Raw genomic sequence first — 285,315 nt, forward strand, 5'->3', positions numbered from 1 at the left:
GGCACAGTGGGCCTGGCCTTGTTTGCAGCTGATCTGCACAAACACAATGCTTTCTAGTATTTTCTTTGTATTTGTAGTAAAATCTAAAGCTCCCATTTGCTGTTGGAAAGGAAAATGCCACCCAACCAGCAGTCTGGTCCTTATCGCACCTGTTCAGTCTCAGTGTCCAAAAGTCAAGTTTCAGTCAACTTAATCCTGCATGCCTTTTCAATTTCAGACATACCAGAGCTTTCAGTACTTTTGAGAAAATATATGCCATTAAATATGATACATTAGATTCATTTCAACATATCTGACTTGCAGCAGTACAGTTCCAAAGATAATTTCATTTCGGTTTTTCTTTCCATAACAGTACCTTGAAAAAAATTCTGCAATTTTCTTCTCTTGCGTAGCTCCTGCTAAAATCAATGCAGTGACCTCAGTGGCACAGTCTACTGAAGGTATCTCTTCTTTCCACAGACCTGATTAGCTTGCTTTGCAGGCCAGGTCTAGCCATAGCATCACTGGCTCATCATCTTGCTATGAGATTTTAAAAGGATTATGAAAAGGATTATGTATGATAACCTTTTATCCTCCTGTCACTGTCTTGAACTTGGTCTGTGTGAGCAACGGCTTGATGTCATTTACGGGATCACTCTGCAGTTGTAAATTCTAGTAAAACTTTTCCTCAAGTAAATTGGCTGTCCTAGGTAAAATTTGGCACAAAATCCCCAGCACAAAGAGGACATGTACCTGTTGGCAAGAGTCCAGAGGAGGGCCACAAAGATGCTCAGAGGGCTGGAGCACCTCTCCTATGAAGACTGGCTGAGGGAGTTGGGGTTGTTCAGACTGGAGAAGAGAAGGCTCCAGGGGGACCTTATAGTGGCCTTCCAGTGCCTAAAGGGGGCCTACAGGAAAGCTGGGGAGGGACTTTGTACAAGGGCATGTAGTGATAAGATGAGGAGTAATGGCTTTAAACTGAAAGAAGGTAGCTTTAGATTAGATATAAGGAAGAAATTCTTCCCTCAGAGGTTGGTGAGGCACTAGAACAGGTTACCCAGAGAAGCTCTAGATGCCCTATCCCTGGAGATATCCTGAAGACAGGGATGATGAAAGCATTCATGTAAGGAGCAATATCATAGTAATTTAAAACTAGCAATGGTGATACTTACTGTTTTTAAAGGGTAGTTCAGGCAGATGTTCCACCACTCCTGGTAGCATAAACAAGTTGAAATAGGTTTTTCATCCCAACAGGGATGTAAACGTTGCAGGAAAGAAGCCATGTGAACATCAGGTAGATTTTTTAATGCCAGTTTTAAAATACAAATGCATGGGAAACACTCATTCTCTTAGTTGACTTATGATGGAAGTTTCCATTTGGTTTTGGATTTACACATCCAAAAAAATAGGGTCAACTTTTTCAGAATACCCCCTCTTTTTTTTTTCCATCTCCCAGCCTGCACAGTCTCTAGTGTAGCAGCATGGTAAAGACAGGCTAATTGTGACTAATTAACACCCATTTGTGAAACTGTTGGGACCACCAGGCCAAGTGGAAACCTATATCCCACCTTATATTTGGAGGAAAGTGTTCAGGGTAAAGCACTGCTGAACAGTAGTAAAATACTTAGCTATCTATCTGTCCACACATAGCCTCCAGTGTGACATTAACCTCCCTCAGAGTATTTTGTCTGGTGGATATAACGCTATGTAGAAATAATTGGAAGTTAAGTATTTCATGTGCAATCACCTGATGAAAAAAGAAAAATCATAATTTTCCAATATAAAAAGCTTCAAATTTTCCAAAAACTTTAATTTGTGTTGAGGAAGAAGAAAAAGAAAGAAAGAAAGAAAGAAAGAAAGAAAGAAAGAAAGAAAGAAAGAAAGAAAGAAAGAAAGAAAGAAAGGAAAAGAAAGAAAGAAAGAAAGAAAGAAAGAAAGAAAGAAAGAAAGAAAGAAAGAAAGAAAGAAAGAGAAAGAAAAAGAAAGCGAAAGAAAGATATCGGAAAGTCTCCAGCTGCTCTGTTCTTATCAGAAATTAGACTTAGTAGAAACAGTATCAGGAAAAAAGTTTGAAAATCATTTGACGTGTTAATTGAACAATAGCAACAGGATCCAAGAAGGCAATCCAGACTGATTCCATTATCACAGCTGGTGTTTTGGTCTTGCTTGAGAAAATGGGTATTTTTGCTTTCCTCTCCATTTGGATCTCTCCTTTACGCATGGGTCGGGCTGGCAGTCTCTGTGAAATTGTTGCCTTTTCAAGCTTAGAAGAATTATTTGAGAGTTAATGTTTGATTTTTTTTTTCAACTCGCAGCCTTATCTCCCTCCCAGACACAGTCAACCTCAAATCAACAATTTGCTGTTGAAGATGTTACATTAGTTCCTGTCATAACACGCTGCATCTGTCCTCCTTACTATAACTTTAAAATGTAACTGTAATGCAGCAGCTCTTCCAAGTGACTTTCCTCCTACTCTTTCTACATCTGCACTTACTCCACCCCTGATACTCACTGAACACTGAAAGCATGGTATTAAGACAGCTTAAGGAAGGCATATTTCTCACATTTCTTCTGTGTATACACTGTTTAATCGTCAATAAACGATGCTTTTCTAATCTATTTTTTTACATTTATTGAGAGCCATTGCTCATCTCTCAGACATACTTCTGACTGTGTTTTGAATTGGATTATTTAAGAAGTACTGAGAAAATGCCTGAAAACCTTTATTGGTATGATATCACTTCTAACAGACAAAGAAGTCATACTTGTTTTTCCCGGACACTTTAGCTAATCGTTTTTCGTGGGAACTTTGGCTAATCCCAACGGCATAAAGGCTTGCTGGAAGAAGGAAACGAGGGCCCACACATCCCACAGGGTGCAGGAACTGAGGTGATGGAGTAAGGGTTAGGTCCAACAACACCTTTTATCAGCAGTTTCTCTCAGAGAAAGTCATAGGAGATCCTAGTTTTAATTTAAAGCTAATCTCCTAGCAGTTTCCAGAAAAGAATGGAAGCAGCACCATGTTTTCCTGTCCACCTGCGGCCTGACTTCTAAAGCAGCCTGGGGTTTTGGATGGCTCCTACCTCCTCACCAGGGCAAATCGAATCTTTAATCTCTGTGTGGGGACAATGCAGATTTTATGGCACAACAGTTTCTCTGAAGACTTGAGCGCTGACTTTCTTTTCAGTATTGGCCTGAATCCACTAAACTGTGCATGAATGTACAATACCAGAAATTTTCCACTGCAGCCAATTCATTATAATTACAGTCTGTTTTCTGGCTTGTTCAGTGCAGAGAGATTGAAGTCAACAATTTCTTCTGTTGCATTTTGGTCAATAAATATCCTGGTCCGGATTCATTCCTGGTATAACTCCAATGCTGCAATGTTTTTTTCTCACTCCCTGAGTAAAACTGTACAACCAAAAAGATGACAAACCTTCAAAAGTATTCTGCTGGAAATGTCACTGAACAAAGACAAATGGAAAGATTTTAAATTAAAATTTGCTGAAGATTTGCTGACAACTGGTTGTTAAGCAGATCTCTTCAGAGTGAAGTTTAGAAAATAATCATAAATCAAAGTGAAATACAAGATCCGTTAAATAAAGACGTTTAGAAACATTTATTTTTAAGCTATACCTTCCAGGATTCTCAGGCAATATATGGACTGTTGACAGCTGTATTATGACTTGGGCAAATGAAGAAAGCTGGAGAAGTGGCAATGAGGGAGGACAGCATCAGTCTGTATTTTGCTTTTTTATTACCACATCGCCTCTGGCTTTGAGACCCAGGCAGAGGCCAGCTGTAGTGGGCAGGCAAATTTACAGATGTTAACGCTTGCCTCCGGCATTTTCTTTCAAAGAGGTTATTATCTGCAGTTGTCTGCGGGCTAACGTGCAGTTTGAAAGCAAAAGCCAAAACTTAACTTGGGCATACAGGGTACGGACTAGTAACCTCGGACATTGTGCTTTAGCAACTGAAAGCGTATTCAGAGCGTGATTATTTTTCAATAGATTTGAAATCCCGGCTCTGCGCCACGGCCGGGACGCGGCAAAATGGCGCCGCCGCCGCTAGGTGGCACGAAGCCGATGCGGCGGGAAGGCCGCGGGGCGCCATGCAGCGGGCGTCCAGCCGGGGGGAGCCCGTCGCCGGCACGCCGGCCGTGCCGGGCTCCTGTGGAAAACCCGCTTTATTCCGATTTGCTAAGCGGTTTTCTACATAAAAGGGGAAGGAGGAGCATTTTCGCGACAGGACTACATGAGAAGTCATTGCTGTGACTTAAATTTTCTCTGTATTGCCGCAGCCAGGCCTTTAAAGTGCACACTTTTTTCTTTTTCGGGCTTGGAGTTAGAGCGATGTGGAGCGATAAAACCTCGTTCAGCTGACTGACACTGCTGTCCCATTCCCCCCATCCACCTCTCGTTGGGTCCAAGCTTGCTTTCAGGCCTCGAGGTTGTACATGCCAGCCTCACAGCACCGCTTTTAGGCCGGACAGATCTCTCAGTGCTTCCAGTTAACGCAAGCAATCCCCAACATTTCTTCAGGGATATGCACTCTTCATATCTTACACAACTCATCTTTTATTCAGATTCGCTAATACCTAATCCATTACTTCACACAGCATTTGTAAGTGATTATGATGATCAATCTCCCCTAAAACACAGGAAGGCTGGCCGCGCTGCTTACGATGCGGGAGACTGAGAGCTACAGAAATAAGTTCTCGTTAGGCTTACAACTGTTGGTTAAGCTTTTGTAACAAAATTTTATTTCTTCAGCATCACAGATGTGGAGAGCACTTTCAAGAGAAAATATGGCAGGCCCTTTTTCTAAAATAACTGTGCTTTAAATGTGGTATCATATATGCAGAAGGCACTTGAAAGAAAGCAAATGGAAGGTCCTTGTACCAAAGCACCTATACTTTAAATGAGATTAAGCGCAGGATAAAATACAATAAACAAAGGGCTAGATGAAAGGCTGGCAATGGGAAACAGTCAGACTTAATAATATGACCATATCTTATTTCCTCTTTATTTTTTTTTTTTTTAATACAGTAAATTTATTGTAATAGGATTTCTGGACAGCATCCACTTTGAAAGCCTGTGTAGAGGTCAGCAATAGAAGAGTGGCTGAAAAAAACTGAGTCACAGCAAAGGATTTTAAGGGAGTCTGAGGTTGCAGGAAGCAAGAGATCAGAGACTAGTCCTCTGGAAACACTTTTGACAATACCTATTTCTTATAGAGACAGCGTATTTTAATACATTGCTCTTATGTAAGTTCCTGAGTCATTTGTGTCAAATGTGAATTTGGTTTGGTTTCCTGGAAGTGTGATGGTACATTCAGACACTACGGTGACGAAGGTTATATACATGAACACAGTCAGAAGTTGCGTGCAGGGGTAAGAGTTTCCTTACAGGAAACTTGATTTTTGCCAGAAAACTCACCATGTTCTCAATTTTGGTCAAAGAGTTTTTCCCCCCCCCCCAAAAAAGGGGGGGGGGGGGGGGGGGAGCAGGGCAGGGCAGGGTAAAATATTCTTGTTTTGTGAATCACAGAGGAAACCAAACTATTTTTGAGAAAATTTTCATTTTGCCCAAAACTGATTTTTTTTGTCAGCGTAAGTTTCATTCAGCAACATTCAAACATTTCTAAAACAAGTATATGAATTGTCACACTGCAAGTGCCTTGCCTGAGAAGGACCACTGTGGTTTAAAAGGCTGGGCTGTAGGGTATGGTCCTGAATCCGAGCTCAGGCTCACAGTCCAGCTCATCTGCAGGAAGCAGAACTGTACACCTGCACAGCTCATGCCTGGAGCAAAGGCACAGAGTGACTGCTGGGAGTCAGTAGTTGCCAAAAAAAAAAAAGCGTAAGTGCTCACATCAGGGATGCCTAATCAATACCCAACAAATTCAAAATATCCCCTATTCATGCTCTTCCTTTACAAAGAGAGGCTGGAATCTGGGCTATTCCACACGCAATCCGCGTGTGCTATTTCAGAGCACCAAAAGAAATCCAGGGAGAGGCACTCGCTGTTGCAGCCAGAGCCCAAAAAGCACAGCCCTGGACTTCCTCGTAAAGTGTGCTTTGCCCCTTTCCAGCCCAACCCTTTGCCTCCACCCAAAGTTCAAAACGACACAGCATTTCTTTGCTGCACAACTTTCCTGAGCAAAACAGCCTGTTTGTTATTGATGGGCTGATCAGATTCAGGTGTGTGCTATAATCAAAGGAACTAATTTTGACCAAATCTTCCTGGGAGAGTCTCCCTGCTTATTAGATCTTCTTTTTCTCTGATTTCTGTTCCTTCTAAAAATAAATGCAGATCAGTAACTGGAAGTCTGCTGTCCTAGTAGCAGCCCTTCTATTATTAATATATTATTTTCCTGAAGGAAAGTGTTTTCTTATGTCAAAACATTGCATGGGAGTGCTGTCTGAGGTGCTACACAAAACATCTGTACATGTTCCCATTAACTGCTCGCATGCCAGATCAATATTCAAACAGGGTCACTTGTTCTCCACGATAGCGACAAGCATCTAAAAACTCTCTAAAAACTGGGTGGTTAATGTGAACCAGGCATTTTTAAAATAGATCATCCAGCCCACCCATGATTATAAGGCTGAGCATAAGGGAGCATGTTTTACAAGGTCAGTTCCAATTAAAGCTCCTTTCCCAACCCAAATATCTTTAATCTCCAAAGACTACTTGTGTGCATCATTTCACTTATGTAAGTCTGTTTTGTGATTGCTTCCAATTATTTCCCTGCCCACGTAGCTCTCTCACCCTCATCCACCATGGTTACAAATACACACGGAAAGAAGAAGCCAGCCCTAGCTTACTACAGCTGCTTTCCTGGGGAGCTTTTTGTAGGGCAGTGCTCTCGGAGTGATTTAATACTTTGCAACAAGCAGACAAGTGGGGGAAGGGAGAAGAACTGCTCAGATGATGACGATGCTTAGTAAATCATGTCCCTGCTAATTTAGTTACTAGATTTACTTTTTACTATATAGTTTATACACAGGCATGACACTGCAAAGACGATAAAAAAGAGCTTAGGGGAGGGGTTTTTGACAGCAGAAATAGAATGAAATGCTGGTCTCGAATCTGGCAGACTCAAAACTTCTGGTCTAAACTGGAGGCAGGCTCAGATGTCAAGGGCAGATTTTAAGCTTACTTCTCTGAAGTGATGCCACGCTTTGTCAAATGTACTGTTTTGTTGGAAATCTCACTGAGGTTCCAGTCCAAGTGTGTGGCTTTGGTCTTCAGTATATTGATTCAGGTTGCAACAGAGACCCGCTCGTGAACTCTGGCGCAATCTGGGACCGAGAATGGAAATTGGTTCCAGCCCATTTTAATTAAAACATGCGTGTTAAAGATGTTAATACCACAAAGGTCAATCAGGACACCGACCATTATATTACGTGAACAGAGCAAAAGAGTATCTTTCAACTAACTCTACCATAACATACTGATTTCTTTCTTACTTTTCAGCAGGCATAAGAAAGGACGGGCTTCTGCAGCTCCAGGAAGGGGAGTGATTCTGCCTGATTCAACAGTGCCCGTTTGCCTCCCTGACTTGCATCACCCCGCTGGCACACAGGGAGGTGGAAGGTGGCCTCCTGGGCTTGCTGCCCTCCCCTGAGGAACTTCCATGTCCCCCCACAGAGAGGGGAGAAGCAGGAGGAAGGTGACTGCTCATGGTCCTCCCAGCCTTGGGAGGATGGAGGAGCCTCCAGGCTACAAGTGGCTGTTCTGATACAGCTCGTCCCAGCTCGGGCGTGCCAGAAAATCAGGCCCCATGGAGTTACACCAGCAGGCATGAAAGCAAATTAAGGAGCCCTGGCTCCTTAGTTTCATTGTTATGCATTTTGGTGGTACGATATGACTAATTTGTTAGGAATAATAGTGCTGCACTCAAATATGCCCCTCTCAGAAAGTGTTTCCCCACAACCTCATTAAAAAAAAAATACATTTGCCTCAGCTCCTGAGAGCAGAGTGGCTCTTTCAAGTGGCATATTCTCATTTTTTCTATTACCCCTTTGAAACTGCACCATCTTGCCAATGTATTAAGTAAGTGGGCTAGGTAGCACTGTGCTTTGTTTGGGTGGTGCATCTGGACAGGCTCTCTCTCCATCCCCACCAAATCAAAATCACTTAAAAAATCTTTTTGAATGGAAATGGCTTTCTTTCTATCACTCATCCACTCCAGTACCAAGGTTTGACATTTGCTGGCTAGGGCTGCCACTAGGCAGTGTGCTTGTAGTGCCAAGACCTTTCATCTGAGCTAAAGAAAGCAGGTATTTATCTGAAAGAAGACCCCCCAACATGCACAGAACATTTCTAACCAGTGCCCATAAATGCATCTGATGATAAGGGAATTCTGCCTATGAACTCATTGTTCCTATCAGATTTGTTTTTAATTGAGTTCGGAGAGTTGCATTGCAAATATTTTTTAGGAAGGAAGCAGTAGTATATAGAAAAGATTGGGTTTTGTGCTCTGCCATTGGGGAGCAATGGTGAATTTCTGAATTGTTATTCTACTCCTCTCTGATGATTGTGTTAAGGATGGGAAATCTAGCATATTTTATTTTCTATGAAGTAGGAAGATGAGAATATTTATCTTAGTGGACCTCACCCAATACGCAAGGGGCCAGAAAAGCCTTACACACTAGAGTCCTCCTACACATTCAGTCTCCATGGTTTCTGCAGTTCTGGCAAATCTAGCCCCATGTTTTACGTGTGGGTTTCCTAGGAAAGCTGGTGACTGGATGAACTCGAATAAAAATGGCATAAAATGGAAAATGTTCTGGTACAATATCAGCCTCAAGATAAAAGGAATTCTTTTGAACGTGGAAATATTTTGGGAATGCCTGAGGGATTTTCCATTGCCCACTGAGCTCATCATCTGTAATCTCTGCCTCATTGCTTCCCGCCATATTTCAATTTGAAAGACTTCTAAGGTCATAGTAGAAGACAAGAAGTACAGGAAAGATGCCACATTAAACTGGTATATTTATTACATATACCTGTACAATGAGCCTAGGTTTGGAGGAGAAAAGGAACAAACATATAGCTTTGAATGAAGCAATACGTTTATCAGCCAGGTTTGCTGCACTGAGTATTTTCTACATTTTACAAAATATCTCCCATACAAATCTGGTCTTTGCAGAACTTACTGCGATAAGTGGGTTATCTGGCGAATTGTACCTGAAACGTTGTTCCCGATAATCACATTTGATTAGAGAGTGCATCTGTGCTTACTTTCTGCAGGAGTTGCCCACGTTCTGAGGGTCAGGAGTTACACCTGTTTTCACCAAGGCAGACCTTTGGAGCAGATGTTGTATTGATCAGACTTCTAGGACACACATCATGGTAGAGCCCAAGTCACCTTAGGCAGCATATTTCAGAGCTATGTATAAAGAATATTGATTTTTGGCCATGTATTTCTAAACACAGCAAATGCAACATCAGCATCTTCTTCCTGAACTTGCACCTGGCATTTTCAGTTTTTCCTGTGCAGACTGGCTGTAAAACGTTTCTAATACCTAATCCCGCTGAAGTCAACAGCAGCCATCTTCATGTGGACAAGATCAAACTTTGAAGAAGTAGATTAAGATCAAGGTGAAGGAGAGAGACATAAACAACTTCAGCTTCACAGCTTCACGTTGAAAGCCCCTCTCCACTAGCAAATTTACAACAAAGTGCTTTGTCCAGGGGAAAACGCTTTGGAAGAAGCCATGCTGTTGCAAAACATTGGACAGCAAACTTCTGTGCTTCACCCTTTACCCCTACCAGCTCATTCTCAGCTGATTCCCAGATTAAAAAGTGAGGCATCATCATAGAAACAGAAAACACAGCGAAACAAAATAATGGCCCTGTGGAAAGAAAGCAAACACATCTCACAGCCCAATCACTTAGATCCAAAGGTAGAAGCAAAGGGTTACACTATCACTGATACTCTCAGGAGCCTAACCACCAATATTCAAGAAGGCCTGCCTGAAAGTTATTTTCTTCACACATTCTTACAAGCACAACTTGCAAGTGCAAGCAAGAACATGACCACAGAGTAAGTGTAGGTTTAAATTGGCGATAACTCTAGTGGAGTGGAGACTGTTGTTACCTGGCAGTGCCCAGTAACTCTTGTGAATTAGGATGGTCCCTGCAGGGAACAACCATTGCACATGGCCATGAATAACACACCGTGCTCTGGTTCTTTGAGCAAAGTAGGTGTGACCCTCTCTAATAAGCAGACACAGGTCCAAAGAATGGGCCCAGCTCACCCCTTGGAGGTAATTTAACGTACATCTCAAGTTTTTATCCAACGTTGAGAACTTTAGACAAGCTGTACGTGTAACTTATCCTGATAGATACAGGGGTCTTGCTTGCAAATGTTGATCTCGTTGACAAATGCAGGCTATTAAAAGAAGTCTTGCATTAGCAGCACTGTAGTTAGATGACATATGAGCAAGTCAGAGGTGATTAGGTAGAGAGAGTCCTTATACTAATTGATTGGTTATGTTCTCTATTAATGTAGGGAGCTCATCCACTATGTTTTAGCTAGACGTAGGTTTTAAAAGACAAGGTTTTAAAAGTGCCTTTGGCATTGGGAGCTAATATGAAATATACTGCAACATAAAGTTCCTTCAGAAAATGTAGACCTGTTTAACATACTGGCGTTAGGAAGACAGCGAGGATTTTCATGAGTAAAACGCGCAGAATTTGGCCCGACTTTTTATGTACTGCCTGAGTGGTTCTGTGTGATTGCTTCTGCATTTGTTTTTGTTTGCGACTAAAAGCAAGTTGTTTTCTGTGGGAATCTGAATTGTGCTCTGTGTACTATTTACACGTGCTGAAAGAAGCAGTGATGTACGATAGGAGCCAGTATGAGACTGCAGCAGAGGAAAGCCATTGAAACATATACATGCTGAACTCATTAACTAAATTTATCCGGTATTATTTTTAGTAAAAGTCCAGATGACTGTGTATCCCCATTACATCTCCCTGGGCTTGTAAATGATCTATTTGTAAAACAAGAGAGAAAAGGAAGGCTTAATAGAAATTTATCAAATTATCTTTCTAAAATGTGTTTCATCCATGTTGTAGCCAAACACTGAGGGGCCACAGCAGCTGCCCCTGTAGCTCAGTGGTTGCAGCAGTAGGCAGGCCTACACCACATCCCACCTTCACGTCCTGCCTCCCCAGCTGAGTGCTCTTAATTAAGGCATCATTATTCTGTGTATAAGGGAGCCTCTGCAATAGGAAAGGCTAAAAAAAAAAAAAACTTACGCTGTGAAATAAGTTGAAACCTGGTGCCTTGCTCGTCTCCAGCAGAGGAGGTGTGGAGTCAAGCACCCTCAGGCCAGGGAAGACTTTCACCCTGCCGTCACCACGTCTCAGGCAGGTTTCTCTCCAGGCAGCAGAGACAATGCAGCAGAAAGCCTGAGCAGGGACACTGTCACCACAGAGTCCCTTAGGAGGACAGACTCCCCGGTCGCAGTGGCTTTTATCACTCCCCTGGCCCGGTGCCTTATTCTCCCCTAGGTCTGCACAATGCCACGGCTCTAATAGGTGACAGCTGATCGTTTACAGAGAATTTCATCCTGGGCTATAGCGGGGATTTTTCCATACTGCAGTGACAGTCAAAACTCAGTTCTAATGGAGAACACCGTTTTTCTCTACCCAGACCTCTCAGCTGAACAAAGCCCTCTGCACCAGTGCTTGCACCACCCCTGCCTCACACCTCCGCGCTCATCTTCCCCACCGCTGGAGTGTGAAGCATCCTCAGGACGCCAGCAAGCCATCTCCTTCTTCCAGCACCCTTTCCTCTTCACAGATGCTGTTCGCTACGTGTCATTCAAAAGCACAGAAGCAGGCAGTGAGATCACCCTGGCTAATTGCAGTCTGTCCCTCTGGCTCTTGACATCTTCACTCTTGGCAAACAGCGAGACACTGACTGTGGTGGGGGGACAGGGACCTGCTGGGGGAGTTATATGGCAATTAAATCTATGTCAGAATAATTCAGGCACACTTCATTAATTCTGGTGCACCATTGATTTTACTGCAATTAAGTTCTGAAGCTTTCAGACTTGGTTGAAATGTCAAATATCAATTAAAAAGAAAAAACTCAAGCATTCACAAAATGGATACTTTCTGGAGATGATTTAGCAATACTTCACCACTCCTTTCCATTTTGGTTACCAGCTCTGATAAACTTCAAGTATGAATCTTCATCTGATAGCGTTAAAATATTGGCCAATGCATCTGGGAATCATTAGCACTTCAAGCTTAGAGTTAAATTCATGAACATTAGCCAAAGAGAGGTAGTTGCCAATGCAGGCTCGAGGACAAAATGGAAATGAGAAAAAACTCTGCTATCATATGTGAGCCAGTGCAAGGTAAAATTAAAATACATAATGGGAGGAGTCAGGCAAGTTTTAACGCAGAGGAAAACGTAACACAGCGGAGCTGATGTATCAATGTCCCTCCTAACTAGAGCTTGTCTCTCATGAGCGGCCCCAAGCAAGCTCTGCTCCTGGTGCCAGGACCAGCTGTGCTGGAGGAGGTTTGTCTGTGGACTCCGTGCACAAGGGTCCACCCTCCTGACTTCCACGTGTTTCCAGTGCACACGTGCTATAAATCCATGTTGCACCTTGCCCACATCCTAGGAACAGCTTCCCTGCCTTCCTCTGCTCCTGCAGTGGAGAAGGGGAGAGAGCAACAGCATCTTCACAAAGGACATGATAAACGTCTCTGATTACGCTCGAGAGATCTGGAGAGTGAACTTCTAAAATATGATGCTCATTTTGTTAGACACTGTTTGAGGATATTCTAGATGAGGATTAATGAAAACCAATAGCTTTCTAGCTGTGTTTATCATTTTCTCATTTAATTAGGGACTTAGCTCCATGTTCCAGTGTCAACAGAGCCAGCAAATATTTAAATGAGGTTGGGATACTCATTTCTTCATTGCTTTGCTTCAGGGGAGGGGATACTACTTTCTCTGTTTCTCCAATATTTCATTATGAAGCAGCAAAACAGTTATTGTCCACATTGTGCACTGACAATAGAGGGGGAGAACGCAAGGCACCGGTGCATGGCAGGCTAACACACCTTGTGTCTGCATTATGCAGGAACGCAGCTGGACTATGGCAAAGTGCTCTCCTAGGCAAAACGCAGCACGGAGCCCCCTGAAGCTCCCTCTGCTCCCCAAAGGGCACTTCATCACTGGGGACTTTGCTTCCCTGACAGGCAGAGGCAGGGACTTCCCTTGTAGCCACTCCTGGCACCGTGCTGGAGGCCAGGGGACGTCCGGCAGCATTTCCCTGTGCTTGGGTGGGGTGTCCTGGTGTGTCACACTCCTCCTGCGACACCTCCCTGCTAGGATGCAGTCACTCCTGAATTTTAGGGTTTGCGATCTAATTTTATGCTTTGGGCCAGCCTGCCCGGTGCCAGGAGGGTCGGGCATCACCGCACCCACCAGACACTCCTCACCCCTAGGGCATTTCCTCCTGAGCACGAGATCTAGAAAGACACACGAGCTTATGTAGCTTATGTTCAGATGCAGTCACACATCTCCCAGACACAGAGACCAAGGCTCAGGTGTGAAGTTCGGCTGCCAGCAGCACATCTAGCGCAGGGGTTGCTGCTGGGAGCTTTCTTGTTTCATGCCAGAGTTCCCCTAGCACGCTGAAAGGTCGGGAATGGAAGGCGGCTTCAACCGTAGAGGTAGCATCCATTTGTATCTAATAGCTAGCATTGATTTCCAATTTCATATCTGCTGAACAGTAGCCACCGGCCACATTAAAATTCATCATCGTCTTCGCTGCACCTCCCAGTTCAGGCTCTGCCGTCACCCTTAATGAATCAATCCGTGTCAACACAGCATGCGTGTGTTCTTAAACAGTTCGTGGTGACATTATGGAGTGAGGTCGGCTGGACCCTGAACAGCCTGGTTGTAGTAGGGGGCTACAAGGAAGATTTAGTCATAAAACACTCAAGCAGTTAGAAAGACATGCTCAGTCTTTATTGAAGAACTAACTGTTGTGCTACTCTTTGTCCTTAACGCACACGTTTATTGCAGGATAATTGTATTTATCCGTCATAGTGAAGCTTTACTGTTCTTTAAAGCAGCACGGAAGACACAGGATCAGCTGTGTTATCCTCTGCCAGTACTGAAATACAGCTCCCTGCCTGGCCTGCGCTGTGTGCACACCAGCCAAATCTTCCTGGGGGTCAGGTGTTTTGCCATGCAGGCTTTGTTGCGCATGACCCGGAGCCACCCCACTCTTCTCACCTTATTACGGGGCATAAATGAAGCGCATGTCAATGCAGGTCTCCTCAAGGCCTGTGCAGCCCTGTGCTGGGAAGAGGCATGGATATTTAGTGAATTTAGTGCACTGATGGCTGACAGCAGCAAGCTCACGTCAATGCTCGGTGCCACGTTCAGGCGGGGCTTTTGTTTGGGGAAGGGCAGCTCTGCTCGGATCACGTTCTCCTTCAAGAGATTAGTTCTCCCTAAACCTAATGTTAGCACAGCGAGCCCAAAGATATTACTCATCAATTAAAAATTCAATAAAAATAAGCTGTCATTACCATACGCCTTCTTACTGGGAAATGTGGAGTTGAGAGCTTTACCATCCCGGCCTCTGACAAAAGCCCTGAAGACGGGCGGCCGTGGTGTTAATTGATTGGTGTCATTTATAAGTAATCTAACAATGCTGAATAATTTATTTGGCAGTGACATGCACTGAAAATATACAGCTGCAGGGATATGTGCCCAGCCTCGGAAGAAACGGTGCTGAGCGGGGCGTAAGGCAACGATTAAGATGCGGCGATCTCCTTGGGAACACCTTCCCGTATGCTTTGCTTGCCAGTGCTTTTATTACGGTAGAGGTGTATAGATATGACAACGGGAGAGTATAGATCCGGGTGGCCAAAATGCACGGCCTCGATACTCTCTTTTGCAGCAGATCACCTATAATAAATTTTAAAAGCGTGCAACGTGGATGCCTAGCAGGAAGTGTGCGGTGCTGAGTCCAGCCTTGCCAAAAGGACGTAAAAATTGACCGTAGCGTTTCCACGCTGAGGATGCTGCTGATGGGAAAAAGCCTTATGATTTAATCTCTGTCTGACCAAAATGAAATCAAAATTCTTGCCGTCCAGTGCCTGCAGAGTAGGCTTTGCAAGGGTCACCTAATAGGGAGTGCCTCTCATTAATCTGCATTGTTTTTGCAACTGCGTGAGGAGTCCCTGTTCGTACGCTTTGAAATCAAGAGAAATCACCCCAGGGAGCAAGAAAGGCTGGAGAGGCCGGCCAGTGGAGCACAATCTCTGCCCTTGCAGATGTAGGAGTGAAAAGTTGCTGTTAGCTCTGTGTTCGCTCGGGCAAATCTCCCCCTGCAGCCGATGGCTGAAAACCGGGACCAGTTTCAAGCCCACGTCACAGCAGCTGGTGGGCAAGTCCTGCGTGGGGGCATCCTACCCCCACAGGCCAAACCACAGTTTTTCAGTTCTCTGGAACACAGGATGATTTTGTGTAAGGTCTATTTTACTGGGAAAATTAACTGCATTTCTGGGAGTTGCTTTAGAAAAGGTTCCTGTGCTTTGTAACTCTGACGTTAGTCCTGCTCTGGTTTGTAGAAGAACTCAGAGATTAACGCCAAAACAAAAAGGACGGTCCCTTTACTGCATGATTTCTACACTGTTGAATCAAATATAAAAAAGAGAGAATTATATTGCTTAGACCTTATTCATGTGGCTAGCTTCAAGTTGTGTGTTTACGAAATATAGGTACTTTAACAAGCAAAGGAGGGTGGGGTATTTCTTTCCAAGTGCCAGTTTTTGAAGTCAGGCGATTATGTGGAAATCTGAACTCTCACAAAGCCTTTAGTTCTTCAGTCTGCTCCTGGAAGTGAGCCTAAAAATATAACCAAATATAGCCAAATGCCTCGGAAAGTAGAATGTTAGAAAAAAAGCATGCAAAACGCTATTTTAAATCTCTTTTTTTTTTTTTTCCCCTCTCCCCCAGTTAGACGTTCCTTTAAGGGCTTCTCAACACGAGCTTGATGATCGCTGCATTCTCCCTGTGACTCTTCAGCATTTCCAGAGCCGTGCTTGCTGGAGGGGAATGCTGACTGCGGACAGCGGCTCCAGCCTTGCTCCGAACGAGTCAGCAGCAGAGCTCTCACCGACTTCAGTCAATGCTGGATGGGGTCCAAAGAGAACAAGGGCAGGAGGGAATATACTTGTTTTCATTACTCATGTTGGTTGTGTAAACAGCACTCACTTCTCACTGAGAAATATGCGACTTTATTTCCATCGTTTTTAGAAAAAAAAAAAGAAAAGCATTTACCAAGAAAATAATCATTACTGCACGCTGATTGCTCATTTTTTTTCCATTGCTGCGCACATCAGAGCACGCATTGGTACAAATACAACTGATCTGGTTAAGTGTTTTAATACACAGGGGAGTAAATTGTTTGGGATGAAAGAAATTCATTATCCACAGTTTGCAGGGCTGAAAGTCTGGCTGTTTTAATGTTACTGCAGAGTAAAAAAATTTTAAAGTGCATGCTGCGACAAGCTGAAGGCGTCTTTAGGCTCCATTATACTAGAGTAAGCATATTAATTAGATTATTGTTCATTCCTTCAGGAAAGCTGAACCCCGACACGGCCAGTAGGAAAACCAAAGGCGATCAGCCAAAAGAATAGCCAATTTCCCCAGATTCTTTTTTTTCATTAATTTCCTTCACAACGGGAAAACTCCTGGTTCCCTCCTGAGATAAGGACAGGGAAAGCCTAAGTGGCACAGGCATGTTGTGGGGAGGCCACACGTGAGTGAAAGAGGCGATGTGAGCGCTCAGCAGGGCAGGAGCGCGCGTTAGGCTGCGGACCGCAGCGGGGTACACGCTCCTGCCCAGGGCGATACGGATCAGAGCCTCTCCTCCCCCTGCAAACAGAGGTCTCCTACACACAGCAAACACGTCCAGGCCTTACACAGAGCTCAGCTGTTTGGACAAGAGGTTCTGTGATTAAACATTAAAGGACCTCCTCGTCCAGGCTTTTGCATCAGCTTTTTCCTGCAGGGCCATTGTTTGTGTCCATACTACCTGCCAGCTTCTGTCTGATAAAGGAAAAAGAAGACATATTTATTTACTCCCTTATTTGTTTACATTTTACCCCTACTTTGGCAGAGTTTTGTGATCCATAAAACTCACCTTGTGCTGTCTGAAGCGATTCCTCTTTGTGTACAGCATTGGAGCAACATCTTGGGAAATGATGTGTTTCCCACCCGGGTTCTTGTACAGGGCTGCTGCCAGATCCCCCTTGGAGCCCTGAGGTCAAGACATTAAAGTGAAATCATTTCCAATTCATTAAAAAGTTTTGTGGGGTGGGATGGCCCAAGGTTCAGCACAGAGCTGTTCTTATATGATTGGGTTTGCAAGTGCCGGGCTAGCTGGCTTCAAAAGAAATTACCTCGAATGATTAGGTTAATTACCTAGAACCGAGCCTGTCCCATCCAGAGGAGCAGCGTGAAGGCTGAGCAGGCTGCAGGTGTTCCCAAGGCAGCCCCCAGCTGCAGGTTTCTGTCCAGGCTGCATTTAATATGTCGCCCAGCGATGCGATGCTGCTCAGCTCCCCTGAGCCCAGCAGCTCCCTGCAGCTGAAGGCACCTCGGCATGAATTGCTGTCCTGCCTGCCTTGATGATCCTGGTATTGGGGTCCTTGGTCATATCTGCCAGGGTCGAAGGGTCCCTGTCCTGCCCTCCAACTGGAGAGAAGGAGGCAGGATTTGTTCCTTCATGAAGAAGAAGACATCACCCCAGGCATCGCCCCTAAATTGTGTCACACTGTGGGGTTCTGGCTCAGCCAGGAGCCACAGCGGTGGCCCTTATCAGGTACTGACTGTCTGGGAGGACAACAGCACGAGGAATTTTGTTTGCTCAAGTAATGACAGACTGTATTATAGAGCAACCGTGCCATACTAAGCACGTTTAATAATTAAGTGGTGAGATATGACAAGTGGCAAGCTCCAGCACAATTTTTACATGCCTGGGATTGTAGTACAAGGCCCAAAGGCCAAAGAATTTCCATCAGAGGATCAAACTATTTTGCATTTGAATCACCTATTTTGTCTATTTTTCTGCAGTCTGTAGCACAGCTGTGATATTCTGCCATAAATATTGTAAGCATAAAATTTCTCATGGTCTGAGACCTTGGAATCTCTTCTCCCCAGCAATGCATGCGTATCACCAGGACACCGGAATACACCCCTCTGTCCCTGATTAAGTCTGGAATTGATTTTCAGACCTCAGCTAACAGGTCTGAAAAACAGGTTTGCTGATGGAATTGCTGACAGATTAACTACATCGATGCAAGGGCCGTCACCTCAGTGCCACGGCTGCTAACACTCGAATATTTCTCCTTATGCCATAACAAAGGGGAGAAGAACTTGAGATTTCAAAACAATACTTGTTCTTATCTGCCCCAAGTTTGATATGAGTTTTGTTTGCTGCATACTTGTCTCTCTCCAGTGGAACTTGAGCACATTAGTGTGAAATGCAGTATTTTCCGCAGAAATGTCAAACTAATGCAGCATCAACCCTGAGATTTTAATCCTAAAAAATAAAAATAAAAATAAAAATCAGAACGAAAGTCCTCACAATAAATTTATAACAAGCTCTTTGTGGTATTCTTTGCAAGGCCTTACTTTACGCAGAGAACATAACACCGAGCAATGTGACATGCTGTACAGCAAATATTTATTTTTCAGATAAGCGCAGAGGCTTGAAAGGCCTAATGAGCTAATTGAAATAAATAAGGCTCTGCTGGAACTCTGGGCCGGATGCTTGTGGCTGTGATGGGGAAAATGCCCAGCTGCTCTCCTGCTCCTTCTCTGCAAGCTTGCCGTGGGAGTGCCAAGCTACTGGTGGGCCAGGCACCACGGCTTTAGGCTGCTCACCGCTCCCCACCTCTGCTCTGGCCGACCCATACCTGCAGGAATAATATGAGCCATGCCTGGCATAACCAGACCTGACTGGTGATTAAGAGAGGGTGTGCTTGATCAGGGCAATTAAAATTAGAATCCTGCTCTTAGTAATGGCCGGACCGTGCTGTTCAGCGGAAAAAGAGCAAAACCAAACATTAAATGTTGAATATTTTGTAAGGTATCCAACGTTCATTAGAGATACCAAAAGGGTGTTTGTGATTCCCAGCCTAAAAAGCTTCTGCTCCTGCAGCAACCTGCAGTTCAGGGCAGGCTAGAGACCAAACCCACAGCAGTGACAGCCAGCCTCACCTCGAGGACGAGGGCCATCATGCCTGGACTCACGGTGGCCATGTGGGAGGGAGCTGGAGGCAGGCAGGCCAAGCAGGAAAATACGCGATGGTCAGTAAGCGTCGCCTCAGCTGCTCTTAAAATGCATCCTATATGGAGGCAGTTTGATTACAATACAGAGAGGCAAGGGTGAGGAAGGGAAGCATCAATTGAGATGTGATCATCTGGCCGCATGGTGAGGTATTTGCACATCTTCCTGTGTGCTCAGCCAGCTGTGTGTGTAACATCTGGAATTAGGAGGGGAAGTACAGCTGGGACACATCCCTTTCCTGATTCCTGCAGATAATCAGCTTGTGCCCTGAGGCACTACACTTTGCTAACCATCTTCTTCAAATCCAATTTTAAATGGACTGCAAGATCATATTGTGATGCTGGCTGACTGGTACAGCACATAAATACATAAACTCAAGGTATGACCTGCATGTTACAGTGCATTTCAGGAACTGGGAAAATGCAGAAGGAAATCTCTTATATTAAAAAAGACAACAGCATTCTTTCTATGTGACTATTCTTTTTATTAGATTACATATATCAAGATTTCTACCATTTTTCCTGAAGAAGTAAAGGCTGTTTCACAGAAGCTTCAGGGAAATGGCTGCATTTTAATACAGTCTAATTGACTTTTATGGTTATCTCTGAGGAGTCCTGGTCATAAAAGCTAATTAAATTATACTGATCTACATATTCAAGAACCATTCTATTTCTCACCCTTGAAAAAAAAAAAAAAGAGAGAGAAAGCTGGAGGATCATCCTCATGATTAGGACATGTTACAATCTCCTGACACCCCTCTTTGTGCTGTTTGATTTGCTCAGTGTTGCAGGATATATTTAACCTTCCTGAACAAGTGACTGTCCTTACCAGCTTTAAGAATGTCGGTGATGTTATTTCAGATCTCTCCTTCTGCAAATGTGTAGAAAGATCTATGTGCTCGATTTACAATTCTACACTCATCTAATAATTCTCTAGAGAAAAGGTTAAAAAAAAAAAAAGAAAAAGTGAATGCAAAAGTAAATCATCTAAATCTGCATGACAAGGGGGTTAAAAAGTAGACTTTCTGCATTTCTTCATTTTCTTTCTTTTTTTTTTTAGATGATGATTTTTTGTTTCTGCTCTCACCTTGTGAGAGATTCTGACTTTGTTGTAATAACAGCTTAATAGCGTGCCAGACCTCATACTGTAGAAAACAGCATCTTTTTTTTTTGTCTGACCTCCATTATTTTCACATCCTTATTACCCACACAGTGCCAGATTTCCAAGATATTTAAGAGCCAAACAAATCAGACTTGTGCCAAGAAGGATTTTATGAAGCAGGGGAAAAAAAAATCTGAATACCGTGGTAGCAGTCTATCTCTATCTTTCAGCACCCAAATACCTTTGCAAATCTGGCCTAAGGCTGTAAGCAAAATTCTCACCTAGAGTTATGGCCATTTGCCTCAAACAAAAATTGCAGAAATGAGTTCCTGTAGAGTTAATATCAACATAATTAGACCAATTAAAAAAAAAAAAACTCTTCTGACACAATGCCCCATACAATCTCTGTCCAATGCCTTAATCCAGCTAATACACTGTGCAGTAAATAACTACTAAGAATTGCTCAGCAGCAGCTCAGAGTTCAGCAGGCTCCCTTGTACTTTCAGCCACCCTGTCGGGGATATGAAATGCTGTAGGCAGCAGCAATGAAGTGGTAACATCCTCCTTTTCTCTTTTATTACTGCCTGACTGAGCAGCTCGGACCCTCTCTTCATCCTCTACCTGCCTGTCCCTCCTCCTCTCAACTTCTTTGGCTCCAAGTATCTTGGGGACAGCTGTCAACTAAGCATCTGCTGCTTCTGGTTTGCATCTCAGAATTATCTGCCAATACAACAGACAAGCATCGTCATCTCCGCTGCTGCTCCTTGTTGCTGACCTACTCTTTTTCCCAGCTCCCAGAAGTTTTTGAAAACACCCATAGCATGATTTGAAAGAAGTCCGTTCACCAAACGTAAATTGTGGGGGAAGGCCTTGAGGAACTAATGCAATTGCTTCTACAGTGAGCAGCATCAGAAAATCTCTGAGAAGACCCTCAGTACTATAGGAGTTTGTAAGGTGAATACATGAAAATACAAAAGTCACTTCCAACTGGGAAAAAAAGAAAAATACAAGCTGATTTGTCAAAAATTACTTTTTTTTTCTACAGAGGAACACATAAAATTGCCAAATTTGGGCAAAACATCATGAACTTCCATAGGAAAACATGCAAAGAAAAGGAAGCATAACTTATTGGTAATCAAACCAAATTAGGGAAGGGGATGTTGAGGGACCAAACTCAAGATTGGTCCCTGCCTGCGTTTCATATTCTGTAAGGCCCAGGATCCACCTCATTATGGCATGAGCTCTTAACCAACTCTTAGCCATGCCAGGCAGAGAGCGGGGGGGGGTGGGTCTCAGTTTCTTCGGTGAGGACAGACTGGTGACAAAGCTCCATTGTTCTGGTGCCTAGTCGTCCTGTGCTGTGCGATGGGGAGGTTTCCATGCCAAGCATCTAGCTAAGGATCAGATTGCAAAAGAGAAAATCCCTTTGGCCCGAGAGCCTGTACGAAACAAGGGCTTTGTGAGACAAAGAATAAGGGCTCCCATCGAGACAGGCACCTCTTGCATTCTTGTTGACACACATGTTCGGCACCCGCGGTGAAATCAGTCACGTGCTTTGCATAGCTTTCTTGACCCTAAATGGGACAATATTCAGGGTCCCATTCATTGTCTTTTTGGAGAAATTCCTGACAAAACCAGACATTTGTAGTTACAAGAGTTCTCTATTTACAAAGATCCAACCAGCTCTGCTTCCTTGAGCGCATAGCTGCCATCAGACAAGGCAGTCATAGTCCTGTGCTTCTGCCTGGGACCAAGGTGGGGCCAGGAAGTCAGGCCAGGATCGAGGGGACATGGCCTGGCAGCGCTGGAGACAGCACTCCTGCAGCACGTCTGGTGGCTTTTTTATATTCATCCTGAATGGGAAGCAGCTGATAGGCTCACAAAGCTTAAACCAAACCACAAAAATATTAGCTAGAACCAGGCAGTCTTAGATACTGTCTTATTTCTATTTGCTTTACACCCAGCCCTTCGGATAGTAGAAACAGCAACATTTCAAGGGTCAGGTTTCAATGGTGAATTTGTGCATACAAAAAGCACAAGTATTATCTTTGCAAGTGGTCTGGTAATCTGGAACGTCTTTGTTTTTACCTGGGAAATCTGACCCCCTGGTTTCGTAGCTGTCAGGGCTTGGCTGCAGGTGCTGCTGCTAGCCTAAAGCAGTGTGTGCAGTACCTCTAAACTGTCTCTCAGTGACCTGATCAGGCAGGTCGATAAATATGGCTGATATATTTTAATTGAGTAGTTTCACGGATCGGTTATGTCCTTGTTTGCAGATGGATTGCTAGTGTGGAGATTCACAACTTTTGTTACTAGACCTGTCTGAAACGCTTTCCCACCACAGCCATAATTCAGAAGGAAATTGCTCCAGCTGGACCTTTTCCCTTTTAGCAAAGCCACTCGGCTGTGTGTGTTTGATCTGAGGATGGTTATGTTATATTAGTGGTGCAGCGTCTGATAAACAGGGTGGACAATAACATTAGAGTCTGTGGTGTTGATAGAAACTCTGGCCCATCCACCAACAACCTGCTCTAACCTGTGCAGTGCTTGGTGAGGACTTAACGAGTCCTTTCCCTGGTGACCATATCCTGCTTCTACTTCCCCACCCTCACTCACCCACAGTTTTGTTTTCTGTTGTCTTCTGCCCACAAGGCACCACAGTTTCTGCAGCTGCTGACTTCTATGACTCAAATGCTTATCTAAATCTAAAGCTGTGGTTACGGAAGGACTGATGAAGCAGCCAGTGTTTGGCTTCTTCTGTAGGCATCTTCTCATGCACCCCTCAGAAGAAGGGCAGGTAAACCCTTTTAGCACAAGGCTGAAATGTAGCTACGAAGCTTCATGGTCTTTTAGGAAAGCCGTATATTATCCATTCATGAAAGTGATACAAATCCTCAAGTTACTGTCTGACTGTACTCTGCCTGAGTGACCAGGGAGTCACAATTTTTAGGTAACTCGTATCTGAGAGCCTTCCTTCCTATTGGACTTGGGGTGTGTTTGGACATTTAAATAGGAGTTAGGAGCCTAAATGCCATTTACAGTGTAGTCCTTAGTTTCTTCCCAAATAGTGGCCGGCCCACAGGGATGTGTGGATTTGCCACCTCAGAACCAAACTGCTAATTAATTAATCCTGAAGCTGGGTATGAAGGTGCTGAGCAGGATTCTGTGCAAGACAGATCTGCCTCCTGCATCATCTGGGCACATGAATGCACCACACATATATATCTGGGCTACGAGTACATCGAGCCGTTCTATCATCTCTTCTCACCTGGACCTCAGTAGGCCTTGTTAGGACATGGTCCTGATCTTAAGGATGTTTCTAGGGGTAAACCTAAATCCTTAGACCTAAACTTAACTTAATATGTGAACAACTGCCACTGATGATTGTATTGTTCTGGAAAGCCAAGAGATGGCCAGGCCAGGAATAGTACTCTCTGTACTAGGCCTTGCTTAGACACCAAATGCAAATACAGTCCAGGGCCCTAAAAACTTATAGCTTAAGTCAGGAAAATATGTGGCAGATAGGCAGAAAAACAGAGAGGAGAGCAAGTCCAAGGAAGTAATGAAACAAATATTTGTTAGTCTAATAGGTCTCACATGAACTCATGGAGGCACTGTGGCAAAAGGAGAGTCTTAAGGAAGGACTGAAGAAAAATTGTGAGGCAGCTTTGCTGATATTTACAGAGAGGCTTCTCCCGAGTGTTGGGGATAGCATAAAACAGAATGTGGAGGTAAAAGCTAGCAAGAGGCAATGAGCATTGATGTAGTGATCTGGTGAAAGGCAGGATTCAGCTTCTCAGTCCTGGAGGACATGGTAGATGGTATGAGGATAGGCTATGCTTTTCCCCACCATCCCCAAGCCGGCATGGAGGGATGGTACCCACAGAGGAAACTCCCCTAGAGCATTACACGCACTGCCTGACAACAGAAAGCCCTCCTTCTTTTGACCTGCCATGAGTTAAATATAACTAAAAAGCTGAAATGGAAAACAAATGGATGGAAAATGCTGAGAAACAGACAACATAGAAACATTATAAACATGCACACTGTTTTTCAAACAGCTTTTCCTTTGCTTATGATTCAATATGAAAATATTAGATGTACCTTCTGAAGTTAGTGAAGAATTTTCTACACTTTGAGAGTAAAGTCTTATTCCTCCACTTATACTTGCTTGTTTGCAACTTATTTTATAGTTCTTCCTTACCACACTCTTTGTGTTGCTAACATCTAACATCCACTTCTGGCTTCCGCTGCAATTTGTTATATCAGTGTAACCACTTTTTTCATGGTCTCTTGGTGCTTGTTCTCTGCGTTGTTTAGATTAAAAGGAAGGGCAGGCACTTGCAATCCCACCCAATTGCTACTTGAATATTTCCCAGTACCTACTGTAAATTCCTGGAAGTTTTAGTTGAGTTTTGCATATTCTTCTGATGATTATCTCTATTGTCCTTATAAGCAAAACTTGTGTCGGTGTCATCAGTATTCGCATTCTCTCTGCTCCAGAAACAACCATTAAGTCAGACGTGACAGTTGCCTGGATTTGACTTGCCAGCCTGGGTATCACATTCTTTGCAAGGTGTCCAGGTTTTTGCTTTGCACAGCCCAGACCATTAGATGTGCAAGTAGGAGGGAACTAGAGCTGCAAAGAAGAGACAACCTTACCTTTTTACACGAGGGACACCGGTGTTCAGTGAGCATTTCCACCTCTCTCTCAGAAACAAATTTTCTACCTGACATTGCCAAGGGCTGTCACTTGCTCTGAGCCAGTCTTCAGAATGAGGAGGGTGAGACTCAGGCAAGATCCTATCCTGAAGAAATATGTGTTGAAGTTCAGACACAGATAGATCTCAAAAAAAAAAAATCTACCACTGTGGTGTTGCTACCTTACACTCAATATGTTGAACCCTTTTCTCTCTTCATCCTTCTGTTTATTATATTCACCTTAAAAGACTATTGGAATGTGCAATCAAAATTTCCCAAATTATCATTAAAATTTGTTCCTTCATGATTCTTTTGGACTGATCTCTACCATCTGTGCAGTGCACGAATACTTTTAACTATTGTAAACTATACTGATGGGCCAGAAACATGCAGTTTACTGTATTTCATCTGAAATCTGAAATTGTACCATTTGGGTCAACCACATGCAATGTGAATATTCATGATAAATCACCTACATCAACAGTGTATTTGTCCTCTATTAAAAACCATACTATGCAGATTAAAGTTCCATAGCTCCCTTTTTTAATGTCCTGTTCCACAGTTATTGGTGACATGACTGCAACCTCTATCCCATTAGTCCACCACATAGGGGGTTTTATGAACTGTCGGTGAAGTGTACATCCAATGGCTCATAAAGAAGTCCACTTCCACAGTTCTGCAGCTAAGTGCTCATATATAGCTAACATGCTTTAACTACAGGAGAAAGAACATTTCAAAGAGTAGTGTTTTAAATGGTTTAGCCATTTCATGGTTTTTAATCGTGCTTTATGTTTTATGTAGGACCTACAAATATCTGAAAGGAGAAAACTCAAGATTCAAATGTAGGTGACACCAAGATCCTTCACCATATTTCAGTCCCTTTATGCCGATTACAGGATTGACATCAAAGTGAAAGAGGTCTACAAAATTGACAGCAGCAAATATTCCTTTCATTCAAGCACTGCTGAAGACAGTAGAAAAACCTGGACACTTATGCCAACAACTGCCAGCAGGAAATGCTAGGAAGGGCACTGATGAGGAGATGAAAAGCACCAGGGACAAGAGTGTCTCTGGGTTATGTTGTCTATAAAAGAATTGGGTTTAAGCTTCAATATGCTTGAAAAGTCCTAGGCGCTATCATGAAATCAGGAGAGAGTCCCCAGGCTTGTGGTATATATTGTATATCCTGGAAATGCAGCACAGAATTTTACCTGTACAATTTGGAAAACACTGCTATGTAAGATTGACAAACAGCTGAATTATTCATTGTGGAGAATGAGAATGAGAACACGAATGAGAACAGGAATGAGAACAGAAATGAGAATGAGAATGGTCCAGCTGGTCCAACATGGGACGGGAGGGAAGAACTGCTGGTCATGTTCTGGCTCTGTCTTTGAAATGGCTCTATAAGAGGTTGTACCACTCACCTAACATACGTGAACATTGCCGTGCTCATCTTTTAAATAATAATGCCAATCTGCTGAGAGGCTTATATAATTTCTAAGAAAGTCATTTAGATACTTGAATGACAGAAGCTATGAGCATGCATTGCATTATTACTGTCCCATGTGGTCTGCGGCTATCTTCACTGAAATATTAAGCAATGACCTGATTGATTATTCTTATGACTTTTTGAACAGAGCCATTACACAGGGTTAGATGTCTTATTTGCTGACTTGACAAGATGACTTGTAGTGGGCCCCAGGTTTCCTGTCCATAGAAACAGGACCTTAAAAAGACCTATTTTCATGCCCAAACAACCAGCCTCCATTTCACTGCTCATGAGTCCAAAAACAGATCTTCATGCTAGGCTCTCCTCACAGCTTTTTCAAGCTTTGCCTTTATTTTTTTCCCCCTTCTTATTCCTTTTTTTTGCTGGGCTAGGAGAGGGTTATTGGTACTTCTGTCTGTCACATGTATTTCTTCCAAAGTTGTTAGCCAGAAGGCCTCACATCAATTTTATATAGGCCTTTCCTGTAAGAGATGATCTGGTGACTTTTTTCTTTGTAGAAACTACTACTTTCTAGATTCTTTGTTATACCCTCCACCTTTGGAGAAGTGCAGCTTTGCACACAACATTTGTTTAACAGAGTGAAAGACCTGTTTTTTTTCCCTGCAGGATTCCCAGTGACTTCTGCAATAATGTCACTGCAAACTGAAATCAAAATTTTCCCTGCATTTGGGAGTGCCTTGACTTAGCTGTTAGGAAAGCCACTGTTTTTCAAATAAATATTTACATTTGTGTTTTATTTGTAGCTGATACTTTGGGAAACAATTAAATGTTTCTTTTCCTTACTAAATCTGAATGATTCATATTTGGAGCTAAAGAGTTTGTTGTGTAATTTTTACTTGCTTTGCTGTATTTTTATTGCTGAATTTGTTATGTTGAAGAATCATGTGTGTCAGATGTAGTCAGCAGGCAATTTCATTACTCATGAGTACACATTTCTGAATGTCACATGGATTGTCCAGAAGAAAGTGCAGACTATCAAGCCGGCAACACCAGAAAATGTTCCTCTGAACAACTTGGAACTTTAGGGACAAATAAAGGTTTTTCAAACTTAAAAATAACCTGCTTGATAATCATTCTGTCCATATGTTCCAGGGCTGTTGTACAGTCATTTCCTTATGCTTGTTTAGTTTATATGTTAGTATATGTTTTTTGTAGATAGATTGTGGACTGTTTCCTGACTTCAAAACCCTGAAGATTCAACTAGAATTGAAAAGGAATATTAAGGATGCTTTAAATGGGAAAAAAAAAATCTACTGATATTGAACCACTACTGAGTTTCATGTTTCTGACTCCAAGTAAATGCAAAAATCATTAGACAAGCCACTCCTAATGTGGTGGGTTTCTTGATGCTGATGATGGTGATCGCATGACTCCATAAACCATTTATACGGTTTTATACAAAGTTATCTGTAAGAAAGTGAAGTTCAGGGAACACACACACAATCTAGACTCCTCACCCACAGTCCTCATACCAACATCCTACTGAGGCAGTGGGAAACATGCAGAAAAACCTAGCAGGTGTGTGCCTTATCTTTGCACCTTCAGCACATGCTTCAGCACATGCTTTCCCAGGTGGAGATGCTTTCACCTCCCTGAACTTTCTTGATCAAAATATTAAAATTTGTTGATATATAGTTTATTTGAAAGTGTAACATTTTGTATTTGCATTTATTTTATAAAAGTCCTTACTCCTGGTACAAGAAGTATAGTTCTAAATGGATATTCCATCGCCCAAAGCAATCAGGGATTTAATTCTGCTTTCAGTGAAGTTTTAGTTTTCAGCAGACACAAGAACAGATCTACATTCATGACTGCTTTTTGTAATTAAACCCAAAAGAAAGGAGCTGCGATTAATGTAATGCAGTTTTCCAAATCAATATTATGGCTTCTTCCTCCCTGGTCTGCTGAAATACGATTTCAAAACACAGAACACATTGAAGGCTCGGGGGGAAGGACACAGCACCTAGCATTTCCTCATTGTCTGAGAAACTGAAAACTAGATGGACCTTAAAGAAGAGAAGCCAAGGGGAATTGAGAGAGCTAAGCAGTTCTATATACCAAATGACATCAGCTTAAGCCACTGTTGTGCCTGTGATGGTTCCCTGCAGGGGGAAAGTATTATCAACCTCCTCCTTGCTTCCTCATTAGTTATTTTTGGCTATAGACAAGTCCTTCATTCCTCTTTACCAAGAATGCTAGACTTCCGTCACCATCAGAAGAAGAACAACAGCAGCAAAACAATGTGCATGTCTGCATGCGCTCAAAAGAATGATGATCAAGTATAGAAACTGTTGTGACATTTGAACAGAATAAAGAGTGTTTCTAATTTAGCAACTGCATTTATGTCATAAAATGTTATACTGGCAAAGATATAACATACTTTGTAAATACATTTTCCAGGCTTTTCCAAAGTCGGCTCATGCTACGAATATTTCATCTTGTTGTTATGGTATCTTGAAAAGTTCAAGAAGTAATGTGAATGTTTCTGAAACAGGGAGGCCTGCAATTGCAAGGTACAGATTATTAGATAAACCTACAGAGGACTCTACTCTGTCTGAGGACCAGGTGTCTAGCTGAAATGTAGATGTTTGAATTGCCGATGACTCAAGCTAGGTGAGATGAATCCTGCCCCAATCTTCTTGATTTTACAGGCTCTCTTGGAAGCAGAACCTGGAGTAGGCAGTGAAAATACTGAGACATTTTTGTTCTGAAAACCAGAAAGTTTGGTGTTCCCCAGGCAGGTCTACTCACCATATGTCTTTACATTTATTCTGTATCATAAAATTGACTTCTTGTTGCTTGGTTAAATACAACATTTTAAGAAGCTAACATATGGCGGTATCATGCCACTTTTCAGAACTGGGATGCTATGGAGAGCAATGGGGAATTCTGTTTAAAAATTGCTGTTAGGATCTATCCTCAAAAAATCTCTGCTAAATGGGGGAAAGGATAAGATATGTTTTTTTATGAGAAGCACCTCTTCTTAAAATATTGATAAATTACTTAACATAGTATGAGCTAGCTGTATCAGAAAATGTTTGTGGCAGTTGTTGAGTATTATATTGAGGATTTGATTCTGTGCAACTAAATGCATGAAAATTCTTTACACATAGACAGATGTTTAAGATGCAAATACATTAGAGATGAACCTGTCAAGTCTAAAAAAATAATCTTTGCTTGCAGTTTTCTCCATCTTTCAAGTAACATTCATTTCATTATTATTGTGTTTCAGGGTAAGGAGTAAATAATGTAATAGCAACCAGCTGTCTCACTGGCACCAGTCTCCCTGCCCCCTGAGGCTTTGATACAGTCAGTAGGTGTCCCATGCTGTGAAAGCCAGCAGAAGAGAGATCAGAGGGAGGAGGGAAAATTGAGAGTTAAAAAAAAAAATTAAAAAATGTCTCTCTAGTTCAGATTCAGCACACTCTGGACCAAATTCTTGCCCTCAAGGGTAGGGTAGAAGGCTCTGCAGAAATGTGGTGCTGCCCAAGGGCAATCCATGTGTTGGGTGATGGCAACGACAGGAGCCACATCTACATTGCTCCAGAAGAATATGTCGATTTTACAGGAGCTTTCTGAGTCTTGCCATTTCCCTCTGGACTAGGTCGCACAGGTTGTACTGAACATCATCTGGAGGTAATGTGGTCGGAAATATCCTACCCACTTGCTCCCACATCATACTATTCCTACATCCTAATACTTCAGATGACTAGTGTCATCCTCAGAGCCATCCACCCACTTTCGTAACCTCCCTACATCTGAGTGGAGGAAGTCTCAGCGGCAGGGTTCTCTGTCTGCACAGCTCACGCCAGACCTTAGGTTCAGAGTAACCCATCTTGTTTCACACGAGTTCCCAAAGCTCTGCTGGCGTGCCAGCATCACCGCTGAATCACCGAAGTGTCTTAGTCAGCCTGCTTAAAATGGCACAGCTCTGAATTGTCTGGTTGCCACCTCCAAATTGCATCTGACCTTCTGCCAATCCCGCTCACGTTTCTAGCTGCAGGCCTCTTCTCTGAATGTGCACCCCCACGCTCCCTGAGGCATCTATGCTCCACAGGCCATGCTGCTGTCTGCATCCCTTTCCTCTGATGAGGTTCTGAGGCTTTCCTCCATTTTCTCTATCAGACCATCAAACCTTCAGGGCGAGGGCTTATTGTGTGTTAGGCGCTGACCTCTTCCTGTACCGCACCATGTACATTTACAGCACTATCAATTATTTAAAACAGCTCTGCCTTCAGTTCAGCCACATGCTGAGTTAAGATCCATAGCCTTTGGGAAGTTTGCAGCAATTTTATTTTTCTTCCTCAGTGTTTCACAAATTGCTTGCTACTTTGTAGCACGTGTTACTATTTGCTAGAGGAGATGATATGGTGTATTATCACTCAATAGAAGTGTTTTTGTGGAGATAGTGTTAGTTTTCTTCCCAAAAATTCAGATATGCCTCCATAGGAATGCAATCCCAGACCCTACCCCCAGAGGGTCCTTGACTTCATTAGCACTTTCATTTAGTTCAGACAAGTAATTATTAATATCAACATCTAATTCTAGCAAATATAGCTGTATGTGCCACAAGGTGACAAGATGTAATAAACATAAAACCATATAGACTTAGAGGAAGGAAAAAAATGTTCCCTTCAGTTAGCAAGGGACAGACAAGATAGTAATAGCAACAAACACTGATGCACATAAGTAGATTCATATTTTTTAACTTAATCTTGTTTCCATGCACTAAGGTAATTGTTTAATGCTTTTTCCTTTGAAGTGCTGGGGACAATTTTAATTATTTACTCAGGTTAATGAAGATGTTAAGCTCTGCCTCGTGCAATATAAATACCGGGACGTTAGACATCACACATGCTATTTTTATTTAGCTCAGGAATAGCTGCAGACAAATGCACAGGGCACACAGGGCAGTGCTCTGGCAGGCTGCTGTTGTCATCTCCTGCCCCACATCCACCCTGTAGGCCCTACACCCCCAGGTGGGCTGGCACCATACGGAGCAGCCTCAGGACCTTCACCTCTCCCAGCAGCCCTTCAGCTCGGTGGCTGAAGACTGGAGGGGTAGGCCATCTGCACAGCTGTGTCCTCGTCCTCTTCCACTCCCTCCTCCAGTGCAGGGCTGTCCTTGCCATACCTGGGAGGCAATGCTGCTCCTCACCAAGGTCTAGGGCCAAGGGTCCTCTTCAAGGTCTAGGTCTAGGGTCTAGCCTAGTGAGGCCTGTGGGCTCCCCTCCTGTCTTCCCACCCCATGTGTGCTCAGGGATAAACCAAGAATTATGGGGTCAGGGCACACAAGGGCATGGCAAAAGTCAGACAGGATGAGGGACCTGTCGTGCTCTTGCCTGTGTGTGTAGACATGTGGTAATTCCCAGAGGAATCTGGCAATAAGCCAGGGGACCATGTCATCAAATAACTCACATGCTATAGCCATGAAGAGTCCAAAAACATTACTGTTCCTATTTTTCTCTCCTCAGGCTTGGACCTCTAAATAATATTTTTTCATCCACCAAGCCAAGAACATTAGACCCTAGAAATATTGAGCCTCATCACAGAAGACACAATACTCCCTCTATTCAGGCAAGCCCCCAAATCAAAACATTACTTAGATTACTCAGCAGACATAGTATAACACACAACAATCAAACTTTCAATGGGAAAGCTGGAGGGAAAAGAAACTGTTACCTGAACCACTTTCCATGACCCATAATCTGTGCCCAGCCTCCAGAAGTCCCATGGTAGCTGGTAGACTGGAAATGTCTCAGCTGAACGTGACCAGCAATAGCTCAGTCACTGCCAAAGCTTCTAAACTAAAGGACAGGAAAAGAAGGGGCAAAATCCTAAGGCATTGTTCTTAAATTTTGCTCCCCGTTTCAATGAAGTACATCTGAGCCAGGTTGGGACAAGGCTTTCTGGGAAGACTAACACTGGCTGTGACACTGCCTGGCTGCATCCTCAAAAGGAGTATGGAGGAAAGAGGAAGACTGAGAAATGAAAGGTCTAAGCCAGATACTTGAATATTATTCCTGATATATTCTCTGTCATTTTAAGCCTTTGGCCAGCAGAGCCCTTTTGCACCATGTGTGAAAGGATGTCATCATTAGAAGTGTTTTCAAATATCCAATTGAGAAAAAATTCCTTCGTGCTTCAGTTGAAACCCATTTCTTCTTGTCTGACTGGAGTACTTGACATTTATCTTCTTTTTTCTTTTTTCTCCTGTATCTCCAAAATCTCAATATTATTTTAAAGTCTCATCCTCTCTTCCAGTGAACTCGCAGTCACTCCTCAAATGGTGCTGTCTGCAAATTTATTAACCCATTTTGTCATTCGAGATGTTAACGGGAACATTAAATAGTACCAGACCCAGAGAAGACTCTGTCCAACCCGACTGCATACCTCTGTACAGTTTCGTTGAACTATCAGTTACCACTTTCCAGAAATGGTTATGCAATGAACTTGGCTAATCATGCCTTGTATCATACTCAGGGGCCCCAGTAACTTCACCACTAGTCAGGGGAGGTGATCCAAGAAATCATAAGGACCCATCTTCAACCTTCAGGATCTTTCACCCTTATCCTCATGTTTTTGCTGCTTTCTACACTTCCTCCCATTTATCACATCCCTGCTGGAGGCACCACAACAGCAGGAGGATACTGCCAGTGCCACTCTGAGGAGCAGCCACCAGTGGAGCTACACACAGGAGACCCTATGGCACTGGGCAGGGGACTCCAGGCAAGTTCTTACTCCTGCATTTTGTATAGGGAAGAACCTAGAAGTCCCAGAGAAGGGATTAACAATGCTACAAGCTTTTATGATTTCAACTGAGGGATCTTACTCCGAGACACTGTGGTGAAGTGCAGAAAAGAAGAACTTAAGCAAAAACAGACTAGAGACTGAAAATGCCGAATGAGGAGGAAATAATTTTGAAATTTTTGCTTGTCCACAAAGCTTATTAAAAAGCCACAGAAGCACAGCTGAAATAAGGCCTCTAGAAGCAACACTATAAAACTGTACCCTATGTTTGACCTGTGGCTCACAGTTTAGGCAGCCTGGGGCTAGAAGTGGATGGTGTTCTTGTCCAAGTTTTAAGTAATCATCATGGTGCATTTGCCATTTTTCCTATGGCTGACTAAAAAGATCCAATTGAAAGAACCCGTATCTTTTTAAAATTGTTTTAATTTTTTTTCAGTGAAGCTGATGTTTTACTCATCATCCCTCAGCTCAAAAAGGCAGGCAATAGAAGAAAAGCAAAGAAGTATAAATTTATGATGGCTGGTCCTCAATGTATTCCTCAAATCTCCTTTACTTGCCTATTAGGCATAGTCTTGCTTCTTTCAGGCCTTCTAAAAGATGTACATTTCAGTGAGGAATTTGAGTGAAAGGAGCAGGCCTTAGTGACTTAAGGCAATAGCTGCAATAATCCTCTCAGAAGAGAAAATATACGTACACTTAACTTGATTAATATTCTGCAGGATAAAGTATTACTTTTAGAATGACTTCTTATGTGAATAGATGACCATCTTCTAACGTTCAAAGTGTCTTTTAGTGTTAAAAGCAGCGTGCAATGCAAATAGCATGACCTTGTAGAGCACACTCCAGTTACAGGACATACTGCTGTGAAATGCATGCAGTATGAACTGTCATTTGAGCAAAACCTGTCCATATAGGTAAAGTTGTATGTCTAAGACATTTTCTGGGTGTAGCCCCACAGCAGGAGCCACTGTCGAAGTCGTTTTATAGCTTGTATTTCCGATTAGCTTTTACAAGAATAAAATAGTAAAACAATGTATATTTGCTGTCAAACTTGGGGTAAAAAACTAATGCTTCTCTGGACCATATTGTGAGGATAATGGTGTACTGGGAATGCTTTCCTCAAGCAAGAAGTCATTCTCTCTCCTGATCGGGGGACCATTCAGAAATAACTGTTTTTTATTGACTCAGAAAAAGAAACAGACAATTGCAGCCCTCATACTTGAACATTCTCGTCATGTGTGCTTCTGTGTGCCATGCTACTCTTCAGGAAAAATAATTTTGGAATGGGTAAACACATCCAGACTAACATTAAGCTAGTTAGCAAGTGTAACGAGAAGTAGTGGCATTTGCAAACGACTACTATGTGTACTCAGGCTGCTTGTACTCTAGTTGCTAGCCTCTGCTGTCGTATCTTATTAAAATTAACACAGGTAGCTCATACTCAAATCTGTCTTGAGCAAATGTTTATATTCTGTGTAGACATATCCAGTTCAAAAGCCAGAAAAAGTGGAACAAGTGTCTCTAAAGAAGCACTTCTAATTTTTTTATTTTTTTTTCATATTAGGAAAACAGGCTTTCTTTGTGGAAGTTTTTATTATAGTCTTAGAATAGATTGGCATGCTAGGGGCTGGGTCATATTGGGTTCGATCTCCCTTATAAGGCAGCAAACCAGGAGTAACTCCGCTGAAATTCATGAAATAAAAATAGGCTAAGTGGGATCAGAATCAGCCCACAAACTTGTGCAGGGTTTCTTGCTGATGATACATGTATTTTGAAGTTAGCCCTCACCTTATACATCACTACAGTGGCAATCACAGTTGTTGGAATTGGACAAGAGTCCAAATCCACACAGGAGAACACACTGCAGTATGACCTGAGAAACAGCTTTTGTTTTAATGTATTATGTATGAGAGTCATTCAAATACACTATTGATACTTGCACTCCATAATGTTAATGGGGCTAAAAGCATAATAAGTAAGGGTGACAAGATAATCCCTGCCATCATTCTACTAATGCCTTACACTCATTTTTTTCTGACTCACCAGGCTGTCATATAACTAGACTCGTGAACTTGTGCAATTGGTGTGCAATTTGTATGTAACCTGTGTAACTGGACTACCTGGAGTTGTGCAAAGCCTTTGACACAGTTCTGCATGAAATCCTTGTCTCTAAATTGCAGAGACAGGATTTGACAGATGGACCACTCAGTGGGTAAGGAGTTGGCTGAATGTTCACACTCAAAGAGTTGCAGTCAATGGCTCGAAGTCCAGGTGGAGATCAGTAATGAGAGGTGTTTCTCAGGGGCCAGTACTGGGACCAGTGCTGTTTAACGTCTGTCGGTGACATGGACAATGGGATCAAGTGCGCCCTCAGCAGCAAGTTTGCTGATGCTACCAAGCTGTGTGGCGTGGTCAACACGCTGGGGAGAAGGGATGCCATCCAGAGGGACCTGGGCAGGCCTGAGAAGTAGGCCTGTGTGAACCTCCTGAGGTTCAACAAGGCCAAGTGCAAGGTCCTCCATCAGGGCCAGGGCAATCCCAAACACATGTACAGGTTGGGTGGAGAATGGATTGAGAGCAGCCCTACAGAGAAGGATCTGGGGATGCTGGTTAATGACAAGCAATGTGTGCTTGAAACCCAGAAAGCCAACCGTGTCCTGGGCTGCACCAAAAGCAGCGTGGCCAGCAGGGCGAGGGAGGGGATTCTCCCCCTCTGCTCTGCTGTCATGAGACCCCACCTGGAGCCCTGCGTTCAGCTCTGGGACCTCCAGCACAAGAAGGCCATGGACCTGTTAGAATGAGTCCAGAGGAGGGCCATGAAAATTCTCAGAGGGGCTGGAGCACCTCTCCTATGAAGACAGGCTGAGAGGGTTGGGGCTGTTCTGCCTAGAGAGGAGAAGGCTCTGGGGAGACCTCATTGTGGCCTTCCTGTACCTAAAGGGGGCCTGCAGGAAAGCTGGGTGGGGGATCTTTGTCAGGGAGTGTAGTGATAGCACAAGGAGTTATGGTTTTAAAGTAAGAAAAGGGTAGAATTAGATTAGATATAAGGAGGAAATTCTTCACTCAGAAGGTGGTGAGGCACTGGCCCAGGCTGCCCAGAGAAGCTGCGGATGCCCCATCCCTGGAGGTGCTCAAGGCCAGGCTGGATGGGGCTTTGGGCAGCCTGGTCTGGTGGGAGGTGTCCAAAACCCATGGCAGGGGGTTGGAATGGGTGGGCTTTAAGACCCCTTCCAACCCAAACCATTCTGTGATTCTATGATTCTATACGCTATGTATTAAAAACTACTGGAGAAATCTTTGTGATTTAGCTCTAAAAACTGGTTCATGAATCTTATGATCTGACTAGCTTAAAAGTCCAGTTGTTCCCTTATATGTAAGCAACACTATAACAACATGAAATAGCAAATCATCTCATCTTCAGACAATTCCTGAGAATGTATTATTGCTTAATTGCTATCAGTTTTGTTGGCAAAGAATGTACCTACTTCTTTTCATGGTATATTCATTTCAAACCATTTCTATTGCAGTCCCTGCTGTCTTCTTCATTATTTTTATCCTCTGTGGGCCATGAATCACATTGCTGAATCCAATGTCTTTTCTTAAAAGCCAGTTTTCCTTGCTAAGTTGTTAATTTTTTTTTCTGTTGGCTTTGATGTCTTTCTTCAGTTTCCCAGTGCATCTTCAGAACTCCAATTCATTTCAGGCTTTTATTTCTGTTGATGTCTTCTCTTTAATTTATTACTACATATGCCAGCAATTTACCACTGTCTGATTTCTTTAATTTGAATTTTTCATGCAATAATAAGCAAGACACTAAGTTCATGTAGTGCTATCAACCTAGGGTGAAAAAAAAAAAAAAAAGGAAAAGAAAGAAAAAAAAGTGAGTGGTGTACCAAATATCATCTTCAGTTTCTTTGTGATTCTAAATGTTCATGACATTTTTGGTCTTCAAATCTAGAAGGTGAGGACAAAGATATGTAAATTACAAACAACAATGAAAATAACTCTGAAGGAAAGTCCAGTGTATTTGAGAGCATAATTGAGTTTAGCAATGAAGCTAAAATACTCACTTTTTCAAAATGCACTCTAAATTTCAAGCCCAAATGCCCAAGGCCATTTGAAACTCACTTTCAAGAACTGTTTGAAGGTGAACTGCTCTAGGGGGGTAAAAAAAAAAAAAAAAATGCAGATATTGCACACAGAAAAACCCAGCCTGAGCCAAAACTGTTCCCTTCGCTCATCTCCTGTCACTGTTTTCATTGTCTCAAATGTTCAGATGTTCATGTTCCACCCTTCATGAGGGCTACAGAGCAGGGAGAAAGCATAGGGGAAAAGGAGGAGAAAAAGATAAAGGAAAGAGGAAGAAACAAAGACTTACAGAATTTCCCTGTGGTTTTTTTCATTCCCTCCAGAATATCTTGTGCAACCCACCATTCCCCATTTAGTTCACTACAGGACACAAAAGCATAATTTCTGTGTTTTCAATTCACCTTTGAGATCTCACTCTCCTGAAGTTAAACTCCCATAAAGCTCTAACATACAGAAACATTCTGCTTGTATTACAAGGAATAGGCTTATATTTTATGTAGATGTAATATATAAAGGTGGTGTTTTCTGTATGTGGTTTAAAAAAAAAAAAAAAGAGAAATGGAGAATATAGCATACTTAAATTCAAAAAGGGAAAACGTGAACATACTTCTAAAGGAAAAAAAAATCAGACAATTCTCTTTGCTATGTTCATAAAATCATCATTTCTGTGTGATTCCTTTTAAGTTCAAAGCACTGAGTTTTTTCAGTAAATGAGGCAAGGGGGAAATGGTGAGGAAATGGTGAAAACAGTTTCCCTGGGGAAAACTATTCCCCAGTTCTGAAAAAAGTTTGAACATATTTAAACCTTAGGGAGATGAAAGCATTTTCCATTACATTTGTGCTTCTCCTTTTTTTTTTTTTTTTTTCTTTTTTTTTTTTATTTTTACATAATATAGCACAGAAAGAAAGTAGTAGACCATTCAGATTCATAAAACAGCTCTTGCTTTGGCTGACACAAATCTCTTCTTTCTCACAGCATTTTGAAAGGTCTCCCACCATTTTCAATGGGGTGGCAAGGTACTTCTTGGTCCCTCATTCAGCTTTCAGGGTTTTGTAAGTGTTTTGGGTCTGATGGGACTAGAAAGAAAATTCAGTGCAAAAAAGAGTTAAGAGTAGTTTCAGTTATGTCCCAGATTTTTAAAATATATTTCCATATGAAATACCCTGGAAATCTTTATATATAGCATTGGACTCACAAACAGCAGCCAGGAAGGGACCTCAAGGAGGTCCTCTAGTCCATCCCGCTTCCCGCAGTAGGATGGGCCATACCTATGCCATTTCTCACAGGCATTTCTCCAGTTTCCTCTTAAAGATCTCAAGAACTTAGAGATCTTCTTCCTAGGACTACTCTAGTGCTTCACTACCCTTACTACTAAACATCTTCGCTGATACCCAAAACGTGTGTTGTATTTGCATTATCCCCCTTAACACATTTTTACTGGTCTTATCCAACATGAACATGGAGGTCAGACTGTTTCCTCTCCTGTCTCTGCCAGGCCTTGATGTCTCTGAAAAAAACATGTTTGAAGACTGGCATCTTGTCACTCCTCTCTCTCTATTTCTGCACACAAAATAAGCTCAGTTCCTCCTGCCTTTCCTCAGAGTCTGTGTTCTCGTGATTATTTTTTCAGCTTTGATCATTCTCATTGCTTTCCTCATGAAATTTTGCCATTACTCTCCCCTTCTTCTGAAGTGGGCTATCCAAAAATGGATTCTGTGTGGATGAGAAAAAGAGCCCACCTTTCTCAGACCCTGCTTCTGCTGATATATGTAATATCTGTATGGAAAAGCTTCATCAGATATCACAGAAACAAATAGTATTTAAAGATCTATTACACTCAGCTTTCAGGAAATTGCAGTTTGGCCTCATTGTATCAATTGCAAGCATTAACAGGCATTAAGGCTACAGCCACATGCAGCAGAATAAGTGGATACACCCAGAGGGAAGGAAAGTTAGAGGTGCTGTTGGATGCAGACCTGGAGTTTCCCTAGCTGCCATGTAGAGACCTCCACCACAGCATCCCATCACGCTTCTGAAGGTCATTTTGCCTTCCACACACATGAAGAAAAGAGAGGTAGAAAAACTGAGATGAGAGGGAGAAAGTGCTGACCTGTTGTAACTCGATCAGTGCTAGTACAAGATGATGCTTGCATAGCAGGATCATATCTTCATTCTCTCCTTCTCTTTCAAAACTCAATCCAGTTGTACTCAATAAGTATAAAGTTTGCTGGAGAGTAACTTTGGGAGTTAATCTCCTGTAAGACTGATCTGTAGTTTTAATAACAGAAAACCCATGCTGCGTAGCTGCCCAGGGCTCCTCCTGTGTAGTATTTAGGATTCCGTTCAGAAGCAGTTCTGTCTTTGTCTGCTGCCTTCATAAATAATGGATACAACTTGCAGTAGAGATTAGCAAAGATTGTTAAATTTGCTTTTTTTCCACATGTGTAAGATTTGGTAGCTTTTAAAATATTGATATAGTTGTGCAAGTTGGTGGACCTATTATATTTTTAAGCAATTTATTTTTTTAGAAAAAAAATGCAAAGAGAAGAGGAAAATGATAGATCTAAAAGGCAGATCTCTGACAGTCAGAAACACCAGAAAATGTGGTTCTTGTTTTCATGTCTGTGGGAAAATAGTTGCATTACTAACTTTTGTGATATTCTTTTAAGAATATTCTACAGATATCGCTGTAGATTTCAAAGCAATTATGGTAGGTCATGAAAAGCCTTCAGGAAAAGCTGCCAAGGTACTGCACCATCTAAAAGGAAGAACACAGTGCTGGAAACTTTTCAAATCTGATTGAGAATAGACAGAGGAAGACAAATTTCAGTCTTCTTTGCTATTTCACTGATTTTACTTTTAATGTAATACTTTACAATTATATCTGTTATCTGAAAACACTTTCATGCTTTGCCTTGGTATTCACTTTTGGGGAAAAAAAAAAACACATAATTGACTGCATGTTTTGGTAGAAACCAGTTCTATCAAGACTGGTGACTTCTGTTTTTTCTTTTGTGTGCATGCTACTGATTTTAACTGTCTAAGCAGTGACATTGTACTCGTTATTGTGGTTCTTTGGATGCAATGATGTCCTATTTCCAGCTCTCTGGCCCATCCCTTCCGCATATCCCACAGACACGACTCTTAAGTGCAGCTAATTACAGGACAAGTTAACCGGTAATTTCATTGTGCTCCGTGGCTAGGATCCTGAAGTGCAGGCTGCCTAGCCAAAAAGGGTGGACAAAAAAAATAAAATAATAAAATAAAAAAATGAGACACTGCATTAAATAACCATAAAAGTTACAGGGTCTGATAATACACGCAGCTATGGCAAAAATCATTGCTTTCATAATGCAGCAACTTGCCGTTATCCAGAGCTATGGGAGAGGAGGAGAGGAATAAAGGCCTGAAATAACCCAGCTAATGGAAAATTGCAGGCAATATGGCACTGAGCAACTCAGTGCCAAGGCATCTGAATGATTTGCTGTGAAGTCAGCCAGAATGGCTGGTGCCACATTAGTGCTAATAAGCCCTTCTGGAGCACACTGATTCCTTCAGGACCACACAAGTGCGGCCTTTCGTCCACGTTGCACGTTGCAGGGATACTCAGAGCTGGCTGAGGAGCACAGTGCAGATGTAGAAAGGGCTCTGCAGAAGTTAGCTGAAGTCCAGCTGGACTGAATACCTCAAGCTTAGTGCCAGACCTGCTAAACTGAGGCTGGCTTCGTTCAAAGCCACCTTAAACCACAGGGTATCTGGACACCCAAGGTCCCTCTGAGCGGAGCCAGCTTCAGTCTTGCGTGATTAGATAGTTCAGTCTTTGGCATACAGAAGTGGCCTAAGTGTCTTGAAGACAAACTTACTCTAGATATGGCATAGCTGTCTATGCAACACCGTTGAAATTACCAAGCCTGGCCAGATCCAAACTGAGTCTGTTTCCATAATACAGTTAAGCCTGAAAACACACAACACTGAAAATGGATGGCTTTAAGGGCAGACCATTTGAGACACACAATAAAACATTCACTCAAGTCTCATGTCAGCAAGAAGTCTGCAGCTGCTTACTGTCCAAACCACTTCCCAAACTTTAGGTCTTAGCCAGATTACTTTGCACGAACAGGGCTGGGTCCATGTCCTTACCTTCCCTAACCACAGGGAATGGCAGGGTGAGGAATTCCTAACTTTGTAAAATGGTAGCTACAAAACCCATCGATCAGCAGATGGAGAATGGAAATAACAGGACTGAGCTAAGGGAGACTGAAAGGTCCAGCTTTCATGACCACAGAGGGATACCACAAAAACAGTCACGAAAAAAACTACTTGGAAGTTGGAAAGCAGGAGACAGGTACTCTATACCCAAGTGGATTAGCTAACGTATGGTTGACTGGAATTGCATGTGACTTTTTAAATTACACATTTGGCAGCACTAGGGATGTGAAGAGAGCAGGGGGGACTGACCGCATTGTTTTCTTTTGACTCTGAAGCAAACTTGTTTGGACTGGAAGTGGATCAGAACTTGCAACAAGCTCTTCAGTCTTTGAAGATTCATCAGGTTACACACAATGCACCCAAAAAGTGACTTAGCCTCTCCTCAGATCATAATATATTATGGAAGGACAGTCAGCAAATACATAGAGAATTACAATATTAGAACTTTCCTCTGATTTTCCTCTCAGTGACCTCTATTCGTCTTCTTCTATAAGTTGTCATTTGATTCCTCCTTTCCTCCAACTATTCCCATGACGAAATGTGAAATATCCTGCAGAAAACTTTAAAAACAATAGAAACAGAGACACCAAGTCGACAGCCCTGTACCCTGTCTCTAACAGTGGGCAGCAGTAATGCCTGGAGAAGAATTTAAGAGGAGAGCAAGTGCATGATGTTATTCCCAGAATATCTATCTAGTACACAACAATTTGTGGTTCGGAGAATTCCTGAACCAGACATGGTGATTTTGCATTTAATAGCCCCCAATGGATTCATCTTTCATTAAGTTGTCTAGTCACTTCGGAATCCATGCTAATTTTAATCATCTACAGCATTTTGTGGTGAGGGGTTCATACCTTCAGTATTCTGTCTTCTGTGTTATTGATTAAGATTCTTGTTATTGGTATTTCAAGGAGATGTTTCAAGAGACTTTTCAAGAGCTGATGAACTAGGGTTGATCTTTGACCTTGAGATGAACAGAGATGTGATTCTCCTTCAGAACATCAGATAAATGTACCTCAAGCTTTAAATGGAAAAAAAAAAAGGTGAAAAAAAAATAAAGAAAACCAGAGCACAACAGTAATATATGTCTGTACACAGTGAAAGTATTTGAGTCTGGTTTCAGCTGCAAGCCTTTCATCATGCACAGCTAAATTTATTAGAAAAGTTCTCAAGAAGTAATCTAAGTTGGCTGCATAGTGGAACAGTGCATATGTTAGGAGGGTTTCTTTGTTTGTTTGCTTGTTTGTTTTTATAAGCATTGAGCTGAATTTATGCTGCAGTGTGGCTAGACAGACTCAATGCTGTGTAGTTTCATAATCAGCGTCTTCTGTTTCCCACCATTCCTTTTTACTTAACATGTGCAGGAGAGAGTTCCCTGTAGCAACTCCTAGTAGCATCCAAAGGAATTTACAACAGAAGTGTGAAGTCTATTGTATACTGAGAAAAAAAAACAGATCCTTTGTGCCATAAGGTAATGGAGCGTATCTAAAATAATACTTTTGAGCATTAAACTCAGCAAGACATGCTCTGTTCTGTTACCACCAGCTTATTGACAGAAACTGAAACTGAAAAAAATTGACCAAGTACACTTCTGTATTTTCTTCATGCCTGGTTGTTGTGTTCAAACAAAGGCCTTCTATTTCCCAGGCAGTATAAATGCTCCTTGTTTTAATCTAGAGTTCATAACCTAAGAATTTGTTCCTATGGAAATTGTTTTATTGTTGTTACTAGTGCTACTGAGAGAAGAGAAAGAAAAACAAAAAAAGCATTAGCGAAGCATTAGGATTCCTAATTGTATTAATACAGACAGAAAGAGGGAAATACTAAAGCAGGGAGATTATTCTGGTCAGCCTGGCCAGCAGTAGCTGCTGCACACTGCTGCTTTGACCTGACATCAGGTGGGAATTGCCATGGAGGGAGGTGCTGAGATTTGGACAGAAAGCTCTGGTGTAGAGGGGGAAGACGAGGTAGGCCACATGGGAACATCACCTGATTCTGTGGATGTGGATGAGATGAGGTTGGGACCAGGGTGAGCAGGGAGAAGAGGACAACAGGGAGAACTGCCTATAGGACCTGTACAAAAACCTGGAAGAGGGAAAGGAGCTTCAACAGACCTGCTGGAAGAGGAGTTGTGGGGGGCAGAAAGAGAAATTAGTACAGTAGGAGACATTCAGTATGACATGACTCAGCGCAGGACTAACCAGGACTGACTGCATTTCAGCATCACGAGGCAGGACCTGCAAGCAGCCACGGGGCCACAGCCGCCTGGAGGGACAACCAGAACCTCCCGAGCCCCTGTTGCCGTGAATGCCACGCTGCGAGGGGGGGGGAGAAAATGCCTTTAACTGCTGCACCCTCAAGCATTCCACCTGGGCTCCTGCACCTTCAGATTGCCTGGCTAAATATTTGGCCCTGAAGAACAGCGGTAGGTTGTTGTTCAGCCACTGCAGTGTTGCGTGGTGCTGTTTGCTGTAAACTTGCATTCAAAACAGAGCTAGACTTTGAACCAGAGGCCCCTGGGGAGGCAGAGCTATGTACCATTACTAAATTTAGAAGCTTCTAAAGTGGAAAATGGTAAAATGTTTTGCAAATAGCAAACCTTTCAGGATGTGGTGTGCAAGAGGATCTCCACACAGCCTGGCTGCTGCAAGCTGATGATTGGAAAGTGGGCAATCATTAATCTTTTTCTGGAAAGACATATAGATTCCTGAACCATTCACAGATGACTTCAGCTACATCCAGAGAGAAAGGCCTGATTTTTCTTCCCAGCTCCAGTCATACAGAACATTTCACACTAGCACTCCTGCCTAGGAACCACTGCTCCCCAAGGAGGCATTTAAATCCTCTACAGAAACAGATGAGTCAGTGTAAAAGCTGACGCGTTTCCTGATAATATTTGGGAAGGGTGTTTTCGCCCAATTTTGGCTTATTTTTAAAGAGACATTTTACAGTCATCATCAAACAGATAATCTATTATGTCAGATAATCACGGTATTTATAGTCTTCATCACCTTCAGCTCAGTTCATTGTATTAAATTACACTTCAGGCATAACTCACTTTCCTGTGCAGTCTTCTAAGTCATCACCCCAACAGCAACAGACGGTCACCCCCTTGAAGAAGTTATTATTTCTTAACATTGGGATACATAGCGTTAATTAGGATGTGTTACTACTTTGTGTCTTACTGTGGCATATTTACAAAGTTCTGTGAGAAAGTTGGCTTCGGATTTCTTTACTCTTCTGAGAAAGCTCTGCCAGTGCGTTGCACTAGAACATCTGCTTCATGTCATCTCCTCAAAGTTCACCGGGACACAGTATAACGAGTAGCTACTAGGGGCTAGCTGGCTGGTGGAGGTAAATGAAGGTTCATCTGCAGGATCCTTCTGACAAACATCACGGTCACTACAAGTGATCTATGTATTTCCATGGATATTCAACACCCCAAGTCCCAAATAGCTCTGTAGTACAGGATTTACAAACTGGAATAGATAAAAAGAAACAAAAAAAAAGCCCAGAGATATGCTTCCTCCTTTATTTTTTGTTGATTCACAATAAAGAAGCCAGATGCAGTGAAATAAAATGTGTGTACTTAGGCAAGAATGCTTTACAGTTTAGTTAACAGAATTATTTAATAAAAGCAGGCAAAATCCCATAAAAATTAACATTTTGCCTCTCTGATGTGGAAGATATGTTGCAGACTGGTGATTCAGAATAAAACTAGGATAATGTGGTTGCATGAACTATAAAAAACTCCTCTTTGTACTACAAAATGAGACAACAGAATTTAAGAGAGAATATTAATCTCTTGCAACACCATCTCTTGGTTTAAGTTGCACAGCAGGACAAGGGTTTCCTAAGACAAATCTGATAACCGCCATGGAGGTTTTTTTCTTTTTTTAGTTGCCTAGTTACACAGTTTGTAAGCACACACTACAAGGTTAGCCCATTTGTGAGTTATCCTAGATGTGTTAGGCCTGAAAGTATAGCCTTGGCAATGTACCAGAGACCCAAGGTTTCTTGCAGAAGACTGATATGTATCAGTTTCTGGCAAAACCTACAGATTAAAATCATCTTTGGCATACAAAAAGGTCCAAGCAAGACCCAGACTGACAATGACCCAGTGTTTCTGCATGGATTAGTCATTAGGCTTCTTCATGATTCAATCTACATGGTATCTGTAATATGGAAAGCAAAGGGATATTTCCTTCATTTCCATACAGAATTTTAAGATCTACAAATTAAAGAATCATATAATAGTGCCACTGTAATATTAAATTGATAAGCCTGTGTTCTGTGAGTCATTGATTTGCTATCTTTTCCATAGTAATTTATAAATATACCTTTCAATAAATCTTTTTTTTTTTTTTTTTTTTTTAATATTTTCTGATTTCATGCTCCGAAACTTGCAAGGATGTAAAACATTTGACCTTGCTACAATCTCTTCTCCCCAACACTTTTGTTTCCTCTTTTTTTGACACTACCATGACCTCTCTGAATCTGCCTTTACTCAGCCCTCTAGGAGTAAATTAATTGGATTAGATTAAGCGTCTCCCCCTTCGCCCATTACAAAGCGTAGCAGGGTGTTACAGACCCAGCCTGCAGCTCGTCAGGCAGAAAGCTGTGAAGGCAGGAGGCAGTACCTAGCAGCCCAAAGCTGGGAAGCGGGGACCCGAGGAGTCCCAGAGCAGAGCTGCCAGAGCCGGCTGAGAGCTTTCCTCTGAACAAATGGAGGAGAAAGAAGGTGCTGAACAAACATCAGCAGAGCGAAGACCTGCATAGCAGAGCCTGGCCAAATGAGAGGTGTAACGTTTTAAACTCCCCCACTGATATAAGCTTTGTTGAGAAAAAAAAAACAGTTTCATTGTCAAGTTCAGCAGGCCAGCTGGTCACTAGCCACTTCTGATTGCCCACCCTGCTCTGGTAGCTCCCAAGACAGATCTGCACAAGGCCAGGTCAGGTCTAGTAGCACTATGGGCCCTTCTGCAGAACTGTGCTTGCCTGGGTAGGTGTAATGCTAGCTCACTGTTTTTTCCTCTTTGTATGCCTTTATAGTCTAATTTAGATATGTTTTGTATTGCTCTTTTTTTTTTTCTTTAAGCCAAGCATTCACCCCTGTCTCCCCTGCCTGCGTTTTCCTCGATAATTAGAAGCTGTGTGAACTATGCTTATGGGATGAAGGTGGGCATGGAGAGCAGGGAGCAAATACTAAGGTCCCATTCTTTCACCTTAGAAACAGCATTTTGTTTCAAAAGAGCCCAAGAATGTTGCCATGGCACTTGGGGATTGTTTTTGTGTGTTGGGTTCCACTGTGTGGTGACTTATATAGAGCTTCTTTTAATTTCCTGACATTTTAAGTGATGGATCTAAACTATAAATTCTCAGATCCCCGAACTTTGCTCCCATTTTGTGATTTGAGCTCATTTCATTGGCTGATAATGATTTTATAATAAGAGAATTGTTCACTCATTAGCGGTGCAGTTACTGTTGGAGGTCTGTGCCCAGGGTAGATTACTTCTTAATCTAAGCTGGCCAGACATTTAAATCAACCATGCATTTTAGCTATTTCAAATGAAGACTTTTCATTAAACTGGCTTCTATTAATTTTCACTGCACTCTGACAGCTGCTGTATCAGACTTTCCTTTCTGTAATTACTCGTTGCAATTTTTTTAATATATGAACAGTTTTTAAATGCAGGAGGTAACTGACACTGGTGCTGTTTACACTGCCAAAGCGATTAGCCCAGCGGGAAAATGAGTATAGCAGGGACAATATGGGAAACGTTACAGAAGTGAGTTCCTGCCATATGGGATGTCATTTCACGCAGCGAAACGTCTCGGAGCCGTTCGGTGATCGTGCGGCATGCAACACCCCACGCGGCCGCACGAGCCGCAGCCCACCGCAAGCAGCGCTCCTCCTGAGCAGAGGCCTCGTGCTCTGCTGGGCTGCTGTGTCACAAAATTAACTCTGCTGCCTCGCGTTTAGCAACCTGGACAATCCATAGGTTGTGATGAGTAGGTCACATGAAATGCTAGATAGAAAGAGGGAGGCTCATCTCACCTAATCTTTGCCGTGAAGACAAGAGGCTAGCCATGGAAGCTCTCTGCTGTGGTGAGAACCTCCCATGGGCAAACCACTCTCCTGTCCTACAGCACAGCAGTTTTTCCCCTCTCAGACACAGCTTAACCAGGTCTTGCTATTCTTTTAGCCATTCATTTTTGGTCCCACGAGACTTCTTCAAGCAGGTCAGCAAAACCCCGCATGGCTACTCTGTGATCCCAGTCAAGTGATCAATGTGGCCTAACAGGAGCTCTCCTGGATTTCCTGGTACCACACACTCCACCACCTCAGCAACTTCACCCGCACCATTCTGAGGACAGTGCAGAGGAACAACAAGGAAAGGAGGCAAAAAGAGGTGGAATTTAATTAAATAAGCCACTGGCAGCAAAGGAAACATCTGTGGAGCCACCACCTTCCCCGCTGACTGCAGAACAACAGAGTCTCTGGTGGTACATGTTTCTCTCTGCTAACCACAGAGCCTTGAAGACCTCCTTAGACTGAACACTAATTTTTCAGATAGTTAAAGTCAGAATAAAAGACCCCACCCAAGACATCTCTGGGTATGTTGTGTGAAAGCACCACATCCTGATATCTTGTTTGCTAACCATTTTTCAGGCTGTCAAATGCTGTTTCTGATCACGAAGCTGTCTTGATGCCCCCTCACTATCTACTCCTTTTTTCTTCCCATCCTTTCAAATTGTATTTGACCTTTTCCTTTGCTCTTGTTTCTGTTGTGCTTCTTTTCCTCTTTCTTTCATGTTTTTTATCTTCTCTTTTCTCCTCCTCTGGTTTCAGCTTTACATTTCCGTATTTTGTTTTCAGCGTGCCACTGCCTCTCGAGTTGTCACAGTAACACCTCGTACATAATTAGCTCGTGTCTTCCTCAGCTTACTGTCAGGTAGAGATCTAATTGGCCTCTGGTTTTCCCCAGGGCAGGACAATTGCAGCCTTTTTTGTCCTTTCTGCTTTGTGACAGCCATCATCACTGTCCTCCTGAACCCTTCCTCGCCCTGGTCAACCATTTGCCTTTTGCGAGGAAGGATGGGAAGCAGCTGATATAGCCCCAGAGCCAGCCAGCTCCCCACTTGGGTGGCTCATCAGAAACCTGTATTCCTCAGACCCAATTTGGAGCCAGCAGGTCCGAAGCCAAGCTTCAGCAGTTCTGTGAACACAGGATTTCAGGCTGGTGTTAGTGACTTTGGGGAGCCGCACGACCCTCGGCCCCGCAGCACCAAAACCTCTGAAGGATGGAAATAGAAATAACTCTGAGAATTAAAGCAAGAGGTGGCTGGGAAAGGTGGGGGGAGGAGGAACAGACATGCTCCTTGGTGTTTGCCAAGAGACAGCTTGCTGTTCAATCTGGTTTATAACCATTAGCTTATAAAGAGGTACTTCTCAGCTCTGCTGTGCAATGACACTGAGGAGTCACTGCCCTGCATGTCGTGGAGGGCCTGAACGCAGCCTGTTATAATCAGACCACACGGCTGGTATTTTTCCTCCAGGTATTGCCATGCATAAAAAACATCCCAGACTCTTTAGCTCCATTAAAGAAAGCAATTACGCCGTCTCCATTCAGCTGGACTGGCAGGCCAGTGTCACTGTACAGGAAATCCATCTCCAGGATCTGCAAATGGCAGAGCTGGCCTCTCAGTACACGAAAGCTCACTGCAGCAGCATTAGCCGCAGTACCTTCGTTGCATTCTGCTTACTCTGTACAATATTGTGTAACTTGATATTTCTCTGAGTGACATTCAAATTTAAGCCAAGAAGAAAGCTGATCGTCTATATTTTTTTTTTTTTTGCAAAAACATTATGTGAGAATTTTAGACCTGTGTCTCTTGATATAAATCAGCTCTGTGCATAAAAATCTACTAAACTACCCTCGACCCCTGTAAGGGCTATAATCGTCACGTAATTTTGGTGTGATTATTGTTCAGCCATTTATGTGTGACTATGATAAACATACTCCCTTGGAATTAGTCCATTTAAAATCACAGTTCCGTGATCAGCCTGCCCTTCTTAACCCTTCTTGACCCCCAACTGGTAATTTCTTCTAAGTCATTTTAATCATGTTTTATCATTGCGAGGCTTCTTAATAGGACAGTCTAGCCTTCCCTCCTGACTGCATGAAACACTGCTGTTGGAGTTTGATTTGCATGACCTAAATGATTTCTGCAATCACTGCTCTCCAGTTGTTTGTCCTGGAGGGACAGTGAAGGATTATACTGTTTTAAAAGCATTTCTATTTAGCAAATACCTCATTTGCAATAAGACATCAGCATTTACCACATTCATAATGCAACTGGTCCTGCTAATAAATTTCATTTCTGCTTCAATTTTCTTGCTTCGTAGAAGACCAGAGACAAAGATTGCATAATTGAGATCCAAGAGCAGGTAATAATAATTCTTTGCCCACTAGCCCTCCAACTGCAGAACTGTAAGCTTGTTCAAAACAGTTCATCAGGAGCTTGCACCATCCATCCTATCACAAGGACCCCACATGAGGACCTGCATATCCCTTTGCATAAAAGGGAAGGAAGAACACTCTGCTGAAGCCCTGAAGTTCTGCCTCTCATCCTACTGCTCCTTTCTGCCTCCTATTTGCTTCATGAAAGGAAGAAAAGAAAGGAAGGAAGAGAAGGGACGAAGAGTAGGAAAGCTTTTTTAAAGAGGCTTTTAGTATCACAGATACCTTGAAACTAAAGATGTTACCTCGTCTATTTGAGGGACTGATCCAAAGAATAGGAATCTCATTATGGAGTTAAATCACTCCTAGTTCAAGCCCTTTTTTGGGGACTGGGGAACAGAAATACAGCGAGGTGTGGTGACAGGCTGTTGTTCAAGCCTCCTCCAGCTGCTCTCCTAAACGGGCAATCCTCAGTACCAACAGCTAATGTAGGCAGTGCTAGCAAGGCCAAAAGCAATTAAGCACATTTCCTATGCTGCCTGCCACTACGGAGTTGCACTGAGGAAGAGTTAGGTAAGAAGAGGCAGGGTCTGAAGTTTTCCCATCATACAGCAGCCGTGCAATACAAAAGACATGATTTTCTTTGTAACAGTAAGCTAAAGGAAAGTATGAGTTGATTAATGACCACGGCAGAGGAAGAATAAATAGTGAAAGCACTTATAAGCCTCTGTATACCTTCAGACTGGGAAAGGATTCTGAAGCAAACTACTACATGTAGCAGTTGCAGTTACAGAGAGGCATTCCTGTCGTGTTATTGATTTTGGGTATTCATACACCGTAACCACCAATGTCATGTCAAAAGCAGCAGTAATTGTCTTCCACATCTTGAAATATCCTATGTCTTAACACGGGGTATGTCTCTGCCACGTTTCTGTACTGCCTCAGACGTTGATATTGGACCTATTAGACCTTGTCATAGTAGGAGGAATAATTACTGTGTAATCCTTCTAAGAACAATATTGTTTAATAAAAGTTTTCCTTTTCTCAGCTTCTATATTTAGACAACGCAACAGCTCCACAGCTCTTTTCATAAAACAGGCCAGTTTCTGGCAACTTCTTATGGGAAAAAATTTTCTTCTGTCCGTCCTTGAATCCAGAACCATGTCTCCCTCCGGACCCCCAAAAACCCAGGGCATGGCTGCTGGGAGGAGAGAGCACTTTCCTCCGCACTGCAGCCTGCCTTTGTGAGGGAGAAAAAGGAGCTGAGCCAGCGGACACTTGTTGAATTCTGAACATTCTCCATCACCCACCACGCGCGGCGCAGACAGCTCAGCTGCTGTCTGCAGAAGCAGCAACACAGAAGGCTTATTAACAGAATAGACCGTAAGGCATCTTATCAGGTTACACAGACCCTCTCACGCAAGTACACACACAGGCACCCACTGAAATAGTAGTGGCCAGAGAGAGAGAAAAGCAATTTATAAGGTTTCCACCTCTTCGTGCCACAGCAAGTTGAGAGACAGGCAACTCCCTAAAACATGGCAAATGACCATAACTGGAAGTCTTGGTATTAGAAGTCTGTTTCTCTGCTAAATTTGGATTAAGGGGGGAAATCATAAAACCTGTTGTTAAACCGAGCAGAATCCCCTATAAAGCCAGTAATGCTGAGGTTTGTGGTGAATTGGTACAGCTCACACAACATCAGACAACATGAGGTGCCATTGACAAACAACAAATATCTGGCAGATAATTTTAAGTCTGTAGTCTGAAGCAGAGAAAGCAATCGATATATGTTGGCAATATTTACCCACTTACAGTACTGCCAAATGTGAATTTGCAAGGATGTGTTGGCTGTTTTGAACTGATCTTTGACTTTGTCTCTTTACAAGCAAAAGTGGACTGAAACTAGAATAATCTATATTGCAGAGAAAGAGATATGGCAGGAATGCACAGGGTCACCCCTATTATTTGCTCGTGCCGTAAGAGTCACTGCTGAAAAAAAATTAGGTCAGATACAATTTCCAGAGGGATTAAGTGAGGTAAATCAGATTGATAACAGAATATGAGTCTGACAAAATTTGCCATATCAGACTTGATCGTCCTTCTACTTGGAATAAAAACTAGAGTTTTGGGGGTTTTGTTTTTTTTGTTTGTTTGTTTGTTTTTTTGTTTTTCTAATTAGAACATAAATCTTGGATTTAAAAAGAATGAGCCTATATCTGGTCTGTTATCCATTTCCAGCTCTCTCACTCTCCCTTCCTCACTCCCTTCAGGCTTTTAGACATACCCTCTTAGAAATACAGACTGAGACAGCAATAGTTGCATGACCTGCTTCATGTAGACAGTAAGGAAGAATATGCATGAGATAGAAAAGTGTCCTGTGGCAACAAAAACTAGGCCAAACATGACTTTGGCTTATTTAATTTGATTCATGATTGCTGTTACAATCCATGAGCTATGAAAATTCTGCTGAAAAACAATAGTAATTTCAAATATCAGGTCCTAATTAAGAGCAGCAGAAGTGTCCTACTAAATCAGACTAATAATCCACCTCATCTCATACTCTGTCTTCCAGGAAAGTTCCAGGTCCTTTCCTGAAACTTTATCTTCCTCCTCATTCTGCCGAGGCCAAGAAATAGTTTGAAACTGAAGAGCTGGTTTCTGTGTGAGAGCAAAGGCAGGAGAAGTATTTGGCCATTTGTAAGTTACCAAGAGAAATGGAGCTTCCTACGGTCATACGGAGCTTTAAAAAATTTAAGCAGCAAGCCCGAGACATGGAATAAATCAAAGGAGAAACTAACTATTGTTCTGGGGCTTTTGCTAGCATTTTTAATTGTGGAAAAAAATGAGAAAACTCTGAAGTAGAATCTCTTTGATACAACGGTATTAAAGGATAATTTCCATTCCCCAGATGCATCATCTAGCTCCTAATGAAAGGTGTGTCCTGAAGGACAGAATTTGGCCTTATGTGAATCTAATGAACCCAACATCTTTAGCAGGCTTCTCAAATACTCCTTTGTTCTGTAAAGTGCTTTACTGTTCTGTTTATATGAAAGAAGCTGTACAAAAAATGAGTCAGATAAAATGCTCTCAGGCCAGATTTCATCTGACCTTCCAGCGATACACGGGTAAAAAATTAAAGGGAGGTCTTGTGCGTGGAGTAGAGACACATTTCTTTTTACTGCATGAAGCACCAGGTCTGCTCCCTCACTGTGAAGGAAATAAGGACTCAGGTCTAACTAGCCTCTGCATTGGAGGAGATCCTGAAATTCTGAGACAGTCGGCATATCTCCCCAACGTAGCAAGCTAGGGTAGAATAGCAACCAAAATATAACCTTACCTTTCAATAATATCTACAAAGGAATTGTGGCTTTTTCTAAAACTGTGTCTGCAGGGCAGAGCTGCTTAGGGACCGTGCTTGAAAGGCATGATCAGGAAGGTTGATACAACTGTACAAAGTTGGGGGGAAAAAATAAAATGACTCTCTTTATCAACCGCTAAGTTACATTGTCCCAAGCAGGTGATGAATTCTGAAAAATTCAGAGCTTCATTTCTCTTACTGTGCAGATGTATTCAGTTTTCAGTTTTCCTGCAGCTGTACTGATACCACCTTATAGACCATCTACTTCTCAATGACAAATCTGTTTAGGTCCCTGGGGAATTAAATTCAATACAGAGTGATAGGCACCAGGCCTAGAAGGATTTCTAGTAGCATTCTGGAAGCACTGCAGCTACGTGGGAGCTCTGTTCAACAGCAGAGCAAAACAGGTTGGGAGAATGATACTAAGACAGACTTTGGAGGTACTCTGTGATCCTGGGAGAATGAAAAGTATTTTGGAAATCATTTTTAATTTACTGGCAGAACTCTTCAAATGTTCATGGTAGAAAAGGAGTTGTGTTGTCTGCAACTCAGTTAATAAACTAAGGTTCTGATTATGTAGTCATTCACTAGAAAGGACTGATAACCTCTAGATATGGCCACGCTCTATTTAATGGAAAACCTGAAGGGGACCAAAGCGTCTCCCTCCTCAGGATCGCTGAGGAAATGCTGTTGAATAGCACACAGCATTGCTGGTGGCTCTGCTCCAGCTCAGCTGCCCCCACTGGCTCATGCCCTCACACCTCTGTCCTGGGGGGCCCTCTGGAGAGCCTTCCACTTTCCTGGGCACTGAGGAAGGCAACCAGGACAGATGGACCTGTGTGGCCTCGTGGCTCCCACAACAGTGTCTGCACCTAGCACAGTGCATTGCCTTGGTCCTCCCTGGAGAGGTCCTGATAGGACTTTTGGCAGGACAGCAGGAGCAAGGCTCTGACCAGCCTGTTCTCACAGTGAGCACTATTTGCCCAAAAGTGAAGGATGGACATGTGGCACTAAGCCTTGGGACTGCTTCAAGCACCAGGTCAGTCTTGGTCCTGGTCTGGTGTCTCTTGACTTGGCTACTGAGTCCTAATAATGTTTAAAGCTAAGAAAGAGATTACGGTGCCAGATGGGAAACAATAGATTGCCTCTGACTTTTGGCCAAATTATTCCCCACATCTCTATATTTTATGTGATGTTTCTACTGGCAACTGTAACAGAAATGTAGGCAGGTACACACCTATCTCAACTCTCCCACGTGTTAGAAGCCAGCGCTCATAAACTCTTTCCTGCCCCTTTCAGTTGAGAAAACCACATGAGAAGCCACATACGACATCCAGCTTAAACATCAGGGGTCACAGAGTTTTCTTCTGAGAACTGCTTTGAATAACCTTTGTAAAAAACGCAGTATAATGTAATGAGGCAGATGACATTAAGCTGTCAGCTCTACATGATGGATGTGTGTTGTGAAAGGAAACACAAATACAAGAATTAGAAAAGAACATAAAGGAAGTACTGAAAATGCAATATGCAAAAAACATTCAGGAACTGGAAAGCAGGAAATGTATACAAAGAGGTAGACTGGAAGTCTTGCAGGAACTAAACAGCAAAAGTGAGATGACAAAATGCTACAAATAAGAGGTAGAACCAAGGAATGTAAACAGGAAAGCTATAGTCCAAGAAGCAGGGGAGAGAAATTGATTTGCCTTCATGGTGATAAAACTGCAACTATTTAGTACATAGCATCAGTGGCTGTTCTTACACTGAGCTCTCAGGTATTCTCAGACACATAGGGAGCAGAACAACAGCTGAGCAACTTCCAGTATACCCACAGTCAACAGGTCCGTAAATGAACATCAAAGAACCGGGTACCCTCCAACAACCCCAGTACAACAGCTCTGGATGCTGGGAGTGTGTGCAAGGAATGGGCCACATGAAGGGCTGTCGGTCTGACTCTGTATGGCAGCATTTCTTAAATGCTCATGCTCCCAAATCCTTTCAGAAATGCTGTATTAGAAGATAGTTCACCACCCACCTCTCTCTGTTGTAGTGTCCTATGCTCTAAATGTTCTGAGGGCATTTGTGATAGCTTCTTTCACACTAAGGACAAAGACTTTCAGGATGGCCCCAATGGGCCACATTGTCAAATTGTCTTCTACCTTTTCAACAGGTCAAAGTCTCAGACAGATTGTAGGGAAATCCTGTGGGCACAAGAGAAGAGATGTGGACTGGAGGAACCCAGAAGAATATCAGATTACTGTGACAGGACAAAATAAAACAATAAATAGTTTTCATTACTTGAAATACAACAGCCAGTTTTTGCATCCCTTGTGGCAATATAAATCTGAAAATTCCTGATCTGCTCAAAAGAGTTGCTGGTTAATATATATGCAGTTTTCATATAGGGCTGTTTCCCTAGAATTGCTGAGTATCTTTGATTCTCATGTTAATACTTTATCTGCTAGTATGAAAGCAGCAGCACCATTTTACGCTTGGCCCACAGGATTCAGTGTAAGGAGTACTCATCAGCTCCTATCATTGCACCCAGTAATTATCTTTGTGATAATTAACATATGTCTCTTGGAGATCTCCATCAAGATTCCTCTTTCTATTGTGGACTATAACTATCAGGTTGGATCTCTGGCTGGAATGAACTGGTGTAGCACCCTTAATTAATATCTTTTCCTCTCCCTCAGAGCTGAAAGGAAGCCTTAGGAAAAGATGTTGTTAAGGGTTATTCAAGGCAGCCATGAACTGAAGATCTGAATCTCTTAAAACCTGATTATGCATTCCTTGTGCACTCAGAACTCTGAAAGTTTTAGCTTGGTCATAAATCCGAGATCAGACCTTCCATTTGTCTGTATGTAGGACAATGTGCTGCACTGAATGCAGGTGTCGTTAAACTGATAAACTTGGTACTGATTTAAGCATTTTCCTTTAAAGACTGAACTGATTTTCAGACTTCAAAACCTCACAGCCAGTGTCTATGATGCAAAAGTGCTTGGTCTGCCATCCTTCTCATTTTAATTAGTATAATTATAATGGATTGCTTCATATCATTTAAACAAGTTCACATACTATCATCTCACAACCAAAATGCCAATGGCACTTCATGAATCTCAGCCTGAGAGCAGCGGAGGTCATTATTTTTCCTCTTTCTCTGCTTGTTGTAAGGATGGCCTGTTTCTTGTTTGCTTCCGAAACACGACTCAGCCAGTTGTGGCTGCAGGACCTGTTTACAACCTGGGGAGCTGGCAGTGGGAGCAGGACCGTCATGTCCCCACTTCCTTTCAGTGATAAAAGCCTCAGGATAAAATGTCAGCCAAGCTTCTCAATGGGCTGCTCAGGCAAATGGGAGCAGGCTGGGACTGAAGTCCAGCTGCTTACCTCCTCCTGCAGCAGATTGATGGTATTTGCTCTGGAAAAGGGAAAGACTTCAGAAGCTGTCGATGCTCACGAACCACAATGTTAAAGCAGAATTGTTGACGCCTTTCTGTGGTCACACATTGCCCTTGTAAAAGTACAGTAACTTCTGACTACAAATAAATGTTCATAACATGCCCCTCTGAACTTGTGGAGAATCTATGCCTAGTTTCTGTACCTAGTAAAGTTTCTCTGGATCAAAATATTTATTTATTTATTTATTTATTTATTTATTTATTTTTTAGAACACGAGTTCTAGAACAACTCCTTTTACAGGTGCACATAATCCACAACAGTTATTTTGGTTAATTTTTCTCTCTGCAAATAAGTACTACTAGTTACAGCTAGCCTTTGCTAGGATACTGTTAAAATCTTTCTCATCATGCATGTTGCATTTATGTATATAATAGCAATTATTATTCTTACATACCCCTATATAATGACTATACGTACTATTGGCATGTATATGTGTTATGCTATTAAAATGATGTATATTTTATAAATAAATGTTATATATTATACATACATGCATGTGTTTTTATACATATATGCGCAAAGGAAAAATGGGTAATTGGACATAGGATACTATATTTCGAGTCACATATGAATACAAAATAGAGAAATTAAAAAAATAAATAAAGGCCTGGAAGCTCCTTGCTCCCTGGCTGTGGTCTCCGTCAGGGCTGTAAGCAGGAGGGTGGTGGCGTGTTTTGAAAGGTTGCTTGATCAGGGAGCAAAGATACCTGCCAGGATGCCTCTGCCGAGCACTACATCTTCCAAGTGCCACCCCCAGCTGCTGGCAACCGTTGCTGGCACTGGCCAATGCCTAGGTGTCAGAAAATGTCCTTTGTTGTCCCCAGATGAGGCTTTCAAGCACAAAAAGGTAGGTAACCCCCCAGCCTATTAAAACTCAAAGAATATATCGGCATTTAACTATTGTGACTTAATCAAGATTTGTAAATACGTTAGGATGAGTAAGCGCTACACTCAGTGTCAATTGAAACAAGAGAATGACACAGCACTGAGTTTATGCTAGCCAAAGATATTTCTGGATGATCTGAAAACCGCACCTATCCGCTGCTGATGCTTGAGGCAAATTATTTCTGTAGGCTCAAACAATTAGAGATATCCTCCTGAATGATGTTTATCTAATGCTGCTTTCTTCGCAGTAAAGACTGTTAATGCAGCAGTTGAGCAACTCCAGGAAGGCACAGTTATCCTGAGATAATCAGGAGCCTGAGGGCTGAGAGGCAGTCATCTGTGTTCTGTGCCCCAATTTCATCGGTATTTTAAATTAAAAAAAAAATGTATGTTAATACATCATGAAGGTCAAACATTTCATCACAAAGAAGTATGGAAATTCAAAAATAGGATTCAAAAAAAATCAAAGAAATTCAAAAATAGGATTCCCAGAGCAATTCTAGCTGTATACATATATATATTACATGTATACAGGTACAGTGGATTTTCCCAAATATTATGACTGTTGTCACTCAAACCTACTAGAAACATGGGGAAATCCAAATCAACGTGGAGAAATATTAGACATCATCATTTCGATGTCTCAAAAATTGCTTATTTGTTTATTTGCCTTCATGTATGTGTTCATGAAGTGTGTGGGTAAGCAGATAGCCAATTAGTTCAATTTCATTTTTGACATGTATTTATAGATATTATTTGATGAATTTTGTAATTCATTTCTGTATTATGTGATTGCATATACTGGGGGGAGGAATTGTTGTTGATCTGTCCACCTTAAAAAGGAATGATAAATATTTCCATGTACCTACATTGAATCTCTTTTATGTGATAATGGTACCAAATCACAGGACACAGGGTGCAGAACACGTTTTCAACTTTGCTTTGGAGGAATGACAGATTTTTGCCACCAACATTCACTGAAATAAAATGGGATTGGGATTTATTAGAGGTGTTCAGGGTTCCTAATTATGGGCCAAGCCCCCTTGTACTAGGAAATCCAGCTACAAATCCAAAATGAGCTGTAACAAGCTGATGGGCATCGATAGGACAGAACGGTTCGTGACTGTTGTGAATAGGCTATGTCCCATATTACAGAACATTACAGAGGCAGCTCTGCTCACTTTCTAGAGCACATGTGCCCGTATTACTGCCGTCCCCACACACACAGCCTCCGTGAGCAGCCGAAGCCACGGACAGCATGTTCCCGGGAGCTGGAAGATGGGTTTGTGCCTGGAATAGGGCAGACACAGTGTGACCAGGATGTGGGCCAACCTGGGAGAGCCTGAAGCGCCTCAGAACTTATTCTATAAAAGGCAGGATTCCATCCTGAGGGCTTTTCCTCCATTATTGGATGCCCATAGACAGACAAAAAATTCAGCTAAACATTAAAAAGCTGTTCCCAAGAACTGGCTATAAAACAACTCTTATCTCCAAGGCACTACTCTTTCTCTGAATCCACTGTTATGTACCAAAATTATTAAATAACATGGTGCTAATCGAAGAGTGTTTTTAGGAAAAAAAAAAAAAAAAAAAAACTATAGTCCTCTCCTTTTATGTCATTGGAGGAGCGTAGAGAAATAGAGTAAATGCTGATCTCTGAGCATAAGTTTCAGCATTGTAGTGGCAGAAAGGAAATGTAAAGGCTATTATGTGATTATATCACACAACCCCACCCAAAAACTAACGTGAAATCTTTAAACTGCTGCATTAAAGTAAAAGGGGATGCAAGATAAAAGATAGAGAAGAAAGGGGGGAGGGGGAATGTTGCTGTTTTATAAAGTAATGGAATGATATATAATAAAGCTTAAACTAAATTATATGAGTTGGAGAAAGACTGCATGAAATCCATCACTGCCATTCATTGTGTCCTCACTGGAGTCTGAAGCTCCCATAATTTGCTCATATTTTAAGGAAAAGGAAGAACGCAGAAGAAAACGAGTTAGGAAAAATGGGGAGCAACACTAACAACTCAGGTGGCAATACCATTTTAAAAATAAAAATTTGAATTTATTTTATGTCATTAAAATCATGGCCCTGTGTCTTCTTTCACTTGAATTGAATCTGAAATGCCACACTGTGCATACAAACCAGCTGCAGAGCTAGCACGGCCCGTGGAGTTTTGCCTTCACATATGAAACCCAGCACCAGAGCAACTGCAGCATCACCTTCACAGGAGGCAGCAGCCTCGACTCCGTCCCCATCTCCAGATGCGATTCACAGGGCTCCTTGCCACCCAGCCATCCCTGAATGCTAAGACACTGTCTACAGCTCAAATCAGAATGAATTTTATGCTGCTCGAGGTTGTAATAGAAGATTCTGTGTAGCGCAGAGGCAGTTAAAAGGCTTGGGACCTTGAAGCAATTCTGAATCTGTTAGAGAGGTTTGGAGAAGACAGCATTTACATTTCAAATGAGTATTTCTATTGATAAAAGTTGAAGGAATAAAACAAAATAGACATCTCATGGGAATGGGATATTAACAAACCAAAGTTCAACGGAACTGCATAGTATAGCAGTAGTAAAATGAAAGGACCCATAAAATAAACCTATTACACAAACTGCCTATTCAGAACCTCAGGCAGGGTAAGGAGCAAAAAGGAATTTGACCTTGTGTCCTTCTGAGCATCAGAAAGCGTCAAATAGGTTGTAGGCCTATAAGCTGATAAACCGCACTGAAAAACAGGTGGAAATGAACCAAGAAAGTGGCAAAGAGCAAGGAGAGAGGGAGCAGGAGGAGACAGAGACGGGCACCAGCATGCCCTGAGCAGCTCCCACACGACATGAAAAAATGTCAAAACTTTTGCTGGCCAGGCTGTAAGCTGTGGCCTGTGGCAAACGTAGCAACTGTTTTGGAGATGGTTTCATTTTAGGATAGGATAGGATAGGATAGGATAGGATAGGATAGGATAGGATAGGATAGGATAGGATAGGATAGGATAGGATAGGATAGGATAGGATAGGATAGGATAGTTGATTTGGAAGGGACCACCAGAGATCATCCAGCCCAACTACCTCTTCAGGGCTAGCCATAAGTTAAGGCACGTTACTGAGGGCACTGTCCAAATGCCCCTTGAACACCGGCAGGCACAGGGCATCAACCACCTTGCTAGGAAGCCTGGTCTAGGGTTTGGCCACCCTCACAAAGAGATTTTTCCTCGTGCCCAGCCTGAAGCCCCCCTGGCGCAGCTCTGGGCCGTCCCCAGGTGTCCCGGGGAGCAGAGGCCGGCACCTCCCTCCCCGCTCGCCCTCCTCAGGAAGCTGCCGAGAGCCAGGAGGTCGCCTCTCAGCCTCCTTGTCTCCAGCCCAGGCAGCCCAAGGGCCTCAGCCTGCCCTCATGGGACATGCCTGCCAGCCCCGCTACCAGCCCTGTCATCCTCATCACCTCAACACCCTTTTTGTATTGTGCAGCTCAGACAGCACACAGCATTCAAGGTGAGGCCACACCAACACTAAACACGGCCAGAGAGTCACCTCTTCTGACCTGCTGGCTATGCTGTGTGTAACACACCCAAAATCATTCATCCATAACGCACTCGTCCAAAAACAGCAAGCTTGTCAACATTTTCTTGGTTTTTCATTGGTTATTTGGGGGATATTGGCTCACTACAATTTACCTTCCAACCAAAATAAGCACTAGGATTACTGGCAAACACATTAATGAAACAGCTGCTTGAGGGATTAGCCACTTATGGACTTGCTAAGAAAGAGGTTAAAAAAAATGAAATTTTTATCAGCTAAAGAAACAATAATGCATTCTTTCTGCAAAAAGATTCATAAAAAAAATAAAATAAAATTACCCTGCTTTTTGGCTAGCGCTAAGACATATGGAATATGTGTATTCCTTGGTGCCAGCTCTAACAATCCTTATTCAGCCCTCCCTCCTGGTTTGTAGTTTCAGCAACAGCTTCCATGGCCAGAGGAAAGATATGGCAGAACGAGGCCGCATCTACAGAGCAAGCTGAGGAGAAAATGATGTAATGGAGTTATGAAATACATTCTGCTTTCTGCGCCGTATATTTTGTTCTTCTAACCAACCTGAGTACCAAAACTAATGAATTGCTAACGTAACTAATGATCGCAAGAGATTCCTGTGAATGCTTCTGGCCCACTGTGTTAATTAAGGCTTGATTCTGAAGTGGACAGAAATGAAAGGAAGCAAAGAAAAATCCTATCTATATTTCAGTGTAAATTGTTGTGTTAATTGGGACATAATTCTGCTGCTGGGGGAAGCAGGACAAAAAATACCGAGTATTTTTAGACCTGTCATCATTAAATATACTTGCTCCTGCCTTAATATTGAGGTAAACCAGAAGTGAGTATATGTTTTAAATGCAAGTATTGCTAAATGTTGCACATCCCTCAAGGGCTGAATTTGAGTCCTGGTATAAAGCTCGTTAAAATCAACAGTAACTTTTCCTTTGTTTTCAGTAGAATCTGAATCTGGACATAAAGGAGTATTCTGGGGAAAAAAAAAAAAAAAAGCGTAATGGTGAGAAAGAAAATTCAAAGAAAGGTAACTATAGTTAAAATGTTGGTATTGACATTCCTTTATACTTATAAACACTGCTTTCCAAAGTTAAAATTCTGTACTTTAATGTTCTGGTAAAACAGGATCAAAAGGGCCCACTTCCTGCATATCCGACTGGGACTACCACTATGGTCCCAGTGCTGTCCTTGCTCAGACTAGTCAGAGTTTCTGCTCGGTGCATTATTTAAAAAACTCTGGTAACAGGGTGAAGAAGGTCATTCTCAGCAAGAATGCAGACTTATAAATGGAGGAAACTAGGTGAGCTGAGGTGAGCTCAGAACTTCATGCTGCCATGTTATCTAAGGTGTGATTCAATCAATCATCATCAGATAATTGTCATTGCACCCAGCCCTTTTATGGAAGACTTTGAAGAACTCTCCTGGTATCACAGGAGGTGGTGATTCAGAAGGCGGTAACCTTCTGTCTGCATCATGTGCTGCTCAAAGTGTCCTCTCAGAAAAGGAGGGAAGTAAGGCATCTGAAGCTTTGAAATTGTTAAAACATGTGTAACTTTTTTTTTTTTTTTTTTAAGAGAAGTGCTAATCCATACCCTGGACACTTTCTGCTCCAGGTAATTACATTCCCTCTCTATTTCCATGTTATTCTTCATTTCCTCTTTTAAAACACTTCTGTTGCTGTGACAGTCTTGTTCCTCATCCAATCAGCTGGTTGTGTGATGCAGTTTGAAAGATCTTTTCAACACAGGATAAAACAAAGTAGGCTTTTCCTTTTACCAAATTAATCCTTACTTCTAAGAGTTTAAATTCCAGAGCTCAGGGCATTTTCTACAATCTCCCTGCAATTCAGAGTACTGTGCTTTCACAACAGCCATGTTGTGAAACAGCTATTCCGTGCTTTATCTGAAGTAACTACAGTGATATAAAAAGTGGTCTTACAAAGGCAGGAGAAAACAGATTTTAAAAAATGACACCCCGGTAAGCAAATGTTGACACTTACAATTTAGATTGCAGTAGTGTCCATTGCTTTAGACTGCAGTAGTTTCTGCAGCTTAGAAAAACAAAGGCAGAGTTTGGCCCTCAAAAGAGTTATCACAGGGAAAAAAAAAAAAAAGAAAAAAAAAAAGGACAAAGATAAAGGGAGGGCTACATTTTATAAACAAATAGAAGGAACAGAAGGACTTGGGCCAACAGCATGGAAGAAAGTCAGATGAGTAAGAGATACTGGCAGACAAATGTGAAGAGAGTCAAACATCCCTACAAGATAGGAAACATCCATTCAACGCAAGTTGGAGGAAGAAGAGGTTTAGAGTGATTTAGAGTTTTCTTCAACAATGAAGAAAATGTGGAAAGTGAAAATGACTCAGGAATAAAAAAACTGGAGTTAAGTTTCAGTCAAGTTTGTGATGAAGCCCCAATTTAAACAACTTTGATTAATAATTGGCAATACATCAAGAAGATGCAACTGAGAGAGGTTAGGATGGAAAGCTGCATAAATGGAAGCTATGTCAGAAGTTAAGATGATGAACTGGTAGAAATGATAATCATCAGTGAAAATTCTCAGTCTGAGTTGTCTGAACAGATGAGAAGACAGAGAAATTGCTCAGAGTTTACAGGGGAAGACATGTCTCTGAAATGTCTTCAGGCAGACAGGGATTCCCCACGTACGTTACTACATCTTCTGAGTGTGGAGAAACACTAAACGAAAATCATGTCGAAGGATAAAGAATGATAAAGATATCTCACACAGCTATGTCTCAAAGATAACAGTTTTCTTTGGTGTAGGAGATGTTGTCTCCTTATTACTCTCGCAATCCAAAGCGCATTCTGACCTGCTAAACACCCTCTTGCTGGAGCAACACAGCCTTCGAGCTAAGAATCAAACCCTTTCGGTCCATTCACCACAAAAGACAAGAACTTTGCTTCCTCTCAGAAAGCAAAGCATCCTCCTCAATTAACCAGATGACATTTCTGTCCCTCTAGGACAAATTTCTAGAAAAGTTCACGACTAATTGGCACAGGGCCCGGATAACATTCTCTGGCACCGCATGCCCATTAAACTCCAGAGTTTGCTGGCAGCGCACGCTCTGCGTTCTGTCCCTGGGATGGCTGCATTTCAGCTGTAATGAAACTGCAGTGCACAGAACGCCACATTCCTCCCTCCAACACCCATGCAGCCCCAGTGAAAACAATGCAAGCAAAGTTAGAAAAATGACGTGCAAGTGACCAAAGGCCATCCTGGCAAACTTGGATTAAAGCATCATTTTTATAAGTCCTTCGTTTTCCCCAAATAATCTATCAACTGTCCCCCGTCCATTCGTCCATCCCCCAGTAATTCCTCAGCATTTCTAACAAGATCTGTCAATATTTTCATCCTCTTCTTCCAGCAGAAAGGATCTTCTGTGTTCTCTTTTAGCTGTTCCTCCCAACAGCCACGACATTACCAGGCAGTTCACTGTGTTAGTGATGAGCAGGCTGAACGTCCCATGAGCTTCAGCTACGTGCAGGTCATGGACACGAGAGGCTTTTGAAGTACAGGCAGGCATCTGGAAATTCAGGGAACATAAGTTAGAGCGCTGAGAAGGAAAGCCAATGTGGCTGTGCTGTCGCTATTCAATACAACAGCGCTTCAGCCCCATCTCCCTCATTTCTTCTACGTTTCTGGCTCTTTGGGGAGTTGCTATGCCATGCAGGCACCTCCGCACTGGCACAGCTGCTGGAGTAACCAGCAGTGAGCGGCTCAGGCACATCTTAGGCACACAACGAGCTGAGCAGAACGAGCTGTGCAGAGTACCAGCCTGTTAAGCGTACCCAATTTCCACTCACCAGTGACACTGATATGAGTAAAGCTGGTTTAAGAATTGTGCTGAGGATTAACCAAATGATTCATAGGCAAATCCAAACTTAGGAGCCTGATTTACATTCAAAATATGTAGTCCAGAGAGTTGGGAAAAGGGAATGTTCAGTCTCTTGCTCAGAATGGATCCTAATCGCCTATTTCTTCTAGTTATTGTGATCAATTTTCAAGCCTGTCTATATTAAGAAAACCATATGTGTATATATGTGTGTGTACACTTCTTTTAAAATATCGGGTTTCAGATTCCCCCATGTGAAACTCAAACACCAAGATCTGCTCGCCAGAGACTCATTCAAACTCCCAAAGGCCCCTTCCTGTTTTCTTGTTGTGTAGCAAAGAGCAACACTTGCCCCACCGTCTACAAAACACAGGGTAATTAAAGGCACACTGTAAAACATTATTATGGCAACGACACACATCTGTTCTCTGAACACTGCTTGTTATTTGGGTTTAATCTAGGTCACCGATGAAAGTTGTGATGGCAGAGGATGCATCTTTCTGTTTGTTCTTTTAATCTGTATAATGATTGTCTCTGGGAGCTGATAATAATATCTACTTACCAAAAAAAAAAGTCTAAATAAACCTTTTTTTCTGTTTGGTGAGTAAATGTACTATTAAGCTAATTGTTGCAAGAGATGCTCTTATGCTTTTTACTCTGGAGACGCTATCAGTTTTGACATCTGATTTATGACTTCTGCCCCACATAGGATGCCCCGATGAGAAAGGACTGGTTTCTGCGTACTTAGTTTCTCACCGCCCGAGCTCTCTGGCATTATCCGTCATTTACAGGGATTCACTATCGGAGTACTACACGAGGGTTTAAGCTGTAAAACACCGAGAGATTTGCCTGGACTTTGGAGATTTTACGACGTCTGGGATTTGCAAGCAACACTCAAAAATGTTTTCTAAATGTGTCACTTTCTCGATGCCGTGAGCCTCGATGAAGCTCCTCCAACCAAGGGCAGATAATTCACTGGTTGCTCTTTGACCGCGTTTGCTCTGACCTCCAGCATCTCCCACGCACCCACTCCAAGCTGTACAGCCCCCAAACATTCATAGCGAGGAACTCTCTCCATCGTGCAACAGGGAGAAACATAATCTTTTTTATTTTTTTTTCCTTTTTCTATCTCTGTGCTACAAACAGAGAGCCTGCGCTTCCTCCACACCCACTCTCCTTGCCAGAAGCCTCCTTGCAACTTCCTGTCAGTTTCACACACCATGCCGTGGACTTCCTCTGAGCAAAAGTTTTATCTCAGCACACCATGTTAACTATTTGCTTGCTTTTTTTTTTTTTTTCCTCCCAGAAACATAAATGATTATTTTTAACGTTTATCAGCGGAACTATTTCTAACTGGAAAATATTAGTGATGGGTGGGGGTTGGGGGGGGGGGGGAGGTAATGATGCTAATATGGAAATGAGAGAGAAGCGTGGGGGGGGAGGCAATGATGTTTAATGGGGAAATGAGAGAGAAGTGCTGAGGAATTTATTTGCAGGTCACGGGCATCCTGCTTTGTATCGCAGGGCCAACGGCAGCCAGTTCGCATCCAGAGGCGTAGCGAGCTGTGTACACGTAGTGGCACGTCACGGTTTTGATGCACTCTTCATCCATGGATCCCCAAAAGCCTTTCGGAGGTGGAAGAGCCACATCCCTGCCATTTCTCCTCAGAACTGACCCAGGGCGACCATTACATGCCCAGCGCATCCCTCGGCCCCACGTTTGGGCCGCCCCTAACCCACAGCTCTGTCACACCGGGGGGTGTGGGGACCCTGGGGGCCGCCCGGAGAGCTGGGAGCGAGCCCACGACCCCCTGCAGCCGGGACAAACCCCGGGGGGACAAGCCCGGGGGGCTGCGTCCCCTCAGAGGGGGCAGCGCTGAGGGGAAGGGGGCGAAGGGAAGGGGGCCGGGCGCCTGCGCGGTGGCAGCGCGGCGGCGGGGTCAGCCCTTCCCCTCCCTCCTTCCCCTCCCTCCCTCTTTCCCTTCCCGTCCCTTCCCTTCCCTTCCCTTCCCGTCCCCGCCCCGCCGCCAGAGCGAGGCTGGCCGTGCGGCGTCACGGCGACGGCCCCAAGCCGCGCCCCGGCACAGGCAGCCAGAGGCGGCGGGCGGAGCGGAGCGCAGCGCAGGGCAGCGCAGCGCAGCGCGGCGCAGGGCAGCGGGCTCGGCCGGCGGGCGGGGAGCGGAGGCGCTGTCCGGTAAGGTGGCGGCTGGGAGGGGAGAGAAGGGGCAGCAGGCTGAACATGGCGGAGCCGCCGCCGCCTCGAGGCGCGGGGGCCGCCCGGGAGCGGGGCGCTGAGGGACGGGGGGGGGGGGGGGGGGGGGGTGATCGGGGGAGGGGGGGGGGCCGTGCCCGGCCCTCGCCCCGCCGCCGGTGCCCGCGGCCGAAGTTGGAGCGGGGGCGGAAAGTTGCGGCCCCGGCGGCGGAGCGAGGGGAGGCGCCCGGGGAGGGCCGGGCCCCAGCCCCAGCCCCGGTGGTGGCGGCGGCGGTGCCGGCAGCGGGAAGTCCGAGCCGGGCCCCACCTCGTCCGGCCGCACGCCGCCGCTTCCGCCCGCCCGGGGCTCCTGGGGGGGGGGGGGGGACCGGGACCGGGGCCGGGGCCGGGCCCGGGCCCCGCTGCTCAGCCCCCGGGGGTGGCGGCGAGGACGAGGCCGGAAGGGACGCGGCCCGGCCCGGCCCGGCTCCGCTGTGGCAGCAAATGGAAGAGCTGGTCCTGCGCCCCGCCGGCGCAACCCCTTCGTTTCCCCCCCCCCCCCCCCCCCCCCCCCGAATAAACCCCCAAAAACCCACACAATGCCGGCCCCTCCCGTCTGAGCGCGGAGGTGGGAGGCAGAGCGAAGTTTGCGAAGGGGCAGAGCGAAACGCGAGCCTTTGGGCTGGCCTCGGACGACAAAAAGAGGACGGTGGGGCGCCAGGGCTCCGGCCCGAGGCTCACCGCCTCCCCGCCTCGAGGGGGGGAGGAAAATTCCCCCCCGTGCCGTGGGCACGGCACCGAGGTGGTAAAGGGCCAATAAAGGGGATGTTTCAGAGGTGCCCCGCTTGAAAATCGCGTGGTTTGTGTGCGTCTTCCTGCATTTAGGTGTTTTGAGTAGTGTAACTTGCTATTTCCACCATCTAACAGCTGGGTTGTGTCCCAAATTGGAGTACGTAGACAGTGAATGACAAAGACTTTTTTAGGTACTCTTTCATGGTAAACTGCGTTGAAATCACCGTTACAAGAAAAAAGAAGCCAGAAAACAGTCTTCTTTTTCCCACAGATTATAATTAAGAGATAAAGAAGCAATCACGTTGTCTTATATAGTAACCACTCAAAAATAAACGCATTTCCCTTTGGAAAGAGGTTCTTCTCTCCCCCACAGAAAACTTGAAAAATGAACCCAACGATCTGCTTTTAGATGACTTACATCAATGCTAAAATCTCAAGCTTTGGGAAAACAAACCTTAATTTCTAGTACAGTCAAGCGTTTTCACTTTCTTTATCCGTTCCTTTTTTTAAAACTCTTGTTCCAAGTCTACCCTGTAGACTTCATTCTAGCTAAAAACGAGCCGAGGGAATAGTGAAGGTTGCCTTGGTCGTTTGCACCAAAGGCTTTGCAGATAAACTTTCTAAATAACGATGTGCAGTGTTCCAATCCTTGGTGCCTGCGTGTTTTCAGGGTCGTGTCATGCACTTGTATGAACTTCTTCAAGTTTAGCTTGCAACTGGAGGGTAAGGCTTTATGTAGCTAAATAGCTGAGGTTTGAGTTGCTCCATATGCTATAAATGTCATGCATCCTTTTTTTTATTTTTTTAGCAAAGCTGATCATACGTGGCACCTGTCTGCCTGGGGGTGAATTAAAGTGCAAAACAGAGCTGAGAGACTATAAGCATAAAAACAGAAGTCATATGAAAAAAAAAAATAGTCTTTTGTACTTTTTGTAAGTGGAGGTCCTGCTTCGATTGCTGTATGCATGCACCAGATAAGTTTTCTGAGTGCAATTAAAATTTTGCTATTCTGTTCTCGAGCTCTGCTGCAGGACAGGTCATCAAAAATAAATCTGAAGTGAGCCATGACAGTTTTCTTTGTGCTGTGCCAGTTTTACAGAGCGAAGCTGACTGTCTTTAATTTGAGAGCCTTTCTGGAGCAGAAGCAAACAGATGGGAATCTAGGTGAGAGCCTACAAAAGCAGAAAGAAATTACTTGTATGGCTGAGAAAGGAAGCGTGCTGAAGATGACTTAGCTTGTGATCTAGCACTTAGTAAGCACGGGAACTGAAATAAATAGGTGTCCACCTATCGTCTGGAATATGAGAAGTGCAGGAGTCACAGAAGTACTTGAGTACTCGGTGTGCGCGTTGCTGTAGTGCCAGTCCTGGCATCCGTAGCGCTCTGCTGCCTGCTCTGAGCTAGAGAGGTGCTCCAAAGGGCAGGGATAGCATACGGATTAAAAACAGGCACGCGGTTATCCTTGGGTGGATGGTGAGACAATAGCTGGGTCCTTGGCCGGTAATGCTGAGATGACTTTCAGATACCTAACTGACTTCTGAGAGTGCCCTGTAATTCTCCAGGGCACGCTCTGCAATTTCTCTCAAGCTATTGTGAGTTTTAATCAGAATTACTCTTAGTAAATAGATGGCTAAGTATATGCTATGCAACAGAAGCTTGTATTTAGCTTGTGGTTGCAAGCAGTGCCACTCTTCTGTCTCAGAACAAATACAGGAGCAGACTGAAGTACTCTGTGTAATGTCAGTGTATTGAGTCCCCGCTGAGCTGGGGCAGGCTTCTGCTGAGTTCTGTCGCATCTAGGTCAGGTAGAGGGATATTTTAGACAGCCTCCTTCTTTGGAGAGATGGAGGGAGTGACTGCAGCAGCTACACCTTCCTATCTGAAGGCAGGCTTTGTTTTCCTGCTCACATACGGTTGAGATAGTCTGGTTGTATTCTTCTCGGATAAAGCAGGGAAAAGGAAGGTGCTTTTTTGTTATCTGAAGGCATTTAATAGGGGACCTGCTTATTACTTGACACTTCTCAAAGTTGTTCAGCAGTCGACTGCAGGAGTGTCTGAGCATCTCACTCAGAGCATCTCATGTGTCGCTTCCTTCTCGGGGCCTGTCAAACACGAGAAAACTGAGTGGGATAGGCAGAGTAAAAGTGAGTTTCTTACGAGGCTGTGACACTTTGCTTGTAGTAGGCAAGCGGTGTTTGGAGACGGTCGGAGACCTCGTCTGGTGGTGCAGATTGTTTCTTGATAGCACAACTGAGCAAGGCTACCTTCGGAAGTGGTGGTGAGTTCTGGCTTGCAGCCCTTGTCTCCCATGCTTTAGGATGCCTAAAGAAACACTGGACAACTAAAAAGGCCTCCTTTTTTCCTTTTCTTTTTTTTTTTTTAAACTGTCTGCACATCTCTGTGCTGTGAACTCCCAACAATCTCCATGGTCTTTTAGCGACAAGGAAAGGGAGGAAGGCTGTACGCACCATGTTGGCAATCTGCCTCTTGAGCGACTTTCGAAATACACAATGAGTTGCGGGCCCTCTAGCTCTTCAGGATGCTCAAAGGCAGGGTTTTTCCCAGCACCGTCCCTCAGTGGAGCAGTGGGGTGAAGGCTCTGTACGACCCCGCAGGGAAGCAAAGCTAAAGGAGCTGCTCGGAGCTGAAGCAGGCAGGAGAGGAGGCGTTTGGCAGCATCGAGCGCATTGTCCCGCTCAGCTTTCTAGTTATTAATCTAAGGAGCTGATGTTGTTTGAAGTAAATCCCTGCTCTGCGACTCTGAAAAGAGACTGCCAATTACAGTAAATGTGGTTAGCTCAGCCTCGGCCAAGGGAGGAAGGCCAGACCAGAGTGCAGAAGTGGGAGAGCCTGCCTGGCCCTTCTCATGGACGAGTGCTTGCGTCCTGCGGCACAGAAACAGCATCTCGTGTTTCCCTCCAGCCTGAGATCCTCTTCAGGGAACCCCTGGCTGCTCAGATCAACCTGTCGTTCCTGCAGCTGTTACAACACAGGAAGGTGTTCAAAATCCTAATCATTTGACCAGTTCTTCTGCAGAAAGGATACCGGGTGGCGGTGTTCCTAATTCATGAAATAATTTTCAAGGTAACCCTAATCTTAGGGCCATGAGATGTTTTGTATCATTAAATTTCTGGACAGTGTTGAAGAACTGGAACAGGAGACCAGTTTATTTTCGATAACTGAAGACAAACCTTAAAGCAAGCATCTGCAACTAATTCCTGGCTTTCCTCATAGAAACTCTGAAGAAAATGTGCTCTTTGCATCAAAATGTATTGATGTTGATGTGAATGTTAACTGTTAACCTTACTTGCTTTAACTATAAGGTTTTATTAATCTTGGTTTTGTTAAGTAAAAGGAAAAGATGCAATTCTGCAAGGTTATTTTCTTTAGCATGGCCTGCTTCATAACTTCATGAAATGAGTTGGTCAAAGCTGAAATGAATTTGCTATCTGTTGCCCAAATCATGCATGTTGGCCAGCCTCCTCTTCAGTTAATCTAAAATAACTCCCAAATACAAATAGTCCCTGCAAGTGTTCCTTTTTGTTGCTCTGTGTTAATTATCTTAGCTTTTGGAGTCTTCTCTTTTTTTTTTTTTCCCACACAGTCTGCTTCTGCAACCTAGTCAGTTGTGTCTTGATTTTTTTTTTTCATGCCTTCAATGAAGGGAAACTCTTTAAGGTATTCTTCATGTATCGAGAAGAAGCAAAAAGGGAACCACCATGTGTCTTAAAGATGAGCTGCAGACACCTGTGAGTTACCTGTGTGGAGCTTGAGAGGGGAGGAAGAGGAGGCAGGAGGAGGACCTGAACGATGCTAGGTGTGGGACTTCATTCAGCATTACTGAAATCAAAGTGTGTTCAAGAGATGTAGGGCCAGAGCAGCTACTTCCTTTTTAAAGGCTGAGCTTCACATGCAGTCAAATTTTTATTTAAGATGAAGTTAATAAGCTGAAAACCATTTGGACTGCCTCAGACCCTGGACAAAACTGATAGCCAAGTTGCACAATTCTTGTGCGCAGTTAAACTTCTGTAACACCTGGTCTGATACTTCCCCAAAAGTGATTCACTGGAAGAGGAGTGGAAAGCTGAAGCACATCTTGTTTTTTTCTAAACGTGGAGGAGAGCAAACTACCTCTATACTACAGTCCAATCTGTTAAATGGAAGTTATTTAAGAACCCTTCTCCACGACATAGTATTTAGGGCTGGATTTATTTGTTTATAAGGTGATATTTACACTTGAGACTGAGCTGTGTGCTTGTGTGTCCAGCTTGTGTGGTCAAGTGCAAGGGCAGTCCAGGGGCATACTGGGCAGGAACCTTTTGCTTATTAACCTTGCAAGCCTTAAGTAGGTAAGGTGAATTGTTAAGACATTGTAAGACACAGTCGGTAACCCTCCTCTCATCTTTCATTATGAAACTGCTTACAAGATAATGTTCCAAAAGCTTGATGTCCTTAAAAAAGATGACCCATAAAACATACCCTGCCTAGTTTCTCGTTGGTTATTGCAGACAACGTTGTTAAAGGATTTTCTCAGGGTTGGAAAAGTATGTAAATTAATACAGCAAAATCTCAATTCTTGTGCTCCTGCAGTTATATAGTTAGTGTGTATGTATAAGGGTGGATCAGACTGGCTTTCTGTCACCCTTCTGACTTGTTTTAAATGGAGAATTGATGGTGAACATGGCGTTCTTAACCACGTTGCGCTGTTATTTATGCATATGGTTCAGTTGTGTATGTGTTCGGGAAGTGCTCTGTGTCTTCATGGATGCCACCATGAGCAGCATCAGAAACGTGAGTTCTTTGCGAGTACGAATTCATCCTCAGAGTTCTTGCCCGTGTTATTACCAGTCCACAGATGAATTTCTGAAGTCATTTAACATCATCAGTCCTCACTGAATAGAAGCACCCAAGTCGAGTTGCCTTGGACTTGTGTTCTTAACATGCTGTGAAATGCTTTGCTACAAACCCAACTTCTTGCTGACACTAGTTATTTGGGAATATGCCGTGCTTCTAGAAATCGGTGCCAAATTGTCATCTTAGCACTTGGTGGAGCATAAGAGACTGTGTAGTAGTCCTGTGGCATCGAGCAGGAACACTGGAAGAGGCAAAAATAGCTGACTGTCATGCTAGAGAATTGCTCTTCCGTCTTTCTCATAAATCTCATCTGATTTATGCAGCAGATTAGGAGATATCTCGCCGAAGAGGCAAGAGGCATCCTGTTACTTGATTATACATCATTCTGGGCTTTGAATAAGTTTGGAGACCAGCAGGGGAAAGCTTGTGATCCCACAATAAATCTAGGCACTCATAACTTTCGTTCTAACTAGATGCTTGATTTTTCACATGCTCTTACTTTTGGTGCAGAATTTTCTGCTTGCTTTTTATACTGGAGAGAAACAAGCATTTCTGAATCACACTCATTTGTTCATTGCATGCTCTTTCAGTTTGTTACCTTTTCACCTTGCTTTATGTTTGAGTATGCCCCTTGCTTTTTTTTTTTTTTTTTGTATGATGCTCTTTCCTTTTCTGATCTCCCTAAACCTTTTATTTCAGGAAACGCCCTGAGCTATATTGAGGTTCAGCCAGAGATCTTGCATAGAAAACCAAAGTGTGGTGGCTGAAGTTCTGCAAAAACGGAGTAGCTGAAAGTGCAGTTCTACAATAAAGTGCTTTAGGCCACTGTATGTGCGAGTGTTTGGCATCTTTTTGATCTGTGTTGCTTTTCATCAAATTCCTAAAAGAATCTCAGAAGAGAAATGCTGTGGCTATGTGAGCAGGAATTAGAGTGAGGAAATGGAGTACTACGTGTGAAGCCGTCAATGAAAAGAGCGAGTATGTTGTACAGTTTGTTTCTTGACAAACAAAGATACAAGAAGTCCTGAAGCTGCCTTTTCCTTTTCTGCTAGGAATCTGGGTCCTGCCTAGCCAGCATGTTAACGAAGAAGCAACATTACATGCACGTTAGTTTGGACTTACTTAACTACAGCAGGCAATAAGTATAGCCTTGCTCACTGGAAGTAAATCCTGCTCCTAACTAGAGGCAAGATCTTAAGATACAGTTTGCAAATATGTATTTTTTTCAAATTTCTCGAGTTGAAAATATTTGTAGTCTCAAATCATGTAATTCTTCCTTAGTTAACTGCGTGCAGAGTGCTTTTTAGAAATGAAATTCTGTGCTGTACGTTTCATAAAGGAAAGCCAAAACCTCTTTTGGAAGTTGAATGCTGAACCTGCTGTGACAGTAGACGTGAAGGTAAGGAACCATTCGCAGCCTTATCTACAGAAGGCTGAAGTCACGTGTTGAAAACCCAAAAAGAGGATGCACTGGCTGTACTGGGAACTCCCTGAGCGATGTGGAAATACAAGAGTGGTTTTGTGAAGGATAAACTTGCTTCACTGGAACACGGGGTGGACTGAAAAGTTGTTCTTCCACTCAGGCTTTGCCCAAAATACAGGTTGTTTTGAGATGCATATATTTGATTTCCTGGAGGTAAAACTTGTTCAGGAAAACGTTTAGGATGTGGTGGTAATACCTGCTCAAATAGTGTGGTGATTGTCGTAGTCTGAATAATAGATGACTCTTAGATGAGCAGGCATGCTGCTCTGTATATAGAAAGGTCTTTCTGCCCAAACCTCTGGAGCTGACTTTAAATTTCGGTATGCTTTGGACATCATCTGCTGCCCTGTGAAAGTATGTGTTTGATTTAACTTAACAGCAAAGCAAATCTTAAGGAAGTACAGGTTTCTCCAGTAAATGACAAGCTTTGAAGATGTAGAGGAACCAAAAACTTGTGGTCTGAACAAGAACTAGGCTGATCTTAAGAAGATTGAAATAGACTCTTGTGGAGACTTGTTTAATCAAGTTTAACCCATACTAATTTGGTAACTCACTAAAGATCTAGTCCATGTAATAGCGGTGTGGGGCTGAGTGTGATTCAAATTCATTTGGTTAAAATTCTTTAGCTTTGCGTGTAGGTGTCATTGTGTGTGTGAGCTTAGGCTTACAAACGTGAATTGCTTCTCTTTGGGCTCCTGCTCGTAACTGTCAGATTTTTCCTTCTTGGAAATTTCTGACCCATTTAATAAGATTTTTTGGGGGGCTGTCTGAGATGCATCAGCTGCTCACAAAGCAGAGGCAGAATTACTGCTGATCACAGCTTGGCATGTGAAGATAAGCTGGCATTTATTTTAGTGTTTTTTAAACACTCTGGTGTGAAGCTGCAGCAACTTAGCAGTTGCCTCAACAACAAACAAGTTGTCTGCGGATCTGTATCTGTGCAGGGCTTTGGAGTTAAGTTAAGGCACATTACTGAGGGCACTGTCCAAATGCCCCTTGAACACCGGCAGGCACAGGACATCAACCACCTTGCTAGGAAGCCTGGTCTAGGGTTTGGCCACCCTCACAAAGAGATTTTTCCTCGTGCCCAGCCTGAAGCCCCCCTGGCGCAGCTCTGGGCTGTCCCCAGGTGTCCCGGGGAGCAGAGGCCGGCACCTCCCTCCCCGCTCGCCCTCCTCGGGAAGCTGCCGAGAGCCAGGAGGTCGCCTCTCAGCCTCCTTGTCTCCAGCCCAGGCAGCCCAAGGGCCTCAGCCTGCCCTCATAGCATGTGCCTTCTGCCCGAGTTTCAGCCACTTCCATGAAGTGTTTCATACCTCGCACAAACTCACCTTCATCGGTGGATTCAGCTAATAAACTGTGAAAAGAAGCAATTAAGTCATGCCTCCATTATTGCAGAAGTAGAATAATCGTGTGGCAGAAGATGGTAGCTATTGCTGGTGGTTTGTGTGTGCTTTTTTTTTTTTGCCTAACTTAACCTCATGATGGAAATCTTAAGCTTTAAAAAAGGAACTGTTTATGAAGTTATGTATAACTCGAGTAATGTTTGCTCACATTCAAATAACCATGCTTCTATTGAGGAAGCATTGATTGAGAGCTCAAAACAGCCACGAGTTATAATTACTTGACTTTTCTGCTATGGTTCATTTATCATAGAAGAGCTAATTTTGTTGCTGTAATGATTGCTAGTACCTACTATTCTCAATTTGCATAGGATCAGTGTCCTTTCAGCAGATAAAACTTCTAATCTTAATTAGAATGGCACATGAGAATTGGTAAGACTGATCTCAGGCTACTATCCTGAGTTGTAATGGAGGGACTGTAAATCATACTACGGAAGGATACTTCAGCATAAGTTGCACTTTGGAAGATGACTTTTTTTCAGTATATCATGATGTTGTTAGCTTCTAACTGGAAATAGGAACTTTTCAGATGGTGGTTGAAGAACTGTATGCATAGGAGCTACACAAGCCAGTCTTCAGTGGCCAGTAACAAAAGCTGATCTAATGATGAGGGAAATGTCTGTGCCTTGATGATGTGTAAGTAATGTCAACAAATCAGGACTGAAATCCAACTTTTAATATTGAAGACGGTGCAAGTAGGCATGGAAGAATGCAAGCTCTGGTATTGCCAGGCCTGTACACGATGCGTGGATTATAGAGACAAACTGGCAGGAGGGACAAAGATTCAGGACGTCCTGGAATTGCATCTGTACTCAGCGTTGCCGTACGTTTGAAGGTGGAAACCTGACACGAGGCTGGATGGCTTCAGCAGCCAGCGGCACAAGCAGAGGAGAGCTAAGGTTGGCAGATGTTACGCAGATAGCGCATGGAATTTGAGGGTAGGTCTTGTTTCTATGACAGGAGTAAAACTGCCTTTTTTCCTAAGAGGAGTATCTTAAGCCAACCTACAAGCTTATTTTTTGACTTAACTTTCAAACTGCAGAAGTGCATTTTTACAAGGGAAGTATCTTGACTCTGAAAACTTGCACGCCTGACTTGTAGTCCTGCTATTTTTGTCTCTATTTGTAACTTGAAAGATAAAATTTACTCGAATGGTTACCACGATAAGCAAATGATCTGATCTGCTGTTAATCAGGAGGAGACACTGGGAGGTGTATCGGGTCAAACCTGGCAGGTTCACCATGTCCCTTAATTAATAAGTTCAGGCAGTCTATTAATTAATAAGTTTTAGAGCTAAATACCGGTCCTTCTCTAATGACAGTAGAGACGAGCTTACAGCTGTAAATTGCTGTCTCAGTTCTCAAAATTTGCTGCATAGTTGAATACTTAGTTTATGGCTGGCAGGATATTATAATGTGATAATTATGCTTTCTCTGAATTTAATGTATTTGTAGTATTTTTAAAAATCTTTGTGCTTTTTCTACTTAACTGTCTGCCTAGAGTTTTCTTTGCAAGCATCAAAAACATTTGCAATTCAGTTTCTTTAGAAATTCTGAGATCATCGTTTTAGCTGGAAGTCAGACCGGTAGAGCACGCACAAACAACCTCTCTGGGGGATGGTGGTGTTTTACTGAGATTGGAAGAAAAGGTGTCACTGCAAACAGTTACCAAAAGTAAATCTGATAAAAGTTACAAAGTCCAACTGAGGCTTAAATAGGCTTAATATAACTTAATTTTGAGTCCCTTATAAAACCTGAATTGGCATAGTTGAGTTTTTGCATAAAACTGAAACTTCAGCTCAGTATTGGAGCATTGCATTATTTTTTAGTAGCTTAAGAGTGTTCATTGCATCACTTGTTTTGAAACAAACTGGCTTTTTATGCTTGGTATGAAACTGCTTTTAAGTTGGTCTCATGCTTGGAACCTCTCATCCTGAGATACCTGTGGCTTCAAGTACGCCGGTTTTCAGCCTTAGAACATGCATCAGGTGTGCATTTAGATTTAAGATCTAGCTGGGAGATAACTTTGACTTTGGGAGGGGGGGAAATTACTCAGTTACACTAATTATAGACCCCGGAACTACCCAGAGGTAAGCTTGAATGTGACATTTAGTGTGCCAGATCCTTTGCAGAACTTCTCCGTGTATGTCATACTAATCAAGGTAGTTCCCTTCAATGATGGGAAGAAAACTTGGTTATCTCTGTAGGATGAGCATCCCCATGGGATATTCAAGTAGTAACTTAAACCTCCGTGCCCTGCTTGTGCTGCAGTAACTTGTTTTAGTGTCTTTGCCACTTTCTCAGGTGGTGAGTATGACTTCCTGTCACTGGGTAAGTTTAATCGTCCAGGCAAGTTTTCAAGGATAGTTTGGCATCAGTTAAAATACTTGAAGATAATTGAAGAAATATTTTTGTCCAAGAAAAACTGCTGCATTAGGGCCCAGAAGAACTAGCTAGCTAACTGACAAATCCTTTTCTTTCTGAAATAGCTTCTTGTCTTGACAAAAAGGTATCAAAATCAGGTAAAAACTAGAAACAAAAAGTTTTAGCTTTGTTTACTGAACAACTGATTTGCTTCCAGAAAGTCTGCATTAGTAATGGATTAGCTATTTTTCCCAGAGACTTGAGTATAAACGTCTTCAATTAGACTCTATCATCTTTTCATTGTATCTTGTCTCGAATTGATTTCGGAATAATGTTTTCTGTAGATAAGTGTGATAAAGTCAACTCTGGAGTATTTTAACTCAACTCTTGTAAGAGAGATCACCCTATTGAGCAAGGATTATATGAGTTGCTTTAACTCCTAAAACATCTAAAAACTTGTGGAAGTGAATGGACTGAGAAAACCCTCCTTGGCTTGGAGTTCATAGCTAAGAATTTAGGACTTCTCCTCGTGTATATATTTGAGGAATGGTAAGAACAGCCCATGTTCTCCCTAACCACCTGTTCCAATGATGAAGGGGCTCTAAACCAAGAGACTCAAAACTTGGTGGAATCTGGATAGCCCAGGCAATTACAAAGATTTAGGTTTAGCCAGTACCAGAGGTGGGAAGCATCTTTCCTTGTAAGGTACAATCCCATGGCCATGGTCAGACTGACCGAGTCCTGTGAATGAGCTAGAGGTGTTTTTCAAAATGTCTGACCGCTGTCTTGTCATTCCACCTCAGGGCTAATATCCCCTCTCTGAGAAGTAGGATTTCTTTTCCATGGTGAGTTTCTCAACTGGTAAGCAGGTAAACCAGTCAGTTGATTTGCTTGATCTGTCATTCAGATGTTCGAAACTTATTACTTATGGAAAGAGTTGAGAGGAGATTAAGAGCACTGTTCCCAAGGTGGTTCTAACCAAACGCCTCTTCTGAAGAGGTAAATATGCAGAGGCAGAAAAGTTATGAAAATTTCAGTGAATGCACTGAACAATACAACCAGTACATCAAGACTTGAACATGAGAGCGATGTCTGTAAAGTTCTGAGAATGATAATGCTTCTGGGGAGGACTATTTGCTTAATTCCATACCTGAACAACTCGTTCGCATAAGCAAGTCTCAGGGATATCTTCAAGGACTGAATGTGTTTAGTTCCTGTTTTGGCCTGGAGGTGAGTTCCAGTTCCAGCTTCATTTGGTTTAATATCACTTGGAAAGATTGATTGATTGGCTTTCCCATTCCTCAGACAGGTAACAAAGTTGAATCAGAAACCAAAATTTGAGGCTGAAGGAGTTGAACAAAAATTAGCAAACGAAATTCTAACCCCCCAAAAACTTGTCTTCATAACTGTCATATTGAGTCCAAATCCTTTCAGGTGCCTCAAATGGTATTTGAACTTGCCTGAATTCTGAGTTCTTCATTGTGTGCTTGCTTTTTAGGAAGGCTTTACAGGCAGTAAGTGTGCAGCATCTTCAGTCATCACTAAAAGAGCATTTTTTATTTCTTGACTTCCTTAAGTGAACCATCACTTTGGTTCACCTTTGTCTGGAGACATGCTTCAAGAAAGCTCTCCAGAAAATGTCCAAGAGGCACTTTTTCCCAATTTATCTGGTCAGGGCAGAAGCTGAAAGCAAGTTCTGTGTAGAGGGGCCTTGAAAGATGTGAACCTTTTAAAGCGTTTCCTTTCCAGTGGATTGTCTTGCTTAAGCTTTCCTTTTTCTGTTCAAATGGTGTTCATTCAAAGATGCCCTTTGAAGAATGCGCAGTGATTTATTGGATGAAGCGTCCAGTCATTTGCATAAACTGGAGGAGCAAGGGCTTTATCAAGTACTTTGATTTTGAAGAAGTGTGCCAGTCAGAAGTAGAATTAAGTAAGCAGTCATCCTGCTTCAGGAAGAATTCTTCTCTAAGTTCCTTGTTTACTCTCAACTGTATACTTCCTTAGTTATCTTTGAGTTAGTTATCACCTTCTAGTACTCTATTCAAAACTGGGATGACCAAAAAACAAGAATGTCTGTCATCTCTGGTCTGTATTCAAGAGGTGATAAAAGCAGGATGAGACTAGGAGTAATCCCCTTCCTGACAGTGTAAGAGATGGCAGGGTAAGAAAAATTAACATTGTTCTTTTTAATGTATTAATATATGTATTAATGTAGTACATTAGTTACGTTAACGCACTGTATATTAATGCAGTGTAGTAACACTAATGCATTAATATATGCGTTAATTAGTAAAAGTAATATAGACGAATAAGAGCTGCACAGTTTTGGTGGCTTCATGGACTGTTACACCTCAGGAAGCACACGAGGCAGTTACTGAAGTCACGTCAACTCCATCAACTGTGAGTGCCAAAGTGAGCTCACTACTTCTGAGAGATCGCGTATTTCAGACAGCGCTGGAGTCCAGTTTGTGTGAAATGGTGTTTCTTGGAGAAGAGTAAGTTCTCTTATTTTCTAGCTAAATCTTGCATTGGATGTCTCCAGAATTCGGTTATGCTGATATCCTTGTATATAAACACTTGTCTCAGTTGTGAAAGACATTCCCTGATCCAGCGAAGGAGGGGAAGGCCACTGTTTTTGCATGCTTCCTGTATTCCTCTTTTTTAGTGCCTGCATAGAGACCACAGTGGACAAACTTTTTCTGCCTAACATTAGAGGAGCAGAAAAATGAAAAAGCCAAGGAATTATTGCTCTCATTCCTCAGAGGCCTGTAAGCTTAAAGATAGCCACCCTTCAAAGCAGTGTAAATCTCTGTTAAAATACTCTACTAAAAGAAGAGGGAAGGTAGGGATTCAAACAAATTGCTCGGTTTATTTGGTCAGAATAAGTTTGAAATTATTTGTCTAATTGCTGGGCAATTCTGTGGATACTTCTTATAAACTACTGTCCAATAAATCTTTTTGCTTACCTGTTAGTCAGGTACTGTGCTATTTTCCTTTTGATTACACCCTTCTGAGTATATCCATTTCTCGTTCCCCCTGAGACTGGGTGATCTGGGGAGTACAGACAAACGTTGTTGGACTTGACCCTGTCTTGTTCTGGGTGCTCTGACCATGCTGTGATATGGCTGTGGCATTAGCATGCTAACTTTTAGGTAGGAAACACGCAAGCCTAACTGTCTCCTGATTTGAATGAGTGAGATCTTGTCATTAGATCAGAGGATCTAATGATTCTTTCTCTATTTTTTCTGGTTAAGTAATACAATTGCTTTCTGATAGCTTTGGAATGAAAGGGTATCATTGAAACGTCTGGTTTGTGCCAACTGGTGAAAGCTATTCTGAACGTACCACTTCTGAAGGTGCCACTTTGAGCTCTTGTCTGGATAGTACAAGTGGCTTCATAACCATGTACTCTTCCAAGGTTCTTCCAGTCACTTTTTTTCTCCTGTTGTGGTTGTGGGAGAGAGAAGGGCAGGAGAACATGTGAAATGCAAGGGGTAGATTTTATAAGGAGAGATTGCACGCAGTCAGTATCTGTTCTAGAATAGCTAGAGAAGTGTTTTTTTTTTTTTCTTTCCCAGGCAGAGAAGGCCATCCACCAGAAGCTTGTGCATCCATCTTAGGTTTTACAGCACGCGTAGCTTTCAACAGCTGAATTTTTTACATCAGTCCTGCTTTGAAGCTTAATGGCTTCTGTTGTTTAAAACGCCATTAGGTAACTGAAATATTGTGTGCTTTATGGCTTAAACCTCCCCTTCTATCCTTTGTCTTCCATCTTTCTCCTCTGCTTCCACCATTTGTCATAAATGAGTCAACAAGAAAGCGTCAGCACTGGATGGAGCTGAATACAATATTAATTCCAGAATCAAGCATTATGTCAACCCGAAAAGCAAAGTTCGAGTAAGATCAAGGCTTAGGATGCAAGCAGTCCGTACACCACACGATGCAGGATGCGTTTGAGCTAGAGCAGGGCCAGGTCGGGCTAGTCAGGAATCGCTGGAAAGTCAAGTTCAGGCAGGATCAGAATCCTAACCCAGGCTGGGCACGCTTACAGCCAACGGGCATACTGGTCAGTGGAAAAAGTGCTAACTTTTTATTTTTACTCCACATATCTGCTAGTCTGCCATGCTCCTAGCTTTGTAGACTGGTGGTTTCTTAGCTGAGAAAGAGACAGAGACCTCTAACCAGGAAATTTTTCTTTCCTTCGGAAAGTTCTCTCAGCCACGAAGTGAGTTTCTTTCCTATTAGAAAGCAGTAAAAGGAAGGTGAAGTGACTTCAGGGCTGCTATCCAGAGCCTGTGGGTTGGGAGCAGATGACAGCTGGTACTTCTGCAGGTGTTATTCCAGAGTTAGCTTGAAGAAAGTGTTTTGGAAAACAGGTTTTGTGTTTCATTCCAAAGCTTTTTGCTTAGGCATTTCACAGATTAAGAAGACTGGCTGACCAAGCTGTAATAGTGTATATGTGCTTCAATTACGTACCGTGACCAAAAGCAGTGAAACCAGCTCCAGAGCATTGGCTATTTAGGGCTTTTCTTCCAAACCTGGATGCCAAAAGCAGCTTTGGCTTGTGTTAAACTCTCCTGAAAGTCACAAATGACTCAAACCCACTAGGTGAGCAGCAACTATTGAATATCTATTCTAAGTCCTATTACTTCTAAATTACTGTCAGCCTTCGTTACTGACATCTGCGTATTTAGTTGCTAACTTCAGACCGAATACTGAAAAATTCTGCTGAAACCATCCTTTACAAGACAGTGAAATTGCTGCAGTTCACCCAGATTACTGCACTGGGATTTCCCCTCTTCTAAGTTTGTCATTCTAGTGACACCTTTCCAAAAATAAAGACATAACTGAATGTTTGTTTTAAAGAAATGACAGGTGAAGTAATTACAGGCTTAACTTGTCATGAGTTTGAAAGGTGTATTTCAGTACAGTTAGACGATCCTTTTTCTTCTTTGTAGAAAGGTTGGACGACTTAGGGTTTTGTGGATCTAACTAAACATTTATGATGGTGCAAAACAGATAAAACAGTGTGCTTGGCTCTGGTGGAAGAAAACTACTTAAAGGGAGGAATGAAAAGTTGTTCTATTAGGTATGAAATTGGATAGTCCTGATGTTTGTTGGTAAACAGAAGCCTGTGGAGAGACCTACATTGCTGGGCACCAGGTCGGTATTAGTTCCTCGCTGCTTTCTCCTTGCACACCCATTGCTTGCTTAAAGCACAAGAAATAGTTTAGGTAAATAAAATTGCTCATGACGTGTTTGCAAGAGCCTGGCTTCTTGATTTCTCAGTCTTCAGATAATGTGGGGTTAATCATTGATGGTGTAGATGGGCACTAACATGGAGGTGCTCTACTTTCTATGTAAATCGTCTTTGTGGTGTGTTCTAAACAGATGGCATGACTCCCAGAGATGCTGTGAGGTTACTGCTGATGAGAGGGCTATGTCCTACCTTGCTTCTGCTTCCCTTCTTTACAGGAAAGTTCTGGGGGAGGAGGATTTTGTCTTTCTAAAGGCAGGGAAAGTATACAAAAACAGGTAACTCAATTTGGTACGTGCTGGAGTCAGTGCAGGGAAGGAACTGAGACCTTCCTCCTGTAGCTTGACAGCTGCAGCAGTTCTTGGTTGCCTGCAGGACAGTAAGAGGTACATTTTCTTGTGCACATAACCCAAAGACCTGCCCCAACATCTGTGGCCCTGTTTCTGTTTTTGCCAGGCTCCTCCCAGTGAAGATGAGCAGGCAGATCCAGCAGGCAGCTGTAGGTGGGCACACCAGCTAGTACACAACTCCCAGCTTCTTGGAGAAGAAGGGTCTCAAAATAGTATTTTGGTTGCTTCAAGTTAGTCGTAAAACCACAGTCGTTATAACTGCATTTAGGTATCTAGCAGAACATTAATCATTCCTCAGATTTAAGCAGGTTTTTTATTATTTTTTTAATGCTAACTTCTGGGATCCTGCTGTTCTTTTTGAAAAACGTTTGCTTGGTGGGAAGAGGTTGGTTTAATTTTCTTACATGAGTCTCTCTGTGAATGATTCTTCGTTTGGCATTTAAGTGTTTCAGGATGAGAAAATATGCCATCTCCACTTCGATAATTGTTTCTTATTAACAGTAACTGTTAGCTTTACTACAGTAGGGTTTATTCAATATTTCTTTTATGGCAGAACAGTAATGTGAGAGAGAAAATACTATTTATCTGATGGTTTGCAGCTTTCTGTTGTAGCTTCATTAAGAGTTGGTGGTTTGAAAAATGGCCGCTATGTATTTAAAAAAAGATAAAATCCTTAAGCCTTTTTATCAAACTCTGCTTAGTGAATTGGGTTGTGGTGTCAAGGTTGTGCTTTCTGGATGTTGATCAAACTTGGAGCCAGTAGATACAAGCTCTGGCTGATACTCCATGTAGATGACGCCACAAATGAAGAGATGCTGTTCACTAAAGAAGCTTCCTATCTGTTTTTTTTAGTCAGTACTGATGTTCTTAGTGGTGTGGTGCGGTTTTTCAGAGGAAACTGGAGACGTTTCGTTCAAGTCAGCTTGTATGAGCAAAACCACTTGCACATGTGTATGTATATGAAATTATGAAAACTTGTGCAATATGAAACAAGTTTGGGGGATGGCTGAGAAGAGGATGTAGTAGCTGTGAAACTTTTTAGAATTGCTACATCAGTACTATAGGTAATGAGCATTAGCAGCTGTTTACCTGATAAACATACTCAGTACTGGGAATGCAGCTGTAAAACTGCAAGCTCTTCAGGCATCTGAGTGACTCTTGAGGATAATGACTTTGGTCTCCTGTTGCAAGATACATAGTGCAAGGAACTTCTTGTGAGTGGAAAAAGTTCTTGAGAAACCTGTGAATCACCTTAATGCTCCCTGCAATAGTCACAGCGAGGTGCTAAAGACTTGCTTTCCTGTCTAGAAAAGCTTGTGTAAGTTCTTGTGATGAACACAGATCAATGAATGGTGTGCTGTGATACAAGTAATTTCCCTATGAATAGGAGTAAATTTAATTTCTGTGCCTAATTCCTCCATGCTATAAATGAAGGACACCTGTCCATCCAGAGGCCTCTGAGGGAGTGCTGTGTGCATGTAGGTATGAGCAGCTCTGCCAGGTACTTGGGCACTTCCTTCAAAACACCTGGGATATTTTGGCAAGATCACAATACTGAGCTCTTCATTACAAAGAGTCTTAATCTGTTCTTGCCTTTTCTCCAAAGTACTGTTTCTTAGGATATAAAAATCTCCATTTGAAAAACATTTCCAAGTCTGTAATGTTTTGAGTCTGAAACTACACACAATAACACGTGAATAACAGAACTTCTTGAAGTCTCAAAATCCTGTTCAAAAGAAGCACTTGGCGGTAGTTCACTTGTACTAGGTGAAAAAGTATTATTGATCATCATTATTGTCTTGAATAAGTGGCCATAGTGTCCATACTGTGTAATAATTGAAGTGACATCCTGCTTAGGTTACGCCTCCTTATAATGGTGTCTCTCCTGCCTTTATAATTTTATATCAGTATTTAACTGTTCATATCTTGTTATACATGCAAGCGAACAGTGTCTGTAGTAATGCTAAAATAGCAATCCTGTTGAAAAAAAACGGTGAATAATTTATTGTGTGTTTTAGGTATTGAGGGCGATTTATCTCTTGCATCATGCGTGAATACAAGCTAGTGGTTCTTGGTTCTGGAGGTGTTGGAAAGTCTGCTCTGGTAAGTACTATGAAGCAGTTGAAGTTTTTCTTAGATTTCTGGTGTCTTGCTTTTTCTCCAATACTCTCTACTAACCCATTATTTTTGCAAACTCATGTTAAAAAAATAAGTAATGACTGCTGAGGGTTCCTGGCTAGAATGGCTACACCCTTTGCTGTATATCTGTCAGCACTTTCTGGGTGTATCCGCAACCAGTGGTGCACTCTCGTATGCTGGTATTTTTGGATGTGGTTGGTTGCTGGTGCTTGGTCAGATCTTTGCCCATCCCACACAGTGAAATGCATAACCAAAGCATTATGAAGGTCTCTGGCTTCACTGGATAACGCAGGCATGCATAGGTTTGTGGGGAATCAAGCTGCTTTGGGAAACCAACATGATGAACTGTGCCAGGCACGTGCCTGGCCTTGGTAACTTCTGTCTCTAGAAAGTTCTCTGGTGTACTGGTTGCCTAATGTTTGCTAGTGTCCAAAACACTCATTTTTTTAAATGCAAATAACTTCTATCCATCTGCATATTTATGGGAAGTTTGTCATGTTTTCTACATCTGTGCTTGCAAGTAGGTGAATAACTGCAGCAGGTAGATGACTGTACACCAAAGAGCTTGTGAGTTTCAGCTAAATGGGTACAGAAAAGTTGCAGTCAGACTGACATAGACTAGCACTAAAAACGTTCACAGAATATGAAGTTTTCAGCTCAACTGAGAACTTTATATCTTTCAGTTTAATTGCGCACCTTATCATAAAGTAAGATCTAGAGGCCCATTTTATCAGGTAGAAGCTATTCTTTTACAAAGCAATTCCTAAAGGAAGACACGTGACAAATCATCTTAGGTTATAAAAGAACTCTTTCCTTCACCTCTCCGTTCTTACCTTACTGCAGCATGTCTGGATTTGAACCTGTCCATGCTCTGACTTGGCCATTGAGTCTTAAAGTTCCACTTGGGCTAAAAACCTCCTATGTGCTAGGTATACAGGAATATCTCATTGACTTTAGTTAGGAGTATTAAATGCTGGCAGTTATTTTTTGACTAATTCCTTTGCTGGCAGATAAGTAGTAAAAGATGCAGTAGTTCTAAATACAAATGTAAAAGCCATGCAGCTATACAGTATCCTATTCAACTAAAAAATAATAATGATTCCAAAAGTTAGACAAACCTTAAATCAATGCATGCTTTAGTTCTTATGCTCCAAGTGAGTGCCTAAAAGAAAGTGTAGTATTACTTTATCTAACAATACGTAGTCAAATAGGCATATGCCTCTAACTTATTGTAATTTCACTTAATTTATAGTCATCAGTCACTTAGTTTGCCTTCAAAACTGTGATGGATAAGTGAATATACACCTAGAACAGTAATTTGTGACATTTTGTACAGTATACAAGAAGGATCTTACAAGAACTTTTGTGTTGCAGACTGTACAGTTTGTTCAAGGAATATTTGTTGAAAAATACGATCCTACGATAGAAGATTCCTACAGAAAGGTAAGCGCAAAGATGTTCTTGTGTTACAGGAACTTAAATACTTGCTTCAAGCTGCAGTAGATGTTGTCAAATATTTGAGGTTTTTGCTTCAAAAAGGGTATGCCTGGTAATGTCATGGAATACCTAGTAACTTAAGTTTGAAATGTGAAGTTGTTCTTGAGAAGTCTGTCTAAAAGGAGTAATGCAAGATTAGCACTTTAGTAGTTAGGCATAGTACTTTACTGGCTTGTCAGTTTAAAAAAATAACTTGTCAGAAATGAACACAAATATTTTTATTATATAAATATATATATACATATTTATTATTTTATACTTACATATAAATATAGTAATGCATTTATGGTTTTGTATACAAATGCACATAGGTGCATACAGCTGTATATTGAGTTAGTGTCTGCAGGCAGATTTGGACCTCTATTCCAGAGGCTCTAAACATCTTTGCTACTATGAAAATGTACTAAAACCAAATTCAGGCTCACCTTTGGAATACAAGAGGAAACATACTGTACTCCTAACAATTTCACTGATAGCTTGATACGCTTCCATTAGATGGACTGCTGTTTTATTAATATGTTGACACAAACCTATCATAAATGAACAAACACTCTGGCCTGTTAGTTCCTCTCTTCTCATCTTCAGCATGACAGGCTGCAAGGCCTGACTCTGCTTGCATTATCTTGAAATCTCCATATTGCTCACTTTTCAGTTTCAGCTGAGACCATGATTAATATTCCAGGCTAAGACGGCTTGCATCTGGACTACTACCAAAAGAGTTAACCGTTTGGTGAAGCAGATCGGTGTCCGTTTCTTAAACTCTTTCATTTTGTTACCTGAATTACTTCCCAGTTGTACTGATCTTCTGATGGAACTCACCACAGGACCACAGAAATACTACTTCCTATATAGAGGAGGAAAGGTGCACAAACCCTAGCTAGGGATGGGGCTGAGACTGCAGGACGTCCTCTTTCAGCAGTGGGGCTGTATTTCTGTCGGAATAAAGAGGCGCATTAACAGCCATTGCAGCTATAGTTATCAGGAGCTCTTCTGAACAGAAGAGGAATTAAAGCAAAACAATTTCACATTTGTTTTCTTTGACTTCATAGAAATCTGTATGCTGGAAAAAAACTAGTCTCACTTGAGCGTGTGGGCTTTCAAACAGGACCAGAACTCTTATTGAAGACATAATGGCAGGAAAAAAAATTATGTAGCAACTTATTTTTTTGTTGTTGTCATATTAGAGGAGTAGGGATTTTGAAACTGTGATATTCAGTGGGTCTGACATAGCAAAGGCCCTGCAATAAATGACTCCAAAAATACTCACAACCTGTTCTGAAGTAAAATGTTTCCCTTGTTATATATTTGCATTCTTCAGGTCACATTAGATTTCTGATGTTTGTTGAATGATTTTTTCCAATGAATGGTTCTATGGAGTCTGAAAAAGTGAAGCCATCTCAAGAAATTTGCCTTTTGTTAGTGATTTTTTTACCAGAGATCTTACAGTGTTTCTTTCGGTTTTGGTCGTGAAACAACTAGGAATATCTCTTTGTACACTTATTTTCAAATCAGCCAGTTTAAGTTTTTTGCTTAAGTCTGGATGACACTTTATGCTGTTGTTTTCTTCACTCTAGGTAATATTCTAACTTGCTTCTTGACTCAAGTGCCTTTATTTGTTTGGCAGTTGCAGTTCTGTATTCTTAATGTTAAATCTAATTTTAAAGTATGTGAAGTTGAGAGAATGTGGCTTGAAAAACTTTGTTTGTCTGCAACTAAATTTTAAAACAGTAAAATAATTGAGCATCTTGAAACTTAGCCTTGATTTACTCATCAAACCCAAGGGAATGGGTGCTGCTTAATTGGCTTGAATACTTTTGTCAGCAATACATGCTAAAATCGTGACTATTAAAGGAATTTCCATTCCTGGGGGGCATGAGGGAGGTATGAGAGGAGTGGAAGTAACTTTTTCCCCCAAAGCTCTAATCTAGTTACAGAAGAAAAACTTGAAGTTAAACTACTGATAAGGGATGTATCAGGAATGAGGGACACACAGTTCTTTTTGAGTGTTCATCTGCCAACTAGGAATTTTACATGAATACAATTAAGGGAAGTGTCCTGATAGGTTGAAAGAAAAAAAAAAATCTGGTCAGCTTGCTTGAAACAGCTTGAGGGCACTTCCATGTCCTTTGTTACCCTGGAAGACGTTTTCTTATTTAGGGGATGCAGGGAGGTGTAGAAACTAGACGGGAACTCTGAAATAGATGCAGAAATTGATCTGGTTTTCTAAACTTTCTATTTTTAAGCTGAATCAGTATCCTAATTAGTGTCACTAAAGGCTTAATTTTGGGAAATCAGTCTCAGTGGCTTGCTTGGTCTATTGTATGTTGTGTACCACTTATTGATTTAAATGACTATTAAATGAGCATTAGTGTGCCAATTCAATTTTGTAGGTTTCACCTGGACTTTTCTGTGAATGATCCCTAGAACAAGTAGAAATGACTTGTGTTAGTTGCTGGTAACTGTTACTACAAATTTAGCAACCTTCATTTTTCATAATCAAAAATTCCTAATCACTTTGCAAAGTGGTACTTGGCTGCTGAGGCTGCTTTTGAAAATGTCACAGGGGCTCTTTGAAAACCTTTCTCCTGCTGTTTTCAAAGTGTATCTCTGTATAAACTTCTTAAGCCATTATGTTGCTTTATGCATTATGAATTTGCTTATAAAAATCACACAACTCATGGTGTTTTTGGAGGGCAGTTACAAGAGGAAACAGTCTAACTCCGTCTCTTTCTCTTAACAGCAAGTTGAAGTAGATGCACAACAGTGTATGCTTGAAATCTTAGATACTGCAGGAACGGTATGTAAAACCAATTTTCCCAAATACTGATGTACTGTGTTAAACCCATCAAAAACTGTAGGGATGTGAACAATGGCAAGTTTTCTTCCTCACTTGCTAAAGAGTAACTGTGGTCAGTGCATTGAATAAAAGTTGTTTTTCAACAAAAGTTGAGTATTGCAACAGAAAATGAATTGCAAGTTTCCTGTGATCCAATGTTCTGTAATAGAGGAAACATCAGACTGAGCATTTTAAAAGTGATTCTGCTGCTGTTTTAAGTTTACATTGCCCAGAGGCAAATTTAGACCCAATGGTTACTCGGTTTTGATTTCTGTTGCTGAAGAAAAAGTGCTTTCTTGTTCTCTCTTTTTTCTGTTGTCTGTGAGATGGACTCTTACACGGGGATAAAAATAGTATCACTTTAGTCAGCTTATGTGGACTCATGCAAAGGGTCAGCATAAACCATATGCTTTACTGGTCAGTTTTTTTTTCCTGTTTAGTTCCAAAATATACTGAAACCAGTCATTTCACTCATTGATTCCAGTGAATCAAGACTCTTGGAGTGTAGCATGTGTTTTCTGAACTATAATAGCAGTCTGGTCCCATAATCATTTATTTAAACTCCATATTAGAGTAAGGTTGTATTAAACTACAGAAAGATCGAGTGGCTGTTCTCTTGGAGTATATTCTTCTTTTCATCTGACATACAGCATTTGGTACAGCTGTAGAAGAAAACATATATGAAAATAGAGACCTTTTGGGTACGAACGTGCAAAATCTGTGTGCGGATATTTAGTATATAGTATAAATCTTGAACCAGAATTTCCACTGCAGCTGCAGAACTGAAATGTCTCGTGTCCTTCTGAAAATGTTTGCACTGCATTGTACTAGTTTGCCTCTAATCACAGAAGCTGAGGTATAATGAGGTCAAATTAACATGCTCAATGCATGCAACCACAGAGGAGATGGCCTCACAAAAGAAACCGTAAGTTTTAGGGGAATTGTGTTTAAAATTAACATATAAAACAAAGAAAAAGAAGAAAGTAACTGGATTTTACATCTGAGGCCATATATACAAGCAGATAGAACTTTTAAACAATTCTGTTACTTAGTCTCATAAATCCTGTATTATACTTGAGTTTCACTCCACTAGAAAGGGCTACATGACCTGGGACAGTTAAAGAGGAATGAAATTTTAGTTTGAGATCGTGCACTTTTAGTTGATGAACTAGTTCCTGGAATATGATAAAGTAAGACAAGAGACCAGGTGAGTAATTGATCAGTTACAAGATCGCAAAGCCACCAATGCCAGAAAGGCAAAATGCTAGCACAGTCATACTAGTGAGAGCCTGCAAACAGCAACAAGTCCTAATGCTGCTGCTGTGTGGTGCACCAGTGAATCTTCATACGCAATATTGTAGTTGTCACCAAAGTCTAGGGAATGTGACAGGTCTGTTGAGGATCTCCATCCTCTATTCAATCTCCTTGAAAATGAAAGTAGAATTTGACATAGGAAGTGCCTAGACTACAAAATGGAGACTGAAACGGATGCGATTACTTTGCAGTGTGTTTTAAAGAATAAACAGGAGACAGGAAGGAGTTGGTATATAAGGAGGGATTCAGGAGGAATGTAACATCTGTAATCTACAGACTATCCTGTACCTTCTGCGCTCTGTTCTTGATCTTTCTTTTGAAATTACTTCAGTTTCTGTGATGACTTTCCAGGGTTGTAGGCCTTGGCAATATCTAGATGTTTATTTAGCTACCCTAGAAAATGTTCCAAGCTTGAGACTGATTTTAATGTATCTTAATTTACATTAACGCTTACCATAAAACATTAAAATATTGGTCAGTTTAAAAAAGGGGGGGGAGAGTACAAATGCATCATACTTGTAATCCACTTGTGACCTGAAGTATACATCAGTTTGTGTAAGGAAAGTGCAAATTGAATGCAAGATCTGTGTCTTTTTTAATTACAGGAACAGTTTACAGCAATGAGAGACCTATACATGAAAAATGGACAAGGTTTTGCATTAGTATATTCCATCACAGCACAGTCCACGTTTAATGATTTGCAGGATCTAAGAGAACAGATTCTTCGAGTCAAAGACACTGATGATGTAAGCATTGCTATAAATGCAAAAGACTTGTATTTAGAGTTCTCCTTGTGGATGTTGTAATGTATATGCTTTGATCAGATAGGTTCCAAGCCTTAAATTAAGAGGCAAATCAACTAGCAGATAAATAGTACAGAAATGCAACTCTTAAGGCAAAGGAGGAAAATTGTAACTTGACATATGGTATATAAAGAGAACTGTGTATTTAATTTCTTCCTTTAAAATGTTCTGCTTGAAACTGTATATAACCTTATTCTGTAGTACTGCAGAAAATATTTCTAAAGCAACTCTATTTCTACCTTCATCACTATACAATTAAGTCTCAAACTTACAGTCAATTTTTCGTTATAATATGCTTACTGTTTGTGGTATTTTGAAAGCACAAAGTCCTTACGGAAGATTGTACTGTAATCTTTAAACTTGCATGTTCTGCAGTCTTTATATTTTGTGTGTTCTTGCAAGTAAGTTTGATCATACTGTTTCCACACAATTTCAATATTTAACCCTTAACATTATTAAGGTTATAAAGTGAGGCTAAAACATTCTTGTTTATAACTGATTTTTTTTTTTAAATGGTTGTAGGAAGTGAATACCTTTCTTACTTTTATTAATTATAAAAAGTATTTCAGATGTGAAACATCAGTAAAACTGTTTTTAACTGACACTTTGCAAGTTGTAGCCACCAGACAGAAAAACTTCCTTGGGGTGGGGGAGTAAGCAATGAACACTTTAAGTATGCTCATCATATTGTGATCCATAACTGTGCTCATAACATATCTCATTCATAACTGTGCTCATGGAAACTTTGATCCCTTCCTCACTTCAAGTATCTTTATGTGCTTTAGCTCTTAGCAGACACAAAATGTATTAAATCTTTCAATTTCAGTGAAGTTCACTATGACTCTTGTAAAGCACCTTGCACTGTATTAAGCATGTGTGTCTGCAGGTCTTGTCTATATTCAGTGTATTTCTTCTAGAAGTGATTTATGACCCGTTATCACAAATGTATCTTGAAAGGGTAGTATTTAAGTTGCATGTACCTTTCCCATCGAGAAGCTACCAAGTTAGTCTTTTTTAGTATGGAATTAATGTTGTACAGACTTGAACTAAAATCAAGATAATTGTGAGCGTATTTGAAGACGTAATTTATGTGCTTCTTTTATTCTGATTAGCATAATCTTTCTTTAGTTGTGTCTGTTGGAATTGTATTTTTTTTGTAACAAGCACCCCTCAGTCTTGAAAGCCTGAGTGGTATCAAGAGAAAAATTGAGAGCTTCAAGGTGCCGCTTCAGTTCTCTTCACCAAAATTTACATAAATTTTGCTGTCATAGTGGGGGAAAAATAAAGATCAAAATACTGTAATCCTTGTTGCAACGCTTGAATTTGGGAGAAACTTGCATGTGTCCTTATAATTTAAAAAAAAAAAAAAACAAAAAACTTTGCCTTTTCTTGCTGTAAAGTCAATTTAACGTTTTCTGTAGTTGGTGATTTTGGTAAACTACCATGTTTCTTTCCTCTGTGTGCATCAGCTTAGTAATAAATACTGCGTGAGCAAACTGCTCTTGGAAGGAGTACAGATATGCTAGAAGTAGAGGAATAGTAGAAGGAGCTTTAGCATCACCTCCTTCATCATGCTGTTCAGTACAGTGCACTTTTTCTAGGATTTCTGAACATGTAGGAATCCTGTAGTAGATTTGTGAGTAGACTACTTGATGTCTTAAACTCACAGGTGGTGGCCATGCATGTGAAAATGAAATCTCATTAGGTCATTCAGAACATGGGAAACCTAATCAATTGGCAGTATACTGAATCTTCCAACCATTCCCTCCCCCCCCCCCCCGCATCCTGCAAAATGGCAGTCAAAAAAAATGCAGACACTTCATCTGAAGCCTCTCAGAGGTCTAAACTTAAGTTTCAGTTACACGAGAACTTGATTATTCTGGGAGTCAGGATCCTCTAAGGAGTCAGATTGGGTTGCAGGTGTTTTATGTTGCACCTTTCCAAAATTTTAATGTTTTTTTTTTTTTTTTTCTGGTATTAAATTGCTTTTAGGTGCCTATGATTCTGGTTGGCAATAAGTGTGACTTGGAAGATGAAAGAGTTGTGGGAAAGGAACAAGGTCAGAACTTAGCAAGGCAATGGAATAATTGTGCATTCTTAGAGTCTTCTGCAAAATCAAAGATAAATGTTAATGAGGTAAGGCACAACACCTATGGGACAGGAGGGTGGCAACGAAATGAGAACAGGACACAGTGTTTTGATAAACATTACCATTTGTCAAGAAAAAAATGTTATTCATAATTCTGTTTTTATAATGGACGACTGTACACTATTAATATGAGAATCTGTGAAATATTTATATTAGGGATTTATATTAGGGAAATATTTATATTAGGGATATATTAGGAAATATTTATATTAGGGATCTAGCTTTGTCTTGAGACTTTTTCAAATTATGTTTAATTTTAGTATAACTAGTCTTTAAATTATATGAATTTGGTATAAATATTTCTGTTTGGTTCAGGCTTTTCATGCTACCTTCCCTACTTGATACAAGCCCTATCCATTGACTTGACTATCCATTTCTCAGAAAGATCTGTAAGATCCTAAAACTATTGGATTTAAGCTATTTGTTATTGAACTACTTGAGATGGTAGGGACAAAAGCTCATGGGCTTTGTCAAAATTAGTAGCTGGTTGGAGAAGAGACCTAAATAGGTGCTCTGCAAGAAAAAAGGAAGGCAAAGCCCCTCTAGTATCTAGCTACTTACTTATTCAGCAGGATCTAGGTGTCGTAGTAAAACACATGCACTTTTAGGACTTGCCATAGTTCATGTCGTCTTATCCAGTGGGAGTGCAAGCATAAAGAAACAGATGCAAAAAATGCTTAGAAAAAGAGGCTGTGTTAATATTTACATACCTGAAACAGCTTGAATTTTATGATAAACCCTGCAGTTCATTGCATCTTCTGGAAAACATTATTGGCAGTATCATTCAAGTTGAAAGGACCTTCGTGCAAGACTTGCTTGTAATCAAATGAGTGTGGTGTGTTTAAGCACAGCTCATTTTAAAAATGGGTAATGTTTGTTTAATTAGTTGGGATTTTTCTGGAAACTACTCAGTTTTTCTTAAAAATCAATTTGCTTAACTGTGTAGAAGTCATGTGGTTAATAAACGGGAGCTTATTTCCATCAAACACTAAAAGCCTCTGTTGGAAGGTGTGCTGCTTTGCAACCAGTGCTCTAGGAATCTGCTCGGATGGCTTTAGTATGAGGACTTAATTTAAGAGACGCAGAAATAATTGGAACAATGTCAATTATGAACAAAACAGACGCTGTTTAATTGTACTGCTTATAAGTGTCTTAAATTAGCCTTTCCGCAAGACTATAGTCTAATTAAAATTCTAGGAGACTCAAAGTGTGAGTCTTATGCTTTATTTTTCTAGGAAACATTTTGCTTGTGTCGTGCTGTAGTCCTATAGAGGCTACTGACTGACTTTAGTACTTTTTAAAGTATCCGGAAAAGCACGATCTTACTCAAAGACTAGAGACTATTACTGTATATACTCTTTACTTCAGTTACAATGCAAATGTGTAGTAGTTAAAACTTACCAGAACCTTCTTCAAAAGAGTGTCCTTACAGCGAGTGATTTGAGTTAAAGGAAAGCTATGTCATGTTCCTTGACCTCAGTGTGAAAATCCAAATAGCATATACTAGTTGATCATGGTGGCATATATCATGCGTTTTCAGATAAATTTGGCCCAGAGTTTAAATGTGTTCAGATTATAGCTGTCATTCCAGTTTGCTTTATTGAAACTGGAAAACCCTTGGCAGACAATTATCTTAAGAAATAGAAAATAAACAGGTGTTAAGTATACAGTTTCACTTTCCATCTTGTGTTAACTAAATATTTGCAGAGGTTCATAGAGTCATAGAATGGCTCGGGTTGGAAGGGCCCTTAAAGCCCACCCAGCTCCACCCCCCTGCCATGGGCAGGGACACCTCCCACCAGACCAGGTTGCCCAAAGCCCCATCCAGCCTGGCCTTGAGCACTCCCAGGGATGGGGCATCCACAGCTGCTCTGGGCAGCCTGTGCCAGGGCCTCACCACCCGCTGAGTGAAAAAAGGTTCTTGAGTATCTGAAAACAGCGTGAAGACTGAAGGGTTAAGGTTATGAGAGAAGCTTCTGAATTCCAATAAGTAATCGACTTTTATATTCACAGATCTTTTATGACCTTGTGCGACAAATTAACAGAAAAACTCCAGTGCCTGGAAAAGCACGCAAAAAGTCGTCATGTCAGCTACTTTAATGCATAGCTGTACTGTAGCTCTGAGCCAGGTAAACCTTTTAAATATGTGTTTTGGTTTTATTAAAAAAAAAAAAATCGGTAGCTTCTCTAGTGCAGAAGCTTTAAGGTGTCAGTAAAGCTCATTAATCATGTTTGTCCTGATGCTTCTGAAACTTAGCTTTTGGAAGCATGGGGTTTTAATTTTTTGAAGGCTGATAGAAATACTGCAAGATCTTAATTGCAGGAGTACACACTAAAATACTGTGGTTCACATACTAAAACGTCACTTCCTGCTTCAAACTCATCCTCATATTTGCATGATGTCATAGGAATTTATCTTGCTTTCTTTGAACCGTACGGATATTTTATAGACTGTATTATGATTAGTACATTTGGAAGAGAATGATGAAGTGATCATTGTAACACTCCAAATATTTGACTTGGAGCTCTTGGTTATTAGATTAATTTCTTGTCCTGTAGCAGTTGGCTTATGATCTGCCTGACTAAAAGCATGCTTTAAGAATTCAGTTGAAGGCTCAAGCAAGCTCCGGCCTGCCTCTTTAGCAAGTTTTTTCAGAAGTTAAGCCACCAGGCATGAATCTATTTTCTGCAACTTGTTCCTGGACAGGTTGTTTCCCCCTTTCCCCCTCCAAGCCTCAGTACAGGCAGATGTCTTTCTTGACTGACATTATGTAAGTTACCTGTTCATCTCAATTCCCTTCAGTTTTAGAATGTTTCAGTTGCTTCAATGCAACAATCCATTATTTTATCATCCAACAGATGTATTTCCTGCACTGGAGAATCCTGGTAGGAAATTTCACTGCTTGTGTTCTTGCAGGCTTGTATTAAAAATCAGGTAGTACTATGTTTAACTCTTTGGTATTGATTAAAAAAAAAAAAAATTTGAACAGCTGGGATCAATTCAAAGTAGAGCTGAGAGGGTTCCAAAAGCATTAGCTGAGGGTGGCAGAAATGATTGCTGCCTTTCCTTAACAGGGCTTTCAAAATAAGAGCTTTGATCCTCCAAATGTGTTTCTTAAAGCCACTGGAACTGTCTTACTGTAAACAAAACTAGTACCGCTCATCAAATATTGCTTCCACAGTTCAGCTTGGATTTCCATATGCATCCCAGCTCAGTTTTACTTACTGAGATAATCTGTTACTGTATTTGTTCACTAGAGATAACAGTACTAGAGGAGAAGTGATTATGTTATTTTCTAAGTCTGTTTACTAAGAACTTTGTTAGTGTCTGCTTTACGTGTATTAACTAAAGAACAATGACAAATAGTTGTTGTTATTACTAACTTGTTGTTGCGTTGTTACAGGTCTGAAGAACTGTTGCCCAATTCAACAGTGCCAGCATTCCAACTTTATTAAACCTACCAACATCTTAAATGGACTTTCCTGTGGTGGTACCCTTTGAGAAATGGATGAAAGCTACTACATCAGTTTGCACATTCTAATCACTTTCCGGTGTCACGAGAGATTTTTACTTATAAATATTCTAAGTGTATGCAACTGGTAAAACCAGAGCCTACATCCAGTATTACTGATAAGAGACATTGTTCATCCACCAATGTTGTACATGTATGAAAACTGTGTACTGTATACTTCAACAATCCCCACTTTCTATTGGAGAGTACAATAATGTAAATCCTAAAAGCACCACTATTTTAGCATAATAAAAGAAAGTCCAAAGAGCTCCTATATAGACTACTCCAGATAACTTTGCTTCATCGGTATTTGTAGCTTATTGTAACTTTTTTAAAGAAATACAGGATCATCATCATTGTATTGTACAAAAGCGCTTTGATTAACACAACAGCTATATAGTTTTTTAATTTTAGGAAAAACCTGTGGAGACAGTGACCTAGTCTTTAAGAGTCCTTTCAGTATAACGTCTGACTAAAGACATGGCCTTTAATATCTGTTGGGAAGGAAATGTCCAGACTTTTCAACCTTTTATTGTATGTTTCCTTTTCCTTGTTTACATAGGGAACAATGTTTATAGTTGTGTGTACAGTGGGGGTCTACAACAAGAAGTGTATATTTTAAAACGATTTTTTAATGATTTAACAATTTTTTGTAAATCATTTTCGGGCTTCTGCAGCTGTAGATTCTCACTGTGAATTCCCTTGCTTGCTCATGCATAAGTGTATTTGCAATACCAAATATACAGGTTTAGTACTTTTGCCTGTTAGTGATTGTTTTACATGTGTAACGTTTTGGTTGAGATGTTAAATGGTGGAAGAGTACTGTGGATGTGAATGTGGGAAGTAATTTTAATCATGTGTAATTGGTCACAGGGCCTAAGTTGCAGTAATTAACTTTTGCTGATTTATTTAACAATGCCTTGTTGCTTTGTATGCATTAACGTTTGGGTGTAAAGATTGTGTGTATATCCAACAGGGAGCCACAGTATTTAAATTGACCAACCTGATGTTACAACTGCTTTGAGGTGGCCAAATGTAAACTAAAAGCCTTAATTAAAGTGGTGCAATTTTGTATGACTTAGCATCAGTAGTTCAATAAATTTGGATTGCCATGCAAGGGCTTGCATTACAGTTATATACTACTTGAATGTTTTGTGTTTTAGTAGTGCCAGTAAATATTGATTTAAATCTCTTGCACAGTGCAGACTCATACATCATAGGACCAAAAGGAACTGTTACGACTTTGTCTTCTGACAAATACATCGCATAGATACTTTTAATAGCATCATGTGCTAGGGTGGATGAATTTCTGACCAAATTAAACTCCATTTACTGTTTTAGACACGGAATATTTGTAGTTCTAATGTAGGGGAGAAAGTCTTAGGTATGTCTTTAAAAGTTAGTCCATCAGTGGCTGTTTTGGGAACCTGAGGATATGGTGCCCGCTATTTTCCTTCTTTCCAGGAAGAATTAGTTGTTAAAAATGACTTAGTGTAGATTTAAACAGAAAAGTGTGTCTTGGGAGAAAACATGATCTTCCTGGATGATTAAACTAAATTTCTTTGGTTTCAAGGAAATCTGCAGAAGAGCCTTCTTGGAGTATTAAGTGTAGTTGTGCAGACTTTACATCTCTTAACACTGTTGGACTGCAAAGTGGACTGTGGATGATCTCCTGATCTTGGCGGCTGTGCTTTTGAAAATTGTAATGTCCAAATACTTGGTACCTCTTCTTTCTCTGGCACAGAATTACCAAAGCTTGTTCTAATCCATTCCTGCAAAATCAACCAGTAAGTTTTGAGATACTTTGTTACCCAGAGTGAATTAAGGAGCCCAGGTGATCCTACTCATAATTTTCAGTCACCACCATTGTTTAATAGAGATAATAGTCTTTCACTGTGCAGAGTCACACTTAAGACTGATTTTTTTGTCCATTTATCATTGGAAAACAGAATGTTGTTGACGATCCCACATAAAATTAATTTGATACACTTTGCATCCTGATTGGTCCCCAGAGTAGACTAAGCTGGTGCATTCAATGTTATAGTTTTTTTTTTTTTTTTCTTTTTAATGAAAGCTAATCAGGTTTTCCTCCCTTCACTTTCAACCTTTGCTTATTCAGGTCTTTTTACACTTTTATGTCCCAGTTGTCAGTTTATCTGTGTTTTAGAACAGTTTTCTGTTCCAGGCAGCTGTACTAGATGGCAGTGGGTGGGAGGCAGAGAAAAATCTTTAATAACATCAGAGGGGGCCCTGGTTTGGTCTCAATGTCCAGCCAAAGAGTACTGATCATAGGGAACATCAGGCTTTGTACTGAAAGCTCTGTACGGAAGCAGTCTTGGTTGCTCTGTGGAGTAGTAAATATACAATTCCTCAGCATTAGAGGTAGTTAGTTTGGGGAAATACCTCAAGTTCCAGGAAGTAACATTTTTCATAAACTCAAGGCTTAATCATCTAAAGATTCTGCTTTAAAAAAAAAAAAAGACCATATCCACTTATTCTCCAATATTTAGAGCTCAGGCCAGACTTGCAAAATCATTAAATCATAACTCAGGTAACGAATAAAGAACAGTATTTTTCTCCTTGAAAACTTAATCAGGCTTCAAGGGAAGGGACTCCCAGTTGTTAAAGGGAAGATGCCTAATAAAATGATGCTGAGAAGTGATGGACATGAAGTATACGGAAAAAAGCATGAAATAATCCTATCTAAGTGATTGTGGCATAAGAAACTTCCCACTGAGGAAGGAACATTCCTCACAGGAATTGAAACTATGTAAGCAGTTAATTCTAGAAAAGAATCCTGACTGCTGAAATTTTTTTTGAAAACTTCTACACGTCTTCGGGATAACTGTTTTGTCTACCAACGCTTAAGAAGTTCACGCTTGAACTACTTGTATAGAAACAGACCATTTCTCATAAAGCTTTGGATGAAAACCTGCATAATTCATATTTTCAGAAAACTAATGCAGTAATTTTCCAAATTCAGTGTTAATACGTATGCATTATGGCCTATAAAGTTAGCTAACGCTTACAGTGCACAGAGAGGTTGACTGCTTTTTTTTCCAACCTAATCTGAAATTGGTTTATGTCAGTATTTAAATGTCTGAGCTTTCTGTGGAAAAAGTAATGTTTATCTCCTGAAATATAAAAGTATTTAATGGAATTGCACTCTTCCTATTAGAACTTTCCAGTATAAATTTATTTCTTATAACTTGTTACTAATGCCCTTCTTCATTCTCAAAGTATTCTGTGAAATGAAAGTCTACTTGCCTAATTTAAGGGAATATTTTGAGACTGCAAGATGTTTTCAGATGCCCAAATGAATGCACTGTAAACTCAAACTACTGCTGTTCTTCTGCATAAGGAAACTTAACTTCTGGAAAAGTGTTGTAGAGTTAGATGTTAAGTTCATTTCATAGCATGTACCGATCCTGCAATGCTAGAACGGGAAGGTGGGAGGAGAATATTGATGGAATTTTGATTAAAGCTGTGTGTTTTTCTCCTGTACTGTTGTAATTAGAATTGCTGTTTCCTCATGGTTAAACACTGAAGATGAGGATTTTCTTCTCTTTAAGAAAAAAGAAAAAGTATTGATGAATCGAGCTTTTCTTCTGAAATTTTCTAGTCTCTACCAATTTGGGGGATAGCTTGAGGGGGGGAAACTCTCCCACAATAGTGAACTAGTTCTAGATAGGCTTCAACGTAGACTTAATAACAATAGAAATTTAGTTTTAGACTTGAATTGTCAAAGACAGTAGTCTGTATACAGCTCTCTGAAGCTCTTTTTGAATTGTAATATCAAGATGTAGTCAAACATCAGTGTAAAAAGAGCGCTTTTAATCCAAAGTTAAACTGCTATCCCAGCAGTGTTAAGCTATACTTCAATTTATAGCTATTGTTTCTTGTCTGCTCATGGAGAGTATAATGAAAGCAAATAAGTTGCTCAAACATGTAACAAAATGCAGTTGAATGTAGTTCTCAAAGGTAGTATTAGAAAAGCAGAGCTCTTAGGTTCTCATTTCTGAGTCTCAGGCACCTTCCACTTTGAAAGGTTTATGAACAACTTGAAGATTCTTAAAACCTAATTTAATTTCTCTGTTCTATAAAGTAAAATTCTGGAATGATGCTTGTTGCAAACCTTAGATTCTGTTTTGAAGTATAAGCAAAGCTGTTGTCTTCTGTTCTCAGTGTTATAGTATCTGAGCTTCAAACATCAGATAAGTGCGGAGTTTTTGTCTCTTTCAATACCCTCTAGAACCATTTATTTTCAGAATTTTGAATCATCAGGCAGAGGGTGGCTTCCTGTTTTCAATGAGATATTCTTTAGGGAGAGAAAAGAATGTCTTCATCATTTCAGTGCACTCACTTCAGCCTCAAGAAATACTTAGTTCTGTGTAACAAACCCAAGTTTCATTGTTTTAAGAAAGTTCATGGCCACCAGGATTTATTTTCTTTGAGACTGTGTTTGATATGAACACTTTCAGTTGAAAAAGTGTAATTTTGAATTAATTCATACAATTTTTTTGGCTACTGTATCTTGGAGGGGGGTGGGGAAAAATGCTTCAGCAATCTTGGATACAGATTGAAATTATAGTAGTTATAGTTATTTCTTTGGTCAGTATACGTTACCTTTTCATGACACCAATGTGGCATCTTTACCTTCTAAATTTACCAGGGAGGATTCAGTAACTTCACTGTCACGCAGGACACAAATCTAAACGTGAAATCCCAGCTTTCATAAACTGGACTTGCTGCTTGCAACACGGCCAATACAGCACAGGCCTTTGGCACTGATGTCATGTTTTTCAGACACAAAATGACACTTATGAAATTATTAATACTTTCTTTTTAATAAAAATATTTAGTTCAGCTTCCTCGTAAGAGTAGGCCCAGGAATCAACATCGGTTTGGGGTGAGACCCCACACCCCAAAAAAAACTTAATTTGAGTCGTCATATGTATTTTAATACTAAGCAAGCGCATGAATACTTCATGTCATTCTTGAGATTAATTTAAAGAAAAACTGCTTACATTCAAATTTTAAAAAGATGAAAAATTATACACTTCCAAGGATGCATTCTGACTAAGAAGAAAAATGACCTAACGCATGACACTCTTTTGGCTTTAAACTAGATGAAGGGAGATTTAGATTAGATATAAGGAAGAAATTCTTTACTCAGAAGGTGGTGAGGCCCTGGCACGGGCTGCCCAGAGCAGCTGTGGATGCCCCATCCCTGGAGGTGCTCAAGGCCAGGCTGGATGGGGCTTTGGGCAACCTGGTCTGGTGGGAGGTGTCCCTGCCCATGGCAGGGGGGTGGAACTGGTCTTTAAGGTCCCTTCCAGCCCAAACCATTCAACAATTCTATGACTACCTTCCCTCTCATAAAAAGAGGCAAAGTATGGTGTAGGTTCCATGGTTTTCTTTGCACTGAAATCTTAGCTAATGCAGTTATGCTGCTGTCACGCTTCATACAAGAACTTTCTCATGCTATTGCTTTTGATGGTTCTAAATTAAGACTACAGTTTTGTATATGCAGATGTCATGTTTGCAGCTTAGCAATGCATTAGGGTAATTTTTATCAACTATGTTAAAACATTTTGTAAAACATAATTAGCGTTTTGAGTTAGTTATACTAAATGTAAATTACACAAGTAATCCTGAACTTTAATCTAGTACATCCTGTAAACCCCTGTGAACTTCATAGAAAGTTAGAAGGGAATTGAGGAATGTTAGGCATTAGTGGCAAACCTGCAGTGTTTGTGTTAGTGCTAGCTGATGAGGTTTTGTTGCTCATTCTGCCTGTTAAGTATGGAGCACTACTGTCCTCTGATAAATTCAAGATTCTGACAACATGGTTGCAATTAGGATCAGTGCTGGTGCAAATGTGAAACTTGAGATGTATTTATAGATTGTAATCATAATTTAAATTCAAAGTTCTTTATATCATGCTGAAGATTTTCATTCACTTCTGCTATTTGAAAGTGTAAGGTGCTTGCATTAGACTTCTTTAGCTTTTATCCTTTTCTCTTTTTCTCCTTGTCGGATAAATGAAATGGGACGGTAGTCAAAAAAAATGCTGCCTGAAAACACACCTCAAGATGTTTGTCCCATTCTCCCCTGTGCACACCCCTTACTTGGAGCCAGCTTGATGACTGTAAGGTGCTTCCCCAGCCTACATTTAAAGAGGTTGTATAGACTCAGAAAACTTCTCTCAAGGTTCCTGAATCTTCTGTTTTCTTTTAAAATGATGGTGTTTTGTTTTTACTTATTTATTTTTGAAAAAACGTATCATGCATGCTGCCCTCTTACTTTCTCTTCAGCCTTGTTTCTTTTGCCTTGTTTTCATGTTGCTGCTTTGAATAAACTTGAGGAGTATATAAAGGAAGCATTTTCTCTCCTACTGCACCTCTTACTTGCCTCCAGTTTTCTGCCCTAAGGTAGGACTAGCCCAAGAGGTTGAGCTGGCAGCAAAGAACTGAACCAGATATTAATTTGTGCATTATGCTGAACTTCTCACTGCAGTACAGACAATAATAATATGTGTTGTGAGGATGTGTTAGGAAGTAAAATGCATTAAGTATGTAGTATTGCATCAGGTTATAATAGTTCCTTGGTAGTAGTATCTGCTTTCCTGCAGTAATGAAGGTTGTTGCCTGACACACTTTCATGATAGAAAGGCAACTTCAGGCTTACGTTTTTTCATCAGAACTTCAATTCCTGGGTGAAGCATGACCTCTCTAAGGGTCTTGATTGCTTGTGTGCCTGCACACCTGAGCTCCATCAGCATTCTCAGTTTCCCTTTTCATGTGAGGCCCTCCTAGGTTAGGCTCTCCAACAGCTCCAGTGAGGCACTGTGAGTTGGTGCCACCACTTTTCATTAGCGTCTTAAGCAAGCTGTGGCGCTTCTGATGATGTCTTGCAATTCTACTTCTTGCAGCTGTTTTTTAGATGCATTGCTTTCATGTCTATACTAAAAATGCTACATGGACAGTTTTCCTTGTACTAAAGTGTAAGTAAATGGACTATTGGTAGCATCTGTCCCAATTATTTTCCTGTAGTTAATGTATGTGCAAAACCTTTTCTTGAGGAGGACGGGAAGAGGCAGCTTCATACCTTTGTTAGCTTGCCCTGAGTGCTGAGGACTGAGTGACCCTGCACGACTGCTGCTTCTCTCTCAACGTGGATGGCAGAAGCCTGAGGTGCTCTGAGGGAAGGCAGCAAGGCAGACACTCATCTACAAGCTGCTGATCAGAGTCTTGTCCCGGTTTGGCAAGGAGCAGACGCTGGCTGGCTCTAGCTGAGGAAGAAAACATTTCGAGTGACGGATTAATCACGTTCACAGGATCCAGGAATCACAGAATGGCTCAGGTTGGAAGGGACCTTAAAGATCACCTGGTTCCAACCCCCCTGTCATGGGCAAGGATGTCACTCGCTAGACCCAGTTGCCCAAAGCCCCATCCAGCCTGGCCTTGAACACCCCCGAGGATGGGGCATCCACAGCTTCTCCGGGCAGCCTGTGCCAGGGCCTCACCACCCTCTGAGTAAAGAATTTCCTCCTAACCTCTAATCTAAACCTCCCCTCTTTCAGCCCAAAACCGCTCCCCCTTGTCCTGAAAAGCCGCAGCGAGGTCTCCCCACAGCCTCCTCTTCTGCAGGCCGACCACCCCCAGCTCTCAGAATCAGAAACGCGTGTGTGCGTGTGCTTTATTTTTAACCCCTGACACAGGGCTCCGCCAGCGGGGGACGACCAAAGGGACGCCCCCACCCCGCCATGCCCGCAGCACGCAGGCGCGGGGCGGCCCCGACCCTGGCGGAAGGGCGGCCTCGGCTTCCGTGCCCAACGCCTGGGCGGGAAGGAGCCGGGCCATGGAGAGGTGCGGGACGGGGACGGGGGTGTCGGGGGCTCGTCGCCGGGCGGCTGCGGGTCTCCCCATCAGCCCTGCTCCCATGAGACCCCTCCTGGAGCCCTGCAGCCGGCTCTAGGGCCCCCACCAGAGGAAGGGGTAACGTCGTAATCCCGTTGCATGCTTTGCTTGCCTTCATTTGCTTACCCTGCTTCTATGTCGCTGTTTTCTAGAAGTGGTTTTGGAGATATGCTGTCGCCCCGCGACACGGAGATGGCCAGGCCTGGCCGAAAACAGAGCTCTCAGAAAAGAGTTTCTGGTATCCTTTTTATGTAAAGGCTTTCTCATCCGTTTAACTGTTGCTTGCTGTGTTCGTAAAGTACCGGCATTCCTACCGCTTCCTTCATTTCGAGCTTGTTGGGAAGGGTTTTCAAATACAGAGCAAGCCTTCTTCCATTTAAGATTATTACAAGAATTACTCCTTGTTTTATACTTATTCAAAGTGAGTAATACTTAAAAATACTTTGAAATTACCTGATTCGTGAGGTATCCTGCAGTGAATTTTGCTATTGAGCAGTTGCGTTTTTTCTTCTTCCGTAGTCTGTTCTTTTTTCTACGTGGTATTTTTATGCATTAAGGAGGAGAAAAGTTCAAAAACAAAACTACAATTGCAATATCTGAAAGCTAGAAGGGAGGGATATTAACGGCTGACAGAAATTGTGACTAGGAAATCTGGGTGAGTTTCGTTTAGAAAAACATTGTGTTTTCAGCAACACAACACATTACTTGACCCTTACAGGAAAACATAGGAATAAGCCAAAAGATGCGATTGCTTGCCTTTTCACTGAGTGGTGCTTCTTCTGAGTGGAAATTCTCTCTCCCTTCCTTTATCCTCCCTATTGTTTTCATAAATCTCAAACTTTGTCAAAGCTTGTGTAGTGATGTCTCGGAATGGATTATTTGCTAGACTTCAGGGAAGTACAAGGCTGTCAAAATGCTCGTATAGTCAATTCTTGACTATATTTAGACTGATTATTTTGATTCTGGGCCAATATGATTGCCAAGATATTTTATTACCCCCCTCCTTTCTGTAGCATGGTGTTTTTACCGTTTTTCGTGGGCTTACAAACTCAGGTTATTGTCAGCCTGGAGAACTATGTGAGCCGTAGCTGACTCCATACCTGAGTTTTCTTCAATCTGTTATATCTTAATTTTGTGAGTTTATGTTCTTTTGCATGTATTTTTTGTTACAATGGTATTGTGTTTATTCGGTGTATTGTAGCTTACCATCCACAGTAATAGCAAGAGATGTGCACATACATAGATTTGAATTTTCACAGAACTTTTTTTCCCCCTCACTTATTTACAATAAGAAGAAATACTTAATTTGGCAGCTAATATAAAGGTGGGTTTTTGTGATTGTGTCAGCAAAGGAATACAGTACATGTGCCCATCCTTCTGCTGTTAGCTTTTTTTTTTTTTTTTTTTGTAAGCTTTATAAAACTAGTGAGATATTGGACTCGTTTATGTTGTTGTTGAGAATTAATGTTCCTGGAGACTGACATGAGAGAGGCCGCTGAAACTTTCACACCTCTGCTTCTTAATAAACCGTACCTAGAGCATTGAAGGTGGTTGCTGACAGGAGGAGGCAAAGTAGAGCAACAGAGGCCTTTTTGTTAAAGCCATCAGCATCATGGAATGGAAGGATAGAAAACTTTCTTAAAGCATTCAGGCTTGGATTTTCTTGTTGTGGTTTATGCAGGATGTAGCAGCTCCTCACGGGGCAGAAGTACTCTCTTTAATCCAAGCAGTTACAAGGACTAAGACATCCCAGACCTGTTATGCTTAGGTTTCTGAATTTTAATTTACAGTGTCCCTTCTAGCTCTCCAGCTTTTAAGCTTTTGGTGAAACATTTTATGACCTAATTCAGGATTATGAGTAGGGCTTTCTGCTTTCGTGTGAAAGACAGGTTTTGTAATTTTTATTAGATTTCAGTCCCACCAAAACGTTCTTCCTTTCCAAGCGCTCACGATAGAACTGTTGTTGTTGTTGCATAGACCTGAAAGTTTGTGTAGAAGAGTGTTTCTTAACTTATTTGTTAATCAGTTTTTACATCCCTGGATGACAGTATTGGAAACATGACGCCCAGAAGCCATCTGATTTCCAGAACTCCCGGTTTGTTGCTTCGCCAGCCACGTAAGACTTTTTTTCTTTAATATATAGTTAAAAGGAATAATATGCTTGGACTTGATAACTAGTAAGAATTCCTAGTGGTAAAGACACGGATGTACCGTAGGGGGTCCAGTGAAGGGCCACGAAGTTGATTAGGAGATTGAAGCATCTGATAGATGAGGGGAGGCTGAAAAGAGCCGAGGTGGTTTAGCCTGGAGACAAGAAGGCGCAGAGGGATCTCGGCAATGCCATATAACCTCCTGATGGGAGTAAGAAAAGAGGAGTAGAAAGACAGCTGTACTCTTCTTGGTGGTGCCCAGTAAAAAGGCAAGAGGCAGTAGGTACAAAATGAAATACAGGAAATTCTGTCTGTACGTAAGAAAAAACTTCTTTACTGTAAGGGTGGCTGGAAGCTATAACTGGTTGCCCAGACTGTGGAGAGTTACTTGGTGATTCTGAAGTTAGAAACCTTTATAAACAGGGGAAAAAACACGTAGTATCAGTCAACATATACCTTCGTATGTTATATGTATGCTATTGGTGACTGCCAGTGGTTTTGCCTGTCAGATTTTAGAGTGCATTTGAGCTTCATTTTCTTTGTCACAAGAGCGTGTCCAGTACTGTTTCATCTTCTCTCAAGTATCACATAGAAACTGAATGATTCTTGCCTTGCTACTCAGCAATCTAGTTTGTTCTGTTTCCCTCCTCCTCACGACCTTCTTTTTTTTGCAGCAGCAGCTTCAATTCTTCAAGGTATTTTGTCTTGTAGTGTCTCTCCAGGCATTTTGTCATCCCTAAGTGGCAGGCTAGTTCTGTTGCTGACCTTTCTAACAGGTGTATTTATTGGTTGCATCTGTGAGTGATCTCCTTATCTAGTGGAGAAGAGATGAGACAGCACACTTCACAGGCCGTGACTGCTCGTCGTGGCTGGGGTCAGGTTGCTCTGAAATCTCCCAATCTCAGCCCCATATTCTGCATCAGTTTGCGCATATTGGGAGTGTGTTGGAAGTTGTTCCCAAACTGGCACTGGTACAAGATAGCAGGTTCCAGAGAGAGACTGATTCTCTGTGATTTCTCAGGTTCCCTGTCAAGTTCCGTGTGGCCCCTGTTTGTTCTTATGTAGTGTAATATCTAGTGGCTAAGATACAAAATCTTAGCCAGCACCAAAGATACGTGCTCTGAGCATCAGCCTTCTTCTCAAGCTACTTGTGTGTCAGCATTGACAGCTCTCACAATGAAACTGCAGGTTGTTCTTAGCGTTGCCTTGACACTAAACATGCTGTGAGAAGATCTATAATCCTCTTAGAGCCTCCCTCGCTAGTTATCACTGAAATGAAGAAACATGCCCATTCCTCCCATTCCCATGTCATCACCAGGGCTTACCTCACTTTTTGTTGTCAGCCTCTTCCTGTAGGCTTTATTTTGTCATATTTCAAGTGCTCATATAAGGGGTTCCTGGTTTTCATTGTCATGTAGCCAGTGTTTTCCAGCAATCTCTGAGGGGAGGCTTGCTTTCCTTCTCCACATCCTTCTTCCAGGACTGTTTGGAGACAAGTCGTATATTCTTTTAGAGGTAAGCGTTGTGTGTCATGCTGTGAACATTTCACTCAGGTGGCTCTTTTTCAACTTTTCTCTTCAAAACAGATTAGAACTTACGTATACCATCTTGAGTATTGTTTGATTTCAGTGAAGATCTTGATTTTGCCTGACGTGTTGGTCTAACAACTTGCCTGCATTCTGTCACTGTGAAATTTCTGTTCTGTCTGTTTTCAGAAAGTTCTGCAATAAAAAATTTCAGTAAAAGGCAGCGTACGGTTTGCGTGTGCAGCAGCTGCCCCCCAGAATACAAGCACTTGATGGCAAGTAAAAGCAGAGATTGCAGATGCAAAATACCCTGAGCAGAAAGGTTTAGTGTGAGCAGTTGTGGTTGTTCATACAATCAGTCATCATGGAGATGACTGGTAACATCTCATGGTGATGTTACTAAACAACGCATACCGTGTAACCTACCTCCTATTTCTTTAATAGACTTCAGAAAGAAAATGTTCTGGTCTCTGCAGACTTCCCTAAACACAGCTGACGGTTATCCCCACAGGTGGTTATGATTTGTGATAAACTGTCTTCAAACAGCTTTGAGCGGACAGGCAGTCCTTACTGAAAGGTTTGTTGTTTCCACACTGTTTAATCCGAAGACACGCAGTCCCAAAGCATGAATACGGGCTGGGCAACAGAGAAGGGCCTTGGGGGTGTTGTTTGATGAGAAGCTCGACATGAGCCAGCAATGTGTGCTTGCAGCCCAGAAAGCCAACTGTGTCCTGGGCTGCATCAAAAGCAGCGTGGGCAGCAGGGTGAGGGAGGGGATTGTCCCCCTCTGCTCTGCTCTCCTGAGACCCCACCTGGAGCCCTGAGTTCAGCTCTGGGGCCCCCAGCACAGAAAGGACATGGACCTATTAGGAAGAGTCCAGAGGAGGCCACAAAAATGATCGAAGGGCTGGAGCACCTCTCCTTTGAAGACAGGCTGAGGGAGTTGGGGTTGTTCAGCCTGGAGAGGAGAAAGCTAGAGCTGCTTCTTTTTCAAGCAGTCTGAAGATTCTGCAACAAAGCAAACATTGGCATTTTTACTCCTGTTTCTGTTGTACAGTCTCATTCCTACAATGGAACATTTGAAGTGTTCTTGTGAACTGCATGCATTACCTCCTCTCCTGGGAACAAGCTTTTTTCGTTTCCTTTGATGTCAGCTGCTCACAGTTGTGCATTTGGGGGTATTGGAAACTGTATTTGAGAATTATTCAGTGTAGTTCTTTTCTGCCACCCTGTAAATTCCTGAGCCTTGAATGTATTGTGTCATATGGGCAGGGGAGATTTTAGCAGATATTTTCTGGTACCATGAAGGAGAGGAGAACGGTGACCCGCTGACAGCTTGAGTGCTTTGACCTACAACTTCAGAGTCAGACTGGTAATGTTAGTAGCTGTAATTCTAGTTCCAAAAATTGAGAATTGATTTCTCTCTTTGATCTTCAGTATGCCTGACTTTCACATCTCGAGAGTTTAGGGAAGATTTATTTGTGGTGATTCAAGGTATGTGCTAATACAAAGACAGAAACCTTTGGTTCTTCAGCTGACGAGGTCTGTACAAAACTGATGCGTGGAGAACCAAACATACCTATTGGTGTGAAGCCTTCTAGTCTCTGTCTACCTGTTTCCAATGGCTTTGTCCCCTTATAATTTGAGGGTGTCAGAAGAAGTGACCAGGTACGTTCTTGGCCATCTTCAGCACTGGGGACATTCTATGAAAGTTCTGTTTATCTGAGACACTTTATAAAAAAAAAAAAAAAAAAAAAAAAAAAAGAAAAACACAACCCTACAGGCATTAGATCTTCTGCTTCCAAACTGGATGACGTGCTTCCAAACTGGAGATTAGTGCTTGAGAATGCTTCAGACTTGGCTAATGCTGCTTGTATAAGCCTGGCATAACTAGAGAGTTAGACTATTAAGTTCCATTATTGATAATTAACATCCTTACTTCCAAGCGTACTCAGGCCTAAGACTTTTCTAATTGGTATTTGTGGGTTTCGTACGAGCCTTCTGATGGAATGAAGATAGCAGTGGGCAGGAGCAAGTCACTTCTCCATCAGGTTGGCTTGTTTGTTTCTTCTGTGACCGAGCAGGATTTCATAAATACTTCAGTCTGCATTGCAAGATTACTTTCCTTGATAGAGCACAGTGGTCTTAACCAGCTTTTGTCTTCAGAAAAGGCTCTCTGTCTTTCAGTTACTTCACTGTCTCGAAGCTCCATGAAGCAGACGGATATGTCTGCCATCCTGGGAACAGGAGGGAGATCTCCTCTGATTCTTCAGACTTCTGGACTGCTTGGCAATATGTCAATGGTAAGATGGTTAGAGTGCGTTTTTCTGTTTAGCTCCCGCAAAACTTACAGGAAGCTACCATTTTTCAGTGTTTCCTTGTTTGCACGAAGGACAAACTGCAGGTGGGACAAGCTTGCTCTTACTACTGCTTCTGTTGCTGCTTGCTACTAGTACCATTTAGTAATGTGGTGTTTGAGATGGTGCAGCAAGGAATGAAGACGGTTTTATGGACTTCTGAACTACACCATATATGTTAAGCTAGTCCGTGTAACATCTGCTTGTGACTACAGAAAACTTGACTCTGCTTGTTTACAGATTCTTCAAAGATGATTGTTCTGTCAGCAAATTAAACCTTCAGAGTTTTTCTTATTTTAGCACTCTGCAGTATTAGGCGTCGTTTGGACTTCAAAGAGCAAGTTCTTCTGATTACTTTTCAGATGACGTTAATTATCTTCTACTGTAGCATCTTTGGAAAAACAATGATTAGAAAAGTCATAAGTAGGGACATCTAAAATAATTTTTCTCTGTTTATTTTTAAATTGACTCAAAAAAAAAATGTGTTTCTGTATGTGCATTTGAATTCATTCTTCCTTTTGGTTGTTTCCATAGTTTGTAATGGCCTGCTTGTTTCTTTAAATCGTAAGGTTCTGGGGCCTACGGGCTCTTGATCAACATTGATAAAGCTCTTAGCAGGAGAACAGCGCTACTGCTTCAGAGCCTCTTGATATTCTGTAAATAGCTAAAATGAACTTCACTCACAAAATACTTAGCATTTAGTGCTCTGACTTGAATCCGGTTTAGATTAGCAAGGGTAAATTTGGGACTAAACCAAAGCTTTCACAGGAGGGTGATGGAAAAAGGACTTAAAACTATGTCTCGTGGAAATTTACGTGCTGGTAGATTAGAACACTCATCAGACCTTCTTGTATTTCCCACAGAGACCTGATAAAATTTTAGTGGAAGTGAGCTTCTTGTTATTTTTACTCAGTTGTCTGAACGTTGCTGAGTGCAATAGCATTCTGTTCTGGCTGGCTAGAGGGTAATAACGGCAGCGAGAAATCAGGCAAGAGAAATACAGTGGGTAGAAACTGGGGCATAAAAGGAAAAACAACAGTTACGTCCACAGTTTTTGGATACATTTAAGAGACTTACGACAGTGTCGTCCGGTTTGGGTGTGACCATTTTAACAGTTAGGGAAAAGAATCAACCATTGTCATATCACTGGATCTTCATATGGCATTAATTGCTGCTGAGAAAGCAATTGCTGTCATGGAAACAGCTACGGGAAGCTGTCCTGTCGGTGCAGTGTATGTACGGTCTGTCTTCTGGTTTGGCCATTTTGCTGCCTTATCTCAGATGTTATCAAATACCTCCCCTGAAATACTCCCAAGAAAGTACAGCTATGTCTCTATTTCCCACTTCAGTACTCTTGTATTTTCTCCTTAAAGATGTATTGCTTCATTCAATCGGGGGTTTTGAGCAATTCTCCGAGAAGGTTGGAAGATGGAAGTAAATGGTTCTGATCAAATTTTAACTGTTTTGTTTAATTTTTCACAGCTGCTTTGCAACCTAGTCAACAAAATACTTGGTAAACATTTAACAGAATACAAAAGGATGGACTGATGCATTTGTTTTAAGGGGAAAAGTGATACGCAGTGATGTAAAATGCAAGGCCTGATTACATTATACATTTTTTTTATTTCCTGACGGGGGAAAAAAGAAAAGAAACATGAAGAATTTCCTTTTTCCAGACTAAAATTTATCTTTTCAGAGCTATTTGTTACAGTCGTAGTTGCGCTTTATCTAAAGGCAGTTATTTCATTGTTAATTTTTAGAATTGCTCTGTACCATTCGGATAGAATGAAAAAAAAACTTTGAAGCTAGGCTTGCAGTCGTCTGAGATTGCTGTTTATTTTCCGTTATGCTTTTAGTTGGATGAAAGTAACTGGACAACAGTGCTCTCACCTCAGCAGACAGGACTGTTTACAAATCTGGACATGATGGAAGATGTCACTATGAGTGCTGTGCTGTTGCGTGAGGATGATCCTGGGGAAGCTGGTGAGACAATCTGAAGTTTTCATCATAACTGACCACACATATATGTTCTTGGCTTTCTGTATCATTTTGTTTAGATATTTCTATGCCAAGAACAGTCTAGCTTTAAAAGTTCAGAAAGTTAACTTTTTCAGTTATTGCAGTTTTGCCAATTTATGTTTTCTGTGGAAATTGATGACACAAATGGGACACTGTGGTGATGTAAAACACAAACTGGATTAGCTTTATGGAGACAGACAAACAAGTTTGTCTTTAAAACTCTCTCAGATGACAGATTTACAGCAAAAGTTTTATAATTATTTGACTTACCTCGTAGCTTCTGCATATCTTACTGTCTTAACTGGTAAATTCTTCTGACTTTATGGGATATAAATAGTTCGTATCATTGCTGCCTTTGCTTAGCTTTATTAATGACGAGATACCTTGTCATCAGGATTTTTTGGTAGTGTTGGATTTTTTTACCACATTGTGTCTAATATGATTTTTTCTTCTTATACGTATTCTAGCTACTATGAGCATGTACTCAGATTTTCTACATTCCTTCCTGAAGCATACATCAACTACCATTTTTGATCTGGTGGATGAATATGAAAGTATATGTAACAGTCAGGTAAATAGTTTGCTGGTTTTTTTTTTCTATTTATTTTAACTTGCAGTCCCTTCATTAAGTTCTGTTGTTCTTTTTCTTTAAGCTGAGAAGTCTCAGTGCTTAACATAGATACTTTTAAATCTTCCAGCTGGTTGCAGACTTGAGTCACTGAACACTAGCATTGGTTAGCATACCTCTTTACTTTGCCACAGGAATGCCCATTGTGTAGCTTGCTAAATACTAAAAAAGTCATCCAGCTGCCATTCCCCTGCAAGCGTCAAGTGACAATAATAAACGTGAGCAGATAAATAGATTTTTTTGTTACTGATAGTGAGCTTGATTAACAAATACTTATTTGTCTCAGGTATAAATAAGTAAGATCATTTTACTATGATGGTATTAAGATCTTTCTAGTGCATTCCTAATAAACTGGCAGTAGAGTTCTCAACATAAAATATAAGAGATCTGCTTTTAGACACAATTTTTGAATCGATCGGTGATTGACAGTTTATAATCAGCAGGGACTGGCAAATTGAAAGGAAGAAGTTATGAGCCTTCCAGCAATAACAGTGTTGATCACAAAAGCGAGAAGAGGGCAGAGTTTGTATAGCACCTTGCGAAAGAGAGCTACATTCTTGTTTTATGGTCTCAAGGCCATGTAACATTTTTTAAACATTCTTATGGGAACTTACAGTATGGAGAACCATCTACCTATTTAGAAGAGATGGTAATTAAATTTGGTTTTTGAGGGAGTCTTCGGAATTATGAAAAGATTATCGTAATGGCTTAGGAAAAAATACAGTGGTGGGCATTATTAACTACGTATATATTTATTTACCTCAGGTGAATATACTAGGCAAAATAGTTTACAGAGCAACTCCTGGACAGCAAAAGTTCTCAAAAACCGCCAGTGTCTTGTGGCTTCTCAAGCAGGAGATGGTAACGTGGAGACTGTTGTCTGCACTTTATAGGTAATTTACTTGAAAAGCACGTTACTTCTTTGCGCTGAGCTGACTTTCTTAGATATATTACGAATAAGATTATTTATATGGAATAAGTAGCTACTTATTATCTGTAGCTACTTATTATCTAGTAGCTACTTACTATCTGTTTCTGGAACTAGCTGCTGATAATTATGCCTATTTCCTATCTGTTTATGGAAATAGAAAGTTGTAAACAGTCCTATTATTACTTTTTAAACTTAGAGTATTTCTATAAAAGAACACTTTTTTGTAAAGGTATTTTTAAACACTTTCAGTTATATTACACATTCTGCTGAATTTTCTCATCTTTATTTTAATCGTTAAGGTTTTGCACTTTTATTTCTAGAGACAGAATACAGTCGGCACTGGAAGATGAAACTGCATTTGAACTCATGGTAAGCTTGAGGGGGAAAATTATTATTACTATTTTTAAGGGGTATGTGTTAAAGCTAAATGCTTACATTTTATTTTTTACGATCCCAGTGTTGCAGCCACCTCAAAATTCAGAGATAAAAGAATATAAACAAAGATGAAACCAATTTGAATTCTAGCAAGTTAATATTAAATTATTCCACATTTTGGAAATTGTGAATTTAAATACTCAGTTCTAAATAGAAAATGCTAGTGTAAGAATTTGTATTAACTATACTTGGTTTTGTTTCATTAAGTATTCCCCACATACTTGGAAAATCCACTGGAAGCAACTATATTTTTAAAAGTTGCATCAGTAGTGATAATGTTTCCCCTGGGGCAGAGATAATTTTGCTTTGCCTAGAAGTGCATGTGGTCTCAAGCTGTGTAGTACTTTGCAGTCCTGATTCTAATTTATCTCAAAAGAAATCCAAATTTTTGTATCATTCTTATTTCAGCTGTAGTCGTCTTGTCTATGTCAATACAGCATTTCTAGCCTTTGCTGCCAGAATATGCTTAGGAAGACAAAACACTAAGCAAAGTGACTCCGTCTTTGTAAAATTTATGATTGTTGCTGTTTTTTCTCAGTCATGAAATAGCTTCATCTATGATTCCCACTGCAAAGTTGTCAGTACTTTTAAGTTAAACACTGCTGTGCCAAAATAAAGTCTCTTCTTATCTGTGTTTTTTAGGAAAATGTATATTCTGTTCTCCTTTTGTTGCAAGAAAGCTAAATTAATGCAGGAGAGTAGAAAGAAGTATCAGGAGGTTGGGGTGTATTTTTGTGTGTTTTGGTTGGGTTTGGTTTTGTTTTCTTTTTTTCTACTTGTTCATGTTTACAGTTTATATGATCTGGGAAAAAGTCCACTTTTTTGACATATACAGTTATAAGCAAAATTTGTGATAATATGAATGCACTCAGTGGAACTGGTGGATTTACTATGCAGAATCTTTCTGTGGCCATACATTTGAACTATATTGAGTCTTAGTTTTACAGATTTTAGTATAACGGGATGTAGATGATGATCCAAATAAAACAAATGTGTACTGTTTGCAAAGGGACAGGGGAGAGGTAGCATGCTGAACTTGTTGAAAATCTGTAAGTTAATATGTGTTCAGTTTGGTATTCATGTTTTTGTGTCAAGTTTTCTTTTCCAGAAAGTACTAATCAACTTTTTCTTAAATAGCCTTTAAATGCTAGTGAGAAGACGAATATAGAAAACTTGTTTCAGAAAGATTCATTTGTTCGACAAAGCCAGGTATGACAAAATTTTTACAGTGAGAATGGAAATAGACCAATAGACATTTAAATGTTTGTAACACTAGTATTGCATAAGCTTCAGAAAATGAGTTATGTGCACTTAATTAAGCTGTTTCTAACACTTACTTCTTTTTATTCATTTAGGCATGTTATTATTCGTATGTGTAGAAATATTGTTCTTTAGTTTCTAAAGATCAGAAACGTTTTTCAGGCTAGGCTGGAGAGGATGGAAGGCTGAGATCTATTCTTACTCGGAGCCTCTGTTACTGTTGATAATGATTAATAAACTAGTAGCACTGTAGTAACTGCAGCATCTAGTGAGAAATAGATTGTGCCAAAACAACCTTCAAACTGGATACTTAATGGTATAGTCTCAGGATGTACACACCTTTTGATTACTCTGTAGATAACTAGTAGATTTAGAGATGGGAGGGAGACAGTTAAAATACTACTCGTTAAATGTTTGTCTTAAAAATGCAAATTCCTATCATTCCAGATGGTGGTAGATTGGCTAGAGAGCATTGCCAAGGATGAAATCGGGGACTTCTCTGATAATATTGAGTTTTATGCAAAATCTGTATATTGGTGAGTTCAGACTTTCTGTTTTGTGTACAGGCTTCCTTCAAGTGTAAGATTCACATACCTAGACACAGAACTGGTCCAAAATCACTCTGAAGAACTGTGTTTTTTTTAAAAGTTGGTCAGTTCGTTCACTTCTTTTCCTTCAATTCTTAGATGTAAAATTGAGCTTCCTCCCCAACTTAAAGGATGTCTTCTCAAAAGTCAAGTACTGCTTTTGGGATGAGAAAATGAAAGGAAAGCCATCAAAGCAATTTAATTTACTCTTTACCCAGATGAAGGTTTCATTTTTTCGTAATAAGGAACAATAAGAGATGGTCACCTGCTGATCAACCTGTTATTTACACTACACAAAACCTTTCTAATTTGTTTCTCAGGTGGTCAGTTCTTTGTCTGGCTTTACTTTTTGCCTGTTAAAGTTCTTGTCGTCACTTTGTGTCATTGATCCTTCACCGGAAGTCATTTTTGTCATCTTTTTTTATCAGTGGTGGATTTTATGGCAGAAAAGACCGAAGCCTGCTTTTGATTCTAGTTGCCTAGAGTAAACTTGGTTTCAGTGGATGGGTGAATACAGGCTTTTGGAATCGTGTTCAACGTAATTTGAATTTCTGTCCTAGACTAACTACAGTGAATGCTAATGAGAAATTTTGCTCATGGAGAAATTAATTCATAGTTTAAATATATGAACGATTGGAATAATGGATGTTTTTGAAAGAAATCAAGGCTATGTGAATTGATTCTATTATTGTACTTACAGTGAAATTTTAACATTTTGACGAACACAGTCCATTGATACACAACCCAAACCAGGCATGTCTTTTCTGTAATCCTATTCCACTTATCCACAAGTATTAAGTGTATTTTTAATATCTGTGTCTTATTAAAATACAGTTGCTCTCTTTTTCTGAAGAGCATTTCATTGCTTTCAGGGAGAATACACTACATGCCCTGAAGCAGCGACAGTTATGTACGTACGTCGGAAGTTCTCGAGCTCTCGTAACAGAGTTGGTAAGTTTTATTTAAATATAAGACTCCGGTTTCAAAATGGGTATAAATTAGATTAGAGAGAGCATATATGCTATTTTCACAGCATTCCACCAATTTTTAGAAAGTTGTGCTATCTAAAAACTGTTGTGCTGTCTAAAAAATTGCAGAATGCTAGGTTGGAAAAGGTGAAAATTAGTACAGAAATTGTGAAGCAGGAAGGAACTAGCTGAGGAGAAGATGTTAGTATTGAAGTTGGATGTTGTAGAATAATTAAGAAAACAAATTATTAAATCTGTCAGATGGGTGAGATTCTGGAAAAGCTTTCTGTGATGATGAAATAAACTTATTTTAATTGGAAGTTTGAACACACTGTAGAGTAATTAGCAGTGGACAAGACTCAATGAGCCAGGATACCTCTGGAGTTCTTTTGAGATGTGTAGACATCTGTTTTCTTTCAGCCATTGCTTTTTCTTTTTCTAGCGCAAGAACCTGTGGTCTGTATAGTGAAATAAATAGCTTTGTTAGTAAACTTTGTCTGAAACAAACTCATGTTCATACCTAGCAAAGTTTACAGAACTGGTTGGAAGCTCTTACAAGTAAGGGCATGCTGTCGTTATACAGTAACTAGTGCAATGAAACTAAATCCCATAAATGATGGGATTTCTTGAGAGCTACTGTAGTAAAAGCTGACAGGAGGGAAGTCAAGGGAAGAAAAGACTCTTCAGTCGAAGGAGAGAATGAAGTGTCTCTGACAGCAAGGCAGTCGTGGAAGATGAATGCAATTGGGGAGTGATCAATGCATTGATTGAAAAGTGGCTTGAGAAAATCTGTTTGGATTAAATAGAAGCAAATATAGCTATAGAAAAGGCTTCTGAGAAGGTGGAGAAGGACAGACTGTCTGGTAGGTGGAGAGGCAGAAGGGGAAAGGATGCTTAAGGATGAAAAGAGCTGGAAGATGAGAAATCCGAGGCAAAGACAAGGTGGTGGAGTAAATAAAGAGACTGCAGTGGCTCCCTCTGATAGGAACAGTAACAGAAAAGGAATAAAAGAAACAAGAGGGGAAAGACAGGAAAGTATCACGCTAGATACGTTGGCTGTATAGCATATTGTGCCAACGTGAAAATATGACTCAAAATTATAAAACAGGACAGGAAATCATTGGAAGAGGCAGACATGCATTGTGTGAATGGATGGTGCCTTTTTTCCTTGCAGGATCCAGATGCTCCTATAAGACAGAAACTGCCACTTGATGATTTAGATCGAGAAGATGATGCAAGGTTATTGAAGTATCTCTTTACTCTCATCAGAGCAGGAATGACAGATGAGGTAAGCCATGAAAAGTGGAAGAATCTTCTTGGTTAACTAGTTTAACTTATTTAAAATCTTACTATTAAAGCTAATGACAAGCTGTGTACTAAAATGTCTGTGTAATTCTGGCTTGTAGGGATTTAAGTTTCAATTAAATATCAATAAGACGGTGATAGATTGCTAACATTGTAGTTAAAAAGTCTTGCATTTAGTTAAGTAATTTCACGTGTATAATAGATGCTATGGAAAAAAGTTGCACCTTTATATTTTGGTTTTTTGACAGTGTAATTTTTTTTACTGTAGTGGCTTGATACTAAATACTGTCAGAGAAACATTGGATTTTTCAAAGAACTTCCTAATTGCATGTCTAATAATCAGTGGATTATCATACAGGCTTCCTTTTAAATATGTTGGAATGGAACATGCTTGTAATTTTAACTAGAGAGAGAGAAAGATTTGATGTATGCTTTCCTTAGAAAAAGTATTAAATTAAGCAACTTTTACTTGCTCTGCTCCTCTGACGTCCCCTTGATTATATGGTCTGAATGGAGTTGAGGGAGAGTCATGGCTAGCATTCTACTTTTTGTTTTGTTACCTTTATTGTTTGGCAGGGTCTTCGGCAGCAAAAGCTATGAGAGACTTTATCTGAATATTCTAAAAAGTACATTATTCTCCTCCATAAACTCTTTTACTACAGTTCTGCTTGTTGCCCTATCTTACTGAATATATGATGCATATACTTTGCATTTTTTCTTATCTGAGTAACATCCAGGCAGTTCTGGTCCTAAAGCTGTTCTCAATAAAGATTCCCAGTTGTCACCAAGCAGCTTTTGTGATTTTATCATGTAAATAGTTGTGTTGTCAAAGGCCTCAGTTGGAAACACAGTCCCTTATACTTGGCTCTACATACATGTAATGATATTTGGTTAAGGGGAAGAAAAAGGAACTTGAGATTCTTGTGTGCGAGACCTTAGACTTAAAATGGTTACTTGCAAGTGTTTTGTTCCCCTATAGTACATATCCATTCATTTTCCCATATTATGGACACGAGACCATGTTGGTGCAGAGTATGAATATAAATCTGCAATTTCGATTGTTCATCAGTAGCTGCTAGGCGTTGCTACTGTCTGATAAGCATGGAGTAGCTTATTCACTACTGAAATAATAAGTTTATTTAGAGTTTACTCTGAATTAACAGTGAATCTTGGTTCATTTACATTACCACATGTAATGTACAGCTCCTAAGCTAGACCAGCGTGTTGGCTTGTTGTCTGTTCTTTGGTTTGTTACCGTTCCCAAAATGGTTGAATGTCTGCAGCCCTTTCAGCATGAAGTGAACGGAGGTTGGCTAAACAAACTAAGGCCACATATTGCAGTTTCTCTTGCTCTTCACAGTGTTTTGTTAGTGTTGGAATGATACCAGTCAGACTAATCAGATAATCTTTAGCTGATTTTTTTTTTTTTCAGAGGTGTAGGATTAGAAGAATTCTAAACAAGCTTTGGTGCTTTTTTTTCCCCTCACAGAGTTTCTGTTTTACATTCCATGCTATTCAAAATAGCTTTGAATTAAACCTTTTTGTGCTAGTGAGTAGACTATTGAATATCATAGGAAAATTAGGATTGCTGGTTTTAGAAGTGCTTGAGGGGTTTGGAAAGCTCAGTCGATGAGAGAAGTAGGTGAAGAGATGGATTAGACCATCTAAGCAACAAGATGATACCTCAACGTGAGCTTATCAGAAGGATGTGTAACAGCTGTCTAAGCTAATAGGGTGGGACTGTAGCATATTTCTCATATTGCTCTAAGTACCGACAGAAAAACTGAAACATTTAGTGAAAAACAAGCTGAGTTTTTATTGACTTTGAGCTCTTAGTTCTTTTGAGTTTAAGGTTCTTTGTGTAGTTATTTTTTATTACAATCTCTATGCAAGCTAATTATTTTAATAACGTTTACATTTTTAATGGAGAGACTGTTGGGTTTCCGACCTTGAAGTCCAGTGCTGAGAAAATGCATTATTTTTCAGGCACAACGCTTATGCAAACGATGTGGTCAGGCCTGGAGAGCGGCAACTTTGGAAGGATGGAAATTGTATCATGATCCTAACAGAAATGGAGGTATCTGCTTCCAAATGCACTTGAGATGTATAAAAATAGGGCAGAGGGGTTTCTCTTAATGTCTGTCTCTAGCAAAAAGAAATTGTGGGGTGTTTTTTTTTTTTATATCTTCAGGGCCTTTCTTATATCTAAAATGTTTTTACCACGTCTGTTGAACCTACGTAAAAACTAATATGAAAACTAATATGCAATCATTTTAGTTGAAGGTTTGAGTATACTGAATCCACTTAACATGCTGAAGTCATTTTCTTTTTTGAAAAGCAAGCATAATGTCTAGGAAACGGATGTCTAGGAATTCCATACAGCTCTTTTCCACTACCATATAATGTTCCATTATGTATTTTCTCAACATCTGACTTCTGCCATCTAGCAAAGGTCTCATTGCTTACAGACTGAAAAAAAAAAATAGCTTCAGAAAGATACAGTAGGACTTGAGTTCAGCAAATGTAAATGAAGGAAAAAGATACGCTTTTATGATATTTGGACATCAAAGGATTTAAGAACGTGTCTTATATACTAGGCACAGCTGGGACTGGAAGGCATACTGTTTTCCTACTTCTTGAATCCTGATAATCCACTATTTTTATCTGCACAATTCACTGGTGTCCTAGCCTTGTTTTGAGTGTTATCCACCTAGTCTGCAGTTATGTATTTTTTTCTGTGATGCACACACTCATGCAGAGGCCTGCAGAATAGCAGCATTTATTAGATGCTTATACTCCTTAAAATATACAAATTAATTTACTTCCTAACTCTGTGTTTTCTAAATGTAATTAGATATGTTGCAGTCAAAACCACTATTTTTTGCAAGGCTAAATAGCAGGTAAATGCTTAAAATACTGTAATTTTTAGTTGTGCATTTACCAGACTTCCCAGAAAAGCTGACCAGCAGGCCAGTCAAAAGCATTGAGAAGCTTTGAGAAGAGTTTCAAAGGGATTGGGATAAGGTTAATAACAGAAAATAGGTTTTACCTTGTCACAGTTTCCTCTTTATTTTTTTAATAGTATGTTTGTTTAATTATCCTTTGCGTATAGGAAGAGAGCTGGAGCCCGTTGAAGGGAATCCATACAGGTGCATTTGGAAAATAAGTTGCTGGCGTATGGCTGAAGAGGTAAGATGATGTTGATTTGCTTGATATTAACATATAAAGATGAATTTCTTGGAGCTCGATAACATGATTTTAAGTAAACCTACCCTTTGTGTTTGCTGTTTATAGGATTTGCAGGTAATCTTTCTAAGAGGACTCCTGAAATAATATAGTTATGTCTTACAGTGAGAAATCTACATAATTGTCACCAATTTTTAAGACTTAGGAAATGTCTTTTTTTATTTGGTTGAAAGTGAAAATACTCACACTGACTTTGATTTTCATCTTGACTCGGTTGAATGGGAAAGGAAAAAACATTGCTGTCTTTCCAGATCTGTGCAAATTTTTCAGATAAGTTACAATGTTTTGCTACGGAAGGGGAAGTCACTTGCTATTTTTATTTTGGCTCCTGATATGTCCTGGGGTTTTCCAATTTCTTATTTTGGTGTTTGTTTTTTTTTCAGAAACAAGTGGAACATTTTGTAATGGATTAATCTCTAATAAAATTTAAAGTGATCAGGAAACATACATGCTTTTTAATTGAGTTATATTTTCACCTGCTTATTTTAGGAGCAGTTTAACAGATATGAGAGAGCAATCTATGCAGCACTCAGTGGAAACCTCAAACAGGTATGTCAAGCCTCCTAGTGAATGGTGTTTGATAGTTGTGCATTTTGTTTCTTATATATGACAATAACATCATCAGACATGCTGCAATTACTGCTTAATGTGGTTTCAAAAATCTAGTAAACACGACAATGGCAAACAGTTCTGCTTTAGTCAATGTGATCTCTAAGATTTTCATGCCTTAGCTAAATATACTTGATAGACTTCTGTTAGTATTATTCATGCTAGCTAGCAGTACAATCCGTTCTAATTCCACAGTATTATTTCTTTTTCATTTTAGTATTACTTAAGAGCTTATATATAGTCGTTTTTCTGCTTGTGCACAGTATTGTGATTTGTCAGTGCTTTAAGTTGCAAGTGTTAGACAAGCTAGCATATCCAAGTGTTATTTTGAACCAAATTTCACTATCAGTAGTTTTTATTTTTCTCTACGATGCTTTTTATGTAATTCTCCCTTTTATTAGTTTTAATTCTCCAGATACTATTGTGCTCTCCTAAGTAGGGATTTTTCTTTTAAAGAACAATGAGGAAAGTAGCAGTCAATATCATAAAGGCTTACTTGCTGTTATATTAATCGGTGATAATCTCCTACTTGAGGAGGTTGACGCCACCACCCCCATCTTAGAGTGACATATTAGGGAAAAAAAATAGGAAAATAAAGAGAGGGGTGATAGTGAATGTTTTCTGGTTTTAGTCATTGAAGTTTAAAAATCAGTTCTTTGGCCGAAGAAGGCATCGTAAAACTGTACAGAATATGGAGCAAAAAGTGTTCACCTTCTTGTGGCAGAGGAAAGAGACGGTTAATGAAATTAACTGTTTTCAGTAATTTCAGTAATTTTGAAATTTGTGTAAGAGACAAGTGCTTCATGAAGTGTGTTGTTGTCTCTGGAACTTGTCCCAGGGTTTCTCTGCTGAAAGAGCCTAATGAGATTCAGAGAAGAACTGGATATAAAGCTTTAGATTCTCCAAAGGGAGTTGTTAGTCTATATATAATACTGTTATCTGGGTTGTCTTGCTCAGTTATCTCTCAAATTGAGATTTTTCAAACTTCCTGTTACCAATTTTAGAGGTGCCGTGAGAATTAATATATATATATATATATATATACGTATTACTTTATATATATCTTATATATTACTTTACTTTATACAGTGTTATGTGTATATATATTTTTTTGTGTCTATATCCTCTTAGTTTCTGAATGAAGTAACACAGTTCAAAGACTTCCAAGGTGTCACTGATGCAAAGGCCTTCCTTCTGCCCTACACCTTTCATTATTCCACAGTGACTTGTGCAACCATAGCATAAACCAGTACGGCAAAGTGATCCTGCTGACAAATGACCTGGTAGAGAAGTGGAGTACAGTTTTCATCTGTACTGGTTATCTGAGCTACTACACAAGAGAGGGAATGGTATCAGAGCGGTGTCACCTGTGAAAGGAGGAAATAGGAGTATTTATTTTGACAACCTTTGATTTAAAATAGTCGAGGAAGTAGAGCATTATTTAGTGAAAGGATTTTTCGTATCCTACGCTAATGAAGGAAGAGTTGCTGTTCGAGATGGTCTTCAGTCTGAGCGCAGAAAGTCCGATCCTAAATTATAGTCACTGTGTTTTGGATTCTCATGGTTCTCAATCTCTCATAACTTTTGTTCTTTTGTTTTGTTTAATTACATAGCTTCTTCCAGTTTGTGATACCTGGGAAGATACTGTTTGGGCATATTTCAGGGTCATGGTAGATACTCTTGTGGAGCAAGAAATTCGAACGTCAGTAGTAACTACAGAGGAGACGGAAGAGCTCCCTAGAGAGTATTTAGAAACCAAGTAAGTTTTAAGTAACAAATATGTTCTTACACTCAACAAAAGATCCTGTGTGATCCTTTTGCAATACTCAAGCTAATGTTTTTTTGCTTTTTTTCTCCTACTTTGAAGTTGGACTTCAGAAAAAGTTTTTGAAGAACTTCAGGCAACAGACAAAAAGGTATGTATTGATTACAGTTCCTCCTCGCTGTTTACTATTTTTAATTATTCACTAGGTTGTACTTATACTCCACTATTTAATGAAATGTTCAGATGTGTACAGTGGCTGGTTTATAACTTTGCAATGTGTACTTTTTCAATCCAAATAGTGTTGGGTTTTTTTTGCCACCTTTTAATGATGAAAAAGATGCAGGTTTTGTCTTGTCCTGTATCTGCCAAACTAACTAGATTCGCTAAAGAAACAGTGGACTATCAAGTGCTGTAAGGCATGAAAAGCAGACAAAGTAAATCACCTATTTAACACTTCGGTAGAATGTGCAAGGATTGATTTCATGCAGTTTTCCTTGTAGGAGGTTTGTGTGCATATTTCAGAACAGGTCTTTGAAAATGAAGAAGCGTATTTGCTTAAGCAGACTGTTTCTTCTTTACACCCAGGGTATTTATTTAATTTAAGATGGAATATATAACTTATCTGTTAATTTTGTAAATATTAAATTGAAACTAGATTTGATGGAATCAGTTCAAGGGAATCAAATCTGTTCCATTGGTGGAACAGGCATAGTGTTCATCATATTGATAAGACACATTGAAGGACAGCTTACAGATTGATGGGGTTAGCCAGATACACCCAGCTGCCATAGCCTTTTAGTGGTATTCTCACCACACAGTAATTTCACAGGTGCAGTTGAATTGTATGTCATGCATCCATTCCTCTAAAGAAAAAAATATTTTCCTTAAATAAGTTTCACAGGCCTTTTCTTTACAGCTTTATACAAAATATTGCTTTTTCTATGGCTTTGGAGAATCTACTCTCTGTAACGTTGTTATTTATTCTCCTCTTCAAAGCAAAAAGCCCTTGGTCTTAAATTTCTTCCATTACATGAAAGTATTAAATTCACAGATCTATATTCTGGTTCTGTGTCTTTCAGTTTGTCAATATTCTTGTAATTTGACACAGATATACAGATATATTTTCTTTTGCTTTTTATGCAGAAGACCCTTTGAAATAGGATAGCTTTTTTCCCTAAGGAACCTTTGCTTTATTTATAACTTTGCTTTCTTTATATATTGTGCTATAAGATTTTATTCACAGTTTGAACTTTCCTTTTTCCTCCCTAGAGGGTTATAGAGGAGAACCAAGAACACTACCATGTGATTCAGAAATTCATTATACTGGGAGATGTGGATGGTGAGCTTTTCTCTAAGTGATTTTTAAATGTCAACTGACTACATTATTTCTAGTGACCTTTCCAGAATCTTTATATGTGAATGGATTTTAGAAACACACAGTAGGCAAACTCCACCTAAAAGCTAAGCTGCTGCTTTAATCAAGAACTATAGGGACTTTCTGCAGTTTGGCACACAAAATAGTTTTCAAAGTCATGAAATCATGTAAATGTGTCAGAACGTATGTGCAAATGGTGCTGCAACTTTTTCTGAGAAATGGCAAAATGCATACAGCAGATATTTAAGCCAAACAGCTGAATATTTACCAAACTGTTGCTGTTCTGTTTTATTGCGCTTTCAAGGCTAAATTGTTTGTTGAGTAGATGCAGAGTTTTGAAGTATTTCTTAGGTGTTTTTCCCAGGATATGACTAATATAGACATTTCCTCGGTGGCTACAGGTTTAATGGAAGAATTCAACAAATGGCTTTCTAAAGAGAGAAGTGTGCTGCCAGGGCACCTCCTTCGTTTCATGACCCATCTTATTCTGTTTTTCCGCACTTTGGGCCTGCAGACTAAGGTGAGTGATTTGTTCTCGTAGCAATATCTACTCTTTGAATTAAAAATGTGTGTGTTAATACATAAACTTAGTGCAACAATGGTAAACTACAACCAGGCTAAGGAGGAGCTGCATGCTTGTAGTGTATTATTTGATCTTAGAACCAAAGCACAACAATCAAAATTTAAAAAGAGCGTTGTCTTCCCCTGCAATTCAGCTTGAAAATATTTTTGAGGATGATGGATTCTATTTATAAGCCTTTTGTTGAGAAGGACCTGACTCAAAATTCAAGATTAGGCTTATTAAGAACAGCCAAGATACTCTGAATATAACCCTATCTTAAGCACTGGTCTTGGAATTGTACGTATTGCTGGGAGCTTGTAAATGCTCTTGCTTGAGGTAATTGGCCCCTTTTGCTTCTAGCCAAAACAGTTCTGTATTTTCTATAAATACATAGTAAGTATAGCTTACTAGCTACCTAATCGCTGCTAAAAAGGCAGGTGCAGCTATGTGATCCAATTACTCTTTTCTGAGGCAATCACAAATAATTAGAAGGTCTCCTTTTCTACTACTTAGAAATTTAGAAGCGCTTATATATTCTATAAGTTTCTGAGTATAACCTATTTTGGCAAAATACAAATGTGTGTTTCCGTTAGCTGATTTAAACCTAGCTTTGGGTGTTTTTTTTCACGTCTGTAATCATTGCTTCATTCTCCTGTTAAAGTTGATTTTGAAGTTAGTTATCATTTAGCTAATTTAGGAGAGTGCGTGTGTGTAAAAAAAAAAAAAAAAAAAATATATATATATATATATATATGTATATATTCTTACATATATATATTATATATATTAGCCAGAATCAAAATTTGATAGACTAGGTCTTTAAGCTGCAATGCAGTAGAACTAATTCTTAGCGTGTTTAATAGAGGGAACAAATAAATGCAATTTCCTACACAAATTCCATTGTGGGATGATGACCAATTGTCGATCACTGCCAGTAAATTCACCTCCTCCAAAATCTTAGAGGAAGGGTACTCGATCAACTCAGTAGACCTCAGAAGTAAGAGAAGATTGTGCAGGCTTTTATGATGTTCCTTATTTGGTGTTTTGAGTACAATTTATATAGGTATGTGCTTATGTACTTTTAGTTTTCTTGCTGGTAGAGAAAAGCTTAGCGAAATCTCCTCGAGTACTGTTTGTATCAAAGTGCAGAGGCAAAAAATAAAGCAAGCTTGTTTTTATTGAGTGTTGCAGTGCTTCCTGTTACTTAGGGATGATAATGTGAATTTGACAAAAATCAGTTTGCATGCTTTTAGCATTTTCCAGCTTATAGACCGAATATGGCTGATTACAGAAGATGTTACTGCCAGTAATGTCTTTAAGGAACATGAAAGTGGTTTATGAACTAACAGCACTGGAGTCAGCAGTAGTAAGATACATACAAATTAAATATCTTAAGATGGGCTGGCACCTTGCTTTATTTGGACAATTATGACTGCTGTATTGTGGCATTTGACAATCCAATGACTTTAGATTTTTCAGTTGACTGGTTTCTGCAAAAGAGATACCCATCTTGTGGGCTGAACAGGAACTCTAAATACACTTCAGCAGACGTTTCTTTTAATTTTTAAAACCTTTGACGAGGGTTATCACTAACTGCTTTTTCGTGTGTACACATAAGTCTGCATAGACACAAGATAACCATATCAAACTAAAATGATAGCTCTTCAGTAACAAACATTTGGTTCTTAGCTAAAGCAGTCTCAGTTGTTCAGGCTGTATTTGGAATTGTTGTTTAGTGTAGGCTATAACAAATGAGCCAGGTGATATGTAGTCTCCCTCCATCACCCCCATGTATAGGAACATCAGAATTTTCTGTCATATAGCAGAACATATAGCACATTCCAATAGTCACCTGTTTTCGTGACACTGGATTTAAGTAATAAAAACAATATGGTAAACTGGGAAGATTAGAAAAACAAAACAAAACAAAAAGTAACTTTCCAGTTAAACCCAAAACTGTATTAACTAGTTGCTGAGAAATAAATTCTTTGAAAATAAATCTTTGAATCAGGAGATATATTAGGTATTTTTAATCACACTGTAAGAGAAACGGTTCCTCCAGCTGAGCTTGTTGGAATGCGTAAGTTACTGAAGCATGGATAAGCAAGTAACCCTGTGTCTGTGTTACAGTAGTTGTCTGTAAAATATCTTCTCTTTTTTTTTTTGGCTACATTATCTCATTTGATTTAATACAAATTGAATTTATATTTGTTTGCAATAAGGAGGAAGTGTCTGTTGAAGTCCTGAAGACCTACATTCAGGTAAGCTTTCAAAAATATATTTTGTTTTTTTTCTGACAGTTTAGACAAAAAGGAAGAAAAAAGACTAAAGGTTACAGGATGGGAACAGCTACGAGGCAGCTCATACTCTTAATAGATACAAGAAGCTTGCCGAGTATGCAGCATTTCTGAAAGCAATGCTTGAATAAGATGTGGTTTGTTGACCTTTGAATAAAAGCTGAGAAATAAATGGAATTTTCCTATGAAAATAAGCAATCAGCCATCTGTGTTACACATTATTTAATGTTCATAACTAAGGTGTTTACACAGAGGAATATACCTTTTTTTTTTAATACATACTTTTTATTCTGCAGCGGTTGGTATCTGAGAAGCACACAGATTTAATAGCATTTTATGTTAGCTACTTGCCCCCAGAGCTAGCTGTTGCTCAGTATGCTCTGTTTCTAGAAGATGTTACTGAAAGTGATCAACGCCACCACTGTCTTGAATTAGCAAGAGAAGCAGGTGAGATATGCTGATATTCTATTTATAGTTTTATATAATGAGTTATGCTGTCTTTCAGCAGTTCTTAATGCAAGACCTAGCTATGAAGATGTTTTCTTCCTGTCTCCCTTTGTTTTTCAACTAAATAAAATTAGCTCACCCATCACTTCTTTGAGTATCTACATTATGTCTTCTAACTGTAACCTGGAATTGCAATTCTTTTTGTAAAGTAAACTAAATATCACTTCTGCTTGTGGATCATGTCCAAACACAACAAGGAAGTGAGTGCCCACTTCCTGTCTCAAATACACGCTCTGAAGTTTGACAAATAGCTAGATCTAGATGCTGGTCCCCAGGACGGACTGATGTTTGGCATTTTCTGTTACCTCAGGTATCACTCATCTAAAATACCTGTAATAAACTATCTATATCAAAAGTCTGTAATTTAGCATGGCAATGTGAGTGTGACTAGACTGATTACTAGTAGTAAGAAGTCTACAGACAGAGTCTGAGATTCATTCAGTGGCAAGTTTGAATTTCTGATCACTGTTGCACAATTCTCTTTTAACCTAGGTCTGGATGTTGCAGCGATAACAAAAACTGTTGTTGAAAACATACGCAAGAAGGATGCCGGTGAATTCAGTCACCACGATCATATGTTAGACACAGGCACGACAGAGGTCGGTAACTCTTTTGGGCAGATACTCCAGTTTGCAGAAAAGTACAGAGTCCTTTACCATATATAATCTATATTTCTCTTTAAACAATGGTGGAAATTGTCTTGAAAAAGGCTCTGAGGAAAACAAGCTTTCCACACGGCCAAGTGAGGAGGTGAATTGGATGAATTCTTCACTTCTGTTTCTACATCTCCTTGATCTTCTGGGCCGTGACGTGTGTCACTCAGCAGCATGCTTGTATGAGAGCAGTAATTGAAGATAAAGCCAGTGAAACAACTGTGACAAAGTATGTTGTAGCTGAGAGCAGGGTATTATCCTAGCTTCTAAGAATTATGAAGATTGACACTTTGGAGCTCAGGTGCACCTCATTACATGTTCAAGTAATACATTCTAGCTACTACACACACAGCCTTACTGACAAGTTTTTTGTCATTACTATTGAACGTCAGCTGGATCCAATCCAGTGCTTTAGTGCCAATGGGGCAGTTAATAGCCAGCACTCTTTCTGCAGAGTATCCTTTAGAAAGCAACTGATAGGTTGCAACTCTGGTTGCAGGCTGACTGAACCCCTCAAGTTTATAGCAAGGGTTCCATACACCATGTTTATGCAGCGTGTTCATATTAAAGTTTGAGGAAGGTGCAAGGTAATCCATAAAAACTCTTGAGAGTTGATGCTCATCTGTTGGTCTGAAAGTCTTGGCTATACTTGGAAATGGATTTTGGCTGAATCTCAACTGCAGAGTTTGTTTTGTAAGCTTTTGATACAAAAGGTATGAATAAAGTGATTCTTACTAGTATGTTAAAATGCTGTCCAAAGATCTCTAGAAACTTATGGTTTGTTGACCTGATTTGTTGTATTTAACACCAGTATGCTTGAAATGTTAGTGAATCTAATTAATATGTTGGCTTTTACAGGCGGATCGGCTGAAAATAGATGTAATTGACTGGCTCGTATTCGATCCTGCGCAGAGGGCAGAAGCACTTAAGCAAAGCAATGCAATCATGAGGAAGTTCTTGGGTACTATACCTCGGAAATACTCTAGACTTTTTAAATGTTGTTTTTGTTCTCTTTGACTATTGGCATTACATTTTATGTAACTTTGAATCTAGTCTGCTAAAAAGCATGGGCAATGTAGTAGAGCGAGCACAGTCTGATCCATCTTTTTTACTTTTAATGAATAACTGTGGTACAGTTTGTCTTTTTATACAAATAAAGTATGGAAAGTACAAAGCTGTTGACACTCAGTTTGCATTCTTGTAGCATCCAAGAAACATGAAGCTGCAAAAGATGTGTTTGTGAAGATTCCCCAAGACTCTATAGCAGAAATATATAACCAATGGGAAGAGCAGGGAATGGAAACTTCACTTCCAGCTGAAGATGACAATGCTATAAGAGAACATTTATGTATTCGGGCATATTTGGTGAGTTTCAAATATAGTTCCAACCGTATTCAAGTTATTACTTAAAAATAAGGGTGGCTTTGCCTCGGTGGTGAGATTTTAAACTTTGTCCATTTGATTTGATTTCTGATTCCTGAATGCACTGTAGCTGAAAGTTTACCAAATATTGAGGACCTTTCTGTACCCGTTACAAAGTAACTTTTGGCTTTTGTGCATTTAATTAATGACATTCTTAGAAATGAGTGAAAAATGTCCAAACGTTGTTCCCAATGCAATGCAGGAAGCCCATGAAACCTTCAATGAATGGTTTAAACACATGAACTCAGTTCCGCAGAAGCCTTCTTTGGTGCCGCAAGCAAGTTTTACTGAAAAAGTGGCCCATGAACATAAAGAAAAAAAGTATGAGGTAGGTAAAATTTCAAGTTATTTACTGTAAATATTTATATTCTTGCATAGGAGGCAGTCTTAGTTTAACGAAACAGAAGTCTGCTAACTCATTTTGCATAAGAACTCTATTATAAAATATCTTGTTTCTGTGCTGAAAAGGGGAAGTATAAAACAGTAGAATAGTAAGGTAGCTGCACAGTAAATTCTCAGGCTTCTTTCTTATGTGACAGCTGTACTTATAACACCGTATGGTAAACATTCATTATACGTGTCAGCGTTATAAATAAATCTGACTACTTGATTTTGCTATTAACCGTTCCCTAGAAGTGGAGGATGAAGGCTGTTTTGTGTTTTGTCACATTTTCATTTCTGAAAGATGCTGCTGTGGGTTTTTTTTTTGCCAGAAGTTCTTTTTGGATATCTGTCCAGTATGAATATGCTATAGTCAGTCTGTACAAGTATTATTTTTATAAGCATGACAGAATAAATTATTTAAAGTTAGCTTCTCGTAGTGACTTTGACTGTTTCTGAACAACCTTTGTGATATTCTGTACAGGGAGTAAAATGATGATGGCAGTAGCTGTTAGCACCAGGCTAAATTTTAGCCATTGGCTGAAGATTGTAATTTGAATTAAGAGCAGTGCTAGCTGCTATATGCAAGGTGAAGGTTCTGTGTTAAAATAGCCTTGGAAATTAGCAGATAATATTTTTTTTCTTTGCCAGGTGGACTATGGTATTTGGAAAGGTCTCTTGGATGCTCTTACAGCTGATGTGAAAGAGAAAATGTACAACGTGTTGCTGTTTGTTGATGGAGGATGGATGGTTGATGTTAGAGAGGTAAAATGAATTTTTATATCATGGCATAGACCACAAACGCTGGATCATACCCAGCTGTGCCTTTGTCATCTTTAGCTTGACGTCCTTCTGTTTGCTCAGCAGTAATTCTCTCTGGCCTTGCTGTGACCGGTTACAGATTGCTTCCCCTTCAGTTACTTTATAGATCATCTCTGGCAGTCCAGTCTAGGCTGGTTAGCCCAGTTTTTTGCCTCTGACACTACTAATTGCATGATTGCATTGAGTTGTCTTTTAAAGGTAAACACTCATAATACTCATACATGTTTTCCTATACTAAGGATGCTGAGGACGACCCTGAGCGAACACATCAGATGATTTTGCTGCGCAAGCTGTGTCTGCCAATGATGTGCTTTTTACTGCACACGGTGTTACACAGTACTGGACAGTATCAGGAGTGCCTGAGATTGGCTGACATGGTCGCTTCTGAGCGACACAAGCTTTATACGGTGAGTTACTGAGAGATCTAGACAGCTTGGCTTCCAATTAAAACTTCTGTGGGTTGACTGTGGGCAAAGCTTCTATTCAGAAAGGAAGATACCATATGTTACTTAACATCCGAAGTTTCTTCATCTCTTCCCATTCGCTGCAGTAGTAAAGGGTTTCTTTGTGTGCTGACTGAAAGCAATCTAGGAATTAAATTTGAAATTCATCATCACTGAAGATGACAACTCAGTTTTTCTGAGTAGTGCAGTTACTAATTTTTGGATGAGGGCTATTGATATAAGTTGAGCTGTAAAATTGTAACTGATTTTTTTTTCCATTACATTTCAGAACATTTTATAAGCACGTTTCATTTTGGAGTACGTGGTTTACCTAACCTCTCCCTCCAAGACCCTGAAAAACAATCCCCCCAGAATATATCACCAAAAAAGGCACAATGTCCTCTGCTCCCTCCCCACCCCCCCCCCCCCAAAAAAAAAAAAAAAAGAAACCTGACGAGAACCATCAACGCTAAGAAAAATACTGTGATGCATTTGCATGGATTGGCTTAATATGTGCAGCAATAACAGGAAAATTAAACTGGGCTGCTTCCCAATAATTTTTGTACCAGTTATAAGACAGACTTGTCTTGACATTACTTGCAGGTTTTGAATACTGCCACTAGCTTCCAGTCCTTTAATAAATGCCATTCTGAAATGTCTGTTGTGGACACTGTCCTAAATGAAAAAGACATGAAAACACTGTGTAACTCAGTTAACCACCATTTATTTTGGTATCAGTGCAGTTGATTGTACAAAAATGTAACTCAATTGTGTATTTTTTATTTTTAGGTGTTTTCAAAAGAAGAACTCAGAAAACTTCTACAGAAGCTGAGGGAATCTTCTCTGATGCTTCTGGACCAGGACCTTGACCCACTGGGATATGAAATTCAGTCATAGATTTTTGTGTAGATACTTGCAAAGACTTTTGAACACAAAGTCTAGACACAGTGATTTCAAGAACAAAAACATGCCTCACTTAAGCTGTTCTGATCTTTGGTTAAAGAAAAACAACAACTCAGCTTTAAATTATGAACTTGAAAGATTCTGACCAACGTGAGAGGATATTTGTTACAGGCCCTCTTTTGTATTTTTTTCTAATAAAAGTGGTTTTCAAACAAACAGTGTGTTCATTCTGACCTACCCTGTCTGTGTGTATGGGGAGAGTGTGAACCTCCTTAATGTGCTTGCTGTGTACTGAAGCGCTGCCTCCAGAGCATTATTCAGCAGTAGGAGAATGTGCAAAGGTTCAGTGGAAAAGGGGTGAGGATGCATAGAATCATTAAGGTTGGAAAAGACCTCAAAGATCATCTGGTCCAACCACCCCCCTACCACCAATGTCACCCACCAAACCATGTCCCTAAGCACCATGTCCGTCCTCTCCTTGAGCACCCCCAGGGACGGTGACTCCTCCACCTCCCTGGGCAACCCATCCCGATGCCTGACTGCTCCTTCTGAGAAGAAATGTCTCCTACTTTCCAACCTGAGCCTCCCCTGGCGCAACCTGAGGCCATCCCCTCTAGTCCTATCACTAGTTACCTGTGAGAAGAGGCCGAGCCCCAGCTCCCCACAGCCTCCTTTCAGGCAGTTGCAGGGAGCGATGAGGTCTCCCCTGAGCCTCCCCTTCTCCAGACCACACACCGCCAGCTCCCTCAGCCGCCCCTCGCAGGGCTTTTACGGCCGACGAGCTCAGGCCGCCGGCTGACGGGGCCCGTCCCCGTCTCCCCGGCGCGGGCGGCGCCGCCGGAAGGCGCGGGGCCACGTGGCGCGGGGGCGGGGAAGGCGGCGGCGGCCGGGGCTGGGCCGGGCTCGGCGGGGCTCTGCTGCTGCTGCCGCCGCTGCCGCCGGTCCCCGCCGCCGGTCCCTGCCGCCGCTGCCGGTGCCGGCCCCGCCGTGCGCCATGGGCTGGGTGCCGGCGCAGGGCCGGCTGGTGGCGGGGCTGCTGGTGAACCTGGCCGCCTCCATCTGCATCGTGTTCCTGAACAAGTGGCTGTACGTGCGGCTGGGCTTCCCCAACCTCAGCCTCACCCTGGTGCACTTCGCCATCACCTGGCTCGGCCTCTACCTCTGCCAGGCGCTCGGCGCCTTCGCCCCCAAGAGCCTGCGGCCCGCCCAGGTGCTGCCCCTGGCCCTCAGCTTCTGCGGCTTCGTCGTCTTCACCAACCTCTCCCTGCAGAGCAACACCATCGGCACCTACCAGCTGGCCAAGGCCATGACCACGCCGGTCATCGTGGCCATCCAGAGCCTGGCCTACGGCAAGACCTTCCCCCTGCGCATCAAGCTCACGCTGGTGAGGGGGCTGCGGGGGGTTTTGGGGGGCTCGGGGAGGTTTTGGGGGGGCTGCGGGGGCGGTTCTGTCACGGGGTGCCTTCGCTGAGGCGCCCGGCGCCGCCTCTCGCCCGCAGGTGCCCATCACGCTGGGCGTCTTCCTCAACTCCTACTACGACGTCAAGTTCAGCGCCCTCGGCATGGTGTTCGCCACGCTGGGCGTCCTGGTCACCTCGCTCTACCAAGTGGTCGGTAACGGCGGCCGGGGGGCTTGGGGTGGGGATGGGGGGACGGGGGTGCCGCCTGCCGCTGGTCGGGGCAGGCAGGGGTCTGAGGGTGAAGGTCGTCACCGAAATGCCTGTGGTGTTGGGAGTACCTCGCGTCTGGGCCTTTCCCAGATGGGGAAGACTTATTACGGGGAGAAAAATGGATGTATCCAAGGATTGCCTTAGCCCTTTCTGCCATAGCACTGGACTAAAAGCCTGTAATCAGCACCTTGTCTGCTGTGACCCTAAAAGCTTCCCACATTGGAGTCACCTGTCATGTTGACATGAAAGCCATCATCACTTTAAACTCTAATTTGTTCATGGCAGATAAACTGTGCTTCCAAAAGAAGCAAGGCTCTGCAACCTGTAGCACGCAAGATGAGAAATAGTGGTCTTTTGTTCTGTTTGGGGGCAGAAGGAGAGAGATGGTGCATACTAACTTCAGGTGGTTGTATACTGGAGAAATGATAGCACCTGAGTGAAATTATTCTGTAATTTTTTCAAAAAACTTAGCCAAGTCATATTGTGTGCACTGGAATCCATGTTACTAGTGAACATGACATGAAAGGAGCAAAAGTCACTATGTTTGGTAGTCAATTTTTTTTTAATAAAGCTCTGGAAATATTCCTGACAATAAGCTACAGAATTTTTGTCTGTGGAAGTAAATTGATGACTTTGAAAAACAGCATAAGCAATACTGCAATCAGTGAGGATTAGCAAGTGGTGTACACAAATGTATTATAAGCACGCTCTCCACTTTAGAGTGCAGCATATAAAGAAGGGCGGGTGAAAGGCGGTCCCTGCAGCTGCTTGCTCTGCTTTGGCAGAGGTGCTCAGCTCCATCACAGAGAGGGTCTTGAATTTGTGTTGGCTAGAAGGGAGCTGGCATTTTCTTCCCAGCTCTGCTACTGTTTTTGTTCTTCCTCAAGTATAATACCTTGCTGCCGGGCAGGAAGGAAGAAAGGAAAAGGAAGGTTTAGGTGCTAGGCATTTAGCTGAGAGGAGTTTCACTCTCTTCTCTTTCCTCCTCCCGTGGCTGCGTTCCGCTGCTTGTGTGCTTACAAAAGGCCAACACCTGGCCCTCTGGTTAGGGAACAGTAGACAATAATGCTCACCAACTCAGATACCTAGTATTGTCTGCGTGGCACGGCCTCTGTATTAGTAAATGGTTTGGGGTTGCTTTCCTCGTGTTTAACAGCTTTCTCTTTTGGTTTTAGTGGGTAGGAGCGAAGCAGCATGAGTTGCAGGTAAACTCTATGCAGCTGCTGTACTATCAGGCACCAATGTCCTCAGCTATGTTGTTGTTCATCATACCCTTCTTCGAGCCAGTCTTTGGAGAAGGGGGGATATTTGGGCCCTGGACACTTTCTGCTGTGGTAAGACTTTCATTGACTCTCTTTTTTCCTTAAATAAGCCATCATTGCTGATGTATTTAAATTTGATATTTAATGCTAAGATCTGTTTTTTTGTGAAACAGATTTTTGTACAGTCATTAACTATGATGAGATGAGAGGGGCATGTGGAAAGAGGAAAAAAAAACTTGTCTGCTCCGCTTCCTCTTAGAGGAGTTTGTCTGTCAATTGATTCACCTCCTTATTCTCGTTTCTGTTTAGAAGGCACCTGAACAACAGGAAAATCTGACAAAATCCAGAAGCTTCCCCTAGTGTATTAAATTAGAAATATGTAAGTGCCCTGGTTCCAGCTCTTACTGTCCACTCAGAAAAGAGATAAGCATGCTCACTTCTGCCACTCTCAACTCCTCTTCTGTGGAAGGTTGCCAGCGTTGGTTACTCTCTAGAATGGCCAGTGTGTTTTCACCAAGAAGGCTGTAATTTCTCTTTAGCCTTCTGCTGTCCTTGGTGTCACCGAAAGAAAGCCAGTGGCGTTTTCTAACCGCTGCTGATCACGCCACTCCATGGTGGGTGGAAGATAAATACTAGTAGTGATGGAGTTTATAAATGGAATAGCAAGTATTCAGAATAGTAAAATTGGATAATTTTTCCTTTTTTTTTTTTTTTTTTGTGACCATCTCTTGAAGGTGAAGAATGTAACTTCTGTGTATATGAGTAGCCAGGTTTTCCAAATCACTCATAACTGTTCATTGAGAGTAAAGAAGAAAAAGCGTGCGGTTATATCAGTATGTATTTATGGACATCATACCCTGAGCTACTCATACACATCACTGGTGTCTCTACTGACTTGAAATTATTTCTATTTTTGTTCTCAATGTTTCTTTCCTGCCTGATATTTTGCATTTGAAAGTAAAGGAACCTAACTAAATAACCTGGAATGTCTGCGGATGGTCAGAAGTGTGTTGGGTTGCTGACTGTGTCCGTTAATCCACAGATAATGGTACTGCTGTCTGGTATAATAGCCTTTATGGTAAACTTGTCCATTTACTGGATCATTGGAAATACGTCACCTGTCACGTATCCTTTGTAACGTCTAGTTGTTTCTCCTGTTTCCAGATAAATTATGTTAGCATTTATTTGGATGGATCTGCGGTGGGAAAACTGGTTTGTAACCTGCCTGTTTTCTCGTACATGATGAAGCTGGAAAAGCACGTTCATGTTTTAGTGTCTTTTATTTCTGTGGTCATGGTTCGTATAGATAACCGCGGTTAACTCACTGACATGACCTTCATGCCTACAAAGAATATTTAACCTCACTTTGGCTGCCTCGAGGAAGAATTGGTGTGGCAATTCGTTGAGTAGGACAGGTGGAAAGCTGTACACGGAGGTTAACTCGTCTCATGGGTGCAGAGATGCTAGAGAGTCGTGCAAGATGAAGTCAGTGTGATGCACCTTTACGTGTCTTGAATGCGATTAATGACGTTCCCGAGTGTTTATGTTAACAGTAAATCAATACTATTTTTGTTAATCCTTAACAGCCGTCTAGATATAACATGTTCGGACATTTCAAGTTCTGCATCACCCTCCTGGGAGGGTGCCTCTTGTTTAAGGATCCGCTGTCTGTTAACCAAGGCCTTGGGATTCTGTGCACGCTGCTGGGCATTTTAGCCTACACGCACTTCAAGCTGAGCGAGCAGGAAAGCAATAAGAGTAAATTGGCTCAGCGTCCATGAAGCAGGGTTTTCTGGAGATTGGGAATATTGGGAAGGAGAACAAATATTTAAATATGCATTGGTTCTAGAAGGCACAAAATTGCCTCATTTGTTTTGAACTATGGTTTTAGTTTAACTGCCAGGATGGTTGTTCTGTAACTGAGACAAACAAATTGAATTATGTAAAATGCCAGGGTTTGCCCAGCTCGGTCTGGCCTATCATTTTCAGTAAATTTAAATGGTCACTTAAAAAAAGAACGCGGCACACTTCAAATTGCTGTGGAAATTTTACTAAAGTAATTATATTTTTTACATACCAAACGAAATCGTGATGGCTACTGTATTGAGAGAAAGAGAAATAATCTTGCCTTTGTGACCATGCCAGTATTTATGGTTGTGAAGAAACTCGGAGGCACTTTAATACAGACGTTCTGGTATGTAATGATGCTTCCTCCTTTTTGTCTGGTGGATGAGGAAGAGGATGAGCACCTTGTTTTGTTGTTTTAAACAGGGCTGCCAAACTCATTCCTGTTTCTCATATCCTTTCTTATGTATGCTTCACTTGAATACACCGATGAGTTTTGGCTAAAGAAATGAGATAAAATTACTGGAAGAGGGAGACACTGGAAAACGTGAAGCCTTGGGCCAGGCTGTAGAAAAGCAAGAAAACGGTTCTGAACTGTTGATCTTAAATTTTGCTTCTGATCTGTCAGGACGTTAACAAATTCATTGGTGATTTCAGAAAACGTGTTGCTGCTTCATGATTTTCTCTGTGCCAAAACCGAGGCTGGACACGAGATCTTGTACGTACTTGTGAGCCTAATCAAATCTCCTATTTGTGGTAATAATCGCCAAATATTTTGCAGCCCGTGCACACAGGCACCCATACTAAAAGCATTCCCGGAGAAATCTTTGGGAAGGTCACCGCAGCCTGCAGTGGGCGCGAAGGCTGCGCGGTTCCCTGCTGCCCGCGGCCCACCTCCTGCCCCAGGTGCGTTGGGCAGGATCCGTGCGTCTCTCTCGTTTCGGGGATCACTGCCGGGTGCCTGGGCAGTGCCAACAAGGCAGCGGTCACTCACCAAAAAGGCCCCAAAAACGTGTCCAAGGAACTGAGGAGCGCGAGGTGGGACCTACTTCTGCTCTAATTCGGGAGCGCTTTGAAAATTGCTTCATGCCGGTAGCGAGCACTGATTTTGACAGCATGGGAGGAGGGAGAAGTTGAGCACTGTTCTATTTTAAAAAGGAAAGGAGAAATAAATGCTCTCGGTAAATCTGGTGAAAGCATATGTTCGCTAGATTTGCGAGGTTCGAATCGATTTGCGGCGTCTTACTCCTTACGCTTTGGAGTTTATTTTGTCTTCATCTACCTCTAGCAGATTTAAAGAGGGGAATTACGTGAACATAAAGAGGTGTTAAAGTTTTGCAGCCATCAAGAGAAATAATATTTAGTTCCTCTGAGCTAAGTCTCCGTGTAAGAAACAATGTAGATCTTCTGACGCTCATAAATTATTTATTCTGTTATAGCATTTATGGCCTAAGAAACAGTTACTTCCCTGTGTAACCTCAGCTTACACTGTAATACTCCATAACATTTCAGAGTCAGAAATACCCTAGTAATTTCACATCTTTACTGACTGTATCCTAGCTGTTGTACTGGCCCAAGGATAGTTTTTAATACATTTTTGTAATTCTATAATTAGTTTGAAAATCCAGCCTGGACTGCTGAAGGATATGTTCAGACAGGACAGTCTCTGGATGCACATCCTTCAGTAGATACACTACGAAAGCCATTTGCATTAATTTGTGCTGTGCACAAGTTCTTCTAAAATATAGTTAGACCACAAAGACTCTTCTGGTCAGCGAACAGTGAATTAGAAGCCCCTATAACGACAATATTTGAGATGGGACTGGAGTGTGGCAAAATGAAAACAAATGTCTGAAAATACAAAAGACGCTGTAGGGAGAGGAGCAGATCTGCAGGAGAAAGGTAATAGCATGGTGTAAAACAAAACACTGTAAATACAGTCTGTTTCTGGAACGTCCAAGTCTCAAAGGTCACTTACGAGATGTGATTTTTTTTTTCATATGTTCAAGAGCTCTCCTTTGAGATTCACCTATTGTACCTAACAAATAAAGTATCTTGAACTTTTTCTTTGTTGTGTGGTTCCAAGGATTAAATTCGGGAAGCTCTTTATGTGTGTTGGTTCTTTGGATATCGTATGTGGGGTGGGAATAAAGTTTTAACCACTGGACTGGCAGCTGCTTGTTGAGGGGGGGGAACAGCTCTCGTCTCTTTCATCTCCTGCTCGAATCGCCTGCACCTGAAGGGTATAGGTGTGTGTAAGGCAAAATGGTGCCGCTCGGGTTTCTGTCTGTAATTTACAGAGCTGGCATGTTTTAGGGCTGAACTCGTGACGAATGCGGGAGGCTGCGTGCCTGCCCTCCCTGATACACAGACCCACCTGGAGGTGCGCACGTGCCTGCATGCTTACAAGCTGCCTGGCTGCTTTTCTTCACCCCCTTCTCAGCCTCCCCCCAAAACTCCTTTCTGAGTGCTTCAGGCTCCGTGCACTCCCTCCCCCTGTCCTGCACAGAGGTCCCCGGTGCGAGGGTCTCACCGCTCCGGCTCCTGCCCCAGCCCTGAGCAGGGAAGTCCCAGCGCTCTCCGAGTGGTGCCGGGGAGCAGGGCAGGAGCGAAATGGAGCGAGCAGGTACGATGCCGCAGCAGGGGAACTTTGGCACCAGCCAGCTCCTTCCCTTACAGGCAACCTTACGGAGAGTTTGGGGGAATTAATCCCGTGGTAGGTTGTAAAGCGGTGAAAAGGAAGGAAAGGATGAAAGGGACTTTCAGGTTGAACCATTTTACTGCAAGTGCTGTGACAATATACTTAGCCAAACTTTCAAATCCTGAGGTAAGTGCAGAGTTTTAGAAAAATCACTGATATTTACCCAGGGGCAGAGTCGCTTGCTCTGCTTTTTGCTGCATCGCTTTAATGTGGTTTCATGGCATTTATGTGTATTCAGTTCAGTTTGGGCTTTCATGGAAGAGAAATCAGTCTCGACATCTTTAACAATGTGTACAAACCATGGTATTTACTGTCTGCTTCTGTTTTGACTTCGTATTTTATATATGACTGAGCTGTAGTAACAAGTTGGACTTTGGTCCTTTTCTGCTATCAAGTGCTTTGCTGCTTTTCTTAGCATTTATTTTTTTTACTTTAAAAAGTTACCATTACTGTAGTTCCAAGGTAAAAGCTAGCATAGATACGAGGGTGGCATTTAAAAATCAGAGCAGATCCAGATGGTTCTGAGAAAAATATGAGTCACCGATGGCAGAGTTATCTTTGCTAACCCTGTCCCTGCAAGTACTTCGTAATGCATCCACCAGTTTTTCTCATTTTCCCCAGCGGATAGGAAGCTGCCTTCGCTCACACACACATTCTCGGTTCAAAGCTCTGTGATACCCCCAACTTTGGTAACTCAGCATTTTTTGACGGATTTTGCGTCTGGTTTTGTGTAAGTTCTTGCAGGCTCTGGGAGGCACTGCACCAGAGGAGTTTTCCTGTTGATGGGCGAGCGGCTGCGCTCTCGGGCATGAGGTCGGAGGAGAAAGCTTTGCTTCTGCTCAGTGTATGAAAAGGGGGCTTGTCCTCCAGGAAGCCTACCTTCAAGACAGAGCGTCAATTCAGCAGCAGTATATCCTCTCTCTGTCTCGTTGCAGGAAATGAATGCCCAGCGACGGCTGAAGCAACTTTTAAGCCTAGTGTGGGCTGCCCCTGGATTTCATTAAACTTTTTTGGAAGTATTAGCAGTAGTCAGTGCAGGTTGATTGTTAAGGTAAACGTTCATTTTGATAGTGTCCAACATAATGGGAACTTCAGGAGAGTGTTTCACAACATTTGGGAGTACAGCTAATGTCTGACTCGTGTCTACCTTGTCACATCCGCAAAATCTATCAAATGCAATGATGGATTTCTGAACTGGCTGTGTGTATTTGTCCAGTTGGGCTGTTGAGAAGAGACAGTACCGTGCTACTAAACACTGGCGTGCTGTTAGTGTACGTAGCAGTGACTTAGAAACATCCAGTGGCATATTCCTGCAATTCACCGTTGTGCTCACGAAGGGAGAAAGGCTCACTCTGATGGGTGAGAGAGCTTTTCATCTTTGGTTTTGACAGCAACCAAGAGGCTTGAAGTTTAGGGGAATCCAGAGAGCAAGCCTGACTGTCCCTCAGCTTACCTTTCATATTAAGATTTTTCCCCCAAGATGTCTGTTCTGCTCCCAGTTACACAGTTGGTATCTTACCTAGCTTTTAAAGAAGCATATTTGGGGTTACAGACCTGCAGTGTTTATTTAGGTTGTGGGTTGGGGTTTTTTGTTTTTTTTTGCGTTGTTTTTTTTCCCTCCTAAAATTTTATGGTAGCCATTCATAACCCAACTTCCCTGTTCGATGAGAAACAAACGAGAGGAACGCTGAATACACGAAAGGTAGACTGGATAGGTGGTGAAGATGTGCTTTGTTTCACAGAACTTCGCTCTCCTAACTGTGGAGATGCATCCCTTTCTTTTTGTTCCCCTAGCATTGTCATGTAGATGCCCAGAAGCACCACGATCTGTTGCATACAAATTCTCTTCCTCCTGGTACTCTCTCTCCGATAGCTGCTCAGCCTGCCATTTGACAGCTCAGTTGCTGCAGAGATGATTCGGATGTCAGCTGCCGAAGGTTAAGAACGTGAAGTAGAAAACCATCATCCTGAGCTGATACAATCTTGGGTAATGAGAAATCCTACTCTAAGACACAGAGACATCTGACCAAAAAGACCCCTGGGGAGAGGTGTGGGTTTATGTCCGGACAAATGTTGTAACAACGTGCAGGAGTTGAATTGTATGAATTCTTGCTGTGCTGTGGTAGTTGACAAATTCAGTTTAAAGCATTCTTTAGTAATACTCGAACATATAAATGCCATGCAAAAAAATGAATAGCTGGATTCAGTCCATATAAAACCTTTTCCAGACTCATCCCACAGCGATGGTTAACCTCCCCGAGAGAAGGGAGCTGTTGTTCCTCCTCCCGTTCGCTCGGTGATGCCCGAAAGCTGCCCTGTGTGTTTTCAGCCGTATCAGCTGGTGGAGTGGAAACACCTCACCTCTCCCTAAGCAGCTTGTCTCGCCGAAGTTTCTGTCTCTGCTTTCATTTGGCTGACTTGGGTCGTGCTGGGATCTTCCTCCAGCAGCTGAAAGTCGCACTGGGAAGTAAAACAAACGCCGTCAGCTCGTGCTGCAGTGTCCGGGCAGCCCTGCTGCAGGGGATCCAGCCCAGGCCGAAGCAGCCTGTGCTACAACAGGAACTGATGAAAGGGGAAAGGCCATCCCTTCTCATTGTTTTGGCTGAAAAACAATAACTCATCTCTTCAAAATTTAGTCTTCGTTACTTCCCTTTAGGAGGTCCGTAAGAAAGCTCCCTTTCCTGTTTCAGTCTGCCCTTTCTGTATCAAGTGTGAAGATGCCAAGTTTTAGGGAATTTGGCAGTCGAGACAGAAATTGTATTCATCGCTCGCTTAAATGTATTGACCTCACATGCAGTGTGTCAGAAAAGTCCAGGTTTATTTTTAGACCTGTATATGGCTGTGTCACATCCAGGAAGTACAGGGAGGAGGAGATCTCTGCTTGAAGCACAGCATGAGAATGTGATTTTTAATGACCTTTATTTTGTGTCTTTACATCCTCATGAAGTGCAGGCTGAGCAGCAAACTTGTTTAAAGGAGCTCTCTTCTGACCGAGAGAAGCACATGGAGTAGTCCTGACTACTGGGACTCCCAGAACAGGGGGGGCTGTGTATTTTTTCTAAAAAAAAAGAGACTGGATTAAGAGAAAACTGGGAGGAGTTTTCAGCACATACACATCTAGGCAGGTTTTTAAATATAGGGTCTAAGTTTAGATACCTAACTCCACAATTAGGCATCCGGATAGCAGGGCTGGATTTGTCAGTGTGAACTCGTTCCCTTTCGGTTGTACTTCACGGAGAATGGTATGTGTTCAACATTTCCAGAAATGGAGCTGCATAGTTGACAAGTTTGACATTTTTTTGGTCTCCAAATAAATTAAGTATGCTGTTTAACAGTGAACCAGAGCCCTTGTTCTGCTGCCTTACCCTGTCTGTAATGTTTTTATCTTCCTTACAGAACATTTGCGTTCCTTTCTTTTTTTTCCTCTTTTTTTTTTTTTCCTGTTGTTGTGCAACTAAATGCAGTGACTGAAAAGGTTTTGTTTTGCAATACACTGGAGTTGCATAGTAAAAACTTTTATTAAGATCCTGTAATTTATTTACAAGTTTGCATGTTGAATCCATTCAGGTTTCTATCTCTGAGCTGAGTGGAAAAAAACCCTCATACTATAGAACATCAGCTGTTGTAAAATAAAATGCTCCTTTCCAGGGAGTGGACAGGCAATATTAAGGTGTTCCGGCATCCAGGCTGGTTTGCTTGTTAAACACGTTTCTCGTGGTGGTGAGTCAAAGGCTGGTTTCCTATTTCTTGGTCCAGCTGAAAGGAGAAACCGACAGCAGGGGTCACACGTTCTTTAGGAAATCGTGATAGGTGTCTGAAAACATGATCTCACTTTTCTAAGTGCAAGATGGCTCTGCTGATCAGGATAAAAAATATGCCAATGCTTTGCTGACCCTGACACCCCCACAGCCCCGAGGTGGTGCAGATGGCAGCGCAGGGGATGGACACACGGGAGGCTGAAGGTGAGCACGGGTTGCTCAGTGCCCACCCAACGTTGTTTTTTAGCTCTAGGTGCGAGGTTACAGAACTGGCTGCCTTTGGTTGTCATTCAAACCTCATCTTGGGTGCTGGAGGGAGAAATTCACATGTAAATGAGACAGCAAATGGACTGGCAAATCTCTGTTCTTCCTGTCCACAATATGGAGGGAAGGTCTTTGCGAAGTCTGTGTGTTGGTCCCGTTTTTCATCCTGCTCCATTGAGCTGAACGAGTCTGTGCTACATCAGCTGTTTTTGCTTCCCTGAAGACAGCTTTACTCATTTGAGAGCCTGTAATAATTCACAGTGTGTCACACAAGCTGGAAATCATTGAGATATTACTTTTAAAGGCTGGTTAACTTTCTAATCGCTGTCACGTGTCCCTCAGCAAGCCAGGATTTAAATATCTTGTAGTTAAATATTCTCAGTGGTTTTGGAACTGTGTAAAGGTAAGATAAGCAGTCCCCTGCTCTCAGGAGTTTCCTACACATAGGTCAATATGAACAAAGATGTGTAAAGAAATTGTTTAAGGATGTGACATCCTTATTTACTAGGAGAATTTAACATATTGAGGCTGTGAATGAATGAAATTAAACTTCTGGAAACACCCATCTGCAAAAGCGGTTTGCCAGAATTGGGCTGTAGCAGAGGAAGAAGCACTGTTTGCATTGAAAACTGGAAAGAAAAACTAGTAAAAATGGAGAGCTGATACACATACATAGTGTGGATAAAACCGTGCTGTGTTCTTAGTTTTACTGCAGTTACCTTTTTGGTCTTGCATAAAGTAACTGTATGGCTGCATGGACCAAGAGGACAGTGATGAGAGACAGCACTGCCCCCCAGCTACCTGTGGCTTCTCCTCTTCCAGAGGCTATTGTCCTTCCCGTCTGTGTCAGCACAGAGGAATGTGTGCCTGTGCTACGGTCTCTCATGGGTGCAACCCCTTGAGCAACAGCTTCATACAAATTGTGAAGCGAACCCACTGAGATGTGGGCAGTGATCCCCCCTACTTGGTGTGTTGCAGGGGCAGTGACTTTGGCTAAGAAAGTGCAGTCATCAGCAAAGGGAAGCGATGTCTTGGACTGGAGCGACTTTATTTGCTAGTTCTGCTTGCTCAAAGCTGCAATAACAACAGCAAATCATGCCTGCTAGTAGGCAAAGAAATATCAAGGTCAGGGTTTTGGAATTGTATGGGGAGAAGGCTCCAGGAGCGTTGCGCAGATTAGCTGCATGAGGAGAGAAAACTCCCTTAAGCAGCCGCGCAAGTGGAATGCAAAATCCACAACTGAGACATGCTCTCTGGGTGTCAAGATGTGCATTTCCAAAGACGTGCATTTCCTTCAGAAGGGGTTATTTCTGGGCCCCATTTCCATCTCCAGTTCTCTGCTTCCAGCTACACGTTCCTGCTGCTTTCGTTGCGACGTCTTATGTGCCCATCTGACTGCGTGATAAAGCAAGCCGACGTACTAGCAGCAAATAAAAGTCAATACCCTGCTGTTGAATCAGCTTGCTCTGTGGTGAGGTGAGTCAAAGGCAGCTCTGAGAAACACTTGGCTGGGAATGCCCAGCTCCTGGCAAGACCGTTGTTTCAGCGGTGCTTTAGCTGAGCTCGGGATGTGCTTGCGGTGAGCCAGCTGATGGGCTCGCCTGCGCCGCCTCACTATGCAAGAGGGCTGAGTCAATCTGACACCACACCGCTGCCCAAAAAGGTCTTACCGTCAGAGCTCGCAGCCAGCAGTGAGGAGAGGAAGAGAGGAGTGGGACCTCTCTCTTTGGCGGAATCAGGAACAGAGTAAGACATGCCCAAGTCGATGGTTCTCTGCAGCTATACCTATGCTCCATCTTGTACGAAAGAGGAGATGAGATACTGTGGCATCTCCTGCACTGAGAGTTAAAAAGTTAAAGAGTTCCAGATCAGGATAGGCAAAGTATCTGCCGAAAGGGGTGGTCTGTGTTCTACCAATCCTCCTTCAGTAGAAGTTAGAGAAAAATGTTCTCATGAATCTTCTTGAAACTATGTTGTGGTGCTGAGAGCCAGAAGACCTGTGCTCTCAAGTATCACCGCACTGCGTTTCTGGGTATGCCTGCAGAAGGCTTGCTTTGCTCGAGCAAGGAAACTGCAGCCTGTCTTCTGACAGCCAGGTAAGTCATGATGCAGCACTGTCTTACAGACAGTAAAGGTGCATTTGGGATCCTCTCAAAATGGATTTGCATTCCTCTCAAAATGTTCTACCATGCTGTTTCCTCTCTGGCCTTGGCTCATATCTGAACCACATGGTTTTAAGATAAGTAAGGTGGGTCAAAAGTCAAAATGCGGTGCCTGCATATCTCACCAGGTACACAGGAAAGGCAGAAGAAACTGCCAAGAAAAGCTCACAGAATCAAAGCTACCACAGCTAAAAGAATGGTGTGGGTGATCTACTTGGGGGTTAACGTGGATGTTGTGAAACCAGCTGAATGAAAGAATGCCCCAAAGTCCATGGACTTGCTTTCTGTGGTGGCAAGAGATAATGGAGATATTAAATCTTTAACGGAACTAAGCAGAGCACAAAGCAAACACTTGGCATGACTTTTTCATCTGCAATCAGAGTTTGTGTCCTGCTTTTCCAGTGGCATCGATGGGTTTGTGAAATTTTTCTTCGTTTATTTCATAGAGCCTTTCTTTGCATATTTAAGATGGAAAAAAAAAAAAAAATCTCCACCAGCTGGCAGAATCACTGACAAAACCGTCACTGACAAACCTTACAAAGCCAGCATAGTCTGAGGCTGAGTGAGGCAAGGTTTGTAAACCGAGTAATGTCTGTCAGACCAACTAATGTAGCCAGGGGAGGTGGCAGAAAACCAAGATTAATGACCTACGTATCCTTCAAAAGTTTATATACCAGCTGGATTGGCACAACCTCTCCTCTGCAAACCTCGCCTTGCTGATTAAGATGGTTGATGTTATCCTCCTCTGTATTGCCCACCTGTTACTTAGAAAGAGGTTTCAATTTGTAGGGCAGCAGGGGTAAGGGATTCCCCTTCATTTCCTGTTCCATATTTAGTCTGAAAAAAAAAAAAAAAAAGCACTTATTCCAGTTTCTGTAGCGCAGCTGGACCCATCAGAGTCCTCCTTGGGATAAAACATGCTGGAAACCAGTACCAGGGGACTTTCAGATGGGAGCTGTGAAAAACTAAAACTCTACAGTAAAGCAAGAAAGGCAGGGTGTCAAATATACAGATATTAAAATGCTATTAAAGAAGTAAACCTTCCAGCTATATGCTTCTGTATTGATCCACTTCTAGAAAACTTTTTTACACATAACTATAGAAAAATTAAGACACGTAAGAGTATTTGCAGAACACTTTCCAAGAACTTTATATGAAACTTTTTTTCATATGTTTAGAGACTGCATATTTTGAATAGACTATGGAAATACTAACAAAATCTGAAAGGAGGGGAGAAGGAGACAAAGAATATGCAGGTATGAGAAGAAAAGACACCAAAGGAAGCAAGTGGAGAAATTAAGAGGTATATGTAAAAGAGCACATGAACTCCAGAATGCCAAAATTCCACTTTGTTAGTTTCTCACTGCAGCTTTGAGAGTGGCAAATGTATACAAGAGCCTTCCCTGTGATTCAGGAGAAGTCTGTGACTGTCATGTTCCAGGGCTTCATCACCCAAGTTGGCACAAGCAGATTAATCATCAAGGCTGTTGTAACTGATGCAGAACTGCCTGCAGCATCCCTTTGGGTCTCAAAATCCCTCCCAGGAACACCCAGCTACCTTCTCAGCCAGCTCAAGTACCTGTGCTTAGCTCCTTGCACCTGGCCTTATAAGTCTTCCCCAGAAAAAGGTTTTTTGTTTTTTTTTTTTCTCTGTGGTTACTTGTAATTGAAAGAGAAATAATTTTTGCAGAGAACCCCAAGATCTTTAGAGACATTTGCATGTTCTGTTAAAGCAGAGAAGTGTTTCCTGCTTTGTTCTCCCTTTACAGTCCTGGTCTGTTAATTCTGGGGGGTGAGGTTTAGTCTCCACTTCGCAGGCCCTTTCTTACCAGGTGTTTGAATAGGAAAAAGGATCTGTGAGATGTATTGTGAGTAGCTGTAGAATGGGAAATTGATAGGGTTGATACACGGGTGGAGCCTAAATGCTGGAGGCTAAGTAGGTGCCTTCTGTGTTTGTGGTTTGTTTGTTGTGGTTTTTTTTGGTTGGTTGGTTGGTTGTTTTTTTTTTAGGCAAGTAGCCTTTGTGAGAACAAGGGACAAACTGTCAGGACCAATGGAAGGAAGAGGTCCCAAACAGGGACATTAAGAACATCAGTGAATAAACATTTTTCATCACATCCTTAACATTCATTAATATAAATACATCACATTGATAAGGTACTTAGACAATCCTGGCCAGTGGAGAGCAAGATGACTAGCTATGTCCTTTGTGGACGCCTAAGTACAGAAAAGTCATGCATGTGGCTGCAGGAAATAAACCACATGATCACCCGTAAATAAAAGCAAAGGACTCAAGTTCAAAGAGATTTCAGAAATCATAAATCTTCTTTGCTAGAACAAGAAATCTGGGAAAGGGTCACTCAGGATGGAATTATAACGTGTGGCCCACTTCAACTGTATGGTAATTAGGCTGTTTGAATGTTAGGCCGGTTGAAGAAGAATATCTGTATAAATCTTACGTAACTCCCCTTCAGATCTCTTTTAATTAGAACAGTAATACACTACTGGGAACATAATAATAAATAAAACTTTACTGCATATTCATTAAGCTATGCAAACTTAAAGATTAGAAAACTTCAGGAAGACTGCCTCTCCAGTATTCCCTGTTTTCTGTGTAAAGCTCAATGTGCTTGAGGTACAAAGCACCGTCTCACGGACTACTTTGCCAGCTAGGTAAAGGAAAACCTTGGTACAAGATTTTCAGTAGCTGTCTGGGATTCATTGCTGAATTCATTTTGTACTCTTCCAGCTTGTCATTCCTATATTTACACACACTGGCCCTTGATCTAAAAAGCCTGCCTTTTTCTTCTATGTCTTTCCTATAAGATAGCTTCTCAAACAGACCAAATACAGCCACCACTTTGAAGTGAAAAGGGAAAGAGCATGGAATAATCACTGTCTGGAAAAAGAGTTGCACAGTGATTTATGTTTGCATGTTGACAAAGAGCAGTGCTGTATGTGCAAACTCACTATTAGAAGTCCATAGATCGTCATCTTCTTGGTTTGGGTCTCAGCTGGAGTTCAGGTTGATTTTCTGACTGTGATTCAGGATGCTTCAGGACGTCTGTGAAAGTCAGAGTTTCCTAATTTCACCAGATGGACAAAACATCACTCAGTGAAGTCCGTAGCACTATAGTCACTGAAAGATGATAGATCTAGCACAGATGTAGCTCCCCTCCTACTAAAACTGCACCACTTCTCTCTCATATATTATGCTGATGTTACTACTCCAGTCCAGAGAGAACCTCTAGGTTCCTGTGGTGTGAATGTGTTCCTTACTTAGATGTGGTTGTTTCATGTCTGTGGTAAAGCAAGTGTTAATTCCATGGCAGACAACTGGACACTATAAAAAAACTTCTTGTCTTGCTTGGCAGCAAGTTGTTAGTTGCATGCCAGCAACTAGATGGTGAGGTGACATTTTATCAAGATCCACCTGAATCAAGGGAGGGCATACAGATAAAGAAAAATGCAGAGCTGATAGCCAGGAAAGCAATGCAGCTCTTCAGAAGGATGACTTAGCCAGGTACAGCTGTTTATTTCAGGAGCTATATGCATCCATGCCTGGTTTGGAGGTGACCTAATCTCAAGGCAACTCTGAGGAAACTCATCTTCTCAACAAATCCATTTCCAAAGTGGGCTTTGGAATACACGTTCAAGGTTCTGAATGTAGCCTGTTTGTGATGGCAGGGGACTCTTGGTGTGAAATTACTCAAATAACCTTCAAGATTTCAAGTTGAGGCTACCCCAGATACTGGTAAAGCCTCTAGTAACCGCTCCAAACTACTTGCCTAACTACTAGGATTGTTGTTTTACTCTATGTTAAAAGCTGTGTTGGCAAAGCTGTGCTTTCAAAAGCAGAAATCGATTTGATACCAGTAAAAAGGTGACTTTGTAATTTATAAGCCACATCAATCATGTCAGCAAAAGGAAAATGCTGAGGCTTTTTCAGGAACAGGCAGTTCTTTCTGTGTAAAGTAAAAGCATATACCAGTCAATAAAACTGCATCAACCAAACATTAAACTGTGGAGCTGACCACAATAAAGTCATAAAGTCTGCAAGGGAGGGCATTTATAGTAACTTTATGGTGGGGAAAAAAACAAAAGAAACAAAAAAAAGACTATTATTTCTTATATAACAGGCAGTTAGAAAGCAAGAATGGGAGCATGCAGGAGAGATGTGGAGAAACGGGTTGGCAAGGCTGGGACAATTCTAGGAGCTACATGACCAGACACAGAACGGGTCTGAGTTAGGAAGCTGCTTGTGCGATGTAACACCCTGCTGGGTGCTGGTGTTAGTAACAAACAGTTCAAATCACAGCCAGGCAGTTAGAATTCGTTTTTATCTTCCCCTCCCCTAACCCAAACTGCAGCCTGACTCCAGCAGGCCTGACCTCATCACCAGCTGCAGTTCTGTCCCTCTCTGTCCTTCTGTCCGTATAAGGCATCCTGAGCAGGCAGTGCTTGGACTGCACGCTGTGCTTGCTCGCAGCCTCTAATAGAGCTAGGTTCTCCCTGAACACATTTCAGACTGTGAATCCATTTCAGGCCCTCCTCGGGAGCTTCTGGAAGACATCTGTCTGTCACTTGAATCCCATGTGCATGCCACACACCCTTCTGGGCGACTCCCTTGAACAGAAAGGTGTTTTGTGCTAAGCCGAGCGGTACATTTGAATGACAATTTAACACTGAATTAAAGAAACAGTTCTAAACTGAACTGGTGTCATCCTAATTTGCTTAAAGGAGGCAGATGACCATTGTTAAAAAAGGCTTTCTTTGATCTAATTACATGCCATCAAGTACTCCTCCAGGAGGAGAGATCACAGGATTATTCAATCTTCACAGCTACAGATTAGTAGAGCAGGAAATGGTCTCAACCTAGCCACATACTTCACCCCTGCTTAACAGCAGTAGGAGAAAACCAGAGTTTCTTCACTCAGTGATATTTGTCACCAAAGCTTTCGGGAATCAGAAGAACCTTTTTCTGAGTTTTTTTCCTTCTCTATTCTTTAGAATCACTCCACAAGCTTCTTTCAAAAGCGAGGACTGAACAGAAATATAGAGGGAAAAAAAAAAAACACACACAAAACCAACTTTCATTCTATGTTAGATTTTGAGCACTGCTAAGCAGAAAGTCAAGATAATAGTCTTGTATTTTTGCCACTATTGTTTCATTTAATTTTGCTTCTGGCTGACTGAGCTGCTACCAAATAGGAATCAGATTTGGGCAGACAGACAGACACTAGTGTCTCCCAGATGCATGAAGGAATGTGTATGTCAAGTAAACAAAAGAAGAAAAAAAAATCTGTCTTCTGATGTGGGATTGGTCCAGCTCCAGGTGTTTCTGAAGCTGCTTGCCCTTAACACTTCAGAAGAGCAGTGCTTACCTGAACAAGCTTGTGAACAGCTGTTAGAGAAACATTTTGTTTGAGACCATCTTTGGCAGCCCACCTACATTTTTCAAAATAAAGAAGGTTGAATGTGGCACAGCAGCAAACAAAAGTTTAACAGCAAAGCAGAAGCCAGCGTTCCCTGTTAAACAGCTGCAAGAGCGCAGAATGCGGTCTTTGGGTTCTCACCAATGCCAAGCCCTGCTCTTTATTTCCACTTGGCATTAGTTTGATCGAAATTGCCCCAAGGAAGGCTTCATCCCCTTTTTGTTTAATAGAATTTGGTTTACAGTATGAGGTTTCTGGTGATACTGACAGACCTCTCCGTTGGGATAGGTCTTAGCTTATGAAGAATTCAGGTAAGTTCTCTGAAGCAGACTTTCTATCAAGTGTGTTCTTTCTTACAGAAGAGAACAGGAAGGTCATGGAAGAAAAAACTCTCTCCCTGATCCTTACACAGAAGTGTGCCAACCCATTGCAGGGAACGTGAGGTCGTGGCTGGAGCAGACGGGCCTGGCCGCAGGCCTCATTAAGCCACACAGGCCCCAGCTGCACGCAGCCCACTTTTCCCTCCATCCTGTTATCTCGCTGTGCCTGACAGTCTGTAACCGGGCTGATCACAGCTTTGTCACACTGATAGAGATACAGCCTGAGGCTTAAGGAAGGGTCCGCCAGCACAGCCTGTGGCCCCAGAGGCTGTTTTGGTTTTGCCCTGGGAGCAGTGGATAGACTGCACGTGAGGTTAACCCGCCTGATAGCCAAGCACCACAAGAGAGACTGGAAATCAGAACTGAAAACCCTGGCCACCTATGCCTTTGATCATCTTATGGGAACTTTGGACAATTTCATGCAAACTAAGAAAGAGTAAGAGGGACGTATTGGGGGAAAAAAAAAAAAGGGTGGTGACCAAAATCTGAAACTGAAGCTTTTTTATGACCCATCTGTTCATTTGAGTTGGGCATCCCTGCAGCACAGCAACCCATCTTTCTTCTGGGATACGTGCCTATAGGTAGAACAGATCCAGCTTGGAGAAATAATTTAAATCAAAAGCATTAAACAATGAAATGTCTGCAGTTAGAACCTGATTTTATATTAATATGGATCTCATATACTACATAAGTTAACAATGGTGTAAGGTGGGTATCTCCAGAGAAGGTAGATGGACTACATGTGCTCCAGATATTTTCTGTAACAATAGAAATAAATGCACAGAGGTTGAAAACCTACTAAGGTATAGTGATGTCTCCTTTTCTTTTTAGGACCTTGAAGCAGTGAGGAAGTCAGCTCTTGTAACTATACAGGCTTATTACCCTTCAAGTAAAACCTTTAATTATGCTTGTCCAGAATTATCAAGCATAAGGAAATAATTGTGCATGTTGATGAAATACCACGCGCTGTCTTAGTGAGAAATGGGACAAAAGTGGTGTAGTACTTCACGTCAGAAAACATCCCCCTATCTTTAGCAAAGCACAGAGAGCATATTTTACCTACTAGCTGCCTCCTCTTACTTGAGATTAGTCTGGCTGAGAAAAGAGATAAGATTGTCCTTGAGGAGACAGAAAAATTCTAGACAGAAAAATTCTAGACAGAAACTGTTCTTTTTTTTTTTTCTCTCTCTTAGCAATTAATGAAATGGCAAGGGAAGTTATTCTTTAAAGAATCACAATCTAATCACAAATTCATTGGTCACAAGATGCTTGTTGGCTAAGATGCTTGTTGGCTGAGAAGTGGAAAAAATAAAGTAATAGCAACCAGTTTAGTATTGGACTATATTAACGTAGAAAACTTAGTGATAATTTAAAAAGCACCTTTATATCCACACAGCCTGAGTAAAATAATACCATCTTTAAGACAAAATGTTCAATAATGTGATATATTTTCAGAAGAACTAGATGAATACTCTATTTGTTTTACTTCAGTTCAGTAACATGCATTTTGTATGGGAATACAGTTTGTGTGCCACATCAGAACAAGTTTGAGCATTGATAAGGTTCAGTGTTAGATCTACTGACCACTGCCATTAAGTTCAAACCTCTTGCATTTTTGTGTAGAAGTAATTTCTAAAGATCAAGCTAGCTAAGGATCTCAGTGATTTGTGTGCTGGATGGAAATAAGCAGATACCTAACTTTGCCAATGGCAAGACATTCCACTTAAAGCAGATGTCAGTTTGTCTTGAACCTCTGGTGCTAACAGAAGGTAAGCACACTCTGTGGAATTGGTGCAGCTTCTCCGCTGCCCATCAGTAGACCTTGAGCTTTACACTCTACAGAGATAACAAGCTCATCTTGAAAATCCATCATCACACAAATATCTCAATTTAAACCGTTACTGGAATTTTTACAAGGTGACGTTCTTGCTGAAAATCTGTCTTTGGCCAAAGGACAAGTCCAGGCAGCTATCCACTGCTTGTTTGGGCAAGTTAGTTGTCATGGAAAATCAGCATTATTGAGTTGTGGCAGTGCTCTCTCTGCTATAGCTTATCTTCACACGCAATTTGCAGCACTCCTGTTCCTTAACAAATCTTTTCACTATTCAAATATAAGTTTGAAATGTCATCATGAGCAAAGAATAAACCTGAGAATTAGAAAAGGGAGTCAGGCTGAAAACTAACCATTGTATAGTTGAAGTGTAGCAACGAATGAGTACCTGTCAAAATAACATTCTCCTAACTACCCTACATTTAACAGAAATTTGAAATTACAGAGTTGGGAGATGGCAGGAATATAGTTCATGTTGTCCATTTCTCTTTGGATGTAAAGCTTTTTGCTGCTTTCCTAAATATTGGTGAAAACAACAACAAAAGAACAAATGAGCATTGCAATCGAATTGGTATCCAAAGGTGTCAGCCTATTCGCCAGGCGAGCAACACTTGACATTTTTGCCACTGAATTTACGTGGTCTATAAGCAAGCTTCCACCTTTTGGAGAGAAGTTGACATAATGAGGCCTTCTCTCATACGCACATGCTGCAGCTGGATTTACAAAAGCACAAGGTTAAATTAGAGGTCTCAAGGCTGTATATACCAAAACAAAACAAAACGTGATGCTTCGGAACTGGCTGACACGGCAGAGCTGCTGGTGGTGTCTGAGGTGAAGTTGGCGAGATAACCAACACCTGCCTGCAACTTTTAGCGATTTTTAGTGGAGGTGAGGCTCTGTAGGGGAAATTCAGACTCTTTGGGGCTTGCTATTAGCAACAAGCTCCATCTCCTTGGTGCTTCAGTGCCACAACACGTTTTGTTTACTGCAACCCCACGGCTTCAGGGAGCGGCCGTCACCCTGACCACTGTCGCGAGGGGTTACGAGGGACGACAGCAAAGAAGAGACGGGGGCGAGAAAAACAAAAAGGGCCCCGGCCCCCGCTCTGCCTCCCTCCTTCCCACAGCCGCCGCTGCCGGAGGCGTCCCCCGCGGCCTGAGGCGGCGCGGCCGTTGCCCCGCGGCCATTAGGGGGCGCTGCAGACGCCAGCGCGCCGGGCAGGGCAGGGCGGCCAAAATGGCGGCGCGGGGCGCGCAGCGCGCCCAGGCCCCGTAGGGCCGCCGGTTCTCCGCCCGCCGCGGGCCGTGCAGCGGAGCGGGCGCGGCTGGCGGTGCGTGGGGGGACCGGGGCGGGGGCTGGGGGCTGGGGGGCCGCGGGGCCGTTCGGAGCTCGCTGGGGAGTATGGGGGGGAGGGTGAGGCGAGCTCCGCGGCTCCCACCCGCGGGAAGAGGGGGGGAAAGAGGGCGGCGGGGTCGGGGTCGGGGTGGGGATGGGGATGTGGATGTGGGCGAGGGGGGCGCGGAGCGGCGGCTGCGTCCCGGGGCCGCCTCCCCCCTCCTGCTGCCGCTGCTGGCGGCCGCCGTGAGTCAGCGGCGCCCGCCCCCCGCCGTGACTCGGCAGCGCCGCCGGTCATGCTCAGGCATGTCGGGCCGCGGCCGGCGGCGGAGCTAAGCCCCGACTTGCCTGCGCTCGGCGGCGCTATTTAAAGCCGGGCACGGCTCGGTTAGGCACGGCTCGGCTCGGTTCGGCACGGCTGCCCGGCGCCGGGCTTGGCCGAGGGCGGCGAGGTGAGCGGGCATCGGCGGGGCGGCGGAGCGCGCGCAGCCCGGCGGCCATTTGGTGGTGGTGGTGGTGCGTGAGGGGGGAAGCGGGGCTGTAGCGCCGCGTTACATGTGCTGGGGTTGTTCTCCCCCTAACTGCAGGCAAATGTGCAACACCAAGATGTCCGCCCTCACGGATGGCGCTGCTGTCACCGCCTCGGAGCAGGAGGCCCTGGTCAGTACCTCGGGTGGACGCGTGAGTGCTTCGTGGTCTCTCTGTGCGGGGTTTTGCCCTGTCAGTGCAGGAGGCCGGCCTTGCTCGGGCTGCGAGGCGTGCAGGAACGCCAGGTGAAGGTGGGCTCTCCTCTGTCTCGGGGTTGTGAAAGCAGATCTTTCTCATCCGCGGAGCTGAAGATGGTGCTTCAGGTCTAGGCTTTGTTTCCTGGAGACCCTTGGCGTTCAGGCTGCTTGCTTTCAAGGATCGTGTAGTCCTGTTTGATCTTGATAAGAATCCTGTGGTGAAACGGTTCCTAAGCTGTGGAAGATGATCCGCAGTGCAAGACATACAGTGTTAGTGAAATAATCTCGGTACAACTGGAGTTGTTTTTTTTTAAATTTGGCATTTTCACTTTCTGTTGTACCGGACTTCATAAGGAAGTTTTAGTAGGAGTCTTTGTTTGTGTTCGTGGCTTTGCATATTCAGGCTTTTTCACAGCACGGTGACAGTTACGCAGTCCTGGCTGTGCCCTTTCACAAGGATGGAAGTGGCGTGCAGCTTTGTTAAACATTGCAGTGTGGACGATGACAGCTTAACTCATTCCGTTTTTGTAGAAGGTTAAAGCCTAAAAATGTAGACTGATAGCAGAACTTAAAAAAAAAAAAATCCAAATAACAGAACAACAGAGTGTTCAGAGGGGGTTTTGTTGTTTGTTGTTTTTTTGTGTGTGTGTGTGTATGTGGTTGTTTTATGTTTTTTTTTTTTGTTTGTTTGTTCTTTTTTAAAGTCATAGTAGGATGCTACCTAGTCTGCTGTCACATCTGCATGGGAGCAGAACCCTGCAGGTGTTGGGGAGGGAGGGCTTGGGGTAACGTCATCCCAGCTGACAGATCGAGTTGTGGATTCAGAGATCTGAAACTGCATTGCATTCCTATCCTGAGCTGTATTTACTAGTTTAATAAGTTAGTGTTTGCTTCCTTTATGAAACTGCAGTATGTCCTGCATGCTGTAAATAGCTGTAGCATTTAGGAAGGGAGTGAATAGACATGAAACATAGTCCACATTTGTTTTTCGTTTAAGTATAATTCTTGCGACTAATCTCTTGCTAATGCACTAAAATGTACTGTTAGTTATAATGCATATTTGAAATGGAGTATAGGAAAGTTTCCCCTCCTTCCTTAAGCATTTATTCTTTGCCTTGTATCTTATTCATGTTTTCCTGTAAGAAAGAAATTATAAAAATGTCTTATGATAGCTAAATATTAGTCCGTTCTTAGAATGGTTTTGCTATGGTTAAAGGGGTGGTAGTAGTATTGCACCCGGAACCATCAGACAGTGGTTACACAGGCATTTTGTTTGCAGTTGTGACATCCCCTGCAGCTTGTTCTCGTCTCCTGCATTGTACTGGCACAGCTGTTCATGGAACAGTGCAAAAAAAAAAAAAAAAAAAAAACAGGGGAGGGAGAGGAACATTTCTTCCCTCTGCCTCAGAGCTCTGGCTGTTCATAGACTGGCTGCAGAAATAACTGCTGGCACGGCATGTGGATGGGAGGGCAGAGGGCAATGTACAAGTAGGATCGATTGAAATACAGTGGAAAGGACAGGGTCTGCTTGTCCCAACTAAGAAAACTGTAAGGGGTAGAGCCAGCTGGCCAGTGTGAAACCATAGATAGCCCCATAAACTGTCCCAGGAACCAGAGTCCTGCTTTGTCTCTTGCACTCTGGACCTGACAGTCGTAAAGGTCTTAAGTTTAACTTTGCAAAGCCAAAACCTTGGGAGTGGATAGATTATCACTTAGTTGTGTCTTTTTTTTATATGAGGTTAACACAGAGGGAGGAAACTAATCTGTATAAATAATGCTTTGTTTGGTGAACAGTTGCTGCAGACTGTTTTTCTTTTTTCATCCCCACATAGGTGAAACCAAAGCCACTGTTGTTGAAGCTGTTGAAGTTAGCTGGTGCGGAAAAAGACACTTTTACTATGAAGGAGGTGAGAACTTTTATTCAATAAAGGTAGATGACAGTAAATACAGGGAGATTCTTCTTCTGTTTTGGGTGAATGGGAGGTAGTGAGTTTCACAAAAGGTGATGAGACAGGATATTTTTTGAGTTCTGCTAACTCCTTAGGTAGTGTTCAGCAAGTTTCTCACTATATAAAGAAAGGCTTTTGTCTGTCCTTAGAATAACATAGTACTGGGGGAATAATAAAAATTGCAGCTCAAAGGGAGTTCTAATCAATTAGTGTGAGAGGAATAAATCTCAATTAATTTAATGTTTCCCCTTGTATTTGAACTTGAAACAGCAAAACTTGTGTATGTGCTAATGTCTGTGTATGTGATTTCTTTTACAGGTAATATTCTATCTTGGACAATATATTATGTCTAAACAATTATATGATGAAAAAGAGCAACACATTGTGCACTGTGCAAATGATCTCCTTGGGGATTTATTTGGAGTAACAAGCTTTTCAGTAAAAGAACACAGGTAAAATTGAATTCTTTTCTGAGAGTCTGATTGTGAAATAAATAATGGAGAACATAATTTGTATGGCCTTTTATTAATTCTTTATATCTTGGAAGATGGTAAGCTCTTTCTTAAGATTACTTCTCACCTGATCTAGTCTTTTTCTGTGAAATAATGTCTGTCTGTGTCTATAACCAAGAAATCTCAAAAGTTCCACAAACTGGAAGGGGTTACTGTAGCCTCAAACCATCCCAAGGTGAAATGGGAAAATTCTCTTCTGTAATGTAACAGCTACAAAGGGATTGCAGAAACAGTTAAGGCTTTTGACTTGATGTATGGAGGCAATGCAGGTATACAAGTTAAGAGTGGAAAACTGTAGTACATAATCACAGTATGTTCTCCTGTTGAGAAATCATACCTCACTCCAGCACAAAGCTTCAGTATTTTAACATTTATTTTGAATAAATTGTCTTGCTGCAGAATCTCTATGTACAGTCTTCTGAATCCTAACGTAAATCACAGTTGTGCTGTGTGGTTGCTTTGCAAGACTCTATACAGATTGTCAGAAGTTCCAGAAAGAGTAATTTTGAATCATTGTTAGATTAGAAATAGATGCTGATTGTTAGGAGCTCGTTGTCGAAAGGATCGACTCTTCTCCCAGAGTTTTCTGACTCTGAGTGAATTTAAAAAAATAATGCTGTTTTGACTCTATTGAGATGGATAAAATCTCTTCCCTTTCTTCAGAAAGGGAGAGGGGATCTGCTTGTTTTGAAGAGCAAAACAACAATGCTGAAAAAAACTTCAAGTCAGAATAACTGTTTTCCACATTTGTCATAGAAACTGGCTCACTTTTTTGGGCAGTCTCCAGTTATCACAATAAAAGTTAATGCTAACCAGAACAGCTCTCCAGCTAATAAATGTGCAACATATGTATGAATTCTGCAACCTAACTTGCAACATCTCTTTTTTTCTTTATCCCCATCTAAGGAGGGTATATTCGATGATTTGCAGAAACCTGGTAGCAATCAATCAACAAGGTAAGCCAGTTTGGGAAATAGTAGTAGGGAAAATACTACTGATGTTAATGCATCTCGCATGTAGCGATCAGATAACATCCGTCTCTCAATAATTAGCTGTTTAACTTTACACATTAGTGTCTGGAGTGATTGCAAATAATGGTGAATTAAAGCACAACACTGTGTTTTTTCTGGAAAGAAAACTGATTCTGAGCAGCATTTTGGTAATTTTGTGCGATTTGAACTGGAACAAGCATAATCAAAACTGAACACAAACAAGACTCAGTTGAAAAATTGCTTGTATTTCTTACAGATAAAGCTTCTTATGTTGTTGAAGGCTTTAATACCAAAAATGGGCTTCTTGAACTTGTGCCAACAATGGAATCAGTTCAAATGCTTTCTCTTCTTTCTGTTAGTGTCCTGGTTTTATTTGCAAAACTGAATCTGACTTATATTTAGAACTGATTACACTCAGATACACTGCCAGTGCTGAGTCCTCTTTAAGAGGTCTACATGGTTTTTAAGAAGTGGTAACTTTGCTGCAGTATAAATGCTCAATGTAGCTGTAATTTTTGACCGATGTAAGGAGTGAACCAGAAGTTAACTAATGTGTGCTGTTTGGTAAGTTAGTTTCTGAATCCGTAGTAAGAGATACCCTTTGGTTTTGATTCTTTCTGGAGGTACGTCTTTTGAATGGCTGTCTTCATTACCCCTTATTGTTATGGTAGCAAACTTAAATTTATCTTTTTTTTTTTTTTTTCTTGGAAGGTAATTGATTAATTCAGTGTCCATCTGTTAGTCAGGAGATACAATTAACAACACTCAATTTTTCTTCCATTGAATGTCTTTTGAATTTAATGTTCCCATTAAATGATAATTAGTAAAATATACTCTATAGAAGTGTAAAAATACTTCCATGTATATTATTTCATACCTGCACAATCACAGCTAATGCACAACTTTCATTTGGAGGCATTTATAATAGAATTCAGAGGTACTTGGCTATTGAGATTCCTTCCTCCTCCCCATTTTCCCACTTTCATAATATTACAGCAGAAGTGCTGCGCAAACTTGGAAAGCAAGGGAGCGGTGTTGCGTTTTCAGTTGTCACAGAATGTCTGGTTTGTAAGTTCTGATCAGAACTTTGTAAATGCTGGGTGCAGTTGACTTCTCCCTGTTACTTTTGCTATAATATTTTTGAGCTTGAAGTTGACTTTTTCTGCTGTGCTAAAGTGTGGTTTTGTTTTGTTTTCAGACTGTACACTTGCTGACACACCTGAGGTTGATGCCAGATTTCAGCTTGAGAAAGAAAATGTTTTAAAGGTAATCTCAGAATGTAAAACATTGAAAGATGTAAATTCTGTTTCATTTCTATAGTGTCAATGGCTTGGATGCAGTTAGAGTAATTCTAGCCTTTTACCTCATTTTCATATTTTGGCTTTTTCATTACTTCTGTTAATCAGGAATCCATGCAAGAGTTAGAAGAGAAGCAGACTTCATCAAACGTGACTTCCCGACCAACATCATCATCTAGGAGGAGAACACACAGCGAATCCGGTATGTGCAGATCAACGATGCAGAGCTTTCAATGTCACGGACACTTAGGAAACAAGCACATTCTGTTACCTCACTGACTTGGAAAGATGCTAACAAACACTATCTATGTTCCTCTGCATATCTAAAACAAAATCTTCAATCTGGAAGAAGTACAGGATTGCTTGCATTGCTCCAGTGTCATGTTACAGTTTGGATTTTGGGAACTGTTAGTAAGATGATAGAATAATTTGTTCCAGGGATCTGTTCAACTTGTTCACGTTAGCAGGACGTAATCCATTGTGCTGTCTTCATGATGAGAACACTTCTATTTGTACTGATGTTTTCAAATGTGTTTCAAGTCCCTGTGTAGATAGCCGCAACATTTTACATTTTGTTTGCCCTCTGAAAGCAGTTTTCATTGGATTTCAGATGGTGATACGGACTTGAAAAGTCCAATAGTAATACCAGATTATTTTGGATGTTCTTAAAGCACTTTGTAAAAAGTCTGGCCACTTAAGCGTTGCATTTGTCTCCAGTTCCTCTTTATTATGGTTATTTAATAATCACTGGCAAATACGTTTTCAAAGCATGGAGTGTTTCTTCTGAGAATTGGCAAATAGCAAGTTGGTCAGCATAAACCTGTATAACGTTAAGTTGCTCAATGGATGCGTTCTCTATACAGTTCAACTTGAACGCTATTTCAGATTCCTTATGGTAGTTTGTTTCTTTGCTCACTTTCATTACCTCATGACTTGACACCTGTACTTAACCTGGGCAGCGATAACCTTCTGTCATTACATAGATGCTTCTTTTTTTTTTCTTTATTTTTTTTTCAGTTGCTTGGGAACATTTTAAAGTTCCTCAGCATTTATGTAGTATTTTTTTCTGTGTTCATCATAGACCACTGTTTTTATTAGCCAGTCCAAAAACTGTGCTGTTTTGCTGAGCAGTTTGCACTAAATTAAAAGAACATTTAATGTTGTAACAAAAACTGGTGAAGGGATGGAAAGCTGCAGTTAAGCATCATAACCTGTAATATTTAGGCATGACCCAGAGCACGTAAGGTCCTGTGTTGTGCTTACTTATTGTAGGTTTGATTATTAACTCGTGTCTTTGCATCCATTTATTAGTTTGTTACAACCTTAAAAGTTCTTTTAATATAGTGTTTTTATATACACTTTTTTTCTAATTTATAGGAAATCTTCCTTTTAAGCCACTATTCTTGTTAAATTATGATGGTAGCGGCTCCTTTGGAGCCGCTTATATAGTGTATAGAAACCTTGTGGTGGTACAGTATCAGTACAGCATGGAGCCATGACAACTAAATGAGGACAACGATGGACAGGAGCAACCCTTGGGCCTTGGGGGCTCCAAATGTGGTGGGGCTCTCAGGGCGGAAAAAGAAAAGAGAGGGGCTGAAGAAGCACCAAGGGAAAGTAAGAGAAGTCTCAAAGTATGTACAAGTGTTTTGTTCTCTTTTCTTTTACGATGAAAGATTCAAGGCGTGGAGACTGGTGGATTGGCAGTGTGTTTTGCAAGGCCAGGGCAAAGCTGGGCAAGGAAGGGTGTACGCAGAGGGCGCCTGTAGGGGGCAGCAGGCCCGTACTGAGGTCTGTTGAACCACGTTGTCAGTCCTCTTGGGGAACTTTCACTCCACTGCACATACATACTGACTTTGCAATGCCTTTTTAAGAAAATTGTTTGATATCAAACACACCAAAAGGCAGTGGAGCTGAATTTTGACTTACCTACCCCTAAAATGCTGTCCCCCTACTGCTTATGCTGCTCTACATTGTTGTATCAAAGCATGATACATTAAAAAAGCATTGCTTTTTGGCCTTCAAACTAAGCATATATAATAAGCACAGCTTAAAGCAATGTTTTCATGGTTCAGTTTTTACGCTGTGTGTTAGTCTTGAAGATTTTCTTGCTCATGTGTTGTCAAAATCATTCACATAATGTTTTGTTTCAAAAATTCCAACGAGTAAATACAGTTGCATATAGTGCAGCTATTAATTGATGGATTTGCTGAGGTATCTGAAACTTGAACCTGAACGTGCCTTGCCTAGCTCGAGGTCCTTCTTATACATTTGACCTGGGAGCAAGTTGCTCATCTCTGTCCAAATTCTGGGACGGGCTAGCAAGCCCCCTGAAAGTGTCTTTCTGTCATATGACTGTAGGGGGAGCTCCTACAATTAAAATCTTAACTCCATTCCTTAAAGTCAGTAGGGTTTTAATGTGTATCATGTGTGAATTGGGGTAAAAATGCTTCAAAATTTGCAGTAACTTTAGTTCCTGCATGTGGAGACTGCCATTTACAAGCTGTACAGATGGGACAAGTGGGGAAAGACAGCTTCTGAATTGCTATTTTCAGGAATGTTTCACACCTCGTGTTTCTCAGTGTTATTGTCGTCTTTCATTTGTTTTTGGTGCCTTTTTCTATAAAATAATACTGGATAACTTTATATTTCTTCGATTGCTACATAAGTATATTGTATTTTAAGCTGCTGTTAAGAACATTCAAAACTGCACATTGCATAGATATTTTTGGAGTAATAAAAATTCTTGAATATGCCCAGAAGAAAATTCTTCAGATGACCCGCATGCTGACAGAAGAAAACGACACAAGTCAGACAGCATTTCGTTGACATTTGATGAAAGTCTCTCATGGTGTGTAGTCAGTGGGCTGTGCCGTGAAAGAAGCAATAGCAGTGATTCAACAGATTCTCTTTCCATTCCTGTAAGTCAAAACGTATTTTTTTGCGGCATACATTGTTAAGTTTACCAAGCTATAACCAGTTTGTCTCATAAGTGCTGTTCCATCTAACAGTGGCTATTCTTATTTCTACTGTAGCTAATTAAACTGGATAGTTTTTTTTTTTTTTTTTTTTTTTTTTTTTTTTTTTTTTTTAATAATTGTAGGAGATATCTGTCTTTTTAACACTATCTTAAGGAGATACGCTTTTAAGGAGTTGCTGTCTTAACAGTAATGATTATGGGTATGGACTACGGAGGTTGACCATCTGTTTCCTTTCTTTTTTATTCAGGATCTCGATGCCAGTTCACTAAGCGAAAACTCCGATTGGTTTGACCATAGTTCTGTTTCAGACCAGTTCAGTGTAGAGTTTGAAGTTGAATCTATTTATTCAGAAGACTATAGCCATAATGAAGAAGGACAGGAGCTCACAGATGAAGATGATGAGGTAATTCTTTTTTCTTTGACCGGGGGGGTGGCAGGGCTAAGGAAAATTAAAGAAAATTACGTTGAAATTCCAACAAGAAGCAGCAGTAATTCTTCGGGAGTGCTACATAACAAATCGCATCCAGTCATTGATTAAAACAAGTTATGTTCTGTGCAGTTGGGTCACCACTATATACCCCTCAGTCCAGTAAGCAGAACAATGCTGAGGCATTCCATAGGCTCTCACACAGGCTTTTGGTAGAAGTCTGTTTGGTAAATTTTACTCACTAGCTGTTGATGGCATTCTGTGTACCTGAGTATTCTTACATAATTACAGAAGCGTTACTTGGACACGTGTTGAGCTTTTGACAACAGTTTTCATTGATAAGGAAAACTTTCCTAGTAAATCTTTGCAAAGTGATATTTCTAAGTCATTTGCTTCCATTAGTATAGGTGCTTTGTAGAGAGAGGCTGGAATACAATTTTAGAAATTTTCATTAGGAGGCAAAAAGATTTAAAATAGTTACTGCCATCATTTTTGAGAGACCAAGATATCTGGAATGTCAGGAGGGAAGCAGATTTTTTTTTTTTCCCTGTGTTAGTTTTCTGTTACTTAAGAGCTAAATTGGCTCCTGGCAAGATCAGGTAAGTACCAAAGGTAGAATCAGACAGGGATATAAATGATTGTAATTCATGACAGGGGAGGAATGGGACTGTCTGTACTGATTTACCGTGGGTTAGAGTGCTGCAGAGAGGTAGGATAGTGGTTGGAGGAAGGAAGGGTTGAGGCGTGCCTCTGCCCCCAGCAGCAGAGGAGCCCAGGACTGGACACAGTATTCCAGGTGTGGCCCCACCCCTGGTGAGTAGGAGAGAAGGAACCCCTCTACTCTAGAAGGCAGTTCCTTCTATCTGTCTAGTCTGGTTTTCTTTCAAATCACGTGTTCCAAACGTGAACAGATTCCCCACACCCCCCACGCCACCCCCTGTCAGCTAACCATCAGGTTTTGTGGAGTTGCTTGCTAGCTTCTAGCTTTTTAACATAAACAGAGCATATACAGTATTTTTTATTTCATTTAATTAAAAGCAATCTATCAGAAAACAGATTCTTAATTGAATACCAAAACCAGTAACATCAATACTTTTTTAATTTAAATTTAAATTAGGTGTATCAGCTGACTATTTATCAGGATGAAGATAGCGATGCTGATTCATTCAATGAAGATCCAGAGATTTCTCTAGCCGTGAGTAAAACCTTAACTGGCAAAGCATCATCAGTTGGGTGAACTGACAGTAGATCAAGGCGTATAGAAGAATTCAATCGTTACCTGTGATTTTTAAAAAATAAAGTTGCCTTTTATTTTCCCCATGCTTGAGGATTCCAGGCCGGTAGTTTAGTTACTGAACATGTGACCACTAATGAACATGGGTATTTTAAAAATGGTTTTAGTGAGTTTCCTGGGCCATTAAAAATGATACTAATTTACAGTTTCACTGACTTAATGGGAGGAAATTATTTGAAGCTTAAATTTGCCTTTTTACACAAAATGGGGGGGAGAGGGGGTGGAACAAAAAAAACCCACAAGAGAACAAAAAAAAAAAAAAAAGGAAAAAAACTTGAAAGTTCACATATATTTTTAAAAATGTCATATATTTTAATATATGCCTGTTTTCTTCCTATATAGTCTTCTTGTAGTTCATAATACCTAGTTCTATTGTCCAGCCTGAATAAACAAATCTGTAGCATAGAGAAGAAGAAATTCAGGGTTTTGGAGCAATAGATAGAGACATGAAAAAATGACATGTTAAAATTGAAAGTCGGAGGTTTTAATAAAAGATTTATAGTTTAAAATCTTTGTAGTTAAAGATTTATACTTTTTTTTAGTTTAGGTCTTTAATAAAAGATTTATAGTTGCTTTTCATCGTAGAAGCTTGAGTACAGCTGTTTTACAAAACCATCTGAAATGTTTGTCCCTTGGTGGTCTGTAGGACTTGAGGGACTTGACTATACGTGTGAAACACGGGGCTAGCCATACATACATAGTGCTGCTTATCTATGGAAAAATACGGAAAAATTTATGTTTAGGAATAAAAGTTAGTCTCAAACTTTTGATGTCTCTGATGCTATTCAGAGCTTGAACCAAAAAGCATTTCACACGTTCCAAATAAGTAGTGTTTTGGTTTGTTCTCCCACTCCACCCCTGCCACATGCATTATTTCTAAGGAGGGTACTTCTCCTTAAAAATGAAGTGTGTTTTTAATGAGATGGTGTTTGTTTTTGGTATAGCGTATGGAGTAAGCTCTGACACAGTGATGCAGCTCTTCCTAACTGGCTCGTTGTTTTCTATGCTGTGTAATTTACATTCTGCTGTGTCAGAGTGCCCTCACCCGGCCGTTTTGCAGACCAGCAGTTTAGCTTTCCCCAGGTCAAATGTCCCTTCAGTCTTGACCAGTTTCTAGTTCAGAAGTTTGTTGTTGAAACTCATGGGAACAGTGCCCATTCTATCACAAAAGTTCTCTGTGAAGTTCTCTGAAGACTTTTGTAGACTAGTTTCTTCAATTTTGACTAAAACTAGTAAACCATTATTATTCCACCTCCATTTTCATTTTACAAATCTACTGTAAGAAGGAAGAAAATCAGAGAGTCTTATAAAAATGAGGCTATTTTAATGCAAGACAGTAAAATGGTCAGACACCCAGTGGAAGTCTTAAACTATAAACATGTTGATAGTTCAAGATCACTGGTATTTTGGCAGTAATAAATTCTTTATAATCTCTCTGTACTTCAGTTGTAAGCATTCCAAGTAGCTTAAGCTGTTTCAACCTTTAATTTACTCAAGGATTATTGGAAGTGTCCTGAATGCAGCGAAATGAATCCTCCACTTCCACGCCATTGCCACAGATGCTGGGCCCTTCGAGAGGACTGGCTTCCTGATGAAAAGAGTGAGAAATTGGCAAAGGGCAAATTAGAAAGTTCTTTCCACCTAGAATCTGAAGAAGGTTTTGATGTACCTGACTGTAAGAAAGTTAAAATGACTGAAGATAAAGAACCACCGGTGGAGGAGAATGAAGATAAAGCAGTACAAATATCCGAGTCCCAGGAAAGCGAAGATTATTCTCAGCCATCTACATCTAGCAGCATGTTTTGCAGCAGTCAGGAAGACTACAAGGAGCCCGAGAAGAGAGAAATGCAAGGCAAAGAGGAAAGCGTGGAGTCCAGTCTGCCTGTTAGCAGCATAGAACCCTGCGTCATATGCCAAAGCAGACCGAAAAATGGTTGCATAGTACATGGCAAAACAGGACATCTCATGTCGTGTTTCACATGCGCGAGGAAGCTGAAGAAGAGGAACAAACCGTGTCCGGTGTGCAGACAGCCTATACAGATGATCGTACTAACTTATTTTGGTTAGAACCATGTTGAGTGAAAAGGGGCAGAAGGAACGTTATAAACTGGTACCACAATTAAGAGAGTAAGAAACTATTTTTATATACTTATTGGCAGATGAATATTTTGGGTGTCTGCGTTTGGTAAGAAAAGTCGTTATTGAAATAAATGCACTGGAATTGTTAAGTTTAGCCTAATGCTCGTTAGTCCACTTGAATATTGTAAGTCCCTCTCAATTGAAGTAACCGATTCGTACTGGGTCCTGTTTGCCTTCCCAAGTGTATTACCGTACATCAAAGGTAGCAACGTTTGTATTACTGGATTGATCACACATTAAAAACCCAAGTTCAGTGATTAACAGAGGAAGGACATTTTGAAGAATTCATTTAAAGTTGGTTCCTCCTGTTACAAAGAAAGGGGATTCTCTACATTCCAGTATCTGTAGCCTAGTGAAGACACCAGGCAGAATCAGAACCCTCGGAATAAGTCAATAAACAACAAAATAGAGCCTTGTCTCCCACATTCCCCAAAAACGAGATTCTCCGAAAGGGAGATCTTTTGGATACATACCTGGAAACGGGGGAAGTTGTGATAGAAAATAACATGTAAAAATTTGCGAACAGAAAAGGGTACTGTGTCTTGTTTAAAATGTGCATTGTGAACTTCAGGGCTCTATGAATGTGTCCTGAGAAGAAGTCGTTGACCAGTTCGTCTTACGATTACCTCTTAAATATACTGAGAAACAGACTTCTAAAATACTCTGTGGTTTGGCAGTCTGTACTATCCTGGTTACTTTAGCAGAGCGTGAGAGATGTGAACAGGCAAGGTAAATGAAGGAGAGCTTACATTAAAAGTCAGGCAAATAGGTGATATTGGGCAGTGTTTGAATTTTCTCTGCACTTGTTTTTGACTTCAGTAGCGTGGCACACAGCTTGATCGCTCTGTTCACTTGAATAAAAATAGTGGAAAAAATATGTAAAAAATCCACCTCCATCTGCAGAAACAAATGAGCTCTGTAGTTCTGTTTCACACTGTTTGTTTTTGTTAGTTTGTTTTTAAGTTCAGCAGTCTTTCTGACTTGTGCTGTTTTTATCTGTACCATAAGAATTTTGAAAATCTCTTGCAAGGTGTTTGGTCGAATCAATGTTTGTCTGAGTTGGATCTGTCCTTACTGCTTTTAGCTCTTGTCTCCGCACTGTACTTTCCCAAAAACTTTGTGAAATTTTCCAGTTCCTTTATTAAGAAGTCTAGTACCTTAGTTCTGTGGTGCGTTCAGAGGGGGTAAGGAGAATATTTTTGTGTGGTAAAGTTCTAAAGATGTAGCTAGCTTACTCATCTGAGCTGTTCTTCGGATGGGGAGTTTATGTAGCAGTGGGTTGTGTTTATTTCTGTGGAGAGCTACATTACGAGAGGACTTGCGTGTTCTCAGCAGCTTGTTGTTTGTTCACCTAGTTGAGCTGATATTTGAAAGCTACTACTAAAAGATACTGATATCTCTGAGGCTTTTTTTTGTTTTTTAGTTCATTGTAACTAAACAAAAACCATAAGACGTCCTGTGTTTCTTCAAAGGAAGAGTTGTCCACACGCAGATGTCTTGTTCTTGCAAGTTGTGAAGTGGCAGCTGCTGGTTGGAAGCTGTTGAAGCTGTTACAGGCTTTGGTCAGCAGGAACCTTTCAGCTGGGTTTTGGCAGTCCTTCGGCCTGAGGTGAAAGAGTCGTTTCAGCAGATACTGAAAATTTTCAGCTAGCAATGCTCTTAATACGTGGTTACCTGCCTTAATTGGTATTGATTTCTATTTATTTTCTGTATTTTTATTTGATAATCTGAAGTACAGTACAGCTTGCAGAGGCTATCCCATTGCACCTGCAGGTCAGAACTGAATGGTGGTCAGATGAGTCTGGAGCGTGCAGTTAACAGAGTTTACAAACTCGTACATTCAGGGAAAGCATTGATGAAGTGGGGAGTGTGCTTAAAATCTTCATCCCTTGCATCGTCTCTTATGTCTGAGGCTTTTTTAGTTTGATCCTTCCCTACGGTCACTGTAGCGGCTGTGTAACTGCGGTCGTGGGGAGCGCCCAGATCCTGCTGGGACAAATGGTGCCGTCCTGGTCTTCCAACCCCTTTAAGTGCTCTCCATATGTTAAAAAGAAAATTAAATAAAATACTTCAGCTCTCAAAGATGCATGTATGGTCACAGCAGTGATCTTGCTGTTTGCAATTGCTTTGGAATTTGCCTTCAGAACCAATCCCACTAAAGCTTTCTGCTTTGGCATAAAGTAAAATGAAAGCATTTGGCACAACAATTTTTTCCTTGTATGCGAAAAAACTTTACATCCTCAGCATGTCTTCTGTAGCGGAAGATAGCCCTGGAAATACCCTCCGCTCCATGGAATCCCAAGGAAACAGGTACTTTTGGTGCCTGCTTCCTTGGCCAAGCTACTGTGTCAGAGCGATTTTATTTTTAATTATGTTTTCTGGCCTAATATTATTTTTAACAGCTAGTAAGTTTGTTTGTTCTTGAGCTTTGTTTTTTGTGTAGAAGCGTGCCTTACAAACGAGGGAGTGCTGAGTGTCGGCATCGGTCTCATCTCCTGTAGGAGAAGTTTGTGACTTCTGCCTTGTGCTGCGGACCAAGACCCAGGCTGAGAACGGGTGTTTTGTCCGAAATGCTGAAATCTTGGGGCTCGTCTCCATGCAGCCGCCCTGAATGCACGCTGTGACACCCAAGAAGGGGATAATGGTGACCAGCCTTTGCTTGTTGCCCTGTTCTTTTTGGCACAGATACAATTGCCTGTCCTTGGGTAGCGGTGCAAAGTTTGACATTTATTCTTACGTGGTGAGGTGTATTTAATATTGTATACGTTTTAATTTATTGCAGTTTGTAAATATTCTTGTGCTTGTAGTTAGTGTTTTGAGCTTTAATTTATTGAATTAGCCTTCTGGTACAGGTGTAGATAAACCAACATGCGTGCTGAGTGAATCTCAGTTACAAGGAGACTTTAAGAAATTGTAGCATTAAAAACAAAGGTCGGCAGAGCTATATTCAGACTAAGAGCAACATACGAAGACTTGTCTTCTTCTTTTCTCCTTCCCTTAACACAATTTCTGTGTTGAAACTGTACAGCGCGTCTTAGAGGTGGAAGCCGATGCTGCATTAGCATGGTGGAAATCCATTGGTGGTGCGTTCTGATGGAACGCTTTGCCATCTCCAGACACTGCTCCCTTGTGTTGTTAACACTGGGGGTCACTGTATGAAGATGCGACGTGATGAGAGGCTTCCCAGTCAAAATCTACACTGAGTGGTAATTTCTCCCTCCTTTGATCAAGGAGATTAAGGGTGAAGGAATGGCCAGATACTTGGGAAATTTGAAAGTATACAAAGTCTGTAATTGTCTTAGTGTGTTTCTTCGTGCACTTCAGGTCAACAGTATTTAGGTGCAAATGCTGCAAGGACTCGCGTTTGTACAAGAAAACCACTTTTGGATAAAATCCGACTTTTTCACTTCAGCCAAGAAGGATACGTGCAAAGCGGAGTACCCAAGACAGGTGCCAAAACTGCTTTGTTTCAGCATCTGACACTTCCCAAAAATGCTAGGATTGTTGAATGTTAAAACAGTTGAGAAGGTTCACTTAAAATTTATTACATTACAAGCCTGTTGCCTTTATCTTTTAAAAAAACGTGTCGGGGTGAAGCAGGTAGGTGGGTTGCTGATTGTATTGCACGCCCACTCTGCAAGGACTGTCGGTGTAGCGCACCCACCGCGTGTTGTGTTCGCGATGCTGCCTGGCAGCCCGGAGGAAGTCCGCGCCGTGCTGCGTTGCACAAGAAGCTTTGGCTGCCCCTTCAGCTAGGAGTTTGATTTAGAAACCGGTAAACACACTACAAAATTTAATTGATGGGGTGTTCTATTTATTTCTAACAGCCTAGTACAGTTGTATCACCGTGTTCCGTTTTCTGTTATTTTGTTTAAATGTCACTGTGTGAAATTTCTGTATGGGTATGAAAACACATGGAAGACTTAGGGCACATTTTTTCCCCTAAAACGAGGGGAAAAAACAGTTCCTCATTCTTGCAGAAAGCATCAGCAAGAATAATTTTCAGAAAACCATGCTCTTACAGGAGAGAGAGTGGTTTATCTTATTTTTTGGGTTACTTAGTTTAAAGTTTGAGCAAGCAAAAGAGTGAAAAAAATAAGTCCAACCAACCCCCAAGCGTGGGCTTAAGGTATTTTTCTTAACAATAGACTGAACTTACTGAAAAGGAAAAATTGTTGCTTTCAACTAATGTGTACTTGCTTTTATTTACCACAGCCACGCTGAAAATTTGAATGCCTCTCTGTCATACCTATTGTATGTGTAAAAGTTGTGGGTTATACTTCAGAGGGTGTTCTCTCCCCTTTTAGTAGATGTTGCTTTAAGTTAACAGGCTGACTTTCAAGGGGCAGGTTTTCCTGTTTGTTTTTTTTGCTAAGTTGATGGCAGTCAGCGTGAAGATTACATAAATACCTAAAATAACAGATTGCTTTTCCAAAAGCAGAGTCTTACTTTGTTGTCTGACTGTGCAGAGTTGGAATTGTTATTAAATAGAGAGTTTAATAGTGAAGTTAAACAACTATGCAATTTTACCACCACGCGTAGGTTGCTGAACACACGTGCGGTGACGTGTGTGAACCTTGTAGCTAACCACCGCACGTCCTGCTGCGTCCAGTAGCCATTCACGTGCAGCTGTCCACTCAAATCGCACCGCGCGTAGTTCCCTTTGTGAGAAGAATTTTCATGTGTATTGCATTTATGTGTTTTGGTTTTCAGTTTTTCTGAGAAAATTAACTATGATGGCTAAGAGCTTTAAATAAAGATGTGTTTATATGCTCCTTAGTGCTTTTTTTTTCATGTCAATGATTTTTTTTTTTTTTCCTTTAAAGTTCTCCTACTTCATTTTCATACAGCCTCTTAATTCTGTGAAACAACAGTGCAGCTTCTTTCTCCCCTCACTTGGCTGGTAGCATGGAGTCGTCGCTCATGTTCCTGCTTTTGGAGTATTTTGAACTTCAGGGCGCTCTAGCTATATGTAACAGAACTGGAACCAATCCGCTCTGGAGGGATTAGTGGATAATTGGTTATGGCTTTGACTAGTAAACACTCCACAACATTTAAAAGGGGAAGAAAGGTAGAAAGTTCAAATGGATGAGATACAACAAACAAAAGACGATGACACAACAGTATCTTACGTACAGTCTGTATGTAATGAGATGCCGTTCTGAGTGCATTGGTGTTCCAATACCAAAAGTGTATTTACACTCAGACTGGGACCCACGGCCCAGCTGGTATGTCGTGATGTGAAACACAGGAGCACCTCTGCAGTAACAGTGGTACACTTCAAAAAACTACTTTTATCAAAAGATTTACTCTGTTCCTGCATTTTTGATTTACTGTGTGCAGGAAAACGTAGACGTTTCCAAAGATAATCTCTTCTGGCTGCTTTTAAAACTGCTTAAGAAAATTAGCAGCAGACGAAGCTTCAAAATAAACACACGCGGTGACACTGACTTCACTCGGTAACATCTGAGTTTGCTGAACAGCTTCAAAGTGCCTTGAAAATGGTTTACAACTGACCAAGGTAAAAGGAATCTGCTAAATCCGCACCTGATAGCGCACTGTTAGCACAGCCCTTAGAAACCAGCTGCTGTACAATGGTCGCTCCTCCTGAAGCACACCTTCCAGCTTCTGCTGTGCAGATACCAGGCATGAGCTAAAGAGGGAGTAAGAGGGCTGTGAAACATGCTTAAAAAAACAACAAATAGCTGAAGTTATTTAGATTGAAAAATTGTGAATTATGGTTCTGCTCTGTAACACATTCAGTTAAAAAAAAGGCAACTGTATAAAGCTTAAGGGGGCTGTCTCTATGTCGCTTTCAATAGTTCTGTCTTAGAGGAACGCTTTTTCAAAGACCTACATTACTGTCTTTTGCCTGATGGCACAGGCTATCATCAAGCTCCAGCAGCATGGCCCTTGGGCACTTACAGATGGTTATTTATTTCCATCTTCTTTTCTTCTACCATGTGTTACCAATCTTATTTCAGCCCCGATTGGTCTCGTTTGTCTAGACAAGAAAGAGCATTCTTCAAAATGTCATTCTTCATTTATAGCAGTGGCTTTATTACAAGACATTAGGATTGAGCTACTTGCTTACAGTTGTGCGGGCACATGAACTGTTAGTTCAACACTGAAACAGTTTGAAACAGAGGCAGTACAAGCTTAGACTGTTTTTGAACTCTGGCAAGTTCTTCAAAAGATGTGTAACTACCTGCATCAAAATTGAACAATTACCTCCATAGGCTGTACAGTTTTTCTTTAGAGTAAAATATTTACTCTAAATATGTAGAAAAATACGATAGTCTATTACAATTAAAGTACAACATTTGATTGTCAAGGCAGTAATTTACAAAATACAATAAACGTGATTATAAATCTGAGAATTTGGTTCATAAAAACATACATTCTTTTACATACACAATTCCTTGTTTCAAAAGCCACCTTTGTGCAGGAAGATTTTGCCCTGTCACGTCATCCCTGACTTTATTTGAAAAGCAGAATCACGGCGGTCATTAAAACCAAGATGTGTAGAGTTGGTTTTACCGCAGCTGAAGAACGTTCAAGCTCTTGGTACAAGGGCGTTTTAGGACACGAAGCAGGTCTTGTTCTGATAGAGACTTCTGAGAAAGAGAAGTCTTGTTTCAAAGCACTGAAGTTACCAGTGTTATCACGTATTTCCACCGTCTTCAGCATCGACTTAAATCCAGGTACAGTAGCCTAGGAACAAGCATGAAAGATATTTTTTTTTTTGGTTTTAAGCACCGAGTTCAGCTGTAAAACAATCATTGTCTAATGCGCTTATTTATAGTTTCAACGTGTAGGAAAAGTGTTCTAAATATAAGTTGAACTACAGCAAGAGAAAACAGTAAAAGTTTTTCACATTACGGCAATAAGACTAAAAAAAGCTGAGATGGAGACGGTAACAGAACACATGCTTTTTTTACCCCCCCCCCCCCAGTTCACAAGGCTCTTAGCTAATTTTGCTTTATTTGGGTCATTACCTTGCAGAGGATGAACTGACTAAATTGCTTAGCAACGAGAGCCACAAAACCTGGAGGATGCGAGCTGGTGGGTAGCTAACCGTGTCAGGCAGCAGCACAACACTAACTGAAGTCTGCTTCATGTGAACAGGAACAAGGAACTGCAGTTTGAACAAGCCCGAAGCTAGCAGCAAAAGTGCTAGATGTCATGGGGTATTCTCTGCCGCAGTAAGTGAATTTCTCTCAGTTGTGGTTTTTCCTTGCCTCTTGTAAGGTGCTGCCATGGATCGAGGTTGCTCACCTCTAGGGACCAAACTTAAGACTGCCTTACTAGGAGTAACTGCCTTACTCCTGTAGCAGGCTGCAGCAGGAGGGTGGCAGGGACAGGGGCTGAGCACATGCAGGAGGCCCTCGCTGGCTGCTCAAGTCCGAAGAGGCGTTGACCAGACTGACATTTTAGGGGAGGGAAGTCTCTTTCCCGGGAGGTTCTGACAGGAGGATTCATATTTCAAACCAGCAGCGATTTTTGGCCCGAAGACCACAGGAGCACCGCACGCTGTACAAGAGAGGGAATCTTGCAGTCATCCTGGCTCCAGGCAGAGACGTTGGTGCTCGGATGCTCTCTAATACCAGCTCCTGACAAGGCCCTCAGGGAAGCCCCTTCCACCCAAGGAAGCTGTCACTGACAGCCTTGTCAGCCTGTTGCTGCCAGGGGCTACGTGGGTCCCAGCCTCCCAGTCCTCACCCTCTAACAGCTCTCAGGTTTGCTTCAAACACTTCAAGCCAGCATCGCCATGGTCCAGACACTCAGCTGGTTCCACCGCCCAGTTAGATTACTGCTTATTCCTGGACAGCCTGGGGACAGGAGGTCTCCCTGTATCTAAACATTGCCCTACTGCTGACTCAAATATTACAATTAATTAATTTTTTAATCCGCTAATGAGTCTTTACAGTTCCTGTATTTGACTCAAGCAAGTCCACCTTACTCGGCTATAAGGATTTGGTCTCGCTGTGCTCAAGAACTCGATGTAATTAGAAATAATAATTTAGTAAGGCAGCACACTTACATTGATCACATACTTCCCAGGCAAAAGGAGAAGAAAGTACTCTCCGTGTTCGTTTGTTCTGTACGGGCAGACATGAGACCTCCCTTGGGCTTCCACGATCGCATTGGGAATAGGATTTCCATTCCTATCAGTAACCTGACCTTTGACTCCTGTGAAAAAGGGAGAGGAGAGAAAGATCACAATGTGTACTCGTGGTGAGCCTCCTTGTCTGACAAAGTCAGACTATTTGTTGCTGGGTGCATTCAAAGGTTATTTCAATTATTTCAAGTACATCTAATAATATCACTAGGACTTACATATTACCGAAGAGAATTAAAATAGAAAATCCTTTTTGTTGTTAGCAGCTTCCCCTCACGTTAGTTTAGAAAGCACCATTGTAATCTCTAAGTTTCATTTGCTGAAAGCATCATACCTACTTACTGCATGTGTCTTGCTGAAGGGCTTACATTTTCAGTATTGTGTGTGTGTTCTTTGTGTTTGTTTGTTTTTTAAATAGCCCAGCCTCTTATCTAGTGCTTCCAAATGGCAGAATAACAATGTCTGCTTATGGAGTAGTTTCCCTTAATTCTCACAAACCACCTTAAAGGCAGCGCTGTCATTAAGCAAAACAGCAATCAGACATTCAAGGCAACAAAACCCAAGATAAGCAACAGATCTGTGCGAACCCTTTACCTCTGCAAAATACCACTGATTCACTAAGCAGTTCTCTCTTCCAACTGTGAAGTCCAGACCACGCTTAGGTCTTAAAAATACAAAATCCAAGCAGCAAAGAGCCACGAAACCATGCCCACATGCACACAGGTTTAGAAACCTCGGAGATAAATGACTGCCCCAGGGCTGCTCAGGAGAGCAGGCTCCCTGGAGGGCAGGGGGAGGTGAGATGCCTGAGCGGCCTGTCCCAGTGCATTTTAAGCCCCTTGGACTCCACCTGACAATCCCACCTCTAAGTTCTCTCGCCCACCCCTAGCCTTGTAGCACTTGCCCTTCAGGTCTTTCCTGGAGCACAGCAGCTCCCAGATTCATGCCGTAGCTCCTCACCTGTGAGCTCCAACACAGACCCAGGCTACTGCAGCCTGCCCACTTTGCCCAGCCACCCGGTCTCCTCAGCTTCAGCTCCCTTCCCCGGCTGCATACCCACCTAGGTGTACTTGTTTTATATATTCAACCAGAGCAACTTTGTTGTCTCTCCAGAATTTCTCCAACTGGTCTGCCGGAGGATATTTACAGCATGACAGCTCCAATGTGATTTCAAAACATTGTCCCCAGACATAGTTGTAATCTTGCATTCCACCTTAAGAGCAAAATAAAACAAGCCAGTGTTCAGCTGCAAAGAAGCACCAAGCTCAAGCTATACGAAAAATGGAAGTTAAAAATGTTGGCACTTATATCACACCCGTAAGAAAAGTAAATTAGACAAATTATTCCTCAATACCACACTTATATACTTATACCACACTGCTTCCTGTGGAAAACCAGCTTAATAACTCTCTATATACTTGTAGGGTGTTGTTTTTTAAAGCACAGTGATGTTTTGGAAATGATGATTATTGTGGTTGAGGAAGGGTGGGTCTTTGACTTAAAAACTCAGAAGGCTTTTCAAGCACTGCCCACTGAACGGAGACATAAATCCATGTGTTGGCATGGGGTTTACTAGTCTTGGAGCTGTCCTAAGAGCCTTTTAAGGCTTTGAATTCAGACTGGGAAAGCAACACATGGTATGTACCAGAGTAAACAGAACCCATATTGTATTTGGTTACATGTAAATAGAAATGAAAAAAAAAATCAGTAATAAATCAGTAATCAAAGTTGTTTGTTTGTTTATTTTTAAAAGGATGATACATGAACAGAACATCGGTTTTCTTTCTGAAAGAAGAGAGAAGTTTTTGACCTTGGTGCCACACTGATGTACCCGAACATATATGAATGCTCTTTCCCTTGAGAAAGGACATAGAGGAAATCAAAACAGCAGCAACTGCCTCATTCTGATCAGCAGAGCCTGCAAACACCTGTGTCCTGCTCCAACAATCCCTGCTTGTATCAGCCTTCTACTCTGGGCAAAATGACAGCCCTTTCATCATCACAGGTGGCAGAAGCAAGTGAGAATACCGTATCTGAAGTGGCTGAAAAAATAGCACTGCCATTCTTACCTTCCAGCTGGTACCAGGAATACCCATTGGTGATGCCGTCTGGAAAGGTTTGCCTGTTGTCACACCCAGTCCCTTTGTACATGCTGGCATGGTTGAAAGAATAGGTCTTTGCCAGGTGAATAAAAACATCATCATCTGGAGACCTGCTGTAGCCTTTTGATGAGCCAGTAACTGCAGAATAAAGACAGCCATCACATAATTCTCATTAGCAGTAAAACAGACAGTGCTATCTTACATACAGGATAAGAATCTCAATAGCCAGAGCAGAGAACGAATTTCGATGCCTCATTTTGTCTTTGATGTTTCCCAAAGTCTGCCCATCCCAGCTCAAAAGCTGAAAAAACCCTTGCAGAAAACCTTACAGATGTTGCTTTGGTACAGCTACGATTCCTAAAGCAAATCAGCTTTGGGGAAAAGGGTTTGTTACCAGCTTACCTGCGTTACCGTTATCGAACGTGTAGCTGGCAACCAGGGCACCCCCATGCAAGTTCGCTGACAGAACAAACGTTTCATTTTTTATCCAGTTCATCACCGCTCGAGTCTCTGGCTGAATGGTGTTGTTGTTATTTTCAAAGGCGTCAGGAAAATTCCTGTTCAGATCCTCTCCGTTCTTATTGTACCTTAGAAAGAGAGAAGGCACTGCCGTTACTGTTTGCCTGTAGACACTTCCACACCACCAGCCCCATGGTGCTTGAGGTCCACGGCACACCAGTGCCTTTAGGGAACAGGCAAGATGACCACTGCAAGGTTATCTTCTCAAGCATTCAGAAATTGGACTTCAGCATGCTTTCTGTCAGCACCAGGCTTTTCATAGGACACAATAAAACAACTCTTCTGTTGTAGTTCAGGTGGAAACAGAGAATGATATTTAACACGCATATAGGACATACCCACACCTACACATACAAGAACTTAAAAACCTAAGTCAGGTAAGAAGGATATGTCCTTCTGTCTGTGTTTTTCCACTTGTCTAGGAAGATCAAGGTAACTGCTGGACGGCGATGTCCCTTGTATTCCTGCCACTCTGGACTGACAGCAAAATCAGACACAGGATGGATTCTGTTCCACCTGTACTTGAAGGTCCAGCCTGGGCAAACACTTTCTTCCTTTTTCACTCAGAGAGGTCAGCACAGAGAGTGTAAGAGAGTATTTTAGTTTCAGCTGTGTTAATTTTTTTTAAACTCAGTTAGTTAAATTCTATTTGACAGCAAGGGGATAAAAATTCCTGCCCTCCGTACAAGTCCTATCTATTTGCTGAGGAATACTTTTCCTTCCTGATAAAAAGAAGGGCCTACACCAGTCACCTAGAGAATTAAGCTTTCTCTCTACTTAAACTACCTTTTCACTCGTTCCTGACGTTGCCATGGCCAAAGATCCAGGCGAACTCCTAGCTCATGATTTTGCTTTTTCTTCACATTCCAGCTTTGCCCCTTTGGCATTTCTTCCCATTCTCTCACTCTCCCTCTTCTTCCCTCTTCTAACTTGTTAAACATTTCCTCCCCTTTTTGGTCTCTGCAAGTTATGTTAAAGAATGCAAAAGCAGCACAAGATGCAATACTAGGTTACATTTCCTTCTGAGTGTTTTTCTAGCACTGCTATTAGCACAGCACCTATTATAGCTAACTCTGCTTGCATAACTCCTCCCTCCCGCTCTATCTGCGCTCAATGTGAACTACCAACACGTTTGTGGCAGTCCATTCCACCAGCTCAGACACACCTTTTTCTCGTTAAGAAGGGTTACATAGTTCTTCAGTTGAAGAAGATCCCCGGGGGTGGACTTTTTATTTCATCTTTCTTTGTGGTACCCTAGAGGTCTGAATAGGTCATTGTCCTTCTTCTCTCAGTTTGGGTCTCCTGCCTGAAAGGTTAGCTCATTATATCATTCTGACCAATTTTCTCTCGCCACACCACATATAAACACCAGGCTGACTCACTCTTCCAAAACCCTGTGCTGTAACAGTGTCTCTTCAGAACAGCACAGGCCAAAATCATCCCTAACGCATCCACTACGCTATTTTCTCCACCAAGTATGATTCAGTCCCTTGGCTATCTCCGATTATTACTCCCCACCCATTTCCTTTACCACTCCCACCCTCCTAAGTCAGCCTTACCTTCCTCGTGAGTAATAACAATGAGGCACTTTTGTAGCTTCAAATCCATCAGGATTCATTGTTGGCATGATGTGAATCCGGGTATTATTGAGTAACTGGGTAATATTTGGGTCACGTCTGTAGTTGGTCACCAGGTAGTCTATCAAATGGAGCAGGATTTCTCGCCCAACAGTCTGCAAAAGCAGCATAGATTTCATTTTAAGCCTGCTATGGAAGAAAAACAGAACAAAAAAAAATAACAAAAATAGCCCAAACCCACCGCTTTACGCTTACAGGGTTTTGTTTTGACTGGGTTACACAGACACACAAGGCATACAAGAACATTCTGGTCAATACTGTTTTGTTTCATGCTCTCCCTCTAATTACATTTAAAGCAATTTACAAGATTAAAGGAGTCACTGGAAGGTTTTCACAAGAGTTTCAAACCCAGATCAACCAGAACTACTTGTGTAATGGGAAACCGACTGTGTCAGCTACGCTGCTGAAACCCTGTGCGGATAAGGCAGAGCCTTATCAAAAACTCAAACCGCAAGGGCTGCCTGCTGAAGACCACGTGGGCTGGGAAACGCAGCCCTGCGCTATCTCAGGTGGTGCAGAGTCAGCTCTGGGCTGATGCCCCAGGGACCCTGGGCCCCGCACGTAAGTGCCAGTGCTCGGCAGGGCTGGCAAGTGATGGAAGAAGGGAAAGAGACTCCTTCCAAATTTACCAGGGTTCTGCAGAGTACAAGAGTTTGTTGTTTTTAATCTCTTTTTCTGTGAAATCGACTTTAATGCAGGCTCAAGAGAAGCTGACTCCTGATACAGAGAGAAGAAAGGCTCCCCAGACACTTCCCTCATACCCCGTACCTTGCCGTACCCTATTGCTATGAACACTGGCACTGGGGAAACGGAACAGGTGTGTATGGATCCTTAGAGAAAGATGGAAAGCCCATCTGGATGCAACCTCTGGCACAAGGAAAGGCAGTGGCAGAGAAAAAGCTAAATGCTTATTTCTGTTCATGTAAATTTGTGTAAGTCATGAAGGCTGGCAGGACATCTCCCTTTGGTCTGCTAGGTCAGATCTTAGCCAAAACAGCAACAACTTCCAGCTCCAGTGAGTTGAGAACAACCCTGTTCTGCCCCAAAAACCACCAGCACAGCGTGTTCACTGGACCAGGCTTTCCAGGAGCATCAAGGTTGCAGTGGAGTTCCTAAACTCTGGCTGGGATGGGAACAAACCAAGACTGGCAACTGGATGTGCTCTGCAGATAGTTTCTCTCTACTTTTTCTCCAAGAACAGAGCCCGGCAAATCACTGAGGGCTCCACTTCAGAGCTATGGAGCCTCACTATCTTTTACAATGAGTCTTGCATCACTAATGTGGAAAAACTGCAGAGGATTTTCCCCCGCTCCTAAATTGAGAAACATGGGGTGACATTACGGGGTGAAACTGGCATCACAGATCAACATCCTCTTGCTTGCAGGCTGGTACAGGGAAGGTAAAAAGCAGATGAAATCAGACAGAGGGAAGGGAGTATTTCTCCCCGGCTACTTGCTGCAGTGACAGCTTGTTAAATTTTCACATCAGTGCAATTTAAGCAGCAAATCCCGCTCTGGACATGGAGGTAAACCAGAACATGGAGCTCAGCTGGCAGAAGCTGGCTGGTACACCTTGGGTACACCCTCTGCTCAGGCTGGGAGCAAAGCACGTCCCTTCAGCTGGGCAGCAACTGATGCTTGTCCCAGAAGGAAGAGGGGAGGGCAGCAGCGCCAAGCACAGCCCCACAGAGCTGCAGATCACACCGGTGTCAGGCTTAAAACTTGCTCTGTGAAATTTAAGAAGGGGCACACCAGAACCTGTCTTGTACAGGCAGCTCAGGTGATAGACATCTTGGGCAGCAGGGGGAAGAAGGGAAGGGGGAGAAGTCAGCCAAATCATGGCCCTGGGCAGGAGAGAGAAAGCTAGCAGGCTCAGAAGAAACGAGAACAGCCCTACCACAGAGAGAGCTAGACTGCAAGCAAGACTGGACTGCTCTCCGGAGGAAACGGGAAAGAGCATCTGCGCCTATCCTGGTTCTCTTCAGTGTCTGGGGCAGGGGCAGCAACTCCGGGAAAAAAGGGGTAGAGAAGCAGGAAAAGGAAGAAGAAAAGGTGGTTGGAAAAGGATAGTGTTCATAAACAGCAGAAGCTGACCGGTGCTTCATAGATGACATTCTTTGCACTCCAGAGTAAAGCCCAGACTTATTACATATGCAGCATCAAAAACAACAACAAAAAACAAATCCTATTTTATGGGATTCCTTGCGTAGCTCTTGCTGTATCCAAGTACTTAGCTCCATTCAGCTAACATCTGTCAGAGAGGGCTGGTACTCTCATCATTTAAAGAAGTGTGTGTGTTACCACTTGGTTTTGGTAGAGCAACAGAGGGAGGGCTGTTGCTTTGGCCCAGATGACCCCAGATTTCTTGAGGAAGCACATCTGGAGGTGGTTAAGGGAAGGGCTTCGTTTCTGAGACAGCGAAGCTCAAGTTTTGGTCAAGCCCTCAGAAGGCACCTACTGCCCAGCAAGCTTCACCCTGACAGCAGGGCGTTCAGTTGTGCCCATGGAGTGAAGCTGGCAGCCGTTCATCTGCTTTACTGTAATGCTGCAAGTAAGCCTCGAGACACTGGGGGCAGGTTGCCGACAGTAGTGCCGAGGACAGACACCCTAACACACCTCTAATCTACTACACGCACACGGGGAGAGCAGAGGGAAGACCTCATGTCTTCGAGGGAACACGACGAGTATTCGGTTTTAATCGCAGCCTCCCCGGGGCGATGGCCTCGTGCCCAGGTGTGTGGCTTTGCAGTAGCCCAGACGAGGGGTGACACGAAAGCCAGCCCTTTCTCCCACCCCGGGGACACAGCCGGATGTCACGACCCTCTCACAGAACGCACGTCCAGACGTCACGGTGTCACTGCGTGCCCGAGGGGCAGACAGGCAGCAGAAGAGGCTTTCCGTGATCCCTGGGGAAGGCCGGACTGCAGAGCACAGGTCTGGCTGTCACGCCTGGTCAGCCCCTGCTCAGAGACCGAGCACTTGGTCAAGGAGCCCCGGCCACAGCTTGTTAAAAGATTAAGGTCAGCAGCCACCGCGCCCACAGCGTGACGCTCCACTCCCGCGCCCCTGTATTTAACACGCTTTTACTGCCACGTGGTAGAGGCCTAGTGCCAGGGGGCGATGGGCGGATAGGCTCTGCCCATTTTTTTTAAAGATTAAAATTCTTTCCTTAAACTTGGCCTTTTTTTTTTTTTTTTTTTTTAGCTGAACTATGTCGAAAGAAAGACCCGAACCGTCAGGTAGGACCTGTTCCAGAGCAGCCCGGCCTCGCCAGCCTCCCTGCTCCGGCCCCGAGTGCTGCGCAGAGCTGGGGCAGCGCGGGCGCCACCCGACCCGAGGTGCAGGGGGAGCCCCAAAAACCTGCCGGCCATAATGACTGGATTTGGGGCACCTGCAGCACACCCCAACGAGTCTGGGGGATGTCAGCTACGAAGGGCAGCCTTAAAGCCGCTGCTTGTGTGGACACCACCTGGCACGCAGCCAGCGCCTCCCAAAGCAGCAGCCCGACCTATGTTGAAAGAGATCTCAAAGTTTTTTCAAGCACGAGGTTAGCAAATAGACTGGGTTGCTGGGAACTCTGAGGTTTCTAGTGCCTCTGACCTTCTTTACATCCTGTCAGCTGATATTGAAACCAGGTAGAAAATAGTTCCCTATACAGGAAATATATATACAATTCTTCCCCTATTTTCTCTCCTAGGGTATGTATTTGTAGCCCTACCACACCTCTGCCATGCTATATCACACAATACAGATAAATGACATTGGATATATCCTGAAAACTTCATATAGCAGCCTTTATAATATGCAGACGCAACCTTTTGTCTAATGTGGTGATAAAAATTGTCTTGTATAGACATATTTTGACAGCATAAATGCAGCTGCTATTCAGTTTTGGAAATGAGAACAAGAGATTCTACAAAACACTTTTTTTTTTTTTAAAAAAGCTCCAATTGTATCAATCACAAATAAAACTACTCCAGTCCTCAACCACCCAAGCCCTAATAAGGCACCATATCTCTGGAAACCCTTCTGTGGAGATGATTACATCTATGATGACATGCAAAACAGGGTACAGCTGCGCTAACTTCACTCACAAGATAAGCCACCAAGATAAACACACCCGTTCACATGGGCTAGTTGAGGCCCATCACCACAGGCTCAGCTTCGGGGAGAGAAAGAGGCAAATGCTGTTGCACCAAAAAAAGCAAAAGTTATCAGAAGGGGAGGATGTGGGGGAAGGATGGCACCAGTATTATCATCCTGGAAAAGGGATTGACCTTGTGATTGCTATCACACTACAGCTTCAGAAAGCTGAGGAAGCCCTGTCTGTAATGCAGCAAAGGGAACAAGCAGAAACGCACAGGAAGGTTACACTTCGGACATGCTTTCCCTTAGAGCTTTCCTGCTACAACCTAAGTGGTTTAGGAACAGTCTAATGAAATCCTCTGGCTCAGTTGTGCAGACTGGACTCCAGTCAGTGGCACAGCTGGTCAAAAGCTGACCGGTCTGCTCCGTGTACAGCTTAAGGGTGTTTGGGAATTTGGCTTTGGTCAGTGAGAAATGGAATGAACTTTTCCCTCAAAGAGGAACGTGTGAATACCTACATACAAGAGGAGCTCTTTCAGTGAGAGCACAAGCCTGGGACAAGAGCAGGCTGCTGCCTAAATCAGAATGAGCTGGAGCTAAAAAAACAAACAAACAAAACAAAAAAAAACAGGAAAACTCACATCACTACTCCCCACAGAGAGCAGACCAAAAAAAACACCTCAAATTTGCTTTGAGCTGTCTGTACTAAAGCACTGGTTGAAATACAGGGACTACAACACTAACGAGCAGGCCCTAGAGCAGCAGGCAACCTCTTCCGCATCTTCTTTAGTACAAATGTTACTGACATGTCACAGGCCTTTGCATTTTGTGCAGTCTATTAGTGCCGTTTTGACTAAAGTGCCACAGAGCTGAAAGCGGCTGCACTACCTCTAATTATCAGGCAGAGGCTGGATTGCAGGTAGTACTGCTGGAAATGGTGACCAGCCTCATTCAGCCACAGAAACATTGAGGTAAGTCTACTGTTGCATCTATGGACCTGGGGCAAAAGTTCACTCTGTTTGCCAATGGCTGTCACAGAACAAAATCATTTAGCCTTGGCTGGTAGTGTTTTATGCTATAAAGCAATTAACCTACTCTAAAAACAGTCTTTCCAGTTCTGATTAAAAAAAAAAAAAAGCTCTCTTCCCGGTGTTGTGTACTCCTATTATCTTAATAGAACTGCCCTGTTGGGCAACCCTCCAAATAACCTCGGTTTTCTTCCAGCAGCATGTGTGAACAGCCTGCACATATGCAATTCAGGCTTCCCCATTTTCCGGTTTTAGGAGCAGCCTGCTGGCTGAATCAAGGAAAAGTGCCATTTACATGATCACAACAGGTTAGAAGGGCAGCGTCTCCAAGTGGTACCAGAGAACAGAGCTGCTCACTGCATGGAGAAGCTTCTCACCTTTATGGGAAGCACCACTGGAGCACAAAGGACATTCGTAGATCAATGAAGCTATAATCCTACAATCTCAGGCTATGAAAGACTGTGGAACACAAGTCGAAGCTTGTCATGCAGTTCGTGCAAAACTTATCTGCTTCATCTATTACAGGGGAAGCTGAGTCTTTCCCCAGTGACTAGTCCAGCAGTATTTTAGATTATGGGAATAAATATTCAAAGATCTCCAATGCTTCTCTATATGAGGAATTCATTTCCTGCCATCTGAAATGCTTTTATGGTCGGATAGGAAAACTGTGTTACATTCGTATGCAAAAATATATGTAAATATAAGGCAAAGATCATCATGAGGGCCTGAAAAGGAATAGCCTTAATTCCAGAATCTTTCCTAGGGGTGTACTTGGTCTGATGAACAAGCTAGAACGTGGTTCGTTGGAGAGACACGTACCTCAGCACGTCCTGCTATGGCACTGCTAGCTCAGGGAGCAACCCCTCTCAGATAAACTGGTGATGATGCCAGTACTTAATCTCGCTTCGTTTGTCATAGTCGATGTAGAATTTTTTATCCTAGACAGTGATCCAGGTTGCCTGACCCCAGGAACACGCAAACACTGCGTGCCTCCGTGCTCAAAGCTCCTAGTGCACATCCAGCTGGGCGGTGACAGCAGCAGGAGCGCTTCATCGTGGATGCTCTGCCAGGAGGAGTGGCAGCAGGAACCTGCCCTTCTGCACTCCAGGACTACTGGATTGGAAAGCCAGGCCACGCTGGACAAGACGGTGTTGTGTTCTCCCCTCCAACTCCCTCCTCACCAAATTTGGGTCATCTGTAGCCATGGTCTTGAAACTTTCTTCAGCAGCCCGCAGGGACCGGCGCGTGCAGCCGCAGCTCCTGTAGGCGCCCCGCACCACACACAGCACCCAGGAGCGTGGGCCACGCGGGGCCGTGAGTCAGCTCCCTCCCACACAGAGTTAAATTCCAAAGCAGTCAGGCTCCCAGCAGCACGCTGAGCACAGCCACTGTCAAACAAGGTGAAACTAGTCTAACTTGGGGAAAATTCTTGGCACACAGTGTCGCAAGTGCCTGGAGGCGTGCAAGTACTCAGACAGTATCGGTAATAGGAATAGCTGGTGGTAAGTTGTGCTTTACACAGGATACACTTACTATTCCACCTAGTTTCATTAATTTGGGGAATTCACAGTCTGGCATATATATATTTTGCCACTTCTGTTGACTTATTTACCCTTTATAACTAAAGACTTCATAGAAACATACTGTGTAGTTTAAATTTATCCTGACCATGCATCATAAAAGCAGGTAAAGCTAAAGAATACGGGAAATAGGGAGCAAGAGAAGATTAGAGGGAAGTGTGAGAAGATTAGAAGGAAGTGTGAAGCTTTGAATATTTCTATTTCAGATTCACATACTACACCAGGAAAGCTCATAATCACCATTACCTCCTTTATCATTAAAAAATGGGCATACTTTCCACAGCAAATTAGGCCTGAAATTGCTTTTTCTTTTGTACTCAGTGTTACCTTAGATGAATCTGTGTGTTCCTAGCTTAAGGTTCCTAGGAGAAATTGCCTTCTTAAAAACCACATTTGGTGGTTCACAAGAACTATTATTCACTCTTTGGATGGGTTTTAAGCGTTTTATCACTCATATTTCATTTCTCGGTAATAACAACTTACAAGCAAACCATTACAACTGATTCATTGCCAGTAAAATTAAAGCCTCTGGGTTTACTCTTGTGGAGAAGACAAATCTCTTTCTACTTGAGAGGTCTTAGGTGTAGGATTCTTTACTTTGATGGAAGGTCTCTTAAAACCCTTCTGCCACAAGGGAAATTTTCCTTGAAATTCCTCAGGAAACACACACACATTAGTTCTTCTTTGAGGATATACTCGAATAATGAACAGCACACACCTGAGAGAAGTTCACCCTAAACCTCTGGCAAGTATATTTGGTATAAATGACATTGCAAAAGTTGAAACGTACCTCATCCCCATGCATATTAGCAACATACTTGAACTCTGGAATGCCAATCTTATGTTGGGTTGGATACCTTCCCAGAACAAGAACCCACAGGTCTCTACCTTTAAGAGGGGAAGGGGAAAAGACAATTTTTAAACAAAGTATAAAGTTAAACAAACCTTAAAGAAACAAAAAAGTAAAAGATTTGGTCATCAAGACGACCATACAAGTTCTTATATTTCATTGCTGCCCAATCTTATAATAGAGTGTTTTAAAGTAGACTTATTTATAGAAGTACTTGTTAAATTAGTTATAGGAACAATTGTGCTGTCTTCCAAATAAAAGCATGTAGTGAACCCTGCAATTTCAAAAACATTTAAGCAGTGATATAAAATAGGGGCTTTTTTTTTTTTTTTTTAAGAAAAAACATTTTTCAAATTCAGTTCTGCAAGCAAGATTTTGTCAAGCAAAGTCACCAAGCAACTAAGTAATATTTGAAATAAAAGACACTTCCTCCAAAAGCATTAAATAAGGTTTTTCTGAAGTACATACAGAATTTTCCATTAACAAAGCAAAACTTACTTTGTATTAAAGACAAAGTAGAAAAGCTGAACACATTAATGAATTACTGCTCAGAAAAAAAAGGAGATGACAGGCACAGCTGTATCAGATATCCCAGAAATTAGCAAAATAAGAATTAATAGCTACAGGAAGAGCATTAGTTAAGATTACTAAAAGTTGCACAAGAAGCTGAACTTTAAGTAACAATACAGATATTTTGGAAGTCCTAATTTAAAATGAGGGAGGGCACATTACTAGTAGTGATCTTGTGGCATTTCAGATCTCTCTGCAGAACTATGCTTCCCACTAGGCTGCTCTCAAAGCAGGTGGACAGCTCTGGTTTCGGCAGATGGCAGCAAAGAAACTGGACCAGTTCCTTGATAACAGCAGTCACAGCCCAAAGGTTGCTAACAGCCAGACCTCGTAGGCACGCTGCCTGCTCCCAGCTCTCACCCTGCTGGCTGAGAGCTGCCAATAAGCAGCCTCATAGCTGGAAAGGAAAATAACTGCAGCACCTTGACGAACAGGAGAAAAACGTTGAAGAGAACAGAAGAAACGCTACAAGATGCGCTGAAACAACTGCAAGAGAGGTGAGCTGAAGTCTGAGGTTGCCAAGCTAGGTTCTCACTTCACGGGTTGGATCAGAGCCTCAGGCTAATTAGGGCCAAGAAGCACCGAGACAGCAGTGACAGCAAACTAATTCAGCAAGTGGTCTTAGCATCCCCTGGTTATACCCGGTCACTCTGGAAGACTCTGGATGTCTGGAAGATATCCTTATGGCCAGATGTTATGCACAAGGCTGAGATGCCACCGCTGACACTCATGACGGAGGACGATGTGAGCAAGCAGTCCATACTTCTAAAAGTGAGTCTGCAGTAAGTGCTTTGGTGAGGAAGCCAGTTATTCAGCTTTGTTGCATGCAGAGCTGCTGTTTCATTAAAAAAATAAAACAGCTTGTCTTCTGTAAATCTAGACATGTAGCAGAGTGGAGAAACCAGAGATACCAGCTTTTAAGCACATCCTTAATCAAAAAGGAAAGGAACCACCAGCCCTAGCCCTTCTCCCCTCCAGAACCCCAGGGGTCCCTTCCAGCCTCAGCCTTTCTGCAACTCTGTGGAAATGGAGGACAAGCCTTAGTGCAGCAGTACTTTTGGAAATGGGAAGAGACATCCTAGTGCTAAAAACAACAAAAAACATTACTTTTATTTATAATCCAGCATGCACAACAGTCTCAATCTAATTTCCAACATGTCATCCTTTCCCTGGCTGTATCCAGAGGTATCCTACAATGGAAGTCCTTCAAGAGTGCTCCTGATGAGCCTTTGTCCTTGTGCCCTCTAAACCATTCTGTCTCTCCTTCAGTCTTTCGGAAGATAATGCAGACACCCCTCCTTGGTATTAACTTCTCAAAGTTAAAAGGTAGCAAAGGACCTATATAGGGGATGCGATGGTGCCCCAGCCCCCTCTCCTATAGGGAGGGGGATAGAGCTAAGCTATAAACCATGGGGTTTCCTGCAGAGCAGACATGGCTTTCCATAAGGCTACAGATTCACCCAGCTCCAGGACTGCCTGCTGTCAGAGGGAGTACCAAGCACACAGGCAAATCTTCAAAATACCTTAAAGCCAACAGGCTAAGTGAATTACATGTCAAAAGCCCTCTCAGAAGAAGAGAAACAAGCGCCAGCTAAAAGCATTAGTTTCCACAAATCCTTTATCACTTGCCATACAAACACAAAGCAGAGACATAAAAGGCGAGAGAGCTTAAAAGCAGGACAGGACATTAAGCCAACCAATATATTAACTGTGTTTATATTACAGCCCTGTATCTAATTAGGTAGTATATAAAATACCCAACTAATCACAGCAGACAAGCAATATTGTAGCCCCTAGAAAACAAAGCATGTTATCTCACCAACGACCAGACACTGGGATTAGCCTCTGGTTTTGTTTGAATGGAAGCAGATCACAGGGGCTATCTCAAATCCAACTAACAGCAACGATAACATCCACATCCATCACACACTGACTTTTCAGAGCATCTCATGAGCTAACGTAGAACAGCACCATATTTTAGCCACTTCCCTATACCAGCAGCACTATATTCAGTGCCATAGCTCTACAGCAACAAGAGCAACTAAAAAGGACAACTATTTCTGTGACGCTTTAGACTTTCTGCAAATAATATTGTATACTGATTTCAAATAAAAAAAAATCCAGTGCTTCAGAATCACGGAATGGTTTGGGTTAGTGGTCTTTAAGGTCCTTTCCTAGTTGCAATCTCCTTGTCATGGGCAGGGACACCTCCCACCAGACCAGGTTGCCCAAAGCCCCATCCAGCCTGGCCTTGAGCACCTCCAGGGATGGGGCATCCACAGCTGCTCTGGGCAGCCTGTGCCAGGGCCTCACCACCCTCTGAGGGAAGAATTTCCTCCTAATCTCTAATCTAAACCTACTCTTTTAGCTTAAAGCCATTCCCCCCCTTGCCCTATCACTACACCCCCTGACAAAAAGTCCCTCCCCAGCTCTCCCGCAGGCCCCCTTGAGGTACTGGAAGGCCGCTGTAAGTCTCCCCAGAGCCTTCCCTTCTCCAGGCTGAACAACCCCAACTCCCTCAGCCTGTTCCCACAGGAGAGGTGCTCCAGCCCTCTGAGCATCCTTGTGGCCCTCCTCTGGACTCTTGCCAACAGGTACATGGTCTTCCTGTGCTGGAGGCCACAGAGGTGAATGCGGGGCTCCAGGTGGGGTCTCACAAGAACAGAGCAGAGGGGGACAATCCCCTCCCTCACCCTGCGGGCCACGCTGCTTTTGGTGCAGCCCAGGACATGGTTGGCTTTCTGGGCTGCAAGCACACATTGCTGGCTCATGTTGAGTTTTTCAGCCATCAGCACACTCAAGTCCTTTTTGGTAGGGCTGCTCTCAATCCATTCTCCACCCAGCCTGTGTTTGTGCTTGGGATTGCCCCGGACCAGGTGCAGGACCTTGCGCTTGACATTGTTGTTCATGAGGTTCACACAGGCCCACCCCTGAAGCCTGCCCAGGTCCCTCTGGACGGCATCCTTTCCCTCCAGCACGTCCACTGCACCACACAGCTTGGTGGCATGGGCCAACTTGCTGAGGGTGCACTCGTTCCCACTGTCCGTGTCACCAAGGATGTTACACAGCACCAGTCCCAATACAGACCCCTGAGGAACGCCGCTCGTCACCAGTCTCCACCTGGACGTGGAGCCAATGGCCACAACTCAGTGCGACCACCCAGCCAACTCCTTCCCCCTTACCCTTGGAGAGGTCCATCCCTCAGACTCTCATCTCTCCAATTTGGAGAGAAGGATGTCGTGTGGGACAGTGTTTAATGCTTTGCATCAGCAGGGCTCATTCCTGCTGTTATCGCTGCAACTGCACTCATGGGAAACACAAGGAAGAACTAAGTATAGGCTAGCGTTAGTTACTGATCTAAATTGGTCTTTCCAGCATTAGCATTTAGACTGTTTATAGTTTGCGTGAGGGCCATCTAAATGATAAACACTCTCATGAACTGAGCCGTCAATTATTTTCTAGCACTTCCAGCTTGTGAGAAGCATTACGCCTACCATTAACAATTAAAATAAATTCCTGGGGCTGCCCAGCCTGCAGTACTGGATAGTGTACCTGTGAGGGATGATGTAAGATTTCTTTCCATATACCAGTAATTTACTGCATATGAAGAGATTCACCAGATAGATAAAAGTTTCCTTTAATCAGTAAAACCCTAGATAACTCTGTTTTCATAGCTGAAGTTAACAGCTAAGCCACCTCCCACGTGCTTTGCATCAACTGAATGTATACCAAGAAGCCATTTCTCACTGCCAAACCAGAAGTGATTTCAGCTAATCAGTGAAGTATATTTCAAGTAATCAAGACAAACTTGTGTTTGTAACTGTGTCTCAGGACAAGTAAAGAGACTTCAGAGTTAGTGTTGGACCAGAGCCAGATTACACAGCTTCTACTAGAGTGAGCAGTCTTTTCACTTATTTATTTTGAAGTTCTCTAGCTTTGCCTTGGCAATATTCGTGGCATGGTATCAATATTCTAAACAGCTCTACAAAAGCTGAGAATTGAGATGGAGAACTGATACTGATCCCCAGATCCAATGGGAAAGAAACTAACTTATTTGTAGGTACTGCAGTCTGGATTACACTCCTTGGTTTGTTCTGAAACATGCTCATCTTCTTCACTTTGTTCTTTGCAGTCCCATTTATGAAAAAGAATTGTTGTTCCAAAAGGCAGTTATGGCTAAGAAGTGAAGTGAACTGACTGGGCAACGCACCAGACCCACTGCCAGCACCCCTCAGACTAGGGCTACGGATTTAAAAGCTCACGCGGAGGTCCCACTAACTCAGAAAAGGCAACATGCTGACTACAGTTCTTCTGGGCTGGCCACATGCTACAGTGACCTCATGGACAGGAACTGCAGTGATGCTGATGCAAGTTGAAGCAGTTCCTACTTAGAAAAGCCCAAGATAGGGTGAAGAGGAAAAAAGACCAAAAACCATCAGACTTTAAGGTCCCCAAACAGTTCACTCTGCCTCCAGGTGTGACTGAATGCCTATTTGAATAGTACAGCACTGAACACAGGTCATACAAACTTGTTCTGACTTTGGCTGGCTGAATTTTCAGATGTCTAAATCCAAACCTCAGGTATGAATCTATATGGATCCCATTTATGTTGCCTACAAAAAATCACACTAGATTATGAAAAGAGACAACATGATACCAGCCATTATACCAATCAAAGTAAGAACCTCAAACAGAACTCTTGAGATTTGGAGTAAGCCACAGCAATTTACTTCACTTTGTTTTTTATAACCTCTTTCTTAAGCAAGAGTAAAAATTATTAAGTTTTATCTCAGGTGTGGCAATAAACTCCGCAGACCAAGTAGAAAATCAGGGTGGTTTATCCAGAAAGACGCAGCTTTAAGCTGCAGGGACAGCCATCGTAGTAACAAGAGAATACAGAGGTGTTAAGTAGAAAGTACAAACAAGTTAACAGTCTGAAGAATGATAGTTATCTACTACTGATATCTCAGCAGTCCCGACAACTTACCCTACTGGGGCTTCATTCTACCATCTACCCCACAAACTGCTTAAATACGTTTCTGTCCCCTGAAACATAAAATCAAAGCAGTGCAAAATAAGAAGGGGGACCAGACAGACAAGGTTCTGATCAATGAGAACGTAACAGGGTGGTGGCTACGCCTTAGGCAGAGCTTGTATCAATCATGCTCAATTCCTGTACAAGCAGAAAGGCTTCAGCCTAGGTTCTGTGATGAGAACACCAAGTAACAGTAGTAAAATAACCATATCAGCTGATATAACAGCTTCCACTGCAAAAGCAACCACTACTGTAATTATGGTTTGACAGAAGAAAGAGAAACGATGCAAATAACTAGCATCTGCATTACTTATACAAAACACTGTGGGGAGACAGGGTGGCATGAGAGTTGCTCCTTGATAAGTTCTTCTGTAGATACACCACCGTTCCCACACAACGTCTTACACTCTTTAATCCACTTTCACAATACATACTAATATTGGAAACATTTCCCCTAACTGTATTTGGCAACGTTCAGCTAAGTCTTGGGACACTCCATCCTTACACTAGTGTTACATACTAGTAAATCTAGGTTAACTGGTACCGTGCAAGGTATTAAGGGATCTTTGGTTTTCTTTTATCGTAGAGCTATGTCACAGTATGTTCCAAACTGCTTCTAACACCTCTTTTCTGAGGATTTAGTCAACCTGTGCTTCCTACTACACAGAATTTCTTATTTTGCAGGAGGCGAGATCAAGAAATCAATACTGATTTGTCACTTCAAACTTTTGTGTCACAGTCATGGTAATCCGTGACTGTGCTAACATAAACCTTTCTTTGGCTTTTGTGATCTGTACTTGCATTTACTGCAAAGCTCGGCAATGCCAGTGTCAAACACAGTAGTACAGCTGCCCCCCATGCGCATGCACACTTGTGAGGTATTTCTGAAAAGGGCAAGAAGACAGAAATGTACAGACATTAAATACCTATGTTGCTCAGGATTGAGCTTGTAAGCTTCAAGAAGAAAGCAAAACGTTAGTTTCTCCATACCGAGTGTACGGAAATGTATCATCTTCCAGCAAAAACACTACCACATCTGCTAAGAGACTTCAGGAGAAGCTCCTTTTTGCTAAGCAAGTGCCAGCAGCGCCCTTGCCTTGTGTTATTCTGATTTGTCATCACCACTCCAAACTGGAAAGTCTAAAGCTATTTTGGAACTTGTCTTCTGCAAGAGGACTGCCAACAGCACATATGACTTAACTCACATTCTAAGAAAAGTTGAGTTACCAGCACGTTATTTATACAACCAAAAACGTTTAATCAGTATGACTGATATGATAGTATTGTAGCAGTAGCCTTACAGACACAAACAAATATGCAAGTTTAATCCAGTCAGACTGCTGTGTAAAGTACCTTTCAGATTACAGAAAGTAATAAAAGTGCCAGGGATATAAACTTTGTGAATTATCAACCAAAAAAGGCAGCTGTGTCTGCTCAGAAAACAGACATTCTAGATGTATAGTTTATACTCTGAATAACCTACATACCTGAAACTGGGGTCAGACAGATGCATGAACCACTGTAGGACAGATTTCTCTGTGAATTTATCCTTGCTGTCAGTACACCATGCTCTCATGGTCTACTGCAACAAAAAAAGATTATCTATCTAAGACTTGGACTGGATTTCCATTAGTAATGAACAACAAAATTGGTATCCCAAGAGGAGCTAGAGCATTTAAAATATAAGCAAGACTTCAAGGTATTTTGAAGTATTAAGAAATAAAGTAAAAAATAACAATAAAAAAACAGGTCAGTCACATACATTAACCGTGCACATCTGACAACATTCAGCATGGTGCATAAGTCAGCAAAACAAACCCAAAAGAGCCCACGGTAACGTTAGATTACAGGTCTACTGTGGCCAACTCAAACCCCCCAAATAAAGAGCATTTCTTATTTGGGGGGAGTGTAAAGGTCTTCCTGTTTTCTTCCAAGTATCCTGCTTAATGGAGAACTTTGAAAACAGATCATACATCACAAGAACCACCGTACTTAATAGGTTATTGACAGGAGTGAAAACCATTGATAAGGAAGCAAACACCTGTTTGAGGATAACAGGAAGGAAGAGATTAATGGGAACTACCTGCACTACCTGTGCAGCACTTAAATTTTATTTCACAGTGTTAGGATATCCCATGCCCTGTATTTCCACTTGTTAGCCTTCTGAGGGCTAGTACGGGCTGCTCCATCTCAGAAAGTTTGCAGTATTTTTGAGATACAAAGGACCAGAACTTTTCAACAAGAGATGCACCGTCACTGATGCAGTTACTATGCTGAGACCACTGCTTAATCCTTCTGCTTGCTTCTCACGTATCCCTTCTTACAGGCTTAAGGCCACCCCTCACTCAAATAAATAAAAATAACTCCCCACTATTCAATAAGCACCTATTTCCACAGACTATACCAGCTAATCCAATTTGGAGTCAGTACCTGATGAGCAGGACTGGAGGAATGACCCTTGGAAAGCCAGGTGCTGTTTATTTGTAACCAAAGCATTTGAGAATTGAAGGGTTCAGAACAGTTCATAGTTCATGTGCTGGCTTATCTACCTAAAGGTTTACAAGTCTTTGGTTGATTGCGACATCCACAGCTGCCTAAGCACTTTCATGGGACTCGTATGTTATGATGATGACAACCCTTTATTTCCTACGTACGTGTGATTTTGTGCAGTACCACTTCCAGTTCTCGTAATCAAGCTGAGCACACTCTTTATACGTCAAAACATTAAAAAGCGCTAATGCAGAGCACAGTTTCTACAACAGCACCTTGTCTTTGAACACAAGAAATAGAAGGAAATAAAAAGATCCAAACAAGAACAACCCAGAAGGGAATACCATTTTTAAATTTATATACACTAACCTTATTCAGCGTTGGTCGCTGAGAGGAGAACACCACAGACACAGAATCAGCCCGAATGGGCATTCCCTGTTATTTACACTACCTGCTTTCATATTCACTCCCAGAAACCAAACAGACTTTTTCCTTCTTCACCGACTCTTGCTTCTATTAGCACAGGATTTTTAAACCTAATTCTAAATGTGTCTTATTTTATCTTCTGAGAGAGGTGTGAAACTGGTATACACCCAGCAGTTTTCAGAAAAGCAATTGTATATATAAAAGAAACATTACACATTCACATTAACACCACTGGATCATTCCAAGCAAAGTGACTGCCTATAATGCAAGCCAGGTACAAGGAAGGGGGTGGCTTGTTTTTAAGTGCAATTTATCCAGATTAACTGGTTTTATTTGGCCTACCCTTCTGCCACCAAAGGCAGAGGAGGCCGAAACTGTTCCTGCCACTCAAAGGCAGAAGAAGGAGTAGAAAACTAAGAGAAAACTACAGGCTGTTGCCTTTGATGGCTCAGAAGTCACTGGTGTACTTTGAGGGTCGCAGCACACTGAGGTGCCTTGTCAAGAGGCTCGCTATGCACACCCCACTAGCATCCTTGGCATACCCCATGCATTACATTTGCCACAAGTATGGGAAGCTTCCAGCGATACACATCTCAACACTGGCAAGCAGGGTCCAGAAATTCACACAGTGAGCGGCTTTTTCTTCTTAATTAAACTGGCTGGAGGGAAAAAAAATGCAAGATCAATTAACTTATTTTAAATAATTCAATCCGTATCATCATCTTTGTTCCTGATTTAATTAATAAGTTAGCCTACTTTGACCAGCCACTTCTAGATTCTCTCTCAAAATGGGTAACAAAAGAAAATTAGAAATATTAATGACTGTCTTAAGGCAACTTGTTTTAACAAACATTACAAGAACATAAAATCCAGGCGGTGCTTCTTGAAGAGACAAAGGTTGTCACATGTGGTGGTGGCCTCTGTTTCCTCTTGGATTTTGGTAGTCACATGGTGTGTCCGTTTCTCTTGGATTTTGAGATCAGCCTCATGCAGCTGTGCAAAGCAAGCTCTGTATTTTAACTTACTTTAGGTCCACCACCGTGCTTTGTCAGAAACTTGATTTGCACGTTGCCAGCAGCGCATACTGAGGAAGTATCATTCTGTGCTTAGCCTACTCCTGGATATTTTCCTAACTTTTTTCTCTAGCTGTTCTTGGAAAAAAGAATACTGGACCAGACTGGACTTCTGAACCAACAGAGTAGGGCTGCATTTCTTACTGAAAGGAGAGTTTGCTTTATTTTAACCTTAAGACAATGTTACTTTTTCAGATCTGCACAAGCTCTCCCTGCTTAAGTGTCCCAGGTAGCTGACAACCCTTGGATGTGGAACATTTGCTAGGGACAAACAGGAAATACAGCTCAGCTGTCCTAAATCCACTGTGACCTCAGCAAGTTAACACAGCAGCTACAACCATTCAATTAAATAACTTCAACTACCACAGGCTGACCTTTCCCATAGCAACAAAAAACGAGTAAGCAAGCCTTAGACACCAAACTGCAGCATGATCTGCTTAGAAGCATCATCTAACCTCTGCCACATCTCAACCACTGCAGAGATTATAAGAGTTACTGAGTCAGAAGTGGAGCCACTTACAGGCAGGGCAGTCTTGGCTGGGAGGGGAAAGAGAGCTTCACCCAGCCCTATGCATCTTCCCCCACCTGCCATCTCCAGTAACCTAATTCACAAAAAACATTGAAAAAGCCAAAATAGCAATCGTGCACATTCAGCTTTCATTCCCAAGAGAAAAGCCAGCCTTAAAAAAAATACCTAGATCTCTTCTGTGCATGACCAAGCGTAGAACTGTCTAAGGAACAAATGCTTCGGGGTTAGAAGTCACATCTTGCCTCTGTACATCTAGTAAGTAGGTTCACGTTTGTACTCACTGAGCTAGCTGAACACAATCTGCCACACCACAGTTATGTACAGTAAAGCTTTAATTAGGGAACCCTGAGAATCAGCAAGACTGATAGCCCCAGGGGTGTACAGCCAGAAGGCATGGGCAGAAAGGCCATCCAGAAAGGATGCAAGGTGTGTGCTGCTCTTCTTCTGTGCGAAGAGGATGGAAAGCTGCTGGAAATACTCTTCTACCAACAAGCTGCATCCCCCGGCGCGGGGAAGGAGAGACGTGTTACTGTGCTCTCCTCACAAATAAGAGGAAAATGCAGACAGGACTATCATCTGAGGGTAGAACACAGCTTTTTTCTTTTTAAGGAATTCAGACTAGAATTTGTTTAAAAATTAATAACATTATACTGCAAGTTGCAATCAACTCCCATTGCTGTCCACTAACATCAACATTCACCTGATTTTCCCTGTTCCTAGAGAAACACAGACCTTGTAGCATGGCCCAGAGACCAGCAAACGTAATCTGTGACAGGATAACGGAGAGACCCAATCTGGTAGTAGAAGACCATCTCTTCAATTATGGATATGTTTTCTATTTTTATTGGAGCATCTCACTCTCTTCTTGTGATATTCCACAGCAATCTGAAGAAGTGAATGTTTAGGATCAGCTTCAACTGACACTGAGTTACATATAAAAACTAACTCGAAGTGTAAGTAGACATTCAATTTGTTCCTTGCAATCAGCAAGGAGCAAATTCAAGTTGAATTGTCAGTATAGTTATAAACGAAACAAGGATTGTGATCCTGGGTATAAAGACCAATCTTATTTGCATGGCTAGAAATTTATATACAATGCTCCAAAAAGCAAGGGGAGAAAACAAGTAACTTGTCTACTGTACACCTGAAGTTTCCTAGCATACTGAGCTCTGTGGGTTTGCTTGTTTTAAGGGGGGGTATTTTTGTTTCTTTCTACATCTTTACTTTCCCAACACCAGTTAAAGGACATGGAGATAGATATGAACCAAAGTGTACCTACCGGCCACACTCGCTGATTTTAAGTTACACAAGGTCCCTGGCATTGGGAAGTTTACTGCTACTATTTATGATATCCAGTTGCCACTTCTGTCTACTTCTAAGCAAACATGGAAATCTGCAGTCTTACCGAGGGAAAACAGGACAGCTGTACGTTGAAGACTTTCACAGCTTCTAAAGACATGAAGAAAAGCTTGACATATGTTCTGCTTCTAGACAACTAGAAAGCAATTGGTAGAGAAGAGGCAGGAGAGCTGCAACTTTTCCCGCAGCACTGGTTTTAGATAAACTGCTCACAGGAACAGCGAGTGGACTATTTCTAAATAGATCACATTTCCATTTCAAAGTTACAACAAAGATCCCAGTACGAGACAAGTTTTTATACAAGAAGTGTTTGGACTATGTTGCTAGGAAAGGTTTCCTTCAAACATTTGTTTGAAAATCTTCCCTCCCCTCCCAGGACAAATCTCTGATCTGGCAAATTTCACTGAAAAAAAACAACTTACCACAAGATTTTCTGCAAGAATTGAGTTTGAGTTTCATTTGTATGCATGTATGCATGCAAAAAACCTGCACATATATACACACACTTTCACTATTATTTTTTGGGTGTTTGCCATGTAGAAGGTAGAAATGATTGACCAATTCACAGCAAACATATGGAAGAAGATTTAAGCAAATTATTCCACCTTTACTGCAAGAGAATGGGAACATGCTTACAGTCAGTTACTGCACCTTGAAGATCAACTTCTTCAATGGCTTATCTGTCTTTCAAGGCAAACACCTGACAATGACCAAGCAATGCACTCTTTATAAATTGTGTAGAAAGCATAGGCATTCTGCCAGGGCATTACTGACAGGAAAGCAGTGTGAAGTCATGTTATCAGCCAAACATTGTAATACTCAGCTATTGGAAGACAAATTGCACGCAAAACTACCTGTCACACTACAGCAGTCAAACTACTGGTGCAGAAGGCAGAAGTGCTGTGGCTTTTCTCCTCCAGAGAGACACGCACAGTATTCACAGTTAGACTAATTCTAGTAACTAAAGTGCTAGAAGATGCAGTCAGAGGAAATCTGTTGAAAAAAATATTTTTCAACATTTAAAGACTTTTTAGCTTTAGCTAGTAGAAACAGACTTTAAAGCTGATGCAGTAAAGGTAAGCTCTATTTAAGCACTTGATTTAGAGCAAAGCTCAATTGGAAGCTAAAGATTTTTTGAAATGCAAACTAATACTTTCTTGCTTTTAAAGTCATGATTTATTTTTGAAGTCATGATTTAACTTGAACAAATAAGCTCTGAAGAACCCAGTCCTTCTCCTCCTCTTCTGTTCTTTTTCCCTTCCCATCACAGTGACTCACATAATACCCTGCAAACAGAGTTTACAAGGCTGTTAACATCAAGCCCATCCAGGATCCCAAACAATTTCAATAATAAAATGAACATGTAAATCTATCTAGAATCTTGTTAACATACATTTTTTATGCCCCAAGTACTGACAAAAACTAGAACAAAGATGGTTAGGAAGAAAGAGACCAAAGAGAAAAAGTGGCATGTAAGGGGGTAGATCAGAAAAGAAGCAAGCAAGAATGGGTAAAAGTAACTATCACAATAAGTTCTAGAGTGCCCTTTTTTTTTTTTTTAAAGGGAACTTCAGACTTGAGCCAAGTGACTTTAGTGTGCTTCACATGGGGCCCTCAGAGTGGGAAACATCCCATTCATTCCTGTTTCTAAAAATGAACACTGAAAATCTCAATGCTTATATTATCTACACACGACATGCTTGCATGGTGAGCCTGTGATTCACGGGACTAGGGAAACTTGTGGGGTGGGAGACAAGAAAGGGGGAAGGGAACAGGAGACGTTATCAAGGACCGGAGACAGGAGGAAAGCCATCTGCAGCAGTCACTCAAACGGAACAAACAGAGGGTAATACTCTTATACACAAACATCTCTCTCACTATGTATACACAGAAAAAATTATCTCAATATTCTCTTTAAAGGCATCACATTCCCATGGATTTCCCTCTATACAATTTCTCTTTGTCTTGAAAACTCACAGTTGCCTTTATCACCTTCATGGTTTTTCTCTTTTTAGAAACATTGATACTTACATTTGGTTTGTGTGAGCATTTATTAATGAGTAGCACTGAGAAGCTTACCTCAGAGTACACTGGGCTAGGTACAGCCTTCTCATTCTATAGCAATGCAGTGCCAGGACCCCAGAAACTAACCAGGAAAGAGCAATTCCAGTGAAGTACAAACACTTTATGGATACACGTTTCAGTTTTGTTTCCTCCAACAGTAAAACTTGTTTTCTAGTCCTCAAAAGCATCCAGAATCTAAATTGTTTCTGATGTAAGTGCAATAAAGCTTGCAGTGCATTGTACTGCTGACGGTAGTAACCCAGGCTCCTTCCATGTCGTATTGCAAGAAATCCCTGAAAAGAAATTCCTATTTTTCCCCATTTGTCAGCTAAATACAGACTGCCAACAGTTAGACTAGACAAATACAGTAGCTGATCTTTTACTATTAAGATCCTTTTACTGGAGTGCAATGACCGCGAAGGCCACACTCCCCTGTTGAAGAGCCTTCCCTAAATACCTATAGGTGTTGATCACGCTGTAACAGCAGTTAGCAGATTAACATCAATTCCTGGCATACCTCGGGCACAACTTCCACTGATGTCTGTACAGAATGGTGTCTGGGACAGGTGCCTAGGTTCTCTGCTGGCTACATCACCAGGTAGGCACGCACTTCCCACCCCGCTACGTGGTCCTCATCTCCAACGTGCCCTTGGGCTGAGTCGCTGCTGCTTATCGCATGGAGCCCTGAGCACCCGGCATTCCCTTCTGCTGCCTGAGAAGGGAAACCCACAAATGTGGGCAGGGAAGGGGACACGACGAGCTCCAACAGGCACGCACACACACAGCAACCCAACCCAAAACAGCCTGCACGTTTCAGCCTCTGTTTGTAGAGCAGGGATAGCAGAATGCTGATAAATGAGCTTTTTTTTGGTGGTCTAGTGAAAGCTGGTGAGGTGTTTAAGATCAATGGCTGGAACGCTTCAATTTAAAAGTGCCACAGAAGAGTGGCAAACAAACAGAGCCACTGAAGAGTAAACACCAGAATAGGATGGTTAAACCACATAGTTCTCACCTGAAAAAAGAGAAAAAATTATCAACTTTTCAATAGCCCTGTTGTAAGTAGCTATTTCCAAAAATTTTTAGTGAAACCATAATAAAATTTGGTCAGTTTGGTTTGCTTTTTGTTTCTCCAATGACAGAATCCAACAAATAAAGGTTAGCCTACTAAGCCAGCTCTTCAATGTGCAGAGACAGAGGTACTTTATACTTTAAGCATATACAGCTTTCTTTGCTCAGTGAGGAGGAACTAGCTTCAGGAAGATGTTTACAACTGTTCCAGTGGGACTGGAATTCTAAAAATGCAGACTGGCCTCCAGAAAAGATAGATCTAAAACAAGCCGAAATTGCCATGCTATCACTTCATCTGAATCCAGAGCGTATCTGAGAAGTTCTGAAAGTGGGGATCTACTACAAAAGCCACTCAGTTGTTTCAATATTGCTTGGTTTTTTGCTCTCAACGAGGTCATCAGTTCCACCTTTTAGAATCCTTAAGTCTGCTTTCCCATTCCTCCTCTCTACTCACCCTTTTCTTTTCAAAAAGAAAGAGAAAAAGAAGAAAGGAAAAGAGTCTTCAACAATGAAGCACCACAGACAACACACACATTGAAATATCTTCTTTTTAATAATACGCATTGTAAGATCTGCTTGCTATAGTCAATCTGTTTTTCGTGAGGCAGGTACTAGGCAGGCCAGGTGAATTATGACTACACCAGGTCCCATCCTCTAGGCTGACGCAGCTCTGCGGCCTTCCCTATTACCATACAGCACATATACTGTGCTGAGGTTGAATGCTGTGCAGATTAGAGAAGGCAGCTCCTGCCAAAGAGCTTTTATTAGCTTATTTAACAACGCATCAGAGACAAAGAACCAGGATATTACCCTGAGCCATCACACATTTCCATTGTTTGGCCTGAAGTAACCCTGTGAGGGAAGCAGTTTCTCCTGGCAGACACATGCCTTTCGTAGCTGTATGGACGGGTCTCTGGGAAGGGAGGAACCAGTATTTTCTAGAACTTAATTGCATAATAAGTGGATTCTTCACACAGCGTTTATGAGAACTGTCAGCTGCTATTGACTAGCCTGTGAATAGCCAGCTCTGTCAATACCAGGTTTCAGGAGCTTTTTTTCCTTCCAACTTGTAAAGAAAAAGCCATCATTAGTCATACATGGAAGCAGCCCAGAACGCAGCGCCTGATGTTCAGCCCGCATGAGCCAGATATCCTTGCCAGGTATTGAGGATTTATTACCTTTGATACCATTGCTTAAGCTTTTTCCACTGTGTTTATACACCGCGTCAGAAGTAACTGAAGCACTAGTGTTCCTTTTGCAGGAATGTTAGGAAATGTACACATCTGAAGAATGAACACGTCATTGCTAGTCTAGAAATCTTCCCAGATCTCTGACAGAGAAGCTGTGAATTTCCACGTAATTTTTTTGTGATGTAAATCACAAAACAGATTGGGCATCTTTTACCTTGGTTTCCAGTGAAGCTCTTGGTACTGGCTTTGTTTTGTACCTCACTGTTTATGTACATCAAATAAACCTGCTTTCTAAATCTCACCTCACATTTATCCACAGCAAATCATACTTGACTGCTTAGCTTTCCACGAAGAAATGAAAGCTCAGTGGGAGAGACACGAGTACTAGCTTTCTTTAACCTTGACCTTCGCAAGGCTTTCAGCACTATCCCTGAAAGTATCTTTGCAAACAAGTTAGGAACATATGTATTAGATCAGTAGACTACAGCAACGTCGGAAACTGGCTGTTAGACTGAGCAATTAAATGGTGGTCAGTTGGTGGGTCAAGTGACGGCAACTTATCAGCATTGTTCCTCAGGGGTCAGTACTGAGGCTGCCATTCAGAGGGGCCTTGACAAGCTGAAGGAATTTCTCAACAGAAGACTCATGACAAGGGCAAATGCAAAGTCCTCCTCCTGGAACAGAAGCGCCTCACATTGGGATTATCAACCCAAGAAACTAACCCCATGCTTGCACAGGCTGCAAACTGACTATGTAGGTTGCAGATCTGCAAGCTAGGAGTTGAAGGGGTGTCCATGGGGACAGTAAGATGAACACAAGCCGGCAGCATGCTCTTGCAGCAGAAAAGGAACCTCTATGCTGGGCTGCATCAGCAAGAACATAAACCAGCAGTTGGAGGGAAATAATTATTTGCCCCCAGTCAGCACTAGTAAAGTTATAACTGGAGTACCCTGCCCAGCTACGGGCTCCCCAGTGCAAAAGGGATAACACCACACTGGTGGAAGTCCAGCAGAAAGCCGCTGAGATAATTACAAGGCTGAAGCACACTAGACCTGACAAGAGGCTGAAGAAGGTCGGTTTGTTTAACCTGGAGAATCACACAGCTACAACCTCCCACTACCTAAAGGAAGATTCTAGAGAAGATGGACCCAGACTCTTCTTAGAGGTGCAAAGCAAATTCTAATCAGATCCAAGAGAATATATTCTCACAGCAAAGGTAGTTAAGTACTGGATCAGGTACCCAGAGATCCTACAGAATCTCCGCCCTTGCAGATAGTCAAAACTCAAGTGGAGAATGCTCTGAGCATCGTAATAAAAGTTAGCCCTGCTTAGAACAGGGCCTCAAGTTAGACAGCCTCCAGACCTCAATTATTCTGTAGTCTGCCTGGAGCATGTGAGACTTCCATCATGAAGAATGTTTAGATATTCCTGATAAAGAACTACAAGCAACTACCTCCTGAAGTGGTGATACAGAGGTCCCTATTGCCCTTCCACATTGAGGCTTCAAGGGTGGACCCTATAGCCTTACAGAACTCCAGGTCTACAAAAGCTATAAATAAATAAAATCAAGCTTTCAGTTCACTTTCTTCATAATCCAAGCCTAGATGACAGTATATAATGCTAGGTTGTTAAATAAAATTAGAATGAGACCTAGACTAAAGAAAAAATAAAATGAAAACAATAGCCATTCATGGTAACAGCAAAGTCACGTCTGGTGTCCTTACAGACACCACTCCGGTTCATAAGATTTTGTATTTATCATCTACAGTCTCCATATCAGATGTATCAAGGGTTGAAAAGAAGACTTACTACATGTCATTCTCGGCTTTATAATATTTAAATTATTTTCTGTTTCTTATCCATAATTTTGCTATCATGGTTTAGCTAATTGGTTAGACAATTTAGTGGGACACACTAGTAAATTCATACAAGTGTGTGCATGCATATGCACATTCATGTTTTCAACAGCTTAACTGAGAAAAGAGAACTAGAACTTCAGCCTGTCAACCAAAACTGAAATTTCATTTTTAACAAAATTACATAGCCACCATTGTCACAAGACTTTCTTTTAGTATTATCAAAGAAAATAAGACCCTAGCTCAGTTCCATCCTCTAACATGTTTCACAGAACTCTACAGAATTTACAGCAGAAGTCGAAATCTAGCCCTATGGTTAAAAAAAGTTAGCTAAGTCCCCTCGAGGTAGGAATATGGAGATGCTGATAATTAGTAGTTTGTACTTGAGGGAACCGTACATACAGGGACTAGCCTTCTCTTGTGTGGGTGAGTAACATATTTCAATAGGATTCTGCCTTTGATGAAAGCAAGAGGAACACAACTAACTTTAAGATTCCTTGTCTAGTTTGAGTCTTCCCATAATGAGACTTTCTTACAAAGAAGTGTGGATGTGCAGAGACAAGTTTACACATCCATAGCAACAAGACAGGGGTTTGATACCTCACTGAAACTGACCAGACTCTTTCCAAAGAAAAGTTATGTCCCAGACAAGTAGGAGTGCATATTTAAAGAAGAAATTGAAGACACACAATAACACAAGGAAGGATGTGTGAAGAGAGAGAAGCTACTAGTACTCTTCATGTTTATCTACCTAGAAGCGCGTAGATTTTAAACAAACAAAAACTACTAACAAAAAAAGTAAAACACAAGTTTCACCTGGCCTTACTGTAGTGATATGGAGTAGGATTAAAGGAACAAATGATGTTTCTAAAGAGTGATCTAATTTTATACATCATATAAAAGCATTTTTTGAAGTCTACTTAGCTTTTTTCCACTTAAAACTAAGCAAATGAATATTAAAGTATAATAAATAAATGCTAACAGATACTAACCTTTTTAATCTCTTCAGGGGATAGAAAAAGTTTTTCTTTTATTTTTTTTCTCCATAAAATTATTGTAAGGAAGTACCAATCATAGATAAGCCAAAATACCTATATAAGGCTAGAAAGACAATTATTGATCGAGCTATTTTCCTATAGGGTTTGAGACTAAAACCCCAGTTCTTTACTTAAAACCGGATTCCAGTATGGAATTTGAAATCCTTTTTTCTTGTCAGTCCAGCTTTAGTCAAATAGACAAAGCCAGAAGAGACGATCCTTTAAATGTAGTTAGAGACAAGTTAGAGACCCCGCGCTGCTACCACAGCCCCACCTCGAGCGGGTACCTCGCAGAGGGGCAGCTACATCTCAAGCTCAGCAACATCCCTGTTTCTGAAATTGCCACTCCGTCGAGGTTTCGGTCTTGAAGAGAAGTAGGTGCCGGGAGAGCTCCTACCCTAGCCGCAGCACCGTAGGTGCCATCAGGGTTTGTTACTCACGTCCAAGCAAGAGGAAGAGGAAACTCAGGAGAGACTGAAGCAGAGGCATCCGGCACTTAGCAGCCCCGCCGCCACCCAAGGCCACGGCACGAAGGTACGGGGACCCTCCTAGGGGCTTCGGAGGACAGCTTTACGGGCAGCGGTCCGGCACGACCCCAAAAGAGCCGGTCCTGGCCGCACCTACCTTCCACCGAGCGCCCGATGCTGTGCAGGTGAGTGAGGGACGGGTGGGCGGCGTGAACCTCCCTCAGGTACGCCTCCAGCTCCTCGGTGTGGTGGTACCCGAAATCCAGCGCTGCAGCCAGGGCCACCAGGCAGAGGACGCCCGCCACCTCCTAGAAAAAAGCAGAGGAACCAGAGACCCCCGACCCCTCTCTCAGCGAAGCCCTGAGGGGCAGCCCCCCGCCCTCAGCCCGCCAGCCCCCGGCGGGCAGCAGGTGCCTTCCCCGCCCCGTTCCTACCCCGGCGGCCGCCCGCATGGTGCCGCCGCTCTCCACGACTGGAGCCCCGGCGCCGGGTGGGGGCCGCCATCCCCCGCCGCCCGGCCTCGCCCTGCCTCTGACTGACGCCGGCTTCCTCCACTCAGCTCCCCCCGGCCCGCCCAGGGGCACGGAGGGAGGAGGCGAAGCGGGGGGACCCCTCCCCGCCATCTCCCTCCCCTCCGCCCGCCCCGCCAACGGATCGCACCTGAGCGCCGGGCGGCTGCTGGCAGCGGGGCCCTCACCGGGCTCCTCGGTGTGGGACTGCCACCTTCCTCCTCTTCCTCCTTGTGTCTCTCAGTGGAGGTCGAGGGGAGAGAAGGGGCCTGAACCTGAGGTGGGGGAGCCCTGAGGAAACGGAGCCCGTGTGGTACCGGGGGATGAGGGCTGCCATGCCCCGGGAAATACCCTGATGCGTGCACGGGGCTCCTGAGAGGATTTGGTGTCCAAATCTAGCAATATCCCCATTTAGCTTTTTTTTTTTTTTTTTTTTTTTTTTTTTTAAGACGAGTTTTTAATAGGATTCACTTGTTGAAAGGGCTGGATTCTATCTACAGAATTAAATGCTTTCCTTGGTTTTGTGCTAACCACATTGCCTTGGGGATATCCTATTCTTGGGATTCACCACAAAGGCTTTTTCATCACCTTTTGTTGTCTTCTTTAGGATTGAAAAAGGCTCAGAGGAAAAAATAAAGAAAAAAGGTGAGGCTGGGCTCCAGCAGCAAAAGACAGGAGAGCATCAACATTTCTTGTAAAATATGATGTTGGAATACAAATGTCTGTAAATTCTGGAGAATTTTCCTGAGAAAGTAAAATGGCAGTTTTCATCACAATCTGCAGAAGGATTTCCTCTGCCGCCTTCTGAAGTTTCTCATCCTGGTCAATGTTAGAAAAAAAAAGGATACTGAAGCAAATGAATGTGTGAGCTAATCCAAAATAAGTCCTGAATCCTGGTTAGAAGACTCTAATAATAAAAAATAATAATAATTAAAAAAAAAAAGTTATCAGTAAATGAAGTTACCACTTTTTAAATTTTATTTATTTATATTTTTTTAACCCAGAAGCTTTAGGGAAAAAAAAAAAGTATATTTTAGCACAATCTGTAGTATCCCAATGTACTTCTGTTGAATACTGTTCCTTCTAGCATAGCATTAGGGGGGAGGTGACAGCCCCATAGCCCTTCTCCCATATTTCAACTCCACCAAATTCTAACTCCCATAACTTGACAAGACCTTCTCACCTGTTGTCAAAGAAATTTCTTGTAAGACCTAAATATGGATGTCATTTACCTTCTTCATTTAAAGAAAACAGTTGGTCACAGTTACTTGCATTTGCTACATGCAATGGGAGAGAAGCTGTGGGGTTACACAGTGAATGTCAGGAGGGAGAAGTCAAGTACGTGAGCTTCACATTTCAGTTTGTGAGACTTGAATATATATATATATTTATAGGCTCCTTGAAAGACAATCTGGTGACACCATTTATATATATATACATGCTTGGAAACGGTCCCATCGTAATCACATGAAAGCAGAGAACTATGACTCTAAGAAGAGTAGGGTGTTGGCAGCATTGTGAAATGACAGGGGGTTGTAAAAATTAATCTCAGTGAAATGAGGAAAAACACCTTTGATACTAGGTAGTCACAGCGTTATCGCCTCTTGAAATTACACCACCCTTTACCGTAGCTAACAGAGTCATGGTTACATGAGATCATTACAGTTTTTAGGAATCTCAAAAACACTTTGAAATGATAGACTGTTTCCAAGATTGCTTGCAAGTTAAGACAAGTCAGCTTTTTTTTTGGCATTATATGAGTTATATGTTACTGAATCCATTTTTTGTTTGTTTGATTGTTTTCAGCCTGCATTGTACCTGAAAGTACAAAGCTTGAGGATACCTGTTGCTCTTGAGCCACTTTTCAGAAGGTCAGTTTAATCCAACCTGGGCAAATAATATTCTGGTATACACAGCTGTTGTTAAAAGTCAGTACTAAAGACCAAATCCTGTACAAAATTGTAATAAATCTCCCACTGGCATCAGTGGTTCAAAATGAGGGACTGTATGTGTTAGGGCTGAAACTGATTGCAGTATCACTCTCAGCTCTCCAGTGCACAATGACCCCTCTAACGAAGGGAGACAAACAAAGCCGTATTGCTGTAAACAGCATCAGCTGCTCTCCTCGCAATGACATTCAGAATCGTCCGTTCAAATCTATTCGACGAGTGACTATTAAAGCTAGTACCGGAGCACGGGTTTTGTAGGAAGAAAACACATTTTTGATATGAAATTCTCACCTGTGGATCTCAGCAGAGTTCCACAGGTAGGAGTAGGTCGAAGTAGTGCAATGATGCGAGTAGCTGTGTTGCCACCTAGTGACAGGTTAAGAAAATCCTGTCACAAGCAACAGGTGTGAAAAATTCTTCACACAAGAGTTAGGTAGCACTGTAAGATTGATACTTTACAGACATACAGTTGAGGTGTGTCTCAACAGTAAAAAGATTTTCTGGAAGGTTTTGTGACCTTGAAGAGCCAAGTCACACAGCTGATCTTGGGTTTTGAAATCTTACTCTGTGTTTCGTCATCAGTTTGCAGGATTTCTGCACTTTCCAAAGATTAGTAAGAAAAAAGTGTCCCACATTATAATATGCAAAATATTCTTGGTGAGAAATAAAAAGAGGTCACTAGCAAGAAATAATTTTTTTAAGGATTGCCACTGCTTTTAAAACTTTCTCATTTGAAATAATGTCCAAGACTTACAGACTGGAGCTTCAGGTTCTTTGCATCTATTTAACGCCAAGGACCTGACGATCAGATTTGTGGTGTGGGAAAAAAACTTGAGATAGTTTTCCTTAAGTGAGATGGACCAGATAAGAAAGTTCAGTACAAGTGACAACACAGAAACATGAACTTGATACAACTTCACAGTCCTGAATTAGCGTAAACCCAGATACCAATCACTGGAATAAACTGCAGTGAAGCCATCCTGGTGTGTAACACCCACAGTGCTGAATTAACAGACTGCTTCTTAGCATGGTGAAAGTTGGATCCCCTGCATGAAAGAGCACAAAAGCACATTGAGTTGTTCAAGCAGTCACCAGCTTATTTGTTGTGTCTACCATTCAAGCAGTTCTCAGCTGAGGCTTGCATATTTGGTTCATAAATCTCCTTCCCTCCATCCCAGCACAAGGATTACCCCCAGAGAAGAAAGGGATACCCTGCTGTGTCTGGTAATCTGCAATTAGAAAACGATCCCAAGGGGGGACTATTAGCAGCTGGTATAGTTTAGAGCTGTCCAGACAAGCACTGAATTAGCTGGAGAATCTGGAACCACAACTAGCTGCTTGACAAGCCTCTCACCCATCCTATCTTGCAAACAGCAAAATCTGCATACAGCAGATTTTGAGCTACTGTCTGATGATACATCGGCATGTGCTATGGTGGAACAGGTCAGTTCTGCTCCACGGTGGGTGAAAGCATTTGTTTATTTAGATGTGGAAAGCATGGGAATGTGACCCCATTCAAGACAAATGTCTTGGGTGTTGTGTGTTGGGTATTGTAACACAATTGTAAAATGTTTTGTCTTTCTCTTCTTAAATTGGCTTATACTTGCCCTTTCAGTAATACACACAAAATTAGATCTAATTTGAAAATAGATTATTTCTGGAACAGCAGAATTTAATTTTGCAACTGGAGCATAATGGGTCCCTGGGTAAGTAGGAGCACAAGACTAACAACACGGCGAGCCAGGAGGGTTTGGTGGGAAGTCCAGTGGGTTGGGGAATGACGGATTTCAGGGAACTAAGTGGGCAAAAGGAAGGGGAGGAATGTCCATAGAGGTTTTGAGGAGGTGGGAAGACTGGAGGCGGAGGAGATGGGACAGAAGGTAGAAATGTTATGGATACTTTTGTTGGGAAAAAGCAATGGGGAGGATTCAGTGGGGCATTTCATGGGGAAAGGGACTGAGAGTAGTCTTTCTGGTCATCAACATCCCGCTAACGTGACTACAGGATAACCAAATGGATTTAAGATGATGACATAGCACTCTGTCAGGTCTCCTGATTAGCATATGACATGCATTTCAGTTAATACCATGGAAATTACAGATTCTTCATAGTTAATTTCTTGTTGATATTAAGCAACATTTTTGAGAAATCTGAAATTTGTCCCACCAGCTGAACCAATTTCAGCTTTCAACATTTGGAAAAGTTGTCAATTTTTGGAATAGCTTTTTGCCATTTTTGCTAATTATCTTCAGATCAAAATATCCTCCTAATTGCTGTTGTCATGAACAATGCAACACTGCTACTCACAATGATAGCTAGTCTGTATCTTTAAACAAAATTCCTCCAGGCCACTTAATCAACATATCTGTTTCAAGTAAACAATGGTACCATTTCCTGAACAAGAAAATAAGACGTTTTTGGAAAACTTAGTTGTGTAATAAAAAGATCCTCTATTTCTCTGCAGTGATTTATGCAAAATGGGTCTCTGCACAGACAAACAAATAAACAATACGCGCTGCAATCTCCTATAAGTGACAAGTACGCATTGTGGTGTTTTGAACTAAAATTTTATTTTGGGGGGAGAAATGAAAAGGTATCTTTCTAGATACAAAAAAATGCCAATCAGCAGTTTAAGAATGAATGTTTAGTGATGCAGTAAACAAGCATGCAACTTGCTCAACCTCCTTGAAAGCAGCTGGCAAGTCTTTTCTTGGATTAATCTGTACTTGTTGTGTACTGGTTAGATTGCTGTTTATTAAACCATATGGTTCTGTGAAGCTCCGGTTCTCAGAGATAAGGGTATTGTTTCATGTCCATCTTAAACCAACCTAAAACCGAGCTGTCCCTGAGAAAGTCGTCCCTGAGAGAGTCATTCCTGCACACAGCCCTGCTGCCTCCCATTTTCCAGTGCAGGCACTCAAGCAGCCATGTGGACAGCTGGATCAGGGAACTGGTTCATCTGGAAGGTATCCCAGCAAACACACACACACAAAGTCCAGAAAGATCTCTTCATTTTCACCTGGCCATATAAGCATTGGCCTTGGCTGAGGGAGCCGAAGGGCTAGATGGCCAGAGAAGGATGAGAATGTGCTTCTTGGGAAAGACTCACCGTGGCTCAGCCAGTACTGATCATGCATCCACACTTTAGATGGAATATTTCAAGTGAACTGCTAGCAAGATGTAGGTAGGTATGTGATACCACAGGTCAGCAGAGAGCTTCTTTCAGAGCTGTGAGCTGTGCTCAGAAGAGAAAGGCTCTTGTCTCTTGACTCTCCCCTCAGTTCTGGTAATGGCTCATTCCTTAGAGATAGGCTGGACGTGAAATCCTATAACTCTTCTTCCTCACTAACAATATGGGCATAATAATACTGATTTTAACAACCTTAGATTAGAGTTTGTCAAGCCAATTAAATAAAAATTAGAGAAAGACACTGCTATTACAAATATAGAAACTCTTGCTGGTCCTACACTATTGCTTATTCTGTATAGTGGTAACTATTGAATAGTTCCTTCAAAGTCTTCCTTGGCAACCTCTCATGACAGAAAGCTTACTAAGGTTTTCTTAATACTATTTGTGGCTGAAAAACTCAATAGTCTGCACAAATGAGCACTAGAAACAATAACTTTTCTTCACAAATATTTGCAAGTCCAGGGAGAAAAGCTACTCCCAAGATGGATATGGAGGCTGGCTAAAGAGCAGCTTTAACAAGACACAATCTGCAAAAAAGAATCTTTCAGTCCTCTGGCTTCGAGGATACTTTATTAGAGATCATGTATAACCTCATCAGAAATCAAAAATCAAAGTGAAAATAAAATGGTTGCTAACACCAGAGAACTTTATTTCTTTTTTCCTAGTTCTTGTTTTATGAAATGACTAGACAACTTAGAAAGCTTTGACATGCTGCAAGAAAGGCCAGACAAGTTTTAATTTTCCCTTTGTTCATTGAATTTTTATATGATTAAGCTTCTTCTAATATTACTTACAGAGACTTTTAAGTGATTTCTCACTTCAGAATGCTTTGTAATTAAGCTAAGTTATGTAAGAATAACCATTTTGCTATCCTTCCCTAAGGGTAACCATTCAGCAGTGTTTCCTGTAGAATCAAATCCATGCTTAGGGAAGATGTGCAGGAGAAGGGACAACTTTGCATTCTTGGTGTGTCCTTGGAATGTATGTTTCTAAAAAACATACATTATAGCAGCCTTAAGCATGGTTCTCAGGCATCAAGCCGATATCTGAGCGAGACCCAGAGTAAAGCAGTTTTCTGTCCCAGCCTCAGAAGGAAACAAATCTTGTGGGTCAAGCATTTTCATTTTTATTTTATTAATATATGACTGTGTAAATATAATACAAAATTCTGCATTGGGAATGAGGTTTTCAAGGATTTAGGAAAGAGCATCTTCATCTCATTTGTATTAGTAATATCTTTTGGCAGTCTCCCACACAGAAAGCCTGAAAATAAACATTGAAAGAAAGAAAGAAAAAAGAAAGAAAGAAAGAAAGAAGAAAGAAAAAGAAAGAAAGAAAGAAAGAAAGAAAACCACCATTAATTCCCCAGAGAGCCTGTAGTAAGGAGATCACTAAATTGAGTTAACTAAAAGATGCCCTCATACCAAGACATCTGTTTAAATTTCCACAACAGATAGCAAGGCTGAATGTTGCATACATTGCAAGGCTTGATGTACTGCATACCAAAACCACTTCTGTAGTCCATTGTTTTTTGTGTAGTTTTAATTATTTTTCATTCTGTACAGTTTTAATGGATGATTATGAATCCTCAATCTGCCCTTTTCATTACATACTCAGTAACTTTTTTGAGGCTTTACCATGAGTGCTCCTATGCAAGTCTAGTTCCATGAAGAACTCTGTGATAAAAGATTGGACTATTCAAAGAATTATTTGTCCCTTACAATGATCTTGTTGTGGGCTAATACTCTAAATTGCACTATATATTGTAAAAGTTGCTTCTAGATTGCCATGAATATGGATAACCTGACTTGATCATTCAAATATTGCCACTTCTGTACCCACTTTCTTTGAACACATTTTATTTCATTTTGTCCTAATATTCGTAGAACTATTATGCTCCAATGTTTGCTTTTATTTCAAAGTGGCTGTCACAATTCCATGTAAGCCTAATGTGGCTGCTGACTTACAGACTCATGGTAGAGATCTTAGCTTCACAGTGGCAAATAGACGTTTTATAGGAATGGAACAGTTCTTATGGGAACTGGAGGAAGTTCTTGTATTTCATCTCGTTTCAATTAATGGACCAAACTTAAAGGAGAGTCTAAGTTGGCAGAACTTGCACCTTCTTCTGATCCTATGGTGTAAGCTACATTAACATAAACTTAGACTTCTGACTTACTTTCCTTAGGTGCATATTTCATGAGATTGGACTTCTAAATTTGGTCCTTCTAGTCTAAGTGTATTCAGAAAGGTGTGCTCTGAAACCTCCTACTGAAGGTTCAGTAGAGTGGTCCCTATACTAGATCATCTTAAAAGGCTAATTTCTTTGTCTTAAAACAAATTATCATTTCTTTTCCCTGCATGTGAGAAAAGAAGACAAAATATATTGAATTAATTATTCCCTGTGTAAGTTTATATCTAGGACATTATTACTTGTAAAACGACCTAAATTTGTTTCTTCCTCTCCAGCCAGTGTTGTCCTAATTAATCTCTGCACTTCTGGTACTTTTGTTTAGATGTAGAATTGCTAAAAAATATATATATATAATCTTTATCTCTCTATCTGTTGTCCAGCCATACCCAGCTGCAAACAGAGAATCACACAGCCATATATTCCAACAACTTTACATCTATGCAAAAGTTCCCTTGACTTCAATCACTTTAAGCCTATTATTAAGATTACATGTGTACTACTTTGTAGGAGAGGAGATAGGCTTGGGAGCTTTCCCAGATGGGAATTTTACTGTTCTAGAAATGTTTATTCACTAATTACTCTGGAGTTTACACTGCTTTACATAAAATCAAAGTTGATCAATGGACATACACATATGTAATTTCTATTGTTTTCTTTTAATGGTTTGGGATCAGAATTTTGGTCATCATTAATTCCTTCTGTCCTATTCTGAAACAAAATTGTAGCGAGTTGCTAGGCCAACAGTGATTTCATGAACTTCCCCTGTGCTTTAGAGCATTTTATCTGGTTAAAATATGATCATATTGTTGCTTACTCTTGTTTAAAGATGTACGCATCTCTTGCTCCCTTTCTTTCTTTCTCTGGTCAGAAATGACCATAAGAAATGTCCAAAGGAAAGTGTTATGAAAATGGATATATCTCCATTAAGTCTTTTTTTTTTTTCTTTTTCTTTAATGACAGAATCTGTGGCTAAAATACTGTGACCAACTTGGAATTAACTAATTCTAATGGAAGAGTTCTAATTATATTCTCTATCCTGTTTTGCAAATCTCATCAATAATTCTTATTTTAATATAGTTACAAGTACAAAGGAGTAGTTTTGAATACAGTAGTTTAGTTTCTCCCTTTAAATTATCTTCTATCTATGAGTTCATAAAGGTTTATGTAGTATCTCTTACTCTATATGGGATTGAGGTCTCTGAGGACAATCGTAGTGTATTGATCTCAGTTTATATAGTGATCCTCTTCCTGATATCTTGATGTACACATAGAATTGAAAAAACATTAGTAGAGTGGAAAAACAAAACAAAACAAAACAACAACAAAACCTAGCATTTAAAAATTAAGGAATGACAGAATAAAGACTGCTGCTCTAACAGTTACTTTCATACTTTGTATCTGTATTATGACATATATTATATGAACTCAATTTTGTTTTCTGTACCCAGAACCTTATTTTGGTCAGAGTAAACAATGAGTAGTGCCACTTAATGAGCAACTATTTAATATTTTGTTTCATATTCATTTTTCAGAGGGTTGCCTGCTTTCACGTCAGAGATCAGTCAACGCATCTCAGTTGTTCCCTTTTAAAACCAAAAGGTTGTTCCCTTTTAAAAGAGGAGAGTAGTGACGGAATCAAGCATTTCATTAATACAATATGATCTTTTTCATTTAGGAAGAGTGACAGTCATGAAGTTGTGTCTTGCTGAACTCAGTAGGAGTCAAACAAGAAACATTTTCTTCACTTACGCTTTCAAGCAACGTTAGCATTAATTCCGCTGTCCCTCCAACTAAAGATCTTCTATACAGAGACCTCTTCTACTGACCAACTTTGTACATATTTGCAACTGACTTATTTTAAAAATAAGTGTAATTCTCCTGTTTTGTATTCAGGGTGAACTTTGAAAACAATTTCATTTGCATGACACTGGTATATTTCAGTAAGCCACTAATTTAAGCACAAAAAAGATATTCCAAACCCTGTTAGGGGGGACCAAATTGTTAATTATCTCCATTGTTGTCGTTGTTTTGTCATGTTCATAAAAAATGAATATGAATAAATCATAAGCATTAATATATATTCATATTCCTGTTTGAAGACTGATGTTATCCTTATTTTACAGATAAGGCACTGGAGCACAGAAAAAAATAGGACCAAAAGTTTTCATCTCTCTTAGGAGCCAATTTGAAACACCAGCAAACTGAATTTTGAGGGTTGTTAGCTTTATATTGCTTTCTTTATGCTTAAAAGACAACTATCACTGACTTCAGCTGCAGCTTTAAATACCAGACGCTTCTACAAATTTGACCACCCCATAGCTGTCTAGGTGCCTTAAACATAAGGGACACACCATATCTGGTAAGTCTAGTTTCACAAAATTGCATGACGTAGTGGAGGCAGAGATGTAATCCTGTTCAACTGGACGGTATTGGCAACCTTAAACTCATAACTCCGTGTTTTCTGCCTGCAGTCTGTGATCTCATGTAATCCCTTCCAGTTTCAGCAGCAAATGAGATCAGAATACTAGGCTCAGCTATGACCCTTATTTACAGCCTAAATTCAAGTGTCATTTAACAGGTCTGTTACAGGGCCTACACATGAAGGGGTCAGGAAAAGGATGCAGGGACTTTCTATTTTGCAATGATACTCTTAGCAAAGAGATTTTTTTATGTAGTCACCCCCCCCCCACACAAATATCAAAAAACAGTATAAAGAACAGGCGTTTATGTCATCCCCTATATGGTTCAAGCACAAGGTTATATTTGCTTACTGCCAATACAGTTAATGAGAGTCCATTATCCTCAGTGTCAACAGGTTCATCTGGGACAGGGCCAATGCCTTTCAAAAAGGTTTGATGCCAGCAGAGATTTGGGAACCTCAGGGATCTGCTCTCAGCCTCAAGTTGGGCACAGTATCCTCTTCTTACCCAGCTTGACTTCTCACCTCCTCTGCACACCAACCTCCTCCTTTTCCAGTCTGATTCACCCTGCTGCTGGCTTCTTTTTCCAGTTTCATTTTCTTTACTTAACAAGACTCACAAGATGTACCAAGGACGTTCCAAGGCCCAGTTTGCCTCCACTTAACTGAAATAAGCTATTATATTACTTTCTTCTGTACTGTGTCAACCACTGTATTTACCAACTAATTTTTAGCCATTTTCTGGATATAGAGGAGAAACCACCTACCTCTGAGTGAGGCTGACAGTGAAAAACTTGACCTCTAGAAGTGATCATTTGCTTCAAATATATCCTTGTGACTTATTTTCTGTATTGGCAACAGCCTCAAAAATATCCTCTCATTTTCAAGATCATGAGGTTTATCAAAGTTCTTTGCTTACATTTCTATTTTCAGCATTGTAATCAACCGAATACTTGAGAAATTCAAATAAATTGAACTTCTGTACCCCTGAAATGACTATAACTCTTGCCTGTCACATTAGGTAAATCTGTACAATGCTTAAATGCTTGCATACTGTCTTTTTCTAGGGTCAGGGTGCATTATATTAATCAGTTCATTTGCTTGTATCCTACCATTTCTTTCTACCTTATTTATATTAGCTCAAGTGAATTATTGCACAAGTATTTGGTGATTGCTGATCTCTCTGTAATTTTGGATAGTTTCTATCATATTTGCTAAAAGCTGAATAAAACAATCTGGAAGGGAAGCACCATGAAGACTAAGGAAATAAAGTGAAGTAAACCTTTTGCTGCAGAATCTTCAAAAGACTTTTTTTTTCCCTTTCTGTCTGATTACCAAGTATCATGAGATACCCAGCAGGTTGCAAGGCCACTCCTCAGATTTTCTTGAAGGCCACAAGTATTTTTTCCTTTCTCTCTGTTAACATTGGGGAAGATGTGATGACCTTCTCAAAAGTATTAGGAAGCAGCCTAGGCCATAGTAAGACAAGGCATTCGAACAGTTCATTGATCAGACTATTTTCTTCTCTTACATATCACTGTGCCTTCATGTCATCAGCGGCCACACAATCTCTCAAGTCTTTTGTGATTTTAGGCTCTGACATTTCTATTTATCTGATATTGCCCCACTAATAGAAATCCATCAGGGCAGTGGAGCATAATAACTGCTGAGTCTTACTACTTAGGAAATTAGGAAAATACAAAAATATAATTTCCACACTATGTCAGTTTTTCAGAGGAAATCTAAAATGATAAGGGGACTTTTCAGAACTCTGTCTTGCTGACCTAATAGATGACAATGGTTTTCTGTGTCGTGCCACCTACTCATTTCAACTTTAACATCTAGTTTGAAAGGAATTCACTTTTTATAGACTGCAGTGTATGAATTCTCACATACATCTGTTATTTTTCTCTTTGTTTACATAGTCCTCCCCTTTCATTGAACCTTTTTCCTGTCAACATAATAAACAAAGTTTGTTCATAAATACAAAACAATTGCACAACTATACAGATAATAAATGGATATAAGTGGATACTTTGGGAAAGGATAGAAAATACCTATATGAATCAGGGGGAGAACAGATATTCATTCAAAAGGATAAATTGCCAGCAAAAATGAGGGAAGAAGAAAATTTGACTTTGAGATGCCCACTGATAATAAAACTGAATTTTCTTAGCAGAGTGTGTAATCTCTCTTCCAACGCTTAAAATCCAACTATTGTCACTCTTTTTATGCCTCCACTTATGCCTAGCTATTTGATCTGAGAGACCTATAAAATTGGAGACAACAATCAGACCTCATCGCAGTCTACAACTTCCTCACGAGGGGGAGCGGAGAGGCAGGTGACCTATTCTCCGTTATCACCAGTGACAGGACCCATGGGAACGGTGTGAAGCTGAGGCAGGGGAAGTTTAGGCTGGACATCAGGAAGAGGTTCTTCGCCGAGAGTGTGGTTGCACACTGGAACAGGCTCCACAGTGAAGTAGTCACTGCACCAAGCCTGTCTGAATTTAAGAAGCGTTTGGACTGTGCACTTAGTCACATGGTCTAAACTTTTGGGCAGACCTGTGCGGTGCCAGGAGTTGGACTTGATGATCCTTATGGGTCTCTTCCGACTCGGGATATTCTATGATTCTGTGATGCTATGAATCAGGCTGGTAATCTAAGGATCTCAGGTTCTGATTCAATATCATTCATCCAGCAAAAAATCTGACCACTCAGGAGTCTTATCAAGAAAACACAAATACTTGAATAGCTAAACAATTCATCAACATGAATATGTAACATAAGCAAAGAAATAGTTCCAATAAATTCTGTATGACAAATGACCTTGGTCATGACTAATGACCGAAGATCCTTGTTGTTCTGTTCCTTATTCCTTATTTACAAAGAAAGCTGTGGATCAAAGTCAGTTTTGCATAAACAGACCTGGGTAGTACCTTCAACTTTGTGGGAGATATGTGAAGTTATATAAGGGCTGAATTAAGTCTAAATATACATATAGTTTATGTAAGTTTCATAAAGAACAACATAGTTGGAGTAGAAATAAGTCTTGTATTAAATATTATAATCTAAACAATGACAAGACATACACAGAGAAATGATATTATCAGTGGCATTAAAATAACATATAAAGAACTGAAATATTAGAAAATTAAAACCTAAGGTAAACCACTAAATTCAAAGCCAGATCTTATGACTAAACCTAGTCTCTGGATTGACTATCTTGACATCCTCTTCACTGGGAAAAAAGACAAACCCAACAGTTTATATTTTGAAATGACACAAAACTCAGAACCTTTGTTTCATCCCTAGTTAAACTCTCAGCCTGTGCGTGAAATAAATTGACAAATAAACACATTCAACAGAACAAAATTTTAAGAATAGTAAAGGCAGAACAAAAGAGCCTTTCACTAAAATTCCAATTGCAGACTTGTACATTACAGAAGGATATTGTCAATTCATTGCGATCGGAAAAGGCTTTGAATTGAATGGTCAAATAAACTGCTTATCTTGCTGTGTAAGATTGCTCGAAGGCACAGAATGGAATTTGCAGCAGCAGCCCTGCTACACCTTTGTCTCTTTCAACCTACACATGTAAGTGAGACTGAATTCCGGCTCGGAACCCTGTTTGCTTAAAAAGAGTGTTTCATGGACATTTCAAAATAATCTGGTCAATGCTTTGGGAAAATTACACACCAAAAAAAAAAAAGTATATAGTTAATCGTTGTTGCACCCTGTAAACAAACACAGAAAAAGAGTTTAGGTTATTATAGCCCTGTACAGAGTGCTGGGTGGTTGCTATTGTGCCTAACCCACTATATTCAGGTTCGTCTCTCATCTTACAGGGACGCTGCACTTTATCCTATGGTAATGCTATAGCTCCACAAACAGTAAGTTAAGGTAAGAAAGAAAAAATGCAGGCAGGAGATTTAAAACCATGAGCAGCTTTATTCGGGGAGCATTTATCCATTTCAAACTGTTGTTACAGTTCCTGAGATGACTATTTGGATTGCAGTGTAGGATCAGGCCCTGACACAGGAGGCTAAGGTGGCCCTTCAGTTTTACTGGGATCGTTAGCTCCACTGTTACACGATAAGCTAAGACTGCTGGGGCTAATTTAGGGACATCGGGCTCTTGCAAGCTATGGAGTGAAGAATTCTGTGTAATAAATGTGTTGAGCGAACAGCCACACAACAGTTGTCCTATGTCAATAAATACCGTCTTCGTCTGTAATGGTTCATGGGGCTTGCCACAGACCAGCATTAGGTATTACGTACTTTTGAAATGATGAGGGTTCTCTAGATAGTTTTTGAACAAGTTTCCTGAGAAGGCTCACAAGTCAGGCTTCCTTACCCTTCACTAGCAGTCTTTTCAAGGTCAGCCTGCTTCGCAGGGGTATTTTGTATGCTCTGAAAGATTTAATATTGTCCTTAAGCCACTAACACAGCACTATTGCCTTCTGGTACGGACTGTTACTGTGTTAGTTCTCTGTATTCACAGAAAAGAGCTACAGTAGGGCTGTTGTCCTGCTGTTCTGGGATGCACATCACTGAGCCAATCTTGTCCTTTCCTGACGGTATCTGGACTGTTCTGATGTCTAGGACACTGCAGTTTTGTTTCCATTTCTCTGACTATATGCTTTGTAATGCCATTTCCTACCAGCATGCCCTTTCCATTCTGGTAGACAGGAATTTGGCCCCACCATCTGTTTCTCCAGCTGAAGGCAAATTTTTACAAAATATGTCCTCTTGCATCACAAACTTAATATTCTGAAAGGCAAGGAAGCCCAGAGAAGTGCTCTGTGATTCCAGGAGAAATTACTGCAGAGCCAGTCCATGCAATTTGGTTCACTGCCACCAGTCCTACAGCAGGCATTATTTCTAACGTTACATACGTAGTGTTATTATGTGTAACCAAATCTTCCACTTCTGATAGTCTGCAAACCTATCACGGGCTATCATTCACAAGAGCAGAAAGGGTATTTCAAGCACCCTTTTGGCTAAAGGCTCCTGATCAGCACTAAGCAACGGCTCTTCTAGGAGGAGTCATCTGCTCTTTCCTATACCTGGTCCTGACATGTAATGGCAGCCTATGGATGGCATGTAATCACTGCTTCAGTGTATTGCCATTATTAATTTTGCTAAGCATTTCATTTTTATATCCAATACAATTTGTGCCATTAACATAATCATTCTAAAAATTAAAATGACAACTACAAAAGGGAAAGCCCCATTTGAAAATGTCTGTAGTGGTGGGAAGCTACCATAGGAGGGATTCCCATCACAGTAGTCTCCTTGTCATTCTAACATACCATAATTCCTGGAAAGTCACCTAGCTGACAAATCCAGTAAAGGCAGGATGTCAAGTAAAGCATACATTTCAATAGTTTAGCATATACTTAAAGACAGTAGTTTAAAGTTATCAAACAATTGCCTTTACATGATGGAGTTTGTCATTCCTTTGTCATGTCACAATTCTAATTGCATCTATTCATGGAGATTACACTAAAAATACACATATTTTGTCACTTTGTGTACTGAAAATATTTACATACACAACTGACCCCCATTTCTAATCAATCTATAAAGTTACATACGATTAAGATAGAATATAAGCAATCATCTGATGGTTGTAGGTGCGGGTCTCCATTTTGCACAGGCTGGTTTGGAATTTGGGCTAGCAATATCTGGCTAATGAAGCTATCCAGAAAGTTTAATCTTGCTCTAGTCCATCTTCACAGATTAATAGCAGGGTTAAAACCCTGAGTGAGCAGGTGCATTTGAGATTGTACAACCCAGTGGCAGTGTTGTTCTTATAATACTGTTGTACACTTCTAACATTATCTGGTCAAGTCTTTTAACAAAACAAACAAACAAACAAGAAGTCTTAATATGGTTAATATGGGATTTATTTCGCCATGTCATCTCAGTTTGTTCATATTTTTTCTTGTCTTCAAGTTCACCCATAGCAATCATCCTGATAATATATCTTTTCTCTTTTGTTTGCATATATATGATAATAAAAACAGAACAAAGACTGTTAAAAAAAGCAAAGAACCTCTCTCTGCTGGAGTTTCTTTTGATCTGTTTATTGGTCCTCATTTTTTGTGTGTTATCTATTGCTTCCATGTCATCTCTATAACAAAATATAAAGCTTACAGCTTAACTTAAATCAACAGTACCTCATTACATAATGAGAAAAATTGTCTTTAACATATTGGTTAGAAACATACATTTAAAGAGCTGACTTCTGTCTTTCAAAGCCAACTGTATCCCTGTTCAATGAGAATATAATTCATTCTCTCTCTATCTCAAATCTTCAGATGCATATGCTGAACCCATATTTCTCTCAACTCTTACCCATTTCACACTGACAGCACTTATTCAGGTTCTCATTTTAATCTCCTTTTTTTTTTTTTTTTTTTTTTGGCTGTGCAGATGGTGTACACACTCCTCCAAGATCTCGTTCATGCATGTATTCACATAATTGGTTTATAATTGAAAACACATTGCTGATTTTCATAATACTACTGTCATTAAGCCTGTACTGTTCAGTTTTATGCTGATACCATTTAGATATACTTATCTTGAATGCCCCATTTTAAATGCCTTAAATTTGCTAAGAAGTGAGAACTTTCTTATGCATAGCTTTTTCTTCCTAAATCTTCTTTTTAGAAGCCATGTTAGCAATTCCAAAAACGTTAAAGAAAAAAAAATGGTTCTCGTCTTCTACCTCTATTTTTTTTTTCATCTTAATAGGTATCTTTTACCCAGCTTTCTTCATTATGCTGCTGAGATATGCTAATCTCTGGCAGCTAATATCAAGCAATATGCCAATATCCAGCAGCATCCAACGACTCTTTGTTCCTTTTCACCACTTAATTCCACCAGAATAATGAGCCTTTCACAGTGGTCAAATTGTAATTTTACTACGAAGCGCCAGGAAGACCCTTTGTATAGATTCTAAATGTGATTATAGAATATAATCTGTATATTAAATTAAATCTGTATTAAATTAAATTAAATCTGTATAGATTCTAAAGCTGGGGAAGGGCCTGGAGCACAAGTCCTGTGAGGAACGTCTGAGGAAACTGGGCTTGTTTAGTCTGGAGAAGAGGAGGCTCAGGGGAGACCTCATTGCTCTCTACAACTACCTGAAAGGAAGGTGTGGGAAGCTGCGGGTCGGCCTCTTCTCACAGATAACTAGTGATAGGACTAGAGGGAATGGCCTCAAGTTGCGCCAGGGGAGGTTCAGGTTGGAAAGTAGGAGACATTTCTTTTCAGAGAGTGGTTAGGCATTGGGACGGGTTGCCCAGGGAGGTGGTAGAGTCACCGTCCCTGGGGGTGTTCAAGGAAAGGTTGGACGTGGTGCTTAGGGACATGGTTCAGTGGGTGACATTGGTGGTAGGGAAATGGTTGGACCAGATGATCTTGGAGGTCTCTTCCAATCTTAATGGTTTTGTGATTCAAAATCATTCCTTTCTCTGGAGGTTTTCTTTTACTCGGTCACCTTTCTCCAGATTCACTCTGCTTTTTTTATTCTTGTTGCTAGTTTCTCCCATGGTTTATCCCGTGTGAATTTTACTCTGGGGGTAGGGAATAGAAGATTTATTTCCTTCTCTTGTAATGTTTGTGTGTTTAGTGGGACATATCACTGAACAAAGGTACAGAAACAAACCTGATCTTCTTTCATATGAACCACTTTTAGCCATCACTAGCTGAATGCTACTTAGCTCTTATCTTGGAAGTTAGAGTTTGTAGTTTATTCCAACATCATCATCAAGGAGAACAAGCAGGCAAAACAACTTGCTAAAACTCAGTCTTCACGAGTTATACCAGACTTACATTTTTAATAGATAATTGGAATGTCCAAGCTTCTTTTTATTATTCTTGTTAAGAGATGTACTTTAATTTGGACATCTGAATTAAAAAAAAAAAAAAAAAGAGAAAAAGAGAAAAAGAGAAAAAGAGAAAAAGAGAAAAAGAGAAAGAGAAAGAGAAAAAAGAAAAAGAAAAAGAAAAAGAAAAAGAAAAAGAAAAAGAAAAAGAAAAAGAAAAAGAAAAAGAAAAAGAAAAAGAAAAAGAAAAAGAAAACAAAACCAACTGTGTTGAGGATTTGAAAGCTAGCTCTACTCCCATTTGATGAGGATATTTTATTATTCATTGTCTCCCTCTCAAACCTTCAAATACACATGCAACATTTGTTACAGTGCCAGAAATTTATTGGTTTGGTATGGAACAAGCACTTAGCCTCGCTCAGAGCTAAAGACTGCCTCTGTTCTCCGGACAGCATCTGGCAACCTTCTCCTGATAAATCTTCCTCTTCTATCTTGTCAGAAAGCACACAACTCACAAAAATGAAGAACATATGGTATCGCTTTTGTTGATACATGTTCTGTTTGAAAAGTTCTGACAGCAGGCATAGACAACGCGGTTCTTTGTGTCTCATTGGAAGTAAAGTACAACTGATAAATAAATAAAGATTTCTAGTTTTACTGGAAAGCTGAATAGCATTTCCACGAAATAAGGATATGGGATTTGCAATCAGGTTTAAAAAGCACAAACAAAGTGAGGGCTGATTTTTATTTATTGAACAGTTCCAGGTCTGGATTACAGCGATTGCACATTCTAATGCTGAGGTTGTGGGGAGACCTGCCCATGCAACATCATCCAGTCATGACTATAGGTTATTACTTTTTAGTTAGCTACAGATAAAATGCAACTGCAGACAGACCAAGCTGATAAAGAAGACATAAATAATTTAAACCTTTCTAGCACAATGATTCTGATTTTATTTGGAAATATGCCATGAACTGTGCTTCTATGATTACACATCTTTTTGGTGTCCAGCGCTGTTCGTTCCAAAGTCACAGAGGTAAATCTAATGCCTGAAGACTGTGAAGGCTGTTTTTGATGCATCTTACTAGCAGTATCTGTGCAGGCTTACCATGTTTGAGTTTAGACAGGAACTTTGCAATATATGTTACTGGGTCTCTAACTGTTAACTTGTAGGAAGTTTTACACTCAGATAATAAAAGTTGTCCTTAGGCTGCCAGTACCCTTGGCAGTAGAAGAAAAAAAAAGCCACCTTCTGTTGGATTTGTTGTCCACCACGGGGACTGCAGCCAGGGGGTCTCTGGGGAGCCCCACGGTCCAGAGGGACATATTGTGCCAGGGCCAGATGTCTCTGGATAAACACTTACCTCCAGATCTTCCATCCCAATCCTCCAGAACAAAACAGTGGGTGCCTCAAAATTTTTAAAAATACCATCAAGAGAGTGTCTGGCAACAGAGGATTTCTGAAAGACAAGAAGAACAGAGTCATCCTCTCAAGCAAGATGGCTGCCAACAAGGGCACGGAGGCGCAGCTGAAAAAAATTACTGCAGCCACTTTGGAAATTAAAATCACAACCAACAATACTGTTAGTTGCTACTTCAATTAATTCTTGGCAGTACTACTGGGACAGATGAATATATCTCAAGGGGGATATTTGTGGTGGAAGATGAAGTAAAAGAGACCCCTGCCTAGATCCAGAAAAGTCTTAAAGACAGATATATCCTATGTGCAAGTGGACTAGCCAAATCCTGCAGCCCACAAGGAAAGACAAACCCTTAAGATTTGTCTTCCTGTTCATTACAAAAAATGCTCAGATGTCTGGTGGATGGTGAGTTTCATTTAGCAAAAGCTCTGCAACTGACTCCAGTTGCAAATATAGTATTCTGATATTTACACACCTCAAATTGATTATGAGAAGGGAAAAATGCAACTCAGTGAAAATAATTCTTTTGGGGATGCCACATTACAAATGAATCATTTCCCACAACTTAGCAAAACATACTATTGGACTGCAATCACCCCTTTAAAAAGTAGGAAACCTGCCAGGTGGCAAGGACTTCAACTTTTTAATGAGGTTTCCAGTTCAGCTCTGTTTCCAGATCAGTGAGGCGCCACATCTCTTACAAAAGCTACTGGTTTCTAGTCTTTAACTTTTAATAGCTCACCTCCTGCACACTAGAAACATGGGAGTTACTTCTACTCTCAGTAAGATGTCGTGGAAAAATGCCAAGTGATAGCTCCAGCAGTCAAATGAGTGGAAGAAGAGATCAGCACAGGATAATTCATGCTACCCGTAAGATCACCCATTAACCAGTTCCCGTTCTTCAGCTGTCTGTATCCTCTCCTATCTCCCCTCCACGCCTCCCGTCCTTCTTGCCCACTCATTCTTCATTCCCATGGTTTCCTTCACCCCACCCTCCCTTTGATTTAATCCCTCATTCTCTAAGCCCCTTTGCTCAGCTTCACACATCACATGAATCCAGACCTCCCATGCATGAACCTGGAGTGAAAGCCCATAATAATCGGTCGCTGGGCTTAATTGTTTGTGCTTTTTACTGCCGAGGTTTACAATTTGTCCCTGCAGTTAGATTTTTCCCCTGATAGTTCAATGTTTGCTTTGCATGGGGGAAGGAAAGAGGCTGCCTGGTTATGAAGAACTGGAAAGAAGAAGGCTGAACCCTCCCACTCCCCCAGCACATAGCATCTCACTGAGAACACAAGGCAGTCGATGAGGGTTTCACTCTGGCAAACAATAAATCACAGGGCCAGCGTAACAGGCAGACACACTCTCAGTTAAAGAAGATGCCTGCAGAGTGTGAATCTGCCTGCACAGCGTGCTCACCCTTCAAGCACTCAGCCCTTTAATGGTGCAGGCAGTGCCCAAGGGCAGCAAAAATGCCAGCAAAAGGGTGAGCTCTGCCCAGGCAGTGCCCAAGGGCAGCAAAAATGCCAGCAAAAGGGTGAGCTCTGCCCAGGTGGCAAGGCAGTCACCTCATCTCCAGCATCTGCTCCCAGAATAGACATTTTTGTTTTATTCCGTGTTCTAATAAGTGGCTTTCATTGATGTTGCCTCCCTTGAAGTGCAATTCTTTAATGTCCTTATTCCCAAGCCAGCACCTCTGCCCACACTGCTGTCTGTGCCAGGGAAGGCTGCGAGGAGCAGGGGAATGGGGAGGAAGGTGAGCACACTCATCCCTCAGATATGCTCCCTCTCTCCTTATAGCCATTTCCAGTTGCTTCCAGTTGCTGCTGGTGGCCCCCTCCCTGGTGTCCTCCTTCCCAGCTTCCTCTGTCTGTCCCACTGCTGCCAGTGGCAAGTCTCAGCCACTGTCTGGAGCAACAGCAGCTGGTGGGAACTGGTCTCTCTCCAGTATCACAGGAGCAGCCTTTAGGGCAGGTTCTCTTCCCATGCTGTCCTTATTACGGCTCCTGTACTGCGCCTTTTGTAGCCAAGAGACCAGCAGCATCCTGCCCACCAGAGTGAGGGCTGCAGTCTCAAAGCCAGGCTCTGTCTGGGTATATTCCCTCTGGCCTCAGAAATTGTTAATTCTTTTCTTCATGGGGGTACAGATTCATCTGGAAGGTGGAGTAGCTCACAGATTAGTGGTTAACCCCGTCTCTGAAAGAGATGGGAGATGTGAAATAGGAGTTATTAATGCTCCCAGGCAAAGGAAAGGGCCAAGAACTGCAACTCTGGGGCATTTCTGTGAAAAAGGAGTGATGGTACCACCCCAACCACACCCCATGATTTAAGTGGAATCAGTAGCCTCTGAGACTATCCCTGCTGGTGTATGAGAGAAAGGTTTTGAGACCTCCTGGAGCAGACCACCAAAGACACTTTGACAGAGAAACCCTTGTTTCTAAATTCTGGTGAGGTACAGACAGGACATGCGTGAGTCAGAAAACAATTTGCTGAGCCCTCAAAGATGCTAGAATGCCCTGCCTGTATCCCCGTCTCCCCCGACGATCAGCCGTATCAGTGAGGATAAGAGATGTCCCGTGCCATAAGGACATCCTAGTGTTGTGCAGGTCACACACCTGAGGGTCGCAGGATGCAGTCACGGCTGCCCAGCACATGCCACTAGGGTTGCACCCAGTCTTGCAATTTTTGGTTTTGCTTTTTAAACTGTTAATTAAAAATAAGCAATATCAATAATGGCAAATATATGGCTAGTGAATACGTAACATACACTTACTGGCACATAGGGTTGCACATGCCAGTGAGAAATTTAGCATTGTGATTTAAATACCTACTTTCTTAATACGTTAAAATGTAGTTTGTTCTACATGAGGTCAACTATATACTTAGCTTGGGTTTCACCTTTGTAGCTCACCTGGACAAAGATGAGGTTGGTCCTAACAAAAAGTCAATGCACTTTTCACTGTCACGACAGTAAAGAAAGTCAGAAAAGTCATGACATTTTCTAGTTTCACCCAATTCCCAAATCATAGCTGTGACTATATGGTCACTATGCAATCTTTAGTTCTGAAGTTCATTATAGCTTCTGCCTTTTTTGTAAATTTTTTTTTGTAGTGAAAAAAATGCTAATATATTATTTTGGTATCCTCATATCTGTATCCAGATTGAACATTCACTAAATTTGCTTAAAGACACATTCAGCATTCCTAGCATTCACTTGGTTTTATAAGGATTACCAGCAGCAATCACCTGAGTTGCATGTTAGCTGTAATTCCTCTTTCTTCCTTGCCTGTTGTAAACACTGAGCCAAAAGAGTGATTTTTGTGTGTGTGTGTGTATTCCTCGAGTATAGTAATTAACAATTTGGAAAGTCAATGAAGGACACAAAGATCTGTGTTTCAGTACACACTCCCGTTGTCTACACATGTTGGTGTCGTAATTCCACATTTCCGTCATAAAATATGAACTTTCAGGGGAACGCAAGATGAAGACAAGGACTGATTGGAATAATTTGGTGAAACTGATTAACCACTTGACCACTAGATTAGCATTGGCCATATCATGGCCTGACCCACTCTTAATTGTGCAGAAGATTGTTAGAATTTATTCCCTGAAAATTGGGCTGTCCAGAGATTACTGGGTCAGACAACAGACAGAGACCTTGTATTGCCACTGAAGGCTTACCTACCTGGGAAGGTACCATAATCATTACAAGAACAATAAATATAGATGTGTATGTGAAAAACAAACAAACAAGCAAAACTATTATTTCTAGTAAAATTAATTATTATAAATTGGGGTGTTCGGGTGTATTAAGACTCAGTGACGATTGCCATTTCCCACATCTATACAGCATAGTCATATACATTTTTGGTGTTTACAAAAGAACAATGTTAAATTTTTGGAGCTCCATTTTCTGCACAGGCTGACAAAATTGTCACAGTTTTCAAGGTTTAAATGCAATCTGCTTACTCTTCAGACCTCTCTGAGAGTTCAGAATTCAGCAGTTACCGCATCATTTCATTCCGTTTTGGTTCTTGCAGGGAGATCTAGCGAGAGGATGCAAGTTAAGGAGCATGTAAATGAAAGGCAAATGCTCCCTTTTTAGGGAATAATGCAGGGCACTTGTAGATCAATGGGATTTTTCCAATGACTTTCCTTAGCTCTTAGCTGCCTGGAGGAAGGAACGGGACAGCTGCACATTCTGAACCACTCGGACTGGCACCAGCAGAAATGCACCTTTAAGCACGAGGTTCTTGGCTCTGTTTTACTTCCCTTTCATGGGGATAGTCTTATCAGTGAGAGCAAAACGCAACCTAAATTTTGATGTCAGTTGCCTCCTCTAAGCAAAAGAATCTAAGAAATACAGTTGAAAAGTGTGCTGAACTTTTGCTTTGCTCAGGAGAAATAACATGGATGGATGGATGGATGGATGGATGGATGAATAGATGTGCCAAACATTTCACCCTGTACTTGAAAGCTAATGGAAAACATATTCTGTGGTTTTGACAAATTAACAGAACAGAGCAACTTGGTTTTATATATCACAATCTTATTATTTCCTGTTTCTCTGGTGAGTTTTGGCTTGGAAAGCAAACAGACTTTTGCACAGCTGAGTGATGTGTTTAGCTTTAGATTTGGCCAGAAAAGAAAATCCCGGAAGATCTTTTTACTTGGATGGAAATAATGTATGTTACTCTGATATTACTCTTTGGGATTCAGTTCTGTTATTACTTTTATAGCTGATTGCAGTGTGCTAATATGATAGAGCCAAATCTCAAAAGACTTAGTGAAGTCAGTGGGAGTTTTGACTGAGTAAAATTTAAACAGTCTCTGAGTAAGGATTTAGGACTTGGTTTATAACAAGATTCTCATTGGCACCTTAAATACTTTATGTCCTAGAAAAAATAATAATTAACTGAGACGGCTTCTGAGGTGCAGGCAGGCAATACAGAAAACAACCGCAAGATGGTCTTTGAGTAACACCACCAAGTCACAGTGCAAAGGGCATTTCAAAGACATAGAGGACAGTATGTTAGAAATGCCATCATACACACAGCACTGAAGTCAAGGAACTGCTAAGGCGAGCAGGGTAACATGCAGGAGACAGTCGGCCCCAGCTGGCCCCTCTACATTATTTAGGTAAGAGGGATGATCTATAGAGCAGGCAGGAGCAGGAGTTCAGAAAGGTGGCTTAAAAATGCATCAGTTCTCTCTTGAGCTGAGATTTCTGTTAATACAAACCAGAAACTCATGCCTTATGTGTTTGGTTTTTTTTTTTTAATTTATGTCACGATGTAGAAAGTATTGGTCTGGCTGGACTCTCTTGGGCCTGACTCCTACTTATACCAAGGCTCTTTGGCAGTGTAACAGAACTCTTTCATCAGTACAAGCCAAGCTCCTACCACCACTGGATTATACGATAGTCTCAATTGCTATTTGTTTGCTTTTTAAATAGTTGTACTTTTCAATAGATTTTGGGCCTTTGTAGCAAGAAAATGTGAACTATAGGGATTGAAAACCGGCATACCAACTAAAAGAACATTTACTATTTTTAAAATCTCTATTTTTAAACTAATCTCATGAATCACTAGGTTCTGTCTCTGGGGTTTTGAAGGGTTGCAATTCACATCACTTCCCAGCTCCAGAGGGTGAGAACCATTTTGTGTTCTCTCCTTGAAATTTCCATTAACTGCATAGATTAATGGGTATTACTAGGATAGCTTTGCAATCGGGACTTCCTTTCATTAGAAGGTAGTTGAAGCCACAGATGTTTTTTGTATTATATATAATAAAATACTCACCTAAACATATAAATTCTAGGCTTTTTTACACTCTGATATTAATCCGGTTTGGGTGTTAGCCAGCTGGGTATCAGTGAGGCTCTCTATTTAATCAGCAGTCCTCCGCACTCTCTTCAACCTTCCATAAATACATACACTTATGAACATATAGCATGGTTGAAAAAGTAATTCAGGAGTCCTGGTACGAAATTTTGAAGTATCATTATGAAGCCCTGTACATTTCTCTTCTGACTAGTACATCTTCCTGAAGAACAATGTAGCTCACTGGCATGCACCAGTGTACATATACACACATTTTTCATAGTGAGGACAGTCCAACACCGGAATAGGTTGCCCAAAGATGTCTCCATCTCTGGAGGTTTTCAAGACCCAGCTGGATAAAGCCCTGAGTAACAAGGTCTGATCTTGTGGCTGACGCTGCTTTGAACAGGAGATTGGACTACAGGCTTCCTGGCATCCCTTCCAGCCTCAATTATCAGGTAATCCTGTGATTCTAGGACTACACAGTGTATATATATACATATTTACAATGGGGTTTGGGAACTTTTGCCTTCAAATAGTCTCCATACTGCCATATTATATTGTCTTGTGTAAGCCAATAAAACCAATATAATATCCTGTTCTTCTTTGAAGTTACAGTGTTTGTGGTAATTGTATCTATTCAAAATAACAATGCATAGGGTGTAAATATTTTATGAAATAAATTTTAAAATACACATAAAGGTTATTTTTTCCCCTGAAATGCCTAGGGGAAATATCTTAGTTTTTCTAGTTACCAGAACTGAAAATTCTCAGTGTGTATGGCTGAGGACACTTTTAGTGTAGGGTGTACCTGATCACACACAGAAGGGTAAAAGTGGAGGATATAAACCAAGGAGAGAGATAAGTCAGAGCAGACAAAAGAATGAGGAATGCAAGAGAGAAGAAACAACATCTGGTGATATTTTTCCTTGGTTAAATAGCATTCATTACTGTCCTGAGAGTCTCCGTTGCCAGCTTTACGCACTGATTGCACACAACTCCCACTGATTCCCTTACAGAAGAAGTTTCATGCAACATTTTTGCTACACTCTCCCCTCTGTTCTCTGGTTCATCTTCCTTCCTTCTTTTGTTCCTTTCCACTGCCCTAAAAGGACAGGATTTTTCTTCCCTCTCAGCTTACAACCTCTCAGGGTTCACACCCTTTTCATCCTTTCTCCCAAAGGCTCTAGCAGTGACCTTTCCAGAAAAAATAAACTTTGAGATTGCATAGTGATTAGGGAGATTATCCACATTAAGCATTCCCCTTGTGAGCATGAATATAACAAAAGCTCATTTAAGAAACTCAAGCACTCTGCTGTAACTGGCAGAGGTATCAGCTACCTCCTGCAAAATTGGCCCTTTTATTCCACTGCTAGATTTAATCAACTGCTCGTGTCTGTCTTCTCAACAAGAAGCCCTTTTGCTTCCCAATGTTTGTATGAGTTAGAAATGCTGCTGCTAAATCACCAGAACAATTGTATTTGTTTCTAATTTTTCATGAGATTGTTCACAGGGAGAATGGTGTCTGGGCTTTTGCCTTCCTGTCTTGCTTGCCCTGTGCTTGGCATATTTTGATATCCCACTCATAATTAAGTTCATACCTATTTTTATAAGGTAGAAGGGCATTAACTAAATGTCTGAAAGCAAACAGAAATGCCTGCTGTTTCTTCACAGTATTTCTCCCTGATGTTCTTCCCATCTCCATCACCATGGGGATTAAAATGACATGGCATGAGGCAGAACCAGAGGAAAAGTTCACTTACTGGGAGACTTCACTCCAGTGCAGAGAACTGTGCAAGCCATAAATCTCTTTACATAATCATCCCCCTATTCCAACCAAGTATCCTGTTGTCCCAACAAATTATCTACAGGGCACCACTTGTCCAATAATTTGTCTCTAAGATAAATATTTTGACATTTTCCCTCCTTTTAGAAAATACAGGCATGAGGTGTTTTCAATTAAGGCTAAAGAGTTTGTGGAGGGCTTGGGAAACTCTTTTGAAGTCCAGAAAAAATCAGTTGACAGCTCTGATCATTTTGGCATGGCACCAAGAATTACAAAAGCAAGAAACCACGTGATTGCCTGTTACTGCTGTCTCCAAATGCAAGTGTCACCCTGGAGGCTTTTTCTCTGTTCCTGTTCACTTCTTAAGCTCTTCTTTATGTGAACTGTTAAATAAGTATACTTTATTTGGCTTATGGTTGTGAAATTCATCATGACAGGTGTAATATAAACATGCCTACGAGAAAATAGGCATCTACTAAGCACTTAAATGTTGATTTTCCCTTTAAAAGTAAAGAAAAGCAAACAAAAACATCCAGTAACTCTCCTGTCAGTCATGGCCACTTTGGTCACATGTGAGGTAATACATGAAATCAAAAAAATACATATTTATAAACTTTCTGTTTCTGATAAGCATAATAAATGCAATGTAAAACATTTATAATTACTTTTTCTTCTAAAAAGCAATTATAGATGCAGAAATAGCTCTGATTTTATGAGAAAACGTGTTCGGTTTCCATAACAGGAAGCATAACCACTTTCATTTTGATCTATGGACTACAGTTCCCTGATCATATAAGCAGAGACTCTCACCTATTGTCAGATTAAAACCAAGTCAGAATGCATGCTGGCTCAGTACACAATTTCAGCTTTTTAGCCAAAATTTTAGCTCATGTAAGGCCTCAGTTTAATACCAGTTTTGCGTAGGTGTTATATTCTTGCCAAAGAAGTACAAAGTACTAAGTTTTTCCAGCCACAGACAACAAGAAAGCTGATGAACTGCAAAAGAAGCTAGTGAAGATCAGGGATAGATGCTGTCTACCTTACAAAGAATTTCTTCTTTACGAAACAAATTGCAATGCAAGTTTGGAGGAGATAGAAAAGATATGTACAAATAATGTGTTTAAAAATGATATAAGCATTTTAAAATGAAGCTTCCCAGAAGTGAAATTCTTAGCTTGAGTCATCCTGGTTTGTTCAGTAGGTCAAAACCAGGGCAGTTGCACCACTGCCTCTTCTTGCAGAATCGGCAGTGAATATTTATTTTTTTCCCAAGTATTTTCATGACCTCACAGTACCTGAGGAAGAAATGGAAGACTTCAGATAATTCTGGCAAGGTAGAATTCAAAGAGTAGACTGAATACCTCTATGGCAAGCTTGTTTGGATTAGTAAATCTGTTATGGACAGATGAAAAGAAGCATTCTGCCTATAAAATTAATATTTTCAGTAAAATATATTATAAAATGATAGTAGCCTGAGAAGGACAGTCACCCTGTTTGAATTAAGGCAGCTGGTTCGGAAGCCCCATGTTAACGGAGTGAGTGAGGCTCCTCTCTGGGTTAACTCAGGGAACCTAACCTAGAAGCTTATTTCCACTGCTTATGTAAAGACCCCAAACAGGAGGTACATGAAAACCCTCATTATGTTCGGTTTTAAGACAGGTTCCATAGAAAGAAGGCACCTATGAAACTAAAGATGAGCTTTCTCTACTGCTATTTAATAGCAGATATAATTTCCTACAACATTTTCACCGTAAATTTTTGTCTTTAAAACAGCCCTTAGTAGCTGCTCTTTTTGGAACAGAAAGATGTGGCTGCAGTTTGCGCTTATTTATTTAGATTCACTGCTTCACCATTTCAACTATTTGTCTTACCCACACCCAGTTTTTTACAGTTTCAAGTTATGCCTTGAATAGTTGCTCATTTGAGGATTCCTATATGGCTGTTTATGTGTCAAGGTAAGAAAAAAAAATCAGTCTTAAGAAAAATGTACTTTATGAATAACAGTTCCCAGTTTGCATAACTGTGCTGTTTTGTGTAAAAGTGTTCTCTCTGCTTTCATTCTGGTAGTCTAGTGTACTCTAGTGTAAACTTGAATCACACAAGATTTAGTGTTTGGAAAGGTTTTATGAGCTCTTTACCAAACTAATAAAATTTTGCAGGCAGCAATACCTTGTTCTCCCTGACTTTCAGATTCAGATCTTGTTTCTAAATCCTCTTTTCTATACTAGAAAAAAATGTCCATGCATTACAGGAAGCACTACTAGCAGCACAATTGGTCTGATGAACACAGTCGTATACATGCCAGTGAGATATGGTAAAAAATACCAGATCTGTTCTGCACAACTTCCCCATTAAAGCCAGCGTTGTGATAAAGGTGTAAATATTCCTAGTCTAGCCAGATCCACAGAGAAGAGCACTTTTTTGGCTTGCAAGATGAAATGGCTTTAGGCTGTTTCCTTCATTTTCTTTTGAATGTGACATCTTCCAACTAAGAAGATGTGAATTACACTAGGATTCTTCATGAACACAATCCAAAAACTTTACACCTCAAAAACTGTTTTCATTTTGGCCATGTATTACTGAAGAAACAAGAGACCATACATATCCAAAATTATCTTGAAGAAAGTTATGACCCTGATGGAATGCAGTAGCTGCCACAGCTGAATTTCAACATACACTGAACAATAAAGTGATACACATAGGAAGGTTTACATCTCTTATGCTTTCATGGGGAATAATGTCTTTCTCTGCTCCTTGGAGAGAGGCAGCTTGTCTTTTAAGTACATTATCAAGTAAGAGAATTAATTTATTTAAAAGTCTCTGTGGTTTTTGTTTGTTTGTTTGTTTTTCCCTATATACTCAAAAGTGGTTTAATAACAGGTACAGATGCCCTCAGCTTGTCTAAAGCAAACATCTTGATTTCAGATCCCCAGTATTTAGGGCCCTTTCCAACATACTTAACAATAAGACTCACTGAAGCCTTCATTCTGCAAAACACAACTTAAGCAACAGTGTAGAGGAATGTGGACTGTTTTGTTTAAATGAGATACAAAAAAAAAAGTGCTCTATGCACATCTGAAATATAGATTTATTCCACACAAAATGCAAGTCTTCATTCTAATAGAGTGTCTGTGAGAATGAGGTGAAGCCATTTGGTGTATCTGTTCTTTGGTTTTCTATTTGGAAATAGGAATAATATTGCTATCTTACCTCCTGAGATTTTATGAGAGCACAAATAGCAAATAATTTTGGAGTGCTCCAATATTAAGCGTAAAAGAGTCAGGTATACATTCTTGCTCAAAGATAGGAAATTCATGTTCAATTACAGAGTATGCGTGGTATCATTCCACGATGTGATCTTCCCTACTTACAGCACGAGATGATTGGTTTTGTTAGCAATGATAGCAAGATTAGATCATTCTGTTCTGTGCTGCTCATAGTGATCCAAAGATTTTCATATACTTTAATACAGAAAACAAGATGTATATGTTTTCAGGTGAAATATTAAAAGGAAGAGAAATAAGTCTCTGAACTGGAGAAGTGCAAGCAGATGGAAAAACTATTATACAAATGCATGATTCATAGTTTTCCTAAGGAAATAATGACCTGAAAAATCTAAAATTGGAATTTGGCCACTGCACAGATGCATGCCAAAGGCCTGATCCTTACTTATTTTGTTGGAATGTTCTTTAAAATTGCACAAAGAATCCTATTATTTAGAGGGCTGTAAGATTCAGTTCAGCTGACTTGCTCATTTGACTTAAGTTATAGTGCCATCTGCTGTAGTAATAGCCACAGATAGTCCAGATATAACATTTCCCCCCTCCTGAGCTTATTTTTCAATATTTTCCACTGTAGCTGTAATCAAATCAAGCTATGAGCTTAGAAGCACTCAAAATAGTATCAGATATAAATATAAATAGAAGGGATGTCCAGAGATATAACAACATGATTAGAATGCACTGTTAGGAAAATAAACCAACCTCAAAATTAAAATTAAGACATTTTGAGGGGATATAACTCTTGCTTTAGGGTTCAGGATGGTCAAAAGGACCAATCTTTAAATACAGAAATCAGAAGGAAATTTTCCTGGTGTTGAGTTTTCCCGTACCTGCCAGGTTTGGAGTTTTCACAGCTTCTTTTGAAACTCCTGAGAGTGCTGCTGTTGGAGAGGATCCCATACCAGATGAAACATTCCTCCGATCCACTGCAACAGGGATTTTTTCTGCACTGTTAAAGGCACTCTCTGCTAATGTTAACCCCCACCTTCCCCCCCCAAAAAAGATGCCACAGTTGAATATTGTGCCCAAGAGCAGGGATGCAAAGTTGTACATTTCCATACATATTCTCCTCTAATGCCCCAGTGCAATGAGTTCATGTAAATACTAGAGGACACTGACAGTACGTGCTGAACGAGACCTCAAAGGCAGAACTGGGGGGTGAAAACCTTCCCTTGCACAGACATTTGTGACACTCTGGAGGGTCAGATGCTAGTTGGAGGCGGTTTCCCTGATTCAAGCAATGCGGAGGCAGATGGAGAGGAGCCTCCGGGGAGCCTCCGGCATGTTGGCGTCATGACTGGGACACAAACAGCTCTTAGGACAGGGACAGTCAACAAACAGCTCAGTTTTGCAGCCCATGTGTTCATTGTGCTGCTGACAGCCCTGCAGAGTAGTTAACGACCTACAAGCATCTCATTTTCCTACATGCTCGTTAGAGCAGAAGTAATTATGTTCTGGAGACTCTCCACACACTGAAGCAAACGTGTAATTACATCACACACCACTATCAACAACAGTGCCAATAGCATTTCTTACCAGGCTTTAGTTTTCTAAATGCAAAGAAAGAAATCTTCACCCTGAAGACCGAGTGAGCATTTGTATGCGAGGATTTCTATTCATACTCCAGACAACATCCGCTATTTCACTTAACCTGTAGTCAAATAGCACTTCATATCTTCCTAAAAATGCATGCGTCAGCTTACAAACAAAGTCAAGTGGATTCACAACTACACTTCCCAGCTGGTTGCATCACTGAAGGAGAAATGTGATACAAGTCAATACTGCTTTGTGTCTCTGAGGGGGCTGGATTGCTCTCTTCTCTTTTCTACCTTCTTGAAACAGTCTCTCTGCTGATTTCTCGGGCCGCTTTGCAGCTGACAGTTGCACTGCAAAGACAGGAGATTTACAGCTGGTTAATTACCTCTTCCCAGTGAATTGCATTGAATGCTCTTCTCCTTTTTGCTCGTATTGTGAGTGATTCCCCGTTGGAATTTTTATTGAGCAATGGAAAACAAACCTTAAAAAACCACATGATATTAGAGTTCACCAAGAGGTCACCTAATATAAAGCCTGGTGCAAGTCAGTTGCGTCACATGTGGGACTTCCTAAGATTTTAATTCCGTACCAGCTGGCTGAATTTGATACTGGGCATTTTTAGTAAGCCTATGTGAAATCACTTGACTGTTTGAAGGCACCACTGGAGAACGGCTTCCCCATAAAATGCTTGGACCTCGATCTTCTGCAGATCGCACACAACGACAATGTGGCCCCAAGTCTTAACTACTCTCTTGTGTGGGGGTGGTTTTTGATTCAAAGACCCTGAAAGAACGGGACGTGTTGCAGCTTACCAGGAGAGGTTTTTTATTGCATGAACCAGCGTGTGTGTGTCGTGCTCTCTGTGATAACAGCATCAGAAAAGGGTGGGGGTTCCCGAGGAGGGAACAAAGCTGGGGGACAGCACAGGACAGAGGGACCCAGAACTAGCACGGTCCCATCCATCCTGCCCTCTCTGTCCCATGAGGCTGCCCAGGCACAAGGAGGGAGATGCAGGCAGGAGATGGAGGGGTTGCAGAAGGGCAGCTCCCCTTCCTTGGTGGCAGTGTTCTCTTGGAGTGCCCCGGCACTACAACCGGTCTTGGGATGACACCAGGACTCGCATGACAATGACATGTCATGAACTGGTCTGAATGAAAGGGAATTCAGTCCAGTTCCAAGGATTTGAAAACTGCTGAACTAGCTTTGACATAATTAAAACACGGGCACCTTTAGCTGACAAAAGCAATGGGTGAGGGCTCTGGTTTACTGCACGGGGTGCCTGCCGAAGACTCTGCCAGGGACCAGTCCTTGTCCATAAAAGTTAGTGCAGGTCATCTCCGTGAAAGTATACGATGGCCACACTGAACCTTGACGTGTTCGAATTTGGAGCTGAGCGTATTGTCTGGAGTATGTGACAATAGACAGCAATGTTAGTATCCCTGCTGAGGAAAAAAAGTGAATTTAGCTTCAGAGCCATTCATTTTTAGTTGCCATAGAAACAGCCATTAGAGCCATTTTATACCTGGCTGACAAACCTCACACATTTTCTGATTCTGGTTTTTTGATTTCTCTTGCTTTCCTTTTTTTTTTTTTCCTCCCTTTTATTTTCATTTTATTTCAATGTAAAATGACCAACAGAAACATATCTAGCTAAAGTACAAATATGAATTTATTATATTTGTCTCTGAAACTCTCCATTGCTCCTCATATATATCTGCTCTGTTCATAATAAAAGTATCTATTTCAAGTTTTCTTTTTTTTTTAAAAAGGAATAAAAATACATACAAGACACAAAATTACAGTCACAGATACTTTTCCTTTGCTCTTCTGTTGCAATAGAGTATCAGATTAGTATTAGGATGATATCACACTTCAAATGAATCTAATATAGATTTTCATCTATTCTCCCAGTTTTCTCATCTTCAGTCATCCCAGATGGGTTACAAATGCAAACCAGGAGTCTGTATTTTCTTACTTTCATTTTAAATTAGTGAGATTACATGACTTTTGTGATTGTTTTCATTCATTGAGGTGTTCTTCCAATATTTCTGAAATTTGATACTTCCTTTTTTTTTTTTTCTCCTTTGGTTATGATACTTTATGACCTCACACCTACAGGAATGGCAAATCAATGTTCTTTAAAATGTCCACTCATTCTGAGTAGCCCGAATGTGTAAAGGTGATAAATTCCATCAGCATTTACTGACTTCAAGTAATACTGTAGTATCTGGCACTCTGAATACCAGAATCTCATAATTTCAGTAGGTGCATTTGGAAATTTCAGCTCAAATGTCTCCTTTTGATTAAAACAAATATCATTATATACTTACCTAACTTACAGTTAATGAATATATATTAATATTTATAAAGTACGTAATAAATTCAGATTTAAAGTGTTGGAAAAATACAAAATGGTGATGAGTACTTTGTGCGTTTTCTATAACACCAAATGAAGTTGAGCTGTCAAAATGATACCTTACAGACCGGGATTTACTTATTACATATGAAAATTATTTATTCTTAAAAAAATCCCTAAAACTCTAATAAATTATTTATATATATATTCCTAAATATAAATTTCGGAATAAATTATTTATTCCTAAAATATCCCTAAAATTCCCTAAAAACAGCCTAAAAGAAATAACCCTGTTGAGAATATGGAATACTTCTCTATCACTAAGCTGTTAATAGCAAAGGCATGGTCTATTTAGAGAACTGAAGACACTAAAGGACTCCTTGAGAATGGCCTTGAAAAATATGAATTTGTTCTATTACTATATTCTGGCAGTAAGTCTGATGGTGTTAGGTCACCAGGGCACAAGCATTCATCTTCTAAATTCTGCTTAGATGCTTCCCTTTGCTGCCTTTAAAGATAAATCTTTGCCCTGTAACAAATGTAATTGGTGCACATATAATTGTGATTTATGGTTTGGGCAAAGCTTGCCAGCTCATCCTTTTGGAGAGTCCCCTCCACCCTGAATTGTATGGCAGCAAGAAGCTGCCATGAGAGTTGCTACAGTGATTTATTCTGCAGCACCCTGAGACAACCCTTGGCTATCCCCAGCCTCGTCCCAGGGCGCTTGCAGAGGCTGTAGTGCCAGGATGTTGGAAGGAAAACCTCCGAACTGCTATCCCTCCCCACTCTGCAGGCAGCATGGCCCCAGTAGGGCCACAGATAAGGGCTATGTTATCGCCATAGCATTCCCGTGAAGGCGTCTGTGCCCCAGCCCCAACACCACTGTATGTCCTGCTGGCCACCTGTGTGCACGTGAGTGCGTTTCCCAACACTTTGGCCTCTGATTTCACATTTCCTCTGCCCTTCCCTATTTCCCACTCCCAGTCAGACGGGTATCTAGGGCAGCCTGACTCATGAGTGTGCATCAAAAGAAATTGTCGTAATTTCTCTGAAGCTAACTGAGCCTTCTGCTAACCATTCATATGGAAACGGATTCAAATGGGGCAACTGAATTTATCACCTCTTGCACTGTACTTGCCTTCTCTAATTTACCTTCCTGCCTTGTGGGTTGGGAAGCCCATGCCATTTGTGAATCATCTCCTGATTCCACATAATTTTCAACCTGGTTCTGAACCACAGAGCGCGCAGATGAACCAAGAGAATGAGCAGACTGATGGATGGTTGTAAGGGGGGGAACTCTGTGCCTACCTGTATGAATCACAGAATCATAGGATATCCCAAGTTGGAAGGGACCCACAAGGAACACTGAGTCCAACTCCTGGCACTACACAGGACCGTTCAAAAATCAGACTGTATGTCTGAAAGCATTGCCCAAATGCACTTGAACTCCAGCAGACTCGGTGCAGTGACTTGGGGAGCTTGTCCCGGTGCCTGACCACCCTCTGGGTGCAGAACCTTTCCCTAACACCCAGCCTGACCCTCCCCTGTCCCAGCTCCATGCTGTTCCCTCGGGTCCTGTCGCTGTCCCCAGAGAGCAGAGCTCAGCGCCTGCCCCTCCACTCCCCTCAGGGAGCTGCAGGCCGCCATGAGGCCTCCCCTCAGCCTGCTCTGCTCTGGGCTCAGCAAACCAAGGGGCCTCAGCCGATCCTCATACCTCTTCCTCTCTAGACCCCACATCATCTTTGTAGCCCTCCTTTGGACACTCTCTAACAGTTTTATGCCCTTCTCATGTTGTGGCACCCAAACCGCACACAGTGCTGGAGGTGAGGCCACCCAGCGCAGAGCAGAGCGGGACAATCCCTTCCCTCGCCCGGCTGGCAGTGCTGGGCCTGATGCACCCCAGGGTGCGGGTGGCCCTCCTGGCTGCCAGGGCACGCTGCTGGCTTGTGTTCAGCTTGCTGTCAGCCAGAACCCCCAGACCCCTTTCTGTGGGGCTGCCCTCCAGCCCCTCACCCCCCAGTCTGTACGTAAAGCCAGGGCTGCCCCTTCCCAGCTGCAGAATCTGGCACCTGCTCTTGTTAAACTTTGTATTGTTGATGATTGCCCAGCTCTCTAATTCATCAAGATCTCTTTGCAAGGACTCTCCATCCCTGACAGAGTCAATAGCTTCTCCCAGTTTAGTATCACCTGCAAACTTACTCAAAATGCCATCTAGTCCTACATCCAAATCATTTATGAAAACATTGAAGAGAACTGGCCCTAAAGTGGAGCCCTGGGGGACCCAAGTGCTGGCCACCAGCCTGATGTAACCCCATTTACTGTAACCCTTTGAGACTGACACAGCAGCCAATTGTTCACCCATCGTATTATGCATTTATCTAGCTGTATGCTGGACTTTTTGTCCGTAGAATCATAGAATGGCTTGGGTTGGAAGGAATCTTAAAGATCATTTATTCCAACCCCCTGACATAGGCCAGGACACAACCCACTAGATCAGGTTGCTCAGGGCCTCGTCTAACCTGGTCTTGAACACCTCCAGGGACAGGGCATCCACAGACTCTCTGGGCAACCTGTGCCAGTGCCTCACCACCCTCTGAGTGAAGAATTTCCTCCTAACCTCTAATCTAAATCTACCCTCTTTTAGTTTAAAACCAACCTCCCTTGTCCTGTCAATATCTGATTGAGCAAACAGTTGCTCTCCATTTTTTTCAAAAGTCCCCTTCAAGTACTAGAAGGTTGCAATGAGGTCACCCCAGAGCCTTCTCTTCTGTAGGCTGAACAGCTCCAGCTCTCACAGCCTTTCTTCATACGAGAGGTGCTCCAGCCCCTTGATCATCTTTGTGGCCCTCCTCTGGACCCACTCTAGCAGATCAACATCCTTCTTGTGCTGGGGTCTCCAGACCTGGACGCTGTACTCCAAGTGGAGCCTCACAAGGACAGAACAGAAAAGAAGGACAGAAGGATTCTGTGTCCAGTAGGATACTGTGAGAAACAGTATGGAAAGCTTTACTGAAATCCAAAAATATTACATCAACTGGCTTCCCTTGGTCAACTAGATGGGTCCTTGTCATAAAAGGAAATTAAATTTGATAAGCAGGACCTTCCCCTTGTGAACCTCTGTTGGCTATGGCCAATGACTGCATTCTCCTTCAGGTGTTTTTCAATAACTCCCAGAATAATTTTCTCCATCATTTTACCAGGCACTGAAGTAAGACTGACAGGCCTGTAATTACCAGGGTCTTGTTTCTTGCCCTTCTTAAAGATTGGAATGGCATTTGCCAGCTTCAAGTCAACTGGAACCTCTACAGATTCCCAAGACTGTAGAAAAATAATTGAGAGAGGTCTTGCAATGACATCTGCCAGGTCTTTGAGTACCCTGGGATGAATCCCATTGGGCCCAATAGACTTATATGCATCCAGGTGGTGCAGCAACACTTGCACAAATTCGGGGTTGGCTGGGAGTTTATGGTTCCTGCAGGCACAGTCCTCCAACTATGAGCCTAGAAAACTGAGTACCTACAAAAAAAGCAAATCTGGACAAGATAAAAATCATGCCAGATACCTTCCTACAGCAGCTGTGTCAGCAGGAGTTCTTGTAGAAGCCCTTTCATTGCAGTTTCACATTACACTTAATCCATCTAACTGTGAGAAGGAAATATTCCACTTTTCCCAGCATGGGCTGTTGCTACCTTTGCTGGAGCATGAGAACATGACTGTCCCCTTTCCTTGTCAGCTTGCCATTATGTTAGAGTTAAGAAAACTCGACATTTCTGCCTTTGAAAGCAAGTACACAAACAAGGATTTGTCTCCATTTACCTCCTCACTTGGAAAACACATTTTTCTCAGTTTCCCTCTGCGTGGTCTTATGAACTGGGGCGTTTCAGTGGAAATTTTTTTACTACTTGGGATGTATGGACTGTTACCATTTGGGTTATTTTACTGGAAGAAAAAAAAACAAAAACAAAAAACAAGAAGGGGAAGGGAAGGGAAGGGAAGGGAAGGGAAGGGAAGGGAAGGGAAGGGAAGGGAAGGGAAGGGAAGGGAAGGGAAGGGAAGGGAAGGGAAGGGAAGGGAAGGGAAGGGAAGGGAAGGGAAGGGAAGGGAAGGGAAGGGAAAGAACACATACAATGGCTCCAGGCAGCTTTGGAAAGATCAAAAGCTTCAGGACTACAGCTGAACGACAACAACAAAAAAAAAACACAAAAAACCACATATTCAGTGCTATTGGACTAACATAGCTAGGACATAAGTTTATACAACAAAACATACATTGTACATCTCAACTAAGCTGAAGCCTCTTCTATTTTGAGTATTATACTGATTAACACAGCATTTTATTGAATTATCTAACTTTTCACTTTGTTGTCTATAACGTTACTGCAGGAACAGTCTGCTTGAAAATTCCTGTACCACTCTCAGTCTTGATTACTCAGGGAAATTTCTAACTTTTTTTTCTTTTTTTTTTTTTTAATATAAAAATAGTTTTTTGCTGTGTTGATGTTAGCAAAAGCAGATTACTTTTAAAAATTGCTATTCTATTCTAACTAGTTCTGCCACTCTTACCTAAAGTAGTGTATTTAAATGTATTTTGAAATAACTGCATACAATAAAAGTAGGTGGGAAAAACCTCCTCCTCTCCATTGTCTTGTGGCAGTTTACATCCTACTAGAAAGGCTCTGAATGGCCCTGGAAAGGAAAGAATGGAGAGGTCTGTGGGCTAGCAAGGCATGCGTAGTGAAGTTCTCAGAAGCACCAGCTGCTGCTTTTATGTTTAAAATCAGGATTATGCTTGAATTTACATCGTTACAGCACAAGAGACCAAAGGAGCAGTAGACAAATAAATAGGCTCCCGGGGATCCATGAGAAACACAGACTTAAAGCGTAGGCCACTTTCTTATGTAGAGCTGCCAGTGCCCCTTTTTCCTCCTTCTTTTGTTACGAAGAAAGCTCCAGCTGTTGCTGTCAGATGAAAGAAAGTGTGGTATGAAAGAAGAACTGATGGAAGACACCAGCTCATCTGCCATCACACGCTCTCATGCTGGGCAATGGGTTTGGAAGGCGTGCAATCACTTTGTAACTTGCTGTCCCCTACGAAACTCCTCCCGTACCACCGACAACTCTCTCACGACCACACTTCTGTTTCAGCCCATGCTCTGCCTCAGCCTCTGAATGTTACGGGGAGAAGGCAACATATGGTCTAAATGATTTTGCTGTGTACAAAACACAAAGTACGAACATTTTCACTAGAGTGGATCAACTCTTAAGTTGCTCCATTAAACGAGTAATTCATAAAGAAGTTATTGGTGACCACAAGAAAGTTGAAGACATATTTATTGAGTCTACTCAAGAAAAGAATTAAAACACAGCAGAAAGTAAATAGAACAGCTTGCATAAAATTTAGTCTCTTACACTGTTTACAGAATTTGCTTAATGGTATGTATACAAGAACAAAAATGATCGTACTATATTCTGTTAATGCCTGTGTGCAATAAATAGCTGAATTTATTTAGAAAGGCTCCCAAGTGGAAAAGTCTCGTGAGCAGAGAAACAAAACACAGGCAGAGGTCCAAGGGCTTCGCTGATCACCCTTCATTATCTCACAGAGCAAAGAGGCAGTGTCCTTTCCCACCTCTTCAAAGCCCCCTGGAGGGGTTCTTCAAATGCTAGTGGTGATCCCTGAGGTGGTTTATGAGGTGAGTATAATGACTTTCTCATTTGTATTTAATTTCCTTGCCCCTTTAAACATCATTAGGATTTACACGCAACTTTCTTAAGGCATCCAGATGCATATAAAACATCCATCTGCACACAACCTACCATCTCCCATGAATTTGTCAGATTGTTGGATAGGAAGAGTTAATTTTTCCTGAATTCAGTAATGTTGTTCAGCATGGCCAGATGGATAGCAGTATTGTGTCAAGGTGCTTCATGTTGTTCTGGTAAAATACTAGTCACTAAACCAGTTCATCATTAAGCAAACGTGAACTTATCTAAATCTCAATACTTTAATGGTGTCTGGAAGCACCTTAGCAAATCTTCAGGTGATATTCTGAACTTTGCCAAAGAGTAAGGCAGCTGTTAGTTCCTCCAACCTGGAAAGCCCAGTGTAGCTGAGAACAAACTCCAGCTGCTGGGTTTCTGGCTTCCAGAACTATTAACACCAGATATGACACAAGATGTCAGCACCTGGTAAATTTTAATATGCCACAAAATGGATAGGAACTCCTGGAAAAACCTAAGAACCCCCATGCCCAAGGACCTGGACTGGTGCTCCACAGCATATCCCTTGTTGTGGTTTTCTGAGTTTTCATCTCTTTTTTGGTCTATTCATCTTTCCTTTCAATGAAAACTACACTGTGAGGGCAGTGAGGCAGACAGTGGCAGTATGCACATGGGTCCTGGACCCAGTGTGAAACCAGGACAGTACAGCATATCGATGCTGGTCCAGGAACTGGGAACCACTCTCAGCCATTGAAAAGGAAATTTTGAATTTGAATTTGGTGAGGCACTGGAACGGGTTGCCCAGGGAGGTTGTGGGTGCCCCATCCCTGGAGGTGCTCAAGGCCAGGCTGGATGGGGCTTTGGGCAACCTGGTCTGGTGGGAGGTGTCCCTGCCCATGGCAGGGGGCTGGAACTGGGTGGGCTTTAAGGTTCCTTCCAACTGGAGCCATTCTATGATTCCATGGTTCTATGATTCTATGAATCAACTTGTAAACAGCACTCAACATTTTTATTCCTTCCAGTGATCTCTTTACATTATTTTCATTCAGTCTGAGAAAAAAAAAAAAGCTATTTTGTCAGGTCAGAAGGTAGAGAAGGCGGGTGTGTGTCTTTTTGTTGGTGTTCTTTTTTGGATATGCAACATAATGTACAACACAGAACGTTATCTACTGCGTAGAACACTAAGTGCGTTGTGGATTACACGTGAGGGGCTGCTCCCTGGCTTTGGTATCACCTGGGGCTTAACGCAGACCCCCACACCCCAACCGCCGCCTCACGGCGGACGCTGGGCGGGCCTCGCGCCTCAGCCCGCGGCCTAACATGGCGGCGGGTGGCGGGCGGGGGAGGGGGGGGGAGGCAGCGACCCCCGCCGCGGAGGGGGGGGGGGCGGAAGCGGGCGGCCGTGGCGCGGAAGTGACGCCGAGGCCCCTCCCCCTCCCGGCGGCGGCGGCGGAGCCGGGCGCGGCTGGCGGCGGCCCCGAGGCGCGGCCGGGCGGGATCATGGCGGACGGCGTGGACCACATCGACATCTACGCCGATGTGGGCGAGGAGTTCAACCAGGTACGGGCCGGGCCGCACGGAACGGCCCCGCGCGGCCCCTCACGGCCCGCCTTCGCCGCCTGCAGGGCCCCCAGCGCGGCGGCAGGGCCCGGCCGGGCCTCCCCGCCGCCATTGTTCCGCCGGGCCCGCACCGGGAGGGGAGCGGGGGCGGCACCGGACGGGACGGGACGGGACGGGACGGGACGGGACGGGGGGAGCGGGGCCCGGTGGGGAGGGGGGGGGGGAGGGGGAGGGGAGGGGAGGGAAGGGAAGGGAAGGGAAGGGAAGGGAAGGGAAGGGAAGGGGGCGGCGGAGCGGGCCCGGCCGCCGGGGGCAGCTTCCCGGTGGGCACGGAGCGGGAGAGGCCGCGGTGCCGCCAGCGAGCGCCTTCCCTCCCGCCTTCCCTCCCTTCCCCTCCCGCCTTCCCTTTCCCTCCCTCCCCTTTCCCTCCCTTCCCTCCCCTCCCTCCCCCCATTCCCTCTTCCCTCCCGTCCCCTCCCCGGTGCCGTTCCCCTGGCCCCCCGGTGGCGGCGGGCAGCGCGGCTCCCGCCCGGCGGTGGCGGCGGGGCAGGGCTGCTGCCATTGTTCGCAGACGGAGCGAAAGCAGCAGCTTCCCGGCCGCTCGCTGCGGGGGAGGCCCGACGAGTTGCAGCTTTATTGTGCAGCGCAGGGGAAAGAAACTGCCCTCTGCTTTATTTATTTATATATTTTTCACTCTCGTTGTTCTTTACTTAAAAAAAAAAAAAAAAGAAAAACGCAGCTCTTCGTAAGAGGAGATTTATTTTGATGAGGAACCCGCGCAGAACTTCCGTGGGTTACAAGTTGCCGACTTTTCCAGTTCTTTTTTGACCCCTCCTCTTTCCCACCGAAATCCGCTGTTCGCGTTGGTTTGGCGTGCCATCTGGCCCGCTTGTGAATCTTGCGCTTCCCGAGCTTGTGTCGCCCCAGATTGCATTGATCCTGACCTAGAAGGCCAGTAACCGAGCACAACTCCGCTTTCGCGGGTTTACCGGGCTTACCGAGTGGCGCACAATGCCTGCCCGCCCTGCAGAGAACTGGGAGACAGATAATAGGTTATGGAATTCAAAGTTAGTCGTGCTAACAACTTAAAACTGTCTCAGGAAACTTTATTTCTTTCAGTATTTATCGATAAATTAATTCAGAAGATGAGTAATCTCCTAAAGGCATACCGTAAAGGAATGCCATGCCAGGTGAGCAGAGGATAGAGAGGACCGATGTGCTCCTGGTCTACATGTGAAAGTTTCTCCCTTGCAGCTGAAGACCCGTTATAGGAATTTAAGTGGGGGTGAACCTTAGCACAAATGCCATTTAGCATAAGAGTACGTCCCATCAGCTTCTGTATTAATTTTGGCTTTGTTTTGATCAGTTCCAGGTGAAATACTTATAACGAATCAAGTTTACCTGAAAAACTAATTTGAATCCGGTAGTGTTTTGTTCATGTATACAGAAGCCCTCGAAGAAGAACAGTTTATGGCTGTAAACGTAGTGCACACACATAGTGCCAGAGCAAAACTGGCGGGGATTGGATTCTCTGTGTACCTCGGTCCTGGTCTACTCGGTGCTGGTTGGTTTTGATACCACCTGAAGGCTGATGGCGCAGATGAAGACAGTCTTGTGGTAGTTTAGCTTCTTCCCGCTGTGAGGGGTTCCTTTTGCTCTTTTCACCGTGTTCACCCCAGTTGCTACCCTGCTAGGGCTGCATTTCTGCAAGCTGATGCTTCCTTGGTTTGCGAGTCGTGCAGAGTAGAACGTAGGGGTGAGAAGGGACTAGTGCCCATTTTTTCTCAGCTTGGCTCTTTTGTTTCATTTTTGTAAAAACTTGCTGTTTATTCTCTTCCAAGTTTGATTTTTGAGACGTTGATGTTGTCTCACGACCTGCTCGGTTGAACTGTATTACATTAAAATAGAAAGTTGTACCGGGGGAGATTGACACCTCTGCACTTCCCCATTTCCTTCTGAAAAGTACGAACAAAAGCCGGTTGTTACCGCCTACGGTGTTACTACCTTTAATTCTGAAGTCGTCGTGATAGGCCCTCTTGAAACTTCTGTTCATGGCTTCTGATTTGAAGCTGACAGCTTAAATTGATGACACGGAAGACGTGGTTCAGCATAGCTGTGCAGGGGTGAAGATGACAGTTGACAAATGCTGTAGGGAGAAAACGATGGCGACTTGATGGTAACTTGGGTAGCGGGCATCTTATGGGATGTCGTGTTTGTAAGGGAAGTTTGCTTGATATGTAAAACAGTCAACTGTTGTTCTCGAATTCTGTGGTTCACTTACTCAATAATCGTTTGAGTTGGGCTGCAGGGACCCTTTCCACAAGTTTTGTCTGTAGCAGGGACTGAAAATATAATCCGTCAGTTCTTTGGTCTTCTGTGGACGGTAGAACTGTATTTATAACAAAGCCAGGACAAAACTTTTGGTTGTGTCTGTAGTAAGGAGATCTTTTAGGGCTTGTGGCTTGATGAGCTTCCCTTCGTTGCTCTGTCCCGTTCCAGGCCTCGAGGTGCTCATCCTTGGGGCTCCTCAGGGATATTCTTAATGCCTTTGTCCGGGAGGCGGGAAGATGTTCCACCCGATTAGCACTAAATGAACCACAGGTTCGAAGGGTGAAATAAAGACCACAGACCACGGGGTTACAAGCTGGCTGAACTGAATGAAAGCTGAGGACTGGCTTGCAACCAACTGTAGGTTGCAAAGAGCTGGCTGACTTGACTTGAAGTCAGAGCTGTTCAGTGAGAGCTCTTCTTTCCATCCCATCTGGAGCTCATCAGAACTGTGTGTCTGGGCGCCTCTTACCCTTTCATTAACATATTGTTCATCATCATCTTGTCCTTGTGCTTACAGCTTTACTCAGTTTGGCTCCCACCAATTGCGTTTAACTTTTTTTTAAAATTGTATTTCCTTTTTCGGATAATTTACTGGACTAATTTTTTATTTTCTTCTTTGAAGCTGGCTTCTCCGTCCAGCAGTCCTTCATACTAAGTGTAGGATCTTTTGCTGAGGCAAGCTTCAGAAATGCAGGACTCCCTGCACGCGTAGCTGGTGACCCATAAGAAACAGGAATTGCACGGCACCTTTCACTTTGGCCGTCTCACCAGACACGGTACACGTCCGTGCTGCACGTGAGAGCTGCGTTATTGGCACACAAATGGCTGAAGCTGGCACCTTCTTGATGGCGGAAGGCCTCAGAAAGATTAGGGGTGCTTTGGCAAACGTTAGGGTGTGTTTTTGTGCTCAAAAGTGCGGAGTGTCGGCGCACGATACTGAGGTAGTGAGCATCCCTGATGCTCTGATCAGCTTTGCTTTTCCCAGGCTTTTTCCCAGGAATACATATGAATACACACATAATTAAACTATTTAAAAAACACACGTTATTTACTGCCAGCTTAAGCAGCATATATCTCTGTTTTACTGTTACATCATCTGCTTGATCAGAAAGATCTCTTGCTGTGGAAAAAAGGCTTGCTTTGTTTATACTCTGATAAGTATAGTTACATTGTGGATTTATCTAAACATGCCTTGAAGAGTTCTAGTTTGATAATTAAATACTAACAAATTAGAAACGAAAGAGTTTTGACTTTGTATTTTGTAGCTGGCTAATAAAAGCGGTTTAGATGGAGTAAGCAGCTGAGAGGCTGAAAGCCTCTGTGGCTGCAGAGCCCTAGGAACATGTTACTCTCTTGCCTCGTTGTCTAGAACAGCAAAAGAAAAAACTATTTGGTCTAATACATAATAAAAGCTGAGAGTGGTTGGGTCCGTAGACTAAATGGGAATCGTATGGCCCAACAAACTTGTCCCCATCATAGATGTTCCTGCCACAGACAGTGTCGTCTTTCCGAAACACCAAGGGCTTGCTGTTCTGTTAGACTTCCAGTTTCTGCGTTCAGGCGCTAATCAGAACCAGAAGGATTTCTGCCTATTCCTTGTGATTTTTTTTTTAGGACTACCACTGTTTTTTAAAATGCGGTTGCTAACGTGTATTTAGAGTTTTTGACTACGTGCATTATAATTTTGAATTGGAAAAAGTAGTAATGGAGAAGATGGATAACTTGCTTTTTATTAACTGAGTGCTTTTTTCAGAAAATATAGTGATTATTTTCATGAAATGTTGTCACTTCTGTCGCCTTGGGGATGTAATTTAGCATTTGACTCTCAAATTGAACAGAGGGAAGAAGCAAATCTCAGAGATGCATGTACTGTTCAGAGAAATGATACCCCCAAAAAATAAAGCAGCATTTTCCAAAACAGCCTTGGGTAAAGGGAGAAAGAGACCAGTTCTCTGCTGCAACTCAGAGTATGGCTGCTAAGTTTCAAAAAGAATTAACGCTTAATTTGTCCCTTCTGCAGATGACCGTGATGTTCCATGTGTTTGTCTTTCGTTTCTGAATATTGCAAAACACTGCAAGCGTAATTAAAACGTAAAATACCGGGGAGGGGCTGAGTAACTGGTAGTGTAACAGCTAGTCTGAGTTTTTGACGGTGTATCTTTCCAGTGCCCTTTTGTTCACCCAGTCCCGCTCGAATAGCACTGAACGGGGAATTTCAGTCGTGATTTTGCAGAGCAAATGATCTGATGTTTCAGACAGCAGGCTGTTTCTTAGCGTGTTTATCTGCAGGATTGTGAATGGCTGTAACTGAGCAGAAATCATTTCTTCTCGTGCTTGCTCTTCTCTTAACTGCGGAAGTCAGGTGGTGTCAAAGCCAGCCCATGATATGGGTGGCACATTTACTTCTCCAGCCTCAGCTATTTGAGCAAGGCTTCCTGTATTCTTTCTTACTCATCTGCATCTAGGAGAGAAGAGCGTGTTGGGGTGAGTTTCCATGGTCTGCCTCTGAAGGAGGAAGGGGTTTTTGGATCTTGTGTAACAGCCGTTGAGCCATCTCGTGCCTCTTCTATCTACACCTGCAGTTGCTGACTCAGATCACTCAATCATCTAACCGCGTGCCTTGTTGACTGGCTGCTAACTGAGTGGATTCCATGCTGGCTGCAAAACCAGTGTGATGCGAGGAGAGATTGTAGTGAGCAGCATCAGGTTTGCTGCTGGGTCTTTATTGAGTTAAATCAGGGCACTGATGCTGTCAGACAACCTGACAAAAAAGATTGCATTCAACTCACAGTGCCCAGGTAATTCTCTCTCCTTTGATGGTGATCCGAAAGCCTATCTAATAGAAACTTGATCCATTTCAGAGGAGTTTCTTGCTGCTGAGGAGGTGCAGCAGAGCTGTGGACTGCTAACTGCTCTGGTAGGTACTTTGGCAATGCTGAGCTCAGCCTTCTCAGAGAGAGAGGTTGGTGTACGTCTGCCGTAACACCGGTGGCTGCTTGTTTGGATCTGTCTACCGGGACTAAATTCTACTTCCCTGAAGTCATCACCCCCACACAAATGGCTAGGATTACTCCACGTTCAGTAGAGGATTTCCTTAACTGCCTTGTGACATCAGCCGTAATCTCCCCGTCAGATACCGTGTTCCAGCCTGTCCCAGGCGGTTCTTTGAACCTCCTTTCATTAATTGTGATGATAGGAGGAATCAAACTGACAGAGGGCTGGGGCGGACTCAGTGAAAATACAAAACTCTTACTTAATGTGGCCATAATAAACTTACCTTAAAAGACATGAATTTTCTGCTGAAGTTCAGGGTACGTGTGGCCCGTGCAGTTTACTGAGGATCAAAACTACTTGACTGATGACACCAAAACTTTGCGTATCTGGTTTTGTTTATTGTAGTGATATCCTCTTGGCAAGAGTAGCAGCTGATAATGAATGTTTGTATGCTTTCAAGAGAGCTGATCATCTGATGATGATCGTGAATGTAGGAAGTTTTCAACCAAGATTGCTGGCTTTGCAGCCTGTTTTCTGTGAAATCCGAGTTGATTCTCTCCGATCACCGTATCTGGTATCCGGGGCTTTTCTATCTAAGATGGTTATGTGGATTTCTGGATGCACATTCACAAGATAGCAGCCCCTGAAATATCTCCAATATCAAAACTCGGTGAAGCAGTTTCTGTTCTGGATCAGTGTGGAAGAGTCCAGGAGCTCTCTGCAGCCGTTTGAAGCACAACCTTTGCATATGGCAGAACAACTTTCAAAAGTCACTATATAAGCTTTGAAGGCTAACATTAAACACTGCTAAACCTGTGCCAGTACCTCACTACCCTCATAGCAAAGAATTTCTTCCTTTTATCTAATCTAAACCTACCCTTTTTTAGTTTAAAGCCATTCTCCCTTGTCCTGTCACTACACCCCCCTGACGAAGAGTCCCTCCCCAGCTTTCCTGCAGGCCCTCTTTGGGTACTGGAAGGCCGCTGTAAGTCTCCCCAGAGCCTTCCCTTCTCCAGGCTGAACAACCCCAACTCCCTCAGCCTGTTCCCATAGGAGAGGTGCTCCAGCCCGCTGAGCATCCTTGTGGCCCTCCTCTGGACTTGCTCCAGTATATGATGAGCATGATGAATGACATTGTATAAGGTGACAAATGGAAAGTATCACGAGAAGTCTTTGAAAAATAATTCCTTAATGCAAATCTACAACACCTATTCATTCCTGTTCGGAATTAAGCAGTCCCACTGATGAAGTTTACGCTGTTTTAAAATTGTTTTGCATATTTTTGTTAAGAAGATTCTCTTTTACTCTTCTCTTACTTGTCCATCTTCTGTGATGAGAGTACAGCTGCCTCTACAGTAAAAAGCAGTATGTCCTGCTAGTAGTGCATCAGCAGACTGAGGTAGTTGGTGCTCAGGGCCCTCCACCTTCCTAATGCGCTGTTTTCATGGTCTGTCTCAGGCTAAATTTAGTCTGGTCTTTTGGACCAAATATTCCTTCCATGCTTACAATTCAATATATCTGAGGGACCGCTGGTTGATTTTGACCTGTATGTTTGCATTTAGCAGGTAGTATGAAGTTGCCGAGCACAGGATGTGGAGCTTTTGGAAAGAAACTCACATTTCCATTCCCTCTGGAAGGAGTCTAGTTCACTTGGACAGAACCGTGCTGTAAACTGTACCGACTCAAGGGAGAAGGGAGCGATTCACTCCAAAACCCCATGATAATTTTCTCAACCAAAATGTTCTGGAGGCAGCCTTGATGCTGTAGAATAGTCCCTCTGTAGCCCGTGAATAAATAAATGTTTAATACGCACAAACCCAAGGGTTTATTAAATTTAATGAAATAAAATAGAATTCTGGCCCTTTCTGGCCTCTCTGTGAATGAGGAGATAAAAATGAAGTTAGGAGTGCAGTAGAAATCTGAAGTACAGAGTTTATCAGTTTGGTCCTCTTGGAGGTTGGTCTGTTCATTCTACCAAATGTTGTGATAAAAAAAAATTGGTGGAACTTTTCACATTGCTTGTACTTGCTGATGTCTGTAATTCTGGGAGCAGGGCTCTTGCCTTTTGGGTTTTCTGTTTATATTACAGGTTTGAAAGCATTGCAGTGCCAAACACTAGTTGGAGGTGGTATTTGTTGTTTTTTTTGGTTGTTGGTGGTTTAGAATCCATTAGAAGTCATAAGAATTTGATATATTTTCATGGGGACGAAAATGGATGTGGATGATGTTGTAAAGGTGTTGGGTCAAACTAACTGTGTCTGTGGAATGTTGTCAGAGTATTTTGTTTAGATTAAGTTTTAAGAATGTTAAAAAAAATTAGGTGCTTTTTGTGTTTTAGGAAGCTGAATATGGTGGACATGATCAGATTGATTTGTATGATGATGTAATTTCTCCGTCTGCAAATAATGGAGATGCCCCAGAAGATCGTGATTATATGGATTCTCTCCCACCATCAGTTGGAGATGACGTAGGTAAAGGAGCTGCACCAAATGTTGTCTATACGTATACTGGAAAGAGAATTGCCTTGTACATTGGAAATCTGACTTGGGTAAGTACCTTATTACTATTCAGGTGAAGCCAGCAATTTGAAAATTGTGAGCGTAATTCTTTGTAAAGATTTTTTTCATTTAAGAATTGTTGTATGAAATATTAAAAGTGCAGTGAAGAAAGTGTTTTTTTCTTTTTTTACCTGCAATTTAGTGAGCCTGCCTGGAGCTGTCTTGATGTCTAAAAATGGATTAAATTTTCAGTAAATATCACCTTTAAAGTTTTCTCTGTTGTTCTAAGTGCTATGAAGGGATATTTGTGGTACCACAGTCTTTTCAGAAAACTGAATGAAAGCGAACAAGCTTAAACTATCAAATATCTTATGCTTGGAGATGCTTTACGGCTACCAAACAAACCTGTTTTTAAGTAATCCCTTTCTAAAGTTTTTAGTTTTAAAAGAAACTAAGATTCTCTGGGATTTTCTTGAAAATACTTTTTGCCTTTTTCCACTTACTATTTCCAGATCAGTGACTCTTGCAACAAAGCTGTTTTCACGTTTGCCTTGAGGCTTATTTCTGCAGTCTTGGGAGTAACAGTAACTCGCTGAACTGCAGTTGCCCTTAAGACAATTACTTTTGTCAGCATTAAAGTATTTTAAAATCAATTGCTCTTAATCAGAGTGCAAGTAGCTGGTCAGTAGCTAAATTAACTGGAGTTTATCTCTCTTTACCTGAAATCCGGTTCTACCAAAGTCCACGCATGCAAAATTTTCATTCGGGTTTTTTTCCCTTCCAATGAAATTTTTACTAGTGCTAAGCTTGAAAAAGAATGCTTTGTGGATACTTCGGTGTTCTTCATTAAGTTTACAGCATCCTAATTTCAGAAGCGAATAGTTAAGTAGGGGAGTAATTGACTTAACAGTTGTACCGCTCTAAAATACATGAACGGAATCAGCCGAACTCATCCAAGTCAAATGTCATGATTTCTGAAGTAGATAGGCCAATGTACTGTTATTTGTACCTATTACTCATTGTTTGGCTTCACAAATGGAGTTACCACAAGCACATTTGCTCATTTGATCATATAGTGTATTTGTTTCATTTGTGTTTAGATTTCAGCAAAGTAATTTATTAAAGTTTTAAAAGAAGCCTTGATTTGAGGGAGGTCAGATAAGTAGTTGAGAATCTTGAAAGCCTGCTTTGCAGTTTCCATACCAAATTTAAAGAGGTGATGGAGTTACAGAAGTAGGAAGAAAACTATGAGTATTAATGTGTTCTAATGTGTTACACATCCTTGAATACCCGTGAAATTGTGGAATATTACATAGTAACTAACAGGAAATTAGAGCAAGTAGGTTGAAGTGAAAACAGTTGTTACTAACCATAGGTTTTGTGCTGGTTTTTCCATCTCTTATTTGTAAATCTTGCTACTTCTGTGCAAATAGTATCTAGGCTCTCACTAATCAAAGCTGTCTTAAAGAGCACCAGTTTAATAATAGGGTGTTAAAAATGGACTTTTAAGTTTGGAGATAGAATTGATGGGAGAAAAATGGACTGGATGTCCAAAAATGTAACAGTTATTAAAACAGAATCAATCATAGGATCGTTTGGGTCGAAAATAGTTCGGTTTAAGCCTGATACTCTTGAAAAAGTGCTTTCAGCAAAGTTAGTCAGATATAAATGTTTTTTGGCGTACTGTAGCTGGTACACTGTGTGGTGGGACTGGGGCAACATAGCATATGAGGAAGTGTGCACTTCTAAAACTAACTTTCTGAGAATTTTAAAATGTCAATGACTGCTCTGTAAGAGTCAGAAAATATTGGCAACCTGAATAAAGTATTCCTCTTGACAGCTTGCACAAAAAAATAAAAACATGTAAAACTTGGTTGTCCTTTTCATGGTGTTATAGATAAGTTTTCATAACTGAATGTTTAAAATATATTTTTCAGTGGACAACAGATGAAGACTTAACTGAAGCAGTTCATTCATTGGGGGTAAATGATATTTTGGAGATAAAATTTTTTGAAAATCGTGCTAATGGCCAGTCTAAAGGGTAAGAACTTGTCACTTCCTTTTTCTTTAAATGAACTGATGTTGGGGAGGATGGGCATCGGGAAGAGTTCTGATTTTTCATAACTGTCAGTATGTAAACTGATTACCTTTGTTTATTGATATCCAGTGATGGTTGGGTTTATAATTTAATACTAATGATTAAAATTCCAGATGTACATTTTATGGCAGTATTATGTGTCTTACTGTTTAGTAAGTTACATTTTATTGGTGGTGTTCATGAAGACTCTTTTCCTAAGTTTCAGTTAGTGTGGTAGTGATGATGTTGTTCTTCATAATGTAAATACAATTTCCCCTTATCCCCATTACTGAGTCATTTTTAGATGCTTGATTTTCTATTAACTGTTAAAAGTGAGTGCTTGAGCTGATTTTTCACTGGCAGTCTGATCTTCCATGCATGACTGCCTTTGTCTCTCCTTAGTACTGATGGCAGTAGTAATGAGAATGCAGTGAATTCTTGATAATAACTTGATCATATTCATTCATATATAGTGTGTTGATACTCTACCAGAAAACTACCTTTGTTGTATATTTTGCCACGTCTTGTACTTGCACTGTGGTTCTTCATATATGTCTTAGAATGAGTTACTTTATCTGTCTTTAAAACTGGGCTAAGATCTGTGAAAGAGTTTCTGTATTTGGTTTTCAGGTGTCCTTTTGCTTACTCTGTTAAACTTTTTTTTTTCATGAGGCTTTAGGGTATCCAAGGAATGGAAAAAATGCAGTGTAACCTTTTTTCTTCCTTTCAGGTTTGCCCTTGTGGGTGTGGGATCAGAAGCATCCTCCAAAAAGCTGATGGACTTGCTGCCTAAAAGAGAATTGCATGGGCAGAATCCAGTTGTAACTCCATGTAATAAACAATTTTTGAGTCAGTTTGAAATGCAGTCAAGGAAAAGTAAGTCTTTCTTGTGTGCTGTCTTGGAAAAATAGAAGTTTATTCCAAAAGCTGTACTGCATTTTTTTCAGCATCTGATAATTTCTGCGCAGCTTAAAATAGCTATAAAATACTTATGTAAATGAATTTGCAGCTTTGTTAAAAAAAGATCCTCTAAAAAAATTAATATATTGAAGGTCTGTGGTTGTAGCAGGAGATCACACTTATTGGAAGAAGATTGCAGCTTTGTAAAACTTTTGTCTTACCATTGGAGAAGGTTTCTGAATTCCTTCTTGTGAACTTAACTGAAAGCAAACAAAAAAAACCCATGAGAGCATTTAGAAATTTGACATTCATAGGCAGATGAGATTAAGTTCTCACGTCTGGATAAGTTGCACTATGATCGGGTGGAGAAGAGATTCTGTGTTGTGCTTTCCCTACAGCACCTTGTCTTGTGGTTTCTAGTCCAGTGTGTGGCCTTGGGCTGCATTGAAGCAAGGACTGCCAGTCTCCCCAGTTGCTGTTCCATTTGTATGGGGATACTGGAACACTGCCATATTTTAGCAAAGCACTTTTTCCCTCTCCACCCTGGCCCCTTATTTTCTTGGGTACAGAGGAACAAGGTGGTGCTCATGAAGTTTTACTTCAGTGCTACATAAAACTTTGGGCTGAGAATTGGAAAGCTTTAACCTGTTTTGACTTACATAATTACAATTTTGCTTTTCCATCACAGCCACACAGTCTGGCCAGATGTCAGGGGAAGGTAAAGCTGGGCCTCCAGGAGGAAGCTCGCGAGCAGCATTCCCACCTAGTAACAGAGGGCGAGGCCGTTTTCCTGGTGCCATTCCAGGTGGAGACAGATTCCCTGGACCAGCAGGGCCAGGAGGGCCACCACCACCTTTCCCAGGTAATATTAATAATTAATATGTGGGGTTTTGGTTTCATTTCTGTTTCCTTCTATTAAAGCAGTGTAGTTATTTGGGAATTACAAAAATCAAGGCAATAACCGTGTTCTTCATTACATTACAAATTCGCACAAGACAAGAATTTAGCTTTGATTTGTGCCCAGTGACAGGTCAGTTAGCAGGCACATAGAATGCCAAACATCAGGCTTGCATTACAGTGAAGTTCTCATTTCAGCTTCACTGTTTTTTAAATAGACATCATTCTGTAGTGGATTTCCTACTAGCAGTCGAAGGGACATAGGTTGAAAAAACACTAATGAGGACCTGAAAGTAGGTACGGTAAACGTAGGAATGTAGTAAATGTTCTCCAATATAGCTTTTCACGTATTTTTAATAAACATTATATCTTATGCCCCATATGAAAGGCAAGCTGTAGGTGTAAGTAGGGTGCAATATTTTATTTTTTGTAAGATTTGGGGTTTTTTTTTGATAGCAATAGCAACTGATTACATGATTTTTTTCGTCTGTTTTCATGTTATTAACATTCTCTTTAGACGTTCATAATGAAGTAATTATAAATTTACTAAGCTACTGGACCCCAAAGTGCAAGATATGCATGTCTTGCACAAGTTGCAAATTGTTCAGTGAGGGTTTTTTGTTTGAGAACAAAAAGTTATTTCACTAACTCTTATTTCTTTATATTAACGTTTTTCTTTTTTTCTTTTTTTTTAGCTGGACAAACTCCCCCACGTCCACCGTTAGGTCCTCCTGGTCCACCAGGCCCACCAGGCCCTCCACCTCCTGGTCAGGTCCTCCCACCTCCTTTAGCTGGACCTCCTAATCGTGGTGACCGTCCACCACCACCAGTTCTGTTTCCAGGACAGCCTTTTGGTCAGCCTCCGCTCGGGCCCCTTCCTCCAGGCCCTCCACCACCAGTTCCAGGCTACGGGCCACCACCAGGTCCGCCACCACCTCAGCAGGGTCCACCTCCACCTCCGGGTCCATTTCCCCCCTCGTCCACCTGGGCCTCTTGGGCCGCCCCTGACTCTCGCTCCTCCTCCACATCTCCCTGGGCCGCCTCCAGGTGCTCCACCGCCTGCACCACACGTGAATCCAGCTTTCTTCCCCCCACCTGCCAATAGTGGCATACCTACTTCAGACAGCCGTGGCCCACCTCCAACAGATCCGTATGGCCGACCTCCACCATATGACAGAGGTGACTATGGGCCACCTGGAAGGTGAGTGCTTTTGGTGTAATGTGCTTTGTAGCAGATTTTATGCCTTGTAGGACACGTTTGATCTTTCTTTTTAAAGCAAATGTTAGTTAAAAGTAAGAAAAAAAACGAAGGGATCTAATCAGTCTTCAGATTTGCCCCGTTCACTTCTCAGTGAAATAACTCTAAGAAATATGTTTGTAGCAGTAAGAAAATCCTAAAATGCAACACTAGTAATCTTACTTTCCATTTTCAGCTTTGAACTGTTTGTCTTCACTGTTTGTATTTGGCAGTGTCATTATTCCATGTGTACTACGTGTTAACTTACTATATCACTTCGTATCAGTAGCTTGTGGTTGTGCTTCTGTCTTAACTCAAAATTCTCACTTGTTCCTTTGCCATCTTGCTTTGCAAGCTGTCATCTTAGAATACTTTGGAGTTCTCCTCCTTGAATATGTGCATTTGTTGAGTATGGTGCCATACCATTTTCATCTTTTAGTAGCTCTGCTTGCCTCTTTCCTTAAGGATTCAATTCAAAGTTAGTCTTTGTCTCAAAAAAACAGGTGGGAATTTACTGCAAGACTTTTATCTTCCTTTCCTGTTAAGCCCCTTCTGGTAATTTGGTACAATCTTGCTGTGTTTGTAGCAGTGGCCTTTTCTGTGGTTAATCGTATCTTGGACAGGGTTTCTGAGTCTCTCTGACTTGACTTGTCAAGTGTTTCACATCATTTGAAATGTCTTTTTCATCTGTGCTTTCAAGCATCTATGTCTGACTGCTGTTTCTTAATTTTCACCATATTTGTATTGCTTAGATCATCTTGGGATAAATTGTAAGAAAGATACCTTCTGCGTAGTTACATGTGGATTTTTCACTTGTGATTTTACTGCTATTGAGAGAGACTTCCCTTACCTAAAATGTTCTCTGCACAGGCACTTTGCTTTGATTCTTTCTTTTACATATGAGCACAAAGTTTTAAAAAAAACCACAAGCATTCGTACATATTATGTTAATACAGAAACTGTAGAAATTCAAGCATTTGGCTTAATTGCCTGAAATATAATAAAGATAAGGTGGTTGGTTTTTTTTTTTGATGGACAAAATCTAAGTTGTCTGCAGTTGATACATGGCTGGGGAGGGAAGGAGTGGGGATAGGACAGAATAACTTACTGTCCAGTATTTTCATTAGTAATGTTAAAACTATCATCCATAACTATTTAAATTGTCATTAATTATATATCATAGGCGTTTCACTGGAAATAACATGCCCATAAGAGAAAAATTACATATTCCATTCTATGGGAGGCACACGAAAAATAATACTCAAAACTCAGGGAGGTATGAATTTTTAGACATTTCCTCTTATGCTAAACTGGCTATAGGATCTTGTTCCACTTCTTGCACTTAAGAGGATAGCATTGCTTATTATTCTGCATTTTCTTTCTACTGGAAGAACTAACACTATTTTAGAAATATCAAGCAGTGGGGGCAGTTTAACAGTCTCAACTTTTATCTCTTAACACGTTTCTTCAGATTTTCTGTATCGTTCAGAGACTGGCTAATAGGATGCTGCAAAACTTCTGAGAACAATTTTGTGTAGGTTAACTTCTCTTACTTTGTAATCCATTTATAGGTAGCTAATAATTAAAGTGTAATGAGTACAAGGATTCCTGTTTATTGCTTTTTCATTACAGTGACCAATTTGTAGATATATTTGAAGTACCTTGAACTTGACCAGAAATAAATACTAGAATTAGCTGTAAAATGTTGAAGTGTCATTTGGATAATATATTGTTCTAAAAATGACAGCCTATAGTTGCTTTTCATAAGTTATAGTACTCTGGTCTTACTTAAGAATCTGGAAAATGGTATCATACAGTTCTAATTCTATCATTTTCATAAGAAGATTCCTAGTTTTGCTCAAAGTTGTGTTATCCATATACATGTATTTCTACATCCATTCAATTGGGGTAATATCTGCTCACATACCTTGAAGGATTTTATGAAAATGATAAATATTTGTAAAGCACAGTTTCAAGTGCTGCTGAATCTTCAAAATAGATGGGATGAACAAGAATAATTTTTTTGTTTGTTTGTTTTTTTACCTTTTTTAAGCTTTCAGGATTTTGTACTGTAACATGGTCCTTAACACAAACCAAACCCAGATCCTGCTTTCTTTTCTGTTTGTCACTTTGCTTAAAGTTGTGAACTTGGATTGTTAAAACTGCAATGATAACTCCTTAACGTTTTCTTAATCTTTTAAATAGTAGTTTTCTTACTTTCAGAGAAATGGATGCTGCAAGGACACCTCTAAGTGAAGCAGAATTTGAAGAAATCATGAATAGAAATAGGGCGATCTCAAGCAGTGCCATTTCAAGAGCTGTATCAGATGCAAGTGCTGGTTAGTAAAGCTTTATTAATATGCTTTCTATTCTACCTAGGTAAAAAGAGTTTATAGTTTTTCTTTTAGGAAGCCTGCAGCCTTGAAGCCGCATCTTTCTGATGTGGCTTTCAGGAGGCTGAAGTTCTGTACAACAATCTTCGGCTGGTTTTGTACTGTACTCCAGCTGATGTCTGAGAATGCTTTCTGAGTAGTGATCTGGACGGTATTTTAATGCTTAGTCCTACAGTAAATGATCTGGATGGTTATCGAAGAGAAGACGTCCTGAATGGTAATGTTACTACAGCTACAATTTTTTGTTTTAGTTGGTATAATTTTCTCATAGTGATTTTATATTGTTTTCAGGGGACTATGGAAGTGCTATAGAGACCCTGGTAACTGCAATTTCCCTAATTAAACAGTCCAAAGTATCTGCTGACGATCGTTGTAAAGTTCTTATTAGCTCTCTTCAAGACTGCCTTCATGGGATTGAGTCCAAGTCTTATGGTTCTGGATCCAGGTAAAACTTTCCTCTTCCATCTGCCTTTGTGACGGGGAAGGTGTAGGGCAAGACTAGTTCACAGAGGAGAAGGAAACTAAGTCATGTGGGAAGCTTAGTGATTTGCTCATCTGCACAAGAAATGTGTTAAAGAACCAAGTATGGATTCTGAACTTAAATAATCTGCCTTTTAATTAATCCTGTTTTTAAAATTGATCTGACTAGTTTTTTAACTCTCAGTTTTTAATTAGTATCCTTTTCTACACAGTAGTATCGCAGCATGTAAACTTCAAAATTGATTTTTGCTTTATCAGTTAAGTTGTCCGGTATATAATTTTGATAATAATTTGCTATTGAAAGTTGATGTAGAGGGTACTTGTTGCCAGTTTTTATTTTGCTTAGAGCAAACTTTCTCCACACTTATCACAGAAGAAGTGTGCTTGAGTTGGGAGAAAAAGGTTGGCCAGAATGATTTTTTCTGTTATTCTTTATCATGCAATCTAAAAACTTTAGAGCAAGTAGATTTGAAATGTATGGACTTCTACTTAGTACAACTTAACAGCCTTTTCCGAGTTAAGACAAACACCAAGCCTCTGTTTCATTTGGATGCTGTAGCAGTAGCGTAGTTCACTTGGAATGATAAAAACAGAGACAGCTGGTTTTGGATCATACTTCCAGTACCCCAGTTAGCAGCCATGTTGTAGGAATCATTTAATCATTTGAGGCACAGTACGTTCCCCCAGCTGATCTCAGCTGTCCTCCATTTTGAAAATGTACTTTCTGACTTCTCCTTGATTATGAAGCAGATTACACCTATTTGTAAGTGGTCTTAGTCATCACCACCTTCCATATCTTCCATGTTATACACAAAAACATCTCTGCATCACAGCGAAGAGTTATTTCTCTCACATCTGAGGAGATATTTCTCTCACATACTTTTTTGATCCAATTCTGACTAGTCAACAGAATACAGAATTGGCATGTGAGTGGCTTGTGTTTTGAAGAAAAAAAATTAATGAAGTAATTTCTTTTAGAAGACGTGAACGATCCAGGGAGAGGGACCACAGTAGGTCACGAGAAAAAAGTAGACGCCACAAATCACGTAGTAGAGATCGCCATGATGACTATTATCGGGAAAGAAGTCGGGAAAGAGAGAGGCATCGTGATCGCGACAGAGATCGCGACAGAGAACGAGACAGAGAGAGAGAGTATCGCCATCGTTAAAGAAGGTGAGCATTTGTTTTGTGTTCTTTAAGTTTACTGTTACTGAATTACTAAAAGTGCTCTAGATCTGGGATTATTTACACCATTAATGTCTGCGTTTAAATGGTCCTGCAGAACGTACTGAATTACTTTCTCCTTTTAGCATCTGAAATGAAGTCAGGTAAGTAATGACAGGTAACTCTGGGCTTGGGAGGGAGTATTTGTGTCGTTCTTTTCTGCAGTTGGCATGCCTTCTTTTTAATTTTAGATGGTATTAATGTTTGTAATTTTTATGAAATGCAATCGAGCCATTTCTTAGTAAGCAGTAAGTCAGACTGATGTCTGCTCTCTTGTAATCTTAAAAGATCATACGAAATTTGTTTGTATTTATCATTTCTATACTAAAATAAAAAAAATCTAGTTGTGTGAGGACTGCAGCATTTAGTCCTTCATATGTCATGTGGGGATTATGTCTGTGTAGGGAATGTGTACATACAGCTGCCGTCCTTGCACTAGTAGATTCTTTCTTTTTGTTTCAGTGAGTTTTACTCAAATTCAGGAAATGTAGATAGACGTTGGTTGTTATTTTCTAAAATGTAGCCAGTCACTTTTCTGTCTTCTAGCTAAATTTAGGTGTTATCTTCAACAAGATTTATGGTTGGTTTTTCCCCACCACCCTGCTTTTTCATTCCCTCCCCTCTCTGACAGTAAAGTCATTTTCTGAAGACTAGTAAACAAATGTACAACACAGGGGTTGGTTCTTTTCTGGTTGTTGACATGCTAAAATGTTCTTTTATGTCATGTTTCTGGAGTCTTGCGTGCATCAAATGTCTAGGTAGCTACAGAGTAGCGCGATAAATAACGTTTTCTTTGGTGTACTGCTGAGAGCTTTAAAATACATATATGATGTATATAATGTATATCACATTATATGATGTACGATTTTGAGGATTGGTGGTAATTTGAGCTGCTCACGATTCCTTATATTTGACAATAAGGGGAGAACAAAACAAAACTACCTATTTTTGCCGCAGTAGTCTTTTCCGGTTTTAGAATTTCCCACCACATCCACATTCAAACAGAAACCCAGCAGATTTGTCTGTCTGCCTAACTTCCATTTCTTATGTCTACCCTCAAATGTAGTTTTCAGATTTGCTTATGGCATTTATTCATGGAAGTTCATTTGCAGAAGTTAGACAGAGCAAATTATATTAGAAATCACAAACTGTAACTTGCTCCTAAGTAAAAATATTTCTATAATTTTGCATTATTTGAATGTCAGTTTTTCCATGCTAGGCTTTTGTGTCACTGATTCCTTCCAGAGAAAACAAAATCTGATATTAAATGCACTAGTCTACTGAGTGTTAAGTGGGATATTGTCTTGGGTTCATATTCTAAAAGAGCAGTAATGGATGTTGAGAAGGGGAATCAAAGGCTTAAATAGGACGATGAAACATGACAGCTGAAATAAAGTTGGGAGTAGTTAATGCCACTTTCTGCCATCAGAAATGGAATGATAGAAATAATTCTGGAATGGCATAAAAATAGCAACTGTTGTTCTTAATTGAAAAAAATGTCAGAACATAAAAGTACAGATTTAACAAAAGTAACTGAAGTTGCTCTTGTTGAGCTGGATTTTTCCCTTTTATCATAAATTAATATTTGTGAAATTTGCCAATAGTTACTAATGGGAGGTAACCGTTGAGCTGAATGATGGATGCATTTCCAGAGTTTTTTACTTCTGTTGGAGTTGAGCAAGCTATACTAAAAATTGTTAATCTGGAATTTAGGGCAACTGTTTTACCCTTGACATGCTTTATTAATATAGCTTTCATTTTTGTGTATTTAGACTATTGTGCATGTAGATGTGGAATTTCTGTGCCAGTACAGATTTCCTACCCTGTCACCCCAAGAAAGCATGTCCAATACTGTTAGGTTGCTGCATTTTATAACTTCCAAAGCACAATTTCAAAAAAATGAAACTGAGATTTCAGTCTTAGTTCAGGTGGGATTTATATATACAACTTCTTTCAACTTTGTTGTGTGCTGGGTCTTCTGTTCTTTCAGAGGAGTTGCATAGGTAAGATACCCTTGCACAAAGAAAATAGGTCCTAATAATTTGGTTTAAAGGACAAATTTAGTATTCCTCATGTAAATGAAAACATTTGGTATTTTTTAAAAAAGTTAAGTTGTAAACATTTTGTCTTGTTTCTGTCTTAATGAAGAAAGGCTTTACTGTAGTTTTGTTTATATATATATATATATAAATACATACATAAAAACGTACAGTGATCTTTTGGTTTGTATGTTTCATTTTCACCAAGATGTATGTTGCCATACATTTTTTTTGTTTTGCTCTTTACGTTAATTAATACTCATAAATAGATTTAACAATCTCAATCACTATATATATATATCAGCAGTACTGGGAAGAGTTACTCCCCATATTACTGTGTTTTATCAGGTAACATGAAGTTGCCTGTGTGCCTGCACCCTATGAATGGCACCTATACTTCTTATTTCTGTGTGTACCTACAGTCATAAATGTGATACTGTACTGGCATATTAAAAAAAAAGAAGTGAAAAAAAAGTGTTACACCTAGTTTAGAAGGATTTTAAAGGTCCATTGTGAATATTTTTGTATACAGTGAAATTCACTTTGTATTATTGTATTTACTTACACTTAGAGATGGATTAAATTGGAATAACTTACTAAATGTATTCATTATAAAACCCTATTAAAAAGTTCAGATGTACCATAGCAGGTATTTACACTTCTGTTTGTACACTTTATGATTTAAAATTAAATTCTCGCAAGATTCTTGTGTGCCTTCGCTAGAGTAAGGCTTCACATGCATTGATAATCCATTCTACAGAATTACTGTAACCTGAATGTTTTCTTGAAACGTCTTTGCACATAGAAGATATAAAAGAGAACAATAGATTTACAAGACAAATGTCTGACTTGTAATAGTCCAGAAAGCTAAGAATCCAATAGAATGGTATTCAGAAGGATTAACAGCAAAATGCATGTGTACAAACAGAATAGTAATGTAACTTCATCAGCATGAGTCCTGATTCTTTTTTTAAGACAGATTTTTTAGTTTATCTGATACTCAATGATGTACTTCTAGCTGATACATTGTCCCAATCTTAATCTGTCTGAATTTCTATAACTACTGAATGTTAAGTTTTTCATTTTATGTTTTTGTTATTGGGTCGTTTGATTATTTCCTATTTAAACTGGATTTGGACTGAATTGCAAAGAAAAAATACACTAACAATGTAACAGTTGATAATGTATGTAGACTTTGTTATCCATATTTTGTGGCTTTTCTCTGATTTTTCTATTCTCAAACCACTGTAAGCAAAATCATTTAGTCTAATGTACTTTTGAGGCTCATATGCTGCTTCAGAAACTGCTCTCAGGTCTCTGAAATAGTTTCAGCTTTGGAGTGGTTTAAGAACTAACATGGTTGTAATTTTTTTTTTGTGTTGTTAAAAGGGGAAATGGTACTTGATAGTTTTAAAAAGGTACGTTATATTTTGCCTGTGTAAGTAGGAACTGTCCTGTAACTGTGTTAGCAAACATCAAAGTATGCAATTAGCCTTTTAAGAAACCTTGTAGATAATAGAAAAATGCCTATTTTTGTAGGTTGTTTTTATAATAAGCTTCTAGTTAATAACTGAACTTTAAGTGAATCATGTTAGCATTGTTCGAGACCCTAGTTATATGTGTACATGTTCAGGATTATTCTAGATCCGATTAGTATCGAGCTATTATGAACATTATTTACCTAATCTCTTTTTTTTAATTTGTATTTTTCGAGGAAGCATATATGCGGGGCTGGCATTTTTCATGTGCTTTTTTAGCACTCATCAGAGAACTCATACTTTGTGCATCTGATTCAATACTTGAAATCCACCTTAGAGTGAAGGAGACAAGCAGTGCCTTTGTTCTATATGCTTCTTAAAGTCTGTTTTATGGCTGTTCTGGGGCTTTACAGAAGCATATACATTGTTTGTTAATGTTCAGTATCTTCTCTCATTTCCTCAAGGGTGATAAGATGGTTTGAAAAAGCAAGTGAACTGAAAATCTTATGTTCTTATGACTTTTTCCTCAATGAACATTGCTGTAATTTTGTTGTCTTCTGAGGTATCTTAAGACACTTACGTTTTTCTATTCCCCACAGCCTGCTTTTTTCTTTTTCTGAAATCAGTAGTATTGACAAATTTGAGCTGTATAGAAGTTCCTCAAGAAACTTGTCTATAAGACATTATAATATTTGAAACAAATAATTTTTACTTGCAAGTAAAAGCATTGGTTTCATACAGCTTTCTCCAAAGAATGAACAAACATTTTTTTTCCTTTTGCTCATTGTGGTTTGAGAACTAAGATATCTTTATGCAAAAAAGAGAGAGGGAAAGATCTTCATTTTATATTTTCCTGTGGCAGACAGATCTACCTTTTATGTCTTCCTCATATATTAATGTGAAAAATACTTGTCAACCTCATAGCATTTTAATTTGTAAAGTCAAGATCTGGTTTTTGAACACACCCCTCTGTTCATCAGTTACCTCTGGTGAGTAGATAGGCTGGGACAGTAGGAAAAGCCAGATAAAGAAACAAACTGTATCTTGGGATTGTTCTCTTTCTATCCATATAAAATTATTTATAGAAACAAGAAATTGTTCACTCTTAGTGTAGAATTTAAAATCAACATCAAATCAAAGATGACAGGTAAGTACACTAATAACAGAGGGGAAAAATGAAGTAAGTGGAAGAAGTTGCTAGTGGTGGTAGAATAGGTAATCTGTACATGTATGGTGGACAGAGACTGATACATAATTTACGTGCAGAATGACAAATACAGGGTCATGCTTAAAATTCATTCCTGCTCACTGTATTATAGCTAAAACATCACAATACTTGAAGGTGTCTGACAGTCTGGGATCTAGATAAAGTTAAAACAGATTTTGGCCTTCAAGCTGTTTTTTTTGTGGGGTTTTTGCTTTTGTGTATTTTTGCTTTATGTATAGAATACAATAAAGGACAATTATATTCATTCTTAGGAGCTGTTAGGATATGATTATAAATATGTGTCATGCATTTTACTGAAATGTGAACATTTCGAGAGATTGAAATTCAGTCTGAAAATATCAGATAAATAACTACACTTATAAACTTGACAGATGTATGCACATACAGCTTTAAATTACTGTAGAATTTTCACACTTCTGAAAGCTGTTTAAAGCTTTCATATGCTTATTTGGATGATTGGAATTAAAGGAAAAAATCAGAGTTGTTACTGCAAGATGCTTTATATTTATATGATATCTATTGGGTTTTGGTGTAAGAGTCTGGTTGGGGGTGTGAAAATGCTCAAGTTGCATCTTGCATAAGTATAAAAATGTTTGATCCCTTAAGTTCTGGGATTTCATTTCTGAAATGTTCTGGCATAAAAACATAGCTTTTAAACCACAACTTAACATTAATTTCACAGAGAAGTCTGCAATTTGGGTTTTATTAGTAGAAATGCTGAGAAACTGATTGCTGTATGATGTTAAATTGTACAAACCTAATACGTGCTTGGGACAGATAGCTCATATGAACTTGAGGCAGTTGGCAAACAGCATTGCAAAGAAGGCTTGACTACAGATTCATTTTTTTCCAAGTTGTTTCTTACTTCAATATTCTACTTGCTTGTAGAATACTGAAAAGGGCCGTTGATGAAGGTATAATCCATACAGATTAATTTCTTCCCTTTGGAACCGCAAAGGTTCTGATTATGCCCAGGTATAGTGGCAGAATATTTGGAAACAAAATTTACCCCACTTTGGATTTTAGTTGGTCATGTTTTTAAAAAAATAAAATAAAAATGAAGGTTTATTGTGGTGCAGACCATCTTAAGAGCCCTATGTTGACAAGTACTAATCCTAAGTACAGTTTATCATGCATTCCTTAAAGTTCCTGTAGTTCCAGAAGTGCCCTTACAAATCTAGCAAATTATTCCCAGGAACTGAAGCTTTCTTATGCTAGTATTTTAAATTATATATACGGTGCTTTGGATCTGTTAACTGTCGCCATAGAAGTGATAAAGATCCATAATGCTTGCCACAGCAATTGTATTATGAGAGCAGCAAATTCTGACATGCAGACTCACAGCTGTCATACACTGAGTTTCTCCACTAAAAACCTGAAATTCTCCGCTGTGTGCGCTACCTTAGCCCGCAGCTCTGCATAAGTCTGCTTGTGGTAGGAGGCAGCACTTTGTCACTTAGCTACTGAAAAAATAGAAGTACCTAACACCTGTGGAAACTTTGGTCTCTGATGAAGAAAGTTCACCCAGAGTAGTTACTGGTTGATACATGGATAACTTGAGAACGAAGTCTGCAAATAAAAAATTCCACTTGCTGCTTCAGCCTTGAACTAATTTACTTGCATACTGTAATGTATACAGCTTAAGCTCTTGGCTATATGCGTTTTTTAAAGTTATCATTAATGGTTGTCTTGAGGAAGGGAGGAAAAAATGTGTCAATTTTACAAAAATTAAATACTTTGTTTTCCCAACTGTTTTGCGAATATTATAAAAGCCGAAGAATATTTGACAGCTGTGTGTACTGATGTATGTTCATGAAATTGCTCCTCTAAATGTCTGTTTTTCAAATGAACAATCTAATGTGTTGGGTTTTAAACAATTTGATTTAAATTATTTTGAAACTATCGAATGTTGAAATTGTGAATTATTGATGAAATGAAGCTAGCTAATTGTTTTGTAATGGAATTCAACTGAAATCCAGTGTATGGAATTATACCATCCCAAGTATTTTGTGAACTCTTTCCGTAATTAACTTTGAATGGTGTGGTTCCTTATTTGCCAAAATAGTTGAGAGTAGGGATTAGGGTTTGGGTTTTTTTCCTAGGGCAACTAGGTGAGGAAACCTGCAGATCTATGTTGTATTATTATTTGAAGAGCGGGTTTGCGTGGTTAAACTTCAAGAGTGTATTTTTAGATGTGAAGCCTGTCCTGCTTGCTACTAGGTTGAAAATTTTGAAGTATTGGTATCAGATTCTGTGCACTTTTAAATGTTACTGAGCTGTGAGCCATCCACTTCATTATACAATCAGTGCATTATTTAAATGTCAAATCAGTTTAAATCCTCTGTAAGTGGGCAGGTAAAAATGTAAAAACCTAGTTGTGGCAAAATTACCTTACGTGCTTGTTCGTTTATTCTTGCAGAGTGCGTACTTTAGGAAATGTTCTATATAAATGTTTCCATCAGTCACAGGAACAGTAGCTATTTATTCCTTTACCATTCAGTACTTCTAACTGTGGAATTCTTGTTCTTTCAATTTTGTTGTACAACAACATCATTTTTAACTGCTGTATTAGAAAACAATTTCTTGCACAAACAAGTAGCTACTGCTTCCGGGTATCTTGTGTTAGTTTACATTATGGTGAAGTAGATGCACGACTTGTGTATGTATAGATAAGCCAACAATTTTCTGTGTATTATGGGGACTAGCAAAATCTACATCACAAATTTTGACACATTACAGCTGAAGGAAGAGGAACAGCGTGCAAGACAAGATACGTTCTTCAAGGAAAGATGCTTGTCCAGCAGTTTGCTTCATGTGATTGAACTGAGCCTGTAAGGATTCATGGATAAAATGAACAGGAATAGATCTGAATAAAGCAAATCTGCATACATGGTAACCAGTAGCTCTTTTACTTTTTTTATGTTGCTTAACTGTTTTATTTGAGGGAAACCTGTGTGATTTAAACCTTATAGCTTTTGCAACTTTATTACTGGTTATATACATTTGGCAATTATAATGTGCAAGCAATTGGAAAAAGTCAAGTAAATGCTTGTTTTTATAGTAGTTTGTTCATGTTAAAATGTTCATATGATAATGTCTGTACACAGCACCACTTTGATTACAGTAGATGTAGTGTTGTAATAAACTGTTTAATGGGGCTGATGTGTAAAGCTGTTCAAGTTATTTGATGTTTACACCTCAGGGAAAGTCTTGTGTTCAGCAATATTTAAAGATAATGTTACAATGAAAACATTGATGCTGTCTTTAAAAACATCGCAATAGTTCTTGCATATGCCTCAACCTAATCTTGCATTCAGTGAGTTGAACATACTAATGTTGCTCTCACACACTCAATTTTGATATGAAGACAGATGGTTACAAAAACCTTTAATGCTATTTTGCTTTCTAGCAGTGTTCGCCTAGGTGGCTTGTGAATTTGCTAATTGACATATAAAACTGTAAAAACTGCAGTTCCTCATGGTCTGATAGGAGGAGAGGTGGTCCCAGGTCTCTGATTTTAGCACGCTGAAAATGCTCGCTTTCAAAGAGTCTCGATTCTGGCTGACACTACAGTTTATATTAACTTAAACTGGTTATATGAACTTAAACTGTTCATATTGAGGGGTGGAAAGGTTAGCTTTAAAAAATAAAAGTTAAAAAAAAAAAATTCTGCAGTTGTTTACAGTTTTATAGTAATAGTGCTTGTGTGTGTTTTCCCCCTTCCCCTCCACCCCCAAGGCCGTAGCAGTCTGTACATAGTTGTATATTAGAAATGTGACAGAAGAAACCAGATGTTTCCATTTTTCAGACTTCATGGGTTTGATATTTTCTTAATACTTTGGGGTTTATTCACACGTGCATATGAAAGAGAAGGTACACTTGTATGTCCTTGTTCAGTGATGGGCGATATTGAAATACCTTAGCAAAAAGTGGCGATAATTAAGTCTGTCAAATGAGGTTTTGTAAATTTACCTGAAAACAATTCACTGGAGCTTGCAGTGGAAGTTGACTTCCAGTCAAGTGGATGTTTAAAACAACTTTAAAACAAACAGGATTTTCTTCTAAATTTCATTGCATGAAGTATAAGTGAACAGAAAAATTCATGTAATTTTGTAAGAGTTCAGTTTCTGGCAGCCTTGCACAAAGGCTCACTCTTCATCTATTGTAAGTCATTATGTAATGGATTTAGTATTAGCATTTTCATTTATTCAAATAGCAGCACTTAATGTTTTAAGTTAAATTTCAAGACCTCAAATGGCTTTAAGAGGCAACTCTTAGACAGCTCTTGATTTCTTTTCATTTTTTTACTGATTTTTCTTGAAGGTTTTACAGCAGACCTAAAATTTGTTACCTTGTTCAGGAAAGCACTTAAATCCATTTGGTTTTCCAGAGCATTCAGAGCACATGCTTGCATTCCATAGATTTCAAGGAATGTAAACATATGCTTTAGGTTTCTTTTTTTGTGTGATTTTTATGCTTTACTGAGTTGGGACCAGTAGCCTTTGCAACTGCAGAAGTTTTTGCATAAGTCTGAAATGCTCTTAACATTTTTGTCACTTGCCACTCGGCCAGATTTTCTGCAGCCAGGTTGATAGCGTTGGATTTGGCCACAAGCTTCAGACTACCCCTTTTTTTTCCTTAAATTGTGTACCTCGAATCCTCATGCATGGGATCACTGGTGTTTATTGAACTATTTGCTACTGAGAAGATACTTGCAATGTTTGTTTAATCCTGTTGAAAAATGAAAACCGCCTTTTAAAATTTTGTAAACTGAAAGTTGTATCAAGTCATGACTCATTTCCTGCTTCTTGTGAATAGGTGTTGGTTACAAACAATACTGTTGTAATTTTTTTATTTTATTTTTTACTTAAAACCATTGTTTACTGCTGTGTGTAATAAGTTTAAGGGAGGAAAAACCTGCCTGTAGCTGTTACATGGGGAGTAGCTAATACTGGAGAGGCAGCAGGTAAGTAATGTTCCACTGCATAGCTATATTAAATCTTAAAATAAAAAAATTGAAAAGCATTTTATGCAGGAACTGATACTTTACTCCACATTAAAATAGATTTAAGGAGACTGTTGCTCTTTTACAGAGTGTAATTTCTCATGCATACAGATTTCCATTGCTGGCAATGGAAATAGCAGGGAGAAAACAACACAGGTGAAACTGAGTGTTTGTTGTGGCTTGAAAGATGAGGTCCCCATATGAAGCCCCTAATTTCTGCCTGTGCTCTGAATACCTAGTTTTAACTGATAGACATACTGTGTCACAATTTAGATAATATTCTCGTTATTGTGAGTTCCATTTGTTAGATTTTTTAAATGAAACAGTAAATATGTACAGAAAAAAAATCCAAAGACCCTGACAGACACCAAAAAGGAATATGTCTAATGCACATCATGTATAACTGGATCTGTAACACAATTTGTACCAGGTTTTGGTTTATTAAATGTTACTGGCAATTTCCTGTGCATGCTCAGGAAATGGGAGTTCAGTAATTTACTGGCTGGTGGTGATGCCACGATGGCTACTGCTGTGTTCTTTGATATTCACTCAGTTGTATTTCATCTCCTTTTGCTGATGAAAGGATAAAACAGTCTCTGAGGAAATACTTGATATTTCTTTTAAATACTGTTTTTATAAGTAATGTTGAAAATAATCTAAGGCCATGTCCTTTATCTTGAACAACAAAACCAACAGGTAGGGGTGGTGGCTCTTTAGCAACAAGTTGTTTTTGCGGTAGGCTTGGGATGGTTTTTTTGTTTTGTTGTTTTTTAAATAGGGTGAGGCTTTTTTTCTTAGTAAAGTTTCTACTGGGTTATATGTTTTGACAGGTCAAAAATAGTTCTTCAAAAGAAGAACAAAATTTTGGAAACTACAGCCTTTGTCTCTCACTCACTTTTTGCTTTCTGTGCCAGTAACTTGAGTTCTGATTGCATCATGGAAAAACATGTATCAGAACTTCACATTTTTATTTACAGCGTGGCTTAAAAGCTTGGATAGCTGTTGTTTTTCTGTGTTAAACAAACAAGATACCTTACTAAGTTTAGGCTAGCTTGATGAGTTTTTTCCCCTCTAAGTAGAGAGTGATTTTGCTTTGAAACTGGTGAGGCTTAGTTTTTCTAACTGTACTTTTTTACCTGATTGTTTAGTTGCATACCCAGACCCTTGTAAATGTTTTCCTAGTTGTATGTGGATAATTTCAGATTTAAATGTTGTATATACTTGTCATCTGTGTTTCTAGTAAAAAAAAATATATGACATTCTTTATAGAAATACTTAGTTCCTGATTTCCTTGTCTTATCCATTTGCTCTCTCTGTACAGGTTAAACAGACCTCTAAGTCCTTTTTTTATTTATAGAATTTTATACGTAGTCTTATTGTTGGTTCGTGTGTAAACTGAGATACAGCCTTAAATTTACTAGCATAAAGCTCATTAAGGTAGTTTTGTCTGTAGACTCAAATGTAAAACATGCATGTTTGACTGCTACTCTTCAGAGATCCCAAGACACTAAATAAATTTCTTCTGCATTCAGATATAAACCCTTCAAGATTGTAGAGGAGCAAAGTGCAGATCCATGTGCATATTCTTAAAGAAGGAATTATTTCCAAAACAAGTATTTTGTCTTAGGAAGTAAGCAACATCGGTTTGTTTGGGATTTAAATTATTTTGGTAATTGATTGCATAGGTCTTAAACATAATGGTTCCAGCAGGGGTTGCAGCATGCTAATTAGTCATGGTGTTTATGCAGAAATGTCTCTTGCAACTGTTTATTACACTGCCTTGCAGTAATGTTGCAGACAGGTTTGGGGTGGGTGGGGGCGTTGGGGTGGTTTTGTGTTGTGTCCCCAGCACGCCGCCTCCACAACCAGCTCCTGAAATTAAGATCTGACATGCTATGTACTTTCCAAATCATTTCAGTTTTAGAGGATGAATTACTAAGAAACATGGAAGTTCCTTAATTTGATGTTCTCACGTTGTTTTTTTTCCATGTTGGACAAAGTATGATAAAGCATCTCATTCTATTTGTATATTACGCACTTGTTAGCTCTTGAATCCTGTCTGTAGCCCCAATTATTGCAGTGGGTGTAGGTTCTGGCATGATCTGTCTGAGCTTAAATTTTTGAAAGCGTCTTTGGAAATACGCAAGTTTTATTTAAGTATCTTGAAAATAGAAAACAGTATACCTTTAATCCCAAATGAAATTAAGCATTTCAGTTGTAAAATCTTCCTTCTATTCATACCATGTAATGTGATTTTACATGATTCAATGCTAACACTTCGGAATATATTCAAGTAATAGACTTTGGCCTCACCCTCTTGTGTACTGTATTTTGTAATAGAAAATATTTTAAACTGTGCATATTATTATTACATTATGAAAGAAACATTCCCTTGATCTTCAAATGTAAGAAAATGAGGAATGTGTGTGCTTTTATAAATACAAGCGATTGCAAATTCAGTTTCCTTATTAGTGCAGCTGTCCTTTTTATATATATATAAAAAAAAGCCAGGTGTTTTACAGGTGAAATACATTCCTATTTGGTAAACCTTAACATTTTTATGAAGATTACCAGCACTGCTGACTTTCTAACCATAAGGCTGTATTGTCTTCCTGTATCATTCCATTTCCTGATTCCCATTTTGCACAAGGATATATGAAAAAACTATTCAAGAAATGGCTTTGAAATACAGCATGGGAGCGTATAAGAGTTGGAATGCAGAGTTGCAATGCAAAATGTAAGGAAATGGATGTCTGTCAGAATGCCCAACTCCAAAGGATTTTATATGTGTATAGTAAACAGTTTCCTGATACCAGCAGGCCAAAGAGTCTGTTGAACACTTGCATTTCTGGAGACCTATATTTCTCAACAAGGTAAGATGGTATCCTAGCAAATATGGATTTTAATACATCTTCAGCAGAGGTACTTAGTTAATCTATAAGTTTAGGGATCATTTCATCGTTTTTAGATGTTATACTTGAAATACTGCATAACTTCTAGCTTTCATGGGTTTCTTTTTTTCAGCCTTTAGGAGACTGTTAAGCAATTTGCTGTCCAACTTTTGTGTTGGTCTTAAACTGCAATAGTAGTTTACCTTGTATTGAAGAAATAAAGACCATTTTTATATTAAAAAATATCTTTTGTCTGTCTTCATTTCAGCTTGTCTAATTTCCTTGCAGTGTTCATTATGTCAGTTTTGTCAAATACTCAGACATTAAAACTTAGTGAACACTAATGTAGTTAAGGCTAAATTCTGTGCTGTAATTCTGAATTTAGAAATAATTTTGTTCACACTAGCTGTTGTCCATCTTATCTGGTCTTCAAACTCTTATTGTAGAGTTAAAGGTTAGTGAGAAGTGCATACTTTTTTAAGCCAACATTTTATCTTTTTTGTAAAATCCGGTCACCCAAGTGAAAGTGTCAGTTGTGGCGAAAGAAATAATAGATAAAACCAGGCTGTGTAAAACAACTTCAGTCTTTCTAAATTACATTTCTAGAAACGAACATTAGTGTAAATGCTCCCTGAAGTACCTCAGAGGACCTGGGTTTGCTATACAGGATACAATGAACCAGCGATGATAAAACTTCATTTTAATCTGTCTTCCTTAGCTGACTGAATGTGGCAACCGTTAATCATTACAAAACACATGTCAAACACAGCAGTGGTAAGCTAGGCTTATTTTGGTCAAAAAATCATCTGTACACCAGGTTGAGCTGTTGTCAGCTCATCTCCTACAGGCAGCTGGCCTAGACCCAATGGTAATGGTATCCTGTGATGGTTTAAACCTACTTTTGCCCCAGTGGTTTAACAGGTAAATATATTACTCCTCTACTGCACAGCAATACTACATAAAAAACACATGTATACAGTTACATACAAAAAGTCATCCGCACTGCAGTGCTGTACCATAATAATAGTCAACTTCTAATTCCTAATATTTGTTGAAGGAGTTCATTTACTGTAGCGCAATGTGCACTATGTCCATTGCACCATCTTGGATGACCGATACCCGTTTGTGGTGTTGTCATCCCCAACTTCTATCTGTGACAAGCTTCCGGTATTCAGCACTGGTAAGATTATGTGCAGAGACTGATATATATATATATTTTTCATTTGGGAAAAATATTGTTGCTAGTCTTCATAGCTTCAAAGCCTGAAATGCGGTCTGATTGGCCTGAAAAATCACAGCTCTTGTGATTTTATTTAAACCTGATGTTTGAACAAATGAATGAAGGTGGGTGAGTCTGGGTACACATCTGTGAAAAAGAATTAACATGCTCAGTGAAAATGAACCTGGATTTCTTCAAGCTAGTGCCCTAAATCTGTAGTAATGAAAATAACATTGGCTTACTCTATAGGGCTCCAACTTTAATTGTTCAAAATTGCAGGCAGCAAGATAGGAAAACTAACTCGGCCACTGATTATTGCATTATGTCTCAGATTTGTAGTTAACGTGGGTTCTGTGCTAGGGGAGCGTAGGTTGTAGCCTGGCTTTAGAGACCAGGTGAATGTCAGGACAGGCGGAAGGAGCCACAAGGGGTGTGGATTGTGGGGTTCGGAGGGCTCCAAGCTTTGTTCTGCATGGAGAGCATAGGAGAAAACTGTTGTTAACTTTTTATTTTAAAGTACCTTGTTGCAATTTTCCTCTAGGTTAGGGTGTTCAGCAGTTCTCATTGCTAATTGGGAAAGAATTGTAAAGCATCCTGTCCCCAGAAACGTAGGATGTGTACTCTAAGATAAACACAGTGAGGATTCAGTAGTACGTGGATGGATTCATTGTGGAAGTGTTCGAGCATAGGTTAACTAACCAGGATGCCAGATCACCGAGGTCTGATTGGAAGCAGTACCCGAAGAACAAGGAAGGTAAGCACTCTGAAAATGTTTTTTCCTTCTATGTAAGCTTTCTGGAAAAACAACACCGCTTGAGCAGAGACAAGGAAGTATTTCAGCAGCTTACTAGGGGAAAATCTTGCTCAATTCTGCTTGCGAGAGCCTTGCTGCCAGGCTTTTTCAGTGACTCCTCTGCACTTGCTGCAGATTGAAAGGCCCTGGAGCCTATGGGCTATGGTGAGCCAGAGGAAAAACTGCTAGAATCCAGGCTCTGGCAGATTATTTTCCTTGCTTGTTCTCCCCTTGCTGTGTAGCAGAGCGGAAATTGATGCAGAAGCCTCTTGTCTGCTACCTATTGCTGCAGGCAGGTTGGCCTCAGAAAGAGCTAACTCTTCCCAACTAACCAAGGGAAAATGAACTTAAAAACAAAAAAGAACCCCCCCCCCCCCAAAAAAAAAAAAAAAAAAAAAAAAAAAAAAAAAAAAACACCTAACCTATGAGGATAAAACTGTGTTTCTGAGCACAGGTGTATTGGCTGAATAAAAGTACTGACTGGTAGGATTTCTTAGGGGAGTGGAAACGTGGAAGTATTTGTATGGTTTAGCAAGGGAGCCTGAAACAGTTGCTTCTGTGAACTGTAGGCTCTCGATTGAGTTGCAATTGAAGGAGCACTTCTGGACTGCAGGAATTATTTCCATGAGGTTGCTCTTGAGTTCTTGTGAAGATGTTCTGCTGCAGGTTTTGCAGCACAGGCAGTGGAGCAGCAAAGCCCCCAGGGTATCTTCATGCAAAAAAGAAAATCCTCCTGCTACTGAACTTGTTCTGACCCAGCTTCAGTGAGTGCACTGCTGAAGCTTCCCCTCTCGCAGAGCTAGCATCTTGTTTTACTTCTGCCAACAGAAGAGCATTAGTGACTGGGGAGAGGCTTTATTTTTACAAATTTGACTCCGTGTGGAAGTGAAAGAGATGTAAGCGTTTGCTGGGAAAGCAGAACTTCAGGAAGTAGTCAGAGGTGAACTTTTTGCCCCCTGCTGTATTTAGGGAGGGGAGAAATGTACAGGTTGAAAGTATTAGTGATGTTTCATACATTTGTATTCTCCCCTGGTTTGTCCTTCACACCTCAGAATACTGCAGCTAGTCCAGGGGAGAAGCGAAGTTGCAAAAGAGAAGAGGAGCAGAATGCAAATCAAATTCCAAAATCAGCAGAGTGAGGTCTGTATGAAGCTGTGGATAATAAAGCTTGTTCAGTGCAGGCAGAGTAAAAGGAAGATACAGGTTGTAGCAGATGTGTAGCTTACCATCACAAAGATGTATATATGTATTTTTTTTAAACATTATTACAGGAAATTCGGATGCTGGCACATGAGTGTCTTTACATCCAGTTTATCCTGAAATGCCAGGTGCACTGCTTTAAACACTTTGGGGCCAGAACCTCTGCTGCACTGGGTAAGAGTCCTTTTGAAGGCCTATGGCATCACAGTCTTAGAAGTAAGATAGTCAACTGAGAACGATGTTTGCCAAGTTGACCTCTGCATTTCTCCAAAGATAACCACCTGGTAGCATGGCATGTTTTTGTAGCAGTGCAGTCTGCACACTTAACACCTCTGACAGGGTTTATTTAACGTATTAAACATAGTTAAATTTAAACATATTAACATATTAAACATAGTTTAACATATTAACATAGTTAAAGCATGATGACTCTACGTGACTTTCTGAATGCATCTTGGCTAACAACATGTTGCTCCAACCCCAATGAAGAGTTTAAAGATGATTGTTCATGGTGTGTGAGAGCAGCTGCTGCTGTTCAGGAGAGTTGGCTGTGTAAGAGGCAAGACGGTTAACCAAGGCATGCAAGAGGAAGCAGGCTTATCAGTTGCATTGGATTGTCAGCTATTTTTCTTCTTAGAAGATCCAAAAGCAAGTGATCGATTTTGAAAAACGTAAGTAAATGGTTGGAGATGGGGAGACAATAAATAACCCTGCTCCACATCCATGAAAAAAAAAATAACCTTTTTGGGAAATGTACAAGATAAAAACATCAGGAGGCCAAGGTGGGAATATATTTCCTTTCTCAGCTGATAGGGGAGGGCAGTGAGTTTGTTTTCAAGGGTTTGTTTCAAAGCAGAGAGGTGTGGCAATGGGAGAGAGAAAGGCTGGTGCTAAAAGGAGCGCGTGTATTTTTTGCTGGTTAAATTTGACCTGGAAGCGAGCTGGAGAAGAAACTCCCTCTAGAACCACCACAGCTTCCTATCAGACTTCATTAGCTTTAAGTCTTGTAAACCATGTCCCAGCTGTATAAGTGGGAATTGAATCCACTTGGCACTGCTACCCATTGACTAGATTTCATCTTTTTAACGTTTTATGCTGAAGCGAGGCCCCTAGGTGTTCTGTCACACACACCCTAGAGTCAAAATGGTGCAGATGTTCACCGGTGGTGTAAAAGGTCCCCTCCTGCCATCTAGTGGCATGAAAAATTTCTCTACTTCTTGCTTAATAATCTCATGAATGGAGAGATTTTTGTGCCTCCTGTTTGGCTGCGAGGAAGTGGCGTGTTGTTGCGTGACACTTCTTCAGTGGTGGCTTTTGTTTGGTTTTGAGATTTGGGTAGGAAGGTGACCTGAAACAGGAGAGGCTTTATTTTTTTTGGTGCTAAAAGTAACAGGTGAAAACACTTTTTTTTTATTCTTAAAGCCTGTATTTCGACTATGTATTTTGTGAGAGACTGTGGAGAACTGGTCGATTTAAACAGAGTTGCAAGAGACTGAAAGCTGACTAGTTAAGAGGAAAACACA

The 285,315-nt window shown here is 41.2% G+C and overlaps 6 protein-coding genes across 20 annotated transcripts; 5 read left to right on the top strand and 1 right to left on the bottom strand.

Annotated features, from left to right (window-relative positions):
- Positions 1 to 67,294: 67,294 nt before the first annotated feature.
- On the top strand, positions 67,295 to 99,320 carry RAP1B (RAP1B, member of RAS oncogene family). Of its 9 annotated transcripts, none has more exons than XM_040552954.1 (8): positions 67,295 to 67,457; positions 85,972 to 86,056; positions 87,467 to 87,535; positions 90,330 to 90,386; positions 92,345 to 92,485; positions 94,535 to 94,678; positions 96,705 to 96,820; positions 98,096 to 99,320. In XM_040552954.1, the coding sequence occupies exons 2-7, from the start codon at positions 86,000 to 86,002 to the stop codon at positions 96,789 to 96,791; spliced, it is 555 nt and encodes a 184-aa protein (XP_040408888.1). In that variant the 5' UTR covers positions 67,295 to 67,457; positions 85,972 to 85,999; the 3' UTR covers positions 96,792 to 96,820; positions 98,096 to 99,320. The 9 variants fall into 9 exon arrangements, 4 of the variants coding, with proteins under 4 accessions (XP_040408888.1, XP_040408899.1, XP_040408911.1 ...); XM_040552965.1 differs by lacking the exon at positions 67,295 to 67,457 and adding an exon at positions 69,058 to 74,499; XM_040552977.1 differs by lacking the exon at positions 67,295 to 67,457 and adding an exon at positions 69,058 to 73,927.
- A 6,523-nt stretch (positions 99,321 to 105,843) lies between these two features.
- NUP107 (nucleoporin 107) lies at positions 105,844 to 135,492 on the top strand. The gene is made up of 28 exons (XM_040552996.1): positions 105,844 to 106,074; positions 106,278 to 106,363; positions 108,152 to 108,241; positions 111,989 to 112,104; positions 114,015 to 114,141; positions 114,645 to 114,748; positions 115,571 to 115,698; positions 116,057 to 116,105; positions 117,309 to 117,380; positions 117,879 to 117,967; positions 118,891 to 118,969; positions 120,161 to 120,274; positions 122,278 to 122,368; positions 123,404 to 123,480; positions 124,027 to 124,086; positions 125,760 to 125,905; positions 126,014 to 126,062; positions 127,181 to 127,250; positions 127,688 to 127,806; positions 130,071 to 130,109; positions 130,442 to 130,592; positions 131,145 to 131,251; positions 132,164 to 132,266; positions 132,510 to 132,670; positions 132,930 to 133,055; positions 133,760 to 133,873; positions 134,170 to 134,337; positions 135,163 to 135,492. Exons 1-28 carry the CDS (start codon positions 106,067 to 106,069, stop codon positions 135,268 to 135,270), a joined length of 2,751 nt encoding a protein of 916 aa, XP_040408930.1. The 5' UTR covers positions 105,844 to 106,066; the 3' UTR covers positions 135,271 to 135,492.
- A 658-nt stretch (positions 135,493 to 136,150) lies between these two features.
- On the top strand, positions 136,151 to 142,118 carry SLC35E3 (solute carrier family 35 member E3). Its single transcript, XM_040553067.1, has 5 exons — positions 136,151 to 136,660; positions 136,776 to 136,886; positions 138,122 to 138,280; positions 139,251 to 139,333; positions 139,803 to 142,118. The coding sequence occupies exons 1-5, from the start codon at positions 136,271 to 136,273 to the stop codon at positions 139,987 to 139,989; spliced, it is 930 nt and encodes a 309-aa protein (XP_040409001.1). The 5' UTR covers positions 136,151 to 136,270; the 3' UTR covers positions 139,990 to 142,118.
- Positions 142,119 to 148,452: 6,334 nt separating this feature from the next.
- On the top strand, positions 148,453 to 175,011 carry MDM2 (MDM2 proto-oncogene). Of its 7 annotated transcripts, none has more exons than XM_040553009.1 (11): positions 148,453 to 148,872; positions 158,507 to 158,579; positions 160,477 to 160,551; positions 160,912 to 161,045; positions 162,012 to 162,061; positions 163,296 to 163,363; positions 163,504 to 163,597; positions 166,156 to 166,316; positions 166,624 to 166,779; positions 167,921 to 167,998; positions 169,595 to 175,011. In XM_040553009.1, the coding sequence occupies exons 1-11, from the start codon at positions 148,811 to 148,813 to the stop codon at positions 170,162 to 170,164; spliced, it is 1,521 nt and encodes a 506-aa protein (XP_040408943.1). In that variant the 5' UTR covers positions 148,453 to 148,810; the 3' UTR covers positions 170,165 to 175,011. The 7 variants fall into 7 exon arrangements, with proteins under 7 accessions (XP_040408943.1, XP_040408950.1, XP_040408978.1 ...); XM_040553016.1 differs by having other exon boundaries at positions 166,159 to 166,316; XM_040553017.1 differs by lacking the exon at positions 148,453 to 148,872 and adding an exon at positions 157,775 to 157,914.
- CPM (carboxypeptidase M) lies at positions 174,289 to 209,885 on the bottom strand. The gene is made up of 9 exons (XM_040553054.1): positions 209,758 to 209,885; positions 209,481 to 209,631; positions 190,100 to 190,197; positions 182,539 to 182,711; positions 180,863 to 181,047; positions 180,428 to 180,598; positions 179,419 to 179,571; positions 178,281 to 178,429; positions 174,289 to 176,950 (listed from the first exon to the last, which is right to left on the bottom strand). Exons 1-9 carry the CDS (start codon positions 209,773 to 209,775, stop codon positions 176,717 to 176,719), a joined length of 1,332 nt encoding a protein of 443 aa, XP_040408988.1. The 5' UTR covers positions 209,776 to 209,885; the 3' UTR covers positions 174,289 to 176,716.
- Positions 209,886 to 250,779: 40,894 nt separating this feature from the next.
- On the top strand, positions 250,780 to 275,841 carry CPSF6 (cleavage and polyadenylation specific factor 6). Its single transcript, XM_040553077.1, is given in 11 exon segments — positions 250,780 to 250,908; positions 258,572 to 258,781; positions 260,669 to 260,772; positions 261,539 to 261,684; positions 262,397 to 262,570; positions 263,301 to 263,572; positions 263,574 to 263,806; positions 266,066 to 266,181; positions 266,527 to 266,680; positions 267,697 to 267,888; positions 275,424 to 275,841. Coding segments are annotated over 10 exon segments (1,656 nt in total). The 5' UTR covers positions 250,780 to 250,848; the 3' UTR covers positions 267,884 to 267,888; positions 275,424 to 275,841.
- Positions 275,842 to 285,315: the final 9,474 nt, after the last annotated feature.

This window comes from Cygnus olor, chromosome 1 (assembly GCF_009769625.2).
Source record: "Cygnus olor isolate bCygOlo1 chromosome 1, bCygOlo1.pri.v2, whole genome shotgun sequence".
Classification (NCBI taxonomy): domain Eukaryota; kingdom Metazoa; phylum Chordata; class Aves; order Anseriformes; family Anatidae; genus Cygnus; species Cygnus olor.

Excerpts from the sequence above, each read along its gene's own strand:
- RAP1B (XM_040552954.1), top strand. The coding sequence starts at position 86,000 with ATGCGTGAATACAAGCTAGTGGTTCTTGGTTCTGGAGGTGTTGGAAAG. Across the intron at positions 92,486-94,534 it reads GAGTCAAAGACACTGATGAT|GTGCCTATGATTCTGGTTGG; the intron begins GTAAGCATTGCT and ends AATTGCTTTTAG. Across the intron at positions 94,679-96,704 it reads CAAAGATAAATGTTAATGAG|ATCTTTTATGACCTTGTGCG; the intron begins GTAAGGCACAAC and ends TTATATTCACAG.
- NUP107 (XM_040552996.1), top strand. Across the intron at positions 114,749-115,570 it reads AAAGTATATGTAACAGTCAG|GTGAATATACTAGGCAAAAT; the intron begins GTAAATAGTTTG and ends TATTTACCTCAG. Across the intron at positions 117,381-117,878 it reads CATTTGTTCGACAAAGCCAG|ATGGTGGTAGATTGGCTAGA; the intron begins GTATGACAAAAT and ends CTATCATTCCAG.
- CPM (XM_040553054.1), bottom strand. Across the intron at positions 180,599-180,862 it reads GTTCGATAACGGTAACGCAG|TTACTGGCTCATCAAAAGGC; the intron begins GTAAGCTGGTAA and ends TTTATTCTGCAG. Across the intron at positions 178,430-179,418 it reads TATAAAACAAGTACACCTAG|GAGTCAAAGGTCAGGTTACT; the intron begins GTGGGTATGCAG and ends CCTTTTTCACAG.
- SLC35E3 (XM_040553067.1), top strand. The coding sequence starts at position 136,271 with ATGGGCTGGGTGCCGGCGCAGGGCCGGCTGGTGGCGGGGCTGCTGGTG. Across the intron at positions 136,661-136,775 it reads TGCGCATCAAGCTCACGCTG|GTGCCCATCACGCTGGGCGT; the intron begins GTGAGGGGGCTG and ends TCTCGCCCGCAG. Across the intron at positions 139,334-139,802 it reads GGAAATACGTCACCTGTCAC|ATATAACATGTTCGGACATT; the intron begins GTATCCTTTGTA and ends ACAGCCGTCTAG.
- MDM2 (XM_040553009.1), top strand. The coding sequence starts at position 148,811 with ATGCCTGCAGAAGGCTTGCTTTGCTCGAGCAAGGAAACTGCAGCCTGT. Across the intron at positions 161,046-162,011 it reads TTTTCAGTAAAAGAACACAG|GAGGGTATATTCGATGATTT; the intron begins GTAAAATTGAAT and ends TCCCCATCTAAG. Across the intron at positions 167,999-169,594 it reads ATCCAGAGATTTCTCTAGCC|GATTATTGGAAGTGTCCTGA; the intron begins GTGAGTAAAACC and ends AATTTACTCAAG.